The following is a 288358-nucleotide window of genomic DNA, read 5'->3' as shown; positions in this document are numbered from 1 at the left end:
GGAAAAAACGCTACCATTTCCGGAAAAAACGCAGGAGTGGCCGGAGAAACGGAGGAGTGTCTGGCCGAACGCTGGGTGTGTTTGTGACGTCAAACCAGGAACGACAAGCAGTGAAATGATCGCAGATGCCGAGTAAGTCTGGAGCTACTCAGAAACTGCTATGAGGTGTGTAATCGCAATATTGCGAATACATCATTCGCAATTTTAAGATGCTAAGATTCACTCCCAGTAGGCGGCGGCTTAGCATGAGCAAATCTGCTAAAATCCGCTTGCGAGCGAACAACTCGGAATGAGGGCCAATGTTATGGGCCTGACTCAGAGGCAGTGGCCATGTTGGACGCAGCGGAGTGGTTTTTGCTTGTGCATTTATTATTTATTTATTAACAGTTTCTTATATAGCGCAGCATATTCCGTTGCGCTTTACATGCGTCTGAGTTGCACTGCACATACATCACAATGGTGTTCGTACAAAGTTAGTACACATTTAGAAGCGCACACAAAGAAGTGTATTAGAAATGTGTTGGTCATTCCTGGGCAGTTACAGGAAGTTGGCTAATCATACACAGATGTGGTGTAGCATGGGCATGTTATGTAGGGAAATGGGAGTGTCTGGTTACCAGACGCTGAATTACTCACATTGGAGGCCATACTCAGATGGATGATCTGCACCTTGCATAGGGCCAGTGCCAGTTTCAATGGTGCAACCAATGGTGGTGTCTAAAGATGCAGAAAGCATACAGTAATTGCAACATCTGTAAACGCTGCAAGTGGGTGTCTCAGTCCTTGCATATTTGGACTCACGGATGTACACCAGGGAAGGGCATTGTAGCAGCATTAGAATAAAGTTGCAGATGCAACTGCAGCAAAAGATACAAGGAAAGCAGTGACTGTGTCCAACTCAGAAATACAAAAGATAAGAGACAACGACTGCGCACTCAAAAGCAGCTGCAGTGGATGTTAACGTGAATGTGTCACCATACACAAACCAGACAAACAAAAACAAATAGCAGTTGTAAACATCCTCCATTGCACTTGACCAACACAGATCTAAAATAGTGTACAGATCGATATGGTTCTGAGCTGACTAGTGGGAGTAAAAAATACCTTTATGTGCATTGAATCTTCTATACATATGTAAGCATACAAGTGAGCATCCAAAATAATTATGACTGTGCACTATTACAAAAGAAACCTTTATGGGTGTACCACTGTATAGATGCATGTAAGAAGAGAGTGTGAGCATCTCTCTTCTTACCATCAACACCGAGGTGAACCCTTAAATCTGGATAAAAATTACCATTACCCATTATTTGGAGGGATTTTTGTTTGTGATATTGTATCAAGAATAGGAACTAAAGCAGTTCTATATTGTTCTATTTTTTCCCACCTCTTTACAAGAACAAAACGATTACGCAACTACGGATAAAGACATGGGCCCTCATTCCAAGTTGATCGCTCGCTAGCTACTTTTTGCAGCCATGCAAACATATAGTCGCCGCCCACGGGGGAGTGTATTTTCGCTTTGCAAGTGTGCGATCGCATGTGCAGCCGAGAGGGACCAAAAAGTTTTTTGCAGTTTCTGATAGGTCTGAACTTACTCAGCCCTTGCGATCACTTCAGCTTGTCCGGTCCCGGAATTGACATCAGACACCCGCCCTGCAAATGCCTGGACATGCCTGCATTTTTCCAACCACTACCAGAAAACGGTCAGTTGACACCGATAAACACCCTCTTTCTGTCAATCTCCTTGTGAACGGCTGTGCGAGTGGAATCGTCGCTAGAAGCATTGCACAGCCACAATGCTGTTTGTACCCATACGACGTGCGTGCATACGCATGCGCAGTAGAAACCTGATCGCTGCACTGCGAAAATCGGCAGCGTGCGACCAACTCGGAATGAGGCCATAGAACGGACATTGACCATCATTTGGTAGTGCTGTATATCTGTACACTATTGCAGATCTGTGTTGGGTCTAAGAGTGCAACGGAGGGTGTTTACAACTGCTATTTGTTTTTGTTTGTCCAACTCAGAATTGGGCCCTATGAAGAGAGGCTATGCCGCCCCCATCCACAGACCCCACTCCTCCAGCAGACTCTCCCCTTTAGGGCTGCTTCCAGAAATATTCTGGGCTACTTGTCCATCACAATCTGTCCATGGTGGCCCTGATGCTGTTTCTATTATAGTATGCTATAAGTGTAACAGTTCTCCTTGGAGGGGTTTGGCATCATGTGGCAGAGTACTGTACGTAATGCGGGTGCTAGGCCTCAGGCATCACCAAGTCTGGGATACAAGGATACTTACATGCCACTGGAGAACATCCAAAGTGTGAAGAAATATGGGCCCCAGGGAGCAGTCACATCCGTCCATGGTATCCGGGCTTCCATATGGCAAAACCAAAAAGTCTGGGACCAGTAAAGACAACAGTGGGACAGTGAATGCCAACTAAGATAGGTCCTGCCTATATCGTCCCATCACCAGCAGAGTAGGGGAGGGACTAGACAGTGCGGAGGTGTGGTGAGGGACCTCCTCTTCTAGGGAGTGGGGTGGTGGGTCACATCTGGATCACAACCTTCTCCGCAGAGGTTGGTTAGTCTTCTCTGGCATTTCCATTGCATCACTTTGTTCTTGTAAGCAGGGGGCATGGAAGGAACATTCCCTATTCACATATGTCAAGTAATTATTTAGTACTCTAGATACTGTTTGCATTTTTAAAGTGTTGTATGTGGTACGTATCCACTGGCTCTGAAAGCCTCTCAGGTAAATACAGCATTACATATTCCAAGAAATCACAATGTAAGGCAGGGTGAGACCTAATTAAAACAGACCTGTTCTGAAAACCTTTGCCCCTTTGAGTAAAGCATGTTTTTTCATTACATTTAAAAATGAGGCATTGTATTGTTTTTTTTCTGTGATGATATTACAGACATTGATTTATTTTCTGTTTCAAAATGACAGCTTGCCTTCCTGGGTTTTCTAGTAAGACGTATTTGGGATTGTAGCATCAATTGAAAGCTACAGAGAGATCCAGAAATGTAATCTGGTTTCTTGGAAGGAAATACTTTCTAATTCATTAGATCTATTTGGGGCTATTTTTTTTTAACATCCGTGTTATAAAAGGAGAAGTGTATCCCAGTGGAGAATTCTGTAACAGAGGCACGGGGTTATTATCCTAATTCACATGTAAGGGAGACATAGGTTAGGGAACGTATTAAGCTGATAGAATAATTGTCAGGGAAAATGGAATGTTATATGAGAAAATACTATCAGCTAAAAAAAAATATTTTGTAGGATATTTATTTTTATACTTATGGTATTAAAACCAGTGGCATAACAAGGGGAATGAAAGTGGAACACGTGCTCTGGGCGCCATGGCAGGGGGTGGGGGAGGAGGGGGGGCACCGCCGGCCAATGCAGTGTCCCACCCGGTGGAGAGAGGCAGCACGGCTGCTCCTTATTCAGTTGACAATGCTCAGGCCCCCCTGCCCTCAAAAGAGCAACCGGGGAGTGCCCAGGCAACTAGGATCTGGGTGAGGGTTTACATTTTTTGTTGGCTGGGGCGTGATTTTCAATTTGCCCTGGGTGCAAAAAACACTAGTTATGCCCCTGGTTAAAATGGCCATATTATGAAGTGATGTGCAATGTATTAAGACGTGCCAACGTTTACGTCATACTTGGTGGGGGAAAGAATAAATTATATATTTTTATACTTTTGTGCAATTAATTAAACATTTAAAATTAAAATGCAAAAGTGTATTAAAAAGCACAAGCATCCAACAATGAATTTGATAGGAACTAGACAGCTGTCGCCAACCCATCACTCGTGAGCAATGGGTAGCTTGCCGCCATAATCCGGGTAGCTCAAGCCACCGGGTGCTGCTGCCCAACCTCAGGAGTCTGCAATTGACTCCCCTGAGTCCCCCCACCTGGCTGTAGTACTCCTCCGCCTCGGAGGAGACAGATGCTAGAGGTCATACTTAGCCTCTAGCGTCTACCTGGGATTAAAGCACTACAGCGTTACCTGGAAGTGACGGGAGCGCTCAACGCCATGGGAAAAGCAAAGCTGCATCTTCTGCCCTGACACCCCTGACAATAAGCATTACACCCCTGATAATGAGCATTACAACCCTGGCAATGAGCATTACACACAGTGCATGAAACCCACTGGCAACAAGCATAACACCCAGAGCATTGCACTTCTGGCAATGAGCATGACACCCAGAGCATAAAACCCCTGGCAACAAGCATTACACTCAGAGCTGGAAACCCCTGGTAATGAGCATGCCACACAGAGCATGAAACCCTTGGCAACGATCATGGAACCCAGAGCATGAAACGCCTGACAACAAGCATGAGACCCCTGACAATGAGCAGCTAATTTAAAAGTAATTAGAAGCTTTACATGGGGATAATGTATAATGGGCTTGATAAATTTCACTGTGATATAGTACCAGCCAATCAGCTCCTAACTGCCATATTACAGGCTGGGATTGAAAAATGACAGTTAGGAGCTGGTTGGTTGGTACTTTATCACCGTGCAATTTATCACATTTCAAGGCTTAGTACATCTGGCCCTTAGTAAATACACTTCTATAAAGTGAGTCTTTTTTGTCGTTTACATTTAATGTGTGTGTTTAAATCTGAGTACCAGAGAATTTACTTTACAATCTGCTGCGCCTTAAATCCTTGAAATCAGCTACTGAAGCTTCTTTCAGTCGGCCTGCCAATTTCATTCCTAGGGTTTTCATTTCATACATCCTTAAATTGTATCTGCCTTGCTATGAAAAAAAGGTTACGTTTTATTTCTCTAGTGACAAATACACATTTTTCAAGAAAATTAGATCTCTACGGGAGCCAGGACACATTGAATCCAGTGAGTTAGCTTTCTGCTGTGTCTCTGAGCTGCCACAATTCATGATTTGTAACTGGGAAGTGTGGAAGGGGTGAGCTTGTATTACTGTGCACATATGAGCTGATGATAAATGTGTCTGAGCTGTGGGCTTGAAATTACTTTTTTTTAATCATAGCTTTTACTATTCCAAGGTAAATGATTGTGTGGCAACTATAAGAGAATAGGTACTTGGGTGCTAAACCTTATACCAAAGGTATGACGCTCAAAGTATAATTGCATACGTCAAGGATTTCTGCATATAGAAAACTCCCCACTAGACACTGCTGCCAGTGGCGGTTCTAGGTCCAGGCAAGCAGGGCTACCGCCCAGGGCGCTGCGACTTCAGGGCGCAGTGGCAGTCACCTCTAAGTGCCCGACCTTCCACCCTCCAGCAGTCAGTGTGATAACTGCAGTCAGTGAGAGTTACATCCCCAGCATATTGGAGGAGTTTTTCACATTTGTGAAAGAGTCCTCCAGGGAATCTGACACTATGCACGTGCACATTGTGCCTAATTCAGATCCGGTTGGTCCTGCACCCATCGTAGCAAAGTACCACTTTTCGGTACTTTACGCGTGCTTGTCCTGCTGATTGACATTATGCTGCCATCTGCGGAACAGAGAGGAGGAGAATGTGGCATGTTGCCACTGTTTAGGCAGAGGAAAGAGGCCAGGGATCTCTGTCATAGTACAGAGATTTTTTGGCCTCTGCGATGGGCAGCTTGTGTGGCACCATGGGTGATTGAGTGATTTGTTGGATCACTACTGCAGCATTGCCATACAGTCTTATCATTGCTGCTTCCTGCATGGTGTAAAGTGTATAAAAGAGGCTCTACCTGTCATAATGTGCCTAAGGGGCTCTACCTGGCATGTGTATAGAAGGGTCTCTACCTGGTGTAACGTGTATAAGGTGCTCTATCTGGCGTAATGTATATAAGGAGCTCTGCTCTACTGTGGTGTAGTGTACGTAAGGGGCTCTAACATGGCATAATGTGTATAAGGGGTACTACTGTGTGGTGTAATGTGAGTGACGGACACTACTGTGCGCAGTTATGTTAATTGGTACTATCCTGTGGCAACGCCCCTTCCCCATGAAGCCATGCCCCTATATTTCTGTGCACTACCCGTGCACAGAAATGTGCCCTGGGTGCCACAAAGTCTAGAACTTGTCCTGCCTGCAGTAAATGTTAAGCCAGGTACACACTAAGCGACATTTTAAACAAATTTGCAGATAATGGCCATTCATTGCGACAAATTCTTAAAATCGTTCAGTGTGTACAGACTATATCACTGAGTTAAAATTGCTCAGTGTGTATGCTACCAGCAACGAAAGATATGTTAAATTAGGCTGAAAACCCTCACGCATATCGTTTTGTTGTTTGTAAAACGCTCAGTGTGTACGCACAATATTGTTTGTCCAGGCGTTCAAGGGAAATCATGAGTAACATCGTATTGTTTGCATGTTGTCTATTGTGTATCCAGCGTTAGTCACAAAGCCAGATTTACATACCTGTCCTTAATGACACAATTTCTGACCTTATGCCACACCCCTTCTTCTGGCAATATGGGGTCTATGTTATGTAATACACAAAGTGAAAAGTGGCACAACAAAAATGTATGCTTTTCTCACTGCTTTTATGCCATATGTAAGTGTCTGGACAGCCCTTGCTGAAAAAGCTGCCGGCAAGGAGATTTGAAAAAATGTTTGCATTTGTGAAAGATGTTGGTATTGTTTGTGCATGCACCAATCAGCATCAATGATGACAGCCCAGTGCTGCTCAGAGAAGCGGCCAGGGGGTGCAGTCTGAAGATGGAATCGGAGGGGAGCAGCAGTTGCCAGGTAAGCAGAGGCAATGGAGCCAGCCGGGGCAACAAAGGAAAGCTTTTCTCCATCTCTGTATTTAAGAAGATACATAATGCCTATCGGCTTGTTCCCACTAAGGCTTCCTGAAGCTTTGACACTTTTTTTCCAATATTAAATGTATAGAGCAATTATCAAAAATTCCATATAACCTCAAAAAATAATAATAAAAACAAAAAGATTAAAAACAGCACTACTTGACATTGCTAGGCCTCTCATATAAAAATACAGTGGCAGAGCCTTGCAAAGTTCATAATGTTCCTCAGGTGACTGTAGGAGATAGTCAGCATTTTAATTGGACAATATACTTCCCTACTTCAACTAACATTTTCTGCTTATTCTTATTGACTCCATCTTTTTATCAAAACAAACAATAAAAAAGTAACATATGGACTGTGTCTGGACAGAGCCAGCTCCTAGGGCTTTGCCACCTCTCTGCGCAGATCTATTATGCCATATGGGAAGTCTGGCCCGGGCTCAGTACATAGCTATAAATTTCTGTTAAAACTTCAAAGGAATTTCATGTTTTTCATGAAATATTTGCCCATAATGTTACATGCAGAATCCTCACTATCACCTGGAGAATTCCTATTATTTTTTCCTTTATTACACCCCAACCACACCACACAGAAGAATGAACCAACACTGTTGTTGCAGCTATATTTGAAAGAGTGTAGGTTCTGTGAAATGCAGAATTGACAAATACAGTGTGTAGTGGTGAAGCGAAAGCAGAACTTCCAGTTTGTGTTGCCTGTTTTGTAAACCCTACAAGTGCTGCTACATGCTGTAGTGTGGCACATCCCACAAGGTAACTCTCTAACTCTCCACATATGGCATGGGTATGGCATTTGTTACCAGAAAAGCCCATGAATACTTGGGTGCTTAGCACATAGTACATGCTGAAGGGGACACATATGGACAACAGGTATAGTGTAGCGCAAAGTCAATGAATGTTGATCAACAGACCATTTCATGGGGAAAAAATAACAAAACTTTATTAACTCTTGACATCTTCAAGCACAGTATACATAGTGACATAGTGATCGCATGCATTATATTGCCAACCTCAGAGTACTTTCAGAAGATGTTTGTACTCCCTGCTCCTCCAGTCCAACATTCTTATTGGTTGTAATAGACATCATTTTCAATCTTCACACCAGTTCCTCCAGCACAGTCTAATGAACAATGTTGCAACAGTAAAAAAGTATCACATGCCCGATGTTGCTGGGGGCAGCAGATCCACAGTATGACTGTCCATGCAAACACACACATGATTCAGGGGACTCTGGATCCAAAGGTACGTGCACCTCATCTTATCCCACACAGGTGAGACTTACAGTAGAATGTGCTGCACATCGCTACGCCCCCGGGAATGAAGGGCATAAACCTGGCAGATGCTAGATTATGAATTTGATCTCAGCAATATTCCACCACAAATGTATTCAACTCTATTGTGTACATGCTGTAGCTAGCAGGAAATCAAGTGCATATTGCCCAGTCAACAATTAAAGTAAACATGACTGTCAATAAATGATTTCTCATCAGATATATTGCTTAGTATGTGGCCCATAATCCTGGGTGGGACAGGAGCAGGGTTAATTAGTGTGGAGAAGTGAGCCTGTAGAGACGTTGCCCATTGAAACCAATCAGCTGCTACGTATAATTTTATGGAATGTATTTTTTAAATGTTACCTCAACACTGATTGGTTGCCATGGACTTCTCCACTGTCTCACTTCTCCACTCTTTTACTGCCTCATGAATAAACCCAACAGTCTGTGGAGTTTCATCTGGTAACCAAATTGCCCTACTGAGCAAAAACCTAGGATTACTATATATTTTAAGGGTTTTGAAAAGAATGGGGGATATTGATATTTCAAACTGTTATTCTTGTCAATTAGCACAGTTGTATGGAGAGTAAGGCTTTCAACCAGGGTACGGAGTGAGTCATCAGGAAGGGGATATGACACTTGGGCCTAACCTACAGTATATACAATAATATGGTCTGGCAACTGTTGGTTTTGTAGTCCGGGGAACTGATTGTTGCCTTACAGTGGCAGTGAGTGGCCATTTACAGACAGTAACCGTTTGTGCAGCTTTGACTATGCTACCTGTATTGGTACTAGAGATGAGCAGGTTCTGTTCCCTGAAAACCGAACCCCCCCTGAATTTCACGCTCCGAGTCCGGATCCGAGTCTGACTTGGGACTTCCCGCCAGACTCGGAAACCAGAACGAGGCAAAACATCCTCATCCCGCTGTTGGATTCTCGCGCAATTTGGCTCCCATATAAACAGCCGCTCGTCACCGCCATTTTCACTCCGGACTTGGATAGTGAGGGAGACAGACCTCTGTCTCTCTGTGGGTGGTGGCGTAGGGTGTTGTTAGTGTGTGCTCTGTAGGGGTGCTGCTGCAATCATTGTGGTGTACCTGTGCTGTGTTAGAGGTGCTGTCCTGGCTGGATTGTCTGTCACTGGTGTTTCATGTGCTGCAGCTGTACATGGGTGTTGCTGCTGTACATGGGTATTGCTGTCCTGGCTGTCACTGTGTTGCACAGGGGACAGGGGCACTGTAAAATATAGGGGTGCTGTGGTCTTAATAACATTACATTGGCCCTGTCTGCTATAAAGATTTGGGTGCAGTTCTTACAAATTAAAAGCACACTGCTCCTGTATGCTGTTAAATATAGGGGTGCTGATGTCTTAACACTACACTGGTCCTGTCTGCTATAAAAATTCATGGGTGCAGTTCTTACAAATTTAAAGCACACTGCTCCTGTATGCTGTTAAATATAGGGGTGCTGATGTATTAATAACACTACACTGGCCTTGTCTGCTATAAAATTCAGGGGTGCAGTTCTTACAAATTAAAAGCTCCCTGCTCCTGTATGCTGTTAAATATAGGGGTGCTGATGTCTTAATAACATTACACTGGCCCTGTCCGCTATAAAAATTCAGGTTTGCAGTTCTTACAAATTAAAAGCACACTGCTCCTGTATGCTGTTAAATATAGGGGTGCTGATGTCTTAATAACACTACACTGGCCTTGTCTGCTATAAAAATTCAGGGGTGCAGTTCTTACAAATTAAAAGCTCACTGCTCCTGTATGCTGTTAAATATAGGGGTGCTGATGTCTTAATAACATTACACTGGCCCTGTCCGCTATAAAAATTCAGGGGTGCAGTTCTTACAAATTAAAAGCACACTGCTCCTGTATGCTGTTAAATATAGGGGTGCTGATGTCTTAACAACATTTCACTGGCCTTGTCTGCTATAAAAAGTCAGTGGTGCAGTTCTTACAAATTAAAAACACACTGCTCCTGTATGCTGTCAAATATAGGGATGCTGCTGGCCCTGTATGTTGTAAAAATTCAGGGGTGCAGTTGTTAAAAAATAAAAGCACACTGCTGTATGCTGTAAAATATAGGGGTGCTGTTGTTCAAATAACATTACACTTGCCCTGTATGCTATAAAAATTCAGGGATGCAGTGAAAATCAATGTACACTGGCCCTGTCTTGTATGCTGTAATAATTCTAGGGTGTAATGAAAATCAATGTACACTGGCCCTGTCTTGTATGCTGTAATAATTCTAGGGTGCAGTGAAAATCAATGTACTCTGGCCCTATCTTGTATGCTGTAATAATTCTAGGGTGCAGTGAAAATCAATGTACACTGGCCCTGTCTTGTATGCTGTAAAATTACATGGGTGTTGTGAAAATACAGGGGTGCTGGCACTGTCCGCGGTTGCGATGTCTAGGCCTGACCTTCACAACACTGTATGGGAAGAGGAGGCTTTTACCACCATTTGCACGTACCCTGCAAATGCTGGGAGGAGCACCACCAGTCCAGTTGCTGATATTGAGATTGAGGATGTCACTGTAGAAGTACACCAGGATGAGGAGGATATGGGTGTAGCTGGCGCTGCAGAGGAAGTTGACGAGGAGGATTCTGACAGTTGTTGTCCATGGGATGAGAAAGGCCATTGTCATGCCTGGGCAAAATACCAAACAAGCTACCTCTTCGGTGTGGAATTATTTCTCCATAAATCCGGACAACAGGTGTCAAGCCATGTGTTGCCTTTGTCAATCCATAATAAGTAGGGGTAAGGACGTTAACCACCTTGGAACATCCTCCCTTATACGTCACCTGCAGTGCATTCATCAGAAGTCATTGTCAAATGACAATTAAATTAAATTAAAGTGAAGTACATTGTCAAGTATGTGCTTTTTGGGGCCTAGTTTTTAAAACTGCCATCCTCTCTGCCACTGCATTGCCATTCCTAGATGGGCCAGGTGTTTGTGCCGCACTTTTGTGTCGCTTAGCTTAGTCACCCAGCAACCTCTGTGCACCTATGTTTTGTCTTTGCGTGATATGCTCTTTAGGGCCTATTTTTTAAAACTGCCATCCTGTCTGCCACTGCAGTGCCACTCCTAGATGGGCCAGGTGTTTGTGTCGCACACTTGTGTCGCTCAGCTTATTCACCGCACATCTCTAATTGATACCAATATCTTCTGGGAACGCGGCTTTGTAGTACACAGAAATAGGATGGTATTTATATCATTGAATGCTGATACACTAAAAAGTGGAATCCCCTTGTGTCTCCTGAAGTTGGAAAGCTGGATGACTCTGCAGCTCACAACACTGGACGACAGAACATAAACTTTTTTCTTTTTTCTTTTCAGTTTTACAGACGCAATGGATTGAACTAAACTGTGAGCTGTAGAGGTTGTGAAACAAGATTCCGTTTCAGACTTCAAGAAATGGTGGTCTCCAGGAGGGAACACTCCTCTATTTTCTACATAGGAGCCAAGTTATAGTGAGAAAGATTGACCACTCCTTTACATGTAAATGAAAATTATTGAATATGCATGCCTTAAGATTTATACTAAGACTGTTAAATCATTGTTTTGAGAACTTACTAGATACTTTTGTTCTTCTGTGCATATTTAAAACCAGTTTAATTTACTGTAGCTAACTAACCATATGATTTCCTCTAGCAGAACAAAATGGCACCTGCAGTAACATTTATCTGTGTATAGAAAACATTTATGGTTTAGATAGGACAGGGTTGGATTCGGGTGACCAACGTTTGAGATCCCGCTGGTCACCATACCAACATCGGGATCCCGATCTTTAGATTGCTGGCGGGGTGAGCACAACAAAGCCCCTTGTGGGCTCGCTGCGCTCACCACACAGCGGGCTCGCCACAGGTACTATTCCCACTCTATGGGTGTCGCGGACACCCACGAGTGAGAATAGTCCCTGTTAGTCGGCATGCCGACTGTCAGGGCTGTCAAGTGCATGCTACAGTATGGCAACACAACCTCTCCACCCAGAAATGAACTGCACACAGAGATAGGATGTGGTGAGAGTGTGGGAATAGGGGTTCAAGTAAAAAGAAGCCATGAAGAGCAGGGTCAGACTGGGGCATGAAGGGTCCACCAGGGAAATGCAATAGTAGAGTACCCAGAAGAAAAAGGAGCAACCAAGTGAGGGTTTCTGGACATCCCACAGAGGACATATAAGTGGACAGAGCAGATACAGGGAAGCTGCTGAATCTTATACCACCATCAGGGTTATCTCTGGTGGTAAGATTCGCTGGCTCTATAGGACAAAAAGTGTTCAAAACAGATTTTGCATATGTCAGTTCTGATCGGCATTCTTTGGGAAGCCACTGACTTCAGTAGAAGAGGAAGATTATGACTGCAGAGGACAGAAGTACAAGTAGCTGTGACTGGTGTGAGAAGGGCAAGAATAAAGGGGTGCTTTGAGGGGCACAGGGGAAAAGTGATTGTTGAGGGGTTAACACTAGAAGAAAGCAGAGAGATAGATATAAGAGAGGTAAAAGGAGTCAGACAGAAATGGGGAGAAATAAAGGATGCACACAAAAAGATAAAAACACATAAAACTAGTGAGAGATAGGCATGTACACACACAAAGAAAAGGCAAAGTTGTACAAACACAAAACTGGGCAAAAGGATGGGGATCATAGAGACATAAACATTTGGGGGAAGAGAAAGTGGGTGCTGGAGTAGTATAATACTGTAAAAACCTAGAAAAGTCCTGCATACAAACATGAGTTCTCCAGCTGCTGCTGGAATATGCAAAATAATGCATTCCGTAAATATAGAAATACATAGTAGCCACTGAAACTAAACAAATTAATAAAACATACTGCCCGATGAACTGTTAGTGGCATCCAGAGTGCTATGATCAATGAATGTGCTTCTCTAGCATGACAGCAGAGGGAAGAGCAGCTGTAGCATTAACTGAGGAAATGCAGGAAGAAGTTAGTGCACTGGTGGTACAGGTGATGAGGAGAAGCAGATGTGGTATCAGGGGGCACAGCATGTACATAGGATTATCTGTGCCCCCTGAGTTAATAGTGCGCAGGCACTTATGTCTTGATGTCACCCCCGAAGTAATGAGGGCGCCTTTCTGGCACTCATAAAGGCTGCCAGCGCAAGGAGCAATGACTCCACCAGTTCCGCCAACACTACACCCAGACTGACACTGTGACCACTGCACAACATCACTGACTGACCATGCACACTGCACTACACCACGGATTGACATTCCATACTCTTTACTACACCTGAAACTATCACTTTGTGCTATCTGCTACACCACGCAGAGACTGCACATAGTACACTACACAGCAACGCGTCCAAGACAGCTTTAACTTTTCCTCTGCTGCCCATCCCTGACTCTGTTGGTCTCCTTCTGTTTGTCAGCTCTTTACCCATATGCCTGTATGTATCACCCCCTTTAAGTTTGTCAATCGTAAATGTTGTATGTATGCTGTACTGTACTGTACCTCAGCAATTCTTTCTCCTCATGTATAGTATGAGCATCTCTATCTTCTTACGTACATCTGTCCCTTTTTCACCACATTTGTATGTATGTGTGTCTCTCTCTGTTTTTGTATGTGTACCAATGTTTCCCCATCTGTCAGTTGTTTTTGTCACTGTCTTCCTTTCTGACTTTCTGTGTGTCCCCTATCTCATTGGTTCCACCTCCGTCTCCCATCTGTCCCCAACAACTTTCCTTTTGCACCACTCAGTCTCCCCATCACCTTGCATTTCTCCTATCTCCATACAGCTTCTTCCTCCTGCTTTGCTCATCTGCTACACAGACCAAGTTCTGGTGTCTGCCAATCATTAGTGACATGGCAAATAGAGGAACAATTGTATACAACGCTGAGCTGAAAGATGGCAGGTAAGAACAATTTTGTGATTTTAATAATTTTCTAATTCAGCAAAAATTCATTAATTCACACAACTTTGACCTTGACAGATAGAGATTACTCATTGAAGATTGTTATGGCCTAACAGATCTGTTTGTTCAATAGTATGGACATCAGAGAGTTACACCCAGAGATAACACAGTTATCACTGGTGTTAACCCCGTGACACCCATAAGATTGCCTTTACATGGAGAAGCCTACTTAAGAACTATCACAGAGAAAGAAAAATAATTTTAAAATGTTTTGGTTTTAAAAGATTCAAAAATCATTAAATTTTGAATGGTGTAATGGAAGCCCAATCTGTGCATACACGAGCCAGAATATATCTATGCCGCTTACAGGCCAGTGATGTGTGCTTGCTCACCAGGCTAATATTTGCCAGCCAGCCCTTGCTTTCAACTAACACGAATTTACAGCTACAAAGCTCCTGGTATTTGGAACAAGCCTTAGTAGCACAGAAACTAAAACTATTGCTGTTGTAAGCGTCGGTCTATAGAGGATCAATATCATTGAGTCCTGTACCACACCTGCCATTATTCCTCTCTTGCCATTCCCATAGCATACATATGATAAAATCCTAATGTTATATTCTATTCTATTTTAAGTTTTATTTTCTGTCAATTTATACTTTTTATGCTATTATTACTGCTATTGCTGTTTATTTTGTATGTCTTTTTTTATTCTATCCGAAGCACTGCACATTTTTATACTAAATCTACGTTTAGTAACTTTACCCATCTTACTCTAATGAACAAATAGCACTTTTAAGAAGTTAAATATTGTTTGGCTGTGATTTATCACATCTTGGAGAGAGATAAAGTGGAGCTCCTGCTATTTTTCAAACTCAGCCTGTGAAATGACAGTTAGAAACTGATTAGTTAGTACTTTAGCTCTTACCATTTTATCTCTCTCTAAGGTTTGCTAAATCTCCCCCAAAATGTTAACCCATTGAATACCAGAGAACGTTGTGTGTACCAATGTTTACATTTGTATAATATAATTTTAGGATTCTGTTGCAATACACTTGGTGGTATCATTTCTCAGTCAATCAGTATATTCTGTCTTATAGGCATTTTATATTGTAGCATTTTGTATGCAGGTGCATATATTGTATTTTTCTATGTATATATTAATTGTTTATGATTTATTAAAAATCATAGTACTTTTTTTTTACCTAGCCATATCAAAACTGACATCATATTGCATTAGAGCTGCCATTAGACTATGTCCAAAGACTACAGTATATTAACAAGGCTATCCTGCCTGAGTCATGTAGATAGGAAGGTTTGGGTGGGAAATAGGGAGATGATACTGCATGATAGGTAAAAATGGTATTCTATTAAAAGTTATTTATTGCTAGCAGTATTAGTAACACATTTTCTAGAAGGTATAAAGAGCACTGTCACAATTTTCATACATTTAGCTCTTAATATTTACATAGAGTGCAAACAAAAAATCAAAAGTAAGTATGCCTTTAATTCTATGTTTAAACACAAATAAAACGTATATACTTGAGTTTCAATTTCTTAAAGGGGTCATCCAGAGGGCTGTACGTACTCAAGTACTGATCAAGACATGCCATGTCTCAAAACTTGGCAAGACTTACAAGTGAAAACTGCAGAGAATACTTGATGAACGATCTTAGCAAATATCACATTTTGTCACTTGGTTAAGCAAAAGTGCCAATGAGAAGATCACAGCTGAGCTTCCTATTGTAGTCTACTGCCTAAATTCAAATGAATGTTTGAGTTTAGGGTTTTTTCATCTTTTGGATTTATTTCACATTTCACAATTTATCAAGAGGTTAACCATGAGAAAATTATACATTTCTCCTGCTGTACATTTGTTTACTCTGCTCGCAGCCATCATATTAAATGTCTATGGGGACAGTGACTAACGTTCATTTAAAAACTTTAAGCTTGCTTAGACAGCAGCCACACAAGTGCATTTGGCTATAACCTATTGCCTGCAGCATTAGTGAGAAAACACTTGCAGCATTAGTGGGAAAAAACCCTACCAGAGGATTAGGAGCTAACATGGCAAATTAATATTGTATGAATTGCTGATATAAAAAGAGGAAGGCAAGTATGAAATGGTATGTTTTGAGAGGGAATGCTTGAAAGTTTTGTTATTGGGTGCAGGTCTGTTCAGATACTGTAGTGCAGGGAGTTCCAAGAGTAGCCAACAGCACAGGGGAAGTATTGGAAGCTGGAGTTTGGAAACAGGGCCGTTTCTAGACAATTTGGCTCCCAGTGCGAGATTTCAAAATGTGCCCCCCCCCCCCCCCTATTGCTCTAAAAAAAAAAAAAAAGTGTGCCCCCCCCCCCCCCCCCATATAGCCATAAAAAGAAAAAGCATGCGCGCTCCCGACAAGGGTGTGTGGCCTGATTAAAATGGGCGTGGTCTCATTAAAGTGGGCATGGCCTCATCTGATATCATCACACCCACCACAGTGGGGAAAAAATAAAAATAAAAAAGTCCCCTTTTTACACATTACAGCAGGCAAGTGTCCCCATATTACACAGCGCGGCAGGCAGGTGTCCCCATTTTACACAGCGTGGCAGGCAGGTGTCCCCATTTTACACAGCACGGAAGGCTGGTATCCCCATTTTACAAAGTACGCAGGCAGGTTTCCCCATTTTACACAGTACGCAGGCAGGTGCCCCCATTTTACACAGTACGCAGGCAGGTATCCCCATTTTACTAAGTGCAGCAGGCAGGTATCCCCATTTTACACAGCACGGCAGGCAGATATCCCCATTTTACACAGCACGGCAGGCAGATATCCCCATTTTACACAGCACGGCAGGCAGATATCCCCATTTTACACAGTACGCAGGCAGGTGCCCCCATATTACACAGTACGCAGGCAGGTGCCCCCATATTACACAGTGTGGCAGGCAGGTGCCCCCATATTACACAGTGTGGCAGGCAGGTGCCCCCATATTACACAGTACGCAGGCAGGTGCCCCCATATTACACAGTGTGGCAGGCAGGTGCCCCCATATTACACAGTACGCAGGCAGGTGCCCCCATATTACACAGTGTGGCAGGCAGGTGCCCCCATATTACACAGTACGCAGGCAGGTGCCCCCATATTACACAGTGTGGCAGGCAGGTGCCCCCATATTACACAGTACGCAGGCAGGTGCCCCCATATTACACAGTACGCAGGCAGATGCCCCCATATTACACAGTACGCAGGCAGGTGCCCCCATATTACACAGTACGCAGGCAGGTGCCCCCATATTACACAGTGTGGCAGGCAGGTATCCCCATAGGCAGGTGCCCCCATATTACACAGTGTGGCAGGCAGGTATCCCCATAGGCAGGTGCCCCCATATTACACAGTGTGGCAGGCAGGTATCCCCATAGGCAGGTGCCCCCATATTACACAGTGTGGCAGGCAGGTATCCCCGTAGGCAGGTGCCCCCATTTTACACAGTGCGGCAGCGGCAGGCAGGTTTCAAGCTGAGGAGAGGGGGGGGAGAGAGAGAGAATACTTACGTCTTCCCGCTCTTCGGTCCCGCCGCCTCACGTCCCTCACGCCGGCCGCCTCCTCCTTCTTCTTGCTTCTCCTTCTCGCCTCTCCCGAGCGCTCCTGCTCGGGGGGCGGGGCTTTGCGGAATGACGCGTTTGCGTCGTGACGTCACGACGCAACGCGTCATTCTGCGAAACTCCGCCCCCTGAGCAGGAGCGCTCGGGAGAGGCGAGAAGGAGTAACATAGTGCCGCGGCGGGCGCCCCGTGCGGTTGCACGGCTCGCCCGCCCCTAGAAACGGCACTGTTTGGAAATAGGAGGGGAGGAGAGGCAAAGGTCATTGACAGAATTAAGTGAAAAAGTAGGGGAATACTTACTGACATGGTCAGAGATGTAAGAGGGAAAGGTATCTTAAAGAGGGCATCATAGGTGAGGATAAGCAGCTTGAATTATGATCTGGAGGGAAAGTGGAGCCAATGGAGGTCTTTGAAGAGATCCACAAAAGAAAATGAATGGCAGAAGAAGAAGAGTAGATGTGTCACCACATTTAGGAAAGATGTCAGGAGCAATAGAAATATGACATGTAGGCCAGAGATTGCAATACACAAGGTTGAACAATGATCTCAGCAACATTTAGGAAGATGAAAGAGCAATTGTAGAGGACAAAAGCAGAGGTTCCTGTCTTGGGAGAGGTTCTGGACATGGGAAGTGAAATAAAGGGTATAGTCAATGAAGTCTCCCGGGCATTTTAAATGGGGAACAGGTGCTGTATGTTAGCATCCGGAGTCTTACCTCCGGTTCTGGTCCCTTCGGCCTTCTTCTTAGCCAGCTGGTATGGTTGCGGCGGATAGGAGCTGCGAAAGCGAGGTCCTACGGTGCGGCTGCTGGGTGTCTGGAGCCGGGGTCCGGGTCCTGGGGAGCGGAGCATGGCAGCCGGAGATGTCTGTTTCCAAATGTTCTGTTGCTTGAGTGCGGCGTCTGTGAGGTTGAGGCCTGAGGTAGTGGCTGTGTGCTGGTTCCACATGTGTCCTCTGTGCAGGGGGTCGCCATGTTGGAAACTAAGCCAAACCGATAGGTATCCCAGTTCGCATCCAGCCAATCCGGTGCAGTCTTCCCTTTTAAAAGAGGCTGATACTTAGTCATGGTGCCATTGCTTCAAGTTACTTGCTGCTGTAAGATGCTCAAGCTCTGTGCTCCCAGGTTAACCCCTGGTATCCTGGTTCTGTTGTGGCCGCCCGGTGGTCAGTTCTTTTATTGCAGTACTTTGCTCCCAGTCCACCTGCTCTTGTGGTTTAACTGCTAGGTCCTCTGTGTGGCAGAGGGTCTCCGTTTGCTGACGGTGCTCACAGAAATCCTCTCATCAACATCATTCTTCAAATCATCTCTTCATTCAGTGTTCTTCAGCATCATTTACAAATCACAAGTCGTCTCTTCATTCAGTGTTCTTCAGCATCGTTTACAAATCACAAGTCATCTCTTCATTCAGAGTTCTTCAGCACTGATTACAAATTACAAGTCACTTCTTCATTCAGTATTTTTCAGCATTGTTTACAAGTCACGAACATTTCGTATTTCAGAATTCACTCAGACTTATCTCCTAGTCATTGTGTATGATTGTGGTCTCAGTAAAGCTGAATTAATCTTTCTTCAGTGTATCGTTCTCGTTCATTGTCCTCATTGCCTACCCCTCTACATTTCGGGCCTAAGTCTTCAATCCACGAGTAAGAGCTACATTCAGCCATCTCGTTTCCTTCCTTTGCCGAAAGCTGCTCCCTCAGTCAATTGTCAGTCATCAGATACTCAACTCAAGCCAAGCGTGACAGTAAGCACTGGCCTAATGGATCCGACGAGTGATCAGGATTCTGGGAGTGATGCAGCCACAGACATCCCATCACGTTAAAATAAGCAGGAAGCTACGCAAGCTCAAATCGTGCAGTTTATGCAAAGTATGTCAGCTCATCTCGACTCTTTCCATGCAGCCATATACATACCTCAAGTGCCACCTATCATTCCTGCCATTAAGGTTCTAACAGTTCCCGTGCCAGTGCCAGTTCCACTTCCATGGTTGCAATTACCTTCACCTGGTAAGTTTGACGGTACTCCAAAGCAATGCTGCGGATACCTAGTGTTCCTCAGGGCGTCGGTCTGTGGGGGCACTTGTGTGTGCATCTGAAAACTGGGCATGGCTATGCAAATTGGGGGTGTGGCTCTAAGACTTATTTAGTGCAGGCAGTGTGGCCCCAACAGACGTCACTAAAGGGGGTGTGGGTGGCCGGCGGCATCACTAAAGGGGGCATGGTCGGACGGCAGCGTCACTAAAGGGGGCGTGGGCGGCCGGCAGCATCACTAAAGGGGACGTGCCTAGCAATTACTCCCGTAACGTGAATGGATGCTGTGCGCATGCGCATGGCATCTATACACACTGGGAGAGCAGGAAGCGGGCAGGCTGCTTTAGCAGGGCGCCACAGAAAGGGAAGGGCGGATTTTGCCTTTAAAAAATCGGGCAGGGCGCAGAACCCTGCTAAAACAGCCTAGCGTGAACACTAGATGCCTTAACCAATGTGAGATTCAGTTTGAGTTACAGTCGGTGAATTTCCCAACCGCCTGGACCAGGATAGCTTATATTATTTCTCTGCTGACCGGTCAGGCGTTAGAATGAGATCTCTGTGGGAGAGAGCGGATCCCATTCTTTCAAATTACTCCGAATTTGTATCAGCTTTTCGAAAGATTTTTGACGAACCAGGCAGGACTTCTTCAGCTTCTTTGGAGATTCTGCGTTTGCGACAGGGAACTCAATCTGTCAGTCAATACGTTATCCAGTTTTATACCCTCTCTTCCGAACTTAGTTGGAACGAAGAAGCTCTCATAGCAGCTTTCTGGAATGGTCTTTAAGACAAGATTAAGGACAATCTTGCCACCCTATACATTTCAGACAAGTTGGACACACTAGTCTCTCTGTGCAACAAGCTGGATCTGAGGTATAGAGAGCGTTGCCTGGAGAGATCAAAGTCGGACCGTCCGAGACCTCGGGTAGCTCCTCTTCCTAGACCATCTTCTCCATCTGAAGTGGAACCCATACAGGTTAACCGGTCCCATCTCACTGATGAAGAACGACAAAGGCGGAGACGAGGAAACCTCTGTATGTATTGCTGATCACTTTGTCAAATCCTGCAGTCATCGGACGGGAAACTCCCGCTCCTAACTTACACAGGAGAGGTTAAGTTAGGAGTCTCCTCGGAATTACCTCTCAAGAAAGAATCTGTGCTTACCACTTGTCTAGAGCTCTCCTCTTCTTCTCTTTTTGTTTCTGCACTACTCAACTCTGTAGCAGCTGAGCATTTTATCACCTTGGCACTAGTCAAGCGAATCGGAATTCAGACAGTGAAGTTGGATCGTCCTATTTCAATCACTGCATTTGATGGAAGTTACATCCCCAAAGGAATCATTACTCACTGCACTGTTACTCTCAAATTAAAGATTGGAGCTCTTCATTCAGAAAACATATTTCCTAGTAATTCCTAAAGCCTCTCAAGAAATAATTCTCGGATTCCCTTGGCTACAAAGACATAATCCCTGCATTGATTAATTGGATGTGCTTGCTTCCATGAGTGCTTGGTGTCTGTGAAACCTCTTTGTAATTTGAATCCTACTGAACAAGATGTCTTTAGCAAACAGGTAGCTGACACTCTGCATCCTCATTATAGTTGGGACTGTCCCATTGATTTGATACCTGGCAAGACTCTTCCAAGAGTTCAAATATACCCGTTATCCCTTCCAGAGACCCAGGCCATGTCAGACTACATTTTGGAAAATCTCAGTAAAGGTTTTATTCGCCCCTCTTCCTCTCCAGCCGGGGCAGGTTTTTTTTGTGAAAAAGAAGGATGGGGGTCTGTGGGCCATGCATAGACTACCGGGGGTTAAATGAGATCACTGTGAAGAAATTATATTCTCTGCCCTTGATTCCTGAGTTATTCGATCGAGTGAAAGGTGCCACCATTTTCACTTAGCTGGACCTTCGAGGGGCTTATAACCTGATATGTATTCATTCTGGAGACAAGTGGAAGACCGCCTTTAACACCCGGGACGGCCATTACTAGTGTCTAGTGATGCCCTTCGGTTCTGCAATGCCTGGCGGTCTTCTAGATCTTCGTGAATGAGATATTCAGAGATATTCTTTACAGTTGTCTAGTGGTATATTTGGACGATATTCTAATTTTTTCTAAAGATTTGGAGATCCATCGTGAGCAAGTCAAAAAGGTCTTAAGCCGTCTTAGGAAAAATAATCTTTTTTGCAAGTTGGAAAAGTGCACCTCTGAGGTACCCTCCATCGCCTTTCTTGGTTACTTCATCTCCGGACAGGAGCTACAGAAGGATTCAACCAGGGTACAAGCGATTCGTGACTGGACTCTTCCTACCACTCTAAAAGATCCAACGATTTCTTGGCTTTGCCAACTTTTACAGGAAATTTATCAAGAACTACTCCACTATCATTGCCCCAATTACCATGTTAACCAGGAAAGGAGCCAATCCTTCAATGTGACCACCTGAGGCTCTGGAAGCCTTCACTTTCTTATAAGAGGCCTTCATCTCCATTCCAATTCTTCGCCAACCTGATCTCAATTGCCCTTTTCAGGTGGAAATAGATGCTTCTTTGGTGGGAGTCAGGGCAGTTCTTTCTCGGCTCTTCAAAGATAAGAAAAGTCATCCTTGTGCATATTTTTCTCGAAGATTCTCCCAAGCAGAGCAAAATGATCCTATTGGTGAACAAGAACAGTTGGCCATAAAATTAGCTTTTGAAGAGTGGCGATATTTATTAGAGGGAGCTCAACACCCTATCTCTGTTATCACGGATCGCAAGAATCTTCTGTACCTTCAGACAGCTCGTTGTTTAAACCCATGGCAAGCCAGATGGGCTCTCTTCTCTTGGTTCTCCTTCAAACTCTCTTACCGCCAAGGAACCTTAAATTGAAGAGCAGATGCACTTTCTCGTTCTTTTCAAATTGATGATTCACTCGACTCCTCTGAGAAACAATTTATTCTGAATCCGGCTTCATTTGCTTCAACTCATACTGTTCCTCTTCCTCCTCCGGGTAGAACCTTTGTGGCACCAAATCTTTGCAAGAAATTGCTTACGTGGGCTCATTCGCGTTTCATGGATCATACCTGTGGTCTTAAGACTCTCAAGTTCATTCAACAATTCTACTGGTGCCCTCATCTTAAAACAGATGTCTTTGAATTTGTAGCAGCCTGTAAAAAGTGTGCTCAACATAAAAGTCTACGAACATCTCCTTCGGGTCTTCTTCATCCACTTCCAACACCTCAAAAGCCTTGGACTAACATCTCTATAGATAACATAACTGATTTGCCAGTTTCCAGAGGGCACAACACCATTTAGGTCATTGTGGACCGATTTTTGAAGATGGCTCACTTCATCCCCCTCACCGGTCTTCCCTCTGCTCCTCAGCTATCCAAATTGTTTTTCTCAGAGATTTTCCGTTTGCATGGTCTCTCACAGGAAATAGTTTCTGATCGGGGTCCTCAATTCGTGGCCAAGTTCTGGAAAGCTCTCAGCTCTGTTCTAGGAATCAAGTTGAACTTCCCTTCAGCATATCATCCCCAGATTGATAAACAGACTGAAAGAGTCAACAAAGATCTAGAAACTTTCTTATGGTTGTTAATGTCCCCTGCTCAGGATGACTGGATGGATTACCTCCCATTTGCTGAGTTCGCACACAATAACCTATATCATTCCTCTACCAATTCCACTCCTTTCATCATTAACTACGGTTTTCATCCATGAGCTCCTTCCTTCGAATCTCTCCCAGCTCTCGAGGTTCCTGCTGAATCTGCTCTTCATCAGTTCACTAAAATTTGGGGACAAATTCATAAGGCGCTACTTAAGACTTCCCAGAAATATAAGACCTACGCCGATCGGAAATGGAGGGCTGTTCCTAGTCTCAAAGTGGGAGAGCGTGTTTGGATATCCACCAAAAACCTCAGACTCAAAGTTCCTACCAAAACGTTTGCTCCAATATTCATCAGTCCATATCCTATTGAAAGAGTGTTGAATCCTGTTTCTTACAAGGTGAAACTGCCTCCCTATTTGAAAATTCCCTATGCCTTTCACATTTCTCTGCTAAAGCCTCTTGTTCTAAATCATTTTCGGGCAGCTTTCCCTAAACTTCCCAAGGTTCAAGCCACTCAAAAGGAGGAATTTGATGTTCATAAGATTCTTGACTCCCGCAAGAGGTATGGTTGTCTCCAGTATCTCACAGACTGGAGAGGATATGGTCTGGAGGAAAGATCTTGGGTGGCTGCAGAGGATGCTCATGCTCCAAGACTGATTCATGCCTTTCATGCCAAGAATACCACTAAGCAGCATGGGTGTTCGGAGACCACCCTAAAAAGGGGGGTACTGTCAGCATCCGGAGTCTTACCTCCGGTTCTGGTCCATGTGGATTTCCTGTTAGTCGGCTGGTATGGCTGCGGCGAATAGTAGCTGCGGCAATGAGGTCCTATGGTGTGGCTGCCAGGGTCCTGGGGAGCAGAGCATGGCAGCCGGTGGTGCCTGTTTCCAAGTGTTCTGATGCTGGAGTGCAGCGTCTGTGAGGCTGAGGCCTGAGGTAGTGGCTGTGTGCTGATTCCACATGTGTCCTCTGTGCAGGGGGCCGCCATGTTGGAGGCCAAGCCAATAGTTTGCATCCAGCCAATCCGGTGCAGTCTTCCCTTATAAAAGGGGTTGATGCTTAGTCATGGTGCCAGTGCTTCAAGTTACTTGCTGAGTGGGGCTCAAGCGCTGTGCTCCCAGGTTAACCCCTGGTATCCTGGTTCTGTTGTGGCCACCCGGTGGTCAGTTCTTTTAATGCAGTCCTGTGTTCCCAGTCCACCTGCTTTTGCAGTTTAACCGCTGTGTCCTCTATCTGGCAGAGGGTTTCCGTTTGCTGACGGTGCTCACAGTGATCCTCTCTTCAACATCATTCTTCAAGTCATCTCTTCATTCCGTGTTCTTCAGCATCGTTTACAAATCACAAGTCATCTCTTCATTCAGTGTTCTTCAGCATAATTTACAAATCACAAGTCACTTCCTCATTCAGTATTTTTCAGCATGGTTTACAAGTCACAAATCGTTCTCGTTCATTGTCCTTATTGCCTACACCTCTACATTTTCGAGCCTAAGTCTTCAATCCATGAGTAAGAACTACATTCAGCCATCTCGTTTCCTTCCTTTGCCGAAAGCTACTCCCTCAGTCAATTGTCAGTCATCAGATCCTCAACTCAAGCTGAGCATGACACTGTAATAGGGCATTGCCATCAACCTTTACATAGACAGGAGGAAATTACATGGTAGTGGGTGGTAGAAAGATGATAAGCTCAGTTTTGGATATAATAAGCTTGAGGTAACATTCAACCATTCAAGTGATGACAGAAGAACTGTCAGACATGAGGGGAAGTAGACATATAGAACGAAATGAGGGAAGAAAAGTTCATTATAGTGTCATCAGCATAGGGAGGATACTGGAGGCAGAAACAGTTCATAAGTAAACCAAGATATAAAGAGAAATATTAATGGGCAAATAAAACAGCCTTGCGGGAACCTGTCAGATAAATGAAGTAGGTACCAGGGGAGAGATGATGAAGGATTAATCATAGATACAAGGTGAATCATGAAAAATTAAATCACAAGGATTTAACAAGGAGGACTACAGTAGATATTTTGGATATTTGCTGTGGTGCCTCCGTTTCCAAATGCTAACCAGCAAAGCGTCCAGGAGCTCAGTACTGGCAGCTAACACCATCTGAAGATAGCATTAGCCCATAGTAGTCTATGGTCTACTATAACTATAACCAGAAAGCAGAATGATAGCCCTTGGCCAAGTGCTTCAAAGCTCTTGGGCAGGACGGTCTATTAGTCCATCTACCAGCAAGAGAAACATGCTAAATATGCATGAAATTTACATTTTCACATTACAAATTTAGGCAAAAATTATTTATCATATCTACATAAAAAATACAGATTGTGATAAATCTGGCCCTGCGAAACATCTGCATAAACAAAAGGGAGAAAGAAGAAGGCTCTTGTGTGGGCGCACTCATTAATGGTAGTTAAATAACTAGAATGAATAACACTAGGTTGATTAGTCAGCAGATAAAACAAAATTTATTTGGAAATATTAAGAATATAATTGCCCCTGGTTGAGGAGATGTGAATGATCCCAGATAAAAATGTTCTGGTCCTGCCTCAGGAAATGAGATGGAGAGGGGTAGAGACACTGCAAGTCATAAACCCTTTCTCACCCGGCCAGTACAGATGATCTGTATTAATGAGATCAATTAAGTCAATTGATTTTAGATTCTGTCATAATCCTAATGAAGGAATAACAGCTATTATGGCAATAAGTAATAATAGAAACAAATCAAAGGATATACCAGGGTAAAGAAAGAAAAGGATAGGAACAAATGGTGATGCTGCTGTTGGAGTCACATACCACACATCATATGCAATGATTGATGTTCTACAACACTGAGTATTCCCTGTGAGTCTCCACCTCAGGTACTAACTCAGCCCACACTGTTTCGCTTCCAAGACCAGGGGAAGTGCTGGGACGGAAAGGAAACACTGAGGTACGCGGCGCCATTTTGGAAGAGGGCAGTTAGCCCTTAGTTGTATGGCCATAGTTCAATAATGATGAAAATATAAATAAAATAAAAATATTTTTATTTTTATTTATATTTTCATCATTATTGATGTTTCCTTTCCGTCCCAGCACTTCCCCTGGCTGCAGATATCAGCTGTTCACAGCATCCACTCACACCAATTACCCAGCCTCCTTTTTCATTGGATACAGTCCTAATCAGGAGGTATAAATCTCCTAGCTTTTCACACACAGACCCAGGAAGTGAGCAAGCCCCACAGGGGTGAAACATGTTTTCCATTCCAATGGGTCCTGTTTTGTCCAACTGCAAGTGATTCACTCCTAGCCTCAGGTCAGATCATTCCATCCTGCCATTTTGGGCTAATTTTTGCCCAGCTGTCATAGAAATTGTATCTATATCCGTGCAGCTTCATTTATGCCTTTTTCCAGGCTTATGCATCTTAGTTTATTGCATCAGGATTAAAAACTGCATTTTATAGGAAAGAAATACTGCATTCTTCTTTGACTTTCCTCCTGCAGATCCTGTTGTCATATTGCTGCATGGGTTATATGAGAATTTCATGTCTATTTCCCTATATCCTAATGATTATAACAGCTCCAATTCACACAAAGTGTTTCTAATGACACCCATGTCACTAGTGATTATTTCATTGCATATACCAGTACTATTTATTTGTATCTACAATTATCTTTGACATATTTTCTGTTCCTTACACCAGTACCAATGTACACATATATATAAAAAAATTTCTTGATCCGTGTTTCTTTATCCATTTGTATCTATACGGACGGGTAATTTTTATCACCCGTTCCTAATAACTACAGCCTAATTGATCTCCATTATCCTTTTTAGGGTTTTTTTCATAAATCTATATATCTTCGTTTTTTTCATAAATCTATATATCTTCCTTTTTCGTGGACTCTCATTTGTGATCCAGGGACACAATACCACCGGTGTGGGACTTGATGTATCCTGCCTAACACAAAAAGCAGATCCACACTGTATCTATAAGACCCAGCTAATTATCCCCCCCTATATAGGTGCACTCTCATTGGACGTCTGACCAAATCCTTCTACTATCAAACCACACTGCTAATGCCCGATCTCGTCCGATCTTGGAAGCGAAACAGTGTGGGCTGAGTTAGTACCTGAGGTGGAGACTCACAGGGAATACTCAGTGTTGTAGAACATCAATCATTGCATATGATGTGTGGTATGTGACTCCAACAGCAGCATCACCATTTGTTCCTATCCTTTTCTTTCTTTACCCTGGTATATCCTTTGATTTGTTTCTATTATTACTTATTGCCATAATAGCTGTTATTCCTTCATTAGGATTATGACAGAATCTAAAATCAATTGACTTAATTGATCTCATTAATACAGATCATCTGTACTGGCCGGGTGAGAAAGGGTTTATGACTTGCAGTGTCTCTACCCCTCTCCATCTCATTTCCTGAGGCAGGACCAGAACATTTTTATCTGGGATCATTCACATCTCCTCAACCAGGGGCAATTATATTCTTAATATTTCCAAATAAATTTTGTTTTATCTGCTGACTAATCAACCTAGTGTTATTCATTCTAGTTATTTAACTACCATTAATGAGTGCGCCCACACAAGAGCCTTCTTCTTTCTCCCTTTTGTTTATGCATATGTCACTGGCTCTGGGCGCACCCCCAAACTGGACATTATATTAAAGATTTTACTTGAAAATTGTCCAAATTTGGTTTTTCTGTAATCAAAAACTATTTTTAGACCGGTGCCGGGTCGCCCCCTTTGTGTAACCTGCGAAACATCTGTAGGTTTAATCTTAGCACTTTAATAGAAGCATCCTTCATTTGAAATCTAATGAACACAAGCATATATGAAATTAGGCATTTAAATACCAGAGATTATAACACAAAAAAATTCTGATAAAAATGATGTCATCACTTTGGAATATAATGACAGTTATGACCTCTGACCACTCCCACCTGTGCCAGTGATTTTATTTCCAGCAAGTTTAGGCATAATGCACATCTGCAATCTCCCTGTGCTGGATTAAGGGTTGGGTGGCAAGAGGCACTTAGGACAGTGAGGCTCTAATTGGCCATAGTTACACCAAATCCCACACAGTCACCCACTATTATGCAGACGTGCCGAGTCCTGCAGAGACACAGACAAGCACAGAGCTCTACAGACAAGCAGCGGGTGACACATACACAGGAGGGTCTGACTAGTGCCATAACAGGGCTGCTCTGCAACCTGTTCTAGCCATGTGGATTGACCGATGATGTCATGACATCACATCAAGGGGACAGGGATGCCAGCAACCGATGAGTGCAGTACTGCTCAGAGCTGCATCAGAATATTCTGGGAGTCTGTGATGTCTGTAGCATTCAAAGCATGCTCCAGGCGACAATGCAGCAGCTATACCTGCTGCAGGGTTCCATTATAGGAACTCTGCTAGCTATATGCAGGGTCCATGAGGCAACCGTGGTACCACCCACAGAGCCCTGAGATCTGTGTGCACACCCATAGTTAAAGCCCTTGGTCTGATACCCTTACAAGATTGTACAGAGATACAGATTGGGGGTTCACAACATAATGTCCCATCTCACCCCTCCCTTTCACCTTATAGGCACAGGAGTCATCACTCTGTGGTGCTGATTCTAAGACGCATAGTTGTAGTTGTGGGCAGCCGCAGAAGCCTGTTTTACATCTTTATGCTAATGCAAGTATCGATTCAACTAATACAGGGGTTTATGCATGAGCAAGCGGAAACCAGTGCCGCCCACTGATTTGTGCAACCATCATCACTGATACAGTATCTGCAAGAGATACGTCTGAAACAGGCCTCCCTTCCCCATACGTATGAGCTTTTGATACGTGCCTACAACACTCCCATGATACTCCCAGGGTGGTTATGTACAATCACTTTGCCACTGCTCTATTCACGCTCTCTGAAATTACATTTTTCAGAGAAAAACATATCCAGCCAAGTTGCATCTGAATAACAGTTGTGCAAAAATGTGTAAATTTGCTATTGCGCATGCTGTTCGTGCAAAAACATGACATTTGTATCTGTGAAGAGAGATTTGTGTGTGACACAGAATCAGCAACTAATCTGTGGCTGCAGAAACTCCGCCTTTATTATTTCCCAGGGTGACAGCAGGAGCCCTGCCTCCATACTAAGACTCCACCACCTCATAACTCCCATGGTGTCTTTGCCCTGTAGTCCCACCCATTTTATCAGACTCCACCCTCATCCTCTCCAACCTGCTTACAGTTTAGCAGCTGTAAATGAATAATCCGGGGGCAAATTTATAGAGAGGGATCTAAGGCACATGACCCCTGTCCCAATAGGCAGCTGTAGTCTGTAAAATAACCAGAGTAGAAACCAGAGTAGACCTGTTGCATAGTTCAGTCATACAGTGATATAACAGTAGTACATAGAGGTATCCGGACTCCAGGTCGACACCAAATAGGTCGACACACCTTAGGTCAACACCAATTGGTCGACACACCTTAGGCCGACACCTGCAATAGGTCGACATGGACAAAGGTCGACATGGACAAGGTCGACGAGGAAAAAGGTCGACCTGAGTTTTTCACCTTTTTAATTTTTTTTAACTTTTTCATACTTTACGATCCACGTGGACTAGAATTAGGAGCGGTAACAATACACACATGCAGCTTGGGTCAGGTTGATAGTGCCGGGGAGTCTGAAGCCGGGCCTACCTTTATGTGTGCATTGTGTCCCTGATAGCGCTGCCACTCAAAAAAACACCATATATTATACTGCACCAGATTTATATGCAAAATTTAAATTTGAACATACATTACTATAAAGTTATAGTGTTTGAAAAAGTCCCCCTGCAAGTGCTGGAAGGAGCCCCCACAGTCCAGTTCCTGATAGTCAAATTGAAGATGTCACTGTAGAAGTACACCAGGATGAGGATATGGGTGTTGCTGGCGCTGAGGAGGAAATTGACAAGGAGGATTCTGATGGTGAGGTGGTTTGTTTAAGTTAGGCACCCGGGGAGACACCTGTTGTCCGTGGGATGAATATGGCCATTGACATGCCTGGTCAAATTACAAAAAAAAATCACCTCTTCGGTGTGGAATTAATTTAACAGAAATGCGGACAACAGGTGTCAAGCCGTGTGTTGCCTTTGACAAGCTGTAATAAGTAGCGGTAAGGATGTTAACTACCTAGGAAGATCCTCCCTTATACGTCACCTGCAGCGCATTCATCAGAAGTCATTGACAAGTTCAAAAACTTTGGGTGACAGCGGAAGCAGTCCACTGACAACCAAAATCCCTTCCTCTTGTACCCAAGCTCCTGCAAATCACACCACCAACTCCCTCAGTGTCAATTTCCTCCTTAGAAAGGAGCACCAATAGTCCTGCAGGCCATGTCACTGGCAAGTCTGACGAGTCCTCTCCTGACTGGGATTCCTCCGATGCATCCTTGAGTGTAACGCCTATTGCTGCGGTGCTGCTGTTGTTGCTGCTGGAAGCCGATCATCATCCCAGAGGGGAAGTCGGAAGACCACTTGTACTACTTCCAGTAAGCAATTGACTGTCCAACAGTCCTTTGCGAGGAAGATGAAATATCACAGCAGTCATCCTGTTGCAAAGTGGATAACTCAGGCCTTGGCAGCTGTGTTGGTGTTAGACGTGCGTCCGGTATCCGGCATTAGTTCACAGGGAATTAGAGAATTTCTTGAGGTAGTGTTTCCCCAGTACCAAATACCATCTAGGTTCCACTTCTCTAGGCAGGCGATACCGAGAATGTACACAGACGTCAGAAAAAGACTCACCAGTGTCCTACAAAATGCAGTTGTACCCAATGTCCACTTAACCACGGACATGTGGATAAGTGGAGCAGGGCAGGCTCAGGACTATATGACTGTGACAGTCCACTGGGTAGATGTATTGCCTCCCGCAGCAAGAACAGCAGCGGCGGCACCAGTAGCAGCATCTCGCAAACGCCAACTCGTTCCTAGGCAGGCTACGCTTTGTATCACCGCTTTCCATAAGAGGCACACAGCTCACAACCTCTTACGGAAACTGAGGAACATCATCGCAGAATGGCTTACCCCAATTGGACTCTCCTGGGGATTTGTGACATCGGACAACGCCACCAATATTGTGCGTGCATTACATGTGGGCAAATTCCAGCACGTTCCATGTTTTGCACATACATTGAATTTGGTGGTGCAGAATTAAAAAAAAAAACGACAGGGGCGTGCAAGAGATGCTGTCGGTGGCCCGAAGAATTGCAGGCCACTTTCGGCATTCAGCCACCACGTGCCAAAGACTGGAGCACCAGCAAACACTCCTGAACCTGCCCCGCCATCAGCTGAAGCAAGAGGTGGTAACGAGGTGGAATTCAACCCTCTATATGCTTCAGAGGATGGAGGAGCAGCAAAAGGCCATTCAAGCCTATACAGCTACCTATGATATAGGCAAAGGAGGGGGAATGCACCTGACTCAAGCGCAGTGGAGAATGATTTCAACGTTGTGCAAGGTTCTCCATCCTTTGAACTTGCCACACGTGAAGTCAGTTCAGACACTGCCAGCCTGAGTCAGGTCATTCCCCTCATCAGGCTTTTGCAGAAGCAGCTGGAGAGATTGAAGGAGGAGCTAAAACAGAGCGATTCCGCTAGGCATGTGGGACTTGTGGATGGAGCCCTTCATTCGCTTAACCAGGATTCACGGGTGGTCAATCTGTTGAAATCAGAGCACTACATTTTGGCCACCGTGCTCGATCCTGGGTTTAAAGCCTACGTTGTATCTCTCTTTCCGGCAGACACAAGTCTACAGAGGTTCAAAGACCTGCTGGTGAGACACTTGTCAACTCAAGCGGAACATGACCCGCCAACAGCTCCTCCTTCACATTCTCCCGCAACTGGGGCTGCGAGGAAAAGGCTAAGAATTCCGAGCCCACCCGCTGGCGGTGATGCAGGGCAGTCTGGAGCGAGTGCTGACATCTGGTCCGGACTGAAGGGCCTGCCAACGATTACTGACATGTTGTCTACTGTCACTGCATATGATTCTGTCACCGTTGAAAGAATGGTGGAGGATTATATGAGTGACAGCATCCAAGTAGGCACGTCAGACAGTCCGTACGTATACTGGCAGGAAAAAGAGGCAATTTGGAGGCCCTTGCACAAACTGGCTTTATTTTACCTAAATTGCCCCCCCCCCCCTCCAGTGTGTACTCCGAAAGAGTGTTTAGTGCAGCCGTTCACCTTGTCAGCGATCGGCATACAAGGTTACTTCCACAACATGTGGAGAAGATGATGTTCATCAAAATTAATTACTGTATAATCAATTCCTCCGTGGAGACTGTCACCAGCAATTGCCTCCAGAAAGTACACAGGGACCTGAGATGGTGGATTCCAGTGGGGACGAATTAATACTCTGTGAGGAGGGGGATGTACACAGTGAAAGGGGTGAGGAATCCGAGGATGATGATGAGGTGGACATCTTGCCTCTGTAGAGCCAGTTTGAGCAAGGAGAGATTGATTGCTTCTTTTTTTGGTGGGGCCCAAACCAACCAGTCATTTCAGCCACAGTCGTGTGGCAGACCCTGTGACTGAAGTGATGGGTTTGTTAAAGTGTGCATGTCCTGTTTATACAACATAAGGGTGGATGGGAGGGCCCAAGGACAATTCCATCTTGCACCTCTTTTTTTTATTATTTATCTTTGCATCATGTGATGTTTGGGGCCAATTTTTTTAAGTGCCATCCTGTCTGCCTCTACAGTGCCACTCCTAGATGGGCCAGTTGTTTGTGCCGCCCACTTCGGTCGCTTAGCTTAGTCATGCAGCGACCTCGGTGCAAATTTTAGGACTAAAAATAATATTGTGAGGTGTGAGGTGTTCAGAATAGACTGGAAATGAGTGGAAATTATGGTTATTGAGGTTAATAATACTATAGGATCAAAATTGCCCCCAAACTCTATGATTTAAGCTGTTTTTGAGGGGTTTTTGAAAAAAAACACCCCGAATCCGACAAAAATTTTCAGGGAGGTTTTGCTAAAATGCGTCCGAATCCAAAACACGGCCGCGGAACCGAAACCAAAACCAAAACACAAAACCCGAAAAATCTCCGGTGCACATCTCTATTAAATACTCTGCTTCTCCTGCTGCTCACATGCAACAGCTGTGTCAAAGGGGATTTATATTGCAAAGCTGTCTCTCTCTCCATCATACCTGCATCTGGCACTTACAGTAAAATATGTTTTTATATTTATTTTTTGATGCAATTTACTTATTTCTGAATGAGGCTTGGAATTGCAGCTTCACCACAACACCTATGCCAGCCCAGCTCTGCTGTTATATGACAATTTAAAAATTTAATTAAGTCAGTTTATACTTTACTGTCATCTTTCATAATATCCACACAATACTTTGAAATTATTTGAATTGTGTAATGGTAGATATATATATATATATATATATATATATATAAACACGTAGGTATTTGGCACTCGAACAGAGGTAGATATCACAGCATGCTCCGGTGCCCTGCTTGCAATATAGCATATAACAGACAGAAATAGCCGGCACTCGCAGAGACTTTTGAAATAAATTGACACAGCACAGCAGCTAGAGTCAACGTTTCAGGATAGACTCCTTTTATCAAGACCGACTGCAAAAGTGAAACAAGTACATTTATATACATTACCAACACCTCATGTGCACGGCTTCCTCCGCTCTCCAGGACTCACAGTAATGTCATAGGGGCACGCCAGCGCCGGCGACCCTGCATCCATGGGCGGGGGGGTGGAGACAATACGAAGTGAGACCCATCACCATAGCAACTGTACAAAACAAACAAGCAGGACGCATCAGTGAAATGCATGTAGTAACAGATGTAGTGTTATACAGGTTAAGCGCACATAAGCTAGGACAAAAGGAGATGGGGGATAATACATAATAGATAAATATCGCTAGGGTAAAGTCCCTGGAGGCATATAAGCATAAGCTGCTATAGCAGATATCCTAAAAGAGGGGAAATATGTTAGACATTTAAAGGCCATGTATCATTAAATAGAGCTACCTGCTGTGGGCCTATAACGCGCTCTGTAGCGCACCTCTGAACAAGCCAAAGTGAGGGGAATGGAATGGTGTTAATGGCTAAGGATTACAGAAAACAAGTATAAGATAAAATGTCATTCAAACCGAGCGGTTTGACAGTTTGTAAAGTGTAGATCCAGCGAGCTTCTTTTTGTAGCAGGGTTTTACCCCGATCTCCACCTCTCTTGGATTCTGGGACCCCGTCAATGATTTTGTATCGGATGGATGCCAGGTTGTGATGGAAGTCTCTGAAGTGGCGGGCGACCGGTTGGTCGGAGCCCTTCCCTTCTAATGCTGCTCTAATGCTAGATCGGTGGAGGGCGAACCTCTCTTTAAATTGACGAATAGTTTTTCCAATGTAAAGGAGTCCGCAGGGACACTTGATATAATAGACGACAAAGCGACTAGAACAGGTATATGAAGATTTGATGGAAAATTTCTTCCCTGATCTTGGATGATGAAAATATTGGCCTGTTTCAAGGCAACTACATGTGGTGCAACCCAAACATCTGTAGTTGCCAGGCTTCCGTGTGAGGAAATGAGTAGAAGTCGTTTTGCTGAAACTGGAAATATCATTGTGTACAAGGAAGTCCTTGATGTTTTTGCCCCTGCGGAATGCTGGAAGAATGGTGGAGTTTGTGAATGTAGGTAAAGTTTTGTCATTCGCTACAATCGGCCAGATCCGTTTGGCTGAGCCCACTGTCTGAGCACTACTGGTTGAAAAGTCCTGTGGCCACACTATCCGGTCTCTAGACTCACGCTGTTTGGTCTTAAATAATAAATCTTTCCGGTTTTTGGTGAGCACCCTCTCTTTGGCTTTTTTAAGATATTTTAATTTGTAACCCCTAACTACAAACTTGCGTATCATCATATCAATCTGCTTACCAGCGTCCCCACTGTCACTACATATGCGATAGATCCTTAAAAATTGGGAATAAGGTAACCCCCATTTTAAGGCAGGGGGATGGTGGCTGTTGGCGTGTAGGGTAGTGTTCCTATCGGTTTCTTTTACATATAGAGTGGTGTGCAAGACATGATTGTGATCCTGGATGACCATAACATCCAGGTAGTGGATTCTCTCAAAGCTGCAGGAGTATGTGAATTTAATGGAGGTATCCAGTGTATTCACATGACTCATCGCATTGTGAAAATCCTCTTCCGTGCCAGACCACAAGATGAAAATATCGTCGATGTAACGATAGTATGCCCTAATGTTGCAGGACATCATAGGGTTGGTAAGGAACAGGTCCTTTTCTACCTCACACATGAACAAATTGGCCAGGCTTGGAGCTACACAAGAACCCATAGCACACCCGGACTGTTGTTGGTAGATTTTGCCATCAAAAATAAAGTAGTTCCGCTTCAACGTGAGCTCGAGCAGTTGTATGAAAAAATCGACATCAGGCCCTGAATAATTCGTATTGCCTGTAATACACCGTCTAATAGCTTCTATACCCCGATGGTGGGGTATATTGGTGTATAGGCTAACGACATCTACTGTACACATAAGGTGTTTATCTGGCAGTGGAGTCAGAGCCAGAATTTTATTCAAAAAGGCCGTGGTGTCCTTAAGACAGGAAGCTTGCTCACTCACAATGGGCTGCAAAAACATGTCTAAGTATTGTGAAATGGTGTAATATAAGGATTCACGGGCCGCAATGATGGGCCGACCTGGGGGGCATGTAGGGTTCTTGTGTAGCTTGGGAATAGTGTACAGCACTGGAACAACCGGCCACTCTTGGGACAATACCTGTTGGATCTTGGCGTCAATCACATTGTTGACTGTTGCTTCACTCAGCACTGTATCTATTTCTTCTTTGTATATGACAGTAGGATCAGCTGGCAGTAATTGATACGTACGAGTATCTGCTAATTGGGTGTAAATTTCAGATTTGTAAGACTTGAGGTCTTGTACCACAATGCCACCGCCCTTGTCCGCGGGGCGAATGACAATGTCTGTATATGAACCAAGTGCTTTAAGGGCTGCATGTTCAGCAGCAGATAAATTCGGTGTATTACCAGTGTGCGTTGAAGCAGGTTCATCGTAAAGATTATGCATAAAATTGATGAAACATTTGATATTCGTATTATTCGATACTGGGTCAAAAGTTGAGGGTTTGTGCAAGGCGGGGGCTTCCATTATTGGCTGCTCGGCACCCGCATAGAATTCTTTGAGACGTAATCGACGTCCAAATTTATATAAGTCGATCTTGTTCCGAAAAGCATCAGGGTTATTTGTTGGGACGTATGAAAGACCTCTATTGAGCACTGAAACTTCTTCTTGTGTTAGTATGCGAGAAGACAAATTAAACACTAGGTTTTCTTGCTCGCTATCTTTTTGGATTTTGCGCGCCCACTGTCCACCGCACCAGGTGTGCTTCCTTTTTTGGGGTTCCTTTGGCCCCTTGTTGTCACCCCCGCTGGGGGTTTTGAGGAGTTTTTTGACCGCTGGTCTCCTGCACATTCCGGCTCACTGGAAGAGACAGCGCTCGAATTTTCAGTGTCTGCGTTAGGTCGTCTAAAGCGTCTGAACCTTGGTTTCTTGCCGGTATTGGTATTACGGTTATAGGCCCAACTATACACAAGATTTTCTTGATAATCCCTATCAACCGTATTGCGTTTAGATTTCTTAAACTGAATAAGGTCTGTGCGGTATTTTGTCAGATCAGCCGTTAGTTTGCTCAAAAGTTCTTGTGAGGTATCAATGTTTATTAAACCGCTGTAGGTTTGTTCAAATGCTGTTCACAGCTGCCCAACGTCTACAGAATTCAGGGTTATGTCGACCAATAGTCGGGGTGTTACGAATGCGAAACCCTCGAGGGATTTTTTTGTCACGGTAATAGTCCGATAGTGTAACGCCATGAAAATAAAAGTCTATTTCCCGTTTTTTTTCATTTGTCCAGCTCTATGAAAACTTGTTCTGCTGTATCTGCACCACAGGTGTCTTGAAATTGGTTCATATACAGACATTGTCATTCACCCCGTGGACAAGGGCGGTGGCATTGTGGTACAAGACCTCAAGTCTTAAAAATCTGAAATTTACACCCAATTAGCAAATACTCGTACGTATCAATTACTGCCAGCTGACCCTACTGTCAAATACAAAGAAGAAATAGATACAGTGCTGAGTGAAGCAACAGTCAACAATGTGATTGACGCCAAGATCCAACAGGTATTGTCCCAAGAGTGGCCGGTTGTTCCAGTGCTGTACACTATTCCCAAGCTACACAAGAACCCTACATGCCCCCCAGGTCGGCCCATCATTGCGGCCCGTGAATCCTTATATTACACCATTTCACAATACTTAAACATGTTTTCGCAGCCCATTGTGAGTGAGCAAGCTTCCTGTCTAAAGGACACCACGGCCTTTTTGAATAAAATTCTGGCTCTGACTCCACTGCTAGATAAACACCTTATGAGTACAGTAGATGTCGTTAGCCTATACACCAATATACCCCACCATCGGGGTATAGAAGGTATTAGACGGTGTATAACAGGCAATACGAATTATTCAGGGCTTGATGTCGATTTTTTTCATACAACTGCTCGAGCTCACGTTGAAGCGGAACTACTTTATTTTTGATGGCAAAATCTACCAACAACAGTCCGGGTGTGCTATGGGTTCTTGTGTAGCTCCAAGCCTGGCCAATTTGTTCATGTGTGAGGTAGAAAAGGACCTGTTCCTTACCAACCCTATGATGTCCTGCAACATTAGGGCATACTATCATTACATCGACGATATTTTCATCTTGTGGTCTGGCACGGAAGAGGATTTTCACAATGCGATGAGTCATGTGAATACACTGGATACCTCCATTAAATTCACATACTCCTGCGGCTTTGAGAGAATCCACTACCTGGATGTTATGGTCATCCAGGATCACAATCATGTCTTGCACACCACTCTATATGTAAAAGAAACCGATAGGAACACTACCCTACACGCCAACAGCCACCATCCCCCTGCCTTAAAATGGGGGTTACCTTATTCCCAATTTTTAAGGATCTGTCGCCTATGTAGTGACAGTAGGGACGCTGGTAAGCAGATTGATATGATGATACGCAAGTTTGTAGTTAGGGGTTACAAATTAAAATATCTTAAAAAAGCCAAAAACCGGAAAGATTTATTATTTAAGACCAAACAGCGTGAGTCTAGAGACCAGATAGTGTGGCCACAGGACTTTTCAACCAATAGTGCTCAGACAGTGGGCTCAGCCAAACGGATCTGGCCGATTGTAGCGAATGACAAAACTTTACCTACATTCACAAACTCCACCATTCTTCCAGCATTCCGCAGGGGCAAAAACATCAAGGACTTCCTTGTACACAATGATATTTCCAGTTTCAGCAAAACGACTTCTACTCATTTCCTCACACGGAAGCCTGGCAACTACAGATGTTTGGGTTGCACCACATGTAGTTGCCTTGAAACAGGCCAATATTTTCATCATCCAAGATCAGGGAAGAAATTTTCCATCAAATCTTCATATACCTGTTCTAGTCGCTTTGTCGTCTATTATATCAAGTGTCCCTGCGGACTCCTTTACATTGGAAAAACTATTCGTCAATTTAAAGAGAGGATCGCCCTCCACTGCTCTAGCATTAGAGCAGCATTAGAAGGGAAGGGCTCCGACCAACCGGTCGCCCGCCACTTCAGAGACTTCCATCACAACCTGGCATCCATCCGATACAAAATCATTGACGGGTTCCCAGAATCCAAAAGAGGTGGAGATCGGGGTAAAACCCAACTACAAAAAGAAGCACGCTGCATCTACACTTTACAAACTGTCAAACCGCTCGGTTTGAATTACATTTTATCTTATACTTGTTTTCTGTAATCCTTAGCCATTAACACCATTCCATTCCCCTCACTTTGGCTTGTTCAGAGGTGCGCTACAGAGCGCGTTATAGGCCCACAGCAGGTAGCTCTATTTAATGATACATGGTCTTTAAATGTCTAACATATTTCCCCTCTTTTAGGATGATATCTGCTATAGCAGCTTATGCTTATATGCCTCCAGGGACTGTTCCCTAGCGATATTTATCTATTATGTATTATCCCCCATCTCCTTTTGTCCTAGCTTATGTGCACTTAACCTGTATAACACTACATCTGTTACTACATGCATTTCACTGATGCGTCCTGCTTGTTTGTTTTGTACAGTTGCTATGGTGATGGGTCTCACTTCGCATTGTCTCCGCCCCCCCGCCCATGGATGCAGGGTCGCCGGCGCTGGCGCGCCCCTATGATGTCACTGTGAGTCCTGGAGAGCGGAGGAAGCCGTGCACATGAGGTGTTGGTAATGTATATAAATGTACTTGTTTCACTTTTGCAGTTGGTCTTGATAAAAGGAGTCTATCCTGAAACGTTGACTCTAGCTGCTGTGCTGTGTCAATTTATTTAAAAAGTCTCTGCGAGTGCCGGCTATTTCTGTCTGATATATATATATATATATATATCCAAACACAGTCCCGGCACTCCTCAAACCCCTTACAGTGCAATTGCTGCGGTGCCATCCATGTGAAGTAGAATCACCAGCATATATTGAAGAAAACGGCGGCACTCATCAGGCTTGTTTGTCAGATAGAAAAAAATCCCATTTATTAGTGTCGTGAAGCCGACATGTTTCGGGGTAAACCCCGTCCTCAGGGCCAAACACAAGTGAAGTGATCATAACACAGAACACATATTTATACCAACCCTAATGAGACATATAAGTGCTTTAATCATACTCACCTGCTCACCGTCGAGCGCGCTCGTCGGATCCCAGCTGTGACTTCCGCATCGCGGCTCTCTGACGTCCGGACGCTGCTGGCCTCGCCTCCGTCACCATGGAGATAACCCACGCTGGGCCGAGTCATCCACGGCTGGTTGCGCCGCCTGCTGCTCCACGACCTCTGACGCCACTTCCGCTTCTATACCAGCGGTCCTGACGTAATCGCACTCCGTGTAGCAGTGGTGTTTCCATGGCAACAAAAGTTGTCTCTGGAGTAATCATCTAAACGAGTGATCAAAAAACAAAAACATATTGAACAAATACATACATACATAAGCAAATAGATAAAAATACAAGAACTTCTGGTTGCTGTCTTAAAACTAAGGTAGTCTATTACCGCTTATTAATCTAATACCTTTTAATGAGTACTGCTATATTAATAATCATAACTAAGTGCAAATGGGATAATAATAGTTATTGTAAAACCCTAGTTACTCTAAGGGGCTCAAAACTAGAGGAAGCATTGTAACCCTAGGTTTTCGTTTAAGCCACCCGGCGAGAGGGTCCCTAAGGTATATATCCATCTTGTCTCTCTTTGTAGGAGGGTCCTAGCCCTATTGCCACCCCTCAACGAGGGAGGCACATGGTCGATCAGGATCGCTCTGATACTAGCGACTCCATGTTTGGCTGTGAGGCAGTGGCGTGCAAATGGTTGTTCACTGCTGCCAGTTTCATACGCCTTTTTAATGGCACTGCGATGTTGTGCCATTCTCTCCCGAAATTGCCTAATGGTCTTGCCCACATAGGCAAGACCACATGGGCAAGTCAGGAGATAAACAACATACGTAGAGGTGCATGTCAACCTGTGTGCTATTTTCAATTTCTTCCCGGAATGTGGGTGATTAAACGTGGTGCCCGACATCAAGGTGTTACATGTCGTGCAACCCAAACACTTAAAGCATCCTAATTTGGGTCTTAGGAAATGTGACTGAGAGTGTTTGGTAAGGTTAGTGACGTCTAGTTTGATGACAAAGTCACCTAAGTTACGGCCTCTCGTATGACTTGACATTATCTGGGTATCAGCCAAATCTGATAGAGCTGTATCACTCTGGATTATTGGCCACAATTGCTTAGCCTTCTTCACTACCCGAGTGGAGGACGTGGTGAATCTATTAACCCAGGGTAGTCGTTTATTAGAATGATGTTTGGTACTACCTCCAAGGGCCTGTTCTCTAGTCATATTAAGGACCTTACGTTTAGATTTTTCTAATTCATTAATTGGATATCCCCGCTCCGCAAATTTATGTAGCATATTGTCAAGCGCTATGTTAGTTTCTATTGGATCAGAAGTGATCCGCCTTACCCTTAAAAATTGTGAAAAGGGTAGACCCTTGCGGAGAGGCAGTGGATGAAAGCTTTGGTGGTTAAGTAACGTGTTTCTATCCGTGGGTTTAACATGTAGGGAGGTTTTTAATGTGTCACCCTTGTATGTAATGGTGACATCCAAAAAGTTGATTTTCTCCTCATCTATGTTAAAGGTAAACTTAACCACGTGTCCTGTAGCATTGTGGTTCTCCCACAGTGAAACTAGTGTGTCTTTGGACCCTTGCCATAGCACCAACAGGTCATCTATGTATCTCCTGTAATATAACAAATGATCTGTAATAGTAGTATCAAGATAAAACATCTGTTTTTCAATTTGGTACATGAAGGCGTTGGCGTACGACGGGGCCACCGCTGACCCCATCGCACACCCCGCTATTTGCAAGTAAAACAGACCATTAAAGAGAAAATAGTTCCTATGTAGGACATTAAACAACAACTGCAAAAAGAATCTTGGTTCTGGACCCTTATAATGTGTATTATCAACAATTAGGGATCTCACTGCCTCAACACCTGCATCATGTGGGATGCAGGTGTAGAGGCTTGTGACATCCGCACTACACAGTATTAGCTGTTTGGGCAAAGGCTTCAATTGCTGTAGCTGTGTTAATAGTGAGGTGGTATCCTTCAAGTAAGAGGGCAACGCCTGTACGCAAGGATTAAGGAAAGCATCTAAATAAATTGAAATAGGGTGGTACAAGGACCCCCTGGCCGACACTATAGGGCGACCAGGTGGGTCAACCAAAGTTTTGTGTACCTTTGGTACCGTGTAGAATAAGGGTACCCTAGGGTGTTCTACCATAAGTGCTTTCCTAACTTCTGCTGATATAATCCCTGAATCATTGGCTGCCACTAGGATAGTATCCAATTCAGTTTTATACTCCTTGGTGGGATCTGACCTCAATTTCTGGTAAACCCCTGTATCACTCAACTGGCGTACACATTCATGTACGTAAGCCGTGATGTCTTGTACTACTATGGAGCCCCCCTTATCAGCTTTCCGTATTATAATATCCTCCCTACTAGATAGCTCCCTAAGGGTTAATTTCTCCTGTTTTGATAGGTTAAAGTATACAGGATCCCTAGAGGCTTTATGACCCTCTTCTTCAAGCATCCGAGTGAAAGTACGGATAGAGGGGTTGAGAGAGGGGGGGTCAAAATGCGATTTTGGGGCTACTTTATACAATTGAGGTGGGAGACCAGAATCTGTTACAGGAGCCACTTTGTTATTAAAGAATTCCTTTCTTCTCAATGTCCTGTTTAAACGGTGTACATCAATCTTCCACTCAAGTGGATCTTGTAAAGTAGTAGGGACAAAAGATAGTCCTTTAGCCAAAAGTTGATGTTCTGAGTCCGTTAATGGTACTGATGAGAGGTTAAATACCAGCTCCTTCAATGTCGTGGAGGTCTTGGAGCGTAGGTCCCTCTGGTTCTGCCCCTTCCTCCTCGTCCTCGTCCGCGGCCTGCCACTGGGGTGCGGTTGGACCGTGTGCGAATCCCTAAAGGGAATTGACCTGTGGCATGTTGTTCATCCGCTGAGGACCTGTGCGTGGATACATGTTCAGAGTCACTAGCAGATGTGCTTGTTTCTTGTCTCCCCTTCCATCTGCGTGACTGTGGTCTCCTGAAAGATTGTCTATGATCATATGTTGGTCCGGTGTTACCCAACCAAGGGTACACCTGCCGCTGTTCATAGTCTCGTTTGACTTTAATTAGTTTCTCTTGTTTAAAGCGTTTCAGGTCCTGTCTGTATTGATCCATCTGTGTCGACAGTTTGGTGATCCAATCCGTCTGTTTATCCTGGCCAAGGGTTTGTTTATGTTGAAGCTCAAACGTGGTGATCTGTTCTTTAACAAGGTTTAACTCCCTTGTTGATTCTTCTACCACAAGTAGTAGGAGGTCCATGGAACATTTGTTCAGGACCGCAACCCACCGACGGCAAAATTGTGTATTGTATCTGCCGATGGTCGGTGAGTTGCGTATCCTGAAGCCCCTCGGAATTAAATTACTGCGGTAGTAGTCTGATAAAGAAATACCATGATATTCATAGTCACATTCACGTTGCTTCATTCGTAGCCATTGCCGAAAAAGTTCATCATTGGAGCTTATTGTGGGTTCATCCTCCATACTCCTCCCCACCAGTATGGCTTTTGCTTCAGCATCTGAGAAGCTCAGTTGTTCACTGGCGTCTCTATGTATTAATCCCAGTGCATCATCCAATATTGTCTCAGCGTCAGACATTATACACTAGCAGTGTATAGCTGTGTCCTTAGTCCCAAGTTCCAACAGATCCTCCGTTCTTGGTATGATAATAAAAACAGCAGCCTCAGCTGGCCGAAAAAAAGTGTCCTGGTCCAAATAATTAAACAGGTAACAACAGGGGGGGTGCCTTGGTAGAGAAAATGCTTACAGGCCGACACGCCTCCTAGCAGTGATCCCAATATATCCAAACACAGTCCCGGCACTCCTCAAACCCCTTACAGTGCAATTGCTGCGGTGCCAGTCACAGCTGGGATCCGACGAGCGCGCTCGACGGTGAGCAGGTGAGTATGATTAAAGCACTTATATGTCTCATTAGGGTTGGTATAAATATGTGTTCTGTGTTATGATCACTTCACTTGTGTTTGGCCCTGAGGACGGGGTTTACCCCGAAACATGTCGGCTTCACGACACTAATAAATGGGATTTTTTTCTATCTGACAAACAAGCCTGATGAGTGCCGCCGTTTTCTTCAATATATATATATATATATATATATATATATATATACAGTTCCTGTTTTCCTGGGGGGCACTCTCCTTAGCGAATAAAGTTCAATCACAGTCTCATAAATTCATAATCAGCTTTTAATTGGTCGACGTTTCGGCTCTACCACCAGAGCCTATCTCAAGACAAGCAACAAACAGGTTTCAGATGTTGAAATTCAGTCAAGCAGTCATTTACTGCTCAAATAACACAAAAGAAAGAAAAATACCATAATTACAATCAGCCTCACAGGCCCAATCAAGGATACCGCCACCACTATAATGTCAAAAAATATATTTTTAGTACACTAGTGGACTGATAGTTCAGATACACACACCCCCTGGAGAGCACAAATGTGCATGGGTAATAAAACCGACACCAGCCTGATTAAACTAATCACCTCCAAGTGAAGTAACCATACTCACTAATAGCAAATCCATGCAGCTACACAGTGTGTTACTGTCAAGGAACGGATTATCATAACAACCAAAACAAAGTCCTAAAAACAAAGGTAAATTAGTTCAAGGCTGTCTCCTACTGGAATGAAACCTATAGACACCATATATTATATACTGTATAGGAATGTAATACTTAAGCAGGAAGGACAAGAAAATCCTAAAGTCATAGTATTAAACCACCAAATCTAGGGGTCTCCTTATGGCATAAATAATACAACCTCCTTAAGTAAATAGTGACATCAATCACAAATAAGGGACATCAATAAACCTATATATTATAACAAATACTGAAGGGGACAATACTGTATAGTAACTCACCACAAAACTGTGTGGACCAGCATCCATTCCAAGAGCTGCATTCTCACAATCACCATAAAAGCCCTTATAGGGGCGTCTGACCGATAGTATGCAATAATCAGTGAAGAAGTTAAGACTCATACATAAAACCCCAATAATAATCTGAAAGGGAACAACCTGAAGCTCAAATGTATAAATTAAATAATAGTGCAAGGATATTACCAATGCACTCGTCGCTATATCCACTGAAGACCCGCTCCAGCGGGCGGCGTGCGTACCAAACGCCGGAAATGCGTCATGCGGGTCAGTACCCGGAAGTGGAGCCGCGTCGTGCGTTCCACAGGCCGGAACATAGAACGGAGCTGGTAATACCACTGGGGATATTGATCCTAGTGACGCCATAACGGGCCTGGATACAAATATCGGTGTTATGCACACCAGTGCCAGCAGGAATGTACTGGTGTCTGAATGGTGAGGGATGCGAAACAAACGAACTCACAGACAGACTGGGGAATATGACATTACATACACAGAAGGTGATAGGGTAACAAAATAAACACAAAGTGAACAGAGAAGCCCAAAGGCTAAGAAACTGGGTGTCTCCCTAGTATTAGGAATGCTCAGATGGAAAGAAGCAAGATGTAGTGATTTAATACGTAGAGAACCCGAAATGCTGTTGCTAAAAGCAACAGCAAAACCCTAAAGGGTTACCAACGGGTGTGGCAGTAAACTCCTTGGTCAGAGATGGAATAATAGACACAAGGAGAGTCTCCACAATCCTAGTCCTCACTTGCAGTGCACTGGTTCAGCTTACTGCCACTAAACTGACACCTGAACACCTTGCACAGTGAGAAAGGATTTTGGCAGGCAAGTCTGAGAATACAGCCGCAAACCTGCTAGGTTCACAGAGTAGCAAAAGAACCCCAGCAGGTTAAACGACTGACTCCAGTCTTACTGCTAGGTCTGGATTGGCAGAGTGGAATACCAAATCCCAAGGCCTATTTGCAGTAAGCAACAAACAAATACAAAGTTTACACAGTACTAGCTAGCTTTCAGGAACTGACTAACCAACAAAGATTCAGCAGCATCTGCCTAACCTGAGAAGAGGGTTAATATAGCAGGTGCTGTCCACGCCCCACTCAGACCTCACAGACTGTGAGCACAAAAACCAGCACCGGATCCCCTGCCGTGCACAGAGCCTGTAACCACTGCACAGCAAAAGACCCGAACCGGAGTATCAGCTATGCGCAGGTTACTCCGCTAGCACTTGTCTCCCGGTTGCCATGATGACATGGCAGCACAGAGCAGGAGACCCTAACAATCGGCCAAGAACAATAACTTAATCAGGTGAACACTGGGTACTCCTCCAATACAGCAGCCAATGTAAAAAATTATCAGCACAACAACTAACTTTAAAGGACAAAGCCTTCATAAGTTCATACCACTAGAACTCAGCATTAGTTGGACAACCAGCAGATACCATAGTTCAATTCTACATTGACCCCACATACATGTAGTGGGTGTCGAGATATGTTAAGTACAATATACCCCTCAAGGTATGTGTCATGAACCACAACCAAAAGGTATCTAGTCACTAGATGGACTTAGTAGCTAAACTCACTATGTGCCAATTACTCAATACTTAATCTAGGGTGGAATAATTACGTATCCTGTCAGGCCCATGAGTGTGAGACAAAATAAACCTATAACAACAAAGACATTTTTTATAAAAACATATACAAACAAGAAAAATATGTAGTATTAGAAATATGTATATTAAAAAGACCTATATACATACATATCAGAAAAACATGTAGAAAAATGCCTCCATAAAACCAGGGGTATACTCTTGTAATACATAGATCACAGAAATACACTCATTGTATTATATTCGTTAAGACCCTTGGGTGCCACAGTGTCAAGGGCAAATATCCAAAAGCTTTCTTTCTTTTTCAGAGCTAATACTCTATCACCCCCATGGGGTAAAGGGGGGATCCAATCTATGAGCATACATTTTAAATTAGCCGCTTGGTGTCTATATTCCAAATAATGTCGTGCTAAAGGCTTATCCGAGGAGCCAGTTTGTATTGCTGCTCGGATTGAGGTCCGGTGATTCGCCATGAGGTCCCTGAAACACCTTGAGGTCAATCCAACACAATAGAGAACACACGGGCAAATTAAACAATAGATAACATGATCCAACTTACAATGAAGGTGATACTTGATTTTAATGTTCTTGCCCATATGGGGGTGTGCAAAACTTTTGCCAACCCTCATAGCTCTGCAGGTGGTACAGTTGCCGCATGAATAGCAGCCAGGTTTCAAACCCATCAACTGTGTCGTGTTCGATTGATCCTCCGGTGTCAGGGTAGGCCGCATAAGCAATTGTTTTAAATTGGCCCCCCTGCCATATGCCATCATGGGTGGTTCCACGTGTGCAAATGGCAATGAGGGATCCGAAGTCAATATAGGCCAATGTTTACGTAGTATCTTACCAGTGGCCTGTGCATGGTTATCATATCTGGTAGTGTAAATCATCCTGGCGGGGGTATTGGAACCCCTAACAGTCTTGTTGGAGTAAATGACACGGGCCTTTCTCAAACATTTCTGTAATGCTCGTGGGGTATAGCCTCGCTCCTGGAATCTATGCATCATATGTCAGTAAGTTGTGACTCTCTTACAGAGTCCTTAGTGTTAATTCTCATCACCCTTAATAATTGCGAAACAGGGAGATTGTCTTTTAAAACTGGGGGATGAAAACTACTCGTCAAAAGAGTAGTATTCCTATCGGTAGGTTTCCTAAAAAGGGTCGTAGTAAATACTCCCTCATGGTGTCCGATAGTGACATCCAGGAAATTTCCGGTGCACATCTCTAATTATAATACTCTGCTTCTTCTGCTGCTCACATGCAACAGCTGTGTAAGAGGGGATTTATATTGCAAAGCTGTCTCTCTCTCCATCATACCTGCATCTGGCACTTACAGTAAAATATGTTTTTATATTTATTTTTTAATGCAATTTACTTATTTCTGAATGAGGCTTGGAACTGCAGCTTCACCACAACACCTTTGCCATCCCAGCTCTGCTGTTATATGACAATTTAAAAATTTAATTAAGTCAGTTTATACTTTACTGTCATCTTTCATAATATCCACACAATACTTTGAAATTATTTGAATTGTGTAATGGAAGATATATATATATATATATATATATATATATATATATAACTTGTTATACTGATATTATAATATTAAATATAAGAATCATTTAAATCAAGCAGGCAAGTACTCAATATACAGCTAATCTGGAGTCTTGAACGCAAAGTTCTAAATTACAAGAGGCCAGTGAAACTAGTATGACAGATGTTACAACTCCCTCACCTCATCTCACTTTTACACTCCACCAGACTGTAATAGTAGTTTTTGCTCTTTTGCAACCACTGTCTCAGCATGTCACGTACGTTATTGCTGCAGGCCAGTCACTTGTTTTATATAAACACCAGAGCTCTCATGGCCGATAAAATACCGCCGCCTGTTCAAGTAGAGCTCAAGCCTGAAGAAGAATTTGGCATATTTGGCTGACAGAAGTTGCTTTCCATAAGCATTTGAAATTCCTGGTCAGTTTTCTATTGCTTTTTCCATTCATGGTCTCAGCAAGGGGTCTCTAGCAGACTATGACATAAATCTGCACGTGCTGTAATGGTTTCCAGAGTAAATCCCCTTCTACACTTTACATAGGTTTCTGCCTCTGCTCAACTCCCTCCTTCACGTCTACTTCTACATTGTTCTTTCTTCACACATGACAGGGAGTTTTAAGAAATAAAAGACACTCCATTGTGACCTTGTCAAGTGTTTTAAATGTTCCACTCCCTATTGAGCCTGTATTGCATTGATGAACAGTGTAGTACAAGTGTCTCTAGGACCAAAAGGGGTTAACCTACTTCCAATAAAGTGTGAAAATATAGTCACATTTTCTGCACAAAAGTAAATATCTCAAGCCTCAGGGTGAATTCCCAAGCCTTTTCTACTAACTAATAAGCCCTCAGCTGTGCATTATTAAAAGAAAATGAACACACAGGTGCTCAGGGAAATTCAGATTAGCGTCTTTGACCTTGTTCCCATAATATTTCATAATTGACTAATAGACCTTTTGCCAATGTGTTTAGCTTGTAACCTAGTAGAGTTGATTTAAAATTAATAAAGAACCAAGGCGTCCATTACTGAGGTCAGAGGGCTGCATATTTGTCCATGCAGACGACATAATAATTGTTCCTTGTCAGATTCTTGAGTCTACCAGCACAAAATAATTAGCAAAAAGATTTTTATTTGCAGAAATAAAGGATGCTTTCTATTTTAAAGTAATTGATTTTTTTCTCATAAGATAATGGCTAACATCTTTCATATAGGAATGTAAAAGCACGTAATGCATTATTAATAATAATAATAATAATAATAATCATCATCATAATAAAAATATTCTTGCATGAACCCGAACCTCTTTATTTCAGTATGGAGCAGGTATGTCTTCCCCATGCTATTCTTTATAGAAATTCTTATTCAGACAGTTACTGTATTCAGGGAAAAGTGTTTTTTTTTTTTTTTTTTTTTGCAGATCACACAAATTGGTGCAGGGGAAATGCTGCTTATAGAAAATATTGATCCAATTGGATATCACCCCTAATCCAAATTATTGTAAACAGAAGATAAAAACAGGATAGGATCTACAATTTCATTAAGCGCATAAAACGAGAGAAAAAATTATGACAATATTCAGTCACTTTCCTATTGGAATGGGTGAAAGTTTTATATTTTGCGTACCCCCACTCACGCTGTTAGGGGGTATATAAAACACATCAAGGTATCTTTGTTCTTCTAAACACGAAATCTGGATATTCACAGTCTCAATATCTAAAAGATAAACCTGGGTATCGTACCCCAACTCACACAGCTGTGGAAATGTGAACTATCAAGGTTTCTTTTCCCTCTTATTTCAAGGTGTGGTTCCTGCTGTACGCTCCTGTCTCATGGTCACCTCATACGAAAGGGAAAAAACAAACAATGTGTAGTATCCTCTGTACCTAATTGGAATTTTTTATCTGTGGAACTGTTCTCGTATATATACACACACCCGAATCGATCCACACACGTGTTAGGTCATTAATTGTGCACCATCACATAAAGACCCTCCACCGATCTTTAAAACAGGTATGTGTAACCCCAACTCACACAGTGATCAGTGGGGTGACTCCCGTAAAGGTATCTTTAAGGTGGTCCTTACATGCAACAGGTTCGACAGCCAAAACCAAAAAGATAGCAGTCTGCCGACGCGTTGACAAAGGTCCAAGGACCGAAACGCGTTGGAAGACTGCTGTCTTTTTGGTTTTGGCTGTCGAACCTGTTGCATGTAAGGACCCAGTAAAGATACCTTGATGGGAATTATGCTGCTTACCTACCTGTGAGTTGGGGTACGCCCATAAGATATATTGAACCACCTTAAAGATACCTTTATGGGAGTCACCCCACTGATCACTGTGTGAGTTGGGGGTACGCATACCTGTTTTAAAAATCGGTGGAGGGTCTTTATGTGATGGTGCACAATTAATGACCTAACACGTGTGTGGATCGATTCGGGTGTGTGTATATACGAGAACAGTTCCACAGATAAAAAATTCCAATTAGGTACAGAGGATACTACACATTGTTTGTTTTTTCCCTTTCATATGAGGTGACCGTGAGACAGGAGCGTACATCAGGAACCACACCTTGAAATAAGAGGGAAAAGAAACCTTGATAGGAGTTCACATTTCCACAGCTGTGTGAGTTGGGATACGATACCCAGGTTTATCTTTTAGATATTATGACTGTGAATATCCAGATTTCGTGTTTAGAAGAACAAAGATACCTTGATGTGTTTTATATACCCCCTAACAGCGTGAGTGGGGGTACGCAAAATATAAAACTTTCACCCATTCCAATAGGAAAGTGACTGAATATTGTCATAATTTTTTCTCTCGTTTTATGCGCTTAATGAAATTATAGATCCTATCTTGTTTTTATCTCCAGTTACTGTATTCAGCTGGGAACTGAATGTTATGTGAAGACCTGTTACATTTTTTTATATAGGCATAGAAATCAGCATTTTGGAAAGTACAGATCCCACAGTATTTTGTTTCAAAGTGGTTAATTGAAGTGAATATGGTCCTAATCCGTGCTGTTTTGGTTGTGTTCATGCCAGGGGCGGTTCTAGACTTTGTGGCACCCAGGGTGAAAGTTTCCTTTGACCCCCCAAAAAATATTTTTACAAATATTCAAAATAGGGTAGTGCACAGAACTATAGGGGCATGGATTTAATGGGAAGGGGCGTGGCCACAGAATAGTACCAATTCACATAACTGTACAGTAGTGTCTGTCACTCACATTACATCACACAGTAGTACCCCTTATACACATTATGCCATGTTAGAGCCCGTTACGTACATTATACCCCAGTAGAGCAGAGCCTCTTATATACAATACGCCAGATAGAGCCTTTTATACACTTTACACCATGTAGGAAGCAGCAGTGATAGGACTGTATGGCAATGCTGCAGTAGTGATCCAACGAATCACTCAATTACCATTGGGCAGCTTATGGCACCCTTGGTGCCACACAAGCTGCCCATCTCAGTGGCCAAAAAATCTCTGCACTATGATGGAGATCCCTGGCCTCTTTCCACCACCTAAACAGCAGCAACACGCCTCCGTTTTCACAAACAGAGGCCGTCACATTCTCCTCCCCGTTCCCCAGATGGCAGCATAATGTCAATCAGCAGGACAAGCATGCGGTAAGTACAGAAAATTGGTACTTTGTTACGATGGTGCAGGACCTGAATTAGGTCTACTTTGCACATGCACAGTGTCAGATTCCGTGGAGGACTCTTTAACAAACGTGAAAAACTCCTCCAATATGCCGGGGATGTATCTCGCGTTGACTGCAGTTATCACACTGTAGGTGGGAGGTCGGACGCTGGGATTTGACTGCGGCTGTGCCCTAAAGGTCGCAGCGCCCCGAGCAGTAGCCCTGCTTGCCTGCACCTAGAACCGCCACTGGTTCAGACAGATCGATGGAGGTGTTTGCCATGCTCATCTGTTACATGGGATTTATGTAACAAGTCCTACATTGCCATTAGAGAAGAATTATACTCCAGATACTGTATTTGTGCTGATTTACGTTTGCACTACTTCATGTTTAGTGTGACATTTCCCAACTAGGGGTTTCAACAAGAGAATCAGCTTGCCCAATACAAATGCCGAAGAATAACCTGCACTCTGACAGAGACCTCAGGTCATCAGCGCAAATTCAGTAATTTGATGTTACCAAAAAGGATTTTGGACTAAGCCTCAGCAGATTTAGAGTTGAACTCAAAGCCTTATTATAAGTGCAAAGTACACTTCTTACACTATCAGGATGCGTATCCATATACTACAGAGCAAAATTCCATAATGATGATATTGTAAAAAAATACTGTGTAGGGAAATACTCACCTTTGAGTATTTTACCACCCTGATCATATATTTTATCCTAAAATGTGACATGGCTTGTTGCTCAAATTAACTGATTTTTTTGAATGAATCATATGTTTAAAAGTTTAAGGGGGAGATGTACTAAGCAGTGAAGAGAGTGGAAAAGTGAGCCAGTGGAGAAGATGCCATGGCAACCAATCAGCATTTAAGTAACATTTACCATTTGCATATTATAAAATTATACAGAGCAGCTGATTGGTTGCCAAGGGAAACTTCTCCACTTGATCACATCTCCACTCTTTTCACTGCTTAGTACATCTCCCACATAAACCTTAAATGTTCGTATGCAGTATTTTTATTACCAGTTATTTATATAGCGCACACATATTCCGCATCGCTTTACAGAGAATATTTGGCCATTCACATCAGCCCCTGCCCCACTGGAGCTTACACTCTATATTTTTCTTACGTCCTAGAGGATGCTGGGGACTCCAAAAGGACCATGGGGTATAGACGGATCCGCAGGAGACATGGGCACACTAAAAAGACTTTTACTGGGTGTGAACTGGCTCCTCACTCTATGCCCCTCCCCCAGACATCAGTTAGACTGTGCCCAGGAGTGACTGGACACACACTAGGGGAGCTCTCCTGAGTTTCTATGGAAAAGACTTATGTTAGGCTTTTTTATTTTCAGGGAGACCTGCTGGCAACAGGCTCCCTGCATCGTGGGACTGAGGAGAGAGAAGTCAGACCTACTTCTTCTTAGTTAAAGGCTCTGCTTCTTAGGCTACTGGACACCATTAGCTCCAGAGGGTTCGATCACTTGGTTCGCCTAGCTGCTTGTTCCCGGAGCCGCGCCGTCACCCCCTCACAGAAGCCAGAAGAAAGAAGCCGGGTGAGTATTAGAAGAACAGAAGACGGCAGAAGATTTCAGTAACGGAGGTACAGCGCAGCGGTAGCGCTGCGCTCCATGCTCCCACACACATCAACAACGGCACTTACAGGGTGCAGGGCGCTGGGGGGGAGCGCCCTGGGCAGCAGTTACTGGGGTCAATAGGACTGCCAAAAGGCATATTAGGTGCCCGGGCACCGTATATAATACCCCCGCCAGTATAAATATTTCAAATTTGAGCGGGACTGAAGAGTGCCGGGAAGGGGCGGGGCTTAGCCGCACAGCGCCATTTTCTCTCTCTTCACAGCCGCTGCAGAGACGCTGGCCCGGTCCTCCAAGCTCCTTCAAGTAACAAGGGAGCAAAACGGGGGGGGGGGCACATAAATTTGGTGCTTTTTTGATGTTAAAAACAGCGCTATCCACATATATTATTGCTGGTAGTATATGGGCACTGGGGTGTGAGCTGGCATATTCCCTCTGTGTTTCTCCCTGTGGGCTTCCCTGTGGGTATGTCCTCTTGTTTGAGAGTGTGGGTGTGTCGATACTACGTGTCGACATGTCTGAGGCTGAGTGTTCCTCCCCAGAGGAAGTTCCTGGGGGCGCAGAAAAGGATTTGGGAATGACTCTGTCGGCACAGCCGACTGCTGATTGGGTGAATATGCTGAGTACACTGAATGCAAATGTGGCTTTATTGTTTAAGAGGCTGGATAAATTGGATTCTCAGACACAAACATGGAGGAAATCCATGGAGGATGCTTTGTCTCAGGTACAGACCCCCTCGGGGTCACAGAAACGTTCATTTACCCAGATGGTAGATACAGATGCCGACACGGACTATGATTCCGATGTCGATTTCAATGAAGCTACTTTACACCCAAGGGTAGTTAGGAGTATTCAGTAGAGATGAGCGGGTTCGGTTCCTCGGAATCCGAACCCGCCCGAACTTCAGGTTTTTTTACACGGGGCCGAGCGACTCGGATCTTCCCGCCTTGCTCGGTTAACCCGAGCGCGCCCGAACTTCATCATCCCGCTGTCGGATTCTCGCGAGGCTCGTATTCTGTCGCGAGACTCGGATTCTATATAAGGAGCCGCGCGTCGCCGCCATTTTCACACGTGCATTGAGATTGATAGGGAGAGGACGTGGCTGGAGTCCTCTCCGTTTAGACTAGAGTACTAGAGAGAGACACAAATTTTGGGGAGCATATTATTAGGAGGAGTACTACTTGCTGCTGATAGTGTGACCAGTGACCACCAGTTTAATTAATCCGTTCTCTGCCTGATAAAAAACGATACACAGTGTGACACAGTCACATACCATATCTGTGCTCAGCCCAGTGTGCTGCATCATATGTAATACTGTATATCATTATCTGACTGTGCTGAGTGCTCACTGCTCACACAGCTTAATTGTGGGGGAGACTGGGGAGCAGTTATAGCAGGAGTACATATTTTAAGTACAGTGCACACTTTTGCTGCCAGAGTGCCACTGCCAGTGTGACTGACCAGTGACCACTGACCACCAGTATTGTGATTGTCTGCTGACCACCAGTATAATTGTGATTGTCTGCCTGAAAAAGTTAAACACTCGTCATGTGGTGTTTTTATAAACGCATTCTGCAGACAGTGTCCAGCAGGTCCGTCATTACATAATATATACCTGTCCGGCTGCAGTACTAGTGTGATATATATATATATATTTTAATTTTATCTCATTATCATCCAGTCTATATTAGCAGCAGACACAGTACGGTAGTCCACGGCTGTAGCTACCTCTGTGTCGGCAGTCGCTCGTCCATCCATAATTGTATACCACCTACCCATGGTTTATTTTTTTTTCTATCTTCTTGATACTAGTAGCTTACTTTAGGAGTCTGCAGTGCTGACAGACAGTGTCCAGCAGGTCCGTCATTACATAATATATACCTGTCCGGCTGCAGTACTAGTGTGATATATATATATATTTTAATTTTATCTCATTATCATCCAGTCTATATTAGCAGCAGACACAGTACGGTAGTCCACGGCTGTAGCTACCTCTGTGTCGGCAGTCGCTCGTCCATCCATAATCGTATACCACCTACCCGTGGTTTTTTTTTTTCTATCTTCTTGATACTAGTAGCTTTCTTTAGGAGTCTGCAGTGCTGACAGACAGTGTCCAGCAGGTCCGTCATTACATAATATATACCTGTCCGGCTGCAGTACTAGTGTGATATATATATATATTTTAATTTTATCTCATTATCATCCAGTCTATATTAGCAGCAGACACAGTACGGTAGTCCACGGCTGTAGCTACCTCTGTGTCGGCAGTCGCTCGTCCATCCATAATTGTATACCACCTACCCGTGGTTTTTCTTTTTTCTATCTTCTTGATACTAGTAGCTTACTTTAGGAGTCTGCAGTGCTGACAGACAGTGTCCAGCAGGTCCGTCATTACATAATATATACCTGTCCGGCTGCAGTACTAGTGTGATATATATATATATTTTAATTTTATCTCATTATCATCCAGTCTATATTAGCAGCAGACACAGTACGGTAGTCCACGGCTGTAGCTACCTCTGTGTCGGCAGTCGCTCGTCCATCCATAATTGTATACTACCTACCCGTGGTTTTTTTTTTTCTATCTTCTTGATACTAGTAGCTTACTTTAGGAGTCTGCAGTGCTGACAGACAGTGTCCAGCAGGTCCGTCATTACATAATATATACCTGTCCAGCTGCAGTACTAGTGTGATATATATATATTTAAATTTTATCTCATTATCATCCAGTCTATATTAGCAGCAGACACAGTACGGTAGTCCACGGCTGTAGCTACCTCTGTGTCGGCAGTCGCTCGTCATCCATAAGTATACTAGTATCCATCCATCTCCATCGTTTACCTGAGGTGCCTTTTAGTTGTGCCTATTAAAATATGGAGAACAAAAATGTTGAGGTTCCAAAAATAGGGAAAGATCAAGATCGACTTCCACCTCGTGCTGAAGCTGCTGCCACTAGTCATGGCCGAGACGATGAAATGCCAGCAACGTCGTCTGCCAAGGCCGATGCCCAATGTCATAGTACAGAGCATGTAAAATCCAAAACACCAAATATCAGTAAAAAAAGGACTCAAAAATCTAAAATAAAATTGTCGGAGGAGAAGCGTAAACTTGCCAATATGCCATTTACCACACGGAGTGGCAAGGAACGGCTGAGGCCCTGGCCTATGTTCATGGCTAGTGGTTCAGCTTCACATGAGGATGGAAGCACTCAGCCTCTCGCTAGAAAAATTAAAAGACTCAAGCTGGCAAAAGCACAGCAAATCCACAAGGAGAGTCCAATTGTGTCGGTTGCGATGCCTGACCTTCCCAACACTGGACGTGAAGAGCATGCGCCTTCCACCATTTGCACGCCCCCTGCAAGTGCTGGAAGGAGCACCCGCAGTCCAGTTCCTGATAGTCAGATTGAAGATGTCAGTGTTGAAGTACACCAGGATGAGGAGGATATGGGTGTTGCTGGCGCTGGGGAGGAAATTGACAAGGAGGATTCTGATGGTGAGGTGGTTTGTTTAAGTCAGGCACCCGGGGAGACACCTGTTGTCCGTGGGAGGAATATGGCCATTGACATGCCTGGTGAAAATACCAAAAAAATCAGCTCTTTGGTGTGGAAGTATTTAAACAGAAATGCGGACAACATTTGTCAAGCCGTGTGTTGCCTTTGTCAAGCTGTAATAAGTAGAGGTAAGGACGTTAACCACCTCGGAACATCCTCCCTTATACGTCACCTGCAGCGCATTCATAATAAGTCAGTGACAAGTTCAAAAACTTTGGGCGACAGCGGAAGCAGTCCACTGACCAGTAAATCCCTTCCTCTTGTAACCAAGCTCACGCAAACCACCCCACCAACTCCCTCAGTGTCAATTTCCTCCTTCCCCAGGAATGCCAATAGTCCTGCAGGCCATGTCACTGGCAATTCTGACGAGTCCTCTCCTGCCTGGGATTCCTCCGATGCATCCTTGCGTGTAACGCCTACTGCTGCTGGCGCTGCTGTTGTTGCTGCTGGGAGTCGATGGTCATCCCAGAGGGGAAGTCGGAAGACCACTTGTACTACTTCCAGTAAGCAATTGACTGTCCAACAGTCCTTTGCGAGGAAGATGAAATATCACAGCAGTCATCCTGTTGCAAAGCGGATAACTGAGGCCTTGACAACTATGTTGGTGTTAGACGTGCGTCCGGTATCCGCCGTTAGTTCACAGGGAACTAGACAATTTCTTGAGGTAGTGTGCCCCCGTTACCAAATACCATCTAGGTTCCACTTCTCTAGGCAGGCGATACCGAGAATGTACACGGACGTCAGAAAAAGACTCACCAGTGTCCTAAAAAATGCAGTTGTACCCAATGTCCACTTAACCACGGACATGTGGACAAGTGGAGCAGGGCAGGGTCAGGACTATATGACTGTGACAGCCCACTGGGTAGATGTATGGACTCCCGCCGCAAGAACAGCAGCGGCAGCACCAGTAGCAGCATCTCGCAAACGCCAACTCTTTCCTAGGCAGGCTACGCTTTGTATCACCGGTTTCCAGAATACGCACACAGCTGAAAACCTCTTACGGCAACTGAGGAAGATCATCGCGGAATGGCTTACCCCAATTGGACTCTCCTGTGGATTTGTAGCATCGGACAACGCCAGCAATATTGTGTGTGCATTAAATATGGGCAAATTCCAGCACGTCCCATGTTTTGCACATACCTTGAATTTGGTGGTGCAGAATTGTTTAAAAAACGAGAGGGGCGTGCAAGAGATGCTGTCGGTGGCCAGAAGAATTGTGGGACACTTTCGGCGTACAGGCACCACGTACAGAAGACTGGAGCACCACCAAAAACGCCTGAACCTGCCCTGCCATCATCTGAAGCAAGAAGTGGTAACGAGGTGGAATTCAACCCTCTATATGCTTCAGAGGTTGGAGGAGCAGCAAAAGGCCATTTAAGCCTATACAATTGAGCACGATATAGGAGGTGGAATGCACCTGTCTCAAGCGTAGTGGAGAATGATTTCAACGTTGTGCAAGGTTCTGCTGCCCTTTGAACTTGCCACACGTGAAGTCAGTTCAGACACTGCCAGCCTGAGTCAGGTCATTCCCCTCATCAGGCTTTTGCAGAAGAAGCTGGAGACATTGAAGGAGGAGCTAACACAGAGCGATTCCGCTAGGCATGTGGGACTTGTGGATGGAGCCCTTAATTCGCTTAACAAGGATTCACGGGTGGTCAATCTGTTGAAATCAGAGCACTACATTTTGGCCACCGTGCTCGATCCTAGATTTAAAACCTACCTTGGATCTCTCTTTCCGGCACACACAAGTCTGCTGGGGTTCAAAGACCTGCTGGTGAGAAAATTGTCAAGTCAAGCGGAATGCGACCTGTCAACATCTCCTCCTTCACATTCTCCCGCAACTGGGGGTGCGAGGAAAAGGCTCAGAATTCCGAGCCCACCCGCTGGCAGTGATGCAGGGCAGTCTGGAGCGACTGCTGATGCTGACATCTGGTCCGGACTGAAGGACCTGCCAACGATTACGGATACGGACATGTCGTCTACTGGCACTGCATATGATTCTCTCCCCATTGAAAGAATGGTGGAGGATTATATGAGTGACCGCATCCAAGTAGGCACGTCAGACAGTCCGTACTTATACTGGCAGGAAAAAGAGGCAATTTGGAGGCCCTTGCACAAACTGGCTTTATTCTACCTAAGTTGCCCTCCCACAAGTGTGTACTCCGAAAGAGTGTTTAGTGCCGCCGCTCACCTTGTCAGCAATCGGCGTACGAGGTTACTTCCAGAAAATGTGGAGAAGATGATGTTCATTAAAATGAATTATAATCAATTCCTCCGTGGAGACATTGACCAGCAGCAATTGCCTCCACAAAGTACACAGGGAGCTGAGATGGTGGATTCCAGTAAGGACGAATTGATAATCTGTGAGGAGGGGGATGTACACGGTGATATATCGGAGGATGATGATGAGGTGGACATCTTGCCTCTGTAGAGCCAGTTTGTGCAAGGAGAGATTAATTGCTTCTTTTTTGGTGGGGGTCCAAACCAACCCGTCATTTCAGTCACAGTCGTGTGGCAGACCCTGTCACTGAAATGATGGGTTGGTTAAAGTGTGCATGTCCTGTTTATACAACATAAGGGTGGGTGGGAGGGCCCAAGGACAATTCCATCTTGCACCTCTTTTTTCTTTCATTTTTCTTTGCGTCATGTGCTGTTTGGGGAGTATTTTTTTGAAGGGCCATCCTGCGTGACACTGCAGTGCCACTCCTAGATGGGCCAGGTGTTTGTGTCGGCCACTAGGGTCGCTTATCTTACTCACACAGCTACCTCATTGCGCCTCTTTTTTTCTTTGCATCATGTGCTGTTTGGGGAGTGTTTTTTGGAAGGGCCATCCTGCGTGACACTGCAGTGACACTCCTAGATGGGCCAGGTGTTTGTGTCGGCCACTAGGGTCGCTTATCTTACTCACACAGCTACCTCATTGCGCCTCTTTTTTTCTTTGCGTCATGTGCTGTTTGGGGAGTGTTTTTTGGAAGGGCCATCCTGCGTGACACTGCAGTGCCACTCCTAGATGGGCCAGGTGTTTGTGTCGGCCACTAGGGTCGCTTATCTTACTCACACAGCTACCTCATTGCGCCTCTTTTTTTCTTTGCGTCATGTGCTGTTTGGGGAGTGTTTTTTGGAAGGGCCATCCTGCGTGACACTGCAGTGACACTCCTAGATGGGCCAGGTGTTTGTGTCGGCCACTAGGGTCGCTTATCTTACTCACACAGCTACCTCATTGCGCCTCTTTTTTTCTTTGCGTCATGTGCTGTTTGGGGAGTGTTTTTTGGAAGGGCCATCCTGCGTGACACTGCAGTGCCACTCCTAGATGGGCCAGGTGTTTGTGTCGGCCACTAGGGTCGCTTATCTTACTCACACAGCTACCTCATTGCGCCTCTTTTTTTCTTTGCGTCATGTGCTGTTTGGGGAGTGTTTTTTGGAAGGGCCATCCTGCGTGACACTGCAGTGCCACTCCTAGATGGGCCAGGTGTTTGTGTCGGCCACTAGGGTCGCTTATCTTACTCACACAGCTACCTCATTGCGCCTCTTTTTTTCTTTGCGTCATGTGCTGTTTGGGGAGTGTTTTTTGGAAGGGCCATCCTGCGTGACACTGCAGTGCCACTCCTAGATGGGCCAGGTGTTTGTGTCGGCCACTAGGGTCGCTTATCTTACTCACACAGCTACCTCATTGCGCCTCTTTTTTTCTTTGCGTCATGTGCTGTTTGGGGAGTGTTTTTTGGAAGGGCCATCCTGCGTGACACTGCAGTGCCACTCCTAGATGGGCCAGGTGTTTGTGTCGGCCACTAGGGTCGCTTATCTTACTCACACAGCTACCTCATTGCGCCTCTTTTTTTCTTTGCGTCATGTGCTGTTTGGGGGGTGTGTTTTGGAAGGGCCATCCTGCGTGACACTGCAGTGCCACTCCTAGATGGGCCAGGTGTTTGTGTCGGCCACTAGGGTCGCTTATCTTACTCACACAGCTACCTCATTGCGCCTCTTTTTTTCTTTGCGTCATGTGCTGTTTGGGGAGTGTTTTTTGGAAGGGCCATCCTGCGTGACACTGCAGTGCCACTCCTAGATGGGCCAGGTGTTTGTGTCGGCCACTAGGGTCGCTTATCTTACTCACACAGCTACCTCATTGCGCCTCTTTTTTTCTTTGCGTCATGTGCTGTTTGGGGAGTGTTTTTTGGAAGGGCCATCCTGCGTGACACTGCAGTGACACTCCTAGATGGGCCAGGTGTTTGTGTCGGCCTCTAGGGTCGCTTAGCTGAGTCATCCAGCGACCTCGGTGCAAATTTTAGGACTAAAAATAATATTGTGAGGTGTGAGGTGTTCAGAATAGACTGAAAATGAGTGGAAATTATGGTTTTTGAGGTTAATAATACTTTGGGATTAAAATGACCCCCAAATTCTATGATTTAGGCTGTTTTTTAGTGTTTTTTGAAAAAACACCCGAATCCAAAACACACCCGAATCCGACAAAAAAAATTCGGTGAGGTTTTGCCAAAACGCGGTCGAACCCAAAACACGTCCGCGGAACCAAACCCAAAACCAAAACACAAAACCCGAAAAATTTCAAGTGCACATGTCTAGTATTCAGTACATGATTGTGGCTATTAAAGATGTTTTACATATCTCTGAGGAACCTGCTCTTCCAGACACGAGGGTTTGCTTATTTAAAGGGAAAAAACCTGTGGTGAAGTTTTCCCCCTCTCATGAAATGAACGCTCTTTGTGAAAAGGCTTGGGAGTCGCCGGATAAGAGGTGGCAGATTCCCGAGAGAATATTTATGGCGTATCCTTTTCCCTCTGAAGACAGGGAGAAATGGGAGTCGTCTCCCAATGTCGACAAGGCTCTATCCCGATTGTCCAAGAAGGTGGCGCTGCCGTCTCCTGACACGGCTGCACTCAAGGATCCGGCGGATCGCAAGCTGGAGACGACATTGAAGGCCATTTTCATTAATACTGGTGTATTGCTCAGACCTGCTGTGGCGTCGGTATGGGTGAGTAGTGCTATTGCGGCGAGGATGCGGCGAGGGATGTTGGCCTCTTGGGATCTAGAGCTAATGCCATGGTGGTCTCGGCCAGGAGGGCGCTGTGGACTCATCAATGGAATGCTGATGCCGACTCCAAGAAAAATATGGAAGCTCTCCCCTTTAAAGGTAGTGTCTTGTTTGGTGAAGGCCTTGCTGACCTGGTGTCTACCGCTACTGCGGATAAGTCATCTTTTCTTCCTTATGTTCCCAATCAACAGAAAAAGGTGCCCATTAGCAGATGCAGTCCTTTCGGCCCTAATAAATACAAAAGAGGTAGGGGTTCGTCCTTCCTCGCTTCAAAGGGTAGAGGAAGGGGAACGAGATTGCCTGCAGTGTCAGGCGCCCAGGACCAAAAGTCCTCCCCCACCTCTACCAAGTCCACCGCATGACGCTGGGGCTCCCCTGCGGGAGTCCGTGCCGGTGGGGGGCCATCTCCGAGTCTTCAGTCGGGCCTGGTTTCAATCGTCCCTGGATCCTTGGGTTTTAGACGTAGTGTCCCAAGGGTACAAACTGGAGTTTCAGGAGATCCCCCCCCCCTCCCCCCTCCCCCCTCCCCCCCGCCACTTTTTCAAGTCGGCCCTTCCAGTTTCTCTTCCAGAAAGAGCAGTAGTAAATGCTGCAATACAAAAGCTGTGTCAACAGAGGGTCGTGGTGCCGGTTCCCCCGTACCAACGTGGGAAGGGTTCTATTCAAGCCTCTTTGTCGTGTCGAAGCCGGACGGCTCGGACAGACCGATTCTGAACCTAAAATCCCTCAATCCATACTTGAAAACTTTCAAGTTCAAGATGGAATCTCTTTGAGTTGTTATCTCCAGCTTAGAAGGGGGGATTTTATGGCATCAGTCGACATAAAGGATGCCTACTTACACGTCCCAATCTATCCTCCTCATCAGGCCTTCCTGAGATTTGCGGTACAGGATTGTCATTACCAATTTCAGACGTTGCCGTTTGGGCTTTCCACGGCCCCAAGGGTTTTCACCAAGGTTATGGCGGAAATTATGGTACTCCTTCGCAAGCAAGGGATCACAATTATCCCGTACTTGGACGATCTCCTGATAAAGGTGAGATCAAAGGAAAAGTTGAACTGTGGAACTCTTCCTGTCAGTTCTGCGACATCACGGTTGGATTCTAAATTTGCCAAAGTCTCAGTTGATCCCGACAAATCGGCTGCCCTTCTTGGGCATGATCCTAGACACGGAACTACAGAGAGTGTTTCTTCCGGCGGACAAAGCTCTGGAAATCCAGACCATGGTCAAGGAACTTCTGAGACCCGCAAGAGTGTCGATTCCTCAATGCACTCGAGTGCTAGGGAAGATGGTTGCGGCTTACGAAGCCATTCCGTTTGGCAGGTTTCATGCTCGGGTGTTTCAGTGGGATTTGCTGAACAAATGGTCCGGGTCTCACCTGCACATGCACCGGAAAATAAGTCTATCTTCCAGGGCCAGGAGCTCTTCATCAAGAGGTATTTGCAGAAGTGATAAGGAGTTGGGGCATTCCTCTGATAGACATGATGGCGTCTCGCCTCAACAAGAAGCTTCTGAATTATTGTTCCAGGTCGAGGGATCCCCAAGCCTGTGCGGTGGACGCCCTGGTAACTCCGTGGGTGTTTCGGTCAGTGTATGTGTTCCCTCCGCTTCCTCTCATCCCTAAGGTGTTGAGGATCATAAGACGAACAAGGGTTCAAGCTATACTCGTCGCTCCAGATTGGCCTCGGAGGGCCTGGTATCCGGATCTTCAGGAATTACTAGTGGAAGATCCCTGGTCGCTTCCTCTAAGAGAGGACCTGTTACTGCAGGGGCCATGCGTGTTCCTGGACTTACCGCGGCTGCGTTTGATGGCGAGGAAGTTGAACGCCAAATCCTAGCCCGGAAGGGTATTCCTGGGGAGGTCATCCCCACTCTCCTTAAGGCTAGGAAGGAGGTCACGGCGAAACATTACCACCGTATTTGGAGAAGGTATGTGTCGTGGCGTAAAACCAAAGCAGCTCCTGCGGAGGAGTTTCATTTGGGTCGTTTCCTCCATTTTATACAGGCAGGCGTGGACGCAGGCCTGAAATTGGGTTCCATCAAAGTGCAGATTTCGGCTTTATCTATCTTTTTTCAAAAGGAATTGGCCATCCTTCCTGAGGTTCAGACTTTCGTGAAGGGAGTGCTGCATATCCATCCTCCATTTGTGCCACCCGTGGCACCGTGGGATCTTGAAGTGGTGTTGCAGTTTCTTATGTCTCACTGGTTTGAACCTTTACGTAAGGTTGAGTTGAAGTTTCTCATTTGGAAAGTGGTCATGCTTTTGGATTTGGCATCTGCCAGACGAGTGTCCGAGTTGGCGGCTTTGTCTCACAAGAGCCCATATTTGATTTTTCATGTGGATAGAGCGGAATTGCGGACTCGTCAACAATTTCTGCCGAAGGTGGTGTCTTCGTTTCACATAAATCAACCTATTGTGGTACCAGTGGCTACGGATGCTGTGGCAGTCCCAAAAATCTCTAGATGTTGTAAGAGCTTTGAAAATTTATGTCGCCAGAACATCTCTTACTAGAAAAACAGAAGCTCTGTTTGTTCTGTATGCTTCCAACAAGATTGGAAATCCTGCTTCTAAGCAGACTATTGCACACTGGATTTGTAATACGATTCAGCACGCTCATTCTTCGGCTGGGCTACCGTTGCCGAAGTCAGTAAAGGCCCATTCTACCAGGAAGGTGGGCTCATCTTGGGCGGCTAACCGAGGGGTCTCGGCGCTTCAACTTTGCCGAGCAGCTACATGGTCGGGTTCAAACACTTTTGCTAAATTCTACAAGTTTGATACCCTGGCTGATGAGGACCTTATGTTTGCTCAATCGGTGCTGCAGAGTCGTCTGCACTCTCCCACCCGGTCTGAAGCTTTGGTATAGACCCCATGGTCCTTTTGGAGTCCCCAGCATCCTCTAGGACGTAAGAGAAAATAGGATTTTAATACCTACCGGTAAATCCTTTTCTCCTAGTCTGTAGAGGATGCTGGGTGCCCATCCCAGTGCGGACTGTTCCTTGCAGTTGTTTTGATACTGGTTACTTTCGGTTACACAAGGTTGGTGCATCAGTGTTTTCAGCTTGTTGCTGTTGTTGGTCCATACTGTTATCTGGTTCCTGTTGCTCCAGTTGTACGGTATGTTTGTGGTGTGGGCTGGTAGTTTCTCGCCCTTAGTTAACAAAAATCCTTTCCTCGAAATGTCCGTCTCTCCTGGGCACAGTTCCTATAACTGAGGTCTGGGGGAGGGGCATAGAGGGAGGAGCCAGTTAACACCCAGTAAAAGTCTTTTTAGTGTGCCCATGTCTCCTGTGGATCCGTCTATACCCCATGGTCCTTTTGGAGTCCCCAGCATCCTCTATGGACTAGGAGAAAAGGATTTACCGGTAGGTATTAAAATCCTATTTTCATACTACAGGTTGAGTATCCCTTATCCAAAATTCAAAATCCCACATTTTTGGGTTCCCTACTGTACATGTACATGCATTCACGCTAGGGTTAATTTTGTTGGGAGCCAATTAACCTACCAGTATATTTTTGGATTGTGGGAGGAAACCAGAGTACCCAGAGGAAACTCACGCAAGTACGGGGAGAATATACAAACTCCACAGTGGGAATCAAACCCATGACCTCAGTGCTGTGAGGCAGTAATGCTAACCATTACACCAGGGGTGGGGAACCGTTTTTCTACCAAGGGCCATTTGGATATTTATAAAATCCTTCGGGGGCCATAAAAAATGATCAACTTAAAAATTACTCTGCCCCCAGTTGTTATGCCCTTTAGAGGTACTGAGTGCACAGATGATCCCACAGTGCCAGATACACAAATGCCCCCACAGTGCCAGATACACAAATGCCCCCACAGTGCCAGATACACAAATGCCCCCAAGAATGCCAGACCGCTCACCGCTGCAGCTCCGTCCGGCGGCGACGTGTCTCAGCTGTTGTGTCAGGGCAGGGAGGAGAACGCGGCTATGTCGAGCAGTGGTGGCATGTAGGACCTCAAACCAGCGGCCAGTTCATGAGCTCATGGACCGGCAGCGGCGGCTCCTGATTGGCTGCCAGTCCGCAAGCTCTGATTGGCTCACAAACCGGCGGCTGGTTTGAGATCCTACCCGCCGCTCCCGCTGGACATAGTAGCTGCGCTCTCCTCCGTGCCCTGACAGCTGGGACGCGCTGCCGCCGGACTGAGCAGCGGCGTGTCTTGTTGGCAGACAAGCGGGTGGGCCGGAACAAACGGCTTTGCGGACCTTATACGACCCGTGGGCCGGAGGTTCCCCACCCCTGCATTGCACCATCCATAAAGTAACGATGCATCCATTCGGAAAGTTGACATTCAGTATGTTAACAGCAGAAGTCTGACATTCATGATGTCGGTGTGCTTAAAATGTCAACATGATTAATGTCAACACTTCCATTAGGGTTAGTGTTAGGAATTGGGGTAACGGTTATCTTTAGAGTTAGGGTTATGATAGGGTTAGGGATAAATAAATTGTCGACACATTGAATGTTGACATGGTCATTGTGGACCTGTGACCATGTTGACATTCATCTGTTGGAATAATAAATGTCAACATTGTGAATGTCTACATAATATACCACCCCCGAAAAGTTGCCAGAGTCCTTCTTTGTCATCGTCTTGAAACCAGCAAATCTGCAAATCTTTTTATATACAGTTGTTAACTTATTTGCAATTATATATAGTAATACTAAATTAGTATAGTATTTAATATTTAGCACATATCTTGTCAATCAGTTAAATACTGTATGTAGCTGTGAGTTGGTTCCCAAAGACTGGCGTATAGCGGAAGTAGTGCCTATATTCAAAAAGGGAAGTAAAGCTGAACCAGGTAATTATAGACCAGTTAGTCTTACATCTATAGTGGGGAAAGTATTGGAAGGTATTCTAAGAGATAGTATTCAGAAGTTCCTTGAAACCAATAAGGTCATTAAAAGGAATCAACATGGGTTTATGAAGGACAGATCCTGTCAAACCAACTTACTTGGATTTTATGAAACAGTAAGCGCAAACCTAGATCAGGGTAAAGACGTGGATGTAATCTTTTTAGACTTTGCCAAAGCGTTCGATACTGTACCACACATGAGACTTATCTACAAGCTACAAGAATCAGGGCTAGGAAGCACAATATGCACTTGGGTCAAAAACTGGTTAGATAATAGGAAGCAGCGCGTTGTGGTTAATGGATCTTTTTCAACTTGGACTGAAGTGCTAAGTGGCGTGCCGCAAGGCTCAGTATTAGGACCGCTATTGTTCAATATTTTCATTAACGACCTAACAAAAGGTCTAGAGAGCATGGTGTAAATTTTTGCAGATGATACCAAATTGTGTAAGGCTATAAATACAGAGGAGGATGCCGAGTCTCTTCAGAACGACTTAGTTAAATTAGAAGCATGGGCAGCCAAATGGAGAATGCGCTTCAACACAGACAAGTGTAAGGTAATACACTGTGGTAACAAGAACATAAATTACACCTACCTACTAAATGGGGTAAAATTAGGGGATTCGGTACTGGAAAAGGACTTAGGTGTCCTCATAGATAGCAAGCTAAGCAGTAGTACCCAAAGTAGGACTGCAGCAAAGAAGTCTAATAAGATATTAGCATGCATAAAACGGGGTATTGATGCTAGGGACGAGTGTATTATACTCCCGTTATATAAATCACTAGTGAGGCCACACCTTTAATACTGTGTACAATTCTGGGCACCGTACTACAAAAAGGATATCCTGGAGCTTGAAAAGGTACAGAGGAGGGCGACCAAACTAATTAAGGGCATGGAAACGATGGAATACAAGGAAAGGCTTGAAAGACTAGGCATGTTTACATTGGAAAAGCGGAGACTAAGAGGGGATATGATCAACATCTACAAATATATAAGGGGACAATACACAGAGCTTGCGCGGGACCTGTTTTTGGTTAGATCAACACAGAGGACTCGTGGACACTCGCTCAGGTTAGAGGAGAGGAGATTCCGCACAATACGGCGTAAAGGCTTTTTCACGGTAAGGACAATACATGTTTGGAATTCCCTGCCCGAGGGAGTTGTAATGGCGGAATCTGTCAACACCTTTAAGAATGGGTTAGATAAATTCCTAATGGATAAGGATATCCAGGGGTATGGTGCATAGTCATGCATTATAGTTACTATAAATAGGGATAAAATGTAACGGCTGACAGCAGCATCAGTCAGAAATTTTAGTCAAATCATCATGCATAGGAGACCACAAATAGGTTGAACTCGATGGACAATTGTCTTTTTTCAACCTCAGATACTATGTTACTATGTTACTATGAGTGGTAGGGTATGACATTGAGGACAAGAGAGTATACTGACGCCGGCTGGATTTCAAATAATGAACGGATATGAGTTCTTCAATAAAAAGTTATTCATACATTTATTAAGAATTAAGCTAAAAATGATTACAACGAATCTGATAGTCAAAAGGGTAAAAATAATGTTAAAGGAATTGAGAGTCTCTCAAATTATCATGTGACCACTTCTATCTCCACTTAAACAATATGCACTTGTTTTCTGGCTAGGACTCATTCCTCCAAAGTGTCCTCAATAAGCTTTAGATATGGATATTACCATGGTCTGAGGAAAAAAGTCCCCTTGGTTTTCAATTGCAGATCGAGGTCCAGTGGCAACAGGGGAATGTCCAGAGATTCCAAATGGACAGCGCTGATGAGGATCCTGTAGGAGTTTGTAAGTCCAATAATTGCCGGATGGTTGAAAATGATAAGTGCAATGCCTGTGGTCAAGAGGAAAGGGGCTCAACGCGTTTCGCTGGTCTTAGTCACCGCCAGCTTCCTGAGGAAGAGGTGGACGGGAAGAGGTGGCTCCTTCCACCATTTGCACACCCCCTGCAAGTGCTGGAAGGAGCACCCACAGTCCAGTTCTTGATATTCAAATTGAAGATGTCACTGTTGAAGTACACCAGGATGAGGATGGGTGTTGCTGGCGCTGAGGAGGAAATTGACTAGGAGGAATCTCATGGAGAGGTGGTTTGTTTAAGTCAGGCACCCGTGGAGACACCTGTTGTCCGTGGGATGAATAAGACCATTGACATGCCTGGTCAAAATACCAAAAAAATCACCTCTTCGGTGTGGAATTATTTCAACAGAATGTGGACAACTGGTGTCAAGCCGTGTGTTGCCTTTGTCAAGCTGTAATAAGTAGGGGTAAGGACGTTAACCACCTCGGAACATCCTCCCTTATACGTCACCTGGAGCACATTCATCAGAAGTCATTGACAAGTTCAAAAACTTTGGGTGACAGCGGAAGCAGTCCACTGACAACTAAATCCCTTCTTCCTCTTGTACCCAAGCTCACAGTGCAAACCACACCACCAACTCCCTCAGTGTCAATTTCCTCCTTAGACAGGACCGCCAATAGTCCTGCAGGCCATATCACTGGCAAGTCTGATGAGTCCTCTCCTGACTGGGATTCCTCCGATGGATCCTTGAGTGTAACGCCTACTGCTGCTGGCGCTGCTGTTGTTGCTGCTGGGAGTCGATCATCATCCCAGAGGGGAAGTCGGAAGACCACTTGTACTACTTCCAGTAAACAATTGACTGTCCAACAGTCCTTTGCGAGGAAGATGAAATATCACAGCAGTCATCCTGTTGCAAAGCGGATAGATCAGGCCTTGGCAGCTGTGTTGGTGTTAGACGTGCGTCCGGTATCCAGCGTTAGTTCACAGGGACTTAGAGAATTTCTTGAGGTATTGTGTCCCCGGTACCAAATACCATCTAGGTTCCACTTCTCTAGGCAGGTGATACCGAGAATGTACACAGACGTCAGAAAAAGAGTCACCAGTGTCCTAAAAAATGCAGTTCTACCCAATGTCCACTTAACCACGGACATGTGGACAAGTGGAGCAGGGCAGACTAAGGACTATATGACTGTGACGGCCCACTGGGTAGATGTATTGCATCCCGCAGCAACAACAGCAGCGGCGGCACCAGTAGCAGCATCTCGCAAATGCCAACTCGTTCCTAGGCAGGCTACGCTTTGTATCACCGCTATCCATAAGAGGCACACAGCTGACAACCTCTTACGGAAACTGAGGAACATCATCGCAGAATGGCTTACCCCAATTGGACTCTCCTGGGGATTTGTGACATCGGACAACGCCACCAATATTGTGCGTGCATTACATGTGGGCAAATTCCAGCACGTCCCATGTTTTGCACATACAATGAATTTGGTGGTGCAGAATTTTTATAAAAATTGACAGGGGCGTGCAAGAGATGCTGTCGGTGGCCCAAAGAATTGCGGGCCACTTTCGGCATTCAGCCACCGCGCGCCGAACACTGGAGCACCAGCAAACACTCCGGAACCTGCCCCGCCATCAGCTGAAGCAAGAGGTGGTAACGAGGTGGAATTCAACCCTCTATATGCTTTAGAGGATGGAGGAGCAGCAAAAGGCCATTCAAGCCTATACATCTGCCTACGATATAGGCAAAGGAGGGGGAATGCACCTGACTCAAGCGCAGTGGAGAATGATTTCAACGTTGTGCAAGGTTCTGCAACCCTTTGAACTTGCCACACGTGAAGTCAGTTCAGACACTGCCAGCCTGAGTCAGGTCATTCCCCTCATCAGGCTTTTGCAGAAGCAGCTGGAGAGATTGAAGGAGGAGCTAAAATGGAGCGATTCCGCTAGGCATGTGGGACTTGTGGATGGAGCCCTTCATTCGCTTAACCAGGATTCACGGATGGTCAATCTGTTGAAATCAGAGCACTACATTTTGGCCACCGTGCTCGATCCTAGGTTTAAAGCCTACGTTGTATCTCTCTTTCCGGCAGACACAAGTCTGCACAAGTTCAAAGACCTGCTGGTGAGACACTTGTCAAGTCAAGCGGAACGTGACCCGCCAACAGCTCCTCCTTCATTTTCTACCGCCACTGTAGCTGCCAGGAAAAGGATCAGATTTTCAAAACCACCCGCTGGCGGTGATGCAGGGCAGTCAGGAGCAAAAACTGACATCTGGTCCGGACTGAAGGACCTGCCAACGATTACTGACATGTTGTCTACTGTCACTGCATATGAATCTGTCACCATTGAAAGAATGGTGGAGGATTATATGAGTGACAACATCCAAGTAGGTACGTCAGACAGTCCATACGTATACTGGCAGGAAAAAGAGGCTATTTGGAGGCCCTTGCACAAACTGGCTTTATTTTACCTAAGTTCCCCCCCCCCCCCCTCCAGTGAGTACTCCGAAACAGTGTTTAGTGCAGCCGGCCACCTTGTCAGCGATCGGCGTACGAGGTTACTTCCACAAAATGTGGAAAAGATGATGTTCATCAAAATGAATTATAAACAATTCCTCCGTGGGGACATTTACCAGCAATTGCCTCCAGAAAGTACACAGGGACCTGTGATGGTGGATTCCAGTCGGGACGAATTAATACTCTGTGAGGAGGGGGATGTACACAGTGAAAGGGGTGAGGAATCGGAGGATGATGATGAGGTCGACATCTTGCCTCTTTAGAGCTAGTTTGAGCAAGGAGAGATTGATTGCTTCTTTTTTTGGTGGGGGCCCAAACCAACCAGTCATTTCAGCCACAGTCGTGTGGCAGACCCTGTGGCTATAATGATGGGTTTGTTAAAGTGTGCATGTCCTGTTTATATAACATAAGGGTGGGTGGGAGGGCCCAAGGATAATTCCATCTTGCACCTCTTTTTTTTTTTTTAATCTTTGTATCATGTGATGTTTGGGGCCAATTTTTTTAAGTGCCATCCTGTCTGCCACAGCAGTGTCACTCCTAGATGGGCCAGGTGTTTGTGCCGCCCACTTGGGTCGCTTAGCTTAGTCATCCAGCGACCTTGGTTCAAATTTTAGGACTTAAAATAAAATAATATTGTCAGGTGTGAGGTGTTCAGAATAGACTGCAAATGAGTGGAAATTATGGTTATTGAGGTTAATAATACTATAGGATCAAAATTACCCCCAAATTCTATGACTTAAGCTGTTTTTGAGGGGTTTTTGAAAAAAAAACACCAGAATCCAAAACACACCCGAATACGACAAAAATGTTTAAGGGAGGTTTAGCCAAAATGTGTCTGAATCCAAAACACGGCCGCGGAACCGAATCCAAAACCAAAACACAAAACCCAAAAAATTTCCGGTGCACATCTCTAATACTAACCCAGGTTGACCTCTTATTTGTGCACAGGGATCTTACTGGTCACCATGTAGTACATGTAGTGTGTATTCTCACCATTAGTGGGTATGGTAGTATCTAGTTTGCCTCCAACACCATTCATTTACAGTATATAAAAATCAACTAACACCCCTTTCAAACTGCCTGAGGTGGGTCACACCCAGGTGCCTGACACGGGAGCCCCCAGGGTGCCACCCGGCTCAGGCATATTGCCGGGTTGGTGACATCAGCGGGGACGCGGCGGAGGCGGCACTAGGAGATCACATAATCTCCAAGCACCGCCTGTCCACACAGTTTGATTGGGAAACGGGTCGCATCGACTCAGCTCCCTTTCACACCGCACAGCGAGCTGGATTGAACACCAGTTCAACCCTGCTTGCTACCAGGGTTGAAATACCCTGGATATTTCCCCTGGCACCTTTCAGAGCACACATGAACATGGGTTATGTGCACTCATCTGCCAATAACCCGTGTTCAAAGCTGGCAGTCTGAAAGTGGTAAAAATGTCTATACAATATTTCCAAAAATGCTCTTTGTAAATTTTGTGATTTTGTCCCATTTACCAAACAAATGGATCTATGGTCAGTTTGGCATTACACTTGGAAGACTAAGGGGGACATTTACTAAGCAGTGATAAGAGCGGAGAAGTGAGCCAGTGGAGAAGTTGCCCCAATAACCAATCAGCAGCTCTGTATAATTGTATAGTATGCAAATTATCAATGTTACTTCAGTGCTGATTGGTTTCCATGGGCACTTCTCCACTGGCTCACTTCTCCGCTCTAATCACTGCTTAGTAAATGTCCCCCTAAATTGCACAAGTCATATTGTTTTGGTGTTGAACCTAATGATGGAATTAAAGATCCACTTTACAGTCTAGTCACTGTGCTCTTCATATGAACTGAGTTTACCAGTTTGATCATATTATTATTATTATTATTATTATTATTATTACATTTTATTTATAAGGTGCCACAAGTGTTTCGCAACACTATACATACGGCAGAAATTAGAACAATACAGGGTACACAGAACTTGACATTACAGTAACAGAAAAACAGAGCACAGGTAACAATTAGCACCACAATTCTCAGTACACACTACAGCTGAGATGTAAGGAAGCAAAGGGGTAGTCAGCATACTACTAGGGGGCAGACAGCCACTGGAAGAGATAAACAGTAGCACAGGTATAGACATTCGTTACGTAAGAGAGAGCTGTAATTGAAGTATGAGAGAAGAGGGTTGTGAGAACAGGAGGGAAGAGGGCCCTGCTCCAAGGAGCTCACAATCTAGGGGGTGTGAGGAGACAGACAGGTGACATGAGGTGCAAGCAAGCAGAAAGTAGACTGCTGGCCGGAAATAAGCGAGACATAGAAGGCATGAGACAGTGGGTTGGGAGAGTGGCTTCGAGACTAGGTTATGTGGAAGGGTACGCTTTGATGAAAATGTGGGGTTTTCAGTGCCCATTTGAAGCTTTGTATGGTCGGGGAGAGTCTGATAGAGCGAGGGAGCTCATTCCAGTGAAGGGGGGCAGCGTGGGTAAAATCTTGGATTCCCGCATGGGATGCAATGACCAGGGCAGAGGAGAGATGGCGGTCATTGGCCGACCAGAGTGGGTATGTAGGGAGATTAGGTTGGAGATGTAGGGAGCAGTGGAGTTAGTGAGGACCTTGTATGTGAGGGTGAGGAGTTTGAAGACGATTCTGTAAGGGATTGGGTGCCAGTGCAGGTTATGTAGAAGGGGAGTGGCAGATGTGGAGCTGAGAATAGATCGGAGTGGAGTGAGATGGGAGAATGGGAGGCCAGTGAGTAGAATGTTGCAATAGTCGAGCCGTGAGTTGACTAGTGAGTGGATAATATGTTTAGTCGCACTCTGGGAGAAGAATGGCCTGGTCCTAGCGATGTTGCATAGCTGGAACCGATAGGATTGAGCCAGAGATGAAGACTCCAATGGGGAGATACAATAGTTTCTGACCTATATGCAAAGCTCTAGGCATGTACATTCCTTTCCTAAATCTATGTTGACAAAATCCCCAAGTAACTAGATAAAATCTATTTTATTTGAATTCCCTAATTCCTTCCTTTATTTAGTAACCTAGACTGTAAATTAGTACAGTTTTAAATTTGCAGTTAAACTAAATTATTATATGAAAATCCTGTAATACAGTATATAGATATCTACTGTACATGTTACACAAAATGCTTTATACTTATCCATCATATTATCACTGTAAGGTCATAAACCAGACACCACAGTTGTATTGATGGGTTGATGTCAGAAATTAATTTACCATTTTTGACATGGAAGAAGTAACCTATGACAAAGCAACTTCAATTATAAAGTGATTTTAAAGTACTGTATAGCAATGTCTCTTGCTATCCCTTTTACTATGTACAACATTCGGATGGTAGCATGCTGCCAAACTAATTAATCTTTATTATCCTTTGTTCTGGGAATCCTGAATGACTTTTATAATGGAAAAACACCTGCTACAATGGGTGGAAATGAAGCAATACAACATAACCCTCCTGCAGTGGCCACTATTATTCCATACTCCAGTTATGTGTGGGTACCATCTGTGCGAACATAAGGTTTCTCCAGTACCTTTTCTACAGCCACTTTCTTAGCCTTTCTGATTTAAGACACATCTATTTTACTGTGTATATTAACAACTTAAAATAGATTTTAGTCCCCAGGATTCCAGTATGAAGGAGTATTGGGATGAAGCCATTTTCCATGTACATTTAATTTATCCTGCTCCATTCCATCTCTCATTGCTACCTCTGCTGTGTTGAGCGATTAGCATGACAGATGGCTAGGCATCTATTTTAGAGCACAGTAGCCAGAAAGGACAGCTAATGAGTCAGGTGCCTTTTAATATAAACAGGAACTCATATACTGTATGTGCCATTTTTGTACTTTAAAGAACTGGCAAGGACCCACTTTAATTTTATTTGCCATATGGTTGGATTTGGCCATGTTTCTTTTAATATCATTGTGAAATCATCATACTAAAATAGCAGTAATTCCATGTTGATAATGTTTTTGCCTATTGGTAATTTATTTGCCAATACATTGTATGTATTAGATGTATTAGCATATTAATAATGAGAGACATTTTTATGTTGCACAATTTTCTGTTCTGTGGCTCTTAGTTATTAGTTTTACTTAGTATTTTTTTGGTGTTAACTGTTTTATTGAAAGGAAGATGCAATACATAACTGTAGAGACGACATACAGTACAACATCAAAAGGTCAAGAGAACATCCATAGTAAAGAGACTAGGCCAAATAAGTAAAGTTCAAGAGATGTTCAACAAACATACTGCAAGACAGAGTTTAAAACATTGGGGTACAAAGAAACCAAGAAGACAATAGATAGTGGGGGGGAAGGAAGGGGTAGGGTAGGGAGTGGCATACATGGTGGGGTATGAGAGAAATCTAATATGAATGATGAGGAAGATCAGCAGGAAACCCTAGGCTAATATAAAGGGTTATTATCAATTAAGACAATCAATACGTGGAGAAGAATGCATAACATAGTGTTTATAGCAATCTGACTCCTTTAATTCCATCCATCCCAACCAGGTGGCACAATATTCAGTAAATTTGTCTTCACTGCAAAGAATGAGATCTTCCAAAGTCATGTACAGTAATAATCAATCCGAGAATACCATCATTAAGAATGTAGTCATAAGGATTTCCAATGTATAGGAATCACCACTCTGGCTGCATTACTAAGGTGACGTAATAGGGATTTTTATATACACTAGTCGGGTATCTTGAATTTTGAAAGAAGACAAACTTCGGGAACCTTCCAGTACGGTGTTGTGCAGTATATATTAAGAGGTCCAAATTACATCTCTCCAAAGGCATTCCCACCACTTCAGTGGAATTCTCACCCCCGCTCCATTAGACTCTCCCAACCTTGCAATGCTTCAATCGGGCACTAAAGACCCACCTATTCATCAAAGCATACCCTCCCGAAGGGGGGTGGTATAGTATGCTGGCGGCCAGGCTCCCGGCGACCAGCATACCGGCACCGGAAGCTCGACCGCCGGCATACCGACAGCGTGGCGAGCGCAAATGAGCCCCTTGCGGGCTCACTGTATTTGCCGTGCTACGCACGCCACGCTATTTATTCTCCCTCCAAGGGGGCGTGGACCCCAACGAGGGAGAAAAACTGTCGGTATGCCGGCTGTCGGGATTCCGGCGCCGGTATACTGTGCGCCAAGATCCCGACAGTCGGCAACCAGAAGACCACCCCTCCCGATGTATAACCTAGCACTGAGGCTGCTCCTCCATCCCCCTGCCTCATGCCTTGAACATCTCGCCTTTGCTTACATACTGCCATCAGGCTACCTCCCACTTGCTTTCACCTCATGTCATCTGTCTGTCGCCCCTTCCCACTAGATTGTTAGCTGTTAAGAGCAGGGCACTCATTCCTCTTGTTGTCAAAGCCCTTTTCTCAACACATTTCACTCGCAGCTCTCTCCAACTCAGCGACCATCTTTACCTGTTTTTTCTCCTGCTGGTCAAGACTCATCTCCATCTATGGCCACCAGCCCCAAGTAGTACGATGGTTACTCCCTTGCTACTTACATCTTAGCTGTATTATGTTTTGAGAATTGTGGTGCTCTTTGTAATCTGTACTCTATTTTAGTTATTTATTTACGGTAATGCTAAGTTTTGTCTCCCTGTACTGTCCTTTGTACGGTGCCGCGGAACACTTGTGGCGCCTTATAAATAAAATGTAATAATAATAATAATAATAATATATGTAGAAAAGTGCCCAGTGCCTTGTCATAGTTAACAAAGGTACTGGAGATAGAGGGATATATTTTGTGGAGAAGCAATATATGTCCAGGCCACCTCATCAAGAGCTTACACTGTGTCTCCGTAACTAGAACACAGGATGAGCTAGAGTAGGGTATTCAATAAAATATTATGTCAATCATCTTTCTGACAGTGCAAGATGGATATCTCTATTCCAGGCCTGTGTGAAATGTAGAAAGGAGTCAAATCACATATCTGTCAAAATATTTGTACAAGGAGGAGATGGTGTGGGTAGGAATTTGAGGGGGAAACACACAGTTTATCAATAGAGGTAAGTTCTCTCCTAGCTAACAAATGTCTTTTGGATCAGAACAGGAAGTGCCTCAACTGAAGATATCACCAGAATATCCCCCATATCCCTATGAATATCCCTATGAATTCCCCATCCATATTAAATCTCTGAACACTGACGTAACTCTGACAAAGACCGACTGTGAGGATCCTTGCATTTGCCCATGAATCAAAGGCCATCATCTGCCATCACCAGTGGCGGAACTAGCGAGCGGTGGGCCCAGTTGCGACAAAATGCTTTCCCCCCCCCACCCCATCCCATCCAAGTCCACCCCCTCACCCCTGGAGAGGATCTGGTGAGGGGGACCTGCTCAGGGCCAGAGAAATGGATACCTAGCAACAGTGCCGTAACTAGACATTTTAGCACTGTGTGCAAGAAACGGCATCGGAGCCCCACCCCTGCATGCAAAACAGGGGCAGTGCACGCCGTAGGCGCGCGCAAAAATACATAGGGGTGTGGCTTCGTGGGGAAGGGGCGTGGCCACAAAATAATACCAATTCATAAAACTGTGCACTGTAGTCTCCATTATTCCAATTACGCCGCACAGTAGCACCACTACACCAGGTAGGGACCCTGTTACACCTTACGGCGGACAGATTCCCCTTTTTACACATTACGGCAGACAGCATCCCCTTTTTACACATAACGGCAGACAGCATCCCCCTTTTTACACACAACGGCAGACAGCGTGCGCTTTTTACACACAACGGCAGACAGCGTGCCCTTTTTACACACAACGGCAGACAGCGTGGGCTTTTTACACACAACGGCAGACAGCGTGCCCTTTTTACACACAACGGCAGACAGCGTGCCCTTTTTACACACAACGGCAGACAGCGTGCCCTTTTTACACACAACGGCAGACAGCGTCAGCGTGCCCTTGTTACACACAGCGGCAGACAGCGTGCCCTTGTTACACACAGTGGCAGACAGCGTGCCCTTGTTACACACAGTGGCAGACAGCGTGCCCTTGTTACACACAGCGGCAGACAGCGTGCCCTTGTTACACACAGCGGCAGACAGCGTGCCCTTGTTACACACAGCGGCAGACAGCGTGCCCTTGCTACACACAGCTGCAGACAGCGTGCCCTTGTTACACACAGCGGCAGACAGCGTGCCCTTGTTACACACAGCGGCAGACAGCGTGCCCTTGTAACACACAGCGGCAGACAGCGTGCCCTTGTTACACACAGCGGCAGACAGCGTGCCCTTGTAACACACAGCGGCAGACAGCGTTCCCTTGTTACACATAGCGGCAGACAGCGTGCCCTTGTTGCACATAGCGGCAGACAGCGTCCCCCTTTTTACACAATGGCAAAGGCCATTTCCCCAGAGATTTCCTTACTGCGCATACGCAAAACTCCAAAATGCCACACCATTTACCCGGAGATTTGTGTCAAATGCTGCCTCCGGCGGGGGACTCTGGAGAGGTGGGTATTGAAGAAATGAAAAAATGGGTGCAGGGTGTTCGGTGTGGGCCTCCTTGGGCCTGCACCCATTATAGATACACCACTGTATTGTGAGCATGATTCAAGTCATTGGCCGTGCTGGGAAGGGAGGTTCCTAGGCAACTGAACCAAACACCCCCCCTCCCCCCTGTATTTGACTATGCAGGTGATATCAGCAAGTCCAGCTCATTTCTATAATAGTGATATACAGGTTCCTGTTTCCTGCGCAACAACCAAATAATTATATAATATTGTCTGCATACATAATTAATGCCAAAATATTTAAATATAAAAATGCAAATCAAAGAAAAAAAAATGTTGTTCCTTGCCAAAAGGTACAAACTATAGGAAAAAGGTAATGCTATGAACGGAAAAGGCAACAAGACATAAAGCTGTATCTACACAAACACAAAGTGCTTCATGGTTTTCATCAAGAACAGGAATGTCAAGCATTATCTCATAAGTGTGGTCTGAAATCTTCTGAAAATGAAAAATTCTTTCTTACATTTGAAACCATACAAGAATGAACAATAGCTTGATGTGGCAGCTGCTGCTCATGGACTGCAGCTCAGACTACATATACTGTAGCAGAGGGGGGGGGGGGGGGGGGGGGCAGATTAGTACTCATTCAAATGTGCCCAGGCTCAGATTAGCTACTATTCGTGACAATGGTAGGTAATTTTTTTCCCACAAACAACATGCCCGCAAATATTTGCAGGCACTGAGCATGCACCTGCTGGTATGCACATTGCTGCAAATTTACTGAGAATGGGCATGAATAATCTCAGTTGCGGCAAACTCACACATGCAACCCATTTACGGGATGGATGAAAGTGGGACATCTGTATATAAGCCCTATTACACCTTTAAAGTGTGTTAAAAATGAGAGAGAATTGACAGCATAGGAAAGGAATGAGTTAAACATCTTGTGAGGGGTGGACCTAGCTGGAAGGAAAGTACAGCCCTTTGGAAAAAGGGGAGGGTTAGTATATATAGGGAAGGATAGGCATTTGGTCTCTCTCTTGTTGGTGAAATTGCCTTTGAGTGGGTGAGTGCTGCATAGCAGGCTTCCCAACTTTTGCTGTGTTTCCCCTGGGGGCTCATTGAATTTCTTTTGGCACCCTCCTCGGCATTCCCCCTCTGCAGTTCACCAGGGCCTCCACGGGCTCGGGCAGGGCCGCGGTGCGGCGGCCCGGGTCAGCTTTGTCGCTGGGTCCCAGGCCGGCTTTGCCGGAGGGACTTGAGCGGCGGGGTGGGCCAGCAGTGCGTCCCGGCCGCCCGGAGGTGGAAGTGCGGCTGCCCCCACCTCCGAGCGCGGCGGGTGATTAGTGTGAGTCGGGCGACCGCGGGCGCGCGCATGCGCGCCGCGGTGAGCGCCCGTCCGTGGAACCGCACGGGGCTCGTGTTCAGCTCCCTGTCACTGGGCAGCGTGGAGGGGCCAGAGGGGAGTCGGCTGCCAGCCGCGCGGGGTCTGTCACTGGGCCTCGCGCGGCAGATCTGCAGGAGAATGCGGCCGGGCGGGAAGCGGTGGGACGCGTGCACGAGGTGCGCGCGCACCCACGCTCGCTTCCGGCATCGCCGTACGCGCACGGGGGCGCGCAGCAGCGTCGCCAGCCTCCCGGTCTCCCCAGCTCGCTCCCCTGCAGCCGGAGTCCGGCGGGGGGGAGGAGAGTCAGGGCACAGAGAGGTATAAGCAGGGCTCTGCAAGCAGGAAGGACCGGACAGGGAGAACACGGGGGGCTAGAGGCACCAGGAGTTGGGGCGCGCGCACAAGGGGCGCGCGAGCCCGTGCTCACGGCAGGCGGCGCCGTTCGCTCTCTGTCTCCCCAACTCGCTCCCCTGGAGCCCGATGCCAGCGGCTTGCGGGGGAGGAGGGGGGGCAGGGAAGGGGTTGGTGGCCGCAGGGATGCTGCGGGCGCTAACCGGCCTCACCGCAGCTCCCTCCCAGCGGGCGGAGTTGGCTCCGATCTGCAGGGGGAGGGGGCGAGTGTAGGCTCGGAGAGCGACAGCAGCGCTGGCGCCGACGGCCAGTCCCTCGGTAGAGACGGAGTGTGGTGGGGGACTGTTTCGCAGTGGGTCAGGGGCGCCCTCTTTTCCCCGCCAAGGCGGACGGGTCGGCAGACGTCGGGCCCCCGGATGACGCCGTCGGGCGTCATGCGGGTAGGCGCGCGCAGGCCCCGGCTGGGGGTACCGGGGAGCCGGCGCCGCGGTTTGGGGCAGTCAGGGCCCCTCCGGAACTCTGGCGTTGGCTCTGGCCACGGTGGTCGCGGCATTAGGGCCGCTGGCTGCGGCTGCATCACCGGGGGTAGCGGCAAGCTCCGACGCGGCCGCGATGGAAGGCGGGTCCGGAAGGCGGTCAGCTTTAGCGGCGCAGTGAATTGCCACGCCTGCAGGGAGCTCGGATAGGCCGCCGCAGACCTGAAGCACTGTCCGGAACAGGACGGGCAGGGACGCGCTGCGGGGACAACCCCCTCACGAGTTGCTCGGCATGCGCCGCGGTTGCGTCCTGTGTCTTTCGCCCCTTTTCTCTCCTGCAGGGGATCGCGGCGAAGTGGAGATGGTGGAGTGCGAGTAAGAAGACGTCGGTTCTGCCACGACGGAGGATTCCGTGTCGGTGCAGTCGGCGGGATCAGGTGAGGTGTTACAGTCGGTAGCGGGCTCATCCACGAGTTCCAGTTCTCGCAGCTTTTCCTCTTCCTCCTTTTCCTCTTCTCTGTCGTCGCAGGCGTCCGAAGTCAGTAGCGCGACTAGGGCGAGGAAGCAGGCGACTAAATTCGCCAAGAGGGCGGCGGGGCAGCAGAGGAGCCGGAAGAGGCGTAAGCGGCTTAGCGAAGAAGCTCGCAGGGCCAAGAAACGCAGCGATTTGCACGGGTTTGTTCGCTGCGACTACACCGCAGTGATGCGGGGCCTGCGGGATAGCTGCCATAGGAAGATTCGCAGGGGGACTTCGTGGATGTGTTCGTCTTGACGAAGGAAGCGAAGAAGGAGTATAGGTCGGCGGCTGCAAAGAAGGGCATCGGGGCTGAGGCCTTCCGTACCTTCGATAATTGGCTGGCCGGTTTTTGGGTCTTCGCGGCGTGCTACCTGGAAGATAGGCCGGACGAGCACAGGAACGTGATTCGGTACCTGTATCTCATACATACATGCAGCGCACATCTTCGGGATCGGAGTGGCGTAGGTATGACCAGGAGTTCAGGGAGAAGCAGGATGGTTTGCGGGTCATGGACTTTGGGTTCAAGGACTCTAGGTCTGGCTCAAAGTCACTCGGGCTTCGCAGCAGGCGGAGGAGCCCCGGAAGCCGGGAGCGGACGGGCACCGCTCAGGGTCGTCCGCCCAAAGGTCCGGCGCGGACGGCGGATCGGCCAAATCAGGTAGGTCGGCCGTCCGTACAGGGGGGGGGGGGGGGGCGAGCCGCCACAAAAGGAAAATGCTTCGCGTTTAACAACGCGGCCTGTTCCTTCGGCGAGCAGTGTCGTTTTCGACACTTGGGCTTGCAATGCGGCGGATCCCACCCAGCCTCCTCCTGCTTCAAAGGCAGTCGTCAAGGTACCCGGGGTAAGCAAACTCATCCCAGGCAGGCAGCGGGCGGGAGCGCTCCACAGAGCTCCAACGCCAATTGATTTAGAGACGATGGGCAAGTGGTTAAATTGGTATCCAAATAGGGCGGATGCAATATTTCTGTTTTCCGGTTTTAGTTTTGTTTTCGCTTGCCTGTTGCGAGCGAGGGGTCGGTTCGGGCCCAGCAGAACCTTCAGTCTGCCCGAGCCTTGCCGTTCGTGCTGAGGGAGAAATTGGATACGGAGGTCATCTCTCCAGTGGGGGTGGTTCCGAAGAAGACTCCGGGCGCTTTTCGGCTTATTCAACATCTTTCTTACCCGTCGGGGACGTCGGTCAATGACACGATACCGCCGGCTCATGGTTCGGTGGTTTATCAGTCGTTTGACGAGGCATTGGCGCTGGTCCGCAGTTAAGGGACTGGGGCACTCATGGCTAAGATTGATGTTGAGTCCGCTTTTCGGTTGCTGCCGTTACATCCGGACTCATTCCGTTTCATGGGGTTTCGGATCAGAGCGGATTATTTCATCGACAAAGGTTTGCCGATGGGGTGTTCCGTTTCATGCTCGTTTTTCGAACGGTTTAGCACGTTTCTATACTGGTTCGTGGAGTCTTCGTCAGGGGGTCATGGGGTAGCCCATTACCTCAATGACTTCCTGTGTGCGGGTCCGGCGCACTCACCACGGTGCAGCGACTTGCTGGTCAGCATCCGAGCCCTGTTTTTCCACTTCGGCGTTCCAGTGGGCGAGGATAAAACTAAGGGACCGTCCTCCTGTTTGTCCTTTTTGGGGATCGATATCGACACAGCGGTAGGATCGTGTCGGCTGCCTCGGGACAAGGTAGTAAGCTCCGCGAAGCTATTGGCCGGTTCGGCGCAGTCCTTGCTGGGCATGTTGAACTTTGCTTGTCGGGTGATCCCGATGGGCAGGGTTTTCTGCCGGAAGCTGGAAAGGGCGACTGCGGGGTGTGCCAGACCACATCAAATTCGTGCAATGATCCTCCGAGATTAAACGGGATTGGGCCATATGGGCCTCATTCCTGGAGGATTTCAACGGGGTGTGCATATGGCAGGCTCCAACGGTGGACAGCGCTAGGTTGCAGTTGTTCACCGACGCTGCTGGGGCCTCCGGATACGGATGCTATCGGGAGGGATCTTGGTGCGCGGCTTCGTGGCCGGCGGGACGGCATCGCGAAGGCTTAACCAGGGACTTTTTGCTTCTGGAGTTTTTTCCCCATTATGGTGGCGCTGGAGGTCTGGGGCGATCAGCTGGCTCATCGCAGCATCTTGTTTAGATGTGACAATCTGGGCGTGGCGCATGCAATAAATAACAAAGGGCGAAGTCGCTGGTCGTTCTGCGGGTGCTGGGACAGTTGCTGTAGACATGCCTACGTCGGAACGTGTGGTTCCGCACGCAACATGTGCCGGGGCTGGAGAACGGAATTGCCGACGCTCTGTCACGAGGGCAGTGGGAAAGGTTTTGTTTGTTGGCACCGGAGGCCGACGAACATGGTGTTCATTGTCCCGGTTATGTTGGGCAGGTGATCGGGCCGGACTGGAGGGTCTTGCGTTGCGGTCAGTCGCGCCAGCCACGCTTAAGCCGCAAGCTTGGAGCGAGTGGGAGGAGTTTGTTAAGGACGAATTCAGCAAGGTAAGAGCGGGCATCGGATGATGCTTTCTTTTATTTGGCAGCTGTATTTTTCGGGTAGGTCCAGAGCGGTGGTATCCCGGTACTTGGCCAGGATTGCGTTTTTCAGCAACATAAAGGGCGTCCCCGACGTGGCTAAGAGCGGGATTCTGCTTCGCGCATTCTGGTCGGGGACGTGGTGGTGGGTGAGGGGTCCTTGCTTTGCAGATTGCGGCGCTCTAAGACGGACCAAGTGGGGTGAGGTCGATGGGTCACCTTGGTTCCGGCTCTTGAGGAGAGCATTTGCCCAGTAAGGTTGGCAGTGCAATATGAGGCAGCACGGCCCGACGGTCGGGGGTCATTGCTGCTGCATTATGACGGGCTGCCGGTGACGAAGTATCTATTTCATGGGATGCTGGGTAGCTGTCTTGCGAGCTTGGGCCTTCCACCCGCTGCGTTCGGGACGCATTCTTTCCGCATAGGGGCTGCGACGTCGGCTGCGGCGGCGGGATTTTCCATGGCTGAGATCCGGGTGGTGGGGCGATGGAAGTCGTCAAGTTACAGACGGTATATTCGCCCCGTTGCATGAGATGTTAGCTCGCACGTACTTTTGTTTCAATTACAGTCGTTTAATCATGTTGTTACAGTTCAGTACGTTATGGTGTTGTGCGTGTGTTTGTCTTCCCCCTTTTATCCTACTCAGGGATTAGCTACTCGCCGTTGCTGGCATGAGCCGGCAGCGGGGGTCTGGAGTTATTTTGCAATTTTTTGCCTGACTTGACGGACTGAATTCTAATCCACAATTCGGCTAATCTGTTCTAATCAGAGTCCCTCAGCAGGTCTTTACGCTTTCACCTCCAGCTGAGTTATTACATGTTTTACCCCTATTTTACCCCCCCCCTCCCCCCTCCTCCCCCCCCCCTTTTTGGTTATTTTCTTAATTTGTTTTCATCTTTCCCATTTGTGTGTTCATGTTATGCTTCAAATTGGCTGGAAGCTCGTGCAGATCGGCTAGGCCAAGACTGCTGCAATATACGGAAGCAAAATTTTTCTTTTTGGCAGATCCTTCAGGTTAATGCAGTAGATTAAACAATGGTATAGATGTTTAGTTACCACTTTTACCCATTTTCCTCCTCTTCAGGTTGGTTGGATGATGACTTGCCTATTTGGGTGGTTGGCCACTCTTATGTGTATTGGGCCGCCCAGTTTTGGCCTCGGAGGGGGCACAGATGTTTTCTAGGGCTCGAGTTCGTTGGCTTGGTTGGCAAGGGATGATGTGGACGGAGTTGAGAAGTAGACTAGTGAGTCAGGCCAGCAAGCATGTAGCCCTAGGGTGTTGGTTGTCCATTTAGGTGGCAACGACCTGGGGAAGAGGACTTCTTTGGAGATGCGGTGGGCCATGATACAGGATCTGGCAAGGGTGGCCGCAGCATTGGACCAATGGTGTATGGGTGTTCTCCTTGATGGTGCCAAGGTTGAGTTGGCAAGGTGTGGCGGACGGTCGCGAAATTGAGGAGGCCAGGCAAAAGGTGAATGGGGCGGTGGCGAAGTGGGTGTTGTCCCACGGAGGCCAAGTGGTTCGCCACCCTAGGATTCGGTTCAGAGACAAAGTCACCTTTTTCGGCCTGATGGTGTGCATCTATCCAATGAGGGGATGATGTTTTTCCTGGAGGATCTGTTCCTAGTGTTGCAGGAGTTAGGGTGAGGTTATGGTGGCGGTGCAAAGACTCTGGGAAGGAGTCTTTCGCTGTTGGCGGAAAAGAACGGCAGTTTGTAGTTGTATGGTAAGCTGTAGTGATTTACAGTTTGATTTGGTTTAGGTGCACTCACCTCCATCGACTTATTGGCCGCTTGACCACCCGACCGGGATGGCAGCGGAATGGGGCACCCCTCCGGGTGGGAAGTCATTGTGGGGGTGGAGCTAGCACCTATTACCGTGTTGATAGTTTGTATTTAAATTAAGATGGTTTTGAATTAGCATTTTTAAGGTTAGCGTCAGTTTAATAGAGCCGTTCTTTTTTCTGCCACCATATGCCGGTTGAATCGGCATCTTAACAAAGTTTTCATTTACAGGTTTGCTATGGTTAGGGTCAAATAAATAGCTAGCAATTTTTCTGCCAAATTCAAGTCTCCGTGTCTTTATTTATTGGTATTAGAGGTAACGAATGCTTTACTTGGAATGAAGGGGTCCACCAAATGTCACTAGGATGTTTAGGAGAGAGAATTGACAGCATAGGAAAGGAATGAGTTAAACATCTTGTGAGGGGTGGACCTAGCTGGAAGGAAAGTACAGCCCTTTGGAAAAAGGGGAGGGTTAGTATATATAGGGAAGGATAGGCATTTGGTCTCTCTCTTGTTGGTGAAATTGCCTTCCCGCCCTCCCGCCCTGTTGGTAGAGGTTCTGGCACGGAGTGCCTTGGCATTAAATTGTTGGCTGGTTTTATCGTTGGCTATTTATTGGCGGAAAAGAACGGCAGTTTGTAGTTGTATGGTAAGCTGTAGTGATTTACAGTTTGATTTGGTTTAGGTGCACTCACCTCCATCGACTTATTGGCCGCTTGACCACCCGACCGGGATGGCAGCGGAATGGGGCACCCCTCCGGGTGGGAAGTCTTTGTGGGGGTGGAGCTAGCACCTATTACCGTGTTGATAGTTTGTATTTAAATTAAGATGGTTTTGAATTAGCATTTTTAAGGTTAGCGTCAGTTTAATAGAGCTGTTCTTTTTTCTGCCACCATATGCCGGTTGAATCGGCATCTTAACAAAGTTTTCATTTACAGGTTTGCTATGGTTAGGGTCAAATAAATAGCTAGCAATTTTTCTGCCAAATTCAAGTCTCCGTGTCTTTATTTATTGGTATTAGAGGTAACGAATGCTTTACTTGGAATGAAGGGGTCCACCAAATGTCACTAGGATGTTTAAGTATGTTGGCTGTCTGTCCCCGGGAATTAGCAGTGCCGCTGTGTGTATCACAGCCACCACTGAAGGAATACCGCTCCCAGCTTCTCCTTCCTCTATGAGCACTCCCAGACTCCCATAGGCTACTTCAGGGCCGGCTCCAGGCATGTTCGAATAGAGCGGCCGCGCAGGGCGCCACCCTTAATGGGTGCCGCAGGCTGGCGCCGCCATATTCGAAGCTGGAGCCGGCCCTGTGCAGCATTGGCCCGGCCGTGACCTCTTGTGTGCGCTATGTGCGCTGCGCGGCGCCGGTGTCTAACGTCAGACGCCGGCGGCGCATAGCGCACACAAGTGGCCGCCCGCCCGCACCCAGACCCGCACTCGGCCGCCCGCCCGCACTCGGACAGCAGTACTCCTCTCCCTCTCAGCGCCGCAGGTATTTGGGGGGGGGGCACATTTATGGATGGCACTGTGGGGGCATTTATCTGACACTGTGGGGTCACATCTGCACTGTGGGGGCATTTATCTGGCACTGTGGGGGCATTTATCTGGCACTGTGGGGGCATATCTGCACTGTGGGGGCATTTATCTGGCACTGTGGGGGCATATCTGCACTGTGGGGGCATTTATCTGGCACTGTGGGTGCATATCTGCACTGTGGGGGCATATCTGGCACTGTGGGGGCATTTCTGTATCTGGCACTGTTGGGGCATTTCTGTATCTGGCACTGTGGGGGCATTTATGTATCTGGCACTGTAGGGGCATTTATGTATCTGGCACTGTGGAGGCATATCTGGCACTGTGGGGGTATATCTGGCACTGTGGGAGCATTTCTGTTTCTGGCACTGTGGGGGCATTTCTGGCACACTGGGGGAATTTCTGGCACACTGGGAGCATTTCTGGCACACTGGGGGCATTTCTGGCACTGTAGGAGCATATCTGGCACTGTGGGGGCATATCTGGCACTGTGGAGGCATTTATGTATCTGGCACTGTGGGGGCATTTCTGGCACTGTGGGGGCATTTCTGGCACACGGGGCATATCTGGCACTGTGGGGGAATTTATGTATCTGGCACTGGGGGCATATCTGGCACTGTAGGGGCATATCTGGCACTGTGGGGGCATATCTGGCACTGTGGCGGCATTTCTGTATCTGGCACTGTAGGGGCATATCTGGCACTGTGGGGGCATATCTGGCACTGTGGGGGTATATCTGGCACTGTGGGGGCATATCTGGCCCACTGGGGGCATATCTGGCACTGTGGGGGCATATCTGGCACTGTGGGGGCATTTATCTGGCACTGTGGGGGCATATCTGGCACCGTGTGGGCATTTATCTGGCACTGTGGGGGCATTTATCTGGCACTGTGGGGGCATATCTGGCACTGTGGGGGCATTTCTGTATCTGGCACTGTAGGGGCATTTCTGTATCTGGCACTGTGGGGACATATCTGGCACTGTGGGGGCATTTATGTATCTGGCACTGTAGGGGCATTTATGTATCTGGCACTGTGGGGGCATTTATGGCACTGTGGGGGCATCTCTGTATCTGGCACTGCTGGGGGGCATGCCATGTGTAACTGGCACGGCTGGGAAGCATATCATGTAGTGTTCCCGCTAGGCGTCTGTGGCTAGGCAATGAGTCTCAGTGCTCTGCCTGGCGCAAAGTGTCTAACGTGCTCTGCCTGGCGCAAAGTGTCTAACGTGCTCTGCCTGGCACAAAGTGTCTAACGTGCTCTGCATGGCGCAAAGTGTCTAGGAGGTTCTACCTGGTGCAGTGTGTATTTAACTGCACTACTGTGTGGTGTAATGCGAATTGCCACTATTATGTGGCCACGCACCTTTCCCACGAAGCAACGCCCCTAAATTTTTGCTGTCCATGCTTTACCATGTAGGTCAGTGATGGCTAACCTTGACACTCCAGCTGTTGTTGAACTACATATCCCAGCATGCCCTGCTACAGTTTTGTTATTTGGCCATGCTAAAACTGATGCAGGGCATGCTGGGATGTGTAGTTCAACAACAGCTGGAGTGTCAAGGTTAGCCATCACTGATGTAGGTAGATGAGCACCAAACATTACAGTATGTACATCATTTTGTTCTCCTAACTTAAAAATGTGCCCTCCCTGTGATCAGCACCCTGCCCTAAAAAGTGAACACTATCATGTTTATTTATAGTCTAATAATATGAAGTTATGCGGACACGCCCACTTTTCCAGAGGCCACACCCACTTTTCCTGGAGCGCGCGGCTTCGGCGAGCGCATGGGGGGGGGGCGGGGGGCGCTTTTACATGTTCTCGCTCAGGGTACTAGTAGGCCTGGAGCCGGCCCTGGGCTACTTATACAGGAGCCTGGGGGCAGGTTATACAGGAAGGAGAAGCTGAATGCAGTGTCCTGGCCGGTGCAGCGGTGGCTGTGATACACACAGTAGTGCTGTCAATCCCCTGGGACAGCCAGCCAGCACACATTTTATAACACACTTTAAAAGTACTATACAGTTTATATATGAGTATTAATAACCTGCCCTTCCCTACTATATCTGATATGAGCTGCAGCCTTTGGACAGCAAACTCCCCTGATGGTTTGGGATTTCTGAGGCTACAGAGATACTGTATATCAAGATTTTACACTGGTAACATGGAGTCAGGAACTCAGGATAGAATGTGAATATCACACTGTCAGGAACATTGTCAGGAACTCAAGATTACACATGGCTAGCAGAGTATCAAAGACTCAAGCCTGTAAATAGATTTATTTCAGAGTTGCAGGAGCTCAAGATTGTACTTAGGTAGCATGATGTTCAGTTATATGTACAATACAGGTATGTATCAGAGTGCCAGGAATTCAGGATTTCACATGGTTATCTGAGTGACATTAGGTCAATATTGCACATGTGTAAGAGTGAAATTTAGGATTGCCCACTAGGGATTTGTGCCAGAAACTCAGGATGGCATACTGAAAACGAGATATGAGCGGGTTTGGATCTCCGAGATCCGAACCCCCTCCCCCCGAACTTCATGATCCGAGTCGGGACTTCCTGCCAGACTCGGATCCCAGAACAAGGCAAAACGTCATTATCCCGCTGTCTGATTCTCGCAAGTTTTGGACTCTATATAAGGAGCCGCATATTGCCGCCATTTTCACTCTGGACTTGGAGAGTAAGGGAGACCGACCTCTGTCTGTGAGTGGTGGTGTACAGGGGTGCTGCTGCCCTGTGCTGTCCTGTTCTGGGGTGGTGTCCTGTGCTGGTGTCCTGTGATGTTAGGGGTGCTGCTGTCCTGTGCTGTTCTGGGGAGGTGAACTTTGCTGTTAGGGGGGCTGCTGTCTTGTACTATTCTGGGGTGGTGTCCTGTGCTGGTGTACTCTGCTGTTAGGGGTGCTGCTGTCCTGTGCTGTTTCAAGTTGCTGTTCTGGGATGTCCTGTGCTGTTTGGGGTGCTGTACAGGGGTGCTGCAGTCCTGTGCTGTACAGGGGCACAGTTCTGTGTGCTGTAAAAATACAGAGGTGTTGTAAAAATAAGGGAACACTGGCCCTGTCCTGTATGCTGTGAAAATACAGAGGTGCTGTGTCCCTTTCATGTATGCTGTTAAAATACTGGGGTGTTGTAAAAATACAGGGATGCTGTGAAAATATAGGGGTGCTGTGTCCCTGTCCTGTATGCTGTAAAAAATACAGGGGTGTTTTAAAATTAAAGGAACACTGCCCCTGTTCTGTGCTGGAAAAACACAGGGGTGCTGTGAAAATACAGGGGTGCTGTGTCCATGTCCTGTTTGCTGTAAAAATACAGGGTTGTTGTAAAAATAAAGGAACACTGGTCCTGTCCTGTATGCTGTAAAAATACATTGTTGCTTTGAAAATACTGGGGTGCTGTGTCCCTGTCCTGTATGCTGTAAAAATACAGGGGTGATGTAAATATAAAGGGGCACTGTTCTGTTTGCTTTAAAAATAAAGGGGCATGTTTCTGTGTGCTGTAATAATAAAGGTGCGCTGTCCTGTGAAATGGAGAACAAAAATTTGGATGAAAAAATAGTGAAAGATCAGGAACCACTTCCAGTTCCTAGTACTAGTACTGAAGCTGCTGCTGCCACCAATCATGACATTGATGATGCAATTCCATCAATGTCGTCTGCTAAAGCTGATGCCCAATGTCATAGAGGGCATGTAAATTCCAAGAAGCAAAAATTATTAACCAAAAAAAAAAAAAAAAAATTATCTGATGAGAAACGTAAAATTGCCAATATGCCATATATGCCATTCACAACACGAAATGGCAAGGAAAGGCTAAGGCCTTGACCTATGTTCATGACTAGTGGTTCAGCTTCTCTTGAAGATGAAAGCCCTCCTCCATCTCGAAAAATTTAAAAAATAAAGCATGTTACAGCACAGGAAAAAACAACTGTGCGTTCAGACTCAGAGATATCTCAAATCCCCAAGGAGAGTCCAAGTGTGTCCGCGGTTGCGATGTCTAAGCCTGACCTTCCCAAGACTGTATGGGAAGAGGAGGCTCCTACCACCATTTACACACCCTCTTCAAGTGCTGGGAGTAGCACCGCAGGTCCAGTTGATGATATTGAGATTAAGGATGTCACTGTAGAAGTACACCAGGATGAGGAGGATATTGGTGTAGCTGGTGCTGAGGAGGAAGTTGACGATGATGATTCTGATGGTGATGTGGTTTGTTTGAATAAGGCACCAGTGGAGACAGTTGTTGGCCATGGGATGAAAAAGCCCATTGTCATGCCTGGGCAAAATACCAAAAAAGCCACCTCTTCGGTGTGGAATTATTTCTCCACAAATCTGGACAACAGGTGTCAAGCCATGTGTTGCTTTTGTCAATCCATAATTAGTAGAGGTAAGGACATTAACCACCTAGGAACATCCTCCCTTATATGTCACCTGCAGCGCATTCATCATAAGTCATTGTCGAGTTCAGAAACTTGTGTAAGCAGGCCACTGACACCTAAATCCCTTTTTCCTGTTGTAGCCAAGCTACTCCACCAACTCCCTCAACGTCAATTTCCTCCTCAGTCAGGAACCTAAGTAGTCCTGCAGGCCATGTATATGGCATGACTGATCAGTCCTCTCCTATCCGGGATTCCTCCGGAGGATCCTTGAGTGCTACGCCTACTGCTGCTGGTGCTGTTGTTGCTGATGGGAGTCGATCGTCATCCCAGAGAGGAAGTCGGAAGACCACTTGTACTACTTTAACTAAGTAATTGACTGTCCAACAGTCCCTTGCAAGGAAGATGAAATATGACAGCAGTCACCATGTTGCAAAGTGGATTACTGAAGTCATAAAAAACTATACTGGTGTTAGACATGCGTCAGGTATCCACCATTTGTGCAGTGGGATTTAGACAGTTGATGGACGTACTGTGTCCCCAGTACCAAGGGCCTAATTCAGACCTGATCGTAGCCCTGCAAAATTTTGCATGGCTACGAACAGGCACACTGACATGCGGGAGGACGCCCAGCACAGGGCTAGTCCGCCCTGCTAGTCAGGCCCCCCTCCATCCCCCGCAGAAGTAAAAAAGCTTTGCTTTTGCACTTCAGGAGCAGCTCCCGACCAGCGCAGTTTTTGCCAGCTGACCGAGAGCTACTTGTCGCTGCCTGGGTCGCGACAGCTGCGTGTGACATCATGCAGCCGCTGCAGCCCCCCCCCCCCCCCCCCCGCATGGCCCAGCCACGCCTGCCTTGGCCGGATTGTGCCCACAATCCGCCGTGCCACTCCCTCCTGCACAATGACTGCCTCTGCCTGTCAATCAGGCAGAGCTGATCGCTAGGCAACGACAGCCGCTGGCTGTCAGCCATGCGCCGGCGCACTGCGGCACCGGTGCAAGCACACTTCTGACCTGATTGCTGCGCTGCTATGAACGGCAGCGTGTGATCCGGTCAAAATGACCCCCCAAATCCGTCTAGATTTCACTTCATTGGGCAAGCGATTCATGGACTGTTCAGAGACATTAAGAAGAGTGTCCTCAGTGTCCTCAAAAATGCAGTTTTATTTACTGTCCAATTAACCACAGACATGTGGACAAGTGGAGCAGGGCAAACTAAGGACTACATAACTGTGACAGCCAACTGGGTAGATGTATTGCCTTCCACAGCAACAACAGCAGCGGCACCAGCAACAGCATCTCACAAATGCCAACTAGATCCTAGGCAGGCTACGTAAGAGGCAAACCGCTGAGAACCTCTTACATAAACTGAGGGACATCATCGCACAATGGCTTACCCCACTTAGACTCTCCTGGGGTTTTGTGATATCTGACAATGCCACCAATATTGTGCAAGCATTACATGTGGGCAAATTCCAGCATGTCCCATGTTTTGCACACACAATTAATTGTGGTGCAAAATGTTTGTAAAAATGACAGGGGTGTGCAAGAGATGGTGTCGGTTGCCTGTATAAATTGCGGCCACTTTCAACATTCAGCGACTGTGTGACGATGACTGGAGTGCCAGTAAACACTCTTGAACCTGCCCTGCCATCACCTGAAGCAAGAGGTAGTAACAAGGTGGAATTCAACCCTCTATATACTTCAGAGGATATAGGAGCAGCAAAAGGCCATTCAAGCCTATACATCCACCTACGATATAGGCAAAGGAGGGGGAATGCACCTGACTCAAGCTTAGCAGAGAATGATTTCTGTGTTGTGCAAGGTTCTCCAATCCTTTGAACTTGCCACACATGAAGTCAGTTCAGACACTGCCAGCTTGAGTCAGGTCATTCCCCTCATCAGGCTTTTGCAGAAGCAGCTGGAGAAATTGAAGAAGGAGCTAAGACGGAGCGATTCCACTTAGTATGTGGGACTTGTTGATGGAGCCCTTCATTCGTTTTGCCAGGATTCAAGGGTGGTCAATCTGTAGAAATCAGATCACTACATTTTGGCCACCGCACTCGATCCTAGGTTTAAAGCCTACGTTGTATCTCTCTTTCCGGCAGACACAAGTCTGCTGAGGTGCAAAGACCTTCTGGTGAGAAAATTGACAACTCAAGCGGAACATGACACATCAACAGCTCCTCAATTTTCTCCTGCAACTAGGGCTGCAAGGAAAAGAATAAAATTTCCTAGCCGACCTGCTGGCAGTGATGCAGGGCAGTCAGGAGCAAGTTTTGACATCTGGTCCGGACTGAAGGAGCTGCCAACAATTACTGACATGTCTACTGTCACTGCATATGATGCTGTCACCGTTGAAAGAATGGTGGAGGATTATATCAGTGACAGCATCCAAATAGGCATGTCAGACAGTCCATATGTATACTGGCAGGAAAAATAGGCAATTTGGAGACCTTTGCATAAACTGGCTTTATTTTTCCTAAGTTGCCCCCTCTCCACCCTTCCTCCAGTGTGTACTCCGAAAGAGTTTTTAGTGCAATCGGTAACCTTGTCAGCGATCGCCGTAGGAGGTTACTTCCGCAAAATGTGGAGAAGATGATGTTCAACAAAATGAATTTTAAATTCCTCCGGGAAGACCTTGACCAGCAATTGCCTCCAGAAAGTACACAGGGACCTGTGATGGTGGATTCCAGTGGGGACGACTATATACTCTGTGAGGATGAGGATGTAAACACTGAAAGGGGTGAGAAATCGGAGGATTAGGATGGGGATGACATCTTCCCTCTGTAGAGCCAGTTTGTGTAAGGAGAGATTAATTGCTCTTTTTTGGTGGGGGCCCAAACAAACCAATCATTTTAGCCACAGTCGTGTGGCAGACCCTGTCGCTGAAATGATTGGTTTGTTAAAGTGTGCATGTCCTGTTTATACAACATAAGGGTGAGTGGGAAGGCCAAATGACAATTCCATCTTGCACCTCTTTTTTTTCTTGGCATTATGTGCTCTTTGTGGCCTTGTTTTTAAAACTGCCATCCTGCCTGCCACTGCAGTGCCACTCCTAGATGAGCCACGTGTTTGCGCCGCCCTCTTGTGTCGCTTAGCTTAGTCATCCAGCTACCTCGGTGCAATATTTTGGCCTAAAAACAATATTGTGAGGTGTTCAGAATAGACTGGAAATGAGTGGAAATGAATGTTATTGAGGTTAGTAATACTTTATGAACAAACAAAAAAACTGAAATTTCTGTGATTTTTACTGTTTTTTTGCTTTATTCAAAATAATCCAGATCCAAAACCAAAAGCTGAAAGGGTGGTTTTGGCAAAACCAATCCAGATCAAAAACCTTAACGGAGATCCAGATCCAAAACAAAAACACAAAACTCGAAAAGTGTCTGGTGCACATCTCTACTGAAAACATGATTCTAGGAACTCAGGATATCTCACTGGAAAGTGGTGCCAGCAACTCAGGATTGTACAATAGTTACAGGATGCCAGGAACTCAGGATGGAATTATTGTAACAGCACAGCAGAAACTCACCAATTAACTGGACAGGATTGCAGTGAGATTCAGAATTGTAAAGGCCAAGAAACAGATGTAGCTCATTAATTGTTCAGGAATGTAGCAGGATTAGTAGGCTTTGGTGGACAGATGAGTTGAACAGGGTGTTGAAAAACAGGAGATTAGACAAGAGTCTACTAGAACAAGGGAGACCATATCATAGATAATCTTGGAATTGAGAGGGAGATGTGGATATGAGAAAGGAAAAATATGCATATGGCCAAATGTAGAGGTTGTGATGTAATGTGAAGGAAGATTAGGTGGAGATTTAAGGGGAGAGGGCAAGGATTTTGAAGGTGAGAGTAATGAGTTTTATTGGATTTTTATAAAGGATAGGGAGAAAGTGTAGGGATTATCAGAGAGAGAAGGCAGAAGTAAGTGGTAAAAGAGGAAGATCAATCTCTTTGTTGTATTAAGAAGAGATTGAAGAGGAATAAGACTGGCGAGGTGGAATCTTGCACTCTTCAAGTCAAGAGATTAATGGTGTCAAGGAAGAAGAATAATATAATCAGGTAATGATCCAGTGATGAGTGGGGAGTGAAACATGAGTGGAAAGTGAAAAAATGGGATGTTGTGCAGCCTACTTGAGAAATATTTGAGATAAGGGTTTTGTCAGTTATCAGGGGCAGGTGGGGAGATGAGGATGCTTGAGAGGGAGGGAGTGAAGGTAATGAGTTAGGTTTTGGACATATTTAGTTTGAGAAATTGTTAGGATATGGTAGCTGCAGCTGCTGTTAGAAATGGAGTAAACAGCACCTTATCTACCTTTAAACTCCCACCCGTCCTCTTCGCTCTGCTAATGCACGCCGACTCTCCTGTCTACTGATTACTTCCTCCCACTCCTACCTCCAAGATTTTTCATGTGCTGCTCCATTTCTCTGGAATTCCCTACCTCTCCCCATCAGTCTCTCCACCTCTCTACAAAACTTCAAACGGGCTCTCAAGACCCACTTATTCACCTAACCCAGCCAAATCTCATTCTAACCCTCTGTTACTCGCTCTCTATGTACCCCGTCTGTGTCACCCCTGTCTTTCTACCCCTCCCTTTTAGAATGTAAGCTCTCACGAGTAGGGCCCTCTTCTCTCATGTGATTATCCTTTTTCTTACTTTAATAATCTTCAGCTGCACCAAATCCAGCAGTCTTCTGCCACCTGATACTTATTCCAGTGTCATCTGCTGATGTAACTATGTTTATTTACCCTGTACTTGTCCTATACTGTCATCAACTGTAAAGGCCCATACACATTAGACGATGTCGCTCTGTGAGCGACATCGTCTAACGTTTCCCCCTCCCGGGCCGGCCGGTCGGCGGCCGCCTGTACGCACTGAGCGATATGACCGCTCATATTGCTCAGTGACGTCACGCCCCCGCCAGCCCTGCATGAAGGTCGTGGACGACATTCCACATCCTTCATGCATGCCCTACCAACAGCGACGATCGTTGCCGACCCGCGGGGCCACGCATCGGTCGTCGCTGGCGGCATACACACGTAACGATAAAATGAGCGACATCGCTCAAGGAGGGGGAAAATGAGCGACGTCGCTCATTTTATCGTTAAGTGTGTATGGACCTTAAGTTGCTGTTTTCCTGTTTTGATTATTTGTTTATGTACTCTTATTGCAAAACCCTTGTGGCATCATATAAATAAATAATAATAATAATAATAACAATAAGAAGAAGAAGAAGAATATGTGGTCCCTCCATGATACATTGGCTTAATGCTTAAAACTTGCAGGTGTATTCGGAGGTATGCCACAAATATTGAATGATAAATAGGCCCCTATAACTAGTAAAATTGAGACAGCATTTTTGATGTTTGATGCATTTATTTTGCTGTGCTGCCAATATATCTACTTTTACTTTAGTGGGGAATTTAAACCTCCTAATGATAATGTGTGGACCTCCATTCTAAAAGTAAAACATTCTATACCCTTAAAACCATGAAATAATGACACGGAGACTTGAATTTGGCAGAAAATTGTTAGCTATTTATTGTACCCTAACCATTAGAAAAAACCTGTAAAGTAAAAATTAAGTTAACATGCCTATTCAACCGACATATGGTGGCAGAATAAAGAACGGCTATAACCCACTGAAGATAACCTCAGAACATTAAAAACCCAAACAATCCTAATCTACCACAAACCATACATAGGTAATAGGTGCCCGACTCAGACCTCCACGCTGACTGCCCACCCTGATGGGTGATGACGCTGCCCCCTGATGGGTGATCTAGCGGCCTTAAAAGTCAATTGAGGTCAGTGCACCTAAACCACACCAATACTGTAAAAACTGTGACTAACAAGTCAAACTATAACTGCCGTTCTTTTCCGCCAACAAATAGCCAAAGATAAACCACAACTAACAACCCAAAGCCAAGACACTCCGCGCCAAAACATCTACCTAATGGGGTGGGAGGGCGGGAAGGCAAACTAGCAGAGAGAGACCCCTAGATGACCTATACCACCCTATATATGCTGATCCCTCCCCTATCTACCATTGGCTGTACTTTTCATAACCCCTTATGTCCACACCCATCACAGGAGGTTTAACTCTCTCCATTCCTATGCCTGTCATTTCGTTCTCCATCTCCTCTTTGCATTGTCAGTTTTACATTGTATTCAATACACTCTATAAGAGTGTATTGATGTATATATTAGCTTAGAGGTATTGGGGCTGATTATGCATTCAACGTAGGTGGATTCCTGCACACGCACCAAAGAAATAAATTGGTTACTGTGCATGGGCTATACAAGACTTAAGCACACGGACCGAGTCTGCTAGTGCATATGGATTGATCCATCTGTTGGCAGACCACACTATCTGTGAAATGTGTGTTTCTTGGAGTTAAATGGGCGACAACCATGCGATTGATAGGGAATGATTCATCTTATGGGAGTGTCATGGGGTGTCATGATGGCAGGTCTGTTTCAGGCAGATCTTTTGCACCCAGCATGTGGCTAGTGTAAATCCCGACAGAAATTAGGACATATACAGACGATTTCTCGCATTAGAATAATGTAAAGTGGCCACAAATGCGTCCGACTCAAAATAAGACCCACCTTGAATAATTTATTTATTAAGAATAATATAATTAGTGAAATTGCATTAATTAACATAAAATTCTAAGTATTCCCTTCTACCAAAGGGAGACATAGGACCTAATTCAGCTTGGATCGCTATTGAGAAAGAAATTGCAATTTTCTCAATCCTGATTCTGCTAAAAATCGCATGTGAAGAGCCGCCTAGAAAGATAAAAGACTCCCACTGATGCAGTTGCAAGATTGCGATGCATACGCAGAAATCGAGTACTATCAACAATTGCGGTTGAACAAGGGCTACCCAGAATAATGAGAATGCAGTTGCACTGGCATCATATTTTTAGTCACAATCCATTGCAACTGATGTCCGATACACACCCCGAAAACGGTCATAATCAACCTGCATTTTCCAACCACTCCCCACAAATGCCATGTTAACACCCACAAAGGGTCACTTCCTATTTATCAAACTGCAATAGTATTTCATTAAATTGCGATTGCAATTTAGCCTTCGTGCACGCACAATGTGTTCGCAGCACATGCGCAGTCTTCCAATAATTGCCTGATTTGCAATTTTGTAACTGATGCTGAATAAGGCTCATAGCTTGTAAATTTCCCATTTATAAAACCATAGTAATAATCAATCATCTTAATAAAAGTTTAATTTGTTTACTACAGTATACAACATAAAGGTAGAAAATAAAGATGAGAAAATAAAAATCTCACTTACGGTATTTCAAAACTAATCAATACAGTATATGCCAAATCTTAAGAATCCAGACCATCTTTAGAAAGTGCTCACTTTAAAAACAGTTTAAGGGTTTTTTTTCCTCTGTCAATAAAATACTGTGGTACTGTAACTACTACTTTGCCAGTGTCATGGTTCAGTAGAGTGTAGTGGAATATTTATCTTTACTGCCAGCAATTGTTAGCATTGACAGAGAAAAAAGGTGCAAAGTCTATTGAACCAATGGACCCTCTCAAGGGGTACATCATACTCTTGCAAGGCAAGAAGAGTACTAAGGTGCTCCATGGGACTTGTTGCTAGGGGTTTGTAGACTGTAGACCAGCATCTCTGCCAGTTGCATCAATCAGCTCCTGTTCTGTTAGGCTCCAGGTCAGAAATACTTGTGCCTGCTCTACACCCACTTTGTTTCCACAGCCAATCCCCTGCAATCTGTGGGTATGTAAATCAGGAACATCAATGCCTAATTATTGTGCTCAACACTATAATCTAGCTGTTCTTGATTACTGACATTCTTGGTTTGACTTTCTTGTCTTTGACCATTTTGCTTTACTCAAAGAGGAGTCCTTAACCTGGGTATGCCCTATGCATCTGCTTTTGGTGATCCACACCACAGTTCCACTGCTTAAGTCCAGGAAACTCAGCTATGCCAAAGCAAACATTTGGTATTGAAGTACACTTCAGAGTTCCATAACTGGATTGATGAAGTTTACTGGAATGAGGTTTCTCCTCAATGTATATCAATATTATTGAGGCTAATCAGACAAAATTTAAGATGAGCAGGCCTGTATTGACCCTCTTACTGTGCTTCCAGAATGTATACAGAAGTATATGACTATTGACCTATGGCTGATATGGAGCTATTTAGAGTGCAAGATAGATTGCATTTCCATCCCAGTGCAGTCAATGTTTGCAGATAAAATGGAACCTCTACAGTAGTCCAGTTATAAATTATAATCCAAAGAAGAACATTTGCAGATAGGAGCAAGGTAAATAACTTAACAGCAAAAGAACACAACCACAGATAGGAAGAAGGCCTTTTCTTTATGGTGCTTCTCCAGACCATTTCATCCAGTAGTGCACCATCCAAAAACTACCACTAGGGCACCCAATAAAAGGACTACTCTAGGTACATCTTCCAATTCGCCATGAGTGTGCTTTTCAGGCCATACAACAATGCTTCAATTCAGCTATTCAATTCCCTGCAATCTGTGAGTATTTAGATATGGATATTTTGCAATGTCAGTGCCTGATTATTGGGCTCAACACTCTAGCTGTTCCTGACATTGCTGGTTTGACTTACTGGGTTTGACTTGTTGGCTTTGTTTTTGCTGCTGACTCTGATTCTGTTGCCCCTGGCTTCGGATTTAAATTGTCCATTGATATGGATTCCTGTTTGTTTACCAGTGTTCCAAAACCTTAGATTAACTCATTGTTTTGCTCTGCCATTCAGCTACCAGCAACTGGGTTCCAATCTCTGAAAATACAGCACTCCAGACTTCTAACTGTAATTCACATGACAGAGGTTTGGACTTTGATGCTGGTATTTTTGCAGGTTATGGGCCTCTGCCCTGACTCCAGGTGTCAGATGTAATTAAGTCCGAGTTGGCCAGAGGTGCAGGTTCCCGGGCGAACTCGGATGGTTTTTTAAAGCGGCAATCATTTACAAGGTAAGGTTTTGCCTTGTACATGATTGCCACTTTAAAAAAAAAAGTCCAAGTTTGGCTGGGAACCCGCACCTCCGGCCAACTCGGACTTCATTACATTCGGCCCCAGGTGTGAAGAGCTGGTGTCAAGTGGAAGAGCTGATTGGTCAATAGAGCTGGGACTGGTACATAGGCAGTCTGTGAAGGGTCAACTGAAGTCAAAAAGGAAATGGCATGGTAAAACAAGTAACCAACAATTGTAAACAAATGTCATAACCAAATTAGCAAGCAAGAGAGGAGTTATAAACTGTCCAGGTCAAATCACAAGAACAACTGCAGCAAAACCTCAAGAATGCTGTAGTACAGGGAGGAGCAGAGGCGTAGCTAGGGTTTTTGGAGCCCAGGGCAAGATGGAAAATGGCGCCCCCCCAAAAAAAAAAAACACACACACCAAAAGTAGCATGTGTGCGGCAAAATAATGGGCGTGACCACACTCCAGAAGGGGTGTGGCCACTGAAAATGGCCCACAGTGACAGTTACATTGAACCACAGTGCCAGATACAATGCCCCACAGTGCCGGATACATGCCCCACAGTGCCAGATACAATTCCCCACAGTGCTGGTTACATTGCCCCACAGTGCCAGTTACATTGCCCCACAGTGCCAGTTACATTGCCCCACAGTGCCAGTTACATTACCCCACAGTGCCAAATACATTGCCCCACAGTGCCAGATACAATGCCCCACAGTGCCGGTTACATGCCCCACAGCGCACCTCCGAGGTCGCGCACGCGCGCACTGAAGGAGGGTGGGTTTAGTAGGGGGCAGCTCCTGGCTGCCACTGCCTGCACAGTGTGACAGGCACAGCAGCCGGGGAGACAGGGAGAGCGCCACGGGTAGCGCCGGCGGAATCCCTGTCGCATTGGGCGAGTGGGCCGTGCAGGTGCCGGTGGCGCCCCCCTCTGCTGGAGCTGCCACAGCGCCCAGGGCACCTGCCCTGCTCGCCCCATGCTAGATACGCCTCTGGGGAGGAGACTAGTACTATGGCAACATTAACATGTATAAATTGTCTAAGGCAGATTTGGATTGGTTAGCCAATTTTCATCAATCACAAAAGCTCCAATTTGAATAAAAAAAGGGCCTTATTCAGCAATTAGCACCATTAGCCGCCAATGTGCACACGCAGGTCCAATCCTGCGCATGTGGGCCCAGCCAATGCATTGGATGCAAATGCCTCTGCCTGGTTGACAGGCAGAGGCATTGACGGGGCTGTGATGTGACATTGCGGGGGTGAGACACTACGAACAGGGGCAGGGCGGTGCCACTCCGATTAAAAAAGTGGCAGCAGTGCGCCTGTCTTCACAGCCAGGCTGCAAATGCAAGGGGTTGTCCATAGTTGCTGCGACCACAATTAAATTGCGGTCGCAGTGGCTGGGTGGGATGGTCAGCATGCTGGGTGGCCTTGCCCAGCACTGGGTGGCCCCGAGCAGGCGATAGAAAGGATTGCAGATTCTGTTTTTTAGCAGAATATGCAAGCCAACCTAAATAAGGTCCAAAGAACTGTCCACTTGCAGCAGCAGGAAAAAGAAATTACCGGGTGAGGAGGAAGAAGAGAAAGCAGGCATGAGCCCCAAAAAAGGATCAGGTCACTTGGTTTTGTCTCTAGTCAAACTGGATAGTATAATAATATCAGGTGTGCAAAAATAAATGTTCTCTGAATCGAATGCATTAGCGGCATTCCCAGGAGGAATGCACTGAAATGCACAAATCTTCTGGTTTGCTTCCATGATACCTCAAAAAATTGACCCAAAACATTTAATAATTTCCTGAATTCTTTATAGGAACTAGGGGACTAATTCAGACCTGATCGCTGCTGTGCGTTTTCACACAGCAGCCTATCAGGTCTGAACTGCGCATGCGCCAGCACCGCAGTGCGCCGGCGCATGCCAGATAGCCAATGGCCATCTCAGCCCAGCGATCGCCTCTGTCTGATTGACAGGCAGAGGTGGTCGCTGGGCGGGAGGGGACGGGCCGGCAGCGTTGGGCCGCCATTTTCGGGGCGTGATCTGGGCAACGTAGGTAGGGCCTGACATGCGGGGCGGACTAGCCCTGTGCTGGGCATCCCCCCGCATGTCTGAGTAACTGATTGTAGCCACGCAAAATTTTGCACGGCTATGATCAGGTCTGAATTAGACCCTTTGTGGATTTAACGAAGAATCCATTCGCACAGCCGAATGCACGGTGATTGACAGGAAGAGGGCATTTATGGGTGTCAACTGACCGTTTTCAGGGAGTGGTTGGAAAAATGCAGGCATGTCCAGGCATTTGCAGGGCGGGTGTCTGACGTCAAATCCTGACCAGACACGCTGAATGGTCGCAAGGGCTGAGTAAGTCTAGAGCTACTTAGAAACTGCACAAATTTTTTTCGGCCCGCTTGTCAGCACACGAGTTTGCACACTTACAAAGCGAACATACACTCCCCCCATAGGCGGCAACTATCTGATCGCTAGCCAGCAAAAAGTTGCTAGCGAGTGATCAACTCGGAATGACCCCCATGGTTTTGCCCAACTGCTAACAAATTTGCTGCTATGATCAAGTCTGAATTACCACCTTAACTGCTCCAAAGACAAGCAACTGACTTGATACGGTTATCAAAGATGAAACATGAGAACACACATTGCTAGTGGACCATGGGCCTAATTCAGACCTGATCACACGCAGGCAGTTTTTTCACTGCTGTGACCAGGTAATCGCTGCCTACAGGGGAGGGGGTAATCGCTGTTCTGGGTGTGCGATCAGCTGTGTAGTGAGCTGCACAAACAAAAGTTTGTGCAATTTCTGCACAGCCCGGGACTTACTCAGCCTGCGACGATCCAGGCCGATGCTGACGTCAGGAATCCTCCTCCCGAACGGCTGAGCACGCCTGTGTTTTTCCGGACACTCCCTGAAAACGTTGAGTTGCCGCCCACGAACACCTTCTTCCTGTCAATCTTCTTGCGATCCCCGTCACCTGCGGCCGACGCGCCTGCGCATTGCGGTGCATGCGCTGTTCAGACCCGATCGCACGACTGCAAAAAAGGTAGCACGAAGTGTTATAGAGCTGGGAGTCGCAGAGGGGTATGAGATATACAGTATTATCTGCACTTAAGTTGGACCTGATTTTTTTAAATTCCTTATTAATGTTTAATACTTAACTTACTCCGCTATCCAGCATCAACTGCTTCTGCGTCTCTGTAAAGAAAATAAATAAGTTGTCAGAAACAAGACTGATACACACATGCATCAAAATGTAATGAAATTTCCATCTTTCCACTGAAACTGTGCCAAAGAATGATTATGCAATTTTATAAATGGTGTCCCAAAACAGAGGTTATCTGATGAGATTGCAATATCTGATTGATTGGAGGGGATATGGTCCCAAAGAGAGGTCTTGGATCTTTGCTGAGGACGTACATGCACCTTCCATTCCAGATTTCCTCGGAAACCAAATAGGCATCCAGAGGGGTGTGGAATTAGTTGCCGGTGGCCGGGTCCTCGGTACGCCACACTATCTATTTTCCCTCCAGGGGCGTCGTGGACCCCAAAGAGGGAGAAAAGGTGTCAGTATGCTGGTTGTAAGTACGCCGGTATACTGTGAGACGGGATCCTAACAATCGGTATACTGAATACCACCCATCCAGAGGACGCTCCTAAAGGAAGGGGTACGGTCACAAATGGAGGTCATCTGTGCTCTCTAGTTACGCTTTAGCTCACCTCTGCCGCAAGCCTGGGTGCAATCCTTCATCTGGGCACTCCCCTGATGTGTCCTGCCGCTCGCCGCGGCGCCCATGGCTGTGTACCAGCTTCTCCCTGTCCGGCAGCCGCTCACCCCGTGGACAGCACCATGACAGTCTCCAGTCAGCTGATCTTCCAGAAGCCAATCCGGATTCACTTTCGCATCTTGTGAGCCACTTATCCACTTTCTGTAAGCACTGGGTATAAGTTCCAGGTCTCAGCACTAGCAAGCTGTCAGTGCTTTGATGTCTCTCAGCCTGGAGTGAGCTCCAGAATCTCCTGCTGGTAATCGAATCAGTGCAGTTGTCATCTCCCGCACTCCCTGACTCCCTGGATGATTTAAAAGGACCATCGCTGCCACTACATCCTGGCATCTCCAGAGTCACTAGAAGTCCTCCAGTGATCCAGAGGGACTGTCCTATATTCCTAGCGGCATTAGAGACTATGCTGGTTCCTACCAGCTTCTACTTAAACTGCTGCGCAAGGTAGCGCACCCCAGTATCCGGAAAACCTGCTACTGCTATCTACCATCTTGCAGCTTTAATTTATACATTGTGCAGAATCACTACATCTCAGCACATGGGAAACAAGTAGTGCTGACACGGCATTACACAGCGTTTGGAATCTCCACTGTGCTGCCACAGTTTGCCCAGCATCTGGAAATCTGCATTGCTAATGTCCTCGGCTTCCTCCACGATTATTGCTTATGCCCTCAGCTTCTTCTACAGTGATTGCTGATGCCCTCAGCTTCTCCTACAATTATTAAACTGGTGGAGAATGCTCCCTCGCGTCTTGTGCCTAATAGCCAGAGACAGTCTCCATGGTCAACCCCGGGAACTGATGACGTACAGAGTGAAGATTGGTGGGAAACACTACCAAGTGACATGTGTTCATATACCTGGGACAGTTACTATGGCTACCATTAAAGACTATGTGGGGGTGGCCATAGCTGTGCAGGTGTTCTCAGTTAAGGATGGACATTTTCTATTGGTGGATTAACAAATAAAAGGTTAAGGATACCTCTGGAGACACACTTACCTTGAAAAAGGGCCTGGAACAGGTCTGAAACGCGTTAGTGTGGGGCAGGAAATGACCTAGACGGCATTCGGTGGAGTGATTATCTGGTCCAGGGAGTTGAATACCCGGGAGGCTTTTTCTGCAGCTTTGTGACATCTATGCGATTTTGAGAACTCCTTAGGTTCTCATAACGTCTGGTAATTACAACACCCTTGCTTTGACTGGGATTTTCTCTTGCCACCTGTGTGTCTTTTCTGGTCACATTTGGATACCATTTGGATTGCCTAGGAGCTTATTTTTAATGTGTTGTTTGTCTCTCTATATGTGTTTTATTAAAAAAAAAACGTTTGTGCACTATCCTGCCTGTATTTCCTCTATTCTATGGTCATTCTGAGAAGGAATTTAACAAGAGGAGAAGCACCATACAGGAGACGAGTTGACCCACCTATTACATGCTGATGACACAAGCCATCGACAGGAACGTATAGTGTTAAAAATATTTAACACTGCCATTCATTTGATTTTTACTTAGATAAATTGATCACATTGTGCATATTCAGAACTAGGAGAGCCTTGCATCATTATTCACCATTCTTTGGTCCTATATTGCATATTTGTTGGGGGTGTGGGAGACGCCCCCGATATGTGACATATGATTTAGGCTGCACCTTCATTGCGCACTTGATTGAAGCCTGTCCTTTTGTATTTTGTTTTTTTTCTTCCTTTTGGGCTTTTTATTAGGTGCTGCATTTTAGTATGTTTAAATTTAGAGACCATAGACGCTCTATGTTAGAGAATCTGTTTAAAGATGATGGGGAGCATATAGAGTTACTAGACGAAAGTCTGGAAACCATTATGCGGAAACTAGAAAATACCCTTATCAAAGAAAATAAGATATGGTGGGAGACGGTTACCCTAGAAAAGTATGTGGTAAATAACATCATCCCAAGAAAACCCAAAATGTTATCGCTGACAGTGTACGCTTCATTTTAGAAAACAATTATTTTATGTTAGATGGGGACTTCTTTTTACAGAGAGTTGGCACGGCTATAGCCACCAGGTTCGCCCCAAGTTATGCGAATATCTTTATGGGGAAATGGGAAACCGACTATACATGGGGACCCAACCCATTTGGGGCAAACCTGGAGTCCTGGAAGCGATACATAGACGATGTGATATTTTTATGGAAAGGTGAAAGGGAGGAATTGGAAAATTTTTGTATTTACCTAAACAACAATCCCCGCAATATAGAATTCACCTTCCATATTAGTAATATTGAGATAGATTTTTTAGACATCACTATATATATATATATATATAAACGATGATGCCCTATGCACAAAGACATTCACCAAGCCTACGGATTCCCAAACTTACATTGACAAAAATAGCTGTCACCATAAAAATTGGCTTGATTCAATTCCGAGTAGCCAATTTAAAAGGATAAAACGAAATTGTTCGGAGGAAACAGTATGTAAAGAACAATTAGATCAGTTAGAAGATAGATTTCAGAGATGTGGATATGACGAAGCATCCCTAAAAAAGTTAAGAGTATAGTCACCAATATAGAAAGCAAAACGCTTTTAGATAAAAAAGAAAACGTAGAAGCTACAAATAAGTTTGAATATGCTTTTATTACAGGGTACAATGCACAACATAAAGTTTTAGAAAAATCTTTCAGGAAACATTGGGTATCTTAAAAAAAGACCCCATCCTGAAAGAGTTATTACCTGAACAACCCATTTTTATATATAGAAAAGCGCCCAACCTTAGGAATGCCCTAGTGAGAAGTGACCTCCCGATTATAAAAAAGGAGGGTATAAAGAGCACCAAAGGTTTCCATAGGTGCGGCTCTTGCATAGGGTGTAGGGACATTACTACAGACAGTGGGAAAAAATTGGAAAGTATCCTAATTAATGGGAAGAGTCACGAAATAAGTGACTTTATTACCTGTAATGTAAAAATGAGGTTTACGTCATCAAATGTTCCTGCCACCTGTTCTATATTGGACGGACTTCAAGACAGCTAAAAATACGTATAGGAAAACATCTTAGGAACATTAGAAGGGGTTTGGAGATGCATGCGCTGTCTAATCATTTTAAAAAACAGCATAACTGCGACACCAAGCAGATTGTTAGATTTCTAGGTATCAAATGAATTGAATGCGGCCGTTGTCAAAAAGATACATCGAAAAATCTGGCCAAGGCAGAGATGGAACTTATATACAAATATGACACACTCATACCCACTGGGTTGAATTCAGATTTCGAACTTAAGTGGTTTTTATAACAAACCCTAAAGTTTGTTATGTGATATTATCCATTCATCCATTTGCTGCTCAATTATCTTGCTGCTTATTTACTCACTTATTTACTCACTATTTGCTGCTAAATTTTTCATATATGCATTTATGTCCATGTTAGTCTATTTATTAGATTATTTATTCTAATATTTTACATCCACAATATGTTTTATTGCCCATTGGGATTAGACATTTTTTCATGCATTTTTATTGTGTCATATAATAGTTGGACGTAACACCATTATCAGCTATTTAATACGTTCACTTTCATTAGCAGTGACATCTTTCACTATGGAAAAGAAATTGGACTCTGTAGAATATATAGAGGACTATGGAAAGACATGCATGTTATGTGGTATAGAGAACACCGATCCGCACGGATTTGGAACGCTACGGTTACCTAGCAACATCTTTCCGGACATAATGAGGGCGGAAGTGACTTAGATGGATGCTCTATACGTACACACTACCCTCAATGAAGTAAGGGCGGAAATGCCTGTCCGGACAGATAGACGACGCGCGGGGAGCGGAAACTGGTGGAGAATGCTCCCTCGCGTCTTGTGCCTAATAGCCGGAGACAGTCTCCATGGTCACCGCCATACGGAGTGAAGATTGGTGGGAAACACTACCACGTGACATGTGTTCATATACCTGGGACGGTTACTATGGCTACCATTAAAAACTAGCTGTGCAGGTGTTCTCAATTAAGGATGGACATTTTCTATTGGTGGATTTACAAATAAAAGGTTAGGGATACCTCTGGAGACACACTTACCTTGAAAAAGGGCCTGGAACAGGCCTGAAACGCATTGGTGTTGGGCAGGAGATTACCTAGACGGTATTCGGTGGAGTGATTATCTGGTCCAGGGAGCTGAATACCCGGGAGGCTTTTTTCTGGAACTTTGTAACATCTATGCGATTTTGAGAACTCCTTAGGTTCTCATAACGTCTGGTAATTACAACACCCTTGCTTTGACTGGGATTTTCTCTTGCCACCTGTGTGTCTTTTCTGGTCACATTTGGATACCATTTGGATTGCCTAGGAGCTTATTTTTAATGAGTTGTTTGTCTCTCTATATGTGTTTTATTAAAAAAACATTTGTGCACTATCCTGCCTGTATTTCCTCTATTCTATGGTCATTCTGCGAGGAAATTTAACATGAGGAGAAGCACCATACAGGAGACGGGTTGACCCACCTATTACATGCTGATGACACAAGCCGTCAACAGGAACGTATAGTGTTAAAAGTATTTAACACTGCCATTCATTTGATTTTTACTTAGATAAATTGATCACATTGTGCATATTCAGAACTAGGAGTGCCTTGCATCATTATTCACCATTCTTTGGTCCTATATCTCCTACAGTTATTGTACTGGTGCCACCCAGCCTTCAGTGAACTATCTGCATTGCTGATATCCTCAGCTTCCTTCACGATTATTGCTGATGCCCTCACCTTCTTCTACAGTGACTTCTGATGCCCTCAGCTTCTTCTATAATTATTGTGCTGTTGCCACCCAGCCTTCCATGAACTGTCTGCATTGCTGATGTCCTCAGCTTCCTCCACGATTATTGATGATGCCCTCAGCTTCTTCTACAGTGATTGCTGATGCCCTCAGCTTTTTCTACGATTATTGTGCTGGTGCCACCCAGCCTTCAGTGAACTGTCTGCATTGCTGATGTCTTCAGCTTCTTCCATGATTATTGCTGATGCCCTCAGCTTCTTCTACAATTATTGTGCTGTTGCCACCCAGCCTTCAGTGAGCTGTCCGCATTGCTGATGCCCTCAGCTTCCTCTACTAAATTGCACTGGTTTCACCCAATGATCTACGAATCTCCTGCATTGCTGACTCTCCCAGTATTCCGTCAATTCACCAGTGTTCCAGTACCCATAGCTGGTCACCATCCCTCCAAGAACCTACTGCCTGACTGCCACGTCAGGATGAGCAGATCATTCATCAAGCCAGCCCAATTCTATCCACAGCGCTCAAGACCGAGCCCAGTGTTCAGTTCTAGTCTGGGTTCACAAATAACCTCATCCATGACAGTTGTATATTAATAGACGTATAGGTTAGTAAGTGTTATTTCCAATGAGACATGTCCTTTGATGTTGAACTTATAGATTTCATCTAGATGTATTATTTTATTTTTTTACTACAATAACTCCAGGCACACAATATTTCCTAGAGCTAATTCAGATAAAATGAGTTACCGTTTTATGACAACTTGAAACAATGTAGCTTGTTGGGCTCCCAAACAGCTGTGAGAGTTGACTGTTTCCAATGATTGTTTTTAATGTATTAGTTATTAGGTTGGTTTCTCCCAAGATACTTAAGTTAGTATGCATAATATCATAGTTAAAGGAGATATCCACCCACTAAAAAAGTACTATTCTAAAAGCTCACACGCATTTTTTCACTAAACCACTCATTACAATTCTCTTCACTGCTTTCATGTTACATCAGCAAACACAGGATTTTAAGTACACAAACAAAAATCTCCAAAGCTGTCTGCCCAGACAAAATGTCAGGATACACCCCCTTAAGCAACATAAACTATGTCTGACAGCAGTTCCATTTTTGCACCTGCATTTACTGTATGTGAGTCTTTTTTTGCCAGTCTGTCTCTGAAACACTTGCATGAGATTGATCTTCTTCGTTGCCTGACCAATCAGATCAGCACATCCACAGGGAGGCAGAAGAATAATTCTACCAATTAACGTTTTGTAAACCCATGACCTAAATTGTTTTACATTTTAAGTATTCTTGGGCTGCTACTTTACATTCATTTGATTGCAATAATCAATATTTTGGGGGCACATGAAATCAGGGCCATAACTAGGTGTGTGCCAGCGGTGCTTGGCAAACAGCACGTATGCATAATATGCATATGGCATAACGTGGGCTCTAACTGGCATAATGTGTATCAGGGGTTCTACCTGGCATATGGTGGGCTCTATCTGGCATAAGGTGTATCAGGGGCTCTACCTGGCATATGTATCAGGGGCTCTACCTGGCATAATGTGTGTCAGGGGCTCTACTGTGATGTAATATGTGTAAGGGGCTCTACCATGGCATAATGTGTATAAGGGGCTCTACCATGGCATAACGTGTATAAGGGGTACTACTGTGTGGTGTAATGTGAATCACAGATACTACTGATCCATGTAATGTGAATAATGGACACCACTGTTCTGTGTATTGTGAATAATTGACACTAATTGGGTCATGTAATGTGAAATGGTACTATTCTGTGGCCATGCCCCTTCCCCATAAAGCCACACCCCCATATTTTGTGCACGCTCCTTTGGCATGCACAACCCTATTTTAAATATGGTGGGTTAGGGGGCACCAATTCTTTTTTTGGCACAGGGCACCTAAATGTCTAGTTACAGCACTGCATGAGAGATCTAGTAGGGGCTCACTGGAGAACGGGACCCATAGCTCTCTACAACCAGAATATCCGGAGGGAGCTACTGGCCGTGCATACTCAACCACAGCAGCTCCCTCCTTCTTCTTACTGGTGCCTGTCTCCTGCTAGCCCTTGGGCTGGTTTGTATTAATGTAGTACTGTACCTTTGTGTATGTATGTATGTATGTATGTATGTATGTATGTATATATATGTGTGTGAATGAGTGAGTGCTTGTGTATGTATATACAGTATGTATGTATGTCTGTGTGTGCTTGTGTATGCAAGGGTGGAACTCCCGGAGACAACGGAGTCTGTTGCCGCCGGGCTCCAAGCCCTGAAGGGGGCACTTAACCTCCGTTGTCCCTCATGTTCCTGCTGTATAGAGGAGCCAGTGAGCATGCAGCACACCACTCCTGCAATTGCACCCCATAAAATGCCGACATGGACCCCGTGCTGTGTGTTTGAAGAAGACGCTTCAGCAGCAGTATTACACAGCCAGTGCGCCCCAGTCCTTTACACCCGTGCGCTGGCTTCTGAGCGACCTCGGCAGCAGAAAGGGGGCGTGCAGACAGGGGAGTTGAATAGAAGTGTCCCCGCTCCAGAACGTTATGGGATGGTGAGGTGGGCAGTGTGAGGACAGGGAGCTGTGCTGTCTAAGGCTGCGGCATCACTTGTGATGGTGCCTGAGGTGGACAGAGTGCAGTGGAGTGGGAGGGAGCTGCCGGATGGTGTCGGACGAGGCACCGCTTTCACTACTTGTAGTGAAAATTAAAGCAACGCGCTGTTGACAGTGAGACTTTGATGAAGCACCAGCGGGTGGTGCCCAGCCGCAAGGAGGAGCCAGATCATCATCAAAGGAAGTCAGCAAGTGGAGGAGAAGGAAGCCCACTACCAGCTGTGACTGAAATGGATTAGAGCCTGCAGAGCTGGAATTGAAGACAGGTCTGTTTAGTCTTGCCACTTCTCACACAAATCTCTATAGAACCCATCAATATTTATAGAGGGATAAAAGTCCCAGCCCTCATAGTAATATAGTCCTAAAACTAACCCTCCCACCCCCCTGCTTACCCCTCTCCCTAGTGTCTAACCCGTACCCTCCCATCCCCCAGCCTAACCCTTCCCTTAGTGCCTAACCTTAACCATCCCATCCGGCAGCCATACCTTCCCCGTAGTGATTAAACCTAACCCATCCAGCAGCCTAACCCTACCCATAGTGTCCAACCCTAACCCTTCCCTAGTGCCTAACCCACCCGTCCCACAGCCTAACTGTCCCCCTAGTGCCTAATCCTAACCCTCCTGGCCCGCAGCCTAACCCCCTATTGCCTAACCCTCCCGTCCCGCAGCCTAACCCTCCCCCTAGTGTCTAACCATAACCCTCCCCCTTGAGCCTAACCCTCCCATCCGTAAGCCATACCATCAGCCTAGTGCCTAACCCTAAACCTCCCATCCTGCAGCCTACCCTGACCCCTAGTGCCAGGAAGGGGCACCAAAATTGATCTTGCATCCGGGCAATTGGGATAAAGTTCCGCCACTGTGTGTATGTATGTATGTAAATATGAAATGAATGTGCCTGAGCTATATACAGTGAGTATCCCTTATCCAAAATGCTTGGGACCAGATGTATTTTGGATCTTGGATTTTTCCGTATTTTGGAATAATTAGATACCATAATGAGATATCATGGTGATGGGACCTAAATCTAAGCACAGAATGCATTTATGTTACACACAGCCTGAAGGTCATTTTAGACAATATTTTTTATAACTTTGTGCATTAAACAAAGTGTGTCTACATTCACACAATTCACTTATGTTTCATATACACCTTATACACACAGCATAAAGGTCATTTAATACAATATTTTTAATAACTTTGTGTATTATACAAAGTTTGTGTACATTGAGCCATCAAAAAACAAAGGTTTCACTATCTCACTCTCACTCAAAAAAGTCTGTATTTCGGAATATTTCGTATTTCGAAATATTTGGATATGGGATACTCAACCTGTATATATATATATATATATATATATATATATATATATATACAGTAGCGGCTCTTGCCACGGGCAAGCAGGCTTTTTGCTCGGGGCGCCGCTACCCCGGGGAGCCGCTACTAATTATCCTCCCTCCTTCCTCGCTCCCCGGCTCCCGGCTGCATCAAGCGCCTTGTGCGCCCGCTGCAGCCGGCGTCGCTGACTCACGCTAGAGGTCAAAATTGACCCCTAGTGTCAGTGCGGTGCTGCTATGGGAGAGCCGGCACCCGGAGACAGCAGCAGCAGTGGCAGCAGCTGTCTGGAAGCAGGAGCAAGGCTGGTAAGTATTGTTTTTTCTCTCTTAGGGTTTCAAATCGGCGCTACTACAGGGGGCACATACTGGGGGCACTACTACTGGGGCACATACAGGGGGCACAGCTACAAGGGGCACTACTACTGGGGCACATACAGGGGGTACAGCTACAAGGGGCACATCTACAGGGGGCACAAATACAGGGGGCACATACTGGGGGCAAATCAACTGGGGGCACAGCTACTGGGGGCACTACTACAGGGGGCACAGCTACAGGGGGCACAGCTACAGGGGGAACAGCTACTGGGGGCAAATTAACTGGGGGCACAACAACTGGGGGCACGGCTACTGGGGCAAATATACAGGGGGGCACAACTACTGGGGACACAACTGTGGCCACGACCCTCCCCTATGAAGCCACACCCCTATTTTTTCGCAAACTAACTGTTTTGCCACGGTGGAGGGGGGACACCAGTGGAAACTTTCGCACTGGGCGCCACAAGGTGTAGAACCGGCCCTGTATAAATATATATATATTCCATATATATATATTACACAGAATGTCCTGCCACTCAGATGGTCAGAAGGTCTCCTGTTTATTTGCCATGTGTCCTCCACCAACGGCAAAATGGGTACTAAAATACTGTGTATATATATATATATATTAGAGATGAGCGCCTGAAATTTTTCGGGTTTTGTGTTTTGGTTTTGGGTTCGGTTCCGCGGCCGTGTTTTGGGTTCGAACGCGTTTTGGCAAAACCTCACCGAATTTTTTTTGTCGGATTCGGGTGTGTTTTGGATTCGGGTGTTTTTTTCAAAAAACACTAAAAAACAGCTTAAATCATAGAATTTGGGGGTCATTTTGATCCCAAAGTATTATTAACCTCAAAAACCATAATTTACACTCATTTTCAGTCTATTCTGAATACCTCACACCTCACAATATTATTTTTAGTCCTAAAATTTGCACCGAGGTCGCTGTGTGAGTAAGATAAGCGACCCTAGTGGCCGACACAAACACCGGGCCCATCTAGGAGTGGCACTGCAGTGTCACGCAGGATGTCCCTTCCAAAAAACCCTCCCCAAACAGCACATGACGCAAAGAAAAAAAGAGGCGCAATGAGGTAGCTGTGTGAGTAAGATTAGCGACCCTAGTGGCCGACACAAACACCGGGCCCATCTAGGAGTGGCACTGCAGTGTCACGCAGGATGGCCCTTCCAAAAAACCCTCCCCAAACAGCACATGACGCAAAGAAAAAAAGAGGCGCAATGAGGTAGCTGTGTGAGTAAGATTAGCGACCCTAGTGGCCGACACAAACACCGGGCCCATCTAGGAGTGGCACTGCAGTGTCACGCAGGATGTCCCTTCCAAAAAACCCTCCCCAAACAGCACATGACGCAAAGAAAAAAAGAGGCGCAATGAGGTAGCTGTGTGAGTAAGATTAGCGACCCTAGTGGCCGACACAAACACCGGGCCCATCTAGGAGTGGCACTGCAGTGTCACGCAGGATGTCCCTTCCAAAAAACCCTCCCCAAACAGCACATGACGCAAAGAAAAAAAGAGGCGCAATGAGGTAGCTGACTGTGTGAGTAAGATTAGCGACCCTAGTGGCCGACACAAACACCGGGCCCATTTAGGAGTGGCACTGCAGTGTCACGCAGGATGTCCCTTCCAAAAAACCCTCCCCAATCAGCACATGATGCAAAGAAAAAGAAAAGAAAAAAGAGGTGCAAGATGGAATTGTCCTTGGGCCCTCCCACCCACCCTTATGTTGTATAAACAAAACAGGACATGCACACTTTAACCAACCCATCATTTCAGTGACAGGGTCTGCCACACGACTGTGACTGATATGACGGGTTGGTTTGGACCCCCCCAAAAAAGAAGCAATTAATCTCTCCTTGCACAAACTGGCTCTACAGAGGCAAGATGTCCACCTCATCATCACCCTCCGATATATCACCGTGTACATCCCCCTCCTCACAGATTATCAATTCGTCCCCACTGGAATCCACCATCTCAGCTCCCTGTGTACTTTGTGGAGGCAATTGCTGCTGGTCAATGTCTCCGCGGAGGAATTGATTATAATTCATTTTAATGAACATCATCTTCTCCACATTTTCTGGATGTAACCTCGTACGCCGATTGCTGACAAGGTGAGCGGCGGCACTAAACACTCTTTCGGAGTACACACTTGTGGGAGGGCAACTTAGGTAGAATAAAGCCAGTTTGTGCAAGGGCCTCCAAATTGCCTCTTTTTCCTGCCAGTATAAGTACGGACTGTGTGACGTGCCTACTTGGATGCGGTCACTCATATAATCCTCCACCATTCTATCAATGTTGAGAGAATCATATGCAGTGACAGTAGACGACATGTCCGTAATCGTTGTCAGGTCCTTCAGTCCGGACCAGATGTCAGCATCAGCAGTCGCTCCAGACTGCCCTGCATCACCGCCAGCGGGTGGGCTCGGAATTCTGAGCCTTTTCCTCGCACCCCCAGTTGCGGGAGAATGTGAAGGAGGAGATGTTGACAGGTCGCGTTCCGCTTGACTTGACAATTTTGTCACCAGCAGGTCTTTCAACCCCAGCAGACTTGTGTCTGCCGGAAAGAGAGATCCAAGGTAGGCTTTAAATCTAGGATCGAGCACGGTGGCCAAAATGTAGTGCTCTGATTTCAACAGATTGACCACCCGTGAATCCTTGTTAAGCGAATTAAGGGCTCCATCCACAAGTCCCACATGCCTAGCGGAATCGCTCCGTGTTAGCTCCTCCTTCAATGTCTCCAGCTTCTTCTGCAAAAGCCTGATGAGGGGAATGACCTGACTCAGGCTGGCAGTGTCTGAACTGACTTCACGTGTGGCAAGTTCAAAGGGCATCAGAACCTTGCACAACGTTGAAATCATTCTCCACTGCGCTTGAGACAGGTGCATTCCACCTACTATATCGTGCTCAATTGTATAGGCTTGAATGGCCTTTTGCTGCTCCTCCAACCTCTGAAGCATATAGAGGGTTGAATTCCACCTCGTTACCACTTCTTGCTTCAGATGATGGCAGGGCAGGTTCAGTAGTTTTTGGTGGTGCTCCAGTCTTCTGTACGTGGTGCCTGTACGCCGAAAGTGTCCCGCAATTCTTCTGGCCACCGACAGCATCTCTTGCACGCCCCTGTCGTTTTTTAAAAAATTCTGCGCCACCAAATTCAAGGTATGTGCAAAACATGGGACGTGCTGGAATTTGCCCATATTTAATGCACACACAATATTGCTGGCGTTGTCCGATGCCACAAATCCACAGGAGAGTCCAATTGGGGTAAGCCATTCCGCGATGATCTTCCTCAGTTGCCGTAAGAGGTTTTCAGCTGTGTGCGTATTCAGGAAAGCGGTGATACAAAGCGTAGCCTGCCTAGGAAAGAGTTGGCGTTTGCGAGATGCTGCTACTGGTGCCGCCGCTGCTGTTCTTGCGGCGGGAGTCCATACATCTACCCAGTGGGCTGTCACAGTCATATAGTCCTGACCCTGCCCTGCTCCACTTGTCCACATGTCCGTGGTTAAGTGGACATTGGGTACAACTGCATTTTTTAGGACACTGGTGAGTCTTTTTCTGACGTCCGTGTACATTCTCGGTATCGCCTGCCTAGAGAAGTGGAACCTAGATGGTATTTGGTAACGGGGGCACACTGCCTCAATAAATTGTCTAGTTCCCTGTGAACTAACGGCGGATACCGGACGCACGTCTAACACCAACATAGTTGTCAAGGCCTCAGTTATCCGCTTTGCAGTAGGATGACTGCTGTGATATTTCATCTTCCTCGCAAAGGACTGTTGAACAGTCAATTGCTTACTGGAAGTAGTACAAGTGGGCTTACGACTTCCCCTCTGGGATGACCATCGACTCCCAGCGGCAACAACAGCAGCGCCAGCAGCAGTAGGCGTTACACGCAAGGATGCATCGGAGGAATCCCAGGCAGGAGAGGACTCGTCAGAATTGCCAGTGACATGGCCTGCAGGACTATTGGCATTCCTGGGGAAGGAGGAAATTGACACTGAGGGAGTTGGTGGGGTGGGTTGCGTGAGCTTGGTTACAAGAGGAAGGGATTTACTGGTCAGTGGACTGCTTCCGCTGTCACCCAAAGTTTTTGAACTTGTCACTGACTTATTATGAATGCGCTGCAGGTGACGTATAAGGGAGGATGTTCCGAGGTGGTTAACGTCCTTACCCCTACTTATTACAGCTTGACAAAGGGAACACACGGCTTGACACCTGTTGTCCGCATTTCTGGTGAAATACCTCCACACCGAAGAGCTGATTTTTTTGGTATTTTCACCTGGCATGTCAACGGCCATATTCCTCCCACGGACAACAGGTGTCTCCCCGGGTGCCTGACTTAAACAAACCACCTCACCATCAGAATCCTCCTGGTCAATTTCCTCCCCAGCGCCAGCAACACCCATATCCTCCTCATCCTGGTGTACTTCAACACTGACATCTTCAATCTGACTATCAGGAACTGGACTGCGGGTGCTCCTTCCAGCACTTGCAGGGGGCGTGCAAATGGTGGAAGGCGCATGCTCTTCACGTCCAGTGTTGGGAAGGTCAGGCATCGCAACCGACACAATTGGACTCTCCTTGTGGATTTGGGATTTCGAAGAATGCACAGTTCTTTGCTGTGCTGCTTTTGCCAGCTTGAGTCTTTTCATTTTTCTAGCGAGAGGCTGAGTGCTTCCATCCTCATGTGAAGCTGAACCACTAGCCATGAACATAGGCCAGGGCCTCAGCCGTTCCTTGCCACTCCGTGTCGTAAATGGCATATTGGCAAGTTTACGCTTCTCCTCCGACAATTTTATTTTAGGTTTTGGAGTCCTTTTTTTTCTGATATTTGGTGTTTTGGATTTGACATGCTCTGTACTATGACATTGGGCATCGGCCTTGGCAGACGACGTTGCTGGCATTTCATCGTCTCGGCCATGACTAGTGGCAGCAGCTTCAGCACGAGGTGGAAGTGGATCTTGATCTTTCCCTAATTTTGGAACCTCAACATTTTTGTTCTCCATATTTTTATAGGCACAACTAAAAGGCACCTCAGGTAAACAATGGAGATGGATACTAGTATACAATTATGGACTGCCTGCCGAGTGCAGACACAGAGGTAGCCACAGCCGTGAACTACCGTACTGTACTGTGTCTGCTGCTAATATAGACTGGTTGATAAAGAGATAGTATACTCGTAACTAGTATGTATGTATAAAGAAAGAAAGAAAAACCACGGTTAGGTGGTATATACAATTATGGACGGGCTGCCGAGTGCCGACACAGAGGTAGCCACAGCCGTGAACTACCGCACTGTACTGTGTCTGCTGCTAATATATAGACTGGTTGATAAAGAGATAGTATACTCGTAACTAGTATGTATGTATAAAGAAAGAAAAAAAAACCACGGTTAGGTGGTATATACAATTATGGACGGGCTGCCGAGTGCCGACACAGAGGTAGCCACAGCCGTGAACTACCGCACTGTACTGTGTCTGCTGCTAATATAGACTGGTTGATAAAGAGATAGTATACTCGTAACTAGTATGTATGTATAAAGAAAGAAAAAAAAACCACGGTTAGGTGGTATATACAATTATGGACGGGCTGCCGAGTGCCGACACAGAGGTAGCCACAGCCGTGAACTACCGCACTGTACTGTGTCTGCTGCTAATATAGACTGGTTGATAAAGAGATAGTATACTCGTAACTAGTATGTATGTATAAAGAAAGAAAAAAAAACCACGGTTAGGTAGTATATACAATTATGGACGGGCTGCCGAGTGCCGACACAGAGGTAGCCACAGCCGTGAACTACCGCACTGTACTGTGTCTGCTGCTAATATAGACTGGTTGATAAAGAGATAGTATACTCGTAACTAGTATGACTATAAAGAAAGAAAAAAAAACCACGGTTAGGTGGTATATACAATTATGGACGGGCTGCCGAGTGCCGACACAGAGGTAGCCACAGCCGTGAACTACCGCACTGTACTGTGTCTGCTGCTAATATAGACTGGTTGATAAAGAGATAGTATACTACTAATATTATATATACTGGTGGTCAGGTCACTGGTCACTAGTCACACTGGCAGTGGCACTCCTGCAGCAAAAGTGTGCACTGTTTAATTTTAATATAATATTATGTACTCCTGGCTCCTGCTATAACCTATAACTGGCACTGCCGTGCTCCCCAGTCTCCCCCACAATTATAAGCTGTGTGAGCTGAGCACAGTCAGATATATATATACATTGATGCAGCACACTGGGCTGAGCAGTGCACACAGATATGGTATGTGACTGAGTCACTGTGTGTATCGTTTTTTTCAGGCAGAGAACGGATATATTAAATAAAACAAACAACTGCACTGTCTGGTGGTCACTGTGGTCGTCAGTCACTAAACTCTGCACTCTCTTCTACAGTATCACAGCCTCAGGTCAATCTCTCTCTCTCTCTCTCAACCCTAATCTAAATGGAGAGGACGCCAGCCACGTCCTCTCCCTATCAATCTCAATGCACGTGTGAAAATGGCGGCGACGCGCGGCTCCTTATATAGAATCCGAGTCTCGCGAGAATCCGACAGCGTCATGATGACGTTCGGGCGCGCTCGGGTTAACCGAGCAAGGCGGGAGGATCCGAGTCTGCTCGGACCCGTAAAAAAAACATGAAGTTCGTGCGGGTTCGGATTCAGAGAAACCGAACCCGCTCATCTCTAATATATATATATATATATATATATATATATATTTACATTTGGGGAAACCCCCCAGAGTAAATCCTTCATTTGCCTCTGTTCAAGGGGTTATGGGTGGAAAGAGAGGACGGGCTCCATCCATTAGGCCCATTTTAAGTCTTCAAGTAACCAGTCTGAGAATAGGTTAATTAAGGTGAGTCTGGACTTTTTTCAGGTGCAAAACACACCCAGGGGGTCCCAACTGAGCCCTTTCTAAGCTCACGGGTTGCTGGACTCCCAACTAAAGGGGTGAGTGCACTGACTTGACAGGCAATCCTCAGAGAAAAGGAAACAAACAGGGATAGCTGAAAACATGCTCTCCACTACACGCAGTGGCGTAAGTTCGCCCGAGTCGCCCGGAGGCAAGATAAATGTTGGTGCCCTCCCTGGGCTTCACCCGACTAGCTCTCAAAAAGCCTGGAAAGTGCCTGCGTGCTGCAGCTCCCCCTAGATTCAGCTTCCTGCAAGCTGTCTCTGTGGATACCACGGCAGGTAGCTGCCGTGGTATCAATACCGACGTCGGGATCCCGCCATTTAGATGGTGGGGCGAACACAACGAAGCCCCTTGCGGGCTCAGTGAAGAGCGGCGCTCGCCACAGGTTCTATTCCCACTCTGGGTTTCGTGGACACCCACGAGTGAGAATAGTCCCTGTTGGTCGGCATGCCGACCGTCGGGATAGTGAGGGTTCGGGATGTCGGTGCCGGTATTGTTACCGCCAGTCTCCTCACCGTGGGTCACATAACTACATCCCGACACAGCTCCTCTGTCTCAAACTAGCAGGCACCCTCTGCTCTGTGACTCGGCTCCTCAGGGTCACGGACGGATAATGCATCACCATAGGTGTGCGCAACACATTTTTTAAGGGGGTGCACCATTGAAGAGGTGTGCCTAGCACCGCCTTTTGGCATTCCTTTCTACTCCATATGCACCTTACCTGTATGGTGGTTTCTTACAGTGGGGAACCTCTGAAGAAATGTCCTCCCTGGGCAGATGGCGTCTTCAGTTGGTATTCACTATTCATGTAGGATATCGCATGGTCTTGAAGATACCTGTTAGTGTAGGAATATAACCAATGTCATCATCATACAACAGAGGTTCAACCAGACTTGTGTCACCTCCTGTCTCTCAGCCACACCATCTCCCGCCTGCATCTCATAGCCATCTCTTGACTCATTCCCCAATTCTAACAGCACGCAGCCTCCTCTGCCCTCATGTAAGTCTCCTCTCATACTCCTGATGCCAGCAGCATTCAACCTGCTCCCGTCAGCTTCCTCTCCCTTCATGCAACCCGTATCAGCCTCCTCACCCATTCCACTTAAACCAGCAGCCCCCTCCTCTCACCTCATGCCAGCTTCCATCTCCCCCAACCCTGAAATCAACCTCCTCACCCACTCCCCTTAAGCCAGCCTGAGCCTCCTCACCCACTCCACTCATTCATCAGCATTCAACCTCCTCTCCTATTCCCCTCATGCCATCCGCATCCTCGCCTTTCATTCCAGCCTGCTTCTCACCTTTCATGCACCCCTCGTATCAGCCTCACCCCTCACCCACTCCCCTTAAGCCAGCATCCTACCCCCTCATGCCAAAGTTTGCCAGCTGTCCTCCTTTTAGTCCAGTTAGTAGTCATTCACTCCCCTCAGCAGCCCAGTCACTAACTGCACTCCTTTCACCCTCATGGCCCCTTTTAGTCTCAGTATGCAAAGTAACAGGCCAGGGTTACAGGGGGAGTCTGTGGAGTTGTCACTGAATGCAGCTGCTGCTGAACTAAAGTGAAAGGACCAATTGTAAATACTCACCTCATTGAGAAAAGGTGGGTGTGCCTGTCCTGCCTGGTGCGGCGTGGCCTACTGGGAGCCTAGGCCATCACGACACTGGCGTCCTCATGGTGGTGGCTGGCGGGGAGTCCAGTCCAGTGACTGCAGCTTCCTATGAGCAGCGGCTGCTGTGCGGCTGCTCCGTGTTGTCCCTCGTCGGTGCAGGGTGTCCGCCTCACGGACTAGCGCCAGCGCGTGACTGATGTGTGTTTCGGTTCCTGCGGCATACTGGCTGCTTGGCTCTTCTGCGCCGCACAGCGTCACGCGTGTGCAGGAAGCCAATGATTTTTAATTCAGTAGAGCGAGTGGAGCTGGGCTGCATATGTATTGTAGCTGCCCAGGGGAGGACTGATACGCTGACAGACAGCCAGAAGCCTTTCCTGGTAGGGGTCGGGTAGGCATTTAACAGAATGCTAAAAGTAAATGACAGGGGGCCACATCCCTTTGCCCCCCCCAACCGACTGCGTGTGACCTGTTACTACACCACCACAAGTCCAGGTCCGGACCCCATGTAGCAGCACAGCAGCCAGCAAATACAGGTCTTGAGACAGTGGAGGAGAGGTGCCCCCTGCTGGACAGGAGCCCGGCGGCAGCCGACTCCATTGTCTCCGGGAGTTCCGCCTCTGACTACACGCCACTGCGGGAAGAGTCACAGTTAAGGTGACCAGTATCAGCATACATGTACAGCCACATAGGATATCTCTGTTTACACAAAGGTGAACACGGGCATTTTAACAGGAGAGGGGGTCCATGTGCAGACTTCTTCACGGCTCAGTAGACTTTAGCTATTGACCATAGTCTATTGTGCATGCGCAGGTCTCCAGAAACATAGCACCCGCCATATTCAGGAGACTAAATTCCTACTACGCATGCGCAGCAGCCATTTTGCCCGCAATTTTTTACTGCAGCATAGGTAACAAGGTGCGTGACCGTGAGCAGGGAGCCACGAGCAACTAGAATGGAGTGTGAAGAATATGAACTGGGGTACTCCCCTGCACCATTGTAATATATAGAATCCACTTCTGCAGGCACTCTCAATCCACAAAAAGCAATATTCCCTGGTTCCAGAATTAATAAAAAAGACAGCTTGCGTAAGAACAGCATTTGGAGACGTGTAAATAAGCAAATCCACATGGTGTAATGTCGTCAGCGTTTTCGGGTATAACTCCCTTCCTCAGGACTACACCACAGAGTAAGCACGGCACTCAGAGATGTGTAAATAAGCAAATCCCCATACTGTATTGTCATCAACGTTTTGGGGTACAACCATTCTGAGGAAGGGGGTTGTACCCCGAAACAGTGACCACAATACACAATGTGGAATTGCTTATTTACATGTCTCCGAGTGCACTTCTTACTGCGAGCTAGATATATACATATACAAACACACACACGCACATACATATAAACACAATTATACTGTTGATGTCATTAAATTGATAAACTGATGTAATTGAAAACACATAATGTGGTCTGTAATGCTGGAAACACAAGTAGTGAATCTGTCAGTGAGCTTGGAAATTTAGATTGGAATGACTTGCCTACAGTATATACTGACCACCAATAGCAGTCATCCGGACTGATTAAATCCCGAAACAGATTTTATTTATTATTAGATGGAGATGACAAAAGTCTTCTAAAGCCCCCCTTTACTCACGGAGCGATCGCTGCTTAAAATCTAAGCAATCTGACTAGATTGCTTAGATTTTAAGCCTGATCGCTCCGTGTGCACCCCCTACAGCGATAGCGATGCGCAGCCCCGCGCATCGCTTTCGCTGGTGCTAGATTGGCCTGCCGTGCAGGCCAATCTAGCGGGTCGCTCATTTCACCCGCTGGGTGAAATGAGCGGCCCCCCCATCTCCCCCCACATGCTCAGCACACATCACGCTGTGCTGAGCGGCGGGAGAGATGTGTGCTGAGCGGTTCGCTCAGCACACATCTCTCCCGCATCGGCCAGTGAGTACTGGCCTTTACTCATCAACTAAATGCTTAATAGGACCTACGGGTTCTATTGCCACTGATCTACCAGATCTAAGCAATTTGACTACCTGTGCCTGTGAATACAATGTCCAAAATGGGATGCGGTCAATTTACCAACAATCAAAATCCAGACGGTCAAAATCCTGACAACAATTGACCGACGGTCAAAATCACGACAAGGTCAAAATCTCGACATAGTCAAAATACTGACATTTAAAATGTTGACAAGTCAAAAAGTCGACCTGAGTTTTTCATGATTTTTTCATGGAAACCGACTTGTTCATGCTTTACCATCCCAGTGGACCTGGATGGAGAATATAATAGTGTGCCGAGTGCAGCGAGGCATCATGCCCAAAGCATGGCGAGCACAGTTGTACACTTATAAGGTGTCCATTTCAACCTATGTCGACACACACACAAAAACTATGAAAATGTGTGTTGACACCTTTAAATGTCGGTATTTTGACCTTGTTGGTATTTTAAATGTCGGTAATTTTACCTTGTCTGTTTTTTGACCTTGTCGAGAATTTGATCGTCAGTCAATTGTTGTCAGGATTTTGACCATCAGGATTTTGATTGTAGGTATTTCATACTAAACCCGTCCAAAATGAATACCAACCAAAACTAACAATTTATCCCTGGATATTGTTGTCGTTCCTCCTGTGAACTTCTCACTCTCCTGTACTGGAAATGTAAGAAAGGAAGAGCAATAACAACACTGCAGGGGGGATCAGTACGAGATCCCGCCGGTCGAGATCCCGCCGGTCGTAATACCGACACCGGGATTCCCGCCGGCAGAATCCCGACAGGGGGGCGAGTGCAATGCAGCCCCTTGCAGGCTCGCTGCGCTCGCTACGCTCGGCACACTAATTTATTCTCCCTCTATGGGTGTCGTGGACACCCACAGAGGGAGAATATGTCGGGACTGTGCCGTTCGTGATCCCGGTGTCGGTATTACGACCGTCGGGTTCTCGTCCAGCGGGATCTTGACCGCATACCCTGCAGGGGTACTAGTAACTAAGCAGCATTGCTGTCAGAGACCGCTGAAGGCTCAGGGACATCAGCAGTCTGAAAAAGCAAATGTAACTCATGATTCCAGTTAGGGTGGAGTTGTTTTATGTCTTCATCATATTTTTAAAAAATTGCAACCGAACACTTTTATTTACAGTGCAGTTACAAATAGAGGAAGTTCAACCATTTCTCAGATACAGCTTTTTACTAAACAGGAAGTATGTGTATGATCACACAGAGAAGATAGTGCTAAAAATAACATCAAACAGATAAAACTCTCAGCTGTAAAACATATTATCTACACATAACTAAATTGACAAATTGATTTGACTTAATTGGTGTACATCACTGAGTTTCGAAGGCATGTCTTGAGTTACAATGTGGTGTTCTGTATTTTACTGGTGCAGGCATTGGCAATGACAAGTGAAACAACTGCATCCTCTTCAAAGACAAATCCCACCAACCCAGAAAGAGACCGAAAATAGAATTCTTTTAAAGGACATAAGTTCACTTGGTTAATTTACAGTGCTTCCAACATTCATTGACAGCATTACGAGGCAAAGTGCCTGCAGCCAGCACTGCATATTTCAAATCTCTGCTTCATTATCTGCCTTTCCTGTCTGGCTGCTTTAATCATTGAATTATATTACTTTCAGGCATGAGCCCATGGCTGTATGCAGTACTTGCAATCCTTTGCTGACACCAAGCTCTGGGATACAGGAATAGCATGGCCTGACTAAAAAAACAAGTGCATGGATTGAAATTCAACCAGTTCTTAAATCACATTACCAAGCTCAAAATAAGGTGAGTAGCATCTTGCAAATTTCTTGTGTTACTAAAGTTAAAACAATCAGGTGGGCATTTCTAATTACCATATTTTTCCTATCTTTTGTATCAAGAAACACTGGCATTCCAAAGCTGATTAGATAAGCTGAAGGCTGCATAAGCCTGAAGCCATATAAGAGTCCAATGTTTTGTGATTGGTTGGTGGTGACTAAGCAGTTGCTAGGCAGATCAGTGTGTTCTTGGGTATTTTTCCTATAGGATTATAGGGCTGTCCATCAAGAGAGTAGGGGTTGGTCTTGGAATAATATAAAAGCCATGGTCATATGACTCAGACTTCCTCTTGCCATTTTGGAATGCTAAGGAAGGCTGAGTACAGATTGCACTTGTTCTGATTTTATGGTTTAAGTAATTCCTTTTGCGTATCCTTGTGGCCCGGTTTGCACCCCTCCCTTGCTCTCCCTGCGTGTCTTCCTGCAGGTGGACAGGGCCCTTGAGTCCCTGTCCCCCTCGCTCCTCTGCCCTCATGCCTGCTTGTCCTCTCCCCCGCCCTCCTCGTTTGGCTGCAGCCACGGGCTTCCGGCTCGGTCGTCCCCGGTGCGGGGCCACCCCTGTCCCTTTCCCGTCATCCGACCGTGCGCGGCGGGTTCGTGTCGCTTCGGCCCCCTGCTGCTCCGCCGTGCGGGGTGGTGTGGTGCCCCTACAGCGGCGGGCTCTAGCGTTGTGCGGCCGCGGTCGCGCACTGCAACCCCGGCGGCTGTTTGGCGCCTGGCGGCTCTCCTCCGGTACCATCGCCCTGCGTACATTCCCAGCTCCCTCCCCGTTTTCCGGCCTGAGTGCCCACGTGGTGCCCGCCGTTCGGCCGGCGGGCGGTCGGGCGGGGGTGGGGGATGGGGCAGCGGCGTTTTTTCAGCACGCCGGGTATTATGGCCGGGGAGGGTAAGGGGCTGCGGCGGCTCCAGCATTACATGTTTTTCTGATGCACTAGGTGCATCTGGGTACATGCCACCAGGCTGGGAAGTTGGTTGCAAGGTCCCTCAGCGGGGGTGGCTGGGTTAACGGGGCCCGGGTGCCTGGTTTTGAGTACGGGTTTACTGTATGGGGTGCCGTTACGCGGTTGGCCCCCTTTAGCTTAGGATGCCTGCCACTGGGCTCACGGCGGGGGTCCCGCCCGCGTGCCCCCCCCCCTTCCAACACGGGCCTGTTTGGTCCTGCGCCCCCGCCCCCCACCTCTCCCCCGTGTCGCGGCTTGCCAGTTCCCCCGTAGTTCCGGGCTGCGGTGGTGCGGAGGGTGCCGGCGCAGTCGCCGGTAGATGGCGTCTGCCCACCTGCCTAGCCCTGTCCCTTGTTGCTCCAGCGGCTGGGTTTGCCGGGGGGCGGTTCCGGTAGTTGTTACCCGGAGCTCGTCCCTGCCCCATTCCGCAGGCCGTTACCACATCTATCGCGCCGCGCCATCCAGGTCCGCGGGCTCCTACTCCTGCGAATTATTACACCATTGGCTCAGCTTTTACCCCCGGGGGTCAGCCCACGTGGCCGGTCACCTGCCCTCGGGGCGACCCCTCTTCCTCCCCCCCCCCTTCCTGTGTGCCTCCTGTTTCGTCATCAAAGCGCTGGCGCTTCCGGCGCTTGTTGTCCCCTCTATGTTTGTCTGCGCAGGTGTCTGCGGGTCTGGAGGAGTCGGGCGTCCGCACGAAGGAACCGGAGGCCGAGGAGGGATGCAATGGCAGCGGAAGACGCACCGCCAAGACCGGTGGCGGTGGCGACAGCTGATGGCGTTCCAAGACCTTCAGACATCGGTGAGCATGCTGTTGTTTCTCTTTATCGTTACAGTATTCCTTAAACTCTGTAGTGTCCTCTGGCTATCCTTGGCGCCCACGTTGGTGGGCTAGGCCCATTGCGCGGCGTGGGAGGTTAGGCATCTCGGAACGGGACGGAGGCGACGGCTTCGGTCCTCTCCGCCGCCCCCTCTTTTTTCCCTCTGAGGTTCGCGGTAAGGGCAGGCGGGGGCTTTGTGTTTTTGCGGATGGTTGCACCGGGAGCGACTTGCCTACAATCCTACCTGGGCGCAGTAGTTGGGTTAGCGTTTTAAATCCGAGGTTTACGCGCGGGTTGATTATGAGGTGAAGACCATCGGGCCCGGGGGTTAACGTCAATTTCTTGGGGTTGTGTTTAGGGGTCACCCGACAGGCCGGACCTCACAGTGGGGTCCCAGATTGCGGGGCCCTCGCGGTTGGTGTTCTGTTTAACGCGCCTCGGTAGGGAGGGGGGTTCTGCTTATGGCAAGGGCTAGTACATCATAGGTCCACTCCCGTGTCCGGCACTCCTGCAAATTTGCTAAGCCGGTCTCCCTTCCAATGAAGGTGCCCCGGCCGCGAGCGGTGTTGTAAGTCCGCGCACGCTTTACGGCTTCAGGTCCGGCGGAGGGTGGTCGCCAAATCGGTTTGGGGCGCATGCGGGCCCTATGCCGTTTTTTCCCTCTTCCCGTGTTGTGCTTCTTCCCTGTGGGGTTGTTGCTAGGGACCCCGGGCTAGTGCCGCCTAGCCTACATTTATCGTATCTTCAGGGGGTTTTTCTTTTATGCTCCATTTTCTAGACCGCGTGCGGGGTGAGTGTTAGTCTTTTAGGGACTCTGCGTGTTGATCCGTGAATATGGGCCGGGTACCTCCCCCTTTTGTTTAAATTATACGTGGGTCTGGTATGTGCCGCTTCTCCGGCGTCCCTATCACTTCCAATTTTTAGGGTCTCGATTAGGGGCCTGGTTTCTCTGCTGACAGGTTAGTATCCCTGAATTTTTCGGTCTCATGGTTTTTTCTGAGATATCCGGCACTTCATGGCGCTGGCGCGACGGTCCGGATCCGGTCCCCCTTTTGGTTTCCCGCTACAGAAAATAGTTTCTCTTTAGGGGTATGGAAAGCAATGTGGTTTACAGCCGTCCTTCGGTAGGGGGCCAGGTTTTTGCCAGGGTCATGGGGGATCCTGTTGCCCCGGTACGTGGCTGCGGCCCTATCGGTTGCCTGAGGTTCTGGGGGTTGGCGCTGGGCACAATTGCGGCTTGCTGTCGCCTCCTTGCTGACAAGGTACCGACACTGTGGTGTTTTGTTAGCGACGGCTGGGGTTAACGGGAAGTCGGTTTAAGCGGGTGCAGTTGTTGGCTCCTCCCCTTTGGCGAGCAGGTTGATCCCCATGGGTGGCATAGTTTTTTCAGGAATCCTAAGGACCCCTGCAGGGTCGACCAGGTAGCGTACCGCGATTCCCCTTCCCGCGGGATCAGAGATATTTGGGGGGGATTTGGTCTTCATTACTATAGTTTTTACGTGGAGGTTGTTGCGGCCTCCTCCCCCTTGTTCCCTATGGTCCCCCCAGGCTTTGCGGCTGTTGCGACAACTGCGTGGCTGATGGCGGTGCAGTTTTACCATCCCGCTCCGGAGTCGCAATGGGTTGGCGGATGTTTTGTCTCTTTGCAATGTGATGAGTGCCGCGAGTGGGCTCCGGGGTGGCGTCATAAGGTTTTCTCATGCCTGTCTTCTGGCGGGTGGATTGTCCAGGTGGGTTGGCTACTCGGACAGGTCATGCGTTGGCTCCTTCCTCGTTGGGGGCGTCTGCTGCATCCCGGGGTTCTTTCAGTAGGTTGGGTACAGCGGGTGGGTCCCTGGTAGACGGTTTGCTGGAGGGGGGTCCTAGGCGGCCATGTATCCTGCCTTTGGGGCATTTCCTTCCGTTCTAGACTGCGCAGGCCGGTGGACCCCTCATGGTCTTTCGTTAGCACTTTGGGGTGGGGGCTAGGGTGCGCCCCGCGCCTGCGGACATACGTAGGCCTGCTGCGTGGAAAATGTTGGCAGAGTTGCTGGGTGTGCTGCCTCCTGTCGCCAAGTTGGTGTGGGAGGTGGCCCCGGTTTAGATTAGCCTTTGCTTTGGCTTTCTTCTGGTTTTGCGGGTGAACGAAGGGTGGCGAGCAGCAGGCAGTCAGGATGCCGGGACCATTAGCTGTAACGCGGGTTGCAGGGTGGTCGGTTGCGCGGCAAGACGGTTTGATCCAAATCGGATCAAGCAGCGGAAGGTCGCTGGTTGTCCTTGGAGGCCCAGGAGGTTGTGGGTGTCGGCCCGCTGCGCCTGGCGCAGGAATATGGATGGGCCTCCGAGGGGGCGACCAGTTGCTGATACAGGCGCTCGATGGTTACATCGCTAAGGTACAGTGTTGCTGCTGAGTTTGGGTTCGGTACCCATTCCTTGCGGAATAGGGCCGCTGGCCATGCGGCAACCACAGGGTCCGCCACGGCGGCTGTTCAGGTGCTGGCCCGTTGGCGGTATACTGCTCAGGTCCTATTCCTTGCGGTCTGGGGTGGCTACCTTGCGGCAGCCTCAGGGTCATCCTCGGCAAATCTTGAAGAACAGAGCTTTTTGGGGTGTGCTTATTATAGGGCCTATCCCCGGCGGACTGGGGAGGCTGACCATGCGGCAGCCACAGGGTTCTAAGGTATCACTAAGGTACAGGGTTGCTGCTGTGTTTGGGTTCAGTACCCATTCCTTGCGGAATGGGACCGCTGGCCATGCGGCAGCCACAGGGTCCGCCACGGCGGCTGTTCAGGTGCTGGCCCGTTGGCAGTATACTGCTTGGGTCCTATTCCTTAAGGATGAGGGAGGCTGCAATTTGGCAGCAACAGGGGCCTCCACAGCAGCTATTCAGGAGCTGAGCCATTGGGGGTATACGCTTAGGTCCTATTACTTGCGGTGTTGGGGTGCTGCCTTGCGGTAGCCTCAGGGTCATCCTCGGCAAACGTTGAGGAGCAGAGCTTTTGGGTGCGTTTTCATTATAAGGCCTATCCCCAGCGAACTGGAGGCTGACCATGCGGCAGCACAGGGTTCTCCACGGCAGCGGTTTCAGGAGCAGGGTCGCTGGGGGATGCTTGTCGCAGGTCCTATTTCCTGGCCGATTGGGGTGGCTGCTATGCGGCGGCCGCGGGGTCCCCCTCGGCAGCGGTTCCAGTGCTGGGATGTTTGGAGGTATACTTTTTAGGTCCTGTTCCTTGCAGAGGGGGGAGTCTGCCAGGCGGCAACCACAGGGTCCTCCCCGACGGTTGTTCAGGAGCTAGGGAGTTGGAGGTTTACTCCTTATAGGTCCTGTTCCGTGGATTGGGGTGGCTGCTGGGCGGCAGTCACAGGGTCTCCAGTGGCAGCGGTACAGGACCTGGGGCATTGGGGGTGTTACTTCTTAGGCCTATTCCTTGCGGATGGGTGTGGCGTCCATGCGGCAGCCACGGGGTCCACCGCGGCAGCTATTCAGGAGGGTGTCTGCTGGAGGTATATTGTTTTTAGATCCATTCCTTGTGGAGGGGGGGGGGGGTGACTGCCGTGCGGCAGACATAGGGTCCCCCTCGGCAACTATTCAAGGGGGTGGTTCATTGGGGATATACTTCTTAGGTCCTATTCCATATGGATGGGGGTGGCTACCATGCGGAAGCCAAAGGTTCCTCCGTGGCGGCGATGCAGGACGTGGTCCTTTAGACGTATACTTTTAGGTCCTATTCCTTGCGGATGGGTTTGGCTACCGTGCGGCAGCCATAGGGTCCTCCACGGCAGCTTTTCAGGAGGTGCTCCGTGGAGGGAGGCTTACTATAAGCCTTCTGCATGTGGATAATGTTTAGTGGTGCCTGTTGTGCTAACCCAAAAACTTGTTTACCCGTCGGTTTTTGAACAAGTAGTGTTCAGGAATCGAGGGTGTGAAGTGAATTTTTAAATTTTCCTCCGAGGGGACCTAATTACAATTGGCTCATCAAAGGTCCACGGGAGGTTTTTTGAGTTTTCTCCTTCACTTGGGTTAGTTCTGCTATGTGTCACTTGGTTTTCTATGTGATGTCTGTCAGTGATGATTTCAGGGTGTTTTTCTGTTGCAGCCGTCAAAGGTTGAATGGGAATGGCTGGTTTGGCCACTCTTACAATTTTGGGCGGCAGGGCATTACTTGGCGCATAGGACAGCTGATGTTTTGGGTTACGGCTTTTAGGTGGTCAGGCATCCTCTGCTGGTACTGCGTCAGCCGCAGTTTCGATAAGGGGGGAAGGCGTTTCGTCTTCTCCGGCTGAAATTTTGCAGGTGTTGTCTTACATGGGGTTCTGGTCCTTTTAGTTAGCTTTCTCCTTTCCTGGTTTCTATTGGTTTGGATGGCGGGGCGGTTTGTTAAACCTCTGTGGCGGGAAGTCGCTACCAACCAGCGGTCAGATGGGCATAAGTGGTCATTGTGGGGCACCCTCTTTTAGAAGGACGGCAGGTGTGTCCTTATCTTGCGGTTGGACATTTAGACGTTCCCCTGCGGGAACCGAACGTTTGCCAGAGAAAAGAGGGGTGAGGCCTGCACAATGCGGGTTATGCAGGGAGGAGGCGGGGTTTGGTGTACTCCCCTCCTTGGTGGTTGGATTTCATCCAACGGACCGGAGCTGGTGTCTGGTAGCGACTGGTCCTGTTGCCATCCTCCAATATAAAATCAATTCAATTACAATTATAGTTTAAAGAACAGGTCAGCGATCAATAAATATCGTCTGGCCTTTAACTACAGCTAACCGTGTCCGTGTCGTTATTTTAGTGTGTCGTTATTTTAGTGATAAGCTAGCTTAAAGAAGTGTTTGTCAATCGCAATAAAATTATGGACGCCTTATACAAAGTCGAATTAAAAACATATAGGTCACAAGGTACGGTAGCAAACTTGAGGATGTATATATGTGAGTGTACAGATAGATATATATATATATATATATATATATATATCTAACAGGATTTTGATACCTACCGGTAAATCCTTTTCTCCTAGTCCGTAGAGGATGCTGGGGACCACATCAAGACAATGGGGTATAGGCGGTTCCGCAGGAGCCATGGGCACTCTTAAGACTTTTCAATGGGTGTGAACTGGCTCCTCCCCCTATGCCCCTCCTCCAGACCTCAGTTATAGGAACTGTGCCCAGGGAGACGGATATTTCAAGGGAAGGACTTCAATACTAGTGGTGAGATACATACCAACTCACACCACCAACCATGCCGCACACATGGCATTTAACATAACACACGCCAACAGGCATGAATTAATTGCAGCAACATGCTGAACTAAGATAACACAACTAGTGTAACTCTAATAACTAAACTGCAGGTAAAGTACGCACTGGGACGGGCGCCCAGCATCCTCTACGGACTAGGAGAAAAGGATTTACCGGTAGGTATCAAAATTCTGTTTTCTCATACGTCCTAGAGGATACTGGGGACCACATCAAGACCATGGGGTTTATACCAAAGCTCCAGTACGGTCGGGAGAGTGCGGATGACCCTGCAGCACCAATTGACCAAACTTGAGGTCCTCGTCGGCCAAGGTGTCAAACTTGTAGAACTTTGCAAATGTGTTTGACCCTGACCAAGTAGCTGCTCGGCACAGTTGTAATGCCGAGACCCCCCGGGCAGCCGCCCAGGATGAGCCCACCTTCCTAGTGGAATGGGCCTTTACCGACATCGGTAACGGCAATCCAGCCGTAGTATGAGCTTGCTGAATTTCTGATCCAACGTGCAATAGTCTGCTTGGAAGCAGAACAGACAATTTTGTTGTGAGCATACAGGACTAAGAGGACCTCTATTTTCCGTATATGAGCCGTTCTAGCCACATAGATTTTCGAAGCTCTAACCACATCTAGAGACTTTGATTCAGTGAATGGGTCAGTAACTACTGGCACTACAATAGGTTGGTTTATGTGGAACGATGAAACCACCTTAGGAAGAAAATGTTGTCGAGTTCTCAACTCTGCCCTATCTTCATGGAAGATCAGGTAAGGGCTCTTGTGAGACAAGGCCCCCAACTCAGACACCCGCCTTGCGGATGCCAAGCCTAAAAGCATCACCACTTTCCAAGTGAGAAACTTCAACTCTATCTCTTGTAGAGGTTCAATCCAATCTGATTGAAGAAACTGCAACACCACGTTAAGGTCCCATGGTGCCACTGGAGGCACGAATGGAGGCTGGATGGGCAGAACCCCTTTCACGAAGGTCTGAACCTCTGGAAGAGAGGCCAATTGTTTTTGGAAGAACACTGACAAGGCCGAAATCTGGACCTTGATTGATCCCAATCAGAAGCCTGCTTCCACACCAGCCTGTAGAAAATGGAGGAAACATCCTAAGTGAAACTCTTCTGTAGGAGCCTTCTTGGATTCACACCAAGACACATATTTTCTCCAAATACCGTGGTAATGTTTCAACGTTACCCTTTCCTGACCTGAATAAGAGTGGGGATGACTTCCTTGTGAATACCCTTCCTGGCTAGGATCCGGCGCTCAACAGCCATGCCGTCAAACGTAGCCGTGGTAAGTCTTGATACACGCATGGCCCCTGCTGCAGCAGGTCCTCATGAAGAGGAAGAGGAAGAGGCCGAGGATCTTCTATGTGCAACTCCTGAAGATCCGGGTACCAAGCCCTCCTTGGCCAGTCTGAGGCAATGAAGATTGCTCGCACCCTTGTTTTTCTTATGATCCTGAGTACCTTTGGGATCAGCGGAAGTGGAGGGAAGACATATACTGACGGGAAAACCCACTGGATCACTAGTGCATCCACTGCTACTGCTTGAGGGTCTCTCGACCTGGAACAGTATCTCTGAAGCTTCTTGTTGAGGCAAGATGCCATCATGTCTACTTGAGGAACTCCCCAAAGACTTGTCACCTCTGCGAAGACTTCTTGGTGGAGGCCCCACTCTCCTGGATGGAGATCGTGTCTGCTGAGGAAGTCTGCTTCCCAGTTGTCTACTCCCGGAATGAATATTGCCGACAGAGCTCGTAGACGTTTTTCAGCCCAGCTGAGGATTTTTGTCGCCTCTGCCATCGCCGCTCTGCTTTTCGTTCCGCCCTGCCTGTTTACATACGCGACTGCTGTTACATTGTCTGCCTGGATCTGCACGGGACGGTCTTGAAGAAGATGTACCACTTGTTGAAGGCCATTGTAAATGGCTCTCAGCGCCATCACGTTTATGTGAAGGCAGGCTTCCTGGAGTGACCAACGTCCTTGGAAGTTTTCTCCCTGAGTGACAACTCCCCAGCCTCAGAGACTTGCATCCGTGGTTACCAGGACCCAGTCCTGAATCCCGAACCTGCGTCCCTCTACTAGGTGAGAGCTGTGTAACCGCCACAGGAGTGAAATTCTGTTTTTTGACGACAGGATTATCTTTTGGTGCATGTGCAGGTGTGACATCAGCCACTTGTCCAACAGGTCCCACTGGAATACTCTGGCATGGAACCTGCCAAACTGTATGTCCTCGTAGGCCGCCACCATCTTCCCCAACAACCGAATGCCCTGATGGATCAACACACAGGATGGTTTCAGTATCTGTTTTACCATTTTCTGTATTTCCTTTTCCACCGGAAGAAATACTCTCTGAACTTCCGTGTCCAGAATCATCCCGAGGAAAGACAACCTTGTCGTCGGTTCCAACTGTGACTTTGGATAATTTATGATCCACCCGTGTTGTTGGAGTATCGATAGAGAGAGTGAGATGTTTTGTAACAACTGCTCCCTGGATCTCGCCTTTATCAGGAGATCGTCCAGATTAAGAATTATATTGACTCCTTTCTGACGGAGGAGGACCATCATCTCCGCTATCACCTTGGTGAATACCCTCGGCGCTGTGGAGAGGCCAAAAGGTAACGTCTGGAATTGGTAATGGCAATCCTGAACCGCGAATCTCAGGTAGGCCTGGTGAGGAGGGTAAATGGGAACATGCAGGTAAGCATCTTTTATGTCCACCGACACCAAGTAGTCCCCCTCCTCCAGACTGGAAATTACCGCCCGAAGTGATTCCATCTTGAACTTTTTCAGGTAGCAATTCAGATCTTTTAGGTTTAGGATTGGTGTGACTGAGCCGTCCGGCTTCGGAACAACAAAGAGGCTTGAATAGAAACCCCGTCCTTGTGACAATGGTACCAGGACTATGACCTGGTCCTGACATAATTTTTGGATTGTCGCTGTTACTGCTTCTCTCTCTGGCGGAGAAACTGGCAAGGTCGATTTGAAAAATCGGCATGGGGGAACGTCTTGAATCTCCAGCTTGTATCCCTAGGATACTATGTGCAACACCCAGGGATCCAGGCCAGACAGAATCCAACCTTGGCTGAACAGTTTGAGACGTGCCCCCACCCGAGCGGCCTCCCGCAAGGGAGTTCCAGTGTCATGCTGAGGATTTGGCAGGGGTAGGGGTAGACTTCTGCTCTTCGGAACCAGGAGCCGCTGCAGACTTCTTTCCCCTTCCCTTCCCCCTACCTGCAAAGAAGCAGGAACCTCTCGTCTTTCTGTATTTATTGGGCCGAAAGGACTGCATGTGCGGGTGATAGGTCTTTTTTGCCGATACAGGCACAGAGGGCAAAAATGTCGACTTACCTGCGGTAGCCGTTGAGACTAACGCATCCAGGCCATCGCCAAATAAGGCCTCACCTTTATATGGGAGAACCTCCATGTTTCTTTTGGAATCTGCATCTGTGTTCCACTGGCGAATCCACAACGCCCGCCTAGCCGACACTGCCATGGTAGCGGCTTGTGAACTCAAGAGTCCAATATCCTTCATTGCTTCCAGCATGTAGGTGGCAGCGTCCTTGATATTCCCTAACTTAAGGAGTATCTCATCTTTATCAATTGTGTCAATTTTTGATGACACGCTTTCTGACCATTTTTCAGTAGCGTGACTCACCCACGCGCAGGCAATAGTGGGCCTGAGCAGCGTACCATTGGCAACATAAATGGATTTCAATGTCGTTTCCATTTTACGGTCTGCCGGCTCTTTAAGTGAAGCCGTGCCAGGTGCAGGGAGAATTACCTTCTTTGTCAACCTGGAAAGCACACTGTCTAACACAGGGGGTGATTCCCATTTTTTTCTGTCCTCAGCCGGGAAAGGGTAAGCTATCTGAATCCTTTTGGGAATACGAAATTTCTTATCAGGATTCACCCACATCCCTACAAAGAGAGCATTTAGTTTGTGTGAAGTAGGGAACGTGACTTTGGATTTCTTTTCCTTATAAAAATAAGCCTTCTCCTGAGGTACAGGAGTGGTTTCTGTAACCTCCAACACGTCCCTTATAGCCACAATCATATATTGTATACTTTTCGCCAATTTATGATCTATCTCTCTGGAATCACTATCGTCGACACAGGAATCAGAGTCCGTGTCGGTATCAGTGTTTATAACATTCGCCAATGGTCTTTTATGTGACCCAGAGGGGCCGCCTGCATAAGGAATAACATAATCCTGAAAAATCACATCTTCCACAGATTTTCTCCAGCATGCAGCCTTAGATTCAGACTTATCTAATCTTTGGTTAATCAGATGCATACTGTCACGTATCTCTTTCACCCATGCAGGCTCTTGGTGTGCCGGCAGCGTCACCACATTACAAGTCTGTATCCCTAAAATGGCTTCCTCCGGGGAGGAACTCCCTGCCTCAGACATGCCTCACACGTGTACAGCACACTCACAGACACACTGGGACTTATTTGGGGACAGACCCACAGTGAAATCTGTCAGAGGAACACAGTATAGGAGCAGCCAGTTCACAATCCCAGTGCCAGTAATGAGTGTGAACACAGAATGCCCACAGCCAACTAGCGCTTTTATACAGTTAATCACACTATAAAATTGCACCACAATGCCCTGTGTCCCCCTAAATATCACCCTGTACTTGTCAGAAGTGGAGGAGAGGACCAGCGTGTTCTCTGCAGCTTGAGGAGAGAGACAAAATGGCGCTGAGCAGTGTGCTGGCTGCCTGAGGAAGAAACTTTGCCCCCGCAATGGCACGTCCTTACACTCAGTAATCATAGTAATATTTATACTGGAGGGGTAGGGCTGTGCCAGCGGCACCTTATGCCCCCTTTTAGCCAGTTTTGAGATATATTTCTGCTTCCCAGGGCGCCCCCCCCCCCCCTCGCCCGCACCCCCCCTCCCTCGCCCTGCACCCTGCATTGCCTGTGTGTGTGGGCAGCAATGGCGCGCTGCGCTCCCACCAGCCGCGCCGGACCTCAGCCGTCACTTACTTGATAGAAGTTCATTCTTCTCATACTCACCTGTCTTCTGACTTCTGGCTCTGCGAGGGGGGTGACGGCGTGCTGTGGGAGTGAGCATCTAGACATGGCTAGCGTTCAGTACCCTTCAGGAGCTAATGGTGTCCTGTCAGCCAGAAGCAGAGCCATGAAACTCTTTAGGAAGTTGGTCCTGCTTCTGCCCCCTCAGTCCCACGAAGCAAGGAGTCTGTTGCCAGCAGATCTCCCTGAAAATAAAAAACCTAACAAGTCTTTTCAGAGAAACTCAGTAGAGCTCCTCAAAGTGCATCCAGTCTGCCTGGGCACATTTCTAAAACTGAGGTCTGGAGGAGGGGCATAGGGGGAGGAGCCAGTTCACACCCATTGAAAAGTCTTAAGAGTGCCCATGGCTCCTGCAGAACCGCCTATACCCCATGGTCTTGATGTGGTCCCCAGCATCCTCTAGGACGTATGAGAAATATATATACTCAGTCTTTGCGCTAAAAATCCATGTACATCCAAAGCGTTTTTATGCGTTCATGTGCAACTACATCCAACTCCAAGCCATCGGAGTATAATGCAATGATTCTGAATAAAAGCGGAGAGCACACTCGTGAGTTTAATACAAACAACACGTTTACTTAAAACAATGCTCACGTCAGAGCCGTAACTAGCTATGGGCGACAGGGGCATTGCACACAGCGCAATGCACCGTGAGGTGGAAAAAGCTCAGCAGACACCCGCCGGGCCACGCCACACTAACACGCCCCATCGCCGCTTGGTAACTGCAGTGCTGCCGAGGAGCACGGTGTGCTCTACATACCCCTTCTCCTCCCCCACCCCAGACTGGGCTGCATCGCTCACCAGCGTTACTACGTGGACTCAGAGTCAGCATCAGCGGCGGAACTCCCAGAGGCAGTTGCCGCTGGGCTCCAGTCCTGAATGGGGCACATGGCTCCTGCACTGACCATGCTCTCCCTGTTTTACAAGAAGCATTGAGTCACCCAGCCGAGGCGGAGCGCCCATTAGCATCAGCGCGGTACTCCCCCTCTGTGACCTGGTACTGAGGTACATCCTGTGCAGTGCCACTCCTTCCATTGGATACTATTGGCCTGTGTGTGTGAGACACTGCACTACGCTCGTCTTTCTCTAATACATTGCTCCATCAGCTCTCTCCTCTGACTGGATGGATGCTATCGGCGCGCCTGTCCAGCTTGGGGATGTGGCGGTAGCCGCGCATATAGCAGTCATCCAGTCAGAGAAGAGAGCTGATGGAGCAATGTATTAGAGGCAGACAAGCATATTGCAGTGTCTCACAGACACATGAGGCTGACGGAAGCTGAGAGCTGCGTCACCATGGACAGAGCCCCGGCCGGCAGCTGCAGCACCAGGAGCAATGCGTGGGGGAGATACACTCAGGCAAGGTGATAGCCATGCAGGGTCACGGAAGTGGAGGCTGAAGAGAAGAAAGAAGGCTCTAAAAAGTGAGTAGTTGTCATCTGGGAAGGAGAGCCGAGGCAGGGCTGTCATTAGGTGGCCTATTGTTCAACTTTAATTCATACTATATTGCAGTGGTTTCCAAACTTTTTTGAATCACGGTGCCCTAGAATATCAGAATTTTTTTCACGGCACCCCTAGGCCAAAAATTTCTTATTGAGAAATTTAGAAAGAAATATTACATTAAGTAGATTGCGTTTATATGTCATCCTTAGGGTCAGTTGTGTGGTGAGGGACAAGATTTGCTTCTGTTTGGCCACATATTTATGACTGGAAGCCACCAGCACTGGTTTTGCCTATAATATTTACCATGAATAATTTGAATTGGTCCTGGACCACCAACCCAGGGCACCCCTGCAAGTGTCCCGAGGCACCCCAGGGAGCCACGGCACACAGTTTGGGGACCTCTGCTATATTGGATGTCTTTTTCATTCGCGTGAACTGTGGGGCCAGTGTGCAGTGCGCAGGCAGGCTGTCTACAGATCAGTGCCCCAAATCCCCCCCCCCCATACCAATGCTCCCCCCACCCACCCCCACCCAACTCACTGCCCCTCCCCCACTCATCCCAGTGCCCTCCTCTTTTCCAGCACAGTGTCCCCCACCATATTACTGACACCCCAATGTCCTAGTGTCTCCCACCCTGCCAGCTCAGTGTCTTCCACCTTCCCTCCCCAACCATCCCACTTCCCCAATATCATTGCCCCCTCACCTAACACCCCAAAGGTAGTCCAGTCACAGTGACACCCCTCATTCAGCCTAATGCCCGCCCTTCTCCAGTTTAATTTTTTCCCTCCCGCCCCCATCTCACTAACACCCTTCCCAAACAGGCCAGTACCCCCCTCGCCATTGGAGGATGTGGTCACGTAAGATGACCACCCCCTACTGCCTGTGGGACATAGCAGTCGCCACCAATAGCACCGCCACCCATCACCACTGGAGGCTAGGTAGGGGCCCCGATGCATTGCCTTGCCCAGAGTCCTACACTGCTGTTGAGGCAGCCCTGGTCATATGACATCCGACCGTGACCCTAGCAGTTGGCTGTACTGAGGAGCCGGCCTGGACTGGAGACAGCGCACAAAGTGGAGGGTGGTGACTGATGCGCCATCACTGTCTGTGGCGATAGGTGTCAGGAGAGAAGCTGTGGGCACTGGCACAACAAATTAAACTGTATGACCCCAAAAAATGGGGGGGCATGGCTCACACAGAGGAAGTGGGACATGGCTCACATAGGGTGAAGGAGGACATGATCACACAGGGGAAGGAGGGGGGGGCGATGACAGATGGGCCCCTAGTTGTAATAAAAGGGAGAGACACGCCAAGCAGCCATGTGAGGGACGCCAAAGCCTGAGACCTAGACACAGTGTGATCATTGAAATTTTAAGTTGTAATTTCTTTTCGGTGCCGATGTGTATGTTATTTTTCATGTGAAACCAATGGCCGGTATTTAATTAGCCCTGATCCATTTTCGGCCGACAAAAACAACCAGATATCGCGATTAATGACCAATGGTCATTATCACGGTATCCTATTACAGGCCGTTTTCATAAATCCCCAATCCGATGTGTTATTGCGGCTTTGGGAGTTCGTTTATCGCGGATTATGCTTCGGGTGGCTAATCCCTGATAAGTGCCAGCATCAGGGAGAGGAGCGCCGCATCGAAGCTAATAGGATAGCCCCCGGCGATACAATTACCCACAGTCATTGGCCGTGGTTAATTGGATACCGCCACTGTTTTATTATTTTCACTGTGGTGGCCTATGTGCTGTATTATTTTTCTATCCGTGCCAACGTGTTTTATTATGATTGCTGTGGTGGCCTATGTGCTTTATAATGTTCGCTGTGGTGGGCTATGTGCTTTATTATGTTCGCTGTGGTGGCCTATGTGCTTTATTATTTTTCTATCTGTGCCAAGGTGTGTGTGTGTTTTTTAATTACAATGGGAAGAGTAATGCAGTGGCGGGTATAGAGGAGTTCAGTTAAAATACAAATTATTTTTTGCGGGTCAGGCGGTGGGGGGTGGGAGAGGGGGCACAACATTTATCTTGCCTCAACGCATCTGGGATGAAGTTACACCACTGCTCAAAGTGGAGCCTGGAGAACGAGGACTGTGTCACCCGGCAGCAGCTGATCTTGGGGGAGGAGGCAGAGCATGCTCTTCACCAATCCCTTCTCCCCACAGCTGCGCTCCTCAACGCCGGGCGTGACATCAGATCATGCGCACCCACACAGCGTTCGGCGCCTGACTTGAGGAGCTGCAGCCGCTGAAGAGCCGGGGAAGGTGAAAACAAAGGATGGAGCCGGGACCCGTGCACCAGCGCCTGTCAGCGCTGCACTCCTCACTCCAGTAGTCAGATTCACAGGAGCGCACACCACCACAGGGTCGGGATTTATTACAACCCCCCCATCCCACCCTCCCTGGTGGGCCTCTCACTTGCTCTCTCCATAGCGCTCCCCTCTATATGCTGCTCACCTCTATCCCAAGCCCTCCCCCCATGTTACTGTCACCTGCACTCTCCCTAGCCCTCCCCCTGCGTTCCTCTCACCTGCTCTCTCCCCTAGCCCTCCCCCATGTTACTCTCACCTGCTCTCTCCCTAGCCCTCCCCCTGCGTTCCTCTTACCTGCTCTCTCCCTAGCCCTCCCCCTGCGTTCCTCTTACCTGCTCTCTCCCTAGCCCTACCCCTGCGTTCCTCTCACCTGCTCTCTCCCTAGCCCTCCCCCTGCGTTCCTCTCACCTGCTCTCTCCCTGCGTTTCTCTCACCTGCTCTCTCCATAGCCCTCCCCCCACGTTACTCTCACCTGCCCTCTTCCTAGCCCTCCCCCTGCGTTCCGCTCACCTGCTCTCCCTAGCCCTCTCACACGTTCCTCTCACCTGCTCTCTCCCTAGCCCCCCCCCCCCGTGTTCCTCTCACCTGCTCTCTCCATAGCCCTCCCCCTGCATTTATCTCACCTGCTATCTCCCTAACCCTCCCCCCGCATTCCTCTCACTTGCTCTCGCCCTAGCCCTCCCCCCGCGTTCCTCTCACCTGCTCTCTCCCTAGCCCTCCCCTCACATTCCTTTCTCCTGCTCTCTTCCTAGCCCTCCCCCTGCATTCCTCTCACCTGCTCTCTCTCTAGCCCTACCCCGCATTCCTTTCACCTGCTCTCCCCCTAGCCCTCCACCCACATTCTTCTCACCTGCTCTCTCCCTAGCCCTCCCCCTGCATACCCATCACCTGCTCTAACCCTAGCTCTCCCCCCACGTTCCTCTCACCTGCTTTCTCCCTAGCTCTCCCCCAGTGTTCCTCTCACCTTTCTCCCTAGCTCTCCCCCAGTGTGCTTCTAACCTGCTTTTTCCCTAGCCCTCCCCCCGCATGCCGCTCACCTGCTCTAACCCTAGCTCTCCCCCCTGTGTGCTGCTCACCTGCTCTTTCCCTAGCTCTCCCCCAGTGTTCCTCTCACCTGATTTCTCCCTAGCTCTCCCCCAGTGTGCCACTCTGCTGCTGCAATGTATTAAAAAGAGGGACTCTCCCTGCCTAATGTGTAAAAAGGGTGACTCTGCCTGCTGTAATGTGTAAAAAGGGAAAATCTGCTGCCGTAATGTGTAAAGAGGGGACTATACCTGCTGTAATGTGTAAAAGGGAGCTCTACCTGCCGTACTGTGTGAAAGAGGACTCTACCTGCTGTAATGTGTAAAAGGGTCCTCTGCCTGCCGTAATGTGTAACAGCGAGCTCTGCCTGCCGTAATGTGTAAAAGCAAGCTCTGCCTGCCTTAATGTGTAAAAGAGAGCTCTGTGGCCATGCCCCTTCCCCATAAAGCCACGCCTGCGGTGCGCACTGACCCTTTTTTATGTATTGGGGAAGGGGGGACGCCGATGCTGTTACTTGCACACAGCGCTAAAATGTCTAGTTACGGCACTGGCTCACGTACACAGAAATGAAGTGGAGCAGTCACTTAGCTGCTTCCATGAAACATTAGCACTTTAGTCTGTCCGGCTCTCTTCCACGCCAGCTTCGGACTCAGCAGGTGACGTCACAGTGTCCACGTCGTTAGCCACGCCCAACGCATTGTGACCAACCGGGACTTCGTCCGGGGGTGTGGCTTGTCTCCATGATGTCAAGGATGACATCATCTCCAAGCATCAGGAATGCGGCAGTGAATGGGATCCAGGTCGGACGACTCCTTCACTCTGCTCCGTAACCCAGGTCCTTCCTGGACAAACCCAGGTAGCTACCTGGGTTGGATTTCCCGGTCACTGGACCCAGGTTAACCCTTTTATACCCCGCGACTCGAGTTAACCTGGCAATAACCCAGGTTACTACAGTGGTGTAAAAGAGGTGTAAACAGCACTTTTGTAGGCTAGAAGAGATGATGGTGCTGTGGAGATATAATGAAACTGAGAGAGGTGAGGTTATTCGGGAGGGTTGCAAGATTATTACTGTAGATCAATCTTCTATCAGATTGTTCTGAAAACTTTTTAAGTTAAGAGACAATGGCGGTCATTCATATCTGATCGCTGGACAGCAATTTTTGCTGTTCTGTGATTAGATAGTTGCCGCCTACAGGGGGAGTGTATTTTCGCTGTGCAAGTGTGCGATCGTATGTGTAGCAGAATTGCACAAACTGATTTTGTGCAGTCTCTGCGCATCCCAGGACTTACTCTTCCTCTGCAATGAGAGCAGGCTGATTGGGAACTAGAGCTGACGTCAGACACCCTCCCTGAAAATGCTTTATCCTGCCTGCGTTTTTCTGGTCACTCCCTGAAAACGGTCAGTTGCCACCCACAAACGGCCTCTTCCTGTCAATCCCCTTGCGAACGCAACGTGCAAATGGATTCTTCGCACAAACCCATTGCAGGACGCCGATGCCTGTTGCAGCCGTGCGACACGCCATCGCAGTGCTGTGCAGTTGGCTCTGATCGCCCGCTGTGCGAAAATGCACAGCAGCGATCAGATCTGAATGACCCCCAATGTTTAAATCTTGTGACTATGTTAAAATGATCTACAGTATACAATCAATTCCTTCCTATATAAAATAATTTCTCTGCCATTTTCAATATTCTGAGTCCTCTTGCGGTCGGTCTGTATTGCTTTTTTCCTGAAGTTTCCTTATAGTTTCAGTTGTTTATGGGTTAGTATTTGTCCCCCTCCTGTCCTTTGTACAGGGATGTAAAATAAAAAGAGCGCTTGATATATGTAAGTAGTGATGTGCACCGGACATTTTTCGGGTTTTGTGTTTTGGTTTTGGACGCGTTTTGGCAAAACCTCAATTTTTGTCGGATTCGGGTGTGTTTTGGATTCGGGTGTTTTTTTCAAAAAACCCTAAAAAACAGCTTAAATCATAGAATTGGAGGTCATATTGATCCCATAGTATTATTAACCTCAATAACCATAATTTCCACTCATTTCCAGTCTATTCTGAACACCTCACACCTCACAATATTATTTTTAGTCCTACAATTTGCACCAAGGTCGCTGGATGGCTAAGCTAAGCGACACAAGTGGCCGACACAAACACCTGGCCCATCTAGGAGTGGCACTGCAGTGTCAGGCAGGATGGCACTTCAAAAAAATTGTCCCCATACAGCACATGATGCAAAGAAAAAAATTGGCGCACCAAGGTCGCTGTGTGACTAAGCTAAGCGACACAAGTGGCCGACACAAACACCTGGCCCATCTAGGAGTGGCACTGCAGTGTCAATCAAGACAGGATGGCACTTCAAAAAAATTGTCCCCAAACAGCACATGATGCAAAGAAAAAAAGAGGCGCACCACAGGTATAGAATGTAGATGGATAGTATACTTAATGAATGACGACACAGAGGTAGGTACAGCAGTGGCCTACCGTACTGCTATATATAGTATACTGGTGGTCACTGTGTCAGCAAACTGCAAAACTAAAATGCACCACAGGTATAGAATGTAGATGGATAGTATACTTAATGAATGACGACACAGAGGTAGGTACAGCAGTGGCCTACCGTACTGCTATATATAGTATACTGGTGGTCACTGTGTCAGCAAACTGCAAAACTAAAATGCACCACAGGTATAGAATGTAGATGGATAGTATACTTAATGAATGACGACACAGAGGTAGGTACAGCAGTGGTCCAAAAAGGGCTGTAAACATCTTTATTAATCTTTTTCTTTCACAGGTTTTGCGCATACACATACTTACATATATCAAGCGCTCTTTTTATTTTACATTATATGAGAACCTTTAACTGAGCTGCTCATAAATCCCATTTTTAGCGCAATTTAGTACTTTATTTTTACTTTGTACAGGGATAACAGGGATAATATGCTCATAAAAAATCAGTGCTGGGTCTTTTTTGTCACTCTTTATACAGCTAATTAATAACTAGCTATGCTATGCTGTTATATAGGAACATCGTATTGGTGTTGAATTAACAGGTACGTTTGCGATGCCGCTCACAGTGAGGAATCAGTCGCAGAGTGATTTACAAGAAGGGGCCATTTGGGGGAGGTTAAGGTGAATGCCTGCAAAAATGTAGGCATGTCGTGACCATTTTCGGGGTGTATCATGGCGTGTGACTGCGATATTGTACGCATAAAATATGGCACCAGTGTCGCAGCTATTCTCGACTATTCTGCATGGCATGGAGGCACTCAGTGAGTCGATGTTCCTAACATCTGCATCACGGTTGCGATGGAGTATGCAGTTGCTGAGTATATTGCAATGGCTTCAGTGGGCATCTGTTACACTTGCAATGCTTCACAGTTATGTCACTAAAAAAAGACTGCTGCTGTGTTTGCATTGCAACCACATCTAAACCAGGCCCAATGTCAGGTACTAGTCACCTTCTGTCCAAAGAAGACATAACATCAGCTTCTTAGACCTCTTCTGTCTGAATTGTGGAAGAAAAACATTACATTTTTCTGGGGCTTTCCATTGATTCTCCAGGACCAGAGGGAGGGTAAACTACTGGTCTAAAGTAAACCTGCCCTCTGATTTGTGTAGCTTCTGCAATGCTCTTGGTATTTTCAAAGTGCCCTTGCCAGACTGGTCTGCCTACCATTCATCGTAAGATGCTACTACCCTACCCTTTACTGAAAGCTGGCAGTTGCTTACAGAGGCTGGCTGGGCAGGGGAGCAGGATGCCATCTGCCCCCTGGGCCAGTGCAATTTAAGTGTTCCAGTGCTGCCTGACCGGTGCATTCCTGTGAAAGCTGGGCCACTTGCTTGAGTCTGCCCCCCAGGCTGAAAGTTGCCAGCCAGCCCTTGGCTGCTTGTGAAAGGCACTACAGCCCATGGCTCCCATTCTGTTTCTGGGGACCCTGGTTGACTGTTGTTGTCCTTGAAAGTGGGGTTCCTTTCTTCCTTATGGATACGCAACATAGTTATTGAGTCATTCCTTGGAGTGTCATAGTGTAGCATGGTGGCTATTTTGCTGACCTTGTAACTCCAGCAGTTTACTCTTAACTATTCTTCAATTTATCCTGTTTATGTTTTCCACTCATTTGTTTGCATTTATGCATTTTTTTATGTATTAATGTTCTTCAGTCATGGGTGAGTTGGGTGATGGTTGATGTGGGGAAGGTGGGGTGCGTGGTCCGAGATCCCGGCAGGTTGTTATTAACACATCTGTTTGCTCTGGCCTTGGCATTGTACCTTGTTGCCTAATGCAGCTGTTTAAGTTTCTATGTTCACCATTCTCATGTCTGTTTATGCCATGCCTTTTATACAGTTTTATGTGTTTGCCTGTCCCCTCTCCCCTTTTTTTTCTCTGATCCCTTTCCCCCTCCCATTGCTTATGTACAGGGTGTTCGGAAAGTCACTGTGCACTTTTCATAAAGCAATGAAAGTGAAACCAGTGGAGAAGTGATGCAGTGGAGAAGTTACCCATGGCAACCAATCAGCATTAAGGTAACATTTCTAATTTGCATATTATAAAATTATACGGAGCAGCTGATTGGTTGCCATGGGTAACTTCTCCACTGCTTCACTTCTCCACTGTTTTCACTGCTTTATGAAAAGACCTCATATTTTGTTCTGAAAGTCACTGTGCACTTATGTATATAGAGGTGTCTAGAATCAAAATAAAAAGGATCCAAGCCTCTCTTGATGCTAACGGTGGTCATTTTCAACTTTGTTTATAATTATCATTCGTGTTTATATCATGTATTATGTATTGAAACGTGTGTTAATAAATATACATAAGTGCACAGTGATTTTCCGAACACCCAGTACTTGTACCTGCTGATTTGTTGGGTCTGCTATCTGGATACTATCTGCCTTTACTAATACAGGTTGAGTATCCCATATCTAAATATTCCGAAATACGGAATATTCCGAAATACAGAATTTTTTGAGTGAGAATCAGATAGTGAAACCTTTGTTTTCTGATGGCTCAATGTACACAAACTTTGTATAATGCACAAAGTTATTAAAAATATTGGCTAAAACTACCTTCAGGCTGTGTGTATAAGGTGTATATGAAACATAAATGCATTCTGTGCTTAGACTTAGGTCCCATCGCCATGATATCTCATTATGATATGCAATTATTCCAAAATACGGAAAAATCCCATATCCAAAATACTTCTGGTCCCAAGCATTTTGGATAAAGGATACTCAACCTATAATACATTACTACAGTCCTTACTCAAATTACTTCTGGACGCCTCTGTTTCATGACGTTTTGAAGATACTCATTATTAATGCAAAAGAATTACATACTTAACTCCAGAGACGTTCCCAATCATTACAATTTTTCAATTTAGAGAATGCAGATGTCTTTGTACAGGAAACCCACTTAGAGCAAATTTAGCCCCTAAATGCCTTAGACGGGGATTATACCTTTTTATCCAACAATCACCAATTATACAGTACTGTAGATTGGCTTGCTTCTTTATAGGCCATAGACACTTGCGCCTTCTCCATGACTCCTTGGCCCTATGAACGGGTCTGTCGGAAGCAGAACTAACACATAATAAGATGTGTAATGATAAGGTCAAGCAGGTTTATCGGAAACACAGGTACTGTATAGGTGTTTTGGACGGTGTAGCAAACAGAGCAGTCTGTTAGCTCAGGCTCTGCAGAAGCAATGCAGTGCCCTGTACAACCACAAGATGAAATCTGATTAGGGATTGCTTGTCTTTACTACCGAAGGGATAGCCACTCTTTTCCATCAGTATTACAGTAAGTTATATACAGTAATATGGACTCCCCCACCATTCCACCTGACCAACCATGCCTCTCTGATAAACTTTTCTCATACCTACTGTATCTGAGATTGATTTCCCTAGATTGCCCAAGGAAACTTCCACTTTACTGGACAACTCCTTCACAGAAGTTGAAATTTAGGAAGCTATAAAGTCCTTCCCATTGGGGAAAAGTTCCAGCCATAATGGGTTTACAGTTTTCAGTCAGTCCCACTAATGGTCCCATCTATTAATGAGATTTCCAAAACACACTTCCATCAGGTCATAGAACCTTAAAGGTACTGTTCTGCTGGTGTACCAGCCTATTTTGTTCTTTAACGATATAAAGCTCATCACAAAACTGACTGCAAACTGATTAAAGCCTTGGCTCTCTGACCTGGTGCATCCAGACCAGGTTGGTTTTATTCCAGTCAAGGAAGCCAAAGATACAGTAACACCACAACACTTATAGGTTTTGATCCATTTGATCTCAAATTCCAAGAAACAGGCTCTGCTTCTATCAACAGATACTTAAAATGCATTTGGGTTTGGGCACAGTGAGCAGAGCATGGATTCTCTCTCCAATCTCCATCAGTTATGGTTCTGATTAACGGGGCTGTCTGCTCCCTTTTACAAAATTTGAATGTTGCCACGCGGGGCTGCCCCCTATCTCCCACCAAATTTGTCCTTTGTATAGAGGCACTGGCTACAGCCATTTGGGCTAACCTTGATATTACGGCTGTTTTGTTTTCTGGTACTACTCATAAACTAGCATTGTTCACAGATGACCTGCTTGTGATTATTTTTAAACTGTTATATACTGTACCTGCCCAATTTTTTTTTGTAAGTTTTGGCGATTTAGTATTTTGTCTATGTTTCAAATACATTTCTTCAAGTCAATTGTATTGAAATATAATACTCATTTACATATCGTGAATGTTCTCTGATACTCCTTACATATTCTTCTCACCTCTACAACTTGAAATATCTCGGGAATACTACAGTATTTCCAAGCAGATTAATGGCCGGTTAAAGTTGAATTTTCATCATCCCCCCCAATCTCCAGAAGACTACGCTAGAACTTGCAGACTGGAGGAAACTTTGGGTGTCATGGCTGGGTAGGATTAACATCATTAAAATAAATACCCTACTCAAATGACTAAACCTGCTTCAGACCCTGCCCATTTACATTCCTCACCTCTTTTTTTGAACCCCGATAGAATTCTGGAGGATTTTGTTCGGGGGGGGGGGGGGGGGCTGCATGTACCAAGATTGATTATGGAGGTCTTCCACGGACAGAAATACCAAGTTAGCCTTCAGTTGCCTTTTTACTATACTATTATGCATCTCACTTGTACAGAGTGGCCACTTGGTCCAATACAACCGCAAACAAGCAGTAGGCTCAGATTGAGGGTGAATCTCTTCAGACATCAGTCAAGGTATTACCTTGGACACCTTTTCTCCCCCGATCTTCCACCGGATGGTTGGCCCCACAATGATATGCTGCTAGAGGTTCAGGCAGTTAACTTCTATATCCTCCCTGTTTTCCCCCTTTACTTCCCTAATGTTTAAGCCACAATTTACCTCTGGCAATTCCATTGGATTTCTGGTTATTTGGCAAGGGGACAGCCTGCTATAGGTTGGGCAGGTTATGGCCAAGTGGGTCTGTGATACCTTTGCTACACGAATGCAACTTGGCTTACCTGACTCAGTACTATGGTCCTACAACCAAATTCAACACTATATACATGTGGAAATCAAGGGTTCTGCTCTGCACCAGACATATTAATTATAAGACATCTTCTTTTTTCAAAGCCTTGCACCAAGACTGCTTGAGGGAAAACTCTTGATATTCACTCACCCTAGCTCCCAGAGCTCCACTATGATCGAGATGCATTCAGATTTCTCTCACACTGGTACTGCAGCCCTAATATCTTACATAATATGTTTCTGTCAGTTCCTAATAAGTGTTTGCGTTGTGGACAGCACCCTTGCACTCCACTGCACATATCGTGGACTAACCTGGGATTTCCACCTTTGCCATTTCTATCTCTTAATCGATCTTGGGGCCAGATGTTTAAAGTAACTTCATATTCTATCTATTTAATTACGCAGACATGCCTATCTCTAAGTAAAACAAATTGTCCCTCAAGCAACTGAGCAATGTGGCAAATGCAGTGATCCTGGTTCATTTGAAATTAAACTTAGGGCAGTTAACCCCCAAACCTGTCAGCATTCTCACATTCGGGTTGCCGGGGTCCGTCATGTGATCGCCAGCTTCCCGAACGCCGGCATACTGAATCACACCCCATAGTATGGACATCAATCTGTCCATCCTATTCTCTCCAGTCATCAGTCCAGTCGCTGCCTGATACTAATGCCACAGTAATCCGGTGGGTAGCATTAGGTAAGAGACCTGGTGGGGGAGGTGGGATGTACAATAGCAGAAGCAAGGAGGGACAGAGGCAGGGGGAGGTGGGACTGAGCAGAAAGCGGAGGGACAGAAACAGATCAAAATGGTCCATGACAGTGAGTAGTGGCTGTAGGGACAGAGCCAGCCCTAACCAATTTGATGCCCATGGCAAGATATTGTCTGGTGCCCCCTAGTGCCGCCGCTAGTTCCACCTCTGACTCAGCACCCCTCTCCCAGCAGCACAGATCACTGCAGCAGCCAGCAACATCCCCCTCACCCACAGCAATCCTCATCCAGCATCCCTCACCAGTGACATACTCTGAAAGCTGAAAAGCTTTTGTGATCTACCAGGGTAGCAGACTTACATGTGCCATAGGCACACACCTGAAAAAGGGGGTGTGGCATTACTAAAAGGTGATTTAGCTTCACTGCGAGTGGTGTAGGTACTGTCTCGCATTGGCCCCCATAGTAATAAATACATTGCATCCACAGGAAAGAATTGAAACAAACTGCCATCACAGGAAAAAAAATTATATATTGCCCCCACAGGAAAAAAACACATTGGCCCCACAGAAAATCAAATCAAATACATTGCCCCCACAGGAAAAATTCAAACACATTGCCACCACAGGAAAAAAAACACATTGGGCCCAATTCAGACCTGATTGCTGATTGCAAATTTTGTTGTCCTGCAATCAGATAGTTGCCACCCAAGGGGGAGTGTAAATTTGCACGTGCAAGTGTGCAATCGCATGTGTACACCATGCAAAAATGTCTCTCAGTCAGCGGACAGCTGCAAATCCGTTCGCAACTTACTCACCATCGAATGGTTTTTCCAGTGTGTGCAGTCTATGCGCAGCCCAGGACTTACTCCTACAGTGAGAAGAGGTTAATCAGGTCCGGAGCTGATGTCATACACCCTCCCAAAAAACGCTTGGCAACACCTGTGTTTTTCCTGACACTCCCAGAAAATGGCCAGTTGCCACCCACAAACGGCCTCTTCCTGTCAATCAGCTTGCGAATGGCTGCGCAATCAAAATTTTCACACCAGCTTGTCGCTGTTTGGCATTCGCATTGCGGTGCATACACATGCACAGTCAATCGATAATTGCCCGCTGTGCGAAAAAGCACAGCAGCGATCAGGTCTGAATCGGGCCCATTGTCCCCACAGGAACAAAAGATACATTAACCCACACAGGATAAAATGGAAATACATTGCCCCCTATAACAGAGTGCCCCCACAATCTCCCACCGCCCACAGGACAATTTAGTTGTGGGACTGTTAGGATGGTTGAGAGGTATGCAAAATATATATATATCTAGATAGCTATATCTGTATAATAAAGTTGTCATTTTTGTTTGCCTGTTTGTTTGTTCCAGCATCAAGCAAAAACTACTGGAAGAATTTGGATGATGCTTTCACTAATGGATAGCTTATTGATCTAAAAAGAATCTGAGGTATGTAGTAGTTTGATGCGACATCAAGGAGATGAGCAGTAAAGGAAAAACCAGATGCTTGACACTCGACTCGTACAGTGTGCAGGCTCCTTAAGTCCAAAATGACTATACTGTATGTAAATAAATACACATTTTTAAGGGTGAAATGTACTTCTAGGGACTGCAAAAATGGGTATACCAAAGTATATTGTCGGGCGCTAGAATGGGGTGTTTTCCTAGCTGCTGTATAAGGAAGATAGTCAGTCTCCTTACATATACATGAAGTAAAAGAAAAGGAAAACAGCGCTAGATTCAAATTCCTGAACACATTTAATATATTTGTGTTAAAAAGATAAGATTAAGATAAAATTAAAATTAAGTTAACAAATCTCACATGAGAATATAATGTCCATTGACAAATGGGGATAAGGAAAAAAATTGACTATATACTGCTGTTGTTTTTGCAACACCTTATGACCGTGTTCCTGATAGATAAGTCAGATTCACACATGAGGACTTAAAGATGTCAAAATGTCCAATGTTACCAGCCTTGTGTTCCTATATGAGGTTCCATAGCGATGGTGCCTGAAAGCAGCTGAACTCCACGCAATTTTGGTAGGTATCCTGGTCCACAAAAGGCTTGGAAGGCTTGGAAATAAAGCCGGATTGGTGAATTACTGGAAAAGTCCTCCAGAATCTTGTAAAGGCAGCAATGGAACCACAGGTCTTTCTTGGTGTAGTCGGTGTATGTAGCAGTTGATTTCTTCTGACGCGTTTCGCTGCTCTGGGCAGCTTTGTCAAAGGTGTGCATAGACTGCCCTAATCCCCTTTATATATGGTACATCTGAACATGCTTACATCCTATTGGGTGTCACTAAATTAATTAATCATCTTAACACACACTAAAAACATTTTGATGTTAATCTTAAACTATAAAGGAGGCAAAACTATTTCTTAAAATATATTAAAACTGGTTGGATAGTGTATTAATGAAGTAATATTTATAATTTATTTATAATTAGTCCCGATCACATAATCGGACTATACCTAATGAGAATGTGTTTCATTCAATTCATTGGTTGGATCCTGTCATGTGGCATTGTTTTGCTATGCCCACTAATGACATAAATTTTTTTCCTTATCCCCATTTGTCAATGGACATTATATTCTCATGTGAGATTTGTTAGCTTAATTTTAATTTTATCTTAATCTTATCTTTTTAACACCAATATATTAAATGTGTTCAGGAATTTGAATCTAGCGCTGTTTTCCTTTTCTTATACTTCTAGGGACTGTTTATAAACTATGGAGATGAAGAAATGCTTTTCGGAAGGCCTCCACATGAGCGAAGCTGCGGGCAAATGCTAGTGAGTATTATATAATTAAACTCACGGGACAAAATGATATGAAATGCTCACATTAGACATTAATATGGTGTTACATCACCACCTGCTTTAATGACAGCTCTGATGACAAAGTGGTCCTTCAATGCAGCCAAATTTGGAAGGTATTTGTGTTTCTTCTTCTTCTTCTTCTTCTTCTTCTTCTTCTTCACAAAATCGCATTATCCAACAATGTCACATAGTCCATAGCTTTCATGCATTTGGACACCTCAACCAAGGGTCCAGCACCAGCACTCAAAATACGCCCCCAAAACATGACACTTCCACCTCTTTTTTGCACAGCTCGTTGGACATAGTCTTGTTGGAAAGCTTTCCCAGGCCTCCTCATGTCTCTGCAGCATCCATCATTGGAATATAAGCAAAATCTGAATTCATCAGACCATTTGTTGCGTCTCTGCTGGTCAATGGTCTAGTGACGATGCTGTTTGGCACATGTCCGATGCGGTTTCTTTTGGATGGTTATTAACCAGGGACCACCAGGGCTATAAGACTGAAAATTCATAACCCATGCAGTTTGTGTCGAAGTGTTCATTATGATACTGTTTGGTTGGATCCAGCATTGTACTGTTGGAGCAGTTCCTGATGTGTCTGGAACCGATTGGTGGTTACTAGACACCCTAAATGCCTGCAGTCCCAATTGTCATGGTCGACTTATGGCCACTGTTCCGCCGCTAAGATTCTTGCTGTCCATGCTTATTTCACTGTAGATGGATACTGCTCACTGCTGTCGAGGGCACACCAACAAATACTGCAACCTCTTCCAGGCTATGGCTATGGCTATGGTCATGCTCTTGGTGAAAAACAATGTCTCCCTTTTGTCACTTCACATGTACAACCCATTGTTCCACCTGAGAAAGAAACAATATCTTAACAAATTTGCATTGTATCAATACCTCAGACATTCACAATGATCATCCAATGGTTTTAGTGTCACCATCTATACACATGTTCACATCCTGCATTGTTGAACTTAAGTATAGATATATATAGATAAAGATAAATATGTAGATATACAGAGGTGTATCTATCTTTATGTATACACACATGTAAAGTAGAAGTATTTTACCGGGAGCAGGCAAGGCATGACAGGTGACAGGGATGGCTCGGCTGTGCTGGGCTAGCAGGCAGGGTTTCTCCTCTCCTCCCTGTTTTCTTTTTTCATGCTGGGATATTAACAAAATGTCAGATCCCTTGCAGTAGCTGGAGAGGAGAGGACCCACTCAGAGAGGCAGTCCAGACAAGAGATGATCAGAAGTGAGGGGAGGGTTACCCTCCTCTGGCCGGACCAACTCCTCCTCCCTCTTAATTATGGCCCTCAGCTGCCAGCATACAATTATGAGTCAGTCTCATTATTAGTACCTGGCTAGTGCAGTTGGCAGCTGCCCGCTGCAAGCTGAGCTACCTGATCGGAGCTGAGCTGCAATCATGGTAGCCAGAGCCCTAGGCTTGGAATGCGCATAGGCATTTCAAATGCCCTAGGCATTTGACTAGGTTGCCTATGCCTAGGAACGACTCTGTGGATGACTACAAAAAAATGATTGCAACATGGAAAGGTGCTCCTAATAGATCAGGCGTCTGGAATACAATCTCCACTGGCTCCACCCTCGCTACGCACCTGCATATGCAACAATGTTTAGTGGGTACTGCATGAAAGTATGGTCTATCCAGAGACTGAGTATCTAATGTGCAAGACTTATATCAGACCACGAGCTTCCCGCACATAGCGCCCTCTACTGAACCTCTAACAGCATCCAACCTGGGTTCAAAAAAACACCCTGACGTGACAGTTTGGTCTGGGTCCATGGACCCAGGCAGTGACCAGATCGTTGGTTCAGAGGATATACAAGGCCTAATGTCCAGGCTTGAAAGTCTGGAATTGGCTCAATGGCATGCATTATAGTTCTGCAAAAATGTCTCATCTCCTCTGCACAGTGCCTTGCATGCCACTCAGCTCACTTACAGTGCCAGAGTCTTTGTTTTCACTGTGTGGCACCATCTCCCAAAGTTATCATTAGGAAGATGGTGCTGCGGAGAAGGGGGGTCCACTTCCCGGATAAACATAAGTATACTCAGGAGGGGGGATGGGTATTGGACCTGGTCCCCCACCGGGCCTCTCTAGCAAGCTTGGGCCCATCTAATTAGTACCTGCTCCTTCCCTCTTGGCACTAGTGTATACAGAGGTATTTCTTATATCACCAACTAAAACTAGCATTATAGTGCATAATATAGGAGGATATTATTGTGATAATTCTGGGGTAATTATCTTGTTAGAGTGATGCAGTGGGGCAAATTAGTGGGTTTTTTTTTAAATAGAAATAACATTTCATGTTCATAAAATAGTCCATTTCTTAATGATACTGCTATACTAAATGTGCAGTATGACTTCCCTAGAAGATACCCACCCATTGCTGAACTAACGATAGTCAATGATAAGTTATATACTGTAACATATGATAAATACATGTGAAAACTTTTATTACAGATATCACTTCTTCCCTTCCACTGTATAAAATTGCCGCCTTGTAGTCCATGTACAGAAAGAAATATAAAAGCATCTTTTCTGTAATAGTAAATAGTCTCAGTATGTACTTGTAAAGGGCAATGCGGTTCTGGGTAATTTTACTGTGGCCTGACATATGGAACAGATTGAGAAGGGTTTCATGCAGAATATGAAGATTGGAAACGTTACTCTGGAAGTTTATTTATGAATGCAGACTACTTTATCCCTAATAAAAATATTTCTTTCCCCAATACAAAGCTCTAGGGTTTTGAGGTCAGTCCTTCATCTTTATATTAAATGCACAGTGTGTGAAGCTAGGATTCAGAACTAGTCTACGTTGAAAGCAGAGTGCCTTTAAGCTCTGTCTGAACTATTGAACTTAATCTGTGTTAATGCTACAGGATAAACACTTATATGAAATGTTAAAAAATGCAAAATTAATTGGACATTTCTTTATAATACACTTTGTAATAAACTGCTAAAACTACAGTACTGCCATCTAGTGAAAGCAAGAGACATTGCACTGAGCGTTTTGAGTAGAAAATTGATATATTAAGGGTAAATGTGTTCTAACTGAAAATGTCATTACTTTTTGCCTACTGTAAATTGAGTTTTGCACAGCAACGCTTGCACAGTGCACTCATACCTATACATTTGCTTGCATATCTATGACAACAGTAAATTAGATAATTTACAAACTAAAATTTGAACAAGCTTGACTAATGCTGATGATTTATTGCATGATATATTAATTTGCTTTTTCAAGTTAAAGTTCATACCTCATGTCCATTCACTGTTGATTACTTTCTTACAGTAACAGGAAGATGTCTATTTTATAAACACTAAAACAGTTCTTATATCTTACAGTACATACTGCAGCAAAACCTCCCCCAGCCATTGTTTCACTGTGTAGTATTCCATCAATCTGTATCCCCTATGCTATCAATTCCTTCCCTTTCCCATTTATTCATGCACTGTATTAGTATCTAATCTATACTGTGATTGCAAATATTATCAGCAAGAGGTGATGATTTAGCGAACCCTAAATGTTCTTGATGTGGATTGGAATCGGCTGTAGTTAAGCCAGCCAGAATTTATGATGCACTGAATATCTTTTTTGGGACATCTCTTACATTCATGCAGACAAGAAATGACATGGGATCATTACTGTCTGTTTGATCCATTTCAGTCATACCAGTATGTAAAAGAGCAGTGTTGAACTATTGACAGCTTCTGGGGATCTGGGGGATAAGGGAAAAGTCACATCACAATAAAGAATTAGGATATAGGGGTCTATTTACTAAGTCCTAGAGACAGATAAATTGGACAGAGGTAAAGTACCAAACAACCAGCTCCTGTCATTTTTCAAATACAGCCTGTAACCAGGGCTGTTTCTAGACCTTGCAGAGCTCAGGGCAACAGTTTTGTTTGGCACCCTCATACCACTTATTAAAAATAGGGCCAATATGCACCACATGCATGTACAAAAAACATAGAGGAGTGTCTTTAAGGGGATGGGGGGGGGGGGGGTGGAAACAGAATAATACCATTTCATATTACACGGCACTTTACACCACACATTGGTACCCTATATACATTTTACAACACCTAGTAGAGCACCTTATACATGTCACACCACAGTAGAGGTACTTTTACACATTACATCACAGTTCAGCTGCTTATACACATTACACCACAGTTCAGCTGCTTATATACATTACACCACAGTAGAGCCCCTTATACACATTATGCTATAGTAGAACTGCTTATACACAACACACCACAGTTCAGCCGCTTATAAAAGTTACACCACACTAGAGCCCCTTATATATCTCAGACCACCACAGTAGAGCCGCAATGGAAGTAGCTGTGAGGTGAGAACAGGAGAGAGAGAGAAGTGAGGATGTGAGAAAGAGAGAGGTGAGGACAAGAGAGAGAGAGGTGAGGACGGGTGAGAGAGAGTAAGAGAGGGAGGTGAGGACGAGAGAGAAAGGTGAGGATGGCAGAGAGGGTTAGGTGAGAACAGGAGAGAGATAGAGAGGTGAGGACGATAGAGAGAGGGGTCAGGATGGTAGAGAGGGAGGTGACAACAGGATAGAGAGAGAGAGAGAGAGGTGAGGACGAGAGAGAGAGGGAGGTAAGGACGGGAGAGTAAGACGGAGATGAGGTGAGGGTGGGACAGAGAGAAGGAGGTGAGGATGGGAGAGAGGAAGAGAGAGAGGGAGGTGAGGATGGGAGAGAGAGAGGGAGGTGAGGATGGGAGAGAGGTGAGGACGGGAGAGAGAGAAGTGATGTGAGGATGGAAGAGGGAGAGGGGAGCACAGGAGAAAGGGAGGGAAAGAGGGAGAAAGAGAGAGTGAGTGTGAATCAGCCAAGGCAAGTATACACCTGCACTCACCCAGGCAGGTGTTGGCACACAGTTCCTCCAGTCTGTGCTGATGCTGCAGCTTCTGAACTGTGCTGCTGCTGGGGCCGGGATCCAGGACTACCTGGGTGATGGGTCTTCCTCTCAGGGCAATCAGGCTGCAGACGAGATGGGAGGGCGTACGAACGCATGTAGTGCTACGCGCTATCATCCAATGCTGTGCAGCTGATTTTGCTGATGCTTCTCCATCTTCTCTCCCCTGCGGCCTCTCCCAGAATGCCCTGCGTGATGACATCACGTCCGCATCAGTATTCTGGGAAGGTGGGAGGGAAAGAAGAGTGCAGCAGTAGGGATGGTTGGGGGAAGTATGGCAGCAGTTGAGAGTGAGCACGATGGTGGGGTAATTGCGGCTGTACTCTCAGACTGCAGCGTCAGGCAGCCTTCCTCCCCCAGACTCTGGCAGTGACTGGCAGCAAGATTATTTATAACAGCAGTAGCACCGCGCACATGCTCTGGCACTACCGTCTCCCACTGTGTGAGCTGTGGGTGCCCCACAATCACCAATGCAAAGCTGTGGTGCCGGCCATGGCAAGGCCCCAGGTGTTAGCCCTGCTTGCCCGCCCCTAGAACTGCCACTGCCTGTAACATGTTAGGAGCTGGTTGGTTGGTACTTTGGGCCTAATTCAAGGTTGAATGCAAAGGTATTAGCAAAAGCAAATTTGCAAAGTAAACGCAAATCTGCACACAAAAAAACAACACATCCACGGTGCAAACTAACAAAATAAAATAAATACACAAAAGAGTCACCCTGACTAATGCACTTACCAACATACAGTAAACTAAACAAAGGAATAAACCTAAAATTCAGAATTAATGTACCTGGGTCCTGGGCGGTGCATACACATATCTGCAGATAGCCAAGCAAAAAGTACAGAAAAAGTCAATGCACATTCTGCGTGGCTCAACTCCTGCCCACAATCTGCATTGACTTTTTCTGTGGCCGTGGATTTTTTTTTGTGTGCAGATTTGCGTCAACTTTGAATTGAATGGAAGGTTTTACATTTTGGATGAAGCTTGTTTAAATAATTATATTTATGCTTAAAAAATGTATAACTGTTCTTTAGCTATAATATTATTTACTACTGAGGATGTATTTGTCAACATTAAAAGAAATGAATGAATTATAAGAATGGGGAAGTGGTTACAATACCGCTAGTCGGGATCCCGGAGGTCACAATGCTGACGCCAGAATCCCGACTAGCGGTAAAATGCTGGCGCCGGAATACTGGCGCCACAGGCTTTTCTCCCTCTGTGAGTGTACACGACACCCATAGCAGGAGAATATAACCTGTGGTGAGCCTGCAAGGGGACTATTAGCGCTTGCACTGCTGCCAGCATACTGGTGGCCGGTATCCCACTTTAAGTATACTGACAGCCGGTATCCCGGACGACGGAATTTCATACTGAAACCATAAGAATGTACACCCATGTATAGTGACTGAAATTATAAGAAAATAAACATGTGAGTAAATTGGACTGATCCAGTCAATCTGGTTGAGCATTGAATCACATGGAGCCCACTAAGGGGGTCATTCCGAATTGATCGCTCGCTAGCTACTTTTTGCATCCGTGCAAACGCATAGTCGCCACCTACAGGGGAGTGTATTTTAGCTGTGCGAACGCTTTTGCAGCCGAGCAGTACAAAAACGGTTTGTGCAGTTTCTGAGTAGGTCTGAACTTACTCAGCCCTTGCGATCATTTCAGAGTGTCTGGTCCCGGAATTGACGTCAGACACCTGCCCTGCAAACGCTTGGACACGCCTGCGTTTTTCCATCCACTCCCTGAAAACGGTCAGTTGACACCCATAAACGCCCTCTTCCTGTCAATCTTCTTGCGATCGGCTGTGCGAATGGATTCTTCGTTAAATCCATCGCCCAGCAACAATCCGCTTTGTACCCGTACGACGCGCCTGCGCATTACGGTGCATACACATGCACAGTAGTGACCTGATCGCTGCACTGCGAAAAACAGCAGCATGCGATCAGGTCAGAATGACCCCCCAAGTGTAGACTATTTATGTCTAAATTTATAGGTAGGTTACAGTTATCATCTTACATGATTTTCAGCCAGTTCCAGCCAGCTAGTCAATCCTGCATGTATGGGCGGGTGGCACACGATATATTGGCTGTCGGGATCCCGGCGCTCAGCATGCCGACACCGGGATCCCGACCGCCGGGATACCGACAACTATTCTCCCTCTTGGGGTGTCCACAACACCCCTGGAGGAAGAATAAATAGCGTGGTGCGCGTAGCACACCACCGTGCCCGCAGTATGGCGAGCCTGCAATAGTCTCTTTTGCGCTTGCCCAGGCTTCCGGCATTCCGGCGGTCGGGGGCGGGTGCCGGTATTCTGGGTGCTGGGATCTCGACAGCTGGCCAGTCATAGTACACCCATATGGGCTTCTTAAAGCATAGTCATCAAGCTAATAAATATAAGTATTAAATGGGCTAAAGATGAAAACTTAGGGCCTACTGTAATTCAGACCTGATCGCAGCAGCAAATTTGTTAGCAAATGGGCAAAACCAATGTAGGTAATTCAGACTTGATCGCTGTAGTGGCAGCAATCGCAGTCTGAATTACTGTGTAGAGTGCGCAAGTGCAGCAGCTGCACTGCGTGTGCACACCCCGGGAGCTATCAGCATCTCAGTGGGTGCAATTGCCTCTGCCTGATTGACAGGCAGAGGCGGTTGCGGGGCAGGAGGAGGTGTGCCAACGGCGTCAGAACGCCGTTGGTGGGGCTCAGACCGGACAATGGAGGCGTGTCCGGACTGCTGGGGAGCGGGCCGCAGCAGCTGCATGGAGTCACACGCGGCCGCTGCGACCTAGTATGCAGCCAGTAGCTCCCTGCCAGCGCGCAGGAGCTGCGCTTCCAGGGAGCTACATGTCAGGTACAAAAGCATCGCTGCCCTGCGATGCTTTTGTACCTGTGCGGGGGAGGGGGGGTGTAGTTCCTGACATTCGGGGCGGACTAGCCCTGTGCTGGGCGTCCCACCGCATGTCAGTGTAACTGATTGTAGATATGTTAAATTTAGCACATCTTCGATCAACTCTGAATTACCCCCTATATGCACTTCAGGACGGGCAGATATAACATATGCAGTGTAACAATAAAGCAGCCGGTATTTATCCTGCACAGAAACAAAATAACCCACCCAAATCTAACTCTCTCTGCACATGTTATATCTGGCCCCCCCTCCCTGCAATGCACATGGTTTTGTTCATTTGCTAACAAATTTGCTGCTACGATCAGGTCTGAATTAAGCGCTTAGTAGTTTAAATATGTCATTGACAATTTAAGCTGGTAAGTAATACAATAGTACATGTAATCAAAAATATCATAATGGTAAAATAAGTACAAACTAGATAAATAAGATGTGGCACTGTGGGGCATGTATCCGGCACTGTGGGGCATGTATCTGGCACAGTGGGGCAATGTAACTGGCACTGTGGGGCATTGTATCTGGCACTGTGGGGCAATGTAACTGGCATTGTGGGGCAATGTAATTGGCACTGTGGGGCATGTATCCGGCACTGCGGGGCATGTAACCGGCACTGTGGGGCATTGTATCTGGCACTGTGGGGCAATGTAACTGGCACTGTGGGCCATTTTCAGTGGCCACACCCCTTCTGGAGCATGGCCACACCCCTTCTGGTGTGTGACCACACCCATTTTTTCGGCGCGCGCGCGCGCACGCACATGCCTCTTTCTGTGTGCTTATTTTTTATTTTATTTTTATTTTTGGGGGGGCGCCATTTTACATCTTGCCCTGGGCTCCAAAAACCCTAGTTACGCCTCTGCACAGAAGGTTAATCACAGGTGGAGCTGGTTAACTCTCACCTTCCAGGCAGAGAACTCGGCACTCAGGAAATTCATGGTACTGGCAAGCTGTTTATCCCAGTGAGCAGAAAAGATGCAGGATACAGGACAGATGGCAGAGGTAAGTCACCAAATATGAGAACTACAGTTAGGATCATGACACGCGCCATGTTCCCGGACACATGCGCGTAGACTTTAACACAGCCAGCGGACGAGGGGTCCCAGATGGATATTGCATATAGACACCCTCTTCTCTTAACCACTTAACTGACGTTTTTTTCCCAAAAACCGCTGAGAAATTTTCAGGTTTTTTTATGAGTTCATTAGGTGAAGAACATGAAATTAACCCTATCCAAAATTATTTTAGTTATAAAAAAAAAAAAATGTTGATTTTTTTTAAAAAATGTGTTCCCCCCAAACATCGATCGGAAACATTGTGACCATCGGAACATTGGTAACATCGCAACCATCACAACTTTAGTTTTTAGAGCCCGGACAGCTGCCAGGTACACAAGGGGGTCTGGGGGTGGCTTGTGGGCAATGATTTACACTTACCAGCGGCTGCTATTGTCTGCAGCCGCTGGGGCTGAAGGATCCTGCCGCACTGACTAATCAGCAATGATCGGAAGCATGACAACACTGGGGGCTGGAGGCTGGAAGGCAGAGGGACCTTCCGTTCCCTCTGACAGCAGCAGCGGAGGAAAGTTTTCCTTCCCTGCCACTGCTAACACAATTTATCTGACTGGTCGCATCCTGTGCAACCAGGTCAGATAAAGCACTTGCAGGCATGGTCACATCTGATGCGAACACGCCTGGCAAGTGGTTAATACACCTCTGATGGGCTACACAGACACACTGGGCCTAATTCAGACCTGATCGCTGCTGTGCGTTTTCGCACAGCAGGTTTTCAGGTCTGAATTGCGCATGCACCGATCCCAATGTCTGTTTCAGCTCTGCGATCACCTCTGCCTGATTGACAGGCAGAGGCGGTCGCTGGGCGGGAGGGGGCGGGCCGGCGGCGTTTGGCCGCTGTTTAGGGGGTGCGGTCCGTACAACGCAGGCGTGCCCGGACTGTTGGGGGGAGCAGGCGCGTCGGCTGCGTGATGTCACACGCAGCAGTTGCGACACTCACAGCGACAAGTAGCTCTTGCCAGAGCGCAGGGGCTACGCTGGCAGGGAGCTACTCCTAAAGTACGAAAGTGTCAAAGTCGAAAAATATTGTAATACATATCCCTTGTACTAACCCCTCATGCACATGCACGCTGCTCGTGCACCCGGTCCCCCGTGCGTACACATATCCGCAAGTTGCGTAAGAGACGCTCCAGCGACTCGTGCGCATGATATGTGTATTTACGGCGGAGTTTGTGAGCGTGTAGCGTGCGACTCGAACATAGCACATTTAACCCAAATAGTGCATTTTGTAGATATAGTTCCCTTAGATCATGTCAGCGAGTAATGTTAGTTTAAACAGTTCCTGGACAGAGAGATTCGTCTTTGCATGATAGGAAGGGTCAGATAAAGGTTGGTAGGTGATGTCTAGTATCCAGCTGTAGGGTATTTTAAGAGTAACATTCCGGTGTTAGTTAGGAAAAGATCGCTTGCTCCTGCGTATAGTTATGTACAGAAGTAGATTATGAACATTAACTGTATTTGCTGTAAATTACACATGCGGCGGGAATCCAGAGGATACCTCCCACCAGAGCAGTTGGGAAAGGACATTGCCTGCCTGTTCAAATCCACCTATGACCTTTGCTGTAATGTAGGGACACATCCCTGTGTCCAATGAACAATGAGATTACAGTGACCATTGTATTGTGAATGTATGTTGTGTATAAAAAGACCACTGTTGCCTGGCCAGGACACAAGACTCTTAAGGCTTTCTACCTGATAGCTGAGGACTGGTCCAGGACGCGCTTGCGAACGATTCCCCACGTATGTATATTCTCTGTAGCCATTATTCTCTATTATTCTGTTTAGATTTCCTTGTTAGCCTGTAGTGTATAACTTGTATCTGTTTACCCCTTTTCTCTGAATAATCCACTGCGGTGTTAGAGCCCAGTGGTTTAACACAAACCGGTGTTGTGTTTTCACTTTCCTGCAAAGGGCTTTCATAGCGTATTAATCGTTATAAGGTGTATAAACATTGTTAAGGTTTTAAGGTCTTACTTCGTTGCAGTACTAGGCTGCTAAGGTTTAAAGTATAAGCATATCCTTACACTGTTTCATTATTTAAGGTTTACTGTATATCACTCTGTGTGCGTCCGCGCCTGTACGTTGTACCCACGGCACGGCGTCTGATACGCTAATAGCGTATCAATACGTTACTCAGGATGCCAATAGCGTACTTAGTACGTAACGTGAATCCGTGTGCGTCGTGCCCACGGCACAGCGTCTGATACGCTAAGTGCGTATCAATACGGTACTCAGTACTCAAATAGCGTACTTAGTACGTAGTGTGTGTAATAAGTCTAGCGGCCATAGCGTCTTCACGGTAATAGTGTATAGCTTTATGTTTTAAGATAATATTTGACATTATCAATTGGGGGCATCGTCCGGTCCTCCTCATATCCGCAGCCTAGCAGGACAAGGCAGACTTTATCTATCAGCAAAGGGCGGGAAGCTATCCCCTGTTAGCCTTCTATTGGTCAGGTGGATACACTGGTGCTGATTAGATAAGCGTCTGCTCCGCATGGTTTGTAGGGATGCTGGTGGGATCCGAAAGGTAAGAACGTAAAGCTATTGTTTGTTTAAATCTGTTAAATTTCTGTTTGGTGCCAACTGCGCACGCAACACACGTAACACACGCACACACCTGAATTTTATTTGTGTATTTTGCATATCTACTCGCTTGTTGCCATTAGCATTGATTATTAGACCCGTGCTGAAAAAATTTGTTGCTATTTAGTTAAAAATATAGAGTAATATTTAAGGGAGTACGTGTAAAACACACACGCAGCCTGGCCTAGTTATAAAGGTTTATACAGGAGATACTGTGTGGTGTTTGGTAAGCGATTATAGTTAAATATCGTTTACATTTATAGAAGTGTGGTATTTGTATTACTGCGGACGTATACGGCCATTGTACACGTGTTTCGGAAAAACGTTCGAGACTGAGTACGCAACGTAAAGGCCTACACACGTGGCGTATTTTACGCAATGTGTGTACAGATACGCCCACTTAATACAAATCACACGATAGCATTGTTTTAGTTTAGGCGATACGGTAGCCACGCGACAATAGCACAAATTTGTTCAGTTTCCAACATTTAATTTAAAAGAACCTTCTCTTATTGTGCCACCTCTGGGACTAGGCTGTTTCACCTGAATGAAAGTTAATTTTCTGTACAGAAAAATCAAAGTGTATATGAGTGAACGAGCGTGAGTGTGCAAATAAAGGATTTGTGAACCCAGAATTCGGGATCCCGTAGGAGACCACATCAGGTGAGTGGACACTTGGTGGCGTGGGAGTGGCTTTCTCACGTTAACATTGTATAAGGTATAAAGGAGCAATTAGTATAACAGCAGACCAAGAGGTCAGCGAAGTCAGAAATCCGCTGACTAAGTCAAGCGAAGCTCTGAAAACCATGGCCTGAGAAAGGTCAGCGGAGAGAGCGCAGCCCCGGGGGTTTGCGTAGTACCCATATAGGCCCATTTTGAGGATACGCTCCGGCTGAGGTTTCGCAGCCTAAACAATCGATTCCGTTAGTCGTATAGCGGATAAGTAACAGTTACTTATACGCAGTGCGACTGTACCGCACTTTAGTGTGTGCAATAGTTAGTTTAACTTGATACCCATTACGCCATTTGCGTAAAATCGCGGGATCATAGACGCTAATTGTACACGCAGACGTGATTTGTGTAACAGGTTTTTTTTTATTTTAAGGGAGTTTCGCTGTTCACTCAGGAAATCTCCAACAACTGATATTTACTGGGAGGGGTAAGTCACTCCCACACGCTCTCAGTAAATAGAGGTGACGCAGGGCCCTAAGTTGGGTACGACCAGCATTGGGCACAGTGTGTGGGTCTACTGGCCAACGTGGGCGTGAGTGGGTGAGAGCGCTCGGAGAACTTTCACCGTCGCCTTAACCTCTGAGTAATTTGGTTTTTGTAGGAATTAGCTGAGAAGGCAATACCTGCAAAGAATGGGGGCCAGTTGCTCAAGTAAGGGACGATCAACCAGGGTTCAGGTTGATAATCCGCGGCCCAAAGGGTCGGCGAGGTACATAATGTGTGAGAAATATGGATCACACACAGAGGTTTTATGCAATGAATGGGAACGTATGACTGTGGAAGATAGGGAACCGTTCCCTAGGGTAGGCAGTTTTAGTCCTGAGGTGTTGCAAAATTTAAGGAGAAGGATATGTCTGATAAAATACAGGAAACAAAGGATTAGACATTATGATTGTTTACAGTTATGGCAACAGGAGGGTGAGATACAACGGGGATTAGCTCAAGCAGCTGGTTCCAACCCTAGCAGGAAACTGATAGCAACTGCACCACCACCACCGTACATTACAGGGGAGAAAATGGCTACAGAGAATGGCATACTGATATACGATAAGAGTGCACTTAATAAATGTATTATTGACGATAAGAGTAAAGTAGATAAATGTATTAATGCTAATGCAAGTTGTATCCCATCTTAAACTTCCCTCAGGACTGCGACCAAGAAGATGAGCCCAGCACGATATCGGCACTCTCTCTAGCAGCCACCATACAAGATACTCAAGTGGGCACGGCCCAACCAGTAAGAGCAGTAGCAAAGGCCCCTAGTGGAGGGACAGGTGAGGTCGTGTCCACAGGTAAGTACGGTACTGTACATTATGCAGAAACAATTGCACCTCACATTGTAGAAGCAACCCAGAATGATGTAATTGAACTGAATCCTGTCAGGGTGATCGCAGTCCCCAATGGGAAAACTGACGCTCTGGGAATCACTCCCGTCAGGAACATTGCTATGCATTGCCCCTGGTCCCGGACAGAATTGAGGACAATTATGTCTGAATTTCCTGATCCCAGGAAAGATCTAGCCGCATGTCAGAGGTTTATTAGAGAACTAGGTAACGCAACCGAACCCAATAACAAAGATTGGCGGACAGTGCTACGGGCATGTTTGCTCTCCAATATTGACCCTGTGAAATTCATTGCTGACTGTAAATTAGATGCAGAAGTACCTCTCACTGATGAATACAATCAGGAGAACGTAAAACAGATCAATCTGCAGTAAGGAGTATATTTCCCAACTATTGTCAAGTGGAATAAAATTTTCTCCATTAGACAAAAAGAAGGTGAAACTGCTTCTGACTATTTCCATCGAGCACTGCAGGAAATGGCTAGATTTACTGGGATCGAAGACATTAAGGATAATGTGCACCATAGGGAGGTAGCGGTGTCAGTATTAATGGACGGGTTAAAGGAAATGTTGAGAACCAGGGTACAAACCACTCAACCAAGTTGGAGAGGTATCTCGGTGGCTGCGTTAAGAGAGTCCGCTATTGAGCATGATCAGAACATCATTAGGCACAGGGAGTCACAGGGGGATAAGCTGATGACAGTAAGTATAAAAGCCCTGACAACGAAGCCACATCAGCCTAAACCCCAGACCCCTGTTGGTAAGTCGTATGTGATAACGTTATAAATGTCAGAGAGAAGGACATTACGCACGAAACTGTATTTTTTAAGACCCACATAAGGTATATCGACCCCCTAGACCAGAACATGACACACTGTATGACGCACGAAATTGGAATCAGGGATCACATAGGGAAAATTTTGGCCCGCACCTGTAGTCTACAGCCAGTGAAATTAATTGCGAGCCTTGGAAGTAAACCTGAGGTCCCAAGTTGATGTAATTGGTAGATCATTCCTTGTAGATACAGGGGCGGCCAGGTAAACTCTGTGATTCATCTTTAAAGTTTCCTTTTTCATCTCTGACGTTCACCGACAGAACTACAGCTCAAACGTCACATGTCTACTCGGTCTTTTCAGAGGTCTGCCCAACCCCAGTATATCTCACCAGCATCATTGTGCCTGGCCATGCACAGAGGGTGGAGAGTGGAAATACTGGTGGCGGAAGACTGTGCAGAGATACCGATAGACATGTTGGTGTGACAGCCTGATGGTGAACGGAAATCTGACAATTTTTTTCTTTTTATTATTCTCTCTCTTTTTGTTTTTTCATGTTCTATGGATGGTATGTCACACAACAGTTAAACAAATGGTAATGCAAGATTTATGCTCCCTACAGAAAAGTCGCTGACTTGGAAAGAATATAGTCCGTTCCGGGAAGACTGAGAGGCAGCACTGTTGAGACGACATCTGAGCAAGGAGAACAACAAGACTAGAGGCGGTTATCGCACCAGTTTTCTTTCCCTTCTAGTATTTTCTTTACCTCCCATTACCACTCTTTCTTTCTCCTCCTGCAAGATGGACTTACCCCAAGAGACTGCGTTCCGGGTTTTCCTGTTGACCCTGTTGTTGACCAGAACAGTCTATTTCGGTGAGAGTACCAGAGAGGTCGAGAAAGGATCTGGAATGGGTTCTGATGACAAGGACGGATTAGTAGAATTCCAAGAGCAACACATTCACCGAGCAAAGGCGAGTATCCGAAAACGATCTGGTAGCCATGACACTAGGAGACATTGTGAAGGGTTATTAGCTGAGGAGAATTGTATCTGTAGAAATTGTGAAAACATAGTTGAGGACGGGTGCATCCAGAGATGTCAGTCCAGCCTTAATATCAACATGGACCGTCATCCATTGAGTGACTATCACTCATTAGTGGGTAAGGTTTTAAACCAAACGGAATGCTGGGTGTGCTCACAAGTACCTCAAGGTCAGAGCAAGTCAGGATTAGTACCGTACCCTTTAACACTAGATGAGGTACATGAATTAAGGGGTGGGAGACCGCTGGACAAGAAATTTAATATTTCTAGGCCTCCTAGTTTGAAGCTCCACCAATATCATGTGGATAGGTCCTTATTATGTTTCAACATTTCCAATCCCCGAAAGCCGGGAAATTGGGAAGTGACATGGAATAACCAAACCATGGCATTTTCACACAGAGCCGATAGAATGCCCATAGACCCAGAACTTATACGCCAAATAGCCGACGATGGGAGATATTTTCGGTATAGGTACACTCTAGGAAGTAGGACCATGCGGGTTGGAGAAGTATCTCCAGGGTACTGTGCGCATATCATACAGCCTGATACGTGTACTGAACAAATAAGAGAGTTAGGGATAGGATTTTTCACCTGGAAGGTTTGCAATATGGTGATGTCATATTCTGTCCCATATGTTCTCCCCGATGATGCATATTTCATATGCGGGAGGAAGGCGTATAAGTGGCTTGCCCCAAACTCAGAGGTATTGTGATACATTGGAAGAGTGTTGCCAGAAGTAATGACCATTACCCATAATAAGATGAAAGACGTTCACCGCAATGCTCAAGATCCTTACACTCACACTCACTACGAACACATCGTTAATAGACACCTTATAGATAGGACAGAGCACGCAGCCTCTGATTTGATCCACGAATCCATCGGGATTCAATTCCTACTCGCGTTAGATATCACCCATACCGCCAGAGGAATTATAAATTTTAGGTATATTCATGCGCTAGCGAACCTGATAGACAATATCACCGAGATGTATGATGACACCTTCAGGTATACTGGGAGGGAATTACAAGCTTACAAAACGGAACTGATCCAGCACAGGATGGTTCTCAATTACATCACAGCGGTGACAGGCGGGTATTGTGTCACCCTAGCAACTCAGTATGGTGTGAAGTGCTGCACGTACATTACAAACAGCACTGATGACCCCACCGAGGTCATAGATCAAAAGATGGACGATATCTTGCAATTGAAGTGGGAGTTCCGAAGGAGACACAACCTTACCCTGACTGCTGTGAGTAATGAACTGACCGGCTGGGTTTCATGGTTGAACCCACGCAATTGGTTCTCAGGTTTAGGAGAATGGGCTCAAAATGTTATTGTGAATGTAGGAAAATTTCTCCTTTGAATCCTGGGAGTTGTCATAATGATTGGTTTGATATTTAGATGTGTTCGGATTTTAATGCAGTGCAAGCGCAGTACCAAAGTGATGAGTTTGAGGAGCGAGGGCATGGTTACACAAACTGATTTAATTTATGATCCATCAATTGAGACAATGTTGTGATAAGACGTGATTCCACGGTCCGTTTCTTTCACCCGTTTCTCCTTTGTTTTTTTCCCAAGCAAAAAGACATCCGTTCGGGAGAAGACTACAGACCTTTGATGGACATTTCTACAGACTTTGAGAGACACTATAGAGACTTTAAAGACTTTTTATGGACACTTGAAAGACTTTGATTATCACCCACAGCAAGGATACACCTATCCGGACAAGACTTCAACAGACACCCAAGGACAATTGCACACATTATCATATGAATGTATTTGTGATATGTTTCTTATCTTCATCTCTATAACCTTCAGGTAGTGTCACACATAGTCGACAGGTGATACAGATACATATATTAGCATTCACATGTTTCTCCCCCTCCATGTATCATCAACTAAATGTGCACCCCATTTGTTGGAACAAGAAGCCGAAAAGAGCTCAGTAGTGTTTGTTGGCCCACTTACAGACCCTTAATACGGGATAAGAAGGATTTAATGTATACTTTGCAATACCTCGAAGCTTATCTAGAACATGTACGGCACGATGATACATGCCACCCAGACATGAAGTTCATACACACATGCTTTTGCTATCCCACTAGGCCATACATTTCCCGCCTACTCCTCTCCTCCTACCTCCCAATCATTTATAGGTATTTCATTGTATTGTATATTTTTCTGCTTAATTGTTTAGATTGTGGCAGTTATTGTTGACTGCCAAAGGGTCGACTGTCAAAGTCAAAAAATATTGTAATACATATCCCTTGTACTAACCCCTCATGCACATGCACGCTGCTTGTGCACTCGGTCCCCCGTGCGTACACATATCCGCAAGTTGTGTAAGAGACGCTCCGGCGACTCGTGCGCATGATATGTGTATTTACGGCGGAGTTTGTGAGCGTGTAGCGTGCGACTTGAACATAGCATATTTAACCCAAATAGTGCATTTTGTAGATATAGTTCCCTTAGATCATGTCAGCGAGTAATGTTAGTTTAAACAGTTCCTGGACAGAGAGATTCATCTTTGCATGATAGGAAGGGTCAGATAAAGGTTGGTAGGTGATGTCTAGTATCCAGCTGTAGGGTATTTTAAGAGTAACATTCCGGTGTTAGTTAGGAAAAGATCGCTTGCTCCTGCGTATAGTTATGTACAGAAGTAGATTATGAACATTAACTGTATTTGCTGTAAATTACACATGCGGCGGGAATCCAAAGGATACCTCCCACCAGAGCAGTTGGGAAAGGACATCGCCTACCTGTTCAAATCCACCTATGACCTTTGCTGTAATGTAGGGACACATCCCTGTGTCCAATGAACAATGAGATTACAGTGACCATTGTATTGTGAATGTATGTTGTATATAAAAAGACCACTGTTGCCTGGCCAGGACACAAGACTCTTAAGGCTTTCTACCTGATAGCTGAGGACTGGTCCAGGACGCGCTTGCGAACGATTCCCCACGTATGTATATTCTCTGTAGCCATTATTCTCTATTATTCTGTTTAGATTTCCTTGTTAGCCTGTAGTGTATAACTTGTATCTGTTTACCCCTTTTCTCTGAATAATCCACTGCGGTGTTAGAGCCCAGTGGTTTACCACAAACCGGTGTTGTGTTTTCACTTTCCTGCAAAGGGTTTTAATAGCATATTAGTCGTTATAAGGTGTATAAACATTGTTAAGGTTTTAAGGTCTTACATCGTTGCAGTACTAGGCTGCTAAGGTTTAAAGTATAAGCATATCCTTACACTGTTTCATTATTTAAGGTTTACTGTATATCACTCTGTGTGTGTCCGCGCAGCGTGTATGTTGTACCCACGGCACGGCATCTGATACGCTAATAGCGTATCAATACGTTACTCAGGATGCCAATAGCGTACTTAGTACGTAGCGTGAATCCGTGTGCGTCATGCCCACGGCACAGCGTCTGATACACTAAGTGCGTATCAATACGGTACTCAGTACGCAAATAGCGTACTTAGTACGTAGTGTGTGTAATAAGTCTAGCGGCCATAGCGGCTCCACGGTAATAGTGTATAGCTTTATGTTTTAAGATAATATTTGACATTATCAAAAGCATCGCCGATGTGCGATGCAATTGTACTTGTGCCGGGGGGGGGGTCCGGCCTGACGTGCCCCGTGCATGGTAGTGTGACTGATCGTAGATGTACCAATCAGGTCTGAATTAGGCCCACTGTCAGAGAACACACAAACAGACAAACCTGATTGGTGCTGCTAAATAAAGTTGTGCCTGAATATTGTAAAATTTATGTCAAAAAGTTTACTTCTATCTAGTTTAATAACAGAGAGACTAAGGATGTCTATTTTTGTTAATTATTTTCATAGTTTTTCATAATAGTAAAATAAAGTTCCTAAGATGACTTCTAAGGTCTTTTATTTCACATAAATAACTTTTTTATGAGTCTTTTAACTAAAATATACCGAAGGATTTACAAATCTTTGAAAAAAATAAGATATGTGGGGTTAAATATTTCAGGGTAATTTTGACCCACCTGACTGCCGGGGTAACAATTTTATACCGTACTGATTCGAGGTTAAAGGTGAATTACCATCCATCTTACAGTGAGTCTCTTTTACTGACTGATTTATACACTGGTTACACAAATCTCAGTCATTTTCCTGGATAACAAAATACACTGGGACCTCCTTTAAGTAACTGCTACTATGGCAACAGCACTGGAGTCAAAATGATTACATACTGTAGGGTGCGAAAAAGAGAGAAATGCTAATATATTATGTCATTGTATACCAGCTCATTTTGACCATTTCTATAGTTTTTAGAAGGGTATTTTATATTATAGATCACAGTCTATTAAATTGATTTCCAACAGAAGTGGATGGCCTTGGTGTTTAATGTCTTGATTCTAATTGAATCATGTCATCCTAGCCCCACATCCACTGTTAAATTCTTCAAGTCATGACTGAACAGCAGAGGACAGTGCCATAATGAAAACTTGTGGCCGTGCCTCCTGCTGTAAAAGGCTGTGAACTGAATCACTGTTCCACCAATGATGCTGCTCTCCTTTGGACTTTGCTTTAGTCCCATTTTCCCACCAGTGACGCTGCTCTCCTTTGGACTTTGCTTTAGTCCCACTTTTCAACCAGTGGTGCGACTCTTCTTTGGACTTTGGGCCTAATTCAGAGTTGATCACAGCAGCAAATGTGTTAGCAGTTGGGTAAAACCATGGCCCTCATTCCGAGTTGTTCGCTCGGTAAATTTCATCGCATCGCCGCGATTTTCCGCTTAGTGCGCATGCGCAATGTCCGCACTGCGACTGCGCCAAGTAAATTTGCTATGAAGATAGGATTTTTACTCACGGCTTTTTCTTCGCTCCGGCGATCGTAATGTGATTGACAGGAAATGGGTGTTACTGGGCGGAAACAGGCCGTTTTATGGGCGTGTGGGAAAAAACGCTACCGTTTCCGGGAAAAACGCAGGAGTGGCCGGAGGAACGGGGGAGTGTCTGGGCGAGCGCTGGGTGTGTTTGTGACGTCAAACCAGGAACGACAAGCACTGAACTGATCGCAGATGCCGAGTAAGTCTGAAGCTACTCTGAAACTGCTACGAGGTGTGTAATCGCAATATTGCGAATACATCGTTCGCAATTTTACTATGCTAAGATTCACTCCCAGTAGGCGGCGGCTTAGCGTGTGCAATACCGCTAAAATCGCCTTGCGAGCGAACAACTCGGAATGAGGGCCCATGTGCACTGCAGGGGGGGCAGATATAATGTGCAGAGAGAGTTAGATTTGGGTGTGGTGTGTTCAAACTGAAATCTAAATTGCAGTGTAAAAATAAAGCAGCCAGTATTTACCCTGCACAGAAACAAAATAACCCACCCAAATCTAACTCTCTCTGCAGATGTTATATCTGCCCCCCCTGCAGTGCACATTGTTTTGCCAAACTGCAAACAAATTTGCTGCTGCGATCAACTCTGAATTATCCCCTTTGTTTTAGTCCCACTGTCCCACCAGTAGTGCTGTTCTCCAGTGCACTTTGCTGCAGACCCACTGGCTCACCAGCAGTGCTGCTCTCCTTAAACTGTAATTTGTGCATGTCTTACTTGTTATAAATTACACTGGTGTGCATAGTATTTAAATCTGCTTTACTGACCCTACCATTGCCATATCATCTTGTTTGTGACTCCTCTCCTAATCAATCCTGTGGATTATTGTAGATTTCCAGGTAACCTGACCTTGGCTTATTTGCTATTATTCTGCTTATTTCCTGTAGCTATTACCTGTTATCAAGTGTACCAGATCCTGACTTATTTGACCATACCTGGACCTGCACCAGTGAGTTACCTACTGTACTTTAAATATCCTTGCAAGTTATGGTCCTTATTCAGCTTGGCCCGCCAATGCGATGCGATCGCATTGGGCTGTTTTTAGCCACAGTGGGCACATGCAGGTTCCCGATCTGAACATGCACGAGGCAGGCAATGTGATCGCAATTGCGGGGTATCGGCAATGGCGAAGCGGCAATACGGGGTGGCAATGCAACATTGGGGATCAGACATCAGAAATGGGAACGGGCTCGGACAGCCGTGTGACGTCACATGGCCACTGCGAACAGAAAAATGGCAGCGGGCTGACTGCCTTCACTGCCAGGTCATGAAGGCAGGGGGTCTTCACTTATTTAACAATTCAATTGCAATAACATCACTGGACGCCATTAGCATGCTGGGCAGCCTTGCCCTGTGCTCGGCGGCCCCCAGCATGTGATTGTAACAGTTGCAGTTTTGCTAAAATCTCAAAACTGCAACTGAAGCTGAATAAGGTCCTATGGGCAGAGGTGTAGCTAGATGCCATGGTGCCTGGAGCAAGGGTATGTTTCAGTGCCTACTCCCCTGTTCCCTGTACTGAATTGGGGGCATGTTACATTTGAAAAGAAAAATTGGTGACAGGTCCGATTCTAGACCTATTGAAGCTTAGGGCAAAGGTTTCCTTTGGTTGCCCCATGTTTAAAATAGGGAAAATATAGGGGTGTGGCTTCATGGGGACAGGGTGTGACCACAGAATAGAACCAATTCACATTATACCACACAGTAGTATACCCCTTATACACGTTACACAACACAGTAGAACTCCTGACCGCCGGTCAGGCATACCCAGCTCCACGTTACACCACAGTAGAGCAGCTTATACACGTTACACCACAGTAGAACCGTTTATACATGTTATACCACAGTAAAACCATTTCTAAACTTTACACCACAGTAGAACCGTTTATACACATTACACCACATTAGAGCCGCTTATACACATTACACCACAGTAGAGCCGCTTATACACATTACACCACAGTAGAACCGTTTATACACATTACACCACAGTAGAACCGTTTATACACATTACACCACATTAGAGCCGCTTATCAGTGGCGTAACTAGAAATTTTTCTCCCCCAAGCCAAAAAATTCTTCGGCGCCCCCCCCCCCCCCCCCTCATACCCCCCATAATTGGCACTAGTAAAGGGACAAATATGCGTGCACCGTAGGTGCGCGCCGCTAAAAAGGGTGTGTGGATTCGTTGAAATGGGCGTGGCTTTGCGTAAAGGGGCGTGGCATTGCAGGAAAAGACTACCTTATACCCCAGTTTTGCAACCTGCACGCCCAGACGTTAGCCACCACAGGAAAGAAAAATAATCCTGATTCATGCCCCTTACATTATTTGTCATTTTTCCTCCTTATAGTAATGCCCAGTATACATTATTCCACATACTGCAATGGCCTTACCCATTATGCCACACACAACAATGCACATGACACAATATGCACACACTGTAATGCCCCCGACACATTATGCCACACACCGTAATGCCTGTGACACATTATGACAGGAATCGCAATGCCCGTTATACATTATGCTACACACTGCAATGCCCCTGATACATTATAGCACATACAATGTCTGTGACACAGTATGACACATACCGCAATGCCCGTTATACATTATGCCACACCGCAATGACCCAGAGAAATTATACCACATTCCACTATGCCCGTGATATAGTATACAGCACACCGTAATGCCTGACACATTATGACACACACCGCAATGTCCGTGATACATTATGCCACACACCGTAATGCCCATTACACATTAAGTTCTACAGTAAGGCTTCTAATTACTTTTAAATTACCTGCTCGTTGCCAGGGGTTTCATGCTCTTGGTTCCATGCACGGTGCCAGGGGTTTTCATGCTCAGGGTGTCATGCTCGTTGCCAGGGGTTTCATGCACTGGGTGTCATGCTCGTTGCCAGGGGTTTCATGCACTGGGTGTCATGCTCGTTGCTAGGGGGTAGTGCTTGTTGCTAGGGCCGTGCTCCCAGTGCCACATATGCCCCCAGTGCCAGATATTCCCCCACAGTGCCAGGTATATGCCCCCAGTGCCAGATAGTCCCCCACAGTGCCAGGTATATATGCCCCCAGTGCCAGATATTCCCCCACAGTGCCAGGTATATGCCCCCAGTGCCAGATATTCCCCCACAGTGCCAGGTATATGCCCCCAGTGCCAGATAGTCCCCCACAGTGCCAGGTATATGCCCCCAGTGCCAGATATTCCCCCACAGTGCCAGGTATATGCCCCCAGTGCCAGATATTCCCCCACAGTGCCAGGTATATACTCCCAGTGCCAGATATTCCCCCACAGTGCCAGGTATATGCCCCCAGTGCCAGATAGTCCCCCACAGTGCCAGGTATATGCCCCCAGTGCCAGATAGTCCCCCACAGTGCCAGGTATATGCCCCCAGTGCCAGATAGTCCCCCACAGTGCCAGGTATATGCCCCCCAGTGCCAGATATTCCCCCACAGTGCCAGGTATATGCCCCCAGTGCCAGATATTCCCCCACAGTGCCTGCTGTCTCCCCCCCCCCCCCCCCCCTTTGTGTTGGAGGGACACGGAGGGCACAGCGCGCGCCTCTCCTGTGTCCCTCCTGGCTCTCCGGCTGTCTAATAAAGGAAGTGCCGGTTCGTGAGCCAATCAGAGCTCATGAACGGCACTTCCTTTATTAGACAGCCGGAGAGCCAGGGAGGGACACAGGGGGGCGCGCGCTGTGCGCTCCGTGTCCCTCCGTACAGCAGCGGAGGGAAGGAGACCTGCAGATTGACATGCGGACGCTCGTCCGCATGTCAATCTGTTCTGTCAGTGGCGCCCCCGCAGCCCCTCACCCCCAAGCCACCGCGAGGGCTGCGGGGGCAGTAGTTACGCCACTGCCGCTTATACACATTACACCACAGTAGAGCCGCTTATACACATTACACCACAGTAGAACCGTTTATACACATTACACCACAGTAGAACCGTTTATATACATTACACCACATTAGAGCCACTTATACATATTACACCACAGTAGAACCGTTGATACACATTACACCACAGTAGATCCACTTATACACATTACCCCACAGTAGAGCCAGTTATACACATTATACCACAGTAGAACTGTTTATACACATTACATCAGTAGAGCCACTTATATATGAAAGTCTAGCTTCTAATGCAGAGAGAGGTTCTGAAGCAGCAGCAGCTAGTGCAGAGAGAGGTGCTGTAGCATCAATGTAGAGAGAAGTGCTGTAGCAACTGGGACAGAGAGGGGTGCTGCAGCAGTCAGGGCAGGGAGAGGTGTTGCAGCAGCTGAGGCAAAAAGAGGTGCTGCAGCATCTGATGCAGGGAGAAATGCTGCAGCAGCCGGGACAGAGAGAGGTGCTGCAGCAACCAGGGCAGAAAGAGGTGCTGCAGCAGCGTGGGCAGTGAGCCGGGTAGCAGGACAGAAGTAACCCTGCTGCACAGATACAAGCAGACAGTGAGATATATAAGGAGGGCGGCAGAGTTCCGGCATGTGCCAGCTGTCAGTGTCTCCTGTTGTAGACTCTGGCCTGATGTGTACCCTACCTAGTCTCAGAGTCAGAGTCAGTGTGCTCCCCCGCTGCTTCTCTGCTTCTGCGGCTACATGTACAGCAGCCTGCGGTATAGCAGGCAGAGGGAAGGGGATGTTTAGGCAGCGACATGCCCTTTAGGTCTTCCAATGCTCGCAGCTCGTGCTCCACTGGAGCCACACTCTACAACCCTGCCTACGGGTCTAATTCAGTGGGGGTCATTCCGAGTTGTTCGCTTGTTGACGATTTTTGCTATGCTGCGATTAATTGCAAATTGCGCATGCGCAAGGCACGCAGGGCGCATGCGCTTAGTTATTTAACACAAAACTTAGCTGTTTTGCTGTGGCTTCTGTGGCGCTTTTCAGTCGCACTGCTGTTCGGTAAATGATTGACAGGAAAGGGGCGTTTCTGGGCGGCAACTCAGCATTTTCCCGGCATTTGCTACAAAAACGCAGGCATGTCGGGGAAAAACGCGGGAGTGTCTGGAGAAACGGGGGAGTGGCTGGCCGAACGCAGGGCGTGTTTGTGACGTCAAACCAGGAACTAAACGGACTGAGCTGATTGCAATTCGTGAGTAGGTCTGGAGCTACTCAGAAACTGCTAAGAATTATTTATTAGCAATTCTGCTAATCTTTCGTTCGCAATTCTGCTATGCTAAGATACACTCCCAGAGGGCGGTGGCCTAGCGTGTGCATTGCTGCTAAAATAGGGGTGGCCAAAATACGATCCTGCCCGGCCCACTGCCTCCCACGAGCAAGCAATGACAAGCGGCCCGACCAGCTGAGCTGCTTGTCATTGCTCTGCACTGCAGTACCTCCAAGCTGCCAGCGGCGCCTCTCTCCCCTGCTGCTGCTGCTGCGTTGTAGCAGCCTCCTCCTCCCGCCTCCAGACTCCCCAGTGACAACGGCTGTGTTCAGCCGAAAAGGGGGTGGGGCTACGTGCCAGGGAATGGGCGGGGCTACACGGGACCTCAGGGGGCGGAGACAAGAGCCAGACTGCTGCAGATCCATTCTTCCTGCCACTGCCAGCCAGATCAGTAAGTTAATGGGAAAAGTGAGTGAGAGAAAGTGTATGTGTGTGTGTATATATATATATATATATATATATATATATATATATATATATATATATATATATATATATGTGAGAGTGTGTGTGTGTATTTGTGTGTGCGGGCAGTGGCGGCAGACTGTTTTTAGGATGGGGGTAGAGATCTTTAGCTCTCGCTGTACCAAACCCTCCTGTGTTCTGTCACCGTGTCACCCCCCCCCCCGTGTTCTGTCACTGTGTCACACCCCCCGTGTTCTGTCACTGTCACCCCCGTGTTCTGTCACCGTGTCACACACCCCGTGTGCTGTCATCGTGTCACCCCCCCCCGTGTTCTGTCACTGTGTCACACCCCCGTGTTCTGTCACTGTCACCCCCCGTGTTCTGTCACTGTCACCCCCCCGTGTTCTGTCACTGTGTCACACCCCCCGTGTTCTGTCACTGTCATCCCCCCGTGTTCTGTCACTGTGTCACCCCCCCCCGTGTTCTGTCACTGTCACCCCCTCCCGTGTTCTGTCACTGTCACCCCCCCGTGTTCTGTCACTGTGTCACACACCCCCGTGTTCGGTCACTGTGTCACACCCCCCGTGTTCTGTCACTGTGTCACACACCCCCCCCGTGTTCTGTCACTGTCACCCCCCCGTGTTCTGTCACTGTGTCACACCCCCGTGTTCTGTCACTGTCACCCCCCGTGTTCTGTCACCGTGTCACCCCCACCGTGTTCTGTCACTGTGTCACACACCCCGTGTTCTGTCACTGTCACCCCCCCCCGTGTGCTGTCACCGTGTCACCCCCACCGTGTTCTGTCACTTTGTCACCCCCCCATGTTCTGTCACTGTGTCACACCCCCCGTGTTCTGTCACGTGTCACCCCCATGGTGTTCTGTCACTGTCAACCCCACCGTGTTCTGTCACCGTGTCGCCCAGAGGCGTCACCGGGTGTGGTGACACCCGGAGAGCACTCTGTACTATTACACCCCCCCGCTCAAGCCGTGTGTTGCCCAAAAAGGGTGTGTGGCTTAATTTAAAAGGGGCGTGGCCTGGCGGGTCTTTTCTCTTTCATTTCAGGGGCATGTCCAGCTTCCCCGAAGATGCTGGCTGCCCCCGGAGACTGGACTGTGTGCGTGCCGACTCCTATCTGTGACCCCTCGTGTTCTGTCACTGTGTCACACTCTACCCGTGTCCTATCACTGTGTCACACCTTTCCCCAGGGGCCATAAGACACTGGATAATTTGCTTGCTGCGCAATAATTATCCTAAATAAAATGTTAATGTGTAAAAGGTGGCTCTACCTTCCGTACTGTGTAAAAGGGGGCTCTACCTTCCGTACTGTGTAAAAGGGAGCTCTACCTGCTGTAATGTGTGTAAGTGGCGCAATTTGAATAATGGAGACTATTGTGCAGCCTAATACGAATCTGTATTATTTTTTGTCCACACTCCTTCCACATGAAGCCACGTCCCTATATTTTTGGCAAGTGGGGGGAGCTGCTATTTTGTGTGTGGCCCTCGGATACTGACAGGAAATGTCAAGTGGCCCCTCAGCTGAAATAATTGCCCACCCCTGTGCTAAAAGCAGCTAGCGAGCGAACAACTCGGAATGACCCCCAGTATGAGCTGTAGTTGTGCGAAATGTTATACAACTACACTTGTAACTGTGTTATGCAGAAATGTGCATGATATGACAGCCGGTCCTGCACAGAATAGCAGAGCAAGGGGCAGAGAGACTGATTTCCCACTCTCTCTTTACTCTGCTGACTGGATACAGTAAGGATCTGGGGCAGAGTGTACACTGAGTGCATGGACACAGTGTCACATCCTCCAGCAACCATTTACCTCACTGGCTTTAAATTAGAAGCTGCACTGTGGAGAAAGGCTTACAACAGCCACTGCAGAGATTACTGATAACACAGTTGTCTCTCACTGACTCATGAGTAATATCCAATGTCCACCATCCATCCCTGGTTTCAGCAGCTGAACCAAGGAGACAGGTGTGCTACAGCCAGCAGTAGCCATTCTGCAAATACTTGCACACTTACTTGGGGTAGTGGGAGTGTTTATATGTTTAAAAAAAAAACTGTTGATCTATGGGCTTTGGGTTGGTATTGTGGCAGTGACAGGGGCATTTACAAAACAACTGGAATTGTGGGCTTTGGGTTGGTATTGTGGCAGTGGCAGGGGTGTTTACAAAACAGCTGGGATTGTGGGCTTTGGGTTGGTATTGTGGCAGTGGGGTTAGGGTGTTTAGTAAATACAGCTAGGAGTATGACAGTATATATGTGTCAGATTCTGTGGTTTGTCTGGATTTGGAGCAGGGCTTGAGGTAATATTATGGGTGAAGTTCATGTGAAGGAAACTAGGAGGTCTGACTCTGAGATGGTCTATTCTCAGAAATAGTAAAGGAACTTTAATGTAGGCAGGGGATACAGATCATAAATAGGACACAACATCAGTCAATGATTATCAGATGGGCTGGCAAACATGATAAACTCAGATGTATTGTCCAGCAGGATATACTGTATATTAGGGGGACATGTACTAAGCAGTGATAAAAGTGGAGAAGTGAGCCAGTGGAGGAGTTGCGAATGGCAACCAATCAGCATTGACGTAACATTTATAATTTGCATACTATAAACATATACAGAGTAGCTGATTGGTTGCCATGGGCAACTTCTTCACTGGTTCACATCTCCACTTTTATCACTGCTTAGTACATGTCCTCCTTAGTCTCTATGAAGAACAAAGTACAGATCAGACTATAGTCAATGGATAATAGAGCACTGGGCTGTTATAGTAGTAAAGATTGTTGCCTGCAGACTGAAGTGATGCTAAGATGAGGCAGTTGTCTCTGCAGGATGAACACTTGTGAGAGCGCTCTGGAGGTTTGTACCAACTACAGGCAGAGAGGTTACAGTAGCTCAGAAGGCAGAACTCATGAGAGTATGGAGGAGTGCTCTAGAGGACAGGCTGGCACTTGAGGGTGCCAATGCTATTACTGCTGTCTTTGATGAGCATGGCGTAGCAGACCAAAGGTAGAAACAGGATACTACAGTTAACTGTGAGCTGCACAGGCTGAACAGACTATTAAAGATGAACACAGTGTCACACAGGATAGAATAGCTGATAACTGTCTGGCACTCTGGATTCTGTGGATTGTGCTCAGCTGTGTTAATCAGAACTTAATGAAAGTACTACTGCAGGAATCTGAATGATGTCTGACTAACTGGTTTGAGGATATTGCTCAGCAGAAATGACTAGCACTGGAGAAATATTCAGCCTACTCAGGAATCCAACAGTAAGCACAGGAGTTTTGCATAAGATGTAGCATAACTTACTAGCACTGAAGGTGAACACAACAGCATATGAATACTGGAGTCTGGAACAAACAGGTAGGGCACAGCATAAATTGTTCTGGAAAGGAGAAAGGGAGAAACATAGGGCGGGATGTACTAAAGAAAAAATGCGGTAAAACCCCCGAAAACTAAGACCCTACCGCCGCGTTTTTGCCGTCCAGGGTATCGCCATCTCTGGATGGCGATACCCTATAGAAGCCTATGGGCTTCTTATCGCCGACCGCCGCAGACGCCTCCCCCTGGCATACCTTCCTCCAGGCTGCCCTGCTACCGGAAAGTAATCTCCTCCTCCCCCTAGCAACGCAGCCGGAGGTCCTTCCGGCTGCAGGGAGGAGGAGAAGGCGCCAGGGGCAGCCTGCTGCTGCTTCACGGCATCCAGGCAGTGTGGAGACCCCTGGGAGGTGACGGAGACCCCCGCAGACCACCTCACAGGTATCACGGGGGGCCTCAGTCACCACATTGCGATGTTGATTGCATATGTTAGTACATATGCGATCAACATCGCAGCGGTAAACTAGGAGGTCTGAGAAGGTCTATCCTCAGAAATAGTAAAGGAACTTTAATGTAGGCAGGGGATACAGATCATAAATAGGACACAACATCAGTCAATGATTATCAGATGGGATAGGGATCATAGGGAGCCCTGGCTGCTGATAGGACTCTGAAGTCATGTGCAGGAGATCTGGACTGTAATTACAGAATCTATATGGTACCTACAGTAGTACCATATCTGCGCACTGAGCTGTGTGTAATCTAGATCACTATTGCGAGCTGCTGTAGCAAAAAATAGGTGACCTTTCCTATTTGCTAGATACAAATTTAGTTCAGGATTTGAAAAGTGCTCAGCTCGTGAATGCACTGTTTAGTAGATACAATGAGAATCTATAGTATAGTGTCAGAAAGGTACTGTATCCATTTTGACTAATCAGTCCAGAGCACCTACTGCCATTTTTCTGCACCCCAGTTCCGATGTTTTTGTGTATACAGTAGTTGAGTCACTTGGCCTTGTTTCAACTAAACTATGCATGTAAACATAGGAACTGGGGTGCAGAAAAATGGCAGCAGGTACTCTGGACTGATGAGTCAAAATGTGAACTATTTGGCTGTAACAGAAGGCAGTTTGTTCGCTGAATGGCTGGAGAGCGGTACAATAATGAGTTTCTGCAGGCAGCAGTGAAGCATGGTGGAGGTTCCTTGCAAGTTTGGGGCTACATTTCAGCAAATGGAGTTGTGGATTTGGCCAGGATTAATGGTGTCCTCAATGCTGTGAAATATAGGCAGGTACTTATCCATAATGCAATATCATCATGGAGGCGTCTGATTGGCTCCAAGTTTATTCTGCAGCAACGACGCCAAACATACAGCCAATGTAATTAAGAACTATCTTCAGCGTAAAGAAGAGCAAGGAGTCCTAGAAGTAGTAATATGGCCCACACATAGCACTGATCTCTACATCATAGAGTCTGTCTGAGATTACATGAAGATACAAAAGGATTTGAGCAAAAAGATTTGTGGTTAGTTCTCCAATATGTTTGGAACAACCTTCCTGCTGAGTACCTTTAAAATCTGTGTGACAGTGTATCTGGACGAATGTATGCTGTTATGCTGTTTTGAAGGCAAATGGTGTCACACCAAATATTGATTTGATTTAGATTTCTCTTCTGTTCATTCACTTTGCATTTTGTTAATTGATCAAAATAAACTATTAACGGGTGTGGATTATTAGATCTACACTAAAAAGTTATACAGTCAATAGGTCTACCACTAATGGTAGACATGCATTAGATCGACAGCGCCAAAAGGTTGACAGAGAATAGGTAGACAGTATAAAATGTCGACAGGGTCATAAGGTTGACACAAAAAAAGGTAGACACAATTTTTTGGGGGGGTGTTGATAATGTCGATATTATCTTAAAACATAAAGCTATACCTTTAAACACACTTTTACCATGGAGCCGCTGCGGCCGCTAAACTTAATATGCACTCTACGTACCTTTTACGCTATTTGCGTAATGAGTCCCGTACCATGTACGGACTCTGCGTACAAACGCCGCGCTGGGGGTACAAAGTACACGCAGTGCGTACACACTCAATTAATACACGTTTAAACCTTATACAGTTAGGCAATGTAATACACTTTAAACCCTAGCAGGGAAAAGAGGACACAACACCGATTTGTAGTTAATCACTGGGTTCAGACACCACAGAGTAATATTTCTGGAAGGGGGTTAACAATACAAATTATGCACTACAATACAACAGAGTAAATGGCTACAGTCAATGTACATAAGTGAGAATTTTCGCATGCGCTTCCCGGTCCGGTCCTCCGCTATCAGGTAGATAGCGTTGAGAGTCTTGTGTGTCCGGCCAGGCAGCAACAGGCTTTTTATACAATACTTCCAAAAGCAATACAATGGATACTGTAATCCCTTTGTCCATTGGACACAGGGATGCATCTTTACAGTACAGGAGAGGCCATAGGCTGATTTGAAAAGGTGGGCGATGTCTTTCTCAACTGTTCTTGTGGGTGGTCTCCTCTGGATACATACTATACAGTAAATACAGTTTATATCTATATTCTGCTTCTGCACATAACTATCCACAGGAACATGCGATCTTCCTCAAACCAACACCGGAATGTTACCCTTAAAATACCCTACAGCTGGATACCAGACACCACCTTATAACCTTAGTCTGTCCCCTCCTATCATGCAAAGGTGAATCCCCTTGTTCTGGAATCATTTAAACTGTTGATACTTGCTGATGTGGTGCAGGGGGACTATGTGTACAATGTGCACTATTTGGATTTAATATGTAATGTTTTGATAGCCCTCCATGCGTTCACAAACTCCGCCGTAAATGACCATACGCAAATTGCGGATATGTGCACACACGGCGGAACAAGTGCACGCGCAGTGGGCATGTGTGTGTATTTTATACGTGTTGTGTGTTCTGCAATATTTTTAGACTTTGACAGTCCACCCTTTGGCAGTCAACAATAACTGCCACTATCTAATCACTAAACAGAAAAATATCAATACAATATCTACAGACGATTGGATGGTGGGAGGAGAGTTGTAGGCGGGAAATGTATGACCTAGTGGGATAGTAAAAAGCATGTATGTATGAATCCATGTCTGAGGGACATGTATCATCGTGCCGTATATGTTCTAGATAAGCTTCGAGGTATTGCGAAGTATACATTAAATCCTTCTTATCCCGTATTAAGGGTCTGTAAGTGGGCCAACAAACACTACCGAGCTCTTTTCGGCTTCTTGTTCCAACAAATGGGGTGCACATTTAGTTGATGATACATGGAGGGGGAACATATGTGAGTGCTAATACATGTGGATATCACCTAACGACTATGTGTGTCATTAACTGAAGGTTGTAAAGATGAAGATAAGACACATATCTAAAATACATTCACATAACATTTTCATAATCATTCTTGGGTATGGTCGGTCTTTTCCGGATGGGTGTATCTGGGCAGAGGGGGAGACAAAGGAAAAACGGGTGAAAGAAACAGGCCATGGAATTCATTTGCAATCCTTATCATAACACTGTCTCTATGGATGGGTCGTAAATTAAATCTGCTGCTGTAACAATGCCCCCGCTCCTTAAACTCATCAAATTTGTGCCGTGCTTGCACCGCGTTAGAAGTCGAACACACCTAAATATCAAGCCAATAATTATGACGACTCCCATGATACAAAGGACAAACTTTCCTACACTCATAATAAAATTTTGAGCCTACTCTCCTAATCCTGAGAACCAATTTCGTGGGTTCAACCATGAGACCCAGCCGGTCAGCTCATTACCCACAGCGGTCAGGGTAAGGTTGTGTCTCCTCCGGAACTCCCACTTCAACTGCAATATATCATCCATCTTTTGATCGAGATCCGGTCTGAAGATCGACAGTGTCTAGGTCGACCACTATAGGTCGACAGTCACTAGGTTGACATGGATAGAAGGTCGACAGGGTTTCTAGGTTGACATGTGCTAGGTCGACAGGTCTAAAGGTCGACATGAGTTTTTAAAAAAAAAATTCTTTTTTTGAATTTTTTCATACTTAACGATCCACGTGGACTACGATTGGAACGGTAAAGTGTGCCGAGCGAAGCGGTAGCAGAGCGAAGGCACCATGCCCGAAGCATGGCGAGCGAAGCGAGCCATGCGAGGGGACGCGGTGCACTAATTTGGGATCCCGGTCACTCTACGAAGAAAACGACACCAAAAAAAAAATCCTTATGTCGACCTTTAGACCTGTCGACCTAGCACATGTCGACCTAGAAACCCTGTCGACCTTCCATCCATGTCGACCTAGTGACTGTCAACCTATAGTGGTCGACCTAAACATTGTCGACCTAGACACTGTCGATTTGATGAACCACACCCCTTTTGATCGATAATCTCTGTGGGGTCGTCAGTGCTGTTTGTAATATACGTGCAGCACTTCACACCATATTGAGTTGCCAAAGTGACACACTACCCACCCGTCACGGCTGTGATATAATTGAGGACCATCCTGTGCTGGATCATTTCTGTCTTGTAAGCTTGTAACTCCCTACCCGTATACCTGAAGGTGTCGTCATACATCTCAGTGATATTATCTATCAAGTTCGCTAGCGCATGGATATACCTATAATTTATAATTCCTCTGGCAGTACGGGTGATGTCAAATGCGAGAAGGAATTGAATCCCGGTGGATTCGTGGATCAAATCAGAGGCTACGTGCTCTGTCCTCTCTATGAGGTGTCTCTTGACGATGTGTATAAGGAGCCTGAGCACTGCGGTGAACATCTTTCATCTTATCATGGGTTATGGTCATGACCTCTGGCAACACTCTTCCAACATAACACAATCCCTCTGAGTTCGGGGCAAGCCACTTATACGCCTTCCTCCCACATATGAAATAGGCATCATCGGGGAGAACATATGGGACAGAATATGACATTACCATATTACAAACTTTCCAAGTGAAAAACCCCATCCCTAGTTCTCCCATCTGCTCAGTACAAGTATCAGGATGGATGGATGATATGAGCACAGTACCCTGGTGATACTTCTCCAACCCACATGGTCTTGCTTCCTCGAGTATACCTATACCGAAAATACCTTCCACTGTTGGCTATTTGGCGTACAAGTTCAGAGTCTATGGGTATCCTATCAGCTCTGTGCGAAAAGGCCATAGTCTGGTTATTCCATGTCTCCTCCCAATTTCCCGGTTTTCGGTAATTGGAAATATTGAAACATGATAAGGATCTATCTACATGATACTGGTGGAGCTTCAAACTAGGGGGCCTAGAAATATTGAATTTCTTGTCCACCGGTCTCCCACCCCATAATTCGAGTACCTCATCTATTGCTAAAGGGTACGGTACCAATCCTGACTTGCTCTGACCTTGAGGTACTTGTGAGCACACCCAGCATTCTGTCTGGTTTAAGACCTTACCCACTAGTGAGTGGTAATCACTCAATGGATGACGGTCCATGTTGATATTAAGGTTGGACTGACATCTCTGGATGCACCCATCCTCGACTATGTTCTCACAATTCTTACAAATGCAATTTTCCTCAGCCAATAACCCTTCACAGTGCCTCCGAGCTCCCTGACTACCAGATCGCTTTCTGATACTTGCCTTTGCTCGAGTGACGTGTTGCTCTTGAGATTCTACAAATCCATCCTCGCCATCAGAACCCATTCCAGATCCTTTCTCTACCTCTCTGGGACCCTCACCGAAACAGACTGTCCTGGTCAACAACAGGATTAACAGGAAAACCCGGAACGCAGTCTCTTGGGGTAAGTCCATCTTGTTAAGGTAAGAGAAGGGAAACAAGAAGGGGGAGAAAGAGAAGGAGAGAAGGAGGGTAGTGGGAGATGGAGAAAATAATAAAAAAGAAAAACTGGTGCGACAACCGCCTCTGGTCTTGTTGTTCTCCGCGCTCAGGTGCCGTGACAACAGTCCTGCCTCTCAACCTTCCCGGTACAGACACTCCAGTGATACGATGTTCTCTACATTCTGCTCTTTGTCACGGGTTCTCTCCGGGTCAGCGACCTTCTTACAGTGGGACGAGTGGACCCAAGTCTCTCTTTCGGCAACCTTTAATGCTGTCGTGCTGGTTAGTAAGACTTGGTACGGTCCTTCCCACCTGTCAATGAGGCAACCTGAGCGTAGAAAATTTCGAATCATTACATAATCCCCAGGTTCAATGTCATGACAATAACTGTTCGGTAGGTCAGGAATCACCAGCTTTAGATTTCTATTTTGATTCCTCAGCTGCTGGCTCATCTTAACCAAATATTTTACAGTCACTTCGTTATTGCATTTCAAATCATCCTGGGGGTTTATCATTACATGGGGTTGTCGGCCAAAAAGAATCTCAAAGGGTGATAGGTTAAGGGGGGACCTGGGAGTGGTTCTGATGCTGTACAATACTAGTGGCAAAGCTTCTGGCCACAACAATCCAGTCTCAGCCATCACTTTGCTCAGCTTGTTCTTAATAGTGTTGTTTACTCTCTCCACCTTCGCACTTGCCTGTGGTCGGTACAGAGTATGCAGCTTGCTATTAATTCCCATCAGTTTGCACATAACCTGAAAGACTTCACCTGTAAAATGGGTACCCCTATCGCTTTCAATTATTCTAGGGATACCATATCTACACACAAATTCCTGCACAATTTTCTTTGCAGTGAACGTAGCAGTATTTGTGGCAGCAGGGAACGCTTCTACCCAATTGGAAAACACATCAATACAGACTAACACATATTTTAAATTCCTATAGGGTGGTAACTGTATGAAATCAATTTGTATTACCTGAAAAGGGCCGTCTGTCGGAGGGATATGGGATGGTTCTGTTGGTATTGACTTTCCAATATTCTTCCTCAAGCAAGTAAGACATGTCATTGCTCTCTTACCCGCATGAGAAGAGAATCCTGGCGCACACCAGTAGGCTCTCACCAGCTTACACCTCCCCTCTTTACCCAGATGAGTCAGACCGTGTGCCGCCTCAGCTAAGCTTGGAAGATATGCTCTGGGGGCCACTGGCTTACCCTGTCCACCTGTCCAGAGTCCTGAGGACTCCTGGCCATACCCCTTTGACCTCCAGACCGCCTTTTCCTGTGGAGAACACAAATTTTGCATTTCAATTAATTTTTGTGTGTTGATTGTGTTGAATGTCATCAGTGATGTGATATCTGTTTGTATGGGGGTGCTGGCTGCTGATTTAGCAGCTTCGTCTGCCCGGCTGTTACCAAGTGAGATTGGATCTTGGTTGTAAGTGTGTGCTTTGCCCTTGATAACAGCCACTCTGTCTGGTTCTTGTATCGCTGATAGAAGCCTTTTTATGTGGGATGCATGCGCTACAGGTGTGCAAGCTGCCGTCATGAAATTTCTGAGGGGCCATAGGGCCCCGAAATCATGCACTACTCAAAAAGCATACCTAGAATCTGTATATATATTGGCTGACTTACCCTTGGCCAATTCACGCGCTCTGGTTAGGGCGACCAGCTCAGCAACTTGTGCTGAGTGCGGTGGGCCCAGGGGTTCAGCTTCTATGATACCTCTGTCATCTATGACTGCGTATCCAGTACACAGGTCTCCCGAGTCCGTCTGTCTGTGGCAACTACCGTCAGTGTAAAAAGTTAAATCTACGCCTTCCAGTGGGTTGTCACTAATGTCAGGTCTTGCAGTGAAAGTCTGATTCAGATATTCCATACAATCATGCGTGTCAGTGTCTGCACTAAATCCTCCTTCACCATCATTCTCATCCTCCACCCTTTGTGCCTGTCCAGGTATACTTGGCAGATAAGTTGCAGGATTTAGTGCGCTGCATCTCTTTATGGTGATGTTTACAGGGGCCATTAGTGCTAATTCCCACTTTGTAAACCGTGCCGATGAGACATGTCTGGTTTGGGCAGAGTTCAGTAAGGCTGATACTGCATGAGGTGTATGGATTGTCAGGTTGTGTCCTAACACTACGTCTTCGCTTATACTTACTAGCAAAGCTATCGCTGCAAAACTTCGCAAGCATGTGGGGAGAGACCACGCTACGGTGTCCAACTGTGCACTGTAGTAAGCTACCGGCCTGCTGGCATCACCATGTCTCTGGGTTAGGACACCTGCCGCACACCCAGCACTTTCCGTGCCGTACAATTCAAAGGGTTTCCCATAATCTGGCATGCCTAATGCAGGTGCCTGTGATAGGCACTGTTTGAGTCTCTCAAATGCCAGTTCGGACTCATGTGTGTGCGAGATCCGATCTGTTTTGTTCGAAGAGACCATCTCTTGCAAAGGTAAAGCCAGTATGGAGAACCCTGGGATCCAGTTTCGGCAGTACCCACACATTCCAAGAAAGGTGCGGATCTGTTGCTGGGTTTGTGGCAGAGTCATGTCGCGAATCGCCTGTATTCTATCAGCGGTGAGGTGTCTAAGTCCTTGCGTCAAGCAATGTCCCAAATATTTTACCCTGGTCTGGCACAGCTGCAACTTATCCTTTGAAACCTTGTGTCCCGTATTAGAAAGGTGAAACAGAAGCTGTTTCGTGTCTTTCAAGGATGATTCGAGTGAATCAGAACACAGCAGTAAGTCATTTACATACTGTATTAATACTGATCCGCTCTCAGGTTGAAAGGATTGTAAACAGTCATGCAAAGCCTGGGAGAAAATACTTGAGCTGTCAATGAAACCTTGGGGTAGGCGAGTCCAGGTGTACTGTATTCCCCTGTATGTAAATGCAAACTGGTATTGGCTGTCAGGGTGCAGAGGGACCGAAAAGAAGGCAGAACAGAGGTCAATGACAGTGAAAAATTTTGCAGTAGGGGGAAGTTGCATGAAGATGACAGCTGGATTTGGCACTACGGGGAATTGGCTCTCAACTATCTTGTTTTTCCCCCTTAGATCCTGCACTAACCTGTAACCCCTCCCCCCACTCTTTTTCACAGGGAAGATGGGACTATTGGCAGTGCTGGATGTCCTGACTAGGATGCCCTGTTGTAGCAAGCGCTCTATGACTGGGTACACTCCTAATTCCACCTCTGGCTTCAGAGGATACTGAGGGATTTTTTGGAGCTATCCTACCATCTTTTATTTGCACTACTACTGGAGCTACATTCGCCAACAATCCAGTGTCTTGTCCATCTTTGGTCCAGAGGGATCCCAGTATTCGTGAGATCATTTCCTCTACCTTTGATGGACACCTGTCTATAACAGCAGAGTGTGACATTAGCCTTTGTGGGGTGTCTGACATATCCTACACTTCCTGAACGTGATTCTCGGGTATATATGCAAGAAGACACCCTCAGGAGTACAATATATGACACACCTCATTTTACACAATAAATCAATCCCAAGTAGATTAGTCGGAGCCGATGCAGCTAGCAAAAATAAATGCTTGGTCTGCAAAGGCCCTATCGTAATCTCCGCAGGTCTACTCAAAGGGTAGTGTTGCACTATTCCTGTTACTCCCATTGCTGAAATTGTTTTACCCGTGGTTTTCATACCTACCGTCAAATTTAACACTGACCTGGCCGCCCCTGTATCTACAAGAAAAGGTAATGATCTACCAGCTACATCAACTGTGACCTCAAACTCACTACCAAGGCTAGCAATCAACTTCACTGGCTGCAGACTACAGGTGTGGCCCAACCCCTATTGTATATTGTGACCCTCCCGCAGCGCACTGGCAGCTACAATATGTGAGGGGGGTAACTGAGAATTTTTGGAGGTCTGCCAGTCCCTCCTAGGTGGGTACCTCCTTGTTTCCCCTGCATGTGGCTCATAACTTCTCCTATGCGATCCCTGATCCAAATTATGTGTATTATAGTGTGGTTCATATCCTGGTCTAGGGAGTCGGTATACCTTATGTATGTTTTTATACCTACAATTCCGTGCAAAATGTCCTTCCTTCTGACAGTTATAGCATACTACTACACGTGACTTACCATCAGGGGTCTGGGGTTTTGGCTGATGCGGTTTTGTTGTAAGAGCATTTATACTTACTGTCATCAGCTTATCCCCCTTAGACTCCCTGTGCTTAATGACGTTCCGATCGTGCTCAATAGCGGACTCTCTTAATGCAGCCACCGAGATACCTCTCCAGTTAGGTAGAGAGGTTTGTACCCTTGTTCTTAATGTCTCTTTTAACCCGTCCATTAATACTGACACAGCTACCTCCCTGTGATGTACATTTTCCTTAATGTCCTCGATCCCAGTGTATCTAGCCATTTCCTGCAGTGCTCAATGGAAATATTCAGATGCCATTTCACCTTCTTTTTGTCTTATGGAAAAGATTTTATTCCATTTGACAACGGTAGGGAAATATACTCCTAATTGCAGATTGATTTGTCGTACATTCTCCTGAGTGTACTCATCAGTGAGAGGTACTTCTGCGTCTAATCTACAATCAGTAATGAATTTCGTGGGGTCAATATTGGAAGGTAAACATACTCGTAGCACTGTTCGCCAATCTTTGTTTGTGGGTTCGGTGGTGTTACCTAACTCTTTAATGAACCTCTGGCATGCGACTAGATCCTTTCTGGGATCGGGAAATTCTGACATAATTGCCCTCAATTCTGTCCGGGACCAGGGACAATGCATAGCAATGTTCCTGATGGGAGTGACTCCCTGAGCGTCAGTCCTCCCATTGGGGACTGCGATCACCCTGACAGGATTTAATTCAATTACGTCATTTTGAGTTGACTCCACAATCTGAGGTGCTATTGTCTCTGCATAATGTATGGTACCGTACTTACCTGTGGACACGACCTCACTCACCACAGAAGAGGGAGGTCACCTGTAAAAGGAGAATGGGGAACAAGAACACCAAAGAGAGGAAGACCAAGAAGCGCAGAGGGTGCAGAGGGGGGAAAAAGAAGACAACCAAGAGATTGGGATTAAAAGATATAGATAAGAACCCCACGAACATTTTTAACCTCTCGAGTAAAATACTTACCAATACTGAAAAATCCCTTCCTACTAAAGGATTAGGGTTTGCGCCTACCAGTACACCAAATATATTCAATCTCTTTATAGAGTTGAATAGATTTGTACGGACTTTGTGTAGGAAGCGATATTTCATACAACGCAATATGAAAATACATCATGAGGAGGGCTTCGCCATCACTCTTGATTCTAGTGATGACCCGGCCGTCACGATGTTACAACAGTTATTGGAGGAGAATTCTACTTCACCTCCACCAAATTCCAGAAAATTGTTTGATATACAGAGGGGCACCTTTAGACGCAGGTCAGAGTTTTATCCTCTTACTTATAAGAGTGCTATGGTTGAATGTTTTAACAAGACCACATTAGAGGATTTCAGAAACCTATGTCAACCAGGGAAACATGGAAGTCTTAGATCAACTACCAACCTGAATAAGTGGGAACGTAAAGCTCTTCGAGATCTTACTAGGGACACTTCCCTTATTTTTAGGGAGGCTGACAAGGGGGGGGGGGCTGGTGGTGCAGGATAGGAAGGATTATATCCTCGAAGCAAACCGACAATTGAAGGATATTGAATTTTATAAACAATTGTCAAGTGATCCTACAGCTCTTTTCCTCAGAGAGTTACAGCATCTTCTTGATGATGCCCTGGCAGATGGAGTTATCTCCAGGGTGGAATTAAATTTTTTGTTTATCAAACACCCCACTATTCCGATCTATTATCACCTCCCTAAAATTCACAAAACACTTAGTTCACCTCCCGGGCACCATATAATCTCTGGTATTGGTTCTTTGTCTTCAAATCTGTCGTTTTATGTGGATTCTTTTCTCCATCCCCGTGTCTCGACTCTGAGGTCACACATCAAAGATACCACCCACTTTCTCCAATTAATACAGGATTTTGTTTGGAAAGAGACGTATGCCTTCCTGACTCTCGACGTACAGAGTCTTTATACCAACATTCCACATGATCTGGGTCATGATGCAATAGCAGCCAGATTGCGGATGGATGGTGACCTCTCAGCGAGACATGGGACATTCTTATTAGATGCTATCTCTTTTATATTACAGCACAATTATTTTTTATTTATGGACACTTTTTATTTCCAATTAATGGGCACGGCCATGGGGACAAGGTTTGCGCCTAGTTATGCCAACCTCTACATGGGTGTATTTGAGGACACCCATGTGTGGGGTGGTGGCTTTGGCGCAAACCTGGTCCTCTATCGCCGCTTTATTGATGATTTATTTATTATTTGGGATGGGGATCTTCTGTCGGCACAACACTTTGCTTCTAGCCTTAATTCATATCACTTTAATTTGAAATTCACTCACTCCTATCACCCTTTTACCACCAACTTCCTGGATATAACTCTTGAAGCCAGAGATGGAAAAATTGACACCTCTAATTATAATAAGGAGGTTGCTACTAACTCTTATCTGCACTACCAGAGTGCTCATTACCCCCCTTGGAAGAAGAATATTCCAAAGGGCCAATTTTTACGTCTGAGGCGCAATTGTACCGAGAACAAAAAAATTCTTAGAACAAGCTGAATCCATGATGGAGGCTTTTACCAACAGGGGTTACCCACAGTTACCACTAAAAAAGAACATCAAAGAGGTCCTATGTTTAGATAGGAAAGAGTTACTTAGACTAAAGACACCAGAAAAGGAAAATAGAAATAGAAATATCAACAGGACCACCTTTGACCAATCAGAGGAGATAGCCTTTATATCCACTTTTAATAGTGAAAGCATGCAGATCAAAAGAATAATATGCAAGAATCTGGGGATCCTGAATCAAAATACCCTCCTTAGGGGCCATATATCTAATAAGCCCACATTTTTATTTAAGAGGAATCGATCACTTAAAAATATCCTTGCGCCCAGTTATATGAAGAATATACACACATCAGAGGAAGATGGGGGGAGTATGAGAGAGATAAATATATATATCCCTGGTAAACTAGAAGCAAAGATAAGGAGCGCTGGTTTAAAATTCAATTAGTAGATTTAATATCAGTTTATACACACATATAACATAATAAAAACTCAATTGAGTATCTATATAAGCTGACACTTCAATACGCTCATAAAAGTGCACATAACTCTATTTAAAAGTTCAAGGGCAGATTCCAATTGTAATCTACAACAACAGATATCAGATGGCCGGCAATTATGTTATATGTGTGTATAAACTGATATTAAATCTACTAATTGAATTTTAAACCAGCGCTCCTTATCTTTGCTTCTAGTTTACCAGAGATATATATATTTATCTTATCTTGACATCCAGTTGTCTTATAGGAGCTGCGATTGGAAGCTATTTATTACATGTATTGACAAAAGAAAAAATCCCCTTTTTTTCGTGTTTATACAGGTAGATGTATTTGTTCTTGTGCGCCTAATGAACTATTCAGATACACTCAAGTAACGTTGAGTGTATATTGAAAAGTAAAACTATATGAGTATGAGAGAGACTTGGTTACCAGTGCGACCTAAAGGCTTCCATCGTTGTGGGGCCACAAGATGCACTACATGTAAATATATACCTAAGAAAACTACGCATATTCAGATTAAGGAAGGAGAAGAATATGCCCTCACCAGTTTTAGGAATTGTAATTCTAATTATATTATTTATCTTTTGTCATGTGGTTGCAATCAAAGATATGTAGGGCACACTACAAGGAGTATCAAAGCTCGCTTTTTAGAACACCGACGCAATATTATCAACAGAGTACAGACACAGTGTTTCTAGGCATTTTAGGGATACTCACAATGGAGATCCAAGTTCTCTCTGTTTGACAGCTATTGAACATATAGAAATAATGAAGAGGGGTGGGGACCGATACAGAAATTTGTGTAAACAAGAACTGTATTGGATGTTCAAACTTAATACCATCTATCCATTAGGATTAAATTAAGCAATGGAACTCAATGCAGTTTTATAATCCGTATATATATTTTCTCTGTATCTTTGTCCCCTTCTCCAGTGGGAAACTTGTTTGTGTTTGCGGGCTTTTGCCTAATCCTACATTTCTCTATTTTTGCTTTTTCTCCCCCCTTCCATATATACATGAATATAAATATAAATCTTGATATGGGACTTCTTGTATTTAACTTATGTATATTTTCTATAATATATATTATTATTATCCTCACGTTTAAATATGTTGGTCTAAACTTTGCTATATTTTGATCAAGTTCGTTCAGTGGACTATTATATAGTTTATATTATATTATATTATAGAATACCAAAATCGTGAATTAGAACTGCTATAAACTTATACTAATCTACTGAATATATTTCAGGGTTCATCCGATACTGATCATAAACTAGTAAGGAATCCTATTACGGGACTCTCCCGCCCCCCCCTTTTCTTTGCTTTTATTGTTATCACCATTATTTAGTTTGAGCCAGTGTTAGTACGGTTGCCCGGGCGACGTATATGTATGTGCGTCGCCCTGACAACCGTTCGAAACTTCCGATGTGCACAGGACCGTCACCCATGGACGCGGGGTGATGACGCGGCATTGGGATTTCCATACCGCGTTTCCCCCGGCGACGTGATTACACGCGGACATAGCGGGATGACGCTGTGGTTGCCGTGCCGCGTCATCGGGGTGCACGCTCGGGCCGCGCGGCGCCGTTTGATGAGGGCAATGAATACACAGCTGCCTTTCCCCGCAATTTCAGTATAGCACCAGGAGTATATCCAAAATGTGGACATATATAACCATCCAGGCCCAATGTGTCTATATTACAGTCTACTAGGTCCATCCCGCTTTTTATATCAATTTATTTATAGATGAGAATAAATGGTCATGTGATCAATTTTATAAAAAACGTTTTTTAGTTTGTATTATGAATTGTAATATGAATACTATATATATGACTATATGTGTGAATAAGGATTATTAAATAGTAATATGTCTGTCATTATTCTGGTCGTCTAATGAGATGAGAAGGTCAAATGTATCACATATGCAAATGAGCATCCATATTGGAAAGGGGTATAAAAACTCCTCACAGCAGGACCAGTAGCACCTTGAAAAAGTTGCGTAAACGCAACGAAATGCGTTGGTGGGATCTGTTGCTGCAAGTCTACTACCTATTCAACTATTTGGAGGATCAAATACCTGGACCAAGCCCCTAATCATTGCATTTTACCAATTGGATTCCTGAAAGAGGGACGACTCACACCGTGGACAATTGAAACTACCACCACTGAATAAGGGACTGCCATCTGCGGACGCTGTTCTGCTTAAACGCCTTCTACAATATGGTGGTAAATATGCACTTACGGTTGTGACTGACATTGGCCTTTGCAGGATCCATAAGGGACTTCTATAAATGGAACAGGTTCTTTGAACATTTCTCCATTGATCTCCAATATTTACAGGAGTAGCTTCTCACTTGTTTTTACAATTAGCTTTTAAACATGTGCACTAATATGTTTTACAAATAAATTTTGTGGTATTAATGACTGCTCTCACTCATTGACGACCTTAGGCGCTACATCATTGCTTTGTATAGACGCTGGAAGCCGGTGTTAGAGAACTGCCAGTCGCACGGTGCGATGAGGACACTGCAGAGTTAGGCTGCACCACAAGGTGGTAACTGGTGCGGGTCTCTGGTGGAGTGAAGACAAGAGCTGGAAATACCTGGAGCTTAGCAATCAACCACAAAGAGCAGAGACTGGATACACTGGGTATGACAACCAAAGCACTGACAACTTCCTGGTCCAGGCATAGGATATTTATACCTGCTGGGAGGCAGGCATTGGCTATTCAATTATGCAGAGTTCAGCAGTGCAGCGGATAGGTGTAGAGATAGTATGTGACTGGAAAAAACATGGCTGCGCCCATGTTTGGCATTTGGAGGGAAAGTCAGTTTGTAAAAACATGTGGAGAAATGGCAGTAATGGCGGCGGAGGGCAGGAGATGCCATATTTGATTATTAACACACTGGAGCCACAGGGATGGCGGCGGAGGCCGCGGAGGGCTGGAGGCGCCATTTTAGGATTTGACAAATCAGATATATGAAACTGCTGTGACAGCGCTGAGGGATCACAGGGAGGAGATGTGAAGTGAGGATATCAGCAATGCAGCTGGGATCTGGCCCTGGAACGCTGAGCCAGCCTCAGGAGACACTTGAAAGGTAAATAATGGCGTCCAGTTACCCAGATCGTGACAGCACCCTCCCACCCCCCCTTTAGGAGTGGCCCCAGGACACCTCTTAGGTTTCAGAGGAAATCTGATTTGGAAATCCTGGAGTAGTTTAGGAGCATGGACATCCAATGCATTAGTCCAGGAACGTTCCTCAGGGCCATAGCCCTTCCAGTCAATCAGATACTGAAGATGACTGTACTGGAAGCGTGAAACCAGGATCTTGGCGAACTCATACTCAACACCACATTGAGTCTGAACTTTAGGTGCAGAGGGGAGCACTGAATGGAAACAGTTCAGGATCACTGGTTTCAGGAATGAAATCTGAAATGTCCTGGGAATCTTCAGAAATGGAGGTAACTTGAACTTGTAAACAACTGGATTGATGACTTGCTCAATTAGAAAAGGACCGATGTAGCAGGGAGCAAACTTCATAAATGGAACTTTAAGTCTTAGATTCTTTGTGGACAGCCAAACACGATCACCAGCTCTGAGGGCAGGAATTGCCCTATGCTTCTTATCCGCAAATTTCTTATACCTAGAAGAGGCTTTTAGAAAAGCTGCCCGAACATTCTTCCAGTTATTTGAAAACTGACGAAGAGTGATATCAGCTGCAGGCACAGAGGTTGCTGGAAGCGGTTGAAATTCAGGAACCTTTGGGTGGAACCCATAGTTGGTGAAGAATGGCGTGGAAGAGGATGAAGAATGGTACTGATTGTTGTGACAAAACTCTGCCCATGGAAGGAGTTGAACCTAGTCATCTTGGGAAGAAGATACATAGATACGAAGAAAGGCCTCCAAGTCCTGATTCACCCTCTCAGTTTGATCGTTGGTTTGAAGGTGATAAGCTGTAGAGAACTTCAACTTTACTTGGAGTGCCAGGCATAAACTTCGCCAGAACTTGGCTACAAATTGGACACCTCTGTTGGAAATTATCTCCTCAGGGAGACCATGTAGTCTGAAGATCTCCTGGATGAAGACTTGAGCCAATTTGGAAGCTGACGGAAGACCGGTGAGAGGAATGAAATGAGCCATCTTGGTGAACCGGTCAATTACCACCCAGATGGTATTATACTTGTTACACTCAGGAAGGTCCGTAACAAAGTCCATTGATAAATGGGTCCATGGACAGTGAGGAACAGATAGAGGAACCAGTTGCTCAGTGGGCGACTGGCGAGGTACTTTGTGTTGGGCACAATTGGGGCAGGATGCAACAAATTCTGTAATGTCCTTTTTCAGGGTCGGCCACCAATATGATCTGGAAACGAACTCTAAGGTCTTCTGAATACCTGTGTGTCCGGCGAAGCAAGAGGAATGTGCCCATTGCAAGAGCTTCCTTCTGAGAGCCGGTTTTACGAGGCTTTTCCCTGGCGGGGGCATAGAGTCCATCCTCACTGTGGAGAATGCCACTGGATCAATAATGTAATGCTTGTCAGTAGACCCAGACTCATTTTCTTGCTCCCAGGAGCAGGAAAGGGCACCAGCCTTGTGATTCTGTGACCCTGGACAAAACTGAAGTTTGAAGTCAAACCTGGAAAAGAAAAGTGCCCACCTGGCTTGACGAGGATTGAGACATTGAGCCCCTTTAAATACAGGAGATTCTTGTGGTCCATCAGAATGGTGATGGTATGAGAAGCTCCTTCTAACAAATATCTCCATGCTTCCAGAGCTTGTTTGATAGCCAAAAGTTCTTGATCGCCAATGGCGTAGTTGCGGTCAGCAGGAGAGAATTTTTGTGAAAAGAAGCCACAAGAATGTAAGTGGCCGTCATTGGCTCTTTGCGACAGGACTGCGCCTACTCCAACGGAAGAGGCATCCACCTCCAGGGTAAAAGGCGAGCTGGTGTCTAGCTGTCTCAAGACTGGAGCAGAGACGAACTTTTGTTTCAAAAGATGGAAAGCTCGAGTAGCTTCCTCAGACCACTTGGAAGGATTGGCACCTTTTTTGGTAAGGGATGTGACAGGCGCCACAATAGTGGAAAAGTCTCGAATAAATTTCCTGTAGTAATTGGCGAATCCTAGGAATCTCTGGACACCCTTGAGGGTTTTAGGTATCGGCCAATCTTGAATAGCTTGAAGTTTTTCAGGATCCATCTCTGGACCAGAGCCGGACACAATGTAACCTAGAAACGGAATGGATTTGACTTCAAAAATGCACTTTTCCAGCTTGCAATAAAGATGGTTGGTACGGAGACGGGACAGGACCTCCTTGACCCAAAAGCGATGTTCCTCCAGGTCATTAGCGAAGATGAGGATGTCATCGAGATAGACCACAACATGATGATAGAGGATGTCTTGGAAGATTTCATTCACAAAGTGTTGAAATACAGCTGAAGCGTTACTGAGTCCGAAAGGCATGACGAGGTACTCGTAATGTCCGTCATGGGTGTTAAATGCGGTCTTCCACTCGTCACCCTTTTGGATCCAGATGAGGTTGTAGGCACCCCTCAGATCTAACTTCGTGAAGATGGTGGCCCCACTGACGCGGTCCAATAGCTCGGTGATGAGAGGCAGAGGGTACCGATGTTTCACAGTGATGTCGTTCAAACCACGGTAATCAATACAGGGCCGCAGGCCGCCGTCCTTCTTTACGAAGAAGAAGCCTGCACCAGCTGGAGAGGAAGAAGGCCGGATAAACCCTTTAGCCAGCTTTTCTTTGATGTACTCTTCCATGGAATAAGTTTCTGGTAACGACAATGGATATATGCATCCCCGAGGTGGAGTCTTCCCCGGAATGAGGTCAATAGGGCAATCCCATTCCCTATGAGGGGGAAGACTATCGGCAGAGGCCTTGCTAAAAACATCTGTGAAGTCTTGGTATGGAAGAGGTGGAATATCTGAAGACTTGGAGGAGGATGTACAAACTGGAAGGACTTTGGAAAGACAGGTCTCAGAGCAAGAGGAACCCCATGCCAGGATATGTGTAGTTCTCCAATCAATTTGGCGATTATGAAGACGAAGCCATGGAAGGCCTAGAACCACAGGATCAGTGGCCTTTGGGATCACTAGGAAGGAGATCAGTTCAGAATGAAGAGCTCCTACCTTCAGACGGATAGGCAGGGTCTTAGAGGTAATGACTGCATTGGAAATCCTGCTGCCATCCACGGCAGTCAAGGATACGGAAGACGAAAGTCTCTCAGTGGGTAGGGACGACCGCTTGACGTATCTCTCAGTCATAAAGTTCCCAGCTGCTCCAGAGTCTAACAGAGCAATGAGATTCCAAGTGCACTGGGCCACTTGAAGCGAGACTGGGAGGTTACGGTCATTTGAAGATGGAGAGGAGTTCATTATTCCTAGCCGGTCCTCTCCTTGGCGAGCTAGGACTTGGGGTTTCCCGGACACTTGGGACAAGCTTTGATGACATGAGAAGGTGCAGCGCAATAGAGACAGAGATGTTCGGATAGACGTCTTCTACGCTGTGCCGGAGACAGACGAGAGTGACCTATTTGCATAGGTTCATCCTTGGGTGGAGATGGCTGACGAGGAGGAGGAGTGGTAGGAGTCTTAGGGAATGAAGACCTTCCTCGCTCAATTGCCCTTTCACAGAACCGTAGGTCGACCTTAGTGCAGAGAGATATGAGCTTGTTCAGCTTTGAAGGTAAGTCTCTGGTAGCGAGCTCATCCTTGATACGTTCGGACAAGCCATGCCAAAAGGCTGCATAAAGAGCGTCATCATTCCAGGAAAGTTCAGAGGCCAGAATCTGGAACTATATCAAATATTGACCAACTATACGGGATCCCTGGTGTAACCGGAGGATTTCAGAGGAGGCTGATGTCGCACGACCTGGCTCGTCGAAGATGCGCCTGAATGTTGCCACAAACTCTGTATAGGAAGACAGCAGAGCATCTGATCTCTCCCATAGGGGTGATGCCCAATCGAGGGCGGAGCCACTGAGGAGGGAGATGATGTAGGCAACCTTGGTGCGGTCAGTTGGGAAACTGCCAGGCTGTAACTCGAAATTAATCTTACACTGATTTAAGAATCCCCGGCAGGCTTTTGGGGACCCATCAAATTTAGCAGGTGTTGGCAAGTGGAGACGTGGAGCAGAAACGGGTATGGTGGGTGGGGTTACCACCGCAGGTACTGTAGTCGACACACTGGATGCAACCAAAGCACTGACAACTTCCTGGTCCAGGCACAGGATATTTATACCTGCTGTGAGGCAGGCATTGGCTAATCAATTATGCAGAGTTCAGCAGTGCAGCGGATAGGTGCAGAGATAGCATGTGACTGGAAAAAGCATGGCTGCGCCCATGTTTGGCATTTGGAGGGAAAGTCAGTTTGTAAAACCATGTGGAGAAATGACAGTAATGGCGGTGGAGGCCACAGAGGGCAGGAGACTCCATGTTTGATTATTAACACACTGGAGCCACAGGGATGGCGGCGGAGGCCGCGGAGGGCTGGAGGCGCCATTTAGAATTTGACAGATCAGATTTATGAAACTGCTGTGACAGCGCTGCGGGATCGCAGGGAGGAGATGTGAAGTGAGGATATCAGGAATGCAGCTGGGATCCGGCCCTGGAACGCTGAGCCAGCCTCAGGAGACACTTGAAAGGTAAATAATGGCGTTCCGTTACCCGGATCGTGACACAGACCCTTTGCCACAGGTAATGAAGCACCTAGCCATACAGTCTCTATTTGCAAACATTTGTGATACAGCCGCGAAGTGGAAGACCATGTAAAATCAAAGAGTGGGGTTAATATCTGCTTAAGTGCATGGTGCATAAAAGTCGCCAATGCTCTGCGAATTCCATAGCTGAAGAGTTCCAAACTTCTTTTGGCTTTTAATAAAAGCACAAAAACATTGCAGCGGGAACTTAATGGAAAGGGTTTACATGGCCGAGCAGCTGCAGGCAAACCTCACATGACCAAGTCCAATACCAAGCGTTGGATTGAGTGATATAAAGCACACTGATACTGGACTGTGGAGCAGTGGAAATGTGTTCTGTGGAGTGACGAATCACGCTTCTCTGTTTGGCAGTCAGATGGGCAAACATGGATTTGGCAGAGGCCGGGAGAACATTACCTGCCTTACTGCTTTGTGCCAGCTCTGAAGTTTGGCGGAGGTGGGATAATGGTATGTGGCTGTTTTTCAGAGTTTGAGCTAAGCCCCTTATCACCAGTAATGGGCAATCTTAATGCTTCTGTATACCAAGACATTTTGGACAATGCTATGCTTCCAACTTTGTGTAAACAGTTTGGGGAAGGTCCTCTTCTATTCCAACATGACTGTGCACAAAGCAAGGATTATAAAGACATGGTTTGATGAGTCCATTGTGAAATAACTTGACTGACCCACAAAGAGCCCTGACCTCAACCCCACTGAGCATCTCTGGATTGAACTCGATCGGAGATTGCGAACCAGTCCTTCTCATCCAACATCACAAATGCTCTACAGAATGAATGGGCACAAATTCCCACAGTAACACTCGTGGAAAGACTTCCAAGAAGAGTGGAAGCTGTTATAGCTGCAAAAGGAGGAACAACTCATATTAAAGTATATGTATTTGAAATATATATTCATTGTCAATACAGTCCCTGTTGGTGTAATGGTCAGGTGACCGCATAAATATATATATATATATATATATATATATATATAGAGAGAGAGAGAGAGAGAAAGAGAGCAATAAACAAACATGCCTCTAGTTACCCTCTCAGTTAATCCCCTGTAAAAGGACCAGACAATAATGCACAAATACAAAAACCATACGTCGCTATACAGATGAAATAATTAAGTAGAATCGCAAATAATCCACGTTGACTCACGCTGCTCTCTCCGCTGGGTGCCTCACACCCAGAGGTCAAAGTGGCGGTGGTAGTGTTGGGGGTCATTCTGTCCTCTGGTTACTCCGGCAAATTCATACCACCAGAACTATCCCTTACATTCTCTACATTTGAGGTCCATGCTATACAGTGTCGCAACTACCGCCCCCACAGCCACTGCGAAGGGTTGGAAGCGCAGGGCTGCGGGGGCGCTGCCACTGATTGCTGCTGTGCGGGCCGGGAAGGAAGGCGCAGCGCACGCCTCTCCTGTGTCCCTCCTGCAGCAGACACCCAAGCGCACAGCCGCAGCCAGAGAGACCACAGCGCCACATGACCCGTGCCGGCCAATCAGCCGCATCCCCCTCTCCCAGCTCTATCCCCGCTCTGCTTCCCTTCATGGAGCACTGGCAGGGGGAGAGAGGGTTCGGCGGCGGTGTTGCCATCTGTGCTGATGTCACATGTCCGCCCCGCTGCTCACTGAGTCTTTGGCTCAGTCTCAGCCTCATTCACAATCACAGTCTCCTGTCCCTGCGGCGCTCAGTCTCCTCACACAGCCACAGCCTCCTTCAAGTCCAAGCCTCCCAGTCTCCCACTGGCTGGTGGGCTGATGCAGTGCCTGGTAACAAGCAGGACACCCAGCTCATGAAATCCCTGTCAACAAACATTACCCCCTAGCAACGAGCATGACACCCAGTGCATGAAACCCCTGGCAACGAATATTACCTCCTGGCAACGAGCTTGACACCCAGCACATGATACCCCTGACAACGAGCATAACACCCAGCGCATGAAACCCCTGACAACAAGCATGACACCCTGAGCATGAAAACCCCTGGCACCGTGCATGGAACCAAGAGCATGAAACCCCTGGCTATATTACGGGCATTGTGGTATGTGGTATAATGTCTCAGGGGCATTGCAGTGTGTGGCATAATGTATAATGGGCATTGTGGTGTGTGGCATAAGGTATAACGGGCATTGCGGTGTGTGTCATAATGTCTCACAGGCATTACAGTGTGTGGTATACTATATCACGGGCATTGTGATATGTGCTATAATGTCTCAGGGGCATTGCAGTGTGTAACATAATGTATAACAGGCATTGCAATGCATGACACAATGTCTCACAGTCATTACGGTGTGTGGCATAATGTCAGGGGCATTACAGTGTGTGGCATATTGTGTAATGGGCATTATGGTGTGTGGCATAATGTCTAAGGGCCATTGCAGTATGTGACATTATGCATACTGGGCATTACCATAAGGAGAAAAAATGACAAATAATGTAAGGGGCATGAATCGGGATTATTTTTTTTTCTGTGGTGGCCAACATCTAGGCATGCAGGTTGCAATGCCACGCCCCTTTCAGTAAAACCACACCCACTTCAGCAAGGCCACACACACTTTTTCTGGCACGTGCCTCCGGCGCACGTAGATTTATCACTTTTCTAATGCCAATTATGGGGGGGGGGGGGCGCCAGAGAATGTTTTGGCTTGGGGGAGAAATTTTTTTAGTTACGCTACTGATGCTATACACCTGTCCAACTTGCTCACCTTCGAGCAGCTATCATGCCATCCCACTTGTATTCCCACCAAATTCCTCAATCACTTTGTTTCCTGGCTCACTCACTTACAGACATTCCCTCCATTATCTTACTTGATTTCAACATCCCAATCAATATCCCAGCAGAATTATCTGCCTCTAAACTCCTTAACCTCACATCGTCGCTTGGTCTCTCCCTGTGGACCTCCTCACCCTCCCATATGAGTGGGAACTCACTTGATCTGGTCTTCATTTACCGTTGTGATATTTCTGCAACTCCCCATTCCCTCTTTCTGACCGGGTGGTCTTCAGTATGCCTAATGTCGGGATCCCGGCGCACAGTATACCGGCGCCGGAATCCCGACACCCGGCATACTGACAGCTATTCTCCCTCGTGGGGGTCCACGACCCCCCTGGAGGGAGAATAAAATAGTGTGGCGCGCAAGGGGCTCCTTTGCGCTCGCCACGCTGTCGGTATGCCAGTGGTCGGGCTCCCGGTGCCGGTATGCTGGTCGCCGGGAGCCCGAGCGCCGGCATACCGTACTGCACCCCTCTGACCATCACCTGCTCTCTTTTAACTTATCTCTCTCTGCTTCTCCATGTTTACTACGCAAGACTACCATCTCTAAGTGCAGTGGCGGAACTAGCAAGCGGTGGGCCCATGTGCGACAAAATGCCTTGGGCCCCCCCCCCCCTCATTCCATCCAAGTCCACCCCTTCACCCCTGGAGAGGATCTGGTGAGGGGGACCTTCTCAGGGCCAGGGAAATGGATACCTAGCAACAGTGCCGTAATTAGACATTTTAGCGCTGTGTGCAAGAAACGGCATCGGAGCCCCCCCACTCTATGCAAAACAGGGGCGGTGCGCCCTTACGGCGGACAGATTCCCCTTTTTACACATTACTGCAGACAGCGTCAACCTTTTACACATTACGGCAGACAGAGTCCCCTTTTTTTACACATTACGGCACAGCGTCCCCTTTTTTACACATTACGGCAGACAGCATCCCTTTTTATACATTACAACGGACAGCGTCCCCTTTTTACACATTACGGCAGACAGCGTCCCCTTTTTTTACACACTATGGCAGACAGCGTCCCCTTTATATACATTACAGTAGACAGCGTCCCCTTTTTACACATTACGGCAGACAGAGTCCCCTTTTTTTACACATTATGGCAGGCAGCGCCCCCTTTTTTACACACTACGGCAGACAGCGTCCCCTTTGTATACATTACAGCAGACATCGTCCCCTTTTTACACATTATGGCAGACAGCGTCCCCTTTTTTATACATTACAGCAGACAGTGTCCCCTTTTTTACACATTACGGCAGACAGCGTTCCCCTTTTTTATACATTGCAGCAGACAGCGTCCCTTTTTTATACATTACAGCAGACAGCGTCCCCTTTTTTACACATTACGGCAGACAGTCCCCCTTTTTACACATTAAGGCACACAATAGATAGATAGATAGATAGATAGATAGATAGATAGAATAGACATTACTTACTGTTTCCGCTGGCTCAGGCTCCTCGTGCAGCTTATGGCAGATCCCGAGCAGCCAGGGAGAAGAAGGAGGAGGAGGGAGCCGCAGCAGCACTGTGTAAGTGGTGGAGGTGCTGTTGCTGCTGCTGGCCCTCTCTTTCACCATAGGCTGCCCTCCGCTGCGCATCCCAGCATTCACAGCGGCGGAGGGCAGCCTATGGTTGGTGAAGGAGAGACTCAGCAGCAGCAGCGCCTCCACCAATTACACAGCGCTGCTGCGGCTCCCTCCTCATCCTCCCTCCTCCTCCTTCACCACCCCCCCCCCCCGTAATTGGTGCACTCCTTGGCGGCGGCGGCACACAGCGGCAGCCAGGCGGCATGTAATGAGTCAGTTTGACTCATTACATGCCGCTCTGGCTTTGGGCCCCTGGACAGTGGCGGGCCCCAGTGCAAGGCACTGCCTGCACTGGCGGTAGTTCTGCCACTGTCTAAGTGTAACATTGAGGCCATCAACACCATTTCCTTATCCTCCCTGCTTGACTCACTTCTCTCTCCTATTCTCTATCTCCTGTCACTTCTCTTTATAACGGGTGGTCTTCAGGTTGCCAGCGGCCGGCCTTCCGGCAACCACCATACCGGCGCCGGAATCCCGACCGCCGGCATACCGACATCTTTTTTTCCTCTCCGGGCTCCATGACCCCCCCTGGAGGGAGAATAGATAGCGAGCCACCGTGCCCGCAGCGTGGCGTGCACAGAGAGCCCACAAGGGGCTCATTTGCGCTCACCCAGCTGTCGGTATGCCGGCGGTCGGGATTCCGGCGCCGGTATGCTGGTCACCGGGAATCCGACCGGCGGCAAACCATACTACACCCTTTATAACGCCTCCCTTACTTCCCCCATTAGCAAAATCAAAAGAAAATTAAATACAAATACAGAAAAAAAATTAACCTTCAGTAAATATACCCCTTACTTTGGAAACAAATATTTGCTTTGGTATAGCTGTATTTCAGTATGCTTTGATGGGGTTGCAACAATGACTGGAAATATAAAAGTATTTCTAGCCTTTGAACTACAAAAAATCCCGCAGACAAAAATAGATATTTAGAGATTATTACATTAGTAAGAATTATGACCAACGACAGAAAACTCATATAAAAAATGCTAATTATTTGAATATTTCGCCAGAGCACAAAATATAGTTGTTGCATACTGAAATTAATTTTCTTTCAAGAGACAGGATATGAACAGAGTTTTAGAACTTGAAAAATAACTACTTTCATTTTTTTAAATACAAAAAAACAGAATATTCAGAAAAACGTACATGCAAAGCGTGGTGTGCTGACCTGGCCTTGATAGTTTCAATAAGCATATGCCCAGTTTTATAAAGCCGTTGAGAGTGCCATATTGCATTGTGATAAAAAACCAACCAATCAGCTCCTGTCATTTATCAAACACTGCTGGTACATAAGGGTATATTCATAAAGCAGTGAAAAGTGTGGAGAAGTGAGTTTCGTATGCCAATTATAAATGTTACTTCAAAGCTGATTGGTTGCCATAGGCAAATTCTCCTTTGGCACGCTTCTCCACACTTTTCACTGCTTCATGAATAGACTAGAGATGTGCACTTGAAATTTTTCGGGTATTGTGTTTTGGTTTTGGGTTCGGTTCCGCGGCCGTGTTTTGGGTTCGACCGCGTTTTGGCAAAACCTCACCGAATTTTTTTTGTCGGATTCGGGTGTGTTTTGGATTCGGGTGTTTTTTTCAAAAAACACTAAAAAACAGCTTAAATCATAGAATTTGGGGGTCATTTTGATCCCAAAGTATTATTAACCTCAAAAACCATAATTTCCACTCATTTTCAGTCTATTCTGAATACCTCACACCTCACAATATTATTTTTAGTCATAAAATTTGCACCGAGGTCGCTGGATGACTAAGTTAAGCGACCCTAGTGGCCGACACAAACACCGGGCCCATCTAGGAGTGGCACTGCAGTGTCACGCAGGATGGCCCTTCCAAAAAACACTCCCCAAACAGCACATGACGCAAAGAAAAAAAGAGGCGCAATGAGGTAGCTGTGTGAGTAAGATAAGCAACCCTAGTGGCCGACACAAACACCGGGCCCATCTAGGAGTGGCACTGCAGTGTCACGCAGGATGGCCCTTCCAAAAAACACTCCCCAAACAGCACATGACGCAAAGAAAAAAAGAGGCGCAATGAGGTAGCTGTGTGAGTAAGCTAAGCGACCCTAGTGGCCGACACAAACACCTGGCCCATCTAGGAGTGGCACTGCAGTGTCACGCAGGATGGCCCTTCCAAAAAACACTCCCCAAACAGCACATGACGCAAAGAAAAAAGAGGCGCAATGAGGTAGCTGTGTGAGTAAGATAAGCGACCCTAGTGGCCGACACAAACACCGGGCCCATCTAGGAGTGGCACTGCAGTGTCACGCAGGATGGCCCTTCCAAAAAACACTCCCCAAACAGCACATGACGCAAAGAAAAAAAGAGGCGCAATGAGGTAGCTGTGTGAGTAAGATAAGCGACCCTAGTGGCCGACACAAACACCGGGCCCATCTAGGAGTGGCACTGCAGTGTCACGCAGGATGGCCCTTCCAAAAAACACTCCCCAAACAGCACATGATGCAAAGAAAAAAAGAGGCGCAATGAGGTAGCTGTGTGAGTAAGATAAGCGACCCTAGTGGCCGACACAAACACCGGGCCCATCTAGGAGTGGCACTGCAGTGTCACGCAGGATGGCCCTTCCAAAAAAACACTCCCCAAACAGCACATGACGCAAAGAAAAAAAAGAGGCGCAATGAGGTAGCTGTGTGAGTAAGATAAGCGACCCTAGTGGCCGACACAAACACCTGGCCCATCTAGGAGTGGCACTGCAGTGTCACGCAGGATGGCCCTTCCAAAAAACACTCCCCAAACAGCACATGACGCAAAGAAAAAAAGAGGCGCAATGAGGTAGCTGTGTGAGTAAGATAAGCGACCCTAGTGGCCGACACAAACACCGGGCCCATCTAGGAGTGGCACTGCAGTGTCACGCAGGATGGCCCTTCCAAAAAACACTCCCCAAACAGCACATGACGCAAAGAAAAAAAGAGGCGCAATGAGGTAGCTGTGTGAGTAAGATAAGCGACCCTAGTGGCCGACACAAACACCTGGCCCATCTAGGAGTGGCACTGCAGTGTCACGCAGGATGGCCCTTCCAAAAAACACTCCCCAAACAGCACATGACGCAAAGAAAAAAAGAGGCGCAATGAGGTAGCTGTGTGAGTAAGATAAGCGACCCTAGTGGCCGACACAAACACCGGGCCCATCTAGGAGTGGCACTGCAGTGTCACGCAGGATGGCCCTTCCAAAAAACACTCCCCAAACAGCACATGACGCAAAGAAAAAAAGAGGCGCAATGAGGTAGCTGTGTGAGTAAGATAAGCGACCCTAGTGGCCGACACAAACACCAGGCCCATCTAGGAGTGGCACTGCAGTGTCACGCAGGATGGCCCTTCCAAAAAACACTCCCCAAACAGCACATGACGCAAAGAAAAAAAGAGGCGCAATGAGGTAGCTGTGTGAGTAAGATAAGCGACCCTAGTGGCCGACACAAACACCTGGCCCATCTAGGAGTGGCACTGCAGTGTCACGCAGGATGGCCCTTCCAAAAAACACTCCCCAAACAGCACATGACGCAAAGAAAAATTTAAGAAAAAAGAGGTGCAAGATGGAATTGTCCTTGGGCCCTCCCACCCACCCTTATGTTGTATAAACAGGACATGCACACTTTAACCAACCCATCATTTCAGTGACAGGGTCTGCCACACGACTGTGACTGAAATGACGGGTTGGTTTGGACCCCCACCAAAAAAGAAGCAATTAATCTCTCCTTGCACAAACTGGCTCTACAGAGGCAAGATGTCCACCTCATCATCATCCTCCGATATATCACCGTGTACATCCCCCTCCTCACAGATTATCAATTCGTCCCCACTGGAATCCACCATCTCAGCTCCCTGTGTACTTTGTGGAGGCAATTGCTGCTGGTCAATGTCTCCACGGAGGAATTGATTATAATTCATTTTAATGAACATCATCTTCTCCACATTTTCTGGAAGTAACCTCGTACGCCGATTGCTGACAAGGTGAGCGGCGGCACTAAACACTCTTTCGGAGTACACACTTGTGGGAGGGCAACTTAGGTAGAATAAAGCCAGTTTGTGCAAGGGCCTCCAAATTGCCTCTTTTTCCTGCCAGTATAAGTACGGACTGTGTGACGTGCCTACTTGGATGCGGTCACTCATATAATCCTCCACCATTCTTTCAATGGGGAGAGAATCATATGCAGTGACAGTAGACGACATGTCCGTAATCGTTGACAGGTCCTTCAGTCCGGACCAGATGTCAGCATCAGCAGTCGCTCCAGACTGCCCTGCATCACCGCCAGCGGGTGGGCTCGGAATTCTGAGCCTTTTCCTCGCACCCCCAGTTGCGGGAGAATGTGAAGGAGGAGATGTTGACAGGTCGCGTTCCGCTTGATTTGACAATTTTCTCACCAGCAGGTCTTTGAACCCCAGCAGACTTGTGTCTGCCGGAAAGAGAGATCCAAGGTAGGTTTTAAATCTAGGATCGAGCACGGTGGCCAAAATGTAGTGCTCTGATTTCAACAGATTGACCACCCGTGAATCCTTGTTAAGCGAATTAAGGGCTCCATCCACAAGTCCCACATGCCTAGCGGAATCGCTCCGTGTTAGCTCCTCCTTCAATGTCTCCAGCTTTTTCTGCAAAAGCCTGATGAGGGGAATGACCTGACTCAGGCTGGCAGTGTCTGAACTGACTTCACGTGTGGCAAGTTCAAAGGGCAGCAGAACCTTGCACAACGTTGAAATCATTCTCCACTGCGCTTGAGACAGGTGCATTCCACCTCCTATATCGTGCTCAATTGTATAGGCTTGAATGGCCTTTTGCTGCTCCTCCAACCTCTGAAGCATATATAGGGTTGAATTCCACCTCGTTACCACTTCTTGCTTCAGATGATGGCAGGGCAGGTTCAGGCGTTTTTGGTGTTGCTCCAGTCTTCTGTACGTGGTGCCTGTACGCCGAAAGTGTCCCGCAATTCTTCTGGCCACCGACAGCATCTCTTGCACGCCCCTGTCGTTTTTTAAAAAATTCTGCACCACCAAATTCAAGGTATGTGCAAAACATGGGACGTGCTGGAATTTGCCCAGATTTAATGCGCACACAATATTGCTGGCGTTGTCCGATGCCACAAATCCACAGGAGAGTCCAATTGGGGTAAGCCATTCTGCGATGATCTTCCTCAGTTGCCGTAAGAGGTTTTCAGCTGTGTGCGTATTCTGGAAACCGGTGATACAAAGCGTAGCCTGCCTAGGAAAGAGTTGGCGTTTGCGAGATGCTGCTACTGGTGCCGCCGCTGCTGTTCTCGCGGCGGGAGTCCATACATCTACCCAGTGGGCTGTCACAGTCATATAGTCCTGACCCTGCCCTGCTCCACTTGTCCACATGTCCGTGGTTAAGTGGACATTGGGTACAGCTGCATTTTTTAGGACACTGGTGACTCTTTTTCTGAGGTCTGTGTACATTTTCGGTATCGCCTGCCTAGAGAAATGGAACCTAGATGGTATTTGGTACCGGGGACACAGTACCTCCAACAAGTCTCTAGTTGGCTCTGCAGTAATGATGGATACCGGAACCACGTTTCTCACCACCCAGGATGCCAAGGCCTCAGTTATCCGCTTTGCAGCAGGATGACTGCTGTGATATTTCATCTTCCTCGCAAAGGACTGTTGGACAGTCAATTGCTTGGTGGAAGTAGTAAAAGTGGTCTTACGATTTCCCCTCTGGGATGACCATCGACTCCCAGCAGCAACAACAGCAGCGCCAGCAGCAGTAGGCGTTACACGCAAGGATGCATCGGAGGAATCCCAGGCAGGAGAGGACTCGTCAGAATTGCCAGTGACATGGCCTGCAGGACTATTGGCATTCCTGGGGAAGGAGGAAATTGACACTGAGGGAGTTGGTGGGGTGGTTTGCGTGAGCTTGGTTACAAGAGGAAGGGATTTACTGGTCAGTGGACTGCTTCCGCTGTCGCCCAAAGTTTTTGAACTTGTCACTGACTTATTATGAATGCGCTGCAGGTGACGTATAAGGGAGGATGTTCCGAGGTGGTTAACGTCCTTACCCCTACTTATTACAGCTTGACAAAGGCAACACACGGCTTGACAAATGTTGTCCGCATTTCTGTTGAAATACTTCCACACCGAAGAGCTGATTTTTTTGGTATTTTCACCAGGCATGTCAACGGCCATATTCCTCCCACGGACAACAGGTGTCTCCCCGGGTGCCTGACTTAAACAAACCACCTCACCATCAGAATCCTCCTTGTCAATTTCCTCCCCAGCGCCAGCAACACCCATATCCTCCTCATCCTGGTGTACTTCAACACTGACATCTTCAATCTGACTATCAGGAACTGGACTGCGGGTGCTCCTTCCAGCACTTGCAGGGGGCGTGCAAATGGTGGAAGGCGCATGCTCTTCACGTCCAGTGTTGGGAAGGTCAGGCATCGCAACCGACACAATTGGACTCTCCTTGTGGATTTGGGATTTCGAAGAACGCACAGTTCTTTGCGGTGCTTTTGCCAGCTTGAGTCTTTTCATTTTTCTAGCGAGAGGCTGAGTGCTTCCATCCTCATGTGAAGCTGAACCACTAGCCATGAACATAGGCCAGGGCCTCAGCCGTTCCTTGCCACTCCGTGTGGTAAATGGCATATTGGCAAGTTTACGCTTCTCCTCCGACAATTTTATTTTAGATTTTGGAGTCCTTTTTTTACTGATATTTGGTGTTTTGGATTTGACATGCTCTGTACTATGACATTGGGCATCGGCCTTGGCAGACGACGTTGCTGGCATTTCATCGTCTCGGCCATGACTAGTGGCAGCAGCTTCAGCACGAGGTGGAAGTGGATCTTGATCTTTCCCTAATTTTGGAACCTCAACATTTTTGTTCTCCATATTTTAATAGGCACAACTAAAAGGCACCTCAGGTAAACAATGGAGATGGATGGATACTAGTATACTTATGGATGGACGAGCGACTGCCGACACAGAGGTAGCTACAGCCGTGGACTACCGTACTGTGTCTGCTGCTAATATAGACTGGATGATAATGAGATGAAATCAATATATATATATATAATATCACTAGTACTGCAGCCGGACAGGTATATATATTTATTATGTAATGACTGATGACGGACCTGCTGGACACTGTCAGCTCAGCAGCACCGCAGACTGCTACAGTAAGCTACTATAGTAGTATGTATAAAGAAGAAAGAAAAAAAAAAAAACCACGGGTAGGTGGTATACAATTATGGATGGACGAGCGACTGCCGACACAGAGGTAGCTACAGCCGTGGACTACCGTACTGTGTCTGCTGCTAATATAGACTGGATGATAATGAGATGAAATCAATATATATATATATATATATATATAATATCACTAGTACTGCAGCCGGACAGGTATATATATTTATTATGTAATGACTGATGATGGACCTGCTGGACACTGTCAGCTCAGCAGCACCGCAGACTGCTACAGTAAGCTACTATAGTAGTATGTATAAAGAAGAAAGAAAAAAAAAACCACGGGTAGGTGGTATACAATTATGGATGGACGAGCGACTGCCGACACAGAGGAAGCTACAGCCGTGGACTACCGTACTGTGTCTGCTGCTAATATAGACTGGATGATAATGAGATGAAATCAATATATATATATATATAATATCACACTAGTACTGCAGCCGTACAGGTAGATATATTTATTATGTAATGACTGATGACGGACCTGCTGGACACTGTCAGCTCAGCAGCACCGCAGACTGCTACAGTAAGCTACTATAGTAGTATGTATAAAGAAGAAAGAAAAAAAAAACCACGGGTAGGTGGTATACAATTATGGATGGACGAGCGACTGCCGACACAGAGGTAGCTACAGCCGTGGACTACCGTACTGTGTCTGCTGCTAATATAGACTGGATGATAATGAGATGAAATCAATATATATATATAATATCACACTAGTACTGCAGCCGGACAGGTAGATATATTTATTATGTAATGACTGATGACGGACCTGCTGGACACTGTCAGCTCAGCAGCACCGCAGACTGCTACAGTAAGCTACTATAGTAGTATGTATAAAGAAGAAAGAAAAAAAAAACCACGGGTAGGTGGTATACAATTATGGATGGACCAGCGACTGCCGACACAGAGGAAGCTACAGCCGTGGACTACCGTACTGTGTCTGCTGCTAATATAGACTGGATGATAATGAGATGAAATCAATATATATATATATATAATATCACTAGTACTGCAGCCGGACAGGTATATATATTTATTATGTAATGACTGATGACGGACCTGCTGGACACTGTCAGCTCAGCAGCACCGCAGACTGCTACAGTAAGCTACTATAGTAGTATGTATAAAGAAGAAAGAAAAAAAAAAACCACGGGTAGGTGGTATACAATTATGGATGGACGAGCGACTGCCGACACAGAGGTAGCTACAGCCGTGGACTACCGTACTGTGTCTGCTGCTAATATAGACTGGATGATAATGAGATGAAATCAATATATATATATAATATCACACTAGTACTGCAGCCGGACAGGTAGATATATTTATTATGTAATGACTGATGACGGACCTGCTGGACACTGTCAGCTCAGCAGCACCGCAGACTGCTACAGTAAGCTACTATAGTAGTATGTATAAAGAAGAAAGAAAAAAAAAGACCACGGGTAGGTGGTATACAATTATGGATGGACGAGCGACTGCCGACACAGAGGTAGCTACAGCCGTGGACTACCGTACTGTGTCTGCTGCTAATATAGACTGGATGATAATGAGATGAAATCAATATATATATATATATAATATCACACTAGTACTGCAGCCGGACAGGTAGATATATTTATTATGTAATGACTGATGACGGACCTGCTGGACACTGTCAGCTCAGCAGCACCGCAGACTGCTACAGTAAGCTACTATAGTAGTATGTATAAAGAAGAAAGAAAAAAAAAACCACGGGTAGGTGGTATACAATTATGGATGGACCAGCGACTGCCGACACAGAGGTAGCTACAGCCGTGGACTACCGTACTGTGTCTGCTGCTAATATAGACTGGATGATAATGAGATGAAATCAATATATATATATATAATATCACTAGTACTGCAGCCAGACAGGTATATATATTTATTATGTAATGACTGATGACGGACCTGCTGGACACTGTCAGCTCAGCAGCACCGCAGACTGCTACAGTAAGCTACTATAGTAGTATGTATAAAGAAGAAAGAAAGAAAAAAAACCACGGGTAGGTGGTATACAATTATGGATGGACTGCCGAGTGCCGACACAGAGGTAGCTACAGCCGTGGACTACCGTACTGTGTCTGCTGATAATATAGACTGGATGATAATGAGATGAAATCAATATATATGTATATATAATATCACTAGTACTGCAGCCGGACAGGTATATATATTTATTATGTAATGACTGATGACGGACCTGCTGGACACTGTCAGCTCAGCAGCACCGCAGACTGCTACAGTAAGCTACTATAGTAGTATGTATAAAGAAGAAAGAAAAAAAAAAAACCACGGGTAGGTGGTATACAATTATGGATGGACTGCCGAGTGCCGACACAGAGGTAGCTACAGCCGTGGACTACCGTACTGTGTCTGCTGATAATATAGACTGGATGATAATGAGATGAAATCAATATATATGTATATATAATATCACTAGTACTGCAGCCGGACAGGTATATATATTTATTATGTAATGACTGATGACGGACCTGCTGGACACTGTCAGCTCAGCAGCACCGCAGACTGCTACAGTAAGCTACTATAGTAGTATGTATAAAGAAGAAATAAAATAAAAAACCACGGGTAGGTGGTATACAATTATGGATGGACTGCCGAGTGCCGAGACAGAGGTAGCTACAGCCGTGGACTACCGTACTGTGTCTGCTGATAATATAGACTGGATGATAATGAGATGAAATCAATATATATGTATATATAATACCACTAGTACTGCAGCCGGACAGGTATATATATTTATTATGTAATGACTGATGACGGACCTGCTGGACACTGTCAGCTCAGCAGCACCGCAGACTGCTACAGTAAGCTACTATAGTAGTATGTATAAAGAAGAAAGAAAAAAAAAAAACGGGTAGGTGCCGTGGTATACAATATTATATATATATATATTATATACAATTATATATATATATTATATATATTAAACTGGTGGTGATTATTAAACTGGTGGTCAGGTCACTGGTCACACTATCAGCAACTTGCAAGTAGTACTCCTAAGCAGACAATCACAATATATATTATACTGGTGGTCAGTGTGGTCACAATGGCAGTGTGGCACTCTGGCAGCAAAAGTGTGCACTGTACGTTATATGTACTCCTGAGTCCTGCTCTCAGACTCTAACTGCTCCCCACTGTCAGTGTCTCCCCCACAAGTCAGATATACATTATACAGTCACACTATCTATCTATCACTTCAGCAAGTAGTAGTACTCCTCCTAAAGTACTCCTCCTAATGCTCCCCAAAATTACTACTGTGTCTCTCTCTACTCTAGTCTCACTCTCTTCTCTATAAACGGAGAGGACGCAAGCCACGTCCTCTCCCTATGAATCTCAATGCACGTGTGAAAATGGCGGCGACGCGCGGCTCCTTATATAGAATCCGAGTCTCGCGATAGAATCCGAGCCTTGCGAGAATCCGACAGCGGGATGATGACGTTCGGGCGCGCTCGGGTTAACCGAGCAAGGCGGGAAGATCCGAGTCGCTCGGGCCCGTGTAAAAAAAAATGAAGTTCGGGCGGGTTCGGATTCCGAGGAACCGAACCCGCTCATCTCTAGAATAGACCCCTTTATCACTGTGCAATTTATCACTCAAGAATGCTTGATAAATCTGGTCCTTAATTCTCTGAACACTAGTATGCAAGGCTAAACATAATCTTTAATATCAGCAACTGATTTTCTGCAGCGGGGTACATTGTTATTCCACAGGGAATAACATTGGGGTGTAGAGTTGGATCTTGATCAGAGGCACCAACAGGCTAAAGCTTTGACTGTTCCCAGGATGCACTGCACCGCCTCCTCTATAGACCGCAGGCACTGGAGCTCAGCTTGTAAGTTGGTGCCTGCAGTGCAGGTCACTAACAGGTGGGGCTGCGTTAGGCAGCCCTGAAAAGAGCTTTTTAGAAGACTTCAAGGGCCGCAGCACTTTCTATGTTTTTATGACATGCTGTGCTGCGGCTCCATCACCTCCCTCAGCGGCCTGGTTCCCGGGTCCTTGCAGCGGAGACACACCGTTTTTTCAGGCACACCACCGCTGTCTTCCTCCAGGATCGTGTGGCTGCACTAAAGGGAGGAGGTAAGATAAATCGAGATTCGGTCCTGGGACCGCGCCGCTGGCGTGGACACTGTGTCACACAGGGACCCCACTATATCCACCAGGGTAAGGAGTACAGGTTGGATTTATTAAAATCCGTTTGTAAAAGGCTCCACAGTACCCGGTGGTGAAGTCCAGCAGAGGGGATAAGTTGCTGACCTGTAGCCCCTCCCCCCAGCTCCGGGCTCCATCTACTGCTGGTGTTCCCGCCCTGGAGCTGCATCTCTATCTCTCCCTCACTCCCTAAAGAGACTTTGGCACCATTACATAGCAGGGCTGATCAGGAACGTGCAGTCAGGAGAGGCAGTGCCTCTCCTGTCATTAATGATTACAACAATATAAAGATACTTATGACACATTCTGTTGGAGGGTGGTTATACTGCAAATGTGCTGGGTTATAAGGGGAGTGGGGGTGATTACTGCATCTGTGCTGGGGTATAAGGGCAGGGGGCGATTACTATCACTGTCTCGATCAACCGGCCTGCAGCTGTAATCCCGCAACCAGGCAGACCCTCCACTGCTCTCTTTAACCCTGGGCACCTCTGGTGCCCAGGCCCTGCCTGCTGTTACTCCCCAGACTTTGCAGGCATTGGTGGCGGTATCAAACGAGGAATTAGCTGTGGGGGGACGACTTTAGCAGGCACTGGCAGCTGGTATAGGCGGCAGTACAGTAGTGGCCACTGGCGGCGGTGGTAACGGGCATGCTGAACCAGCCACTGACCTCACCGCACGCCACGGGGGCTGATCTCCGGGACTGCTGGGCACTGTCTCCTCTTTAAATCCGCCTGTATCATCAACACTGTGCATTTACAGACACTTAAGTATTCTACATGTCATTTTAGACAGTGTTAGTTAAGAACAAGTGTACTGCTATCTGAATATTTAGTACAAGTATTCTGTGATATACATCCAGTGTTTACTGTGCATTGTTATATCTGTATACATATATATCTATATGCAGGGGTTAAAGTGAGCCAGAACGGGGCGGAACTGCGTTCCGTCAGTTCCACTTGGAGACGGAACGCAGTTCCGCCTCCTCCGGTTCACCTAATCCGATGTGTCCCCGGCACTGCAGGGAGATGACGGGCGCCCGCTGAGATTGTGTTACCAGCGGGCGCCCGTCTCCCTCTCAATAGCGGAAGCTGGCGGCAGGAGCTCAGTACTGAGCTCCGGCTTCCGACGCTGTCACTGTGCACTATGGGAGAGACATCATGACGTCTCTCCCATAGTGCCGAGAAGCGGACGACAAGAGAGGACTGCAGCGGTCTGGAAGCGGGAGCGGGGCTCGGTGAGTATTGTGATTTTTTCTGTTGTTTTCTTCCTTAGTGTAGCGGCGCGTCTACTGGGGGCAAACTATTGGAGGGGCATCACTACTGGTGGGGCATCTACTGGGGGCAAACTACTGGGGGGCATCTACTGGGGGCAAACTACTGGGGGGCATTACTACTGGGGGGCAATACTACTGGGGGCATCTACTGGGGGCAAACTACTGTGGGGCATTACTACTGGGGGGGGCATCTACTGGGGGCAAACTACTGGGGGGCATTACTACTGAGAGGCAACTACTGGGGTCAAACTCCTGGGGGGCATTACTACTGGGGGCAAACTCCTGGGGGGCATTACTACTGGGGGGCATCTACTGGGGGCAAACTACTGGGGTATATTATTACTGGGGGCAAACTACAAGTGGGCAAGCTACTGGGGGCAAACTACAAAGGGGCATGTTACTGGGGGGCAAACTACAAAGGGGCTAACTACGGGGGCAAACTACAGGAGGGCATTACTACTGGGGGCGTAACTACAGGGGCATTACTACTGGGGGCGTAACTACAGGGGCATTACTACTTGGGAGCAAACTACAGGGGGGCTAAACAACTGGGGGCATAACTACAGGGGCTAAACTACTGGGGGCTAAATTACAAGGGGGCATAACTACAGGGGCTAAACTACTGGAGGCATAACTACAGGGGCTAAACTACAAGGGGGCATTACTACTGGCGGCTAAACTACAAAGGGGCAAACTACTGGGGCTAATCTACTGGTGGCATTACCACTGGGAGGCTAAACTACATGGGAAAAAACTACATGAGGGCTAAACTACTGGGGCATTACCACTGGGAAGCTAAACTATAGGGGGGTAAACTACTGGGGCCATAACTGCAGGGGCATTACCACTGGGGGCATAACTACTGAGGCTAAACTACAGGGACTAAATGACTGGGGGCATTACTACAGGCAACATTACTACTGGGGGCAATACTACACAGGAGCATTACCATTAAGGGCATTACTACTGGGGGCCCTACTAATAAGGGCATTGTAAAGGGCGCACTTCATAAGGGGCATCACTCCTGGGGACATAAGGGGCACTACTATTGTGGGCATTGCATAAGGGGCACCACTACTGTGGGGTCTATATAAGAGACATTACCACTGTGGGCACTTCCAGTACTGTGGACATTGCATAAGGAGCACTACTACTGTGGGCATTGTATAAGGGGCGCTACTGCGGTGGGCATTATGTGTATTACAGGGTGCTACTACTTTAGGCATTAATACTATTGTGTGACCACACCCCTTTCTTTTTGAGACCACAAACCTTTTTTGCGGCGTACCTTTAGTACATGGGCGCCGTGTGGAGGGGGGTGAGTTCCACCACCTCTCTAGGACCACTTTAAGCACTGCCTATATGTGATTACTAGTCCAGTGCAGTTTTATTGTTTATATGTAATAATTTGTGCATTGTACCTGTGACTGAGTGTGCCTGTAGCTGCTGTGTGGATTCCATTCTTGTGTATCACACTTTTGCTATAACTATATTCTGTACCCTGGGGAACTAGGTGTGTCAGGGTCTAATATAATATATAGTGCTACACAGGGTATACTGTTTGTATTTCTCAGTGTTTTTCAGTCACCCCACACCACTTAAATCCTCTTTTTGTGCTCTGTATTTACTGTCACAAATCACAGAGGATTATTTGCTGTTTTTAGTGTTTGTCTGGCTATATTGTACTGTTACATCCTAAGGCTACATCCCGTACAATGTCTGCTACACAGGGCAGGACATCCTGCATCATGCAGTGCTGTCGTCACAGATTCTTTATTGGGGGAAGGGTTAGCTGCTGGTTCAGGCACTGGGGGTCATACATCGCCCAGTCCGTCTGTGGCACCTGTGGTCAATCAGTACCCACCATGGGCACCTTTTTCAAATATGCTGACTATGCTGGTATTGCGTCTCATGCCCTCTCTAGGGCCTCCTGTACCATTACAGCCACATATTGTCCCTGTAGTTAATCCGCGATGGGCGGATACTTTGTCTACCCAGTTACCCAATTAAGTCAGACTTTGGTTAGGCAAAAGTCCACCCCATATCCCTCTGGGGCCAAGGGGTCATCTAAGCGGGCCATTTCTTCCTCTCAATCCACTAATTTTTTGGATAATTCTTCAGATGAAGATGGGGAATATACTGATCCGTGAGACACTGATACAGTTGCTTCTGATGAGGAATCTACAACCCAGGTTGATGTTCCTGACCTTGTGGAGGCTATCAAGCTGACTCTCCAAATTGATGATGACATTGAGCCTCCTGTTACATCTAAGAAACCTGATAAGTTTAAACGTCGGAAGGTTGCTAAAATAGTTTTACCACATTCTGACCTTTTAATTGACATACGTCAGGAATCCTGGTCATCTCCAGGAAAGAAGTTTTCCCTGTCTAAAAAGATGCTAGCTCGTTATCCTATCCCTGTGGAGTTGAGTAACAAGTGGGAAACTCCACCGCCGGTGGACTTTCATGTCGCCCATCTTGTGGTGTCATCTACTCTGCCTGTCACCACTGTCTCCTCACTGAAGGAACTGACAAATAAGCGTGTGGAGGGATGCCTAAAGTCTATTTACACTCTTACTAGTGCTGTACATAGACCCACTATGGCTGCCTCTTGAGTGGCAAAAGGAATTGAAGCATGGGTTCAGGCAATTGAGGATGAGCTACCTCAGGATTTTTCTGACACTGTCAGATAATATCTGTCGTATATTACCACAGCCTCTCACTATATTCAGGAGGTGGCCTCTGATGCAGGGGTCATGGCGGCCAAGGTATCTACTACCTCTTGGCTTGCCGGATTCTGTGGTTGAGGTCCTGGAAAGTGGACCTGGACTCTAAAAAGACCTTGGATGTACTTCCTTTCAAGGGAGACATACATTTTGGGGAGGAACTGAACAGTATTGTGACTGACTTGGCGACGGCCAAGACTGCGTTTCTCCCAAGTACTAATCCTTCTGCTCAGAAGCCTAAGAGTACCACTTTTCGTTCATTTCAACCTCCAAGTAAGGCAAAAGGTCAGGCATACCCAAGACAGGCTCGTACTTCCAAAATCACTAAGCCTAAATCTAAACAATCATGGGCCGCCCGTCAGCCTGCTTCCAAACAAGACAAGCCTGCTCCATGATGGGGCGAGCCTCCTCCTGGGGGACCTCAGGGTGGGAGGCTGACTTTTGCAGTTCGCCCAGGCCTGGTTAAAGACCACCTCAGATGCCTGGATGCGGGAAGTTGTCCCTCACGGGTACGCAATCTCTTTCAAGAGACGTCCCCCTCGCCAGTTCTGTTCAACGGTTATTACTTCAGATCCATTGAAAACACAAGCTCTACACCTGGTTGTACAATCACTCCTGGAAACAGGAGTGGTAGTGTCGGTACCTCTGTCCCAGAGAGGCAGGGGATACTATTCGACCCTGTTTCAAGTTCCGAAACCGAATGGGTCTTTCCGGCATATCCTCAACCTCAAATCATTGAACAAGTTTGTAAGAGTGTCCAAATTCCGTATGGAAACTCTGCGCTCTATTGTGCTGGCCATGGAACCCGAGGACTATATGGTATCCCTGGACATACAGGATGCTTACCTGCACATACCAATTGCCATGTCGCATCAGCAATATCTGCAGTTTGCTATTGGCAACCTTCATTTTCAGTTCCAGGCTCTGCCATTTGGACTGGCCATGGCACCTCGGATTTTCACCAAGGTCATGGCCGTGATGACGGCATTCCTCTGTCATCAGGGAATCAGGATCCTGCCGTATCTGGACGAGTTGCTGATTCTGGTGAACTCTCAAGATGTCCTCCTCAGTCAACTGGAGATGTCGGTCCAATTCCTACAAGCCCACGGGTGGCTCATCAATTGGAAGAAGTCCTTGCTTGTCCCTGCTCGGAGCATGGTGCACCTGGGGGCGCTGCTGGACACACACACAGCAAAAGACTGTTTCTGTCTCCGGAGAAGGTCCTGAAACTTCAGGAAAAAAATCACATGCTTACTCTGTCGCCAGAGAGTGTCGATACACTCGGCAAGTACTAGGCCTCAAGGTGTCAGCCTTCAACATGGTGGAGTACGCTCAATTTCATTCCCGCCTCTGCAGAGGTTAATTCTTTCCAAGTGGGATGGCCTGCCTCATTGGATCAGGTCTCAAATGATCTCCTTGACTCCAGAGGTTCGTCTGTCACTGAGCTAGTGGCCACAGGACCAACAGTTGAGCAGGGGCCGTCCCATCTAAATCTCCAACTGGGTCCTCCTGACAACGGACGCTAGTCTGCGAGGTTGGGGCGCGGTGTTGGAGCAACACTCTCTCCAGGGTCAGTGGACCAGGGAGGAACCTCTCCTCCCGATAAACATTCTAGAATTGTGGGCAGGGTTCAATGCGTTGACACTGGCCTTGCCTCTGGTACAGGACAGGCCTGTTCAATTACAGTCAGACAACGCCACCACGGTGGCCTACATAAATCATCAAGGCGGCACTCAAAACAACATGGCAATGATGGAAGTGTCAAAAATCCTCCAATAGGCGGAATGCCATCTGCCAGCCATATCGGCAGTGTTCATTCCAGGGGTCCTCAACTGGGAAGCGGACTTCCTCAGTCATCAGGACGTGCACGCCGGAGAGTGGAGTCTTCATCCCGAAGTCTTTCAACTCCTAGTGGACAAGTGGGGCCTTTCAGATGTAGACCTGATGGCATCTCGACACAATCACAAGGTTCCGGCTTTCAGAGCAGAACAAGGGATCCTCAAGCAGCGTTCTTGGACGCCCTGGCAATTCCATGGAACTTTCGTCTGCCACATGTGTTCCCTTCAGTGTCACTCCTTGCCAGGGTAAGACGGAAGTTCAAGCAAGAAGGAGGAATACTACTTCTAGTCACTCCAGTGTGGACCAGACGGCATTGGTTCTCAGACCTGCAGGGTCTCTCGATAGAGCGTCCTCCTCTACTTCCTCAATGCCCATACCTCCTCGTTCAGGGCCCTTGTGTCTACCCGGACCTAGCCAGACTGGCTTTGACGGCGTGGCTCTTGAAGCATCACTCTCTGAGGCGGTCATTCAAACTATGTTGGAAGCCCGTAAACCAGCTTCAGCTCGGATTTATTACAGGGTCTGGAATGCTTACTTCACCTGGTGTGCTGCTAAAAATTATGATGCATATAATTTCAAAACTTCCAGACTGCTGGCTTTTCTACAGCAAAGCCAAGTCTTGGGCCTTCGTCTGGCCTCCCTCAAGGATCATATATCTGCCTTGTCGGTGTGGTTTCAGAGAAAAATTGCATCTCTTCCTGGCATTCACACTTTCACTCAGGGTGTTTAACGGATTCAGCCTCCCTATGTCCCTCCTGTGGCTCTATGGGATCTGTCTGTTGTTCTGAATGCCCTATAAGAGTCTTCATTTGAACCTCTTGAGTCAGTGGACCTTAAATGCCTTACACTTAAGGACGTTTTTCTGTTGGCTATTGTCTCTGCTAGGAGGGTGTCTGACTTAGGCGCTTTGTCCTGTCATCCACCCTTTCTGATTTTTCACCGTGACCGGGCAGTTCTTCTAACTCGCCCAGGTTATTTTCCTAAGGTGGTATCATCATTTCACCTTAACCAGGCGCCCCGCCGTGGTGTGTCCACAGAACAATTGTTCAAGGCGGCTGTGTGGTCCTTGGTGAACACGTTCATCAGGTTCTATGATATACTTCCGCCTCCCAGGATGCTTCCTTTGGACGCCAGGTTCTTGTGCCCGCTACAGTGCATCCCCTCCCATGAGGAACTGCTTAAGGACATCCCCTATGTTATTCCCTGTGGAATACCAGTGTACCCCGCTGCAGAAAATGAGATCTATGGTAGACTTACCATTGTTAAATCTCTTTCTGCGAGGTACACTGGATTCCACAGGGTGCCCACCCTGATGCACTTAGCTTCTTTGGGTTTGTATGGCATTAGCCGCTAGTCCCTTCTCCTGTCTTGAGAATGTGGTACTATGTGACTAACATCTACTGTCTTTCTTACCTGCTACTGCATTGGACTGGTTAAAAAAACTGGGCTCCAGTGCCTGGAGGTGGGGCTTTAGAGGAGGCGGTGCAGTGCATCCTGGGAACAGTCAAAGCTTTAGCCTGTTGGTGCCTCGGATCAAGATCCAACTCTACACCCCGATGTTTTTCCCTGTGGAATCCAGTGTACTTCGCAGAAAGAGATTTCACAATGGTAAGTCTACCATAAATTTCCTTATTTTTTTCCCGAAAATACTGTTTTGGATATCAGACATTGAGAAGATGACATAAGTTTTTCCATCTACTATGCTTGCCTCAACTAAGTTAGATACAACTCAAAAAGATCAGTTGAAGAAAAATATGGTTAAATATTTATTGAGTGTACAAGAGAGTTTGCAAAAATACTTTCCTTCTATTTCAACAAAAGGAAATGGTTTATTTCTCTGGAGCTTCTGGTGAGCATACTGTAAACAGGCATCAAGCCTAACACATGTTTCCAAGGGCGTAGCTACCATAGGTGCAGGCAGTGCAGCTGCTATGGGGCCCAAAGCTGAGAGGGGCCCACCTTCCCTGTCACAGTTACATGTGTTATATACAAAGGCATAGCTACCATAGGTGAAGGCAGTGAAGCTGCTATGGGGCCCAGAGCTGAGAGGGCCCCACCTTCCCTGTCAAAGTTACATGTGTTATATACAGTTTTAGCCATTGGGTGGTACGTAGGGGCCCTTTCAAACTTTTTCCTTGGGGTCTGCAATATATCTAGGTATGCCGCTGGACTTGCTCATTGTAGTGTGGTATAAAATGAACTGGAGGGCATTTTAATGTTATATAATATGGACCGGGGCACTGTAATGAGGCAGAATATGAACGGGGAGCACTATATGTCATAATGTGAAGTGAGGGTATTGTGCGTCATAATGTGTACTGGCAGCTCTGAAATGTGACATAGGGTGAACGTAAGCACTACTACGATTCATAAAAGAAACTAGGGCACTACTATGGGCATAACATTATATAAGGCTCTACTATGGTTCAGAAAACTAACTAGGGCACTGTTATAGTAGGGCATAATATTAACAACTGCTGCAAAGATGTGATGGGGCCCCTTCAAAATGTTGCTATGCGACCCACAAAGTTCTGGCTACGCCACTGCTTGTTTCCCCTGGCTGTGGCATTAACACCCTGCTAGTGGAGCCCGGTGCTGGTTCTAAAAAAATACAGGGGACACCTACAGATTCCCCCCCCCCCCCCCCCCCCCATATTTTTATAACCAAGACTGGTTCCCTGGTTCCAAGAGCCCAGTGCTGGTTCCTTGAATTGGGGCACCCCTACACTTTTTGTTCCCTGTACTTTGTGAACCCTAGCCAGCTCAAAGAACCCAGGGCTGGTTATGCTTGGGGGAGACCCCACTAATTTTTTTTCCTGTTTCTTAACTCTTTCTATAATCAGCTGCACTGTATAATTTTATAGTATGCAAATTCTTAATGTTAATTCAGTGCTGATTTATTGCCATGAGCAACTTCTCCACTGGCTCACTCCACCTCTCTTTTCACTGCTTCATAAATAGACCCCTTAGTTCCCAATACGCCCCTGATTGGTGATGTGTGGATCTTATACCAGCCACACATCTCTGGCATCTGATATGCTGGCTAACGTCCAGATTAAGAGGTAAAGTTACACATAGCTGTAAATTTATGGATAGCATCTCTATTCCCCCAGTTTATTGCTTCTTTGAGATTATTCAATTTTGCCTTTTTGAAACGCATACAAAATATCTTAATAGAATATTACACAATTTACTTTTTTTAGTCATATGTTTTCATCACAAGCCAAATGTCATAATTTTCTATCTTGTAAATGTCAACTTTATTGAATGACATTATAAAATGACATATTTTCAGCTTAAATAAACGTAACAGAACATAGAAGAGGAGGACATTTTATATTTATGTTTTGGTAAGTACAGTTAGGTACCATATATAAACAATCACACAGTGACAATGAAATTCAGTATGCAAATCCTTTTAAGGATACAATCAAACTGAAGAGTATATATATCCTCCAGTGGATGGTCTTGCTCTCTCAGAAAGCCCCAGCTCTCTTCTTCTTAACCATCTTAACCAGTGCTTGAAAATGGTAAATGTTCCATGACTTTTGTTATTGTATAGAGCACTGATCTTTTAAATGGAGATGATTTAATAATCGTTAGGGTTCATTTACTAACATTTAATTTTCTTTCAAAGGTTGAACTGAACAACTGCAATCAATGAGCAAGCTGCTTTTATCTGCTTAGTGATTGGTTTCTATGACAAGCTGGGTACACACTGGCAGATATATCTGCAGTTCAATCGATCTGCAGATATATCTGCAGATGGTGGTTGTTCATACACACAGAAAGATGCGCCAATTTATCTTAAAGATATATCTGCTGTTAAATCTATCTGCAGCTATATATGCAGATGGAGATTGTTCATACACACTGAAAGATGCACTAATATATCTGCAGATATATTGGTCATCTGCTGTGTTGCACAGCAGATGCAATATATCTGTGAAAGACGTCTTTCACAGACATATTGCTTGTACACACCTACAGATCAGCAAAAGATATATTGGACAACCAAATGATTGGCCAATATATCTGCCAGTGTGTACCCAGCATATGTTGCACTTCAATGAAGATGGACTAATTCATGATTCACAAGCAAGGACTACCACATAAAACCTTGGTTTTGCATCAATGAATCTGGATGTTCTGCACAGAGCACATCAAGGTTTAGGCCTATACTAGCAGAAACAGATGAAGAGGCACACTGTGCAAACATCCCATCCCATCATTTTATTACAAGCCTTTTCATTAAATAAAACTTTAAAAATAAATGATTGTAAAATACTCTGGGGGAGATGTCTAAAGGAGTGCAGAAGTGTGCCAGTGGAGAAGTTGCCCATGGCAACCAATCAGCTTTGAGTTAACATTTATCAACTGCATGCTATAAAATTATAGGTACAGCTGATTGGGCAACTTCTCCACTTTTTTCCCTACTCAATACATCTCCCCAGGGGCGGATTGGCCCACCAGGACACCATGACAGATTCCGATAGGCTGGTCCCATATCCCTCTCAGCCAGGCTAAGTCACACTCAGGCTGGGCTGGATCACACTGCTTCCAGTACTTGCGGTTCATTGGAGCACAATCCGGAAGATAGGATAGCAGACACTTCCAGGTGCCGCTAGCCGTGAAAAGTGGTGAAGCTGTTCTACCAACAGGGAACCTGGAGAAAGTTAACCAGCCCAGCAGCATCCTCTCTCTGGCACCAGCCAAAGGTCTCTTCAACGAGCCCGGCCCGGGAGCAGCAGCATAGCGATGGTCGGAGCTGGGTTCACTACACCAGTCGCCACCCTAGCGCCCGCACTCTCACTGAATTGGCCAGAGCAGCGACTGAGTACTGAAGGGGCCCCGGCAGAGAGATGTTATTTTTAATTACATTATTTGCATTATCATGATGGTGTAAGGGTTAGGGCATCCCTGGTCACAGTGTATGGTTTGGGGACTAGACAGGAACAGGACGTACTTTGTTCTCAGGATGCCAGCTGATCAAGCTGCACTCACAGCCAGTCCTGGGACAATCTCTAATGCAAAGTCCTTCAGCCCTATAGCTGCCCAATATCTGTCCATGATGATGGGCCTATTTATGTAATGTGGTGGCTACGTATGTAATGCGGTGGCTACGTGTGTAATGTGGTGCTATTTGTGTAATGAGGTGCTCTACATGTAATCTGGTGCTATTTGTATAATGCGGTGCTATACCTGTAATGTGGTGCTATTTGTGTAATGCAGTGCTATACATGTAGTGCGGTGCTATTCATATAATAATGTGGTGGCTATGTATGTAATCAGGGGGGGATTGACCACTGGGACAGATTCCGCTGTGATGGTCCCCTGTGTCTGTGTTTCACTGCTTGTGTGTGCTCCCTCCCTGTACTGTGCTGTATGTAGTGTGTGCTCCCTCCCTGTACTATGCTGTATGTAGTGTATGCTACCCCTCCCTGTACTGTGCTGTATGTAGTGTGTGCTACCCCTCCCTGTACTGTGCTGTATGTAGTGTGTGCTACCCCTCCCTGTACTGTGCTGTATGTAGTGTATGCTACCCCTCCCTATACTGTGCTGTATGTAGTGTGTGCTACCCCTCCCTGTACTGTGCTGTACGTAGTGTATGCTACCCCTCCCTGTACTGTGCTGTATGTAGTGTGTGCTACCCCTCCCTGTACTGTGCTGTATGTAGTGTGTGCTACCCCTCCCTGTACTGTGCTGTATGTAGTGTGTGCTACCCCTCCCTGTACTGTGCTGTATGTAGTGTATGCTACCCCTCCCTATACTGTGCTGTATGTAGTGTGTGCTACCCCTCCCTGTACTGTGCTGTACGTAGTGTATGCTACCCCTCCCTGTACTGTGCTGTATGTAGTGTGTGCTACCCCTCCCTGTACTGTGCTGTATGTAGTGTGTGCTACCCCTCCCTGTACTGTGCTGTATGTAGTGTGTGCTACCCCTCCCTATACTGTGCTGTATGTAGTGTGTGCTACCCCTCCCTGTACTGTGCTGTACGTAGTGTATGCTACCCCTCCCTGTACTGTGCTGTATGTAGTGTGTGCTACCCCTCCCTGTACTGTGCTGTATGTAGTGTATGCTCCCTCCCTATACTGTGCTGTATGTAGTGTGTGCTCCCTCCCTGTACTGTGCTGTATGTAGTGTATGCTACCCCTCCCTATACTGTGCTGTATGTAGTGTGTGCTACCCCTCCCTGTACTGTGCTGTATGTAGTGTGTGCTACCCCTCCCTGTACTGTGCTGTATGTAGTGTATGCTACCCCTCCCTATACTGTGCTGTATGTAGTGTGTGCTACCCCTCCCTGTACTGTGCTGTATGTAGTGTATGCTACCCCTCCCTGTACTGTGCTGTATGTAGTGTGTGCTACCCCTCCCTGTACTGTGCTGTATGTAGTGTATGCTCCCTCCCTATACTGTGCTGTATGTAGTGTGTGCTCCCTCCCTGTACTGTGCTGTATGTAGTGTATGCTCCCTCCCTGTACTGTGCTGTATGTAGTGTGTGCTCTCCCTCCCTGTACTGTGCTGTATGTAGTGTGTGCTCCCTCCCTGTACTGTGCTGTATGTAGTGTGTGCTCCCCCTCCCTGTACTGTGCTGTATGTAGTGTGTGCTCCCTCCCTGTACTGTGCTGTATGTAGTGTGTGCTCTCCCTCCCTGTACTGTGCTGTATGTAGTGTGTGCTCCCTCCCTGTACTGTGCTGTATGTAGTGTGTGCTCCCCCTCCCTGTACTGTGCTGTATGTAGTGTGTGCTCCCTCCCTGTACTGTGCTGTATGTAGTGTGTGCTCTCCCTCCCTGTACTGTGCTGTATGTAGTGTGTGCTCCCTCCCTGTACTGTGCTGTATGTAGTGTGTGCTCTCCCTCCCTGTACTGTGCTGTATGTAGTATGTGCTCTCCCTCCCTGTACTGTGCTGTATGTAGTGTGTGCTCACTCCCTGTACTGTGCTGTATGTAGTGTGTGCTCCCACTCCCTGTACTGTGCTGTATGTAGTGTGTGCTCCCTCCACGTACTGTGCTGTATGTAGTGTATGCTACCCCTTCCTGTACTGTGCTGTATGTAATGTGTGCTCCCTCCCTGTACTGTGCTGTATGTAGTGTGCGACTGTGCTGTATGTAGTGTGCGCTCCCTCCCGGTTATGGTATGAAAGATAGATAGTGTCTAGTTAGTCAATAGATAGACACCATATGTTAGACAGACATTAGGTCGACAGGGTCAAAAGGTCGACAGGGTCAAAAGGTCGACATGTAACAAGTCGACAGGTCAAAAGGTCGACAGGGTCAAAAGGTCGACAGGAAAATGGTTGACAGGAAAAAGGTAGACACCATGTTTTTTGCATTTTTGTGGTTTGTGTGGAATGTTTTGTCATCTGGGACCCCCAATTGTAGAAAGGCATACCCTCGGGGGGCTCGCTTCGCTCGCCACGCTTCGGGCACGGTGGCTCGCTGCGCTCGCCACAAGGTTTATAACCAACTCTATGCCGACATGGATAGAGAAAGTATGAAATAGTCCAAAAATATGTTACATAAAAAAAAAAGTGTCTATCTTTTTCATGTCGACCATTTTCATGGCGACCTTTTGACCATGTCGACATTTTGACCTGTCGACCTTTTGTACTGTCTACCTTTTTCATGTCGACCTTTTGACCCTGTCGACCTTTTGACCCTGTCGACCTAATGTCTCTCTAACATATGGTGTCTATCTATTGACTGTCTAACTAGACACTGTCTATCTATCAAACGGATACCCTCCCTCCCTGTACTGTGCTGTATGTAGTGTGTGCTCCCTCCCTGTACCGTGCTGCATGTAGTGTGTGCTCCATCCCTGTACTGTGCTGTATGTAGTGTGTGCTCCCTCCCTGTACTGTGCTGTATGTAGTGTGTGCTCCCTCCCTGTACTGTACTGTATGTAGTGTGTGCTCCCTCCCTGTACTGTACTGTATGTAGTGTGTGCTCCCCCTCCCTGTACTGTGCTGTATGTAGTGTGTGCTCCCTCCCTGTACTGTGCTGTATGTAGTGTGTGCTCCCTCCCTGTACTGTGCTGTATGTAGTGTGTGCTCCCTCCCTGTACTGTGCTGTATGTAGTGTGTGCTCCCTCCCTGTACTGTGCTGTATGTAGTGTGTGCTCACCCTCCCTGTACTGTGCTGTATGTAGTATGTGCTCCCCCTCCCTGTACTGTGCTGTATGTAGTGTGTGCTCCCTCCCTGTACTGTACTGTATGTAGTGTGTGCTCCCCCTCCCTGTACTGTGCTGTATGTAGTGTGTGCTCCTCCTCCCTGTGCTGTGCTGTATGTAGTGTGTGCTCCCTCCCTGTACTGTGCTGTATGTAGTGTGTGCTCCCTCCCTGTACTGTGCTGTATGTAGTGTGTGCTCCCTCCCTGTACTGTGCTGTATGTAGTTTGTGCTCCCTCCCTGTACTGTGCTGTATGTAGTGTGTGCTCCCTCCCTGTACTGTGCTGTATGTAGTGTGTGCTCCCTCCCTGTACTGTGCTGTATGTAGTGTGTGCTCCCTCCCTGTACTGTGCTGTATGTAGTGTGTGCTCACCCTCCCTGTACTGTGCTGTATGTAGTATGTGCTCCCCCTCCCTATACTGTGCTGTATGTAGTGTGTGCTCCCTCCCTGTACTGTACTGTATGTAGTGTGTGCTCCCCCTCCCTGTACTGTGCTGTATGTAGTGTGTGCTCCTCCTCCCTGTGCTGTGCTGTATGTAGTGTGTGCTCCCTCCCTGTACTGTGCTGTATGTAGTGTGTGCTCCCTCCCTGTACCGTGCTGTATGTAGTGTGTGCTCACCCTCCCTGTACTGTGCTGTATGTAGTATGTGCTCCCCCTCCCTGTACTGTGCTGTATGTAGTGTTTGCTCCCTCCCTGTACTGTACTGTATGTAGTGTGTGCTCCCCCTCCCTGTACTGTGCTGTATGTAGTGTGTGCTCCCTCCCTGTACTGTGCTGTATGTAGTGTGTGCTCCCTCCCTGTACTGTGCTGTATGTAGTGTGTGCTCCCTCCCTGTACTGTGCTGTATGTAGTGTGTGCTCCCTCCCTGTACTGTGCTGTATGTAGTGTGTGCTCTCCCTCCCTGTACTGTGCTGTATGTAGTGTGTGTTCCTCCTCCCTGTGCTGTGCTGTATGTAGTGTGTGCTCCCTCCCTGTACTGTGCTGTATGTAGTGTGTGCTCCCCCTCCCAGTACTGTGCTGTATGTAGTGTGTGCTCACCATCCCTGTACTGTGCTGTATGTAGTATGTGCTCCCCCTCCCTGTACTGTGCTATATGTAGTGTGTGCTCCCTCCCTGTACTGTGCTGTATGTACTGTGTGCTCCCTCCCTGTACTGTGCTGTATGTAGTGTGTGCTTCCCCTCCCTGTACTGTGCTGTATGTAGTATGTGCTCCCCCTCCCTGTACGCATGATTGACACGCTGCAGCGATGGATGGGCGGAGTGCGGTTGGCACCCAGCACAGTTCTTCAAAAGGGGGTCATGACGCCTCTGTGTTGAAGGTGTGACGGGTCCAGGGTATGTGTCGTCGGATGCAAAGTTCCTCGACCTGGGTGTCCGGATCCGATGGCCAGCCTGAGTAAACTTCAACATAGGCTGACCACTGCCTGGAAACATCAGACGCAGCACTCAGATCTCACAAATGCATGCTATCTCCTTGCCTCTTGCCGCATTTGAATTTTAATTCCGCAGAATTGCACAGCCGCTTTCTTGCAGCTATGCAATCCCATCCAAACATGAATTAGGCCCACTGTTTTTATTGCGTGTTCCACTGTTTGTTTGTGAAGCTTTTTATCATATTTTTTTTATATACCAAAGTGCAACATGGAGGCTCAACAAGAGTATTATAATGTATAAGTCCCAAAGCCTGTTAGCTAAAAGTTGATGTATAATGTCAGTTATATTTCAGAATGGAAACATTCCTAAAAACATGTACAGTATTTAGCCCAAGTCCTCTCTTCAGCCTGAGCAAATGTCTGTCTCTATGCAAATTGCAGCTATCTTGTTTTGCAAGCTGATGGGGTTTGTCAGGAATATGGAATTTTGCATAACTCATAAAACAGGACCAAAAGTAGCTTTGCATATTGCAAAGAATGCCCTTAGCTGTTAGTAAATGAGCCCTACTGAATTACTACATTGTTTTAACCTCAATCATCTTAGGCTCAGTTCTCATTGGTCTAGACTCTATTGCAATGCAATAATTCATTTTGTTTTCTAGTGGCAGACTGTTTCAAAGCTTTGTGTAGGCAGAGCTGTAAGGAACAAAAAAAAGAAAAAAGTCATATTTTGATTTTCACAACTTTGTGCATTTTGTTTTAGGAGTCTATTCAATTGATGTCAGATCCTTTCCGACGGAAAGGATCCGACAGTTCAGTACTCAATTTGATGCCAAATCCCACAAGTTTTGCCCGTTTCTGATAATGTCAATCCGACTTTATTAAAGCCGAATTGACATTGTCAAAACGGGACTAAAACCTGTCGGATTTGGCCGCAAATCCGACAATATACGTGGATCCACGGCTAATCCGCCGATTCATGTGTTTTCCGATAAGTCGGAAAAACGGCAGCCCCATTAAATAGGTCGAATCATGATTCGACCTAAACAAGACGGAAACTGACGTCTTTCCGACTAGACGGCTGTTCGGACAAGAATTGAATAGACCCCATAGTCATATTACAGAGTCTCATACATATACGGTACATGTGACCTGCCTCACCGCTGTAGCTACATACTGTAATATGTTAGCATTTGTTTAGCAACCATCTTTTGGGAACATTTGGGAACTGCAGCAGGAAGTAAAGATAATCAGGAAAAAATAATCAGGAAAAAATAATCAGGAAGTAAAAATAATGCAATAAACACTGACATAACGAAATGCAATTATACTGTAGATAATCGGGTTTGTGATCTTCGTACATTTTTAGAGATTCTCTGATTTTCCAGTTTTTATTGTAATAAAAATGCTAGGTTGTTCTACCAGACCACATCTAGAGATCCACCATTAACCGCCTAGATTAAGCAGTAGCCTTCCATGATAATTACTACTGACATGAGAGACATTGACTATTGCTTCCAATTCATGTTTTTGGTTGGGATTTGTACTGATCTGGCCCGTTCATAAAATGCTAAAATAACTGTAACTCCATGTTTCCACTGGACTGACTCCTGGCTTTTTCCACCTAACATTAATGACCCTGAAGGCTTTTGTGGAGTGCGTGTGTGCAGCGGGAGCACTGCGCGTTCGCACCCAGTGAGATGCGAAGATTGACAGGCAGAGGCGGTCGAGGGGTGAGAGGGGCCATGCCAACGGCACAGTCCGGACAATGCAGGTGTGTCCGGACCATTGCAGGGGCAGGCCGCGGCAGCTGCGTGACGTCACATGCAGCCACTGTGACCCAAAACATGTTGGGTAGCCGCCTTGATCATGCGCATTGTGATTGCAGCACATGTGCAGTCTGCTGATAATTGCTCCATTGCGTGAACAACGGCCATTGTGTACAAACATGAATTAAGCCCATAGTTTGAGTATTTTCCACTGCAAATTTTACTAACTTTTATTATGCGGAAAAATCACCTGTGACATTACCCTTACGCCAACATGATGATGGGTCAAAACAAGAGTTGGATTTCACACATATCAAGTTTTAATTTAGAGATTAATCATTGAAAGGTAATTTGTTTGAAAAATAAGATCTATCCATTTGGCGCTGGTAGAGATATCTATTTACTAAAAAATCATCAGGACTCCTCATACAGCGTATGCACTCATAATCTCAGCTGTCAATGCTACCTGCTGTATAATCTCTCCAAACCCCACTTACTTTCTCATTAAGAAAAAAATAATAACATTATAGCGTATACTGTAGCCTTAGATTTTATCTTTAGAAGTGCTACGAGGTAGGGCTATAAAATATGCTATGTATTCATTTCTGCCTCTTGTTCGGTATAAAAGCAGTTGTTCATGCAAATATGCTGTTTGCCATATTAAGCTACTGATTTCCAATTACTAACAAAGAAAAGCAGAACATGCTACTGACATTTTTCCTATGAGAGTGAAATACATATATGGGGAAGTGAAACTTTCTGCAGAATATTTTATTATTATATTTGCCCTTTGAAACGTGGAATATTTTGTTAAAACCAGTGCTTTCCAATGACGTCAAGAACATACTTTGCAAAATGCAAGGATATGAATTTTTATTTATTTATTTATTTATTTTTGGGGGGGGGGCTGCGCACTACTGTATGTTCTTTTTTTTTTTGCATTTAAAATGGCAATTTCTGATAATCATATGGCTGGAATTATCACACAACCTTACATTTCAATAGTATATTCCTCAAGTAGGTGCCAATGCCAGTTTACTGTGCAACATGAATTAAGAAAGCAAAGTATCATTGGACTATGGGGGTCATTCCGAGTTGTTCGCTCGCAAGTGGATTTTAGCAGATTTGCTCATGCTAAGCCGCCGCCTACTGGGAGTGAATCTTAGCATCTTAAAATTGCGAACGATGTATTCGCAATATTGCGATTACACACCTCGTAGCAGTTTCTGAGTAGCTCCAGACTTACTCGGCATCTGCGATCATTTCACTGCTTGTCGTTACTGGTTTGACGTCACAAACACACCCAGCGTTCACCCAGACACTCCCCCGTTTCTCCGGCCACTCCTGCGTTTTATCCGGAAACGGTAGCGTTTTTTCCCACACGCCCATAAAACGGCCTGTTTCCGCCCAGTAACACCCATTTCCTGTCAATCACATTACGATCGCCAGAACGATGAAAATGCCGTGAGTAAAATTCCTAAGTGCATAGCAAATTTACTTGGCGCAGTCACAGTGCGGACATTGCGCATGCGCATTAAGCGGAAAATCGCTGCGATGCGAAGATTTTTACCGAGCGAACAACTCGGAATGACCCCCAATGATCACACAGAGAATGTCACTGCTATGTGTAGAGCATGCTAATTTGCAGAGCAAGGTAGGGGAATTAGAAGGCCAACTGTATTTAGTAACCTTCTATGAAACTCTAGTAAGACTATTAAGCTAATCATATTGGATTATCACTAACCAAATGCCTATCATTCTGTCATAATCACCATCATCAGTCATCTACATCTGTTATCTTTTTTTTTTTTAAAGATCTTTTCAACTACTCTCTTCAGTCAGAAGTAAAGGGGGGTACACACGGAGAGATCCGTGCTTAAAATCTAAGCAATCTTGCTAGATTGCTTAGATTTTAAGCACGGATCTGACATGTGTATGCCCTCCAGCGATAGCGATGCGCGGCCCCGCGCATCGCTATCGCCGGTGCTAGATTGAGCCTGCATGCAGGCTCAATCTAGCGGGTTGCTCACTTCACCGTTGTGTGAAGTGAGCGGCATCCTGTCGGCTTTCCCCCTCGCTCAGCACATCGCGCTGTGCTGAGCGGGGTGAGAGATGTGTGCTGAGCGGTCTGTGTTAAGATCGCTCAGCACACATCTCTCCCGTGAGTACCCCCCTTAAGGAGGCCAATCCTGGGATCTGGATTGGTGGGATACTGGGATTTTGGTTTAAAATTGCCAGGAAATCAATCAATCAATTCATTTGTGCATGCCGTGCAGCACTGAGCATCAGCAGCACCCGGCTTAGACGCTGCCCGGCAGTGTGGGTGTGCTCGGCATGGTGAAGGTTATGCTGCGGAGCCGCACGCCTACCCGCCCCTTCATCTGTGCCCGCCCCCCGTGCTGCTGTGTGGCATGATGTAGGCAGAGGCGTAACTAGGGTTGGTGTCACCCGATGTGGTAACTCATGGTGTCACCCCCCATGGATCTCCTCCTGCTTTACACCACACGTAATACTTAGTAGAGATGTGCGCCTGGCCCTTTTTTCGGTTTTGGTTGTTCCTACAGTATTATTAACCTCAATAACATTTATTTCCAATAATTTCTAGTCTATCTTGAACACCTCACAGCTCACAATATTATTTTAATCCAGTTTAGGCCAAAAGGTCAAAAGGTTGCACCGAGGTAGCTGGATGACTAAGATAAGTGACAGAAGTGGGTGGCACAAACACCTGGCACATCTAGGAGTGGCACTGCAGTGTCAGACAGGATGGCAGTTTTGGAAACTATGCCCAAAAAATGCTCCAGAGAGCACATAACCAGCAGGTGTTGCCTTTGGTCCTTCACCCACAGTGCATATGTGCTGTGTGCCAGGCACCCCTGACACACACTTAGGGCCTAATTCAGACCTTATCACTGTGCTGCAAATTTGCAGAGGTCTGCGATCAGATATTCACCACCCAGGGAGAGGGAAAACATGCCCCATGCAAGTGTATGAATGCATGTATACGCCGTGCGAAAATTCCGCTAGACAGCAGAGAGCTGCAAATCTGTTTGCAACTCAATCACCATCAAATATTTTTTCCAGTGTGTGCAGTCTGTACATAGCCCAGGACTTAATCCTATAGTGCGATAGAAACAGGCTGAGAAGGGCCAGAGCTGATGTCAGACACCCTCCCTGAAAATGCTTGGGAACGCCTGCGTTTTTCCTGACACTCCCTGAAAACAGCCAGTTACCACCCAGAAACATCCGCTTCCTGTCAATCAGCTTACGTACGCTTTGTGATCGAAATTTTTGCACTATCCTGTTTGGCAACACGTCTGTGCATTGCGGTGCATACGCATGCGCAGTCATTTGATAATTGGCTACTGTGCGAATTCGCACAACAGCGATCAGGTCTGAATCGGGCCCTTAGTACCCCTATCCCACCTCTGCACCTATCATGCAGCAGCTCAGGAAGGAGCATTGTTTTCATTAAATAGCGGATGTCATCTTGTTAGAGCAAGTAAAGCAAGTGGCTATTGTACAGGGTTTCAGCAAAATACAGTGGACCTGCACACACAGATTACAAGTGAAGTAACAGATAAATTAATACTGAATAAACAAAACACTAAGGTCCATCTCACAGCCCCTCCAGCTCCCCTTATGTCCAACTCACATCACCTCCGGCCATCTCATGTCCACATCATAGCACCGCAGGCACCCTCATGCCCACCTCATAGCACCCAAGGCACCCTCATGTCCACCTCATATCACCCCAGCTCCCCTCATGTCCACTTCATACCACCCCGGGTCCCTTCATGTCCACCTCGCAGTCCAGGCCCCTCCCCCCCAAACCCCCCCTCCATAGCCAGAAAAGTAACTTTACTGCTGACTTGGATGCTGACAGCAGCTTGCTTCCCTGCACAGATGATATGGACTCAATGGTGGCTGATTGATAGAGCAGAGCGACGGCGGTCCGGGAAGCATACGCGTGCTCTCTGCAGGCATCCCACAGCCAGCCGCTCTGTTGGATAATCGGAGAGGGCGGATGTGGCTGGCGGGCCACGGGCCCCCCTCGCCTGTCCACACACATGCACCCCGCCACCGCTACCCGCTGCATACTGACCTGTCCGATCGGAGCTCCGAATGCAGTAGCCAGAGCTGCCATGCAGGTGCCCCAGGCTGCCCCTAAGTTTGGAATGCCCCTGGTCATTCCGAATGCTCTCTATATCTGCGGCCGACTCTGTCTATGGAGTCTGGACCCGGCCGCAGCGGTGTTGTGCTGGCAGGTGTGCGGGCCTGTGTGCAGTGCTACCGCTTGGTGCCAGGGAGGAGGGGGTGTGATCGGAGCCGCGGTGCGTGGACCTGGTTATGTCAGTGGATGGGTTGAGGGTGCGGGTGTTAGTGCGCAGCTCGTTTTGGTGTCACCCCATTGAAGGGTGACACACGGGTGCGGCCCGCACGCCACGCACCTCCCTCATGACGCCACTGGATGTAGGTGACCTACATCATGCCTGTTAAAGGTAATGCTATAGACATATATACACTGCGCAGCCACTCGCCCACTTAGGGACTGCAGCACAGCAGTGCCCAGTCTGGTGCGTCAATCCCGGGAATCCCAGGATTGAGAGTTTTTTCAATACCAAATCCTGGGATTCAAATAACGGCCAGGGACTGGCCTCCCTAATCAGAAGTACAGACTGGCCTTTACTTAACCCTTAAATACTTTTTGTAAACAGATAGTCAAGTTTTTGCCATCCAACCATCAAGTTTGTATATATTATTGGCATCTATTAGTTTATGCGCTTTACATCACACTTTATATTAAAAATGAATATACATTTATATAAATACTAGCTTCCCACTATACAACTCTGTCTGTGGCTTCTTGCTGCCTCCATTCCCCTCCTCACATCATGTCAGTGCCCCTGTGAAATTATCAATTTTTTTACAGTTTCTTATATAGCGGAGCACATTATGTATCTTCTGATATACTCTGTGCTGCTGGGGGACCGTGCTACTACCACTATATAACTCTCTGGGGTATATTTACTAAAATTCGTATTATTCCGAATGAGATTAAAGTTCAAACACGAATGAAATCGAAAGTGTAAAATTGCAACTTTTTGAATTTATTATGACTAATTTACTAAGCTGTCGTATTCTGCATTTTCGTATTTTCCGATGTCGATGTCATTCGTATTTTTTGCCAGTGTTTTACGCGAGTGAATTGTAATACACTGCCGACATTAACACAATGAATCTCGGCCGGATCTGTGAGATCCGTGCTGGGCTTTATTGTGCACCTTTTTAAAAAAAAAAAAACATTGTTAAAAATACAAAAAAAAAATGCGTGGGGTCCCCCCTCCTAAACAAAACCAGCCTCGGGCTCTTTGAGCCGGTCCTGGTTGAAAAAATATGGGGGGAAAAATGACAGGGGTTCCCCCATATTTAATCAACCAGCACCGGGCTCTGCGCCTGGTCCTGGTTCCAAAAATACGGGGCACAAAAAGCGTAGGGGTCCCCCGTATTTTTGAAACCAGCACCGGGCTCCACTAGCCAGGTACATAATGCCACAGCCGGGGGACACTTTTATATTGGTCCCTGCGGTCCTGGCATTACATACCCAACTAGTCACCACTGGCCGGGGTACCCTGGAGGAGTGGGAACCCCTTAAATCAAGGGGTCCCCCCCTCCAGCCACCCAAGGGCCAGGGGTGAAGCCCGAGGCTGTCCCCCCCATCCAAGGGCGGCGGATGGGGGGCTGATAGCCTTTTTGTAAAAATGTGAATATTGTTTTTAGTAGCAGTACTACAAGTCCCAGCAAGCCTCCCCCGCAAGCTGGTACTTGGAGAACCACAAGTACCAGCATGTGGTGGAAAACTGGGCCCGCTGGTACCTGTTGTACTACTACTAAAAAAATACCCCAATAAAAACAGGAGACACACACCTTGAAAGTATAAGTTTATTACATACATGCACACCTCCAAACATACTGTACATACTTACCTATGTTCACACGAGGGTCGGTCCTCTTCTCCATGTAGAATCCATGGGGTACCTGTGGGAAAAATTATATTCACATGATCCAGTGTAGATCTGTCCTCTTCTGTTCTTTGTATAATCCACGTACTTTGCAAAATAAAAAAACGGACACCCGACCACGCACTGAAAGTGGCCCCATGTTTTCACATGGGACCCCTTTCCCCGACTGCCAGGACCCCCCCCCCCCCTGACTTCTGTCTAAGAGGGTTCCTTCAGCCAATCAGGGAGCACCGCGGCAGCACACGGCAGCACACGGCAGTATGCGCTCCATTGTAACCAATGGTGGGAACTTTGCGGACAGCGGTGAGGTTACTTTCGGTCAACCGCTGTCCGCAAAGTTCCCACCATTGGTTACAATGGAGCGCATAGGCGCTACATTGTATCACTGCCGTGTGCTGCCTGACAGACACTACAGGAGCACACAGCCAATCAGGAGGGTGCCACGAGTCGACGTGGCGCTCCCTGATTGGCTGAAGGAACCCTCTTAGACAGAAGTCAGGGGGGGGTCCTGGCAGTCGGGGAAAGGAGTCCCATGTGAAAACATGAGGCCCCTTTCAGTGCGTGGTCGGGTGTTCGTTTTTTTATTTTGCCAAGTACGTTGATTATACAAAGAACAGAAGAGGACCGATCTACACTGGATTATGTGAGTATAATTTTTCCCACAGGTACCCCATGGATTCTACATGGAGAAGAGGACCGACCCTCGTGTGAACATAGGTAAGTTTGTATGTTTGGAGGTGTGCATGTATGTAATAAACTTATACTTTCAAGGTGTGTGTCTCCTGTTTTTATTGGGGTATTTTTTTAGTAGTAGTACAACAGGTACCAGCGGGCCCGGTTTTCCACCGCACTCTGGGACTTGTGGTTCTCCAAGTACCAGCTTGCAGGGGAGGCTTGCTGGGACTTGTAGTACTGCTACTAAAAACAATATTCACATTTTTACAAAAAGGCTATCAGCCCCCCATCCGCCGCCCTTGGATGGGGGGACAGCCTCGGGCTTCACCCCTGGCCCTTGGGTGGCTGGAGGGGGGGGACCCCTTGATTTAAGGGGTTCCCACTCCTCCAGGGTACCCCGGCCAGGGGTGACTAGTTGGGTATGTAATGCCAGGGCCGCAGAGACCAATATAAAAGTGTCCCCCGGCTGTGGCATTATGTACCTGGCTAGTGGAGCCCGGTGCTGGTTTCAAAAATACGGGGGACCCCTACGCTTTTTGTCCCCCATATTTTTGGAACCAGGACCAGGTGCAGAGCCCGGAGCTGGTTGATTAAATATGGGGGAACCCCTGTCATTTTTCCCCCCATATTTTTTCAACCAGGACCGGCTCAAAGAGCCCGAGGCTGGTTTTGCTTAGGAGGGGGGACCCCACGCATTTTTTTCCTGCAAATTTAACACTTTCCCACCCCTTCCCACTGATAAACATGCACGGATCTCATGGATCCGTGCATGCCTATCAGAACACGGTAAAAAAAAGCAGGTCTGTTTTATTTTAGCATTTTTTTACGATTTGTATTGTTTCACGGCAGTGTTTGGCTATTGCCGGCAGTGTTTGTGAATTACACTTTTTAGTAAATTACCGAGTTCTAGCAAATAACAGGCGTATTTGTCTGACCGATGGTGTATTCATTCGTAATTTTTTTCTTTGAGTTCCAAAAAAATACGAATGCCCTCATCACTGCCGTGATTTGAGTTTAGTAAATTCCCGAGATGACACTTTGAAGAAAAAACACCATCTCGGTCAAATTCGGGAGCTTAGTAAATTTACACCTCAGTGTGTGGGTTTGTGCTACCTGCATTCCCCTCCTCACATCATGTCACTGGCCCTGTCACATGCTGCCCTGTCATCACTGACATATCATGCATGTCCTGATATAGTGTGTGCTGATGGCCCACCCCTAGGGGTGCTAGTGGTGTGTTACCCCCACAGTGTTTGTTCCCAGAGTGTAAGTCATATGTGTAGCAAGTTTGGTGTAAATTGCTCCAGGCATTCCAGAGTTATGCTGTCTGCTGAAAAACTCTGTGCTGCTGCCTCACCCCTAGGGGTGTTAGGGGGGGGTCTTACCCCCACAGTGTTTGTTCCAAGCTTGTAAGTCATATGTGTACCAAGTTTGTAGTAAATTGGTCTAGGCATTCGGGAGTTATGCTGTCTCCTGAAATACTCTGTGCTACTGTCCCACCCCTAGGGGTGCTATGGGTGTCTAAACCCCACAGCGTTTGTTCCCAGATTGTAAGTCAGATGTGTACCAAGTGAGGTGTAAATTGCTCCAGGCCTTCCACAGTTATGCTGTCTGCTGACATACTCTGTGCTGCTGTCCCACCCCTAGGGGTGCTAGGGGTGTCTGACCACCACAGTGTTTGTTTCCACAGTGAAAGTCATATGTGTACCAAGTCTGTTGTAAAGTGCTGGACGCATTCCAGAGTTATGCTGCTTTCACATCGCAAAACCTGCTTTTGAAACGGTTCTTTAAACGGTTCTTAAAACGGGTCTGAGCAGTTAAACCCCCTTCACATTGCATGTTGTAACCAGTATATTACCATTTCATTACCGTTTTGGTACCTTTCACACTGAACCCGTTTCACCCATACAAAACAGTGGTTGTCATTAAATGTTTATTTCCTGCTTCTGCCTGGTGAGATCACACATGGAGACAGCCTATCACCTTCTGGGGCTTGCAAATACCGTTTCAGACCCTTTCACACTGCACACACAATTAAACGGGTCTGAAACGGGTAGGACCCAGCTTTTTTACCGTTTCAAAATACCGGTATTTTGTAAACGGTAAATTGAAGGTGACCCTTTCACATCGCAGCTCGAACCGTTTAGGAAGCCAGTAAAAACGGCAAATTACCGGGTACAAGCTTCGGTGTGAAAGGGGTATTATGCTGTCTGCTGAAATACTCAGTGCTGCTGCATCACCCCTAGGGTGTTAGGGGTGTCTTCCCCCCGAAGTGTTTGTTCCCAGATTGTAAGGCATATGTGTACCAATTTTTGAGTACATTGCTCCAGTAATTCCTACTTTTGGCAGCCGTGCAAACGCATTGTCGCCGCCCACCGGGGAGTGTATTTTCGCTTTGCAGCAGAGTGGCTGCAAAATCATTTTGTGCAAAACAAGACCAGCCCTGTAGTTACTCTTCGTGTGCGTTGATTCTAATGATAGAGGGACGGCTTTTGCCGTCACACACCCACCCAGCGAACGCCCAGCCACGCCTGCGTTTTCCCCGACACGTCTGCATTTTTCTAAGCACTCCCTAAAAATGGTCGGTTGCCACCCAGAAATGCCCCCTTCATGTCAATCTTCCTGCGTTCTGCCGTGCAACTGAAAGGCTCGCTAGAACGTGTGCAAAACCACAAAGGACTTTGTACCCATACATCGCGCGTGCGCATTGCGGTGCATACGATATTTAGCCTGATCGCTGTGCTGCGAACAACGGCAGCTAGCGATCAACTCAGAATGACCCCCATACTCTGTATTGCAGTCCCCCCCCAAAGCCCCCCCCCCAGGGGTGCTAGGGGTTTCTAATTTTTTAATTGCCTCCGCTCTGTTTTAATACGCTTGTATGTAAAATTTCACGATCTTCACTTGTAAACTGTGGATTTGTATAGAAAGACAGAAGGACGGATTTTCACTTTTATATAGTAGGTGGATATATCAATATAGCATGGTTAGTTCACCATTAGAGAAACAATTGTACAAATAAAGTTTGTGAACTGCATTCAATTAACCTTAAAGCGTTAACTATTCTGGAAGCAGGGGCGGTTTAAGAGAGGAGGGGGCCTGTGTGAAGTCTCTCTGCGGGCCCCCTGCTCTCTGACAGCGCAGCAGATGCTGGCTTTGTGTCAGTGTCTACTGCACATGCGTAGGGGTTGGGTACATGTGGCCTGCGCCTTGTTTCCAGGGACATCTCTATTACGAAAGTGCAAATCATCGGAAAAATGGCCACAGCGCCATTTGGGTGCAGGGTGCCCGTGTGCACCGCACACCTTGCACCTACTATAGATACACCAATGCCTGGAAACAGTTGCCAGGGCTATACAATTGCTGTTGTTGAAGTTTGAATTTCCCTGGCTAAAATCATCTTGGTACATCAAAAACTGTACATAAAAAAAATATTAGCCCTGTACGTTTATGGTTGCCAGTGGCCGGGCTCCCGACGACCACCATACCAGCGCCGGAATCCCGACTGCTGGCATACCGACAGCTTTTCTCCCTCAGTGGGGTCCACGACAACCCTGGTGGGAGAATAGATAGCATGGTGCGCGGCCACCGTGCCCGCAGCGCGGCGAGCGGAGTGAGCCCACAAGGGGCTCATTTGCGCTCGCCCAGCTGTCGGTATGCCGGCGGTCGGGATTCCGGCGCCCGTATGCTGGCCGCCGGGAGCCCGACCGCCGGCATCACAAACTACACCCCTCAACAAGAAATAGTGTAGATGTCATATGCAAATATACTTACATAACTGAGAAACATTGTAATTATGGATAAGAAAAGAATAAAAGAGAAAATGAATTCGGAGCTAAGACGTGCTTCTTTGATGTTTTTTCCCCAACAATCTAGAAAAGAAAAAAGAAAAAAGGCTTTGTAACAGGAGTGAATTTCTCATATGCCAAGGAACCAGACCACTAGGTACTATATATTGTACTTTGGACATTTTTATAAATTGAATCTGGGTTGTCACTCCCAGGGCAGCCATCAGGGGGGGACTGCAGGGACTGAAGTCCCGGGCCCTTAAAGAGAGGGGGTCCCAACCCTGGCTCCTTCTGCCAATACATGGAGATCTACCCCAGGCGGTGCAACAACAGCAGGCTGATGCGCACGAAGGACTTCTTAAAACAAGCCTTCCCTGTGCATCAGCTCTCTGTGAATCATTCCTGCAGGTCCACAATGCTCCACCTGTATGTAGCGCCACAATGTGTGACATCACATAGGGGTTGAGTGGTGCGGCAGAATGTCTTCTTTTTTTTTTTAGGTGGGGGGGGGGGGGGGGCTGTCTATTTTGTCAGTCCCGGGCCCCACAATTTCTGATTGCAGTCCTGGCCACTCCTGCAATATTACCTGAAAAGTGCTTATACTGTTCTTAGAAGTCAAATATAAAAACACAGTTGGATTCTATGAATTAATGACTTTACTTCTGAAAACAATTAGATCAGTTTTTATTTAGTGGAGATTAGTGGTAGAATATTTCTCTAGTTATTATCAGTTTTGATTATAATAAAGACAAACTTTACAGTTATTATTTTTATTTGACTTTATAACAATTTTTTTGTTGATCAGAGGTAAAAATTCACAAATAAATCCATTCTGATCCCATTATATAACAATCTTAAACGTTCAAAGGGGGCAAATCATTTTTATTGTCACTGGATAACTGGATGCTGACAAATGAACGGTCCAGATCAAACTGTGGAAATCTGTTTCAGCCAATTTGCTTCTTCATGGATACTGTATTTTGTCTAGCGCTCATATACAGTGCATCCAGAAAGTATTCACAGCGCTTCACTTTTCCCACATTTTCTTATGTTACAGCCTTATTCCAAACTAGAATAAATTAAATTTTTCCCTCAAAATTCTGCACACAATACCCCATAATGGCAACGTGCAAAAAGTGTTTTTGAGATATTTGCAAATTTATTCAAAATAAAAATAAATCACATGTACATAAGTATTCACAGCCTTTGATCAATACTTTGCTGATGCACCTTTGGCAGCAATTACAGCCTCAAGTCTTTTTTAATATGATGCCACAAGCTTGGCACACCTATCTTTGGGCAGTTTCACCCATTCTTCTTTGCAGCACCTCTCAAGCTCCATCAGGTTGGATGGGAAGCGTCGGTGCACAGCCATTTTCAGATCTCTCCAGAGATGTTCAATCGGATTCAAGTCTGGGCTCTGGCTGGGCCACTCAAGGACATTCACAGAGTTGTCCTGAAGCCACTCCTTTGATATCTTGGCTGTGTGCTTAGGGTGGTCGTCCTGCTGAACGATGAACCGTCACCCCAGTCTGAGGTCATGAGCGTTCTGTAGCAGGTTTTAATCCAGGATGTCTCTGTACATCGCTGCATTCATCTTTCCCTCTATCCTGATTAGTCTCCCAGTTACTGCTGCTGAAAAACATCCCCACAGCATGATGCTGCCACCACCATGCTTCACTGTAGAGATGGTATTGGCCTGGTGATGAGCAGTGCCTGGTTTCCTCCAAATATGACGCCTGGCATTCACGCCAAAGAGTTCAATCTTTTGTCTCATCAGACCAGAGAATTTTGTTTCTCATGGTCTGAGAGTCCTTCAGGTGCATTTTGGCAAACTCCAGGCGGGCTGCCATGTGCTTTTTACTAAGGAGTGGCTTCCGTCTGGCCACTCTACCATACAGGCCTGACTGGTGGATTGCTGCAGAGATGGTTGTCCTTCTGGAAGGTTCTCCTCTCTTCACAGAGGAATGATGTAGCTCTGACAGAGTGACCATCGGGTTCTTGGTCACCACTCTGACTAGGGCTCTTCTCCCCCGATCGCTCATTTTAGATGGCAGGCCAGCTTTAGTAAGAATCCTGGTAGTTTCGAACTTCTTCCACTTATGTATGATGGAGGCCACTGTGCTCATTGGGAGCTTCAAAGCAGCAGATATTTTTCTGTACCCTTCCCCAGATTTGTGCCGCGAGAAAATCCTGGCTCGGAGGTCTACAGACAGTTCCTTTGACTTAATGCTTGGTTTGTGCTCAGACATGCACTGTCAAGTGTGGGCATACCTCCCAACTGTCCCGATTTTCGTGGGACAGTCCCGGTTTTTGGGGACTGTCCCGCTGTCCCACCCGCGGGCCGCAGTGTCCCACGGTGGGGGGCAGATGGGAGGCTCCTGTCATCGCTGCCCTGCTTAGCAGAGCAGCGGTGAATAGACGCTGTGCGTGTGCGCACAGCGTCTATTCACTTGAGACAGGAGGAGAGGGGGCATGCCAGCAGCTCACGGAGCGCTGGGCACGCCCCCTCAGTGACCAAAACGGGGCGTGGCTTGGATTGTGGTCCTCCCACGAAGTCACGCCCCTTTTCAATAATCCACACCCCTTTTTGGGGCGCGCGGCTTTGCCGCGCATGCGTCCCTCTTTCAATATTTAGAAAGTTGGGAGATATGAGTGTGGGACCTTATATAGACATGTGTGTGCCTTTCCAAATCATGTCCAATCAACTGAATTAACCACAGGTGTACTCAAATTAAGTTGTAGGAACATCTGAAGGATGATCAGTGAAAACAGGATGCACTTGAGCTAAATTTTGAGTTTTATGGCAAAGGCTGTGAATACTTATGTATATATGATATCTGAGTTTTTTATTTTTAATAAAATTGCAAAAAAAAAATGTCACATTGTCATTATGGGGTATTGTGTGTAGAATTTTGAGGGGAAAAATAGATTTATTCCATTTAGGAATAAGGCTGTAACAAAACAAAATGTGGAAAAAGTGAAGCGCTGTGACTACTTTCCGGATGCACTGTAGTTACATATGTATTTGGAGATTTTGATCCAGAAGTAACGGTCAAATAACAGAAACATCACCTCGAAGTGGAACTGCAGTTATTTTAAATCTCCAACAGAGAAAGTCAGATGAAGAATTGAGGGTCATTTCAAAACGTGACCACACAGTAAAGAGACACTCAATACAGTTAGTCAATAGGGGAATTCATTAAGCATGATACAAGTGTGCATTAAGTAATCCAGATGTGCAGTGCACAGGTACAGTAGACACAATTGGAGTGTTTGGTTGTGAACTTTAATCTGTAGTTAAAGATCTTGTGAAAAGTCAAGGCACAGAACCGTATATAAGCACCACTGCACACCAAAGAAGTCAGCATGTTTACTTCCTTCATGAACTCATTATGGAACTCAAGAGATGCCACTGGGGAGTCATGTTCTTCTATGACTACAAAAGTGGTCTCTGTCAGCATGAAAGTTTTGACTGACTGCAAGCTGCTTTTGGGGATGAAGCACTGTCCCAAACCACTTTCAGTGCAGGAAATGGTCCCTGGAAGACGAGGAGTTCTGCAGCCGACCTGTGTCCGCCATCACTGAGGACAACATTGCTACCATGCGGCCCATAGTTGAGTTAGATGTAATGGTGACCAGGGGCGGATCCAGAAGAAAATGATAGGGGGGCACCATGGAAGGGGCAAGTACATTTGCGTGCGGCTTCGGTGCATGTGAGGTGGCGCTTCTTATACAATGCCCACAGTTGTAGCGCTCATTATGCAATGTCCACTGTACTGGTAGTGCCCCTTATATGGACCCCATAGTAGTGGTGCCCCTTATGCAATGCCCGTATTGCCCCCAGTAGTAATGTTGCCTGTAGTAATGCCCGCAGTCATTTAGTGAGTGTGGCCAATTAAAATGAGACATGATACACAGACATATGCCCCCAATAGTGCAGTGCCAAATCCACAATTGCACCCACAGTGCCAGATCCACAATTGCCCCCACAGTGCCAGATCCACAAATGCCCCCACAGTGCCAGATCCGAAAAAGCCCCCACAGTGCCAGATCCAAAAATGCCCCTACAGTGCCAGATCCAAAAATGCCCCCACGGTGTCAGGTATACAATTGCCCCCACAGTGCCAGTTAAACAATTGCCCCCACAGTGCCAGGTAAACAATTGCCCCCACAGTGCCAGGTAAACAATTGCCCCCACAGTGCCAGGTATACAATTGCCCTCACAGTGCCAGGTATACAAATGCCCCCACAGCAGGTATACAAATGCCCCCACAGCAGGTATACAAATGCCCCCACAGCAGTGCTGCACCTGCTTACCGCTGCTGCTTCTCTGCCCGGCTCTGAGGGTGTCAGGAGGAGAGCGCGGCTATGTCTGGCGCCGGTGGCGGCGGCATGTAGGACTTCAAACTAGCCGCCGGTTCGTGAGCCAATCAGAGCTTGCGGACCGGCGGCTCCTGATTGGCTCACGAACCGGCGGCTGCTTTGAAGTCTGCTACACGCCGCCAGATAGCCGCACTCTCCTCCTGACAGCTGAGACACACTGCCGCCGGACTGAGCGGCAGCGTGTCTCAGTGACACAAGCGGACGGGGACGGACGGGGCCACAAATGACAGGGGGGCACGGGCCCGAGTGCCCCCCCCCCTGGATCCGCCACTGAGGGTGACCATGGCCCAGTTAGAGAAGGAGATAGACATCTCATCGGGATCAATCCGCTTGGTATGAAAAGCTTGGCCTGAGCAAGATTTCTGTACACTGGGATCCCCATTAGCTGACTCGAGAGCAGAAGGAGGTTTGGGTGACTTGGTGCCACAATATGCTGGCCAGGTTTGATGATGGTCACTCAAACTTTGTCTGGGAGAGCATCAGTGGTGATGAATCCTGGATCTACAGTTTTGACCCCGAGACAAAACAATAGTCGGGCAAGTGGACCCCAGTTATAGGTGCGCCACTACAGAAGTGAGCACAGCATGACCAGGCAGATGGTGACTGTTTTTGTGGCAAAGACTGGTCATGTAGCTACTGTACACAACAGCACACCATCAATGGGGACTGGTTTGCCAACAAGTGCCGGCCGCAAGAGCTGGAATCCATTTCCAGGTGCTGTCCATGAACACATCCCGGAGCTTGGTCATCCACCGTAAGTACAGTCCAGACCAGCGCAAGATGCTTAGGATTTGTTTTGAGTCACCGGAAGCTGCAGTCTAGACCTTCATCCAGCATATAGAAGACATACCTGCTTCTAACTGGTCCAGCTGCTTCACCATGTGGTTTGAGTGCATGCATAGACTCCTCTGGTGAATACTTTGAAAAAAAGGAGAGTTATGGTAGACTTACAATAGTTAACTCTCTTTCTGCAAGGTACATTAGGTTTCATAGGGAAACATCAGGGTGTAGAGTGGATCTTGATCCAGAGGCACCAACAGGCTAAAGCTTTAGGCTGTCCCAGGATGCACTGGGGCCTCCTCTATAACCCCGCCTCCAGCCACTGTGAGCTCAGTTTCGTTAACCAGTCCAATGCAGGAGCAGGTAAGAGAGAGGGTAGATGTCTAGTCACATAGAACCACATTCTCACGACAGGAGAAGGGACCAGCGGCTAATGCCATACAAACCCATAGTAGCTAGGTGCATCAGGGTGGGCGCCCTTTGCAACCCAATGTACCTCGCAGAAAGAGAGTTAACAATGGTAAGTCTATCATAACGCTCCTTTTCTGCAACAAGTTACATTGGTTTCCACAGGGAAACATCAGGATGTCCTAAAGCAGTTCCTCAAGGGAGGGGATGAGCCTTAGCGTGTATGAGAACCCGGCATCCAAAGGAAGCATCCTGGGAGGCGGAAGTATCAAAGACATAGAACCTAATAAATGTGTTCACAGAGAACCACATAGCCCCCTTGCACAATTGTTCTGCGGACTTGCCACAGTGGGTCGCCCAAGAAGGTCCAACAGACCGAGTAGAATGGGCATTAATAGCAGCAGGAGCTAGGAGACCAGCCTGCGCATAAGGTTGTGCAATCACCATTCTAATCCATCTGGCCAAAGTTTGCTTATTCACAGGCCATCCATGTTTGTGAAAACCAAACAAAACAAAAAGGGAATCTGATCTTTTGATAGAGGAAGTCCTCTCCACATATATATACGGAGAGCCCGTACCACATCCAAAGACCGCTCTTTGGAGGACAAACCAGCAGAGATGAAGGCCGGAACCACAATCTCTTGGTTAAAGTGAAAAGATGACACCACCTTAGGTAAATAACCTGGGCGAGTTCTAAGAACTGCCTGGTCACGATGAAATATTAGAAAGGGTCCACGACAGGACAGTGCGTCTAAGTCCGACACCCTTCTTGCAGAGGCAAAAGCCAGTAAAAACAAACCTTGGCTATAAGTAATTTAAGGTCCACCGTCTGAAGAGGTTCAAATGGAGACTCTTGCAGGGCATTCAGGACAACAGACAGATCCCATGGAGCCACAGGAGGGACATAGGGAGGCTGAATCCACAAGACACCCTGAGTGAATGTATGAACATCAGGTGTAGACGCAATTTTTCTCTGAAACCATACTGACAAGGCAGATATGACACCTTGAGGGAGCCCAGACGAAGGCCTAAGTCCAGACCTCTTTGCAGAAAAGCCATAATTCTGGAAGTTCTGAATCTGTATGCATCAAAATTCAGCACACCAGGTGAAGTAAGAATTCCGGTTTGCGGGCTTTTAACATAGTTTGGATGACCGCCTCAGAGAATCCTTTGGCTCTCAGTAGTGATGCCTCAAGAGCCACGCCATCAAAGCCAGCCTGGCTGGGTCCGGATAAAGACAAGGGCCCTGTACGATGAGGTCTGGGCACTGAGAAAGTAGAAGAGGACGCTCTGTCGATAGACTGTTATGCACACCAGTGCCTGCAGGAAAGTACTGGTGTCAGAACTGTTATGCACTCCAGTGTCTGCAGGAATGTACTGGTGTTTGAACTGTTATGCAAAACAAATGGACTCACAGACAAACTGGGGAATATGACATAACGTACACAGAAGGTAATAGGGTAACAAAATACACACAAAGTGAACAGAGAAGCCCAGAGACTAAGGAACTGGGTATCTCCCTTGTATTAGAACTGCACAGATGGAAAAAGCAAGATGTTGTGTTTTAATACGTAGAGAACCTGAAATGCTGTTGCTAAGGGCAACAGCAAAACCCTAAAGGGTTACCAACGGGTGTGGCAGTAAACTCCTTGGTCAGAGATGGAATGATAGACACAAGGAGAGTCTCCACAATCCTATTTCTCACTTGCAGTGCACAGGTTTTAGCTTACTGCCACTAAACTGACCCCTGACACCTAGCACAGTGAGACAGGATTAGACAGGCAAGTCTTAGAATACAGCCGCAAACTTGCTAAGTTCACAGAGTAGTAACAGAACCCCAGCAAGCTAAACGACTGACTCCAGTCTTACTGCTAGGTCTGGATTGGCAGAGTGTAATACCAAATCCCCAGGCCTATTTGCAGTAAGCAACAAACAAATACAAAGCTACACAGTACTGGCTAACTTTCATGAACTGACTAACCAACAAAGATTCAGCAGCATCTGCTTACCCTGAAAAGAGGCCTTATAAAGCAGGTGCTGTCCACGCCCCACTCAGACCTCACAGACTGTGAGCACAAAAACCAGCACCGGATCCCCAGCCGTGCACAGAGCCTATAACCACTGCACAGCAAAAGACCCGAACCGGAGTATCAGCTGCGCTCAGGTTACTCCACTAGCACTTGTCTCCCGGTTGCCATGACGACGTGGCAGCACAGGGCAGGAGACCCTAACAGTACCCCCCCTCTGACGAGGGGTCAAAGAACCCCTACCACCGGGTTTATCGGGGAACTGCGAGAAGAAAGAGCGTATCAGTCTGGGGGCATGAAGATCACAACTGCGCACCCACGACCGCTCCTCCGGGCCATACCCCTTCCAGTGCACCAAAAATGACAGCCGACCCCGAACCACCTTGGAGTCAAGAATCCTTTCAACAACAAACTCCCTCTGGCCACGTATCAGAAGAGGGGAAGGTCTTCCACTGGAAGAAGGATTACTAATCGCCCGTTTTAAAAGGGAACAATGAAATGTTTTATTGATACCCAAAGAACGGGGCAGATCTAACTGAAATGCCACCGGATTGATAACCCTGGTGATCTTATAAGGGCCGATGAACCGGGGCCCTAACTTATGAGATGGCTGTCTCAACTTCAAATTCTTGGTAGACAACCAGACGAAGTCTCCTAATTTGAAGCTGCAGGGTCTTTTCCGCTTATCAAAAACCCTTTTGGTCACTAATGACACAGACACAAGGGCTTTCTTCACTTTCCGCCAAATACCTCTAAGGACCGAAACCACAGAGGAACCACCAGGCGTGGAGTCCAGGGGGTCAAAAGAATTGGCCTTAGGATGATGCCCATACACACAAAGGAAGGGAGAGATCCCTGTAGCAGAGTGAGCCGCGTTGTTATAGGCAAACTCCGCCATGGACAGATGAGCAACCCAGTCAGTCTGACACTTGGAGACATAACACCTGAGGAACTGCTCCAAGGACTGGTTCACCCTTTCAGTCTGCCCATTAGACTGCGGATGGTAGCCTGACGACAAGCTGACAGAAATCTGGAGATCGGAACAAAATGCCCTCCAGAATTTGGCCACAAACTGGGATCCGCGGTCAGAGACCACATCAAGTGGCAACCCGTGGAGACGCACAACATGCAGCATAAATAATTCAGACAGGCGTCTGGCTGATGGCAGCCCAACCAGTGGAACGAAGTGCGCCATCTTCGAAAACCTGTCAACGACAACCCAGATGGCTGTCATCCCCGAGGATTTGGGCAAGTCCACCACAAAATCCATTGAAATGTGGGTCCATGGCTTAGATGGGATAGAGAGTGGATGTAATGGGCCAACAGGAACCCCTCTAGGAGTCTTATTTCGGGCACAGATGTCACATGCCCGAACCCACTGATCCACATCCTTAGCCACCGAGGGCCACCACACCGCCCTAGATAGCAACTCCCGAGTTCTGGCAATACCCGGGTGACCTGCCGACTTCTTGGCATGGAATTCCAGGAACACTCGCTGTCTTAACCTAGGAGGCACAAACAAAAGACCTACCGGAAGGTCTGGAGGAGCCTGCTCCTGTGCTCTAAGGACTAATGATAAGAGGTCCAGGGTAATGCCCACTTTAATACATGATGGGGAAACAATGGGCAACGGCTCCTCGGTGGTCTCCTGGATTGGAGCAAAACTCCGCGAGAGCGCATCAGCCTTGATGTTTTTTGACCCAGGGCGATATGTTATCAAAAAATTAAAGCGAGCAAAAAACAAAGCCCATCGTGCCTGCCTGGCATTGAGACGCTTCGCTGACTCTAAATATGCCAGATTCTTATGGTCAGTGAGAATTGAGACCACAAACTTAGCCCCCTCAAGCCAGTGTCTCCACTCCTCGAGTGCATCCTTAATAGCCAACAATTCCCGGTTACCCACGTCATAATTTATCTCGGCAGGCGAAAATTTACGGGAAAAGTAAGCACAGGGATGAAGGCGATTATCAGACACTCCCATCTGAGAAAGCACTGCCCCAATACCCATCTCAGAGGCATCCACCTCCACCACAAAAGGACGCTCTGGATCTGGGTGTCGCAGCACCTTGGCCGAAACAAATGCCCTTTTGAGACGGGCAAAAGCCGCTTTAGCCACACAAGACCAGTGAGCAACATCCGCCCCTTTCTTAGTGAGGGCCACCAAGGGCGCCACTATAGACGAAAATCCAGCGATAAATCGTCTATAAAAATTCGCAAAGCCCAGGAAACGCTGAAGCGCCTTCAAACTAGTGGGCTGCACCCAATCCAGGACTGCCTGTACCTTGGAACCCTCCATTTGGAAACCTTCTGGGGAGATAATATATCCTAGAAATGCGATTTGCTGAACTTCAAATTCGCACTTCTCCAGCTTTGCCCCAAGCCGGTGGTCTCTGAGTTTCTGGAGGACTAAGCGTACATGCTTCCGATGTTCCTCCAGGGAATGGGAGAAGATTAGGATGTCATCTAAGTATACAACTAAGAATCTATCCAAATATTCCCTGAGCACATCATTCATGAAATCCTGGAAGACTGCCGGGGCATTACAGAGCCCAAAAGGCATCACCAAATATTCATAATGCCCTGAGTGGGTATTAAAGGCAGTCTTCCATTCATCCCCCTCTCTTATTCGGATTAGATTGTACGCACCGCGTAGGTCAATCTTAGAAAAAATGGTGGCAGTACGAAGCTGGTCAAACAAGACCGAAATGAGAGGCAGTGGGTATGAGTTTTTAATCGTGATACGGTTCAATTCCCTGAAGTCGATGCAGGGTCGCAACGAACCGTCCTTTTTACCCACGAAGAAGAACTTCGACCCAACTGGAGACTGTGAAGGTCTGATAAATCCCTTAGCCAAGTTCTCCTGAATGTACTCTGCCATAGCCTGAGTCTCAGGACGTGACAGGGAGTACAACCTACTCTTGGGAAGCTTAGCATTTGGCAACAAATCAATGGCACAGTCATAGGGGCGATGGGGAGGTAGTACCTCTGCAATTTTTTTGGAGAACACGTCCGCAAAATCTGCATAACACCCTGGCAATCCTGGCAAACTTAGCTGCGAGAGCCTGACTGGAAGGCTCAAGCAACTCCTGAAACAATCAGTACCCCAACTAAGAATCTCCCCAGAGACCCAGTCAAATTGAGGATTGTGGGCCCTTAACCAGGGTAACCCCAACACCAATGGGGCAAAAGTACAGACAGTCACATAAAAGGACAATTTTTCAGAGTGTGTGGCTCCAATAAACAAAGAAATCTGGCTAGTGCAAGAGGTAATTTTACCTTGGGATAATGGTTCCCCGTTTAACCCACAAATCTCAATTTCCGATGCCAAGGGTACTAAGGGAACAGAGTGTTTCAGGGCGAATTGGCGGTCCATAAAAACCCCGTCGACCCCACTGTCCACAAAGGCCTCAGTCTTGACAGTTTGACCGAGGATCTTCAAGGTCACCGGAATGATAAAAGTCTTCTTGGGAAATTCTGACTTCTGGCCTGACAGGATATTTCCCATCACCCTCAGGCCCTGAAGTTTTCCGGCTTTTCTGGGCATGATACTACCACATGACCTTTATTCCCACAGTACAAACACAACCCCTGCTGTCTCCTCCGCGTCTTCTCACGCGAGGAGAGGCGGGTAGCCCCAATCTGCATAGGCTCCTCAGAAAATTCCTCAGAGTCTGAGGTTCCCTTGGGAAGGAAGGAAATCTCAGTCTCCCTTTCAAGCCTACGCTCTCTCAGCCGTCTATCCACCCGGATGGATAACTGCATGAGCTGATCCAAGCTATCAGGCAAGGGATATTGTACCAGTTGGTCCTTTATCTGGTTAGAAAGACCTCTTCGGTACTGGTGTCTCAGGGCTGGGTCATTCCACTGGGTATCATGGGCCAACCTCCGAAACTCCGTACAGTAAACCTCAACTGGCCTTCGCCCTTGCTTAAGGATCGAAATCTGAGCCTCGGCTGAGGCCGTCTTGTCAGGGTCATCATACAACATGCCCAGTGCCGTAAAAAAAGCATCAACACTTTTAAGCGACGGACAGTCAGGCTGCAACCCATATGCCCAGACCTGTGGGTCTCCTTGTAGCAAGGAAATCACTATGCCCACCCGCTGAATCTCCGACCCAGAAGACTGAGGCCTAAGCCGGAAGTATAGCTTGCAGCTCTCCTTGAAACAAAAGAACTGCGAGCGATCTCCAGAAAAACGATCCGGGAGATTTACTTTCGGCTCCTTAACCCCTGCAGGTGCTGCTGCTGCGGGAGCTCCGCCAGCAGCCTGGGAGGTGTGCATTTTAATGGACAAATCATTAAATTGTCGAGTCAGGACCTGCACCTGATCGACCACCTGTTGCAACGTATTTTGAGGGGTATGCTCCATATTCCCACAAAATTTCAACAGGAGTATTAGGCTGCTGAATATGTTATGCACACCAGTGCCTGCAGGAAAGTACTGGTGTCAGAACTGTTATGCACTCCAGTGTCTGCAGGAATGTACTGGTGTTTGAACTGTTATGCAAAACAAATGGACTCACAGACAAACTGGGGAATATGACATAACGTACACAGAAGGTAATAGGGTAACAAAATACACACAAAGTGAACAGAGAAGCCCAGAGACTAAGGAACTGGGTATCTCCCTTGTATTAGAACTGCACAGATGGAAAAAGCAAGATGTTGTGTTTTAATACGTAGAGAACCTGAAATGCTGTTGCTAAGGGCAACAGCAAAACCCTAAAGGGTTACCAACGGGTGTGGCAGTAAACTCCTTGGTCAGAGATGGAATGATAGACACAAGGAGAGTCTCCACAATCCTATTTCTCACTTGCAGTGCACAGGTTTTAGCTTACTGCCACTAAACTGACCCCTGACACCTAGCACAGTGAGACAGGATTAGACAGGCAAGTCTTAGAATACAGCCGCAAACTTGCTAAGTTCACAGAGTAGTAACAGAACCCCAGCAAGCTAAACGACTGACTCCAGTCTTACTGCTAGGTCTGGATTGGCAGAGTGTAATACCAAATCCCCAGGCCTATTTGCAGTAAGCAACAAACAAATACAAAGCTACACAGTACTGGCTAACTTTCATGAACTGACTAACCAACAAAGATTCAGCAGCATCTGCTTACCCTGAAAAGAGGCCTTATAAAGCAGGTGCTGTCCACGCCCCACTCAGACCTCACAGACTGTGAGCACAAAAACCAGCACCGGATCCCCTGCCGTGCACAGAGCCTATAACCACTGCACAGCAAAAGACCCGAACCGGAGTATCAGCTGCGCTCAGGTTACTCCACTAGCACTTGTCTCCCGGTTGCCATGACGACGTGGCAGCACAGGGCAGGAGACCCTAACATAGACCCTGCATGTCTGAGAACCAGTACTGTCTGGGCCACGCTGGAGCGACTAGAAGTAGAAATCTTCCTGCTTGTTTGAACTTCTGCAGGACCCTGGGCAGGAGTGACACTGGAGGTAACACGTAGGACAAACGAAAGTTCCATGGAATTGCCAGTGCATCCACAAACGCTGTTTGAGGATCCCTGGTCCTTGATCCAAAGACTGGAACCTTGTGATTGTGTCTACGTCTGGTAGGCCTCACTTGTCCACTAGGAGTTGATAGACCTCTGGATGAAGAGTCCACTCACTCTCCGGCGTGCACGTCCTGGCGACTGAGGAACTCTGCTTCCCAGTTTAGGACGCCCGGAATGAACACTGCCGATATTGCTGGCAGATGGCGTTCCACCCAACAAAGGATTTTTGACACTTCCATCATAGCCATGCAGCTTCGAGTGCCACCCTAAAGGTTTATGTATGCCACCGTAGTGGCGTTGTTTGACCCTACTTGAACAGACCTGTTCTGTACCAGAGGCAGGGCGAGAGTCAATGCATTTAACACCGCCTACAACTCCAGAATGTTTATTGAGAGGAGTGACTCCTCCTTGGTCCAGCAACACTGAAAAGAGTGTTGCTCCAACACCGTACCCCATCCCCTCAGACTGGCGTCCATTGTCAGCAGGACCCAATCGGGGATCCAGAAGGGATGGCCCCTGCTCAATTGCTGGTCCTGTAGCCACCAGGTCAGCGACAGATAAACCTCTGGAGTCAAAGTGATCATGTGAGATCTGATCCGATGAGGTAGGCCGTCCCACTTGGAAATTATTAACCTCTGCAGAGGGCGAGAATTAAATTGAGCGTACTCTACCATGTTAAATGCCGACACCATCAGACCAAGTACTTGCATTGCCGAGTGTATCGACATTCTGGGGAGATAAAGGAAGCATCTTATCCTGTCTTGAAGTTTCAGGACTTTTTCTGGAGACAGAAACAGTCATTGAATGTGCGTGTAGGAGGAGTGCCCCTGGGTGCTCCATGCTCTGAACTGGGACCAGCGAGGATTTCGTCCAACTGATGAGCCACCCTTGGGCTTGTAGGAAGCTTACTGTCAGTTGTAGATGACTGAGGAGGACATCATGGGATTTTTGCCGGAATCAGCAAGTCGTCCTGATACAGCAGGATCCTGACTCCCTGGCAATGGAGATGGGCTGTCATTACGGCCATGACCTTGGTGAAGATCCGTGGATCTGTAGCCAGTCCAAATGACAGAGCCTGGAACTGATAGTGGAGGTTGCCAATAGCAAACCGCAGATACTGCTGATGCGACATGGCAATAGGTATATGCAGTTACGCATCCTGTATATCCAGGGATACCATATAGTCTCCAGGTTAAATAGCCAGTATAATTGAGTGCAGTGTTTCCATACGGAACTTGGACACTCTCACAAACATGTTCAGTGATTTGAGGTTGAGTATAGGCCTGAAATACCCATTGAGTTTTGGAACTAAGCAGAGGAACCGGTACTACCACTCCTGTATTTAGGTGAGAACTCACAACCTTTTGCAAAGCTTACGCCTTTAACGGATCCAAAGGGATAACCATGGTGCAAAACTGGCAAGGGGGATGTCTCTTGAAGGAGACTGTGTACCCGTGAGAGACAACTTCTAGCACCCATGTGTCTGAAGCAGAGCCGGCCCTAGCCAATATGATGCCCTAGGCAAGATTTTGGCTGGTGCCCCCTAGTACCACCGCTGGTTCCGCCTCTGACCTTGCACCTCTTTCCCAGCACCATCACCCCTCATCCATAGCAGTCCTTATTTTGGGGTTTGTACCCCCTATATTTTAAATAGGAACAGTTTGCACATTTGGCGCACAGCCCAAAAAGGGGTGTGTTTTGCTGGCAAGGGGCATGGCCACACAATAGTAACCCCAATTCCAAATACGCCACACAGTACTGCAACTTTATTCACATTTGATCATGCGATAGTGTCCATAATTCATATTACATACCACAGTAGTATCACTTTACCTTTTAAATGTTACTCCTCACAGTAGAGCCCCTTATTCACATTACATCACACTGAATTGCTCCTTATTCACATTACACCACACCCTATTGCTCTTTATTCAATTAGACAACACAGTAGTGCCCTTTCTATATGCAACGCCACATAGTATAGCACCTTATACACATAATGCCACACAGTAATGCCCCTTACACATATGAGACACATTATTAATGTCCTTATAAACATAATGCGCCTTACACATTATGACAACCTTTATTAATGCCCTTTTACACGTAATGTCCCTTACACATATGCCGCACATTATTAATGCCCTTATACACATAATGACACACATAGTGCCCCCTACACATTTGCTGCACATTATTAGTGCCCCTATACACATAATGACACACATACAGTAGTACCCTGTTACACATATGCCGCACATTATTAATGCCCTTATACACATAATGACACACATAGTGCCCCTTACACATATGTTGCACATTATTAATGCATTTTTACATGACACACATAATGCTCCTTACACATATTCCGAACACTACTGCACAACCAACCTACTCACATGCACACAACACTCACACTGCCACTAACACTGTTACCTCTGCCTCTGCTTGGATACAGATATGTCCTCATAAATCTTGCCTCAATGCTAACGTCTGACACTTTTTTTTTTATGAAAATGCATCTTATTTGCATTTCTGTGTGGCTAGGATGCACAAGCAGCTCCTGCTGATTAAAATGATATGCAGCATGCCTATATACTGTGTGAGGTTGTGGCTGTATCTGCATATGAAATGCTACACACAGAATATAGGCATGCTGCATATGATTTTAATCAGCAGAAGCTGCTGATGCCCCTAGGCATATCAAATGCCCTAGGCAATTGCCTAGTTTGCCTATGCCTATGGCCGGCTCTGGTCTAAAGTGAACTGTTCATTAACCAGACCTGGGTGAACTGCAGAAGTTGACCTCCCACCCTGGGGTCCCCCAGGGGGAGGCCCGCCCCGTCATGCGGCCGGCTTTTCTTGTTTAAAAGCAGGCTGACGGGCCGCCCAGGACTGCTTAGTGGTTTTGAGAGCATGAGATTGTCTCAGGTATGCCTGACCTTTTGCTTTTCCTTGAGGCTGAATGGAACGAAAAGTGGTACCTTTAGCCTTCTATGCAAAAGGATTAGTATTTGGGAGAAAGGCAGTCTTAGCAGCCGCCAATTCAGACACAATTTTATTTAGGTCTTCCCCAAACAAAATGTTCCCCTTAAAGGGTAGTACCTCCAATGTCTTTTTTGAGTCTAGGTCCACCTTTCATGATCACAACCACAGAATACGGTGAGCCAGGACAGACGTAGTCGACGCCTTGGCTGCCAACACACCCACCTTAGAGGACACCTCCTGAATGTAATAGGTGGCGGTGGTAATGTGAGACAGGTATTGTCTGGTATTGTCAAATATATCCTTGGGCAGCTCTTCCTCTAATGCCTGAACCCATGCTTCAATTTTGCAGCCCAAGAGGCTGCAATAGCGGGTCTATGTACAGCACCTGTAAGGGAGTAAATAGATTTCAGGCATCCCTCCACACGCTTATCTGTCGGTTCCTTCAGTGAAGTAACAGTGGTGACAGGCAGAGTGGACAACACCACTAGGCGGGTGATGTGAGAATCCACCGGCGGTGAATTTTCCCACTTGTTACATATCTCTGCAGGGAGAGGATAGCGAGCCAAGGCCCGTTTAGACAGAGGGAACATCTTCCCTGGACTAGACCAGGGCTCCTGCCTGATGTCCACCAAATGGTCAGAATGGGGTAATAGATTTTTAACCACCTTCTGCCGTTTAAACATATCAGTTTTCTTAGCCACAGTAGTGGAATCTTCATCATCAGTGATTTGTAGGATTTGCTTAATAGCAACCACAAGGGCAGGGACATCAATTTGCAATGGAGAATCCTCGTCAAAAACACCTGATTGAGTGTATGACAGGACAGTATGCTCCCCCTCCTTTTCAGATGAAACATCTGAGAGATTCGTGGATTGTGAGGAGGAAGCAGCCCACTTAGATGACCCAGAGACATAGGAGTGACCTGGAGTAGATTTTTGTCTAACCAAGGAATGATTTAATTGCTGCAACTGGTTAAATTTCCACCCAAGGCGGATTAACCATAGGGACAATTTGTGGCTGTAATGGCACAGGTGGTCCCATAGGGTGCGCAAGGTGTTCCACCAGAGTACCCAGTAGGTTTGTGAACGCAGCCCAGGGTGGCTCCTGATTGGTTACAGGAGCTGCGGACTGACTAAGAGATGTATGATACATAGTACACAGACCATCATACACAGCTTCCTCATCTGGTAAATCTTTGGCACATGCTCTGCAGGACGCAGGAGCGTCCACAGACTTACTGCCCTTCTTGTTAGACATTGTACACAAATGCAACAACAGAGCGAATTAGTACGATAAAGCCAGAGTACAATACCTGCAAATAAATCCGTTAATATGTGACTGTAGACACAGTACACAACACCAGCGAAAAAATCCGGTATTATGTGACTGAGTACACAGTAGAATACACGCAATAGGTAAATACTGTGACAAACTATATATATGACCCTGACGCACCTAGGGCCTAATTCATACCTGATCGCTAGGGTGCGTTTTTTGCATCCCTGCGATCAGGTAGTCGCCGCCTACAGGGGGAGGGGGAATTCGGTGTGCAGGGGTGCGATCGCATGTGCAGGAGAGCTGCACAAACAGAAGTTTGTGCAGTCTCTGCACAGCCCAGGACTTACACTTCCAGTGCGATGATTGGGGCCAGAGCTGACGTCAGAAACCCTCCCTTCAAACTGCACTGGACTAGTATATGAATAGATAGATAGATAGATAGATAGATAGATAGATATATATATATATTTATTTATATAAGGATCCAATTCAGCCGGCACTCACATAAATGAAGCAAATGCTCCGGTGTCCAGTTCAGAAAAACATCATATACCTCCAATAAGAACGGCACACAGAGACTGGCATGATGAATAAATGTATTATAGTCATTATTGTCTGTGGTCCTGAGGAAGGGGCTGTGTCCCCGAAAACGTTCGTTTGACGTGACTATAATACATTTATTCATCATGCCAGTCTCTGAGTGCCGTTCTTATTGGAGGTATATATATATATATATATATATATATATATATAACACAGCACGGTCCTAGACCGGAGGTATATATCAGAATGCTTGTACAATATATACTGTAATAGGTACACTTTTTCTTAACTAACGCTGTCTGTATGAAGAAATGTATAATACTCAAGTGTTTGTAAAGTCACAGCACTGTATACAGGCGGCTTTACAAGGGAGACCTTGCCCTGCAGTCCCAGAGGCTAGCCGCAACTTATGAGATGGCGCCCAGCGTCTCAGTCAGAGAGTGAGGGAGAGTGTGAGGCAGCCTCAGGGTGGGAAAATCTGCAGTAGATGTTGCCCTGGGCCGAGGAGAGGCTACAGTTCAGGCACCAGCTCCCTTATGCTGGACTTCCACCCCAGGTACTAGTGAGGCTTATTAAATGGGGCGTTAGTACACCCGACCTGTGCTCTATTGCCCTGGTGGTCTAGTGGGGTCCCTGCTTGGTGACAGTGTCCATGCCAGCAACGCGACCCGTCTCCCTATGTCGCGGACAGAACGCGATTTAATGGCAGGTCCCGCCTGGGGGACCCTCTTACCTCCTCCCCGTAGCAGCCACGCGAACCAGGAGAGCGACTGCGACTGCATGCCTAAAGCCGCAGCATCTCCGCCGCAAGTACCCGGGAACAGGCCGCTGGAGTATGTGACGCCACTTGCGAGGTGATGGAGCTGCAGCGCTTAAGTGTCACCATGACATACAATGCTGACAGTCCAATTTTGAAGAAATTTTCTGTCAGAAAAATCTTTTTCAGGGCTGCCCAGTGCAGCCCACCTGTTAAGTGACCTGCTGCTAGGGATTGCCATCGACCATCGATGATTCAAAATCATCAATGGTTAATGGCCGATGTAGAATACTATTGCCAACGATGGAGTAGAACCAGTTGGTTTCCCCCATCGATGGAAAGGTATAACCAAATACTTTTTTTTTTAATGTGGTGCAGAGACATGGAGCATAGTTCTGCCCCCGAACCCACTAAGCCCCGCCCCTGGTTTTTCATTGGTCCGCGGACCAGCAGCACCTTTCAGTGGTGGCCATCGAGTGGTGCAAACCATCGATGGATCATCATAGATGGTTTGTGTACCATCGATGGTTATAATTGATGGTATCATCAATGGCAACCATCAATGGCAACCATCAATGGATACCCCACCGATGGCCATCCCTACCTGCTGCTGCAGACACCAACTGAAACTGAGCTCACAGTGCCTGGAGGCGGGGTTATAGAGGAGGCCCCAATGCATCCTGGGGCAGCCTAAAGCTTTAGCCTGTTGGTGCCTCTGGATCAAGATCCACTCTACACCTCAATGTTTCCCTGTGGAAACCAATGTAACCTACTGCAGAAACGTAATGTTCACTTTGTTTTTAAATACTTTTTGTGCATCCGGAAACTTATTGCACACCCCTCGTAAACTGCAGCAATGTTCTGTTAAATACAGTAACATTGGCCCTCATTCCGAGTTGTTCGCTCGCAAGCTGCTTTTAGCAGCTTTACACACGCTAAGCCGCCGCCTACTGGGAGTGAATCTTAGCTTCTTAAAATTGCGAACGAAAGATTCGCAATATAGCGAAAAGACATCTCTGTGCAGTTTCTGAGTAGCTTGAGACTTACTCGGCATCTGCGATCAGTTCAGTGCTTGTCGTTCCTGGTTTGACGTCATAAACACACCCAGCGTTCGCCCAGACACTCCTCCGTTTCTCCAGCCACTCCCGCGTTTTTCCCAGAAACGGTAGCGTTTTTTCGCACACACCCATAAAACGGCCAGTTTCCGCCCAGAAACACCCACTTCCTGTCAATCACACTACAATCACCAGAACGAAGAAAAAACCGTGAGTAAAATACCTAACTGCATAGCAAATTTACTTGGCGCAGTCGCACTGCGGACATTGCGCATGCGCACTAAGCGGAAAATCGCTGCGATGCGAAAAAATGTACCGAGCGAACAACTCGGAATGACCCCCATTGTGTACAGCATTTTCCTGCAAACCTCTACATGGATTGAACAACTTGGATTGGCAAAATATGTAGTCCAATCTATTTCACTACTTCAAGTTCAAATGCTGGTGAAGAGAACCTAATTTATTTCAGGTTTTTCTAGCCTTGAGACATTGAACTATTCTCCAAAATGGACTTAAAATATATATCTGCTCTGGATGCCAAGATTGTTGATACATTTCAATAAACCAGCTAAAAAAAAATGAATTTATGGTCTGTATAGTAATTAAAGAACATTCAATGACCTTTTGGAATTGTGGATTACTAGCATTTATGTCCGGGTATACTATTGACTAGTGTTTATGCTATTATATAATGTATATTGGCCCTCATTCCGAGTTGATCGCTCGCTAGCTACTTTTTGCAGCCGTGCAAACGTATAGTCGCCGCCCACGGGGGAGTGTATTTTCGCTTTGCAAGTGTGCGATCGCATGTGCAGTCGAGCTGGACGAAAAAGTTTTTTGCAGTTTCTGAGTAGGTCTGAACTTACTCAGCCCTTGCGATCACTTCAGCCTGTCCGGTCCTGGAATTGACATCAGACACCCGCCCTGCAAACGCCTGGACACGCCTGCGTTTTCCCTACCACTCCCTGAAAACGGTCAGTTGACACCCATAAACGCCCTCTTTCTGTCAATCTCCTTGCGAACGGCTGTGCGAATGGATTCGTCGCTAGAAGCATTGCACAGCAACAATGCAGTTTGTACCTGTACGACGCACGTGCGCATTGCGGTGCATATGCATGCGCAGTAGTAACCTGATCACTGCACTGCGAAGATCGGCAGCGTGCGATCAACTTGGAATGAGGGCCATTGTGTTATTCTGTTACTCAAGTAATTTATATTTGTAATATATTTTTACTTGGTTGTAAGTTTTGGGGCTCATGTATTCAAATTAAATAATCTAGACCTGCATAATATGGAAATTTATGTAAATACAAATCATTTTTACACGTCATATAGATTAAAAACATAATAGCATTTTCAGAAAATATTTTAATAGTATGCATCAAGTTGTATGTATTTTAGGTACCCTAAAGACATCAGAACCTCTGTGGGGTACACACTTAAACAGGAGATATTTCTATACATTTTCAGCATAAGAAGTTGTATTATACATTATATTGCCCATTAGAGAAAGATTTTGCTTTTGTGATCAGGTCTGAATTAGGCCCCATGTGTGATCTTACAAGCCCACTCTCACTTACCACATACAGAAGCAAAAGGCCCCAAGAGTCCTTTCCCTGTAGGCAGACAGCATCCCCGGTGACTGAACATAAGGCCCGATTTAGGTTCAGATGCAAAAGTGCTGAAATCACTATTTGCCGATTTCAGAACTTTGGCGCATGCGCACACGCCGGTGCAAGGTCCTAAACTGCGATCGCAGGTGATCACAGTCTAAGACCTGGAGATGGTGGGGACCAGGGTTGTTGACGTCGCATTTTGTGGCTGTCAATGTTCCACTTAAGAGGCGCAGTCCGGACAACGCTGAGGCGTGCCGCAGAGGCTGTGTGACGTTACACGCAGCCAATGCGACCTAAAAGATGGCGGCCCTCTGACTGCGTACTCAACTAGGCTGCGTATGCAGGGGGCTACCTTAATCATGCGAGCACATCGCTGTATAGCAATGCACTCGCATGTTAGCGGGGGCTGCCCCTCCGCATGTTAAAGAAAAAAGTTGTAGTTTTGCAACTCAAGCCAAATTAGGCCCATTGCTCATTCACCCAGTGCCATTTTTTTTGTAAACTGGCACGGAAAAGGCTGTCTATAGACAGTGGTGAAAAACAGGCCCCTCAGAGATACAGGGATACTGAGACACGGAATTTGGCCAAAGGTGGTCAATCTTATGCAAACAGGCTATTGATTAAATACATAAATAAATAAATAAATTAAATAAATAAATGTAATACCTGTGACTTTCAAAATAACTGTGCTGTTATGGAGTTCCTCAAGATTGCACAAGTAATTCCCGTTGTCTTTAACAGAGCAGTTACTGAAATGATCATTACACAGAGCATCTCTCAATGAGTTGAATGGGTCTGTGCTTTTATTTCCCTGGAAAAGAAGTACATATATTATTAATCATTGTTATTCTCAGAGCCGGTCCTAAGCATAGGCAAACCAAGCAAATGCCTAGGGGCATAAGCAATTTCTGCTGATTAAAATGATATGCAGCATGCCTATATTCTGCGTGTTACTGCAGCTGTATCTGCATAAGAAATGCTATGTTACAGTATATTCCTGGTAATCATTTCGTATGCATATACACACAGAATATAGGCATGCCACATATAATTTTAATCAGCAGAAGCAGCTTGTGCATCCTAGTCACATTGCAATGCACTTAAGACGCATTTTCGGCAAAAAAGGCACCCAACGTTGCCAGAGCTGGCCGGTAGCTGCATGGCATATTGAGGCAAGATGTATGAGGACACATCTGTATCCAAAAAGAAGCAGAGGTCACAGTGCTAGTGGCCGTGTGAGTGCTGTGTGCTGGATAATGACATATGTGTAAGGGGGCATTGTGTTGTCATTATGTGTATAAGGTCATTAATAAAGGTTGGCATAATGTGTAAGGCGCATTATGCTTTATAAGGACACTAATAACGTGTGTCATGTGTTGGGGCATTACTGCTTGGTATTATGTGTATACAGGCATTACTAAAGAGTGGCATTATGTGTATAAGGTGCTCTACTGTGTGGTCTAATGTAAATAAAAAGCAATATGGTGTGGTGTAATGTGAATAAGGAGCAATTCAGTGTGATGTGATGTAATGTGAATAAGGGGACTACAGTGAGAAGTAACATTTATAAGGTAAAGTGGTACTACTGTGTGATGTAACGTGAATAAGGGACACTATCACATGATATATTGTGAATAAAGTAGCACTACTGTGTAGCATAATTTGAATTGGGGGTACCATTGTGTGGCTATTCCCCTTCCCAGCAAGAACACGCCGCTTATTGGGCTGCGTGCCAAATGTGCGCACTGTTAGTTTTTAAAATATAGGGGGTAGGAGCACCAAAAGGAGGACTGCTATGGGTGAGGAGTGATGGTGCTGGGAAAGGGGTGCAGGGTCAGAGGCGGAACTAGCAGTGGTGCTGGGGGCACCAGTCAAAATCTTGCCTAGGGCATCATATTGGTTAGGGCCGCCTCTGGTTATTCTAACATTTAAAAGATACTACAACATGTTTTTTTGCAAAGGCCTATCTCACCTTATGACCTAATGACCTAATCACCCTACTGTACTCACAAGAAAATATTCATTTTGCTTAGCAGTTATGCAGTGCAGAGGATCTAAAAACTCTATGGATCAGTACAAGTTTCACTCTGGCAGTAATGTGGTCTGCCATGTAGCGTGTACAGTGGTAACAGTATCCTCATAGTGATGGATAGCTCTGTTGTAAACATAGTTGCCTGCTCTCTGGGAGTATCAGAAGACTCATGAATTTGAGATTCTGGAGATAGGAGGCTAGTCTCCCAGATCAGTTAACTTCACTGGGGAAGCCAGAGACTTGATTATGCAATTCACGGTGAATCATGTGACTGTGGTTGCCCCCCTGTTAGATGCTGCAAATCAGTGCGTTCAACTCCCACAACTCCCGCTTGTGCTTGCTCTTCAGGAGGTTTAGTACATTATCAGTGGCTATGTATTAAAGTTCCCAATCAATGCATTAACCTGCAGGTGCATCAGAATATACCAGCCATGCTTGTGGTTGTGGTTGTGGTTACAAGTTGTCCGCCCATACACTTGCTGCAGGAAACGCCAGTGACTGACATCTCAACTAACTGTAGCGGCATACTTAAATGACCGGCCATTTGTGACATGACACGTCAGGCTGATGACTGGTAAGTGTGTATGCCCTTACCAATCTACAGATAGGTCAGCAGATTGGCCGAATGAACAATCCGTCGGCCAGGTGTGTACCCAGCACAAAACTTCAGCTCAAGGGGGCTGCAAAGGGGGCAATATGAGCAAATACATCAGTCAGCAGTGACTGTAGCAAATCACTATGAAATAAGCGGAGAGAGCTCTGTCATAGTTCAGAGTCCTTTCCTCCCTGGTGCCCCAATGATAGCTGGAGGCCAGTACTTCCACTGTCTACAGTAGGTACACCACTGACGCAAGCATGACAGAGCAGCTCCCTGCTGAGATCAGTGCTCCTGCTCATAGGAAAAAAATAGGACACTGTCTGAAGGCACGTTCAGTTTGTTTCCCCAAACAGGCACAGCACTGTACATCTAGCAGGTGCTGCTGTCCCCTCCCCTGGATCAGTAAACCTAATTTTATTTGTATTGTACCACAATAAGGACTCTCTGGACGCATTCTCCCATCTTCCTCCCTCTGCCTCTGTCCAGATTCTTCTAATCCTCCTCTCTCTGCCGCCCCCACTTCCTTCTCTTTGCCCTACTGTACATGCCATTGCTCACTTAAAACATAGGGTCAGACAGTTATCCACGGAGTCTAAAATCAGTTGAACTGTCTGTTACTGCAGACTGCTCAGATCACTGGCTGAGAGCCCCAAGGAGTTATCAGGCAGCTCTGTGCTGAACCTGTGCAAATAAGTGCAGCTTGGAGGGTCCGAAGAAGCAGGCAGGGAGAGAGCCCACCACAGGGCTTAGTGGGTGGAGTACAGAATGTGTGATGAATGATGTGGAGGAGGGGAGAAAAAACAGCAGCAGTGCAGCAGGAGGGGGAAAGGGGAGAGCACGGAGACTGATCACAGAGCCTAAAGGCCCGTACACAATGGCCGATATATCGGCCATTCTCTTGAACGGCCGATATATTGCGGGTCCGTCGGCCAGTGTGTATGGCCGATACGTCTGTGAACTCTGTTGTTCACAGACGTATCGCGTCTGCCCCGCAGCACAGCCGACGGCAAATATATCTACCGATACACATGCTGCGGCGGCCGGCGGTGATTGACAGCTGAACTGGGCGGGCGTGTGTACACGCCAGCCCAGTTCATGACGTCAGTCCCCGACGATCGGGCAGTGTGTATGCTCAACACACTGCCCGATCCGTCCATAGATATAACTGCAGATCAATTGATCTGCATATATATCTACTAGTGTGTACCCACCTTAAGGGATGTTTCTGTGGAGTGGGGGAAGATAGTGTGGTGTGTACAGAGGGAACAGGGAAACAAACATTAATTAAACACCCACTGCCTCTCACTAGTCACCCTCTGCCTCTCCTTGTCACCATGTGATTCTCCTAGTCACCATCTGCCTCCACCTGTCACCCTCTGCCTGCCTCAATCACCCACTGCTTCTCCCTAATCACCCTCTGCCTCTCCCTAGTAACCCTCTTCCTCCCACTGCCACCCTCTGTCTTCCCCTGCCATCCTCTGTCTTCCACTATCATCTTCTGTCTCTTCCTAGTCACCTATTGTCTCCCACTGCCACCTTCTGTCTCCCACTACTACATCTGCCTTTCCTTGCCACCTACTGCCTCTCCCTAGTCGCCCAATGCCTCTCGGTTCTTGGTATGCATTAAGGAGGGGGGCGGGGGAGTTTTGCAAGGCCACACCCCGCTATCATGAGACCATACCCCTTTTGGAGTGTGCACTGTCCCAATTTAAATTAAGGGGGATGAGGGTGGTCACCAGTACTCTTTCTGGCATAGGGCACCAAAATGTTTAGTTAAGGCTCTGGTTCCACCCAGCATTAGGGAGATTGATAGACTCTACCGGGAGTCTGAGGGATCACTGACTATGTTAGGGAGAGTCAGCAAGTATTTATAAGCTAAATATTAACATGGAACAAACAGCAGTGAGCATTAAAAGCATTAAAAGCTGATATTTCCCTATTTACAAAGAATGCAGGCCCCCAGAAATTTTTTTAATACAGGTACACCATCGATTATCCAGCACCTGATGGTCCGGCACCTATTTTAATCCGGACACATCAGGTGCTGGGGGAAGTTAGGCTGTGGGTGGGAGTTAGGATGTGGGAGGCACTTAGATAGGCTGCGGGAGGTCTTAGATTAGCAGCGGGAGGCTTAGTTAGGCTGCAGATGGGGGAATTTGTCTGTGGGAAGTCAGGGTGCGACGGGGAGACCATAAATTAAAATTATATGTACTCCTTTCTTTTGATTTGTAAATGTGATATAACAGGTGCAGGAACTATTCCCATGTATCCTGGTAAAGTTGTTGCATTCAGATTGAATTAAGAGAAAACAAGAATTGTGAATGAAAGATTGCTAGGGAAATTCATGGGTATATGTTGGTAATAGATTCCTTCTGGCAGTCTGACATGTTTTCCAAACAGTGGTGCTTATTCAGCCATTTACTAGCATAGCTTGTCTCTTTCATCAATAAAATATGTCCAGGGGATTTTTGTGGTCTGGATGAAGGAGAGCACTAATCTTGCACACAAGGCCTATTAATTTTCAAAACTACCCCTTAGCATATACTAGGATATAATACTGTAGTTCACTTATACTGCAGGTGAATTACATATATTCTTTGACACAAACACAGCGTTAGTGTGTAAAATATATGTTTTTCATATGCAGAAACTGCTTTTGGTACTGTTCTCAGATGGCATAATCTCCATTGCCTATGGAGGCATATTTGGATGAAAAAGCACAGTGTTTCCTTGGAGAAGTCTTTAAAAAATGTACAAAACTCCTCCAATACCCTTGGGACGTATAAGGGAAAAAGCTCAACAAGTTTTTTTAACCAATCTTTCCACCTTTAAAGTCTGTAAATACTGTAGATACCTGTAACTAAAAGACGCTGAGTGTTTTAATTTGCTCTAACGGGGGTATCCAATTAGTTGTGATGCATTTCTCAGATGATGAAAACGGCCAGCTATCGTGATCTTTAACCGATGGTCATTATCACGGTATCCAATTAGAGGGCATTTTGATCGGACGAAAATGGGCCCACGATCGTGCGATGTACAATGAAAAAAATGGTGGCACTTCCATGATTTTTAGTAGATAGGCCCCTTAATAATTGTTTTTATTATTTGGGGAATAAAAAAATACATTATTTATGGATTGCAGTGAAATTCCAACACATTGGTGTGAATAAAATACTGTATAAAGCATACGGGGACTGATTCAGATGTAGTTGGAGGAGCTATCACTGCTGCTTACATAGAAGCAGTGATAGCTCTAATGTGGTAAGGCAGTGGGAGGTGTCACGCTGCCTGGATGCATTATTGATACAAGCTGTTTCCTAGTTCACAGTATCAGATCAACTGCGACACTATCGGCTGGCTGTGTGACCCATGGAGTGGCGCAAGCTGGCCACTGCAGGTCCTTCCATCCTCTGTCAGAGATCCTGGTTTTGTCCTCTCCCCACACACCCTCACAATGATGGTGTCACACCTCCATTTTGAGAAACGGAGGCACTCGCCACCCCCAAACGGCATCAGACTTTCAATCATTTACAGTCTGATGCCGTAGTGTGACCAACATCGCAGACTCGCACTGCACATACGCAGTATGGGTCCTTCGCATGTGCAAAGTACTGAGCCCTGTACTTTGCAGAATGCGCAGCATTAGTAATCAGGTCCATTATGCTCTATGTTTATGTTACATTTACAAAATAAATATTTAAATGTAATTTTTGGATAAAGAAAATGTTTTATTCATGCAAATATCATATAAATTACATTCATTATTAATGTGATTGCATAGAAATAGATGTTATTTATTACTTTGTGAATTCTGAAATTCCAACAACTAGAAACAAAAAGTGGTGGGAATGAAAAAGATGGGGTTCCTCACAACAAGCAATCAGACAGTTTCAACCTACACTACAATAATGCACATAGCACCACCAGAGGTGTAACTAAGGGGGATCAAGCAGGGCACATGCCCTAGGCACCTTGGCAGGTCCAGCAGAGGAGGCCAACACCGGCGGCCAGGGCATTATGCCCGCCCGCCCCCGCTATTGCTCTGCCCCTGTCATGCTGCAATGTGAGGGGAGGAGAGCACAGCACCTCTCCTGCCCCTCAATGAGCTCAGTGTTTGTCTGTCTCTCCGATGGCGGCGGGGTGAGTCTCATTGGTTTGTTAGCCAATCAGAGCTTGCGGACCGGCTCCTGACTGACTGCCGGTCCACAAGCTCTGATTGGCTAACGATCCGGCGCCTCATTTAAGATAGCCGCTGCTGGAGACCGGACTTCATGAAGCACTGATGGGCAGGAGAGGCGCTGCACTCTCCTCCCCTCACATAGCAGAGGCCAGAGGCAGTGGTGAGTGGGAGCGGGAGGGGGGGACGAGTCATGTATCTGGCACTGTGGGGAAATGTGTATCTGCCACTATAGTGCAATATGTATCTGGCTCTGTGGGGTAAGTGTATCCCGCACTGTGGGGCATTTGTGTATCTGGCACTGTGTGGGCAATGTGTATCTGGCACTGTGGGGTAATATGTATCTGACACTGTGGGGCATTTGTGTATCTGGCACTGTGGGGCAATATGTATCTGGCACTGTGCTGCAATGTGTACCTGGCACTGTGTGTACTGTGTAAAAAGGGGACTCTGCCTGCGTACTGTGTAAAAAGGGGACGCTACCTGTGTACTGTGTAAAAAGGGGACTCTGCATGTGTACTGTGTAAAAAGGAGTTGCCGCCTGCGTACTGTGTAAAAAAGGGACTCTGCGTACTGTGTAAAAAGGGGACTCTACCTGTGTACTGTGTAAAAATGGGACTCTGCCTGCGTACTGTGTAAAAAGGGGACTCTACCTGTGTACTGAGTTAAAAGGGGACTCTGCCTGTGTACTGTGTAAAAAAAAGGGGACTCTTCCTGCATACTGTGTAAAAAGGGGACACTGCATGTGTACTGTGTAAAAAGGGGCTACCTGTGTACTGTGTAAATAGGGAAATCTACTGCCGTAATGAGCAAAAATTTAATGAAGGTGTGCTGAGAGACGACACAAGGAGTAGGTGATAGTGTGCTGAGAGACGACACAAGGGGTAGATGATAGTGTGCAGAGAGACGATGCAGGGGGAGGTGATAGTGTGCTGAGAGATGACACAGGGGGAGGTGATAGTGTGCTGAGAGACGACACAAGGGGTAGGTGATAATCATGTTGACACGCCCCATTCTCTGTGACCACGCCCTTCTGGTATTTGACCACGCCCCTCTGGTGCATGGCCACGCCCATTTTTCCAGTGTGCGCTCACATCGTTGATTTTATGGGGGGGGGTTTGTAGTTTTTTTTTTTTTTGGGGGGGGGCGCCACTCTTCATCTTGCCCTGGGCTCCGAAAACCCTAGTTATGCCTCTGAGCACCTCCTCTTTCTTAGCTCCAGTTCGCATTAATCCACCAATGTGCTGCATGCCTTCTAGGTACACACATACAGTAGTAAAAGAATTCACCTGTGTCTCAGTGTCAGACTTGCACAGTGATGTATCTATGCAGCCTCGATTCCCATCAGTCGAGCACAGGACCAGACTGTTCTCATGGCACAGCAGTTTCAGGCCAGGCTGGTTAACTTGGATCTTTATGGCACTGATAAGGTACAACACTGCAACAAAAATAGCAACCATAATTAAACAGACGTAGAGCCAAACAGTAAAGTGAACACATAAAGTATATATATATATATGCATGCACTAAGAAAATAAAGTACAGTAAAATACAGTAACTTACCATTTCCAAAAATGAGATATGTAAGTGAATGTGGGATCGTCATGTCTGCAGCAGCGTGTGTTTGTGTGTGTGTAAAGAATCATTTCTGTCAGAGGTCCGCTGCCTCCTTGTGGCTGAGATTTCCTATGTCGTCATGAGATGTAATGTAGGCGGGGAAACTCCCTTCACAATTTACAAGACAAAAGAAGAACTTCATAGCGACTGCATTTTCTGCCTACTGTACTAAAGACGACCTGTTGCGGTACAGTTATTTCTGAGTCATATATTCCTAGGTGTTTCTACATTTATATGTGTATTTGATACACTACGCTTTAAAGAAGTAATGGAATTAAACATTATTTTTTAGCATCTTATAATCTGTCAATCATATTATTTTTTTTTTTTAACAACAGTCTTCAACTATTCAACCATCACTTTATAAGGTGGTCTTTTTAAATTGACCTTCCTAATCTTAAAGTCTTACCAAGTCCTTCCTGGTCCTAAAGTCTTACAAAGATGTCTTCCTGGATCTAAAGGACTTACCAAGTATCTTATAGCTAAGCTATCATAATATGAAGTTAGTTTTCAGAGACACTTTGTTACTACTGGACATAAGAAGCTATGCACCAGAACCAAAAACTCAGAGGTAAAATGCTCAGTGGTATATAGGTATATGCCTGCAGTAGAAAACAGCAGTAAACAGTATGTCCTGATTTATTTCAGAGCAATATACAATACTAGGTGATTCATCGCGCCCTACGGGCGCTCTTCACACCGTCGTAAGGGGCTATGTCCTTCTGGCATGCAATATTTTTATTATATGGTGTAGTACCTCCAATCATAATTGTGTGAGTGGTTAAATATTGCATGGACAAAGGGCATGCAATGGTTAAAGGGTTGTGGCCCCTTGCAACGGCGTGAACAGCGCACGCAGGGCCTGTTGAATCACCTAGTAGGTGCTGTGGTTGGGGGAGTGGCGGGTGCGGGGGAGACGCGGATAGGGAAGGGGTTCCAGGGGTGCCATGGGTGGGGGAGGGACGGGTGCGTGGGTGCCGTGGGTGGGGGTCCGTTAGCACTGCGGATGCGGGGGTGACACGGGTGGGGGAGGGCGGATGCGGTGGTGCGGCGGGTGGGGGAGGGGCGGGGGTACGGAGCCACCGCGGGTGGTGGATTGGAGGGGGGGGTGCCGCGGATGGGGCCTGGAGGTACTGCGAGTGTGGAAAGGGCAAGTAATGCTTCTCCTGCTTCACCTCCTGGAAGCAGCTAAGCTGCTGTCCTCACTTTGGCAGTGGCTCTCCCAGAGACTCGCACAGCAGCCAAGCAGCCAGTCATTATTGTTAGTGATGGTGTCCCAATGCACCGCATTACAGGGAAGAAGTTGCACTCAATAAATTACAGCTCCCAGCAGCCTTTAGCACCGGAATGCTCTTGCGCTAAGGGCTGCTGGGAGCTGTTGTTTATTTAGTGCGCCTACTTCCCTGTAATGCGGCACGTTGGGACACAGGCGCTAACAATAGTGACTGGCTGGCAGAACTGACTGACTCGCTGAATGAATGTAAAAGGTGATAGTGCTGTGCAGTGTCAGTGACACTGCACACTCACTGCATTGCACAGCGCTGTCACTTTTTACATTGATTCAGCGTCCAGAAATTACCCTCTGCAATATCACCCACTCTATCCGTTACATTAGCCATCTCGGGGCTTCCAGGCTGGCAGGCCAGGTGCTGTGTTGTGGAGTCAGGACCTCTGGGGATCTGGGCGCGGCTGTGGCGGGGAGGCACTTCTGTGACATCACACGTAGAGGAGGCTCCGGGGCTCAGAGAGTATGCGGCGCAGGGAGGGCTATAAAAGCCTTCCGCTGTGCCGCTTTCATACACATCTATGGCGGGGGGCCGCAGCAGCTTTTGTTCCACCTACGCCGTGGCTAGGAAGTGGGGATTGTTGATGCCGGAGGGGGCAGGCGGACTGGCAGCAGGTGTTTTAGATGTATTAAATGAAGACAAACACTGCATGCTAGTTCCAAGTGGTCGTGTTGAACAAGGGAAGTTGAACCGGAAGCCACACCCCCATCACAAGCAGCTACATCTATATAACTCACATGGCAACACTAGGTTAGGTTAACATTACACAAACATCTCCCTTTTTTTTTTTTTTTGTATGCTGCAGGTATAACATAACAATGCTAACAATGTCCTCCATTACTTTGTTTATTTTAAAACTATAAATCAAGTCTGTCAGGTGGCCGTGAATGACGGCCACTACGAGTAAAAACAGGATGTTGAGTCGGAGATGAATTTCGTTGGGCAGCAGTCTGTATAACTCTAGCGGGTGATAATGATGGACTGCCATCCGGAATGTCTGCATGTTCCATGTTCTAATTTTCTCCATATTTAGGTATAACAATCTGTGGCCTTTCAAATTCCTGATTCACCATTGGCGCAACCGGCTCCATAATCAAGCCAGGAACGGAATGCCCAACATTCTCATGTAGTATTGTCCCTTCAGCTACTCGCAAATCCACGTGGTTGCGTCTGTACAAATTATCTTCCACATCCACAAGATATGAGCGTGGTGCAACCTTGCGCACACAGGTACCAAGTATCCAACGGCCTGTGTGATCTCCAGGAAGAGGCTTCATGCGAATTGGCTCACCAATAGTAAGTTCAGGCAACTCCTTAGAAGATTTATCATACCCCAGCTTAGAAATCTGCTTCCTCTGCTGTAGCAATTTAGGCACACCTTGGACTACACTCGGATAGAGCAAAGTGCTGGCTACTGGTAAAGATGTCTTAAGTCTCCTTGACATCAGACGCTGTGCAGGACTAGTCCCCATGCCCTCGGTGGGTGTATTTCTCCAATGTAATATGGCCTTCTATTGGTCTGGATTATCACTGCTAGCTTTTTTGCACAAATTCTTTACTATCTTAACTGCAGACTCAGCTTTACCATTCGATTTTGGATAACGTGGGGATGAAGTAACATGCTCAAACTCCCATTCAGAGGCAAATCGTCTAAATTGTTCACATGCAAACTGCGGTCCATTGTCCGAGATCACTCTTTCAGGCTGGCCATAACGTGCACATTGTGCCTTGCAGTGCTTTATTGTAGTCTCAGATGATAAGTCTGGGAGAAGCTCAATTTCCCAAAAATCTGAATAATGGTCCACTATTAACAGAAAGTCTTTGTCTGCATAAGTAAATACATCCATGCTGACAATCTGCCATGGACACACTGGTATCTCATGTGACATCATAGGTTCTTTCTGTTGTGCATGGGCATATTCATTGCACGCCGAGCAGTTACCAACATAGTTCTTAATCTCACTTTGCATGTTAGGCCAGTACAATGTATCTCTTGCTTGTCTGTAGCATGCATCACCTCCAAGATGGCAGGAATGTATGCGTGCCAGCATCTCGGATCTCAAAGATTTTGGTATGATGACTCTTGGCCCCTTGTACAAAATGCCATTCTGTACGCTGATCTCATCTCTAAATGACCAATAGTCCCTCACTATAATTGGTGTCTCTTCTTTTGAGTCCGGCCATCCAGCCAGTACAATAGACTTCAAAATCTGCAGGCTCTCATCAGTCATGGTGTGCTGCTGAACCTGCTGCAGTCGCTGATCAGTGACATTCAGATAATCTGCCTGGTTAATCTTTGCAAAGTCAGTCATTACCGGATGCATGGTGCACACTGTGTGATAACTCTGAGCTGCTCCAGAACCCCCATCCATAGCTATTGCTCTACTAAGAGTGTCACTGATATACATCTCAGGGCCTGGCTTGTAGGTGACACAGAGATTGTAATGCTGTAATGTTAACATCATACTCTGAAGTCTTTTAGGTGCACACAGAAGAGGCTTTTTAAAGATGGCAATTAGCGCTTTATGATCAGTCTCCACTGTGATCACGTCCCGGCCGTATAGAAAATAATGAAAACGGGAACAAGCAAAGACAATGCTCAAGCACTCCTTTTCAATTTGTGCATAATTCTGCTCAGTTGAAGTCAATGCTCTTGAAGCAAATGCAACTGGTTGTCCTTCTTGTATCAAGCAACATCCCAGTCCGGTTTTACTCGAATCACTTTGTACAGTGACTGGCTTGGTAACATCATAATACTTCAGCACAGGTGTAACTGTGACCTGTCAGGAACTAGTGCAGAATCTGGAATTCGGGATCAGGTACCAAGTGGTTGACGTTACCCAGAACAGAGGCGCGGAGTCTAACACGCCGGAAGGTTTTCACCAGGGAACCCCGCAAGGGGATATGGGCTTCGCGGCTTCCGACGTGCAGGTCGCGGGCCCCTGTCTGGGTCACTTGATACCTGAACTGGACTGGAGTTATGGTAGAGGTGTTGTATATGACCAACCGCAGGGATACACAGGAACAAACAGGAACTGGAGAAGGTGGCAGGGTGCACACGGCCAGATGGTACGCTGGGGCCGTGGAGATGGAACAGCAGCAGGCACTCCAGGGGTGACACAGGAGGTAGCGGCAGTCGGCAGACTAAAGTCGTCAGCAAGATGTTGAAGCTGGAATTCAATACTGGAACAAGGCAATACCCACTGGACAGATGATCTGAGACCAGAGAGGAACCAGGAAGCAGAACACCACATGGAGTAGTTATAACTGGCAAAGCCTCTTGGGATTGAGAGGCTTAAAAGAACAGGCTGGACCAATCAGTTGTGAGCACCAGACAGGCCCCCAGTAATTGATATAACATGCAGCTGCAGTGCAGACTGAGCAGGCTGACAAGCTGAATAGTAGTTTCCAGGTAACGAGCTGTAATTATAGAATCCAGACACCTGTGAAGTCAGTTGCTGAGTGCAGGAGCAAAGGCACTGGGAGACAACTATGCAGGAGCTAGCTGTGACCTGTAGTTCCACAAACTGAAGCAAAGGTAATTTATAACAAAAACAAAACATGAGTGCTCAGGATTGTAACAGTACCCCCCCCCCTTGAAGAGGGGTTAAGAACCCCTAGAACCAGGCTTATCCGGAAATTCACAGAAGAAAGACCTCTTAAGTCTGGGTGCATGAAGAAACCGCTCTGGTACCCAGGTTCTCTCTTCCAGACCGTAACCCTTCCAATGCACGAGGAAATGAACTTGACCCCTCCTGAACTTGGAATCCAGAATCTTTTCCACAACAAACTCCTTGTGACCTTGAACTAACACAGCGGCAGGCCTTCTGGAAGGAGATCTTCTAAATCTCTGGGACACAAATGCTGGTTTCAACAAGGAACAGTGGAAAGTGTTATTGATCTTAAGTGATTTTGGTAAAAGGAGTCGAAAGGCTACTGGATTAATCTGTCTAATAATCCGGAATGGACCAATGAACCTAGGCCCAAATTTTTGAGAGGGCTGGCGTAACTTGATATTTCGAGTGGACAGCCACACCATGTCACTCACTTTAAGAGTACAAGGTCTTCGTCGTCTGTCAGCAAATTGTTTGGAACGAACAGAGACTTGGTTGAGTGCCAGACGTACTCTCCTCCAAATTTTCCTCAGACGAGCTACAGGATCAAGGGAAGAAGTCTGTTGCTGCAGGATGTCAAAAGCGTTAGACCTAGGATGGAACCCAGAGAGACAAAAGAAGGGTGACATGGATGAAGAAGAGTGACTGGAATTATTATATGCAAATTCAGCAAATGCCAGATGGTCCACCCAATCGTTATGGTACTTGGAAACATAACAACGGAGATACTGTTCAAGAGACTGGTTCACTCGCTCAGTCTGTCCATTGGATTGCGGATGATAACCAGAGGACAGACTAAGATTAATATCCAAGGCTGAACAGAAAGCTCGCCAGAATTGAGCAATAAACTGAGTTCCTCTGTCGGAGATGATGTCCTGTGGTAATCCATGTAATTTAAAGATATGTTGGATAAACAAGGTTGCCAGTTCCCTGGCACTGGGGAGCTTGCAAAGAGGAACAAAGTGAGCCATCTTACTGAACCGGTCTACCACAACCCAAATGGTATTGTACCCCGATGACTTGGGAAGATCAACCACAAAGTCCATAGAAATATGGGACCAAGGTCTTGAGGGAACCGTAAGAGGCGTAAGATGTCCCATGGGAGCTTTACGAGGAGTTTTATGTTGAGCACAGATCTCACAAGCAAGAATGAACTCTCTAACATCTTGATACATAGAAGGCCACCAAACTGAGCGAGACAATAAATCCAGAGTCTTAGAAATCCCTGGATGCCCAGAGACTCTTTTTACATGAAATTCAGATAAAACTGCTTTCCTGTACTCTTTAGGGACAAAGAGGAGTCTTGAGGGAGTCCCCATGGGTGCAAGAGACTGTTTGGCTTGAATCTGGGAGACTAAATCTTGAGCAAGACCAGCATGGATATTGGAAACAGGAATAATTGGTTCAGAAGAGCAGGATGAATTTTGAATTGAAAGGAAGCTTCGTGACAAGGCATCTGCTTTAAGATTCTTCGATCCTGGCCGATAGGAGATCACATAGTTGAATCTAATGAAGAATAATGCCCATCGTGCCTGTCTTGGATTCAGTCTCTTGGCTGACTCAATATAGGATATGTTTTTATGGTCAGTGAGGATTGTAATCATGTGTCTCGCCCCTTCCAACCAATGCCTCCATTCTTCTAGAGCCCACTTGATAGCAAGCAGTTCACGATTTCCAACATCATAGTTGGCTTCGGCAGGAGAGAACTTTCTGGACATGAAAGAGCACGGGTGAAGTTTAGAATCCACTGGATCTTTCTGTGATAGGACTGCTCCCACTCCCACTTCAGAAGCATCCACTTCCATAACAAAAGGCAGGTCAGGATTTGGATGACTAAGAACAGGTGCAGATATAAAGGCTTTTTTTAACTTGAGAAAAGCTTGTAGAGCTGAAGGTGACCAATGTGATGGATCCGCACCTTTCTTGGTCAAAGCAACAATAGGTGCAACAATGTCTGAAAATGAACGAATAAATCTCCTGTAATAATTAGCGAACCCAAGAAAGCGTTGTATAGCTTTAAGGTTAGTAGGTTGTGCCCAATCTTGAATTGCTTGAAGCTTACTGGGATCCATGGAGAACCCCTTGGGAGAGATGACATATCCTAAGAAAGCGACTTCCTTCACTTTGAATTCACATTTTTCTAACTTGGCGTATAGATGGTGCTCCCGGAGCTTTTGCAACACCATCTGGACATGGACTCGATGCTGCTCAAGTGACCGTGAATATATCAGGATGTCGTCCAAGTAGACCACAACAAATTTTCCCAGGAATTCTCGGAGCACATCATTGATAAAATCTTGGAAGACGGCAGGAGCATTTGACAATCCAAATGGCATAACAAGGTATTCATAATGTCCAGAATGAGTGTTGAAGGCCGTCTTCCACTCGTCACCGGCCTTAATTCGTATGAGGTTATATGCCCCCCGAAGATCAATTTTAGAGAAGATTTCCGCCATCCGGAGTTGATCAAACAACACGGAAATCAAAGGCAAAGGATAAGAATTCTTAACCGTGATTTTGTTGAGTCCTCTATAATCAATGCATGGACGTAAGGAGCCGTCCTTTTTTGCCACAATGAAGAATCCTGCTCCTACTGGTGATTTTGAGGGACGAATAAACCCTTTGCTTAGGTTCTCCTGAATATAGTCTTTCATGGCTTTAGTTTCTGGCAAAGAAAGAGCATATAATCTACCCTTAGGTAATTTATCTTCGGATACCAGACTGATGGCACAGTCGTAAGGTCGATGGGGGGGAAGAGTATCCGCCTCTTTCTTGGAGAAGACATCCGCAAATGAATGATATGGAGTCGGTAGCCCCTCTGGTATAACTTGAGAGCATCGCACTGGCAAGGACAGACATCTTCCTGTACATTCTGTTCCCCACTGTAAGAGTTCTCCTGTCTTCCAGCAGATGGATGGATTATGGGATTTCAACCATGGAAGCCCTAGGACTATGGAGGCCATGGGGCAATTGACAAGGAGGAAAATAATCTTCTCCGAATGCAGAAGACCAGTAGTTAAATGAACAGGAGGAGTTTGCTGAGACACTTGCCCACTGAGGAGGGGGTTCCCGTCAAGGCCACAAATAGTCACAGAAGGCTTCATCTTTATTTATTATTTATTTATTAACAGTTTCTTATATAGCGCAGCAAATTCCGTTGCGCTTTACAATTTGAAATAACAATAACAAACTGGGTGATAACAGTCATAGAGGTAGGAAGGCCCTGCTCGCAAGCTTACAATCTATAGGGAAATAGGCATATGTACACAAGGAAAGGTGCTATCTATTGCATAGAATGAACAGACATGTGAGGATATGTGTGGACTGTACAGAGTGGATGTAATTTGATAGGAAGGTTTATAAAAGTTATGTGGGCGGTTCAGGAATTTGATACGCTTGCCTAAAGAGGTGAGTTTTGAGGGAACGCTTGAAGGTTTGGAGACTAGAGGAGAGTCTTATTGTGCGTGGTAGGGCATTCCACAGAGTGGGTGCTGCCCGATGAAAGTCCTGCAGTCGTGAGTGGGAGCGAGTAATGAGTGTGGATGAGAGACGCAGGTCTTGTGAAGAGCGAAGAGGTCGGGTTGGGAGATATTTTGTGATAAGCGAAGTGATGTACGTTGGTGTAGTTTGGTTAATGGCCTTGTGTGTGAGTAAAAGTATTTTATATTGAATGCGGTAGAGTACAGGTAACCAATGGAGGGACTGACAGAGTGGATCTGCAGACGATGAACGTCTAGCGAGGAAGATAAGCCTCGCCGCTACATTCAGAATGGATTGTAGTGGTGAGAGTTTCGTTTTGGGAAGACCAGTTAGGAGACTATTGCAATAATCAATGCGGGAGATAACGAGAGCGTGGATTAGAGTTTTAACAGTGTCTTGTGTAAGGTATGGTCGTATTTTGGATATGTTTTTTAGATGCATGTAACATGATCTTGAGACAGATTGAATGTGGGGAACAAAGGACAGATCAGAGTCAAGGATGACACCTAGGCAGCGAGCTTGTGGGGTAGGGTAGATAGTCGAGTTTTCAACAGTGATAGAGATATCAGGTTGGTACCTACTATTGGCCGGTGGAAATATAATTTACTCTGTCTTTGAAATATTAAGTTTGAGGTGGCGAGATGTCATCCAGGATGAGATGGCAGAAAGGCATTCAGTGACACGGTCCAGTACAGATAGGGACAAGTCAGGGGAGGATAGGTAGATTTGAGTATCATCTGCGTACAGATGATACTGAAAATCAAAAGAGCTGATTAGTTTACCAAGAGATGAGGTATAGATAGAGAAAAGCAGAGGACCCAAGACTGAGCCTTGCGGTACTCCAACTGAAAGAGGTAGCGAAGAGGAGGTAGATTCAGAGAAGCGAACACTGAAGGAGCGATTAGATAGGTACGATAGGAACCAAGAAAGGGCTGTGTCTTTAAGACCTAGGGATTGTAGTGTCTGTATGAGAAGAGAGTGGTCTACAGTGTCAAATGCAGCAGATAGGTCTAGAAGAATAAGTAGTGAGTAGTGGCCTTTAGACTTCGTAGTGACCAAATCATTAACCACTTTAGTCAGTGCCGTCTCTGTGGAATGTTGGGAACGGAAGCCTGACTGAAGTGGGTCCAACAAAGTGTATGAGTTAAGAAAGTGTGTGAGTCGAGTGTAGGCAAGTCTCTCAAGTAGCTTAGAGAGACAAGGGAGCTGAGAGATAGGGCGGTAGTTTGAGAGAGCATTAGGGTCAGAATTTTGTTTTTTTAAAATGGGAGTAATCACTGCATGCTTGAAGAGTGAAGGAAAAATACCAGTAGAGAGAGAGAGATTACAGATGTTAGTTAAGGTAGGGATGAGCACCAGAGACAGAGCTTTACTTATTTGTGAGGGTAAAGGATCAAGAGGAGAGGTAGTAGAGAAGCAGGATGAGAAGAGTTATGATACTTCATCTTCATTTGTGGGATCAAATGAAGAAAGAGTGCCAGAGGGTTCAGGTAAAGAACGGAGCAGGTCACTGGCTGCCGAAGAGCATACCATTTCATCTCGGATCTTAGCAATCTTGAAGTAGGAAGCAAGATCCTGTGCCTTGATAGTGGCTGGTGGGGTAGGTGCGGGAGGATTCAGAAGTGATTTAAATGTATTAAAGAGTCGTTTGGGGTTAGAGGCTTGAGCAGAGATAAGAGTTTGGAAATATGTTTGTTTGGCAGTGTCCAGGGCATTTTTATAAGAATGGTAGACTGTCTTATATGTGAGGAAGTCACTTGAAATACGAGATTTACGCCACTGACGTTCAAGTTTTCGTGTGAGTTTTTGTAGTTGTCTTGTTAATTTGGAGTGCCATGGTTGACATCTAGGCCTACGTGGAGTGTGATGGGTAGCTGGAGCCACTTCATCAAGGGCTAGTTCTAGAGTCTCATTAAGGTGTGATACAGCCATCTCAGGAGAGGTGAATGCAGAAATAGGTGAAAGCAGTTGTTGGAGTGAAGTGGAAAGTTCTTGAAGATTAATTGTGTTAATATTTCTGCGAGTTTGAGGAAGATTGGAGAACTTCCGCAACACAGGGTTTGAATTAACAGAGGTAAGCATGCAGGTGATAAGGTTGTGATCTGAGAGGGGGAAAGGAGTGTTAGTGAGTTCAGCAATGGAGCATAGTCTGGTGAATACTAGATCAAGGCAGTGGCCCGCCTGATGAGTAGAGGAGTCAGTCCATTGGGAGAGGCCAAGAGAGGAGGTTAGAGAGAGTAGTTTGGAGGCATGCGCAGCAGATTTTGGACAATCAATAGCAATATTGAAATCACCCATGATAATGGTGGAGATGTCAGAGGATAGGGAGTGAGGGAGCCAGGTAGAAAAATCTTCCAAAAATTGTTTTGGATGCCCAGGTGGGCGGTAGATAGCTGCAACACGCAGAGAGAAAGGAGAGTAAACCCTAATGGAATGTACTTCAAATGATGTAAATGTGAGTGATGGAACCTGTGGTAGAACAGTATATGCCAAAGATTGGGAAAGTAAAAGTCCAACTCCTCCTCCTTTATGGTTATCGGGTCTGGAGGTGTGTGTAAAGTGGAGACCACCATGTGCCAGTGCTGCAGGGGAGGCTGTGTCAGATAGTGTGAGCCAGGTTTCTGTTATAGCCAGCAGATTGATGTTGTTAGATATGAAAAGGTCATGAATGGATGTTAATTTGTTACAAACAGAGCGTGCATTCCATAAGGCACATTTTAGTGATCTGGAGGGTGATGGAAGACATGTGATGTTTATGAGGTTAGCTGGATTTCTATGTTGCTGTGAATCAGGTAAATGTGAGTGATGCAAGTGGCTGGGTCCTGGATTTGGTGAAATGTCACCAGCTATCAGAAGCAGAAGAGAGAGATAAATGTGGGTGTCAGAGGTTTGTGAAAGTTTTTTATGGTGAGAGGTTGTAGATGTTATTGTCAATGAGTATAGGGAAGTAAAAAGCTCATGAGTGCTAATAAGAGGGGAGTGTAGAATTGAGGGGGCAACATGTACAGAGGGGTGAGTTGCTGGGAGACTGAATGATGCAATGGCCTTTATGAATACTCCATGAAGAGCAATGCAGAAAATCAATTTGTGGAACATAGTTAGTTTGAGATGAAATCAGTGTTTTCTAGGCTGAGAGTGTAAGTTTTTACTTGTTCAAGTTAAAAGTGCAGGTGCCTGCTGGTGTTGTTCTGCTGTATGTTAACTGTGCATTATAGAGCAAAGTGACAAACTGGTATGTACAATCACAATGTATATAGTTGTCTACCAAATTGGTTGCATTTTGTTCTTAGAGGTCATGAGGATTTTAGTTGGTAAAATATTTACATACGCTGAAATA

Source organism: Pseudophryne corroboree, chromosome 5 (genome assembly GCF_028390025.1).
Source record: "Pseudophryne corroboree isolate aPseCor3 chromosome 5, aPseCor3.hap2, whole genome shotgun sequence".
Lineage (NCBI taxonomy): Eukaryota > Metazoa > Chordata > Amphibia > Anura > Myobatrachidae > Pseudophryne > Pseudophryne corroboree.
Note: the sequence above shows the minus strand (reverse complement) of the source record.